The sequence below is a fragment of the Mustela putorius genome, unplaced genomic scaffold (genome assembly GCF_011764305.1).
Source record: "Mustela putorius furo isolate JIRA1106 unplaced genomic scaffold, ASM1176430v1.1 tig00003834_pilon_pilon_pilon, whole genome shotgun sequence".
Lineage (NCBI taxonomy): Eukaryota > Metazoa > Chordata > Mammalia > Carnivora > Mustelidae > Mustela > Mustela putorius.
Window position 1 is genome coordinate 68,255,647 of NW_025421987.1, and position 288,358 is coordinate 68,544,004.

The 288,358-nt window shown below is 34.8% G+C and overlaps 1 long non-coding RNA gene and 1 pseudogene across 2 annotated transcripts; both read left to right on the top strand.

Annotated features, from left to right (window-relative positions):
• Window positions 1-65,473: 65,473 nt before the first annotated feature.
• On the top strand, window positions 65,474-224,251 carry LOC101677567. Of its 2 annotated transcripts, none has more exons than XR_006609133.1 (3): window positions 65,474-65,542; window positions 89,469-89,623; window positions 223,767-224,251. It is a non-coding gene; the product is annotated as an uncharacterized LOC101677567 (long non-coding RNA). The 2 variants fall into 2 exon arrangements; XR_200950.3 differs by lacking the exon at window positions 65,474-65,542 and adding an exon at window positions 74,216-74,267.
• LOC101679254 lies at window positions 70,879-71,432 on the top strand (annotated as a pseudogene).
• Window positions 224,252-288,358: the final 64,107 nt, after the last annotated feature.

Here is a 288,358-nt window from a genome sequence, read left to right on the forward strand (position 1 = left end):
GATATTAAGATTCTGAGACCATTCCTTTGGATAGTGTTCGTATTGTGAGCTACAAGATCATTTTTAAAACTCTGCTATTTATAACTTCTTACTAGACTTTAGCTACTCTGGGTGTATAATTCAAAAGTGATTGATGTAGAAGTAATGGCTAGTTTACTGTAGTTATACATTTTATATGTATCCTAAATGAGCAAAAAATTATAATCTTTAAGCATTAAAGGGTTCTGTTTAATCCTTTTTCCCCTTTTTGTGGAGAACTATTAGGAGCCCATTTGGGGGCTGAAAAGGAGCAGGAGCGCTTTTCTAGGAAATTGCATGAAGATGAACGGTAGATCCTGAGATCATTTCTTTGTATCCTGCAGACGTTTAAAGCAGACACAGACAACAGTAAATGATAGTTAGATAAAGGCTAGGAAACAAAGAATAGAGCTAAACATGGACAGTGAAACTAACAAATTAAGCAGTTACTGAGAAAGTAAATGGGAAAAATGTCTGAGAAATGTCCAAAATAGACACTGAAAACTGTTTGAGGGGCATTCATGGGATAGTTGGTCTGTTTGTGCTAAATATGTATAAAAGGGCTGAGATAGGGTGAAAAGTTTCTTCTGAGACCTGTACTTCTGAGTACAGGATATATTTGAATAAAAACTTATGCAATATAAGTTTTAGAACTTTTACTTTGTGCACACTTTTGTAATATCTGTGAAAATGATTCTGATATGTAATATAGTTATATAATATAATAATCCCTGGTATTATTAATAAAAATATATTAATGATGTCTTCAAACAACTCTTTCCTGGGTATTATTACTATAAGGCAGTTTGTCACCTCAAAATTAAAAAGACAAATCCTAATTGTTGCAGTAAGGACCCATCTAATACTGGTTACATTAATTATAGGTACCATTTCTTTATAATCTAGCAAATGCAGTAATACATTTAAAAAGAGACTATTTTAATTACACAAATTACATTTTTAAAAAAAAAAATTTAATTTAATTTTTTTCAGTGTTCCAAAATTCATTGTTTATGCACCACACGCAGTGCTCCGTGCAATACGTGTCCTCCATAATACCCTCCACCAGGTTAAACCCACCTCTTACCCCCTCCCCTCCAAAACCTTCAGTTTGTTTCTCAGAGTCTCTCATGGTTTGTCTCCCCCTCCAATATAAATTACTTTTAATCAAAGGATTGCACCCCTTCATATAGAATAATGATTCTCTTCATTTTTTAAAACATGTATAAGTTTTTATCAGTTTTTCAACTTAAATTCCCAAACTTAAATTTTATACAGACTGTCAAAATAGTACTAAATTAGCTATTGCTGGGGCCGGTTCAGAATTTTCTTCTAATATCACCATTTCCTAGGAATTAGCAATTCATAGTTCTTTTGATTTAACTATTTTTAATTCTTTGTATAACTAGACTATAAACTCTATGAAGGCAGGGGCAATGTTTAAAAATTTACCACATCACTCAGTGTTTAGTATGTAATAGATAGTCATTATATCAGTGACTAAAAGAATGAATGAATTAGTGGATTTTCCCCTTCTTTCCCAGTTATTTTGGCTGAAACATATAATCTTCCTACTCATTGTCAATTCTACTCCTGACTGTTTCCTAAAAGTTAATATAAATTCAAAAATAATGTCTGTCCATCTTTCTGTCTGTACTCCAACTTGGGGTTTCTTGTCTTTATTTCCAGTCTGATGATGGCACTTTCTGCTGCCCTTATTCTCCCATGTTAAACCTTGGCACTTGGTCCACAACCCCATCCCCTCTCTCCCATTATTTCCTCACACAACAGAGTAGATTACTCCATTAAAAAAAAAAAAAAAAATTAGCCGGAGGTTAGAGACCTTTGTCACTGACTCTAAGTTGAGTAACTACTTGAAGTTGAGTAAATAGTATTGTGCAACGATGTGAGGACTGTCAGTGAGTAGCATCAGTTGAGTAGAAAACTTAATATTGTGGCTTAGACATCTCTCTCTTACTGTTCAAAGAACATTTCTCTGGTGAGCTTAGATACACCATAGCAGAATCTGAAATCTGAATCTGAAATGCAACCTCATTTTACCTCAGCCCAGATATCTAACTTACCCAGCAGCTTCTTGAAGAAATTGTACCAGGGACCAGAATTACTTTCCACAAAGCATTCCAGATACTGTCAAGGGAGTATTTGACATTCATCTAATAGTTGCTGAGGCTGCTTTTGAAGAAATTTTAGACTCCAGTACAAATTGATGCTAATATTTGAGTTTTGGTAATCCTTCTCCAGGTAGGGATGGCTTTATGGTTATCATAAAAATTGAGGTGTGTGGAGATTGAAGCATTTTTAAATAAAATGCAAGTTAGTTTTTAACCGGAGGTTAGAGACCTTTGTCACTGACTCTAAGTTGAGTAACTTGAGTAACTTTTTAACTGGAGGTTAGAGACCTTTGTCACTGACTCTAAGTTGAGTAACTTTTTCTTTCTTTTATTTACTTTCTTCAAAGGCATAACTAATAAACAAGATGAGCTACACAATTTTTTGAGTAAATCTTTATGTATATTGTTGTGTTCTTTGTGTCTCTGTTGTGTCTTAACTCTACAATTTAAAGTCTAGAATCAACTAAATTCTGGAATATATTCCTATGAAGTATCTACCTGTCACTCACTCTCAACTATGGCATAGTATTTTGTACAAGGGATTGCTAAAAAGAATAGGAATATAAGAATTTGGTGTTAATGTTGCTTACCTGATACTCATTCATTATCCTCTGGCATGCACCCAGCCCAATTTGAAGCCTATGATTACTATATGGACAGCCTCGGCCCCTGTTGTCACTGGCTTCCCTCTTAGCCTTCTCTTGCCTTTAGCTTTAAAACAACACATCCTAGTCACAACATGTATTCCCTCTCTTTTCCTGAGAACGAATTATTACCATACTATAAGAATAAACTACTATTTTTGAGTATTTACTGTGTAGGGCTTGCACCATACTGAGAACTTCAAAAGAATATTAGTTAACATTTATTTAATGTTCACTAATTTCTGATACTGTCCTAAGGCCTTTCTTTTACCTACATTATCACATTTAACCTTCCTAAAACTCTGTAATGCATATATTGTTAGCCCTGAATATTATGAAGGACCAGAGTATAAATAACTCGGCAAAAGTAGAGAAGCTTTAAAATAGTTGAATTTGATATTTACACTTAGGTTTCTCTGATAGCAAGAACCAGAACACTGTCTCTCAAAACTGATGGTTAGTACTACCTTCTTTATAGTGTGGCAGTTAGGCCCAGAAGCCATCCCAGGAGGCATTTTCTGATAGATAAAAGGATGTTAGCTTGGGGCCATCTGAGCACAACTTCTTTCTCCCTCAGTGAATTTCAGGTAGCCACACTTCTGTTCAGTCTTTGGCTTTCTCTAGCTCCTTATTTTTTATACTAAAGGATTTTCGACTTCAGGGTCATAACAAATTAATTACTCATCTCAAAATTACTTACAATCTCTTTCCTGATAACTAGAGTTACTTTACAATTTCCTTTATTCTTGGTTACAACATACATCTTTCATATATCAAAAATATCATACTTCTCAACTAAAAATAATAGTACAGTTCTTATTGTCTTGACAAGATTCTTTGCTGACTAAACTTTAGTCAGGCTCTTTCCTGAAGCTTCTTCTAGGTCCATCTGTGTACTTTCTTATAAAATCTAGTTTTTGCAAGACTCCTGGGAAGTCAGTTTAAGCGGAACAGCCCGCTGTCTCACCTTCAGTGTCTGATCAGGTTCCTCATTTTCTATCATCCCCTAGGTGCTATCCAATCATCATGGCCGGTCTTCAGCGAGAACCCTTTTTAGGTCAGTTTAGCCAGAATCTGCTTATCCTTGACTTTTCCTTTTAGTAATTTTCCATCAACTGACCCTCACCATATTTATAAATTCCCACTTGTCTGTGTTGTGTTCAGAATTGAGCCCAATCTCTCTCTTCCACTGTAAAATCCCATTACAGTGATGATCCCTATAACGTATTGCAAAGGTCTTGAATAAAGTCTGCCTTACTTACCATCTCTAATAAGTGTCATTGATTTTTATTTTCCTTAACAGTGTAATTAAATTCAGTTATAGAGTATTGAGGAACATTTTGATAATGTTTTCTCACCTTCCTCCTTCTTCTTCCTCTTCATTGCCATTAATACATTAAGATACTGTCTAATTTGAACACTTCCCATTTTTTCTTTTCCCAATTTCTTAACTAACTATTCATAGAAATCTCTAGTTTAATTCTTCTTTCTCTCTGCTTTTTGAGTATATGTTAAGAATATATGTTCTATACCTTTCTTAAAGTTAGTTATTTTTATTTTTTCATGAACTATCCTTTTGAAATCTTTATGAAACAATTATGTCCTGTTACATTCAATTAAAGTACTGGTTTTCTGATTTTCACTTTGGTAGTAGTTTGTACAGAGTCATTCACTTACACTTTGAAGGACTTCAGAGTAGGTGGGAAATTATGTAAATTGGAAAATGAAGTGTTTGACCAAAATTTTCACACTCTATTGCTCTTAATCTTAGCAGGAGAAAACAGAACATTGATTTATTTCAGGAAAACATATACTTGTTAAAATAGATACTAGGATAAATTTGAATAACTAATACTTATAGAAAAGAGGATGATGTTGACTCACTGCTGTTTCAGTAGATGAACAAATTTCTGTATTTCAAAAGGTAGCAATATAAATTGGCTTTTCTGTAATTTGTATTTTCTTTATTCCTGTAGACTATTCGTTTTCTTTGATTCATGACATTAATACTGAGAGAGAACAAAATTGCCACCTTAAAATATGCCATCTTGGCGTATTGATTTTTTTGAATTAAAAATGCTTAAGAAACAGCCAGTGCAAGAAAGACACTGTGACCTCCTTTGTTCCTCTGAAAGCAGAAAATAAATCTCCCATGTGAAGGTATCCTCTCTCTACCAGGAGAGTAAAAGGCTTTATCCCTCGAGATGGGAAATTCAAAGCTGAGAAGGCTGTATGAACGAGCATTGTTAGTACTTCTTTACTACTTTACTTTGAAATTTGATTTTGTTTTTAATGTTGATAAAACTGCAGTTTCCTCAAATGAAATATTTTCTGGATCTGTTAAACAATGGCCACTTACTGTTCTCTTATAACACCAAATCCTTTACTTCTTTGTAAGCAGGTATAAACAATGTGTTATTCTGGATCTTATCTTGTTTAATCCACTCTCAAATCATACTTTTACTGGTCACTCTGCAATTAGGTGAGTGAGTTTTTTCTTTCTTTTTCTTTTTTAGGTGTCATAAGTTTTTTGTTATTGCTGCATTTATTTATTTACTTACTTACTTACTTCTTTTTGCCCCAGGGGTACAGATCTGTGAATCTTCAGTCTTACACAATTTTCACAGCACTCACCATAACACATACCCTACCCAGTGTCCATAGTTATTGCTGTTTTTAATGTGTGATTGCATTTGTACAATGGAATGGGTCCTTTGGACTTAGAAATGTACCAAGGAATGAGGAGGAATGAGCCCTAAGTAGGAGAACTACTTAGTATGTGAGAGTCATTCGTGTCAGCTTTCTTAATTATCAGAACTCAGTGATTAATAAGAATTTAATAAATATTTGTAGAATGAGTAAAGACGATTATCTTTCCCCTGAATGAGTTGAGTGTCATGGGAGAGATGAATTGCAAGATAGGCAGAAAGCAGAGCCCCATGAGCCTTTGTTATGAACCCCTCCATCCTTCTACCTTACCTCTGTGCTGAAATTTAATCAAATAGATCTCTCTCTTTCCATTCACAGCCTTTTCGTAAGAGATGTAACAGTTTTATTTGTTGCTTTGCTTATTTTGTGTTGCCATCCCTAGTAGGGTATAATCTCTAGGTGAGCCAAGAGCCAAGATTTGAACAAATCTACCTCATTCAAATTTTCAGCTTAATGGATGTGAAAAAGAACCACTTAGTTAAAATGTATTGATGAATGACTTAGCTCCTGCATGGGTCCATTTTGATTCTGCTGGAAAAAAGGAAAGGGAACACTGGAAAATACTTTTCTTATCTGGTACATCTCTCTGATCTATGCATCAAACTTGTCATAAAACCACATTGGTCATCATTTTGTATTGTGTTTTCAATGACAGTTGCTCTCAATAAATTAGATAATTGTTTTACAAGATAGTATTTAACTAAATATGTAGTGCTACTAGCATTTATAATGGCCACTCTGGAGCTGCTGAAAATTAGTTGCCTAAAAACCATTTGGACCTCAGAAATTTTATTTGGGAAATTTTGCATGCAAGTCTAGATTCTTATTATACTTCCCAGCAATTTAAGTATTCCTAAACTGAAGGACCCTAACTTTTTCATCCTCGTTGAAAGTTTGAGAGGAGACTGTATGATAAAGGGACTTAGTCTGATTCTCACTGGCAAAAAAGAAGAGTATCACAGTTGAGAGAAATGATTAACTGGGGTCCATGATTAATTAGGGTTTCTATAAAGATTGGAGATTGCCTCTATTACTTGCAACATCTGCTAGTGGTATAGGGTGCCCAGCAGAAATGCAAAAATGAGAATAATAGGTGGAGAACAGCAAAGGCAAATGGAAATTTCATATTGTCCAAATGGCACTGCTTTATAAGCATCAGGTGGCTTTTGAAAGATTTCAGCCATAGAAACACACAAAAAAGCTGACACTTGTGTTTACCCCATCCTTGACTGGGCTGTAATTCAGGAGTCTTTCAGGCCAGACTTCTTCCCAGGTTTAGGGTTACTGACAGGGTTAAATTCTCATAATCCTTCCCTGGGGCTTTGTAACTGCTTACCCTTTGATCTCGAGGTAAAGTGCTGTGAAGTGCATGTAAAGTCCTGTCTCTGTTCACTCCCCTTGTTAATCTTCTCCAAAATTACTTCCCCATTAACAAAGAAAAATCAGAATTCCTTGCACTGGCAAAATGCCTCTTCCCAGTCTGGTGATCTTTACCTTTCCCCAGTTCCTTGCCCTTTTGTCTTATCCTTTGTCTTCTCCCCTGTAAACATTATGCTCTTTACACATTTTTCACTGATTTACAAACCCATAAATCTCTTTTCTTAGGCTGTGCCGTTTGCCATGCCATTTTTCTTTTTGGAGTCACTTCCCCTCTCTTCACTTGGCAAACTGTGCTTTTGAGTGCCATCTTAAATGCTACAGCTACTGTAGGCTGCTCCTGAATCTTGTACAGAGGTAGATACCCCGAAGCATTAAATGTATACTTCTGTCATAGTAAGCATCACTTATACTGCAACTCATCTGTTTATATGCGTCTTCACCACTAGCCAGAGAGCTCTCATAAATTTTCACTGGCAACTACTTTATCTTTATAAAGCTGGCTTATTTGGTGATCCTCATTCAAACTTTTGTCAAATGAAGAAATTAACTTGAGAGGCCAGCCCCTCCTAAAATAAAGAGCCTAGCCATATTGGAAGGCTTCTTTGAGAAACAGTGGTCTAGAATATTCAAACCAAATTAAATCATAAAGTATTAAAGATAAAAAAAAGTCTTTCAGCAATCATGGGGAATACACAATTCTAGAAATAGGAGTACAAAACAGGTTTAAAACAATTACCTACTGGTTTTAAAGTTTTTTCAGAGAATTTTAGGTAGAAACACTGAATGACACTTTTAAGACTTTACTGAATATCCTAGTAAGGAGGTGGTAACTCACCAAGGCTTCAGATTCCACGGAAGTAATGGCTACTAATAGATTTTCCAGAATTAGTATCAAGATTTTCCAGTATTAGCAGGATACAAAGTAAATGTGGATTAATTGGTTATCTAGGGAGATAATATAGATCACTAAATGCAGAGGGATGACATCAGAAATCTGAGTACCAGCAATATTTTTGGAATAGTCAAAAGAAAGCTATTTCCTACACAGACCTATTTCTGTAGAGTGGATTGATAGGTTGATGACCTTATTTATTTATTTACTTATTTATTTTCATTTATTTCATACTATTTATCTGGTTGTGCCTGGGATGGCATTGTAGAGTATGCCTGTGTGTCACACTAGCAAATTAAGGCATTGTCATCATCATTTGAAATTTGCCTCGATCTGCCTAGACCCAACAGATCCTATTTTTCCCCCTTGAGTTATACTGGTAACGTAAACCATTTCCTGGCTGAGTCTAAAGCAAAATAACTAAAAGAATTGAAAAATTCCCAGGTTCTAAATCACATACAAGAGTTATTGGCAGATCGTGTCCAGGAGTAATTCTGAAAAGCCCATAGTTGCCAATTTTAAACTCTAATACTAAACTTTTAATACTTCAGGGTATTGATTAAGCTGTGCTTTCAACGCAGTACGTCCTAGGATAAATATGTGCATTTACACATGATTTGTTATTCTAGAACATTTTGAGTTTGGTTAGCAAGAATATTAACATATCATTAATTCACTTCTTAATTGAGAACTAAAAAAAAATCTTAAAATAAGTTTTTCTGTTTGTGGTGATTCTACTCAGTTAATGAAATTCTAGAATATGAACTTTGAGAGGTTATTGATTAAATTGTGCATATATTTATGTGGATATGTCAGAATCCACTATTCAAAATAATTTTATTATAATAGTAATGGTTAATAGGACATATTTTCATAGTTGGACTTTTTCTTTCTTTTTTTTTTAGAATTCCAAAAGATTTAAAATATTCAAAATTAGTGATAAGTTTGTATTTTATTAGACATAGCCTCCATAGAGTCAGGAAGATAAATCTATAATGAAGACTTTGATGAAAACCTATATAAAATCTGAACACTATTATTTGTACGTAATATAACATGAAAGAAAACAATACAACATGAATTACTGCAGCACTACAGAGAGAAAACAAAAAGTTATATACTGAGAGTCAATATATTTTTCTTATGCAAACAGGAAATGTAACCTTGTAACTCTGCTAAAAGCAAATGTTTCCATGTGTATGCAACAATTCTGCTTCATTCTGTTGCAGTTACTTATGAGGTAACTTGTTCTCTTACATGCTTCATGGTATAATATGTATAGCAGCTAAAGCACTATAATATGATGTGAAAGAAAATACACAGTTATGTGTCTCTGATGCTTACTTTCAGTTGAAATCAGAACTTTGAGTTAGAAATAGAGTTGACAGTTGGAGACAATGGTAATGTTGCAGTCTCCAGGTTTCTGTACCTTTGGAACAATTTTTTTTCCCTAATAAAATGTCTTTATACTTTTTTCTCTTTAATATTAATGCACTTTGAGGAACTTGCTTTCACGTATATATTTCCTGGTAAATGACATTTCCTTTTACACAAGGTGCAATTTTTGACATAGTTGAAATGTTATGCTGTTGACTTATGAAAGTTCAATTTACCAGCTTTATAATTCTGTAATGTTAAATATGTTACTGATTAGGTCACAGAATCTGACACTGAGGCTCATAGGGTAGCCTGTGGTGCTGTGTCATTCAAGGATGTCTAAATGTAGTTTTTTTTTTTTTTTTTTTTTTTTTAATTTTTTATTTTTTATAAACATATATTTTTATCCCCAGGGGTAATGTAGTTTTAAAGAAATGTAGTTTATTTCAGTGAATTTAATCTTAGTGCTTTTTACTTAAGAGAAATGTTTTAAGGGGATTAAAACAGAAATATTTTGTATTTTTATATGAGAATTATGTTTAATGAAAGAGAAAGAATATTCGTGGCATCTTTATTTTAACATACTAATCTTAGTAACTGAAGTGATAAAGATAAGTTTTTACATTGCTATTAATCCTGGGGCACTTTCTTATCCAGCAGTGTCAACAAAAACAACAAGTAAATCCAGTGTTAATGAAGTGAAAATGATGATAACCCTATCTCAAAATAGGAACAATGTGGTAATATAGTGAGGTGTGGTGGTGGTTTCTTTAGCATATGCCTCAGGGACACATTTCTACTAAATTGTATCCCTGCTAGCCATAAGCTTGGGACTGATAAGAGCCACATATGGCATTAGGAGAACCTTTGTTCCATTAACTCAAGTAAAGGAAAGCTCACTACTTCACGAATTCTCAATTTTCTTGACAACTACATTAGCAGAATATAGTACTGAAATGTGTCAGATGTACCTGAATCAGAGATCTCCAAAATTAACTTTAAACACCAGCAAAATCATCATCATCATTGTCATCATGATTTCAATTGAGTTCATTCAAATTTTGTGAGAAACACAAAAATATTATAAATCGTATTTTGGGGGGATGGACAAATCTGTAATCAATACTTTTAATACTTTATTGGAAGTCATTGTGTCACTTACACCCTGTTGTACTAATAGAAGTTAACTTTTTTTTTTATGAAGGTAAAAGATCTAACAATATAAATAAGAAATGACACCTTTCGGGGTGCCTGGGTGGCTCAGTGTGTTAAAGCCTCTGCCTTCAGCTCCAGTCATGATCCCAGGGTCCTGGAATCAAGGCTCGCATCCGGCTCTCTGCTCAGCGGGGAGCCTGCTTCCTCCTCTCTCTCTCTCTGCCTGCATCTCTGCCTACTTGTGATCTCTGTCTGTCAAATAAATAAATAAATAAATAAATAAAATCTTAAAAAAAAAAAAGAAATGACACCTTTCATTTTGAGAGAGAGGATGAATAATGCTTCTCACTCCACTACTCCACCCTAACTTATAGCTGTTAAAATTTATTTAGTAGCATCACTAGTACATGTTCCATCTGTTATGAGACAAGCATGCTTTGAAGTCCTAGGCTTTGCATCACCTACTCTCTCATGCCTGTACCTTCATAAAACCAGATGGAGAGTAGTATTTGCTAATTTATCATTTCAATAAAAAAGTTTAAAAAGTAGTATTTGCTAATTTATCATTTCAATAAGAAAGTTATTTGTATATTTCTATAGATAAAAAGGACAAGTTTGTGATAGACTATGGAACTGTAAAAACAAATGAGATACAATATTGTGTTGAAAATATTTACTCATAATTTCATAAATTCTATATGTTGTATCCTGCTTTAGGTCATTAGGCTCTGAGGTAGATAGATGAATGACAGTCATATTAGATAAAAGCTGATCAGATTGGCCTCAGTTTTCTAGTGAAGTAAAGACAATAAGAGAAAGACAAAAATATCACAAATCATATTTTAGGGGATGGAAAAATCTTTGATCAGTAGTTTTAAGCCTACTGAAGATGAGTTACAAGTAAAAAAGAAAATTATTTCATGTCTGGGGCCTGACAGTTCTTAGGGAGACCGATAATTCTCTAAGGGAAAGAACTTAACCAGCTTTTTCAACACTGTTTTTTTTATTTACCATTTATCCCAATTATAACAAACATTGGCTATTTAATGCATTTATTTATACATTATTTTAGTATTTACTGCAGGCTAATTAAGTGGCTGACACTTACTTAGGTGCTTTCCGAGGTACCCAGTTTTTTCCCTCAAGAATCTTAGAATGTAGAGGGGGAAAAAAGGGCAAGAGCACAAAGAGTTATAGTAATAGCAATATGTGATAATAGCCGTATATATTGCACACAAGCATATACATGCAGTAGGCATTTTAAATCTTTTAAACACATGAATATATTGTAATAATAGTTTAATATTCACAATATTTAAATGTCCTATACATTTTAACTTTGAAGTCGTGTAGCAACTCATTTTTCTCTTCTGCAAAAAGGAGTCATAAAAATAAGACCTAACTCATAGAATTATCTTGAGATTAAATAGAAGTTCATGTTACAGTACCTGTTCAATAAACATCAATTATCATTGAAGATTTCTAATAGATCAGTTTCTAATTTTCTAAATGTAGTTCTCATTCTTATGTCTTCTACAGATTTTAGTTAAAATTGTATGTAAAATTTTTGTCTCTTAATCCCACATTTCAATTCTCTTTCACCATCCCTTCAGCCATACTTTGCATATACACACCAAAAATATCCTTGTTTTCTTTATCGGCATAATAGGCAGTGAAGAGTATAAGGAAAAGAGGAAGTAATATTAGAAATGATGAAAAATAGTCCCTGTCCTCAGGAAGGCAGAATTCTGCAGTAAAAACACAATATATCCTAGAGATTAAAAAACAGGTTTCTACCAACTAGGAGAGCAGTTTTGGGTAAGTCACATCATTATGAACCTTACTTTCTTCTACTGCAAAAATAAGATGTGTGTAAAAATAAGAGGCATGTTATGATTCTAGAATCCTACAATGGATACCTGGAATGAACAAATATATTATAAAGATTTAAGGAAAATTTGCCAAACAACTGAAAGGAAGCATATTTAAATTGTAGAAGCAAATGAGTTTATGCTTAATCTTTCATAAAATTTCACATTTTAAAAGAGAAAAAATACAAGAGACTAAAATGGTCTTCTTTCCAAATATGAATGTATTCATTCTGCAGATGAATTATAATTTTGTAACAGCTCTGCTATCTCATCTACTCTGGGTTCAAAGCCATATTCTGGTTCTCTTTAGAGAACATGCTATTTTGGGATTTATCCCAGCTAATAATCAATGCAGGGCCCTGTGGCAAAAACTCAACACAGATGCATAGATGAATGCTGATCTCATGATATCCGCAGAACCACTACTTCTGGTTTAGCTACTAATAAATGAATATTTGCGTAGTTTAACACACAGGGGCTGGAAACAAGTAGGGGCGATGGCCCCAAGAGGTGTCAGGAACGATAAATGCTAAAAACCTGGAAGTGTGGTTGTTGATGGTCTGTGAGAGTGTTACAGCACGGTAAGTCCCAGAAACTGACAGCTAGATATCAAAGTAAGAAAGATCACTTCTAGATTTTTATGTAACAGGAGGGGGAAAAAAGCTTTCGCACAGGAACTATAAATGTATATAAACAGTCTGTTATGAGAAAGTCATTTTCAAAGGCTATAGGGATTTGTGGGTTTGTGAGTGAGAACTGTTAATGCACTTTCATGATAGATTTTATATACCAGAGAAGATGACCCTAGCTGAACATTGCTCTGAAATCAAGAATTTATAAATGTATTATCTTCTTTTGTATTACCTAATTTTTCTCACTAAATAAATCTTCTTTTTAGATATTTGCTCGTAAGAGCCTGGAAGACAGAGACCCATGCTCTTTTCTTTTCTATCATTTTGCAAGCTAGGAAATGCCCAGCAGAGTAATTAGTACATGATAGGCCCACAATAATAAAGGTTTATGTTAAAAATCCCCTCAAACACATTTATACACCGTTTTTCTTTTTTCTTTTTTTTTTAAGTTTTTATTTATTTATTTGACAGACAGAGATCACAAGTAGGCGGAGAGGCAGGCAGAGAGAGAGGAGGAAGCAGGCTCCCCACTGAGCAGAGAGCCCGATGCGGGACTCAATTCCAGGACCCTGAGATCATGACCTGAGCCGAAGGCAGCGGCTTAACCCACTGAGCCACCCAGGCGCCCTATACACCGTTTTTCTTACAACAATCTTGCAATGAAAATAAAACAGATATTATCCATGTTTTACATAAGAAAAAAAATGAAGAAATTCTACAGATTTTTAAATGACTTATTCCTCCTAAATTATAGTACTTAGATCCTGTTCTTCTCTTTTTAAACTTAAAGCTTTGGCTCTCCTATCACCTTGATTTTTCCCCATTTCAGCATGCATGGTAACTTATACTCAGAAACCCTACATAGTTTCTTCTGTTTGACATTACTAACAAGGAGGTTAGCCAGAATGCAAGCCCGCAGCTAAGTGAAAATTATATTATCATGAGGTTGGGAGTGAGACTCTATTGAAAATAAAAGTATATCCTACAGAACACATTAAATGGGAATATAGATTGTCTCTGAGAGCCTGCCCAAAGAGATGCCTGGCTTAATTTATGCCAGTTTCTTTTGGCATTAAAAAAAAAGAAAAAAAAAGTAATTGTAGAAGGGGAATATTAGAGAATTGGGGGAAATTAGTGTGAGGAAGACTTGACAGCATGAGAATAAATGTTCTTTCAGTAACAATAGCAAAGACATAGTTAAAAATCAGATTACATGTACTAGACTGAGAAATAAACTAGCTTCTGAGAGACGGGAACAGGTTACTTTTTTCCTCAATAGGTATCATGTCCTCATTTGTAGAATGTATACAGCAGTGTGAAATTTGTTTTGTACTAAGTGGAAAGGTTAGAACAGTTTTAGGTATATTTAACCTTTAGTGTATTGACTCCATAGAGTTTAAATAAGTCATTTGGAAATCTTTTTTTGCTATACCTAAAATAATCTTCCAATAGTTGAGATAACCTTAATGATAGTAGACTTAACTTTATGTAACTATTTCCTCCTGGATAGTGGCTATTTCAAGCTATGTTCTCTAGGAGTGTCACTTTTCAGGCAAAGCTCCAAATACATGAATATTGCTTTGGGCCCAGAGAGTAAGCTAAAATTTCCTGGATACTCTTGAATTTCGTTATATATTTGTTTCTCTCATAAGAGAGTGAATCTCTGTAATAACTCTAAATAAGAAGTTTATTACTGAAGCATAAAGTGTGAGAAAAAAATAAACAAAACTGGATGTTATGGGATTTCATTTCTAGCTCTAATGATATGCAATATTATAAGAGATATCACAGCTTGCCTAAATCTTTACTCTTGATAAATCTTCCCTTTACTTACTGTACCCCCACTTAGGCATTCTGGCCACCTGTCTAGAATTCTGGAGCCTTTCTGTATTTCAGTGTCCTTGGTTCCTTTTGTTCTGTGTTTATCAGATTTATTACGATGTTAGGGACATAAACGACAATTTAATTATGAAATTCTTATGAAAATGTTAAATCTATCTTCCCTATACAAACCTAATTGATATGTTTCCCTTCCAATGAAAGCTAGCACTTAGTAAGAGTATTGGTGGAATAATTCATACTAAGATCTTTATCATTTTTCCTAAGTGAATATATAATGTGTAGGTCAGTACTTGCACTTAAGCAGGGTATTTTTGCCTAAACCCCAACTAATAGTGAAATTTATATATTAGCACGTATTGTGCTTTGATAGGGGGAGCTTTCACATATTAGCATACATTCTAAGCATTTTTCAGGCACAGTGTCTTGGGTAATCACCTACTCCACTCTCCCTATAAAGCCAACCCTTCCTCTAGCTCCAAGATGTCCATTAGAGAGCCCAGCTGCTGTCGGCTTACCAGGCATGCAGCCAGGTGGCTATGAGCCTGAAGGTTCCAGTGCCAGAATGTCACAGGATCCTCTCAAAGTTATTTGGTTAAGTGCAGGCTAAGATTGCCCATAATATCTGCTTTCTTCTCTCTATAGAATATGTCATAAGAATAAATGAGATAATTTAGGCATTTTGAGATACTAGGAAGACAATGCATTCTAGTTATTCGGGTTACTATTGTTTTTAGTATCATTGGTAAATGCTACATTGAAATTGGCATGAAGGTAAGGTCTGACACTTTCCTATTACTGTATTTGAATATAAAGCTTCTGTAAAATTGGTTGCAGTTTTGCTTCAGGTTACCAAGATATGGTGGGATCTCTCATTTTATTGAATTCCAAGTTGTGAAATACCTTCCCTGTCTAAGTCTGCTTGTAATGTACACAATTCACTTTGTAAATAAACAGCATTTTTCATCGTTGACATGTTGTAATTTCCCATAGAAATGTAGGCTAAATTGATGAATTTATTAGAAGGTAGATAATAAGGTGATGCTCATTTATTTCCAGGGATGAATATTGCACGAATGCCTAGTTCTTTCTTTCTTTATTGTTTTCATGCTGTGTCAAACAATGAAGAAACCCCAAATACCAAAAGGGGGGAAAATAGGCAAATAGCTTGTGAATTAGAGGGAAAAAGAAAGAAAGAAAAACTTGCTACAGAAAAGACTATTACTTTAAATTCAATCTTCTCTTTTTTTATGCATGAACAGAGGGCAGATTCTTCTCTGCTTTGAGACATTCCCACATCCCTGTTTTCTCAGATTAACACTTCTACTTTCCCAATTGCCTAAATCCTACAGAGAGACACTAGTTAATGCTGCTCAACTTCAGAGCATATATGCAGGCTCTAAACAGCAGGAGGTCTGAGACATTACTTTAGCCACATGACAGGCCAACATTTTTTCCCTTTAATCATCTCCCTCTTCATTTTCATTGGATCATTTGTATCTGACAGGGAACAGCCTGCCTCGTAGAACAGGAATGTCCTTATTTATCCCTGAACTAGACTCTACCAGAAGCAGAACTTCCTCTTCAAGCACAAGGTAGGGATTTTGTGTCACATTGGACGTTTCTGGATTGACAAAAGGTAGAAGTTTTACTCCCAGGGTGCTTGGGTGGCTCAGTTGGTTAAGCGTCAGCCTTTGGCTCAGGTCATGATCTCAGGTCCTGGGATCGAGCCCCGCACAAGGCTCCCTCCTCAGGGAGAGCCTGCTTCTCCCTCTCTCTCTGCAGCTCACTCTGTTTATGCTCTCTCCCTCACTTGCTCTCTCAAATAAGTAAATAAGTGAATTTTGGGGAACAAAAAAAGTTTTCCTTTCTTCCTAATTTTTTTCCCCTGTGAAGAAATGGGTTGAGTTCCTTATTTGAAATGTCAGTATGTTATAAAAGTATTGTAACCCACCAAAATGTTTTAGACAAAATTCATATAATAGAACAAAAACATAATAAAGGTCCTGATGTAATCCTTCTATAGGATAAATTTCTTTTAATTCAAATGTATATATCAAATGATACTCCCTTAAATATTAGAAACTGATATGCATTATCTTTATGAATAGTTATCATGAGAATACCATTTTCATGCCTGTATTGTAATAGCACTATCAATATAATGTATTCATATCATTACTACTGGAAATGTTAATTCAAATCTGTAATACTTTACCAGAAAATATAAAAAGGATGCCAAAATCTGTTTTAAGAAAGTGAACCTAAGACCAGAGATATTTGTAGTTTATATTTCCAAATAGTTAGCAAAAAAAAAAAAAAAAAAAAAAAAAGAGAGAGAGAGAGAACATTATATATTTTGTTAAAGAGATGACTACTTTAACATTGTGTGGGTAATTTATTATTATAAGAAATGGAATTTATTTCCCTCTATGCTTGAGATATTTCTTGGCAGGAGATTACTCACCTAGGAAACTATCAATTCTCTCAGACTACTACACTCTCTTGTAGTACAAGGCTCCCCAGACTTTAGGACTTTTTCTTTTTCTTATAAATTACTGATTATGAATAGATGCTCATGGTAATATTTCTGAACCCAGGAAAGGGTGGTAAGGGAAGAGGAAGTAAAGGATATCTTGTATGTTCCTTTGTATTAGAAATGACTGCATTCTGAAGAGAAGGAATTTGAGAGTAATTTTTCTCCAAGACTCCTTTATAGTATTGAGGGTTGCAGTAGTTGCTGATCTGTGGTCAAAATTTATAAACTCTTATTAAAGCTTATTATCAAGGGATCTCTAATTCAGCAAATTTATTTTCTGAACAGTGGATCCATTGATATTAGAACAGAAACACATAAATAAATCCTTTTATTTGAATATTTATATTTATATAGCAATATTTTCATCTGTAACTGGACACTGACCCAAATATAGTGAAATATATATATTTTTAAGTAAGAACAGTGTTTTTAAAGAAATCTTCAATGATTATAAGGCCACTTCTATGACAATGTATACTTTTTTCCTCAAAAATCTAGGGAGAGACTTTCACAATTTTTTCTGTATGAATGATGTCCCTAGTGTATGCATTCAGTGGAACTAAACAAAGTTGTCTCTCCCAACACATGGAGCCCAGGGTTCTTGTAGATAAAAGAAAGAATGGAAAGTATGGGTAAAATACATGATTTTCACCATTGGGTGTGTGTGTGTGTGTGTGTGTGTGTATGTATGTAAAAAAATATATAATTAATTTATATACTTAGTAAGGAATTCATTGCTATAAATTAAAAAAAAAACAAGTAGAAAACAACTAAATGCTAAATACATTCAAGAGAACAAGATGTGAAGACTTGAGTAAACAATGGTGTCCTTGAAGGAGATGATGCATAGTCTGGCCAAGAAAGATATGTAGTATGAATTGGTAAGGAATATTCCAGAAAGAAAGAACATTAAGAAGGCAGCTGTATAAGAAAGAAAGACTATGTGCAGAGGGAATGATGAAAATACTGGCTTGATTGTAGCTGTGTGTACATTAGAGAATAAGTGCTTATCCAACCTTGGACTGTATTGTCCAAGGACTTGGACTGTAAATCAGATCATGGCAAGTCCTGAAAGCAAGACAGAAAAGTTTGCACTTGATGTAGTGAGCAATGGAATGCTATTGCAGATTACTGACTCAGAACAGTAACAAGGCTTCTGGAAACCAGTGGTAAAAATAAAAACTTTTAAGAAAAAAGATTCCGGAAAGGCAACCAGATTTCATACGTTGATAGCATGGAGATATAATGTATATATATCAAGTCTTAAAGGGTTTTGCCATGCTAGAAAACCAAAGAGCACCAACAGAGAAAGAAAATTAAAAGTTTTCCGCCCTCTTTGATTTGTTGACAATTGAAGGACTCCTTAATGTGCTCATAGTAAGAATGAAAGGGGATGTTGAAAGCCTGGTGCAAATGTTAAAGAGGGAATGGGAAGAACTGGGGACTAGGTTTCCAGAGACAGTGGAAACTGATGAGTTTAAACTGAAAGATCCACAGCAAATATCATCCTCAATGGGAAAAAGCTTGCAGCCTTCCCGTTGAGATCAGGAACACGACAAGGATGCCCACTCTCACCACTCTTGTTCAACATAGTATTAGAAGTTCTAGCAACAGCAATCAGACAACAAAGATAAATAAAAGGTATCCAAATTGGCAATGAAGAAGTCAAACTCTCTCTCTTTGCAGATGACATGATTCTTTATATGGAAAACCCAAAAGACTCCACCCCCAAACTACTAGAACTCATACAGCAATTCAGCAATGTGGCAGGATACAAAGTCAATGTACAGAAATCAGTGGCTTTCTTATACACTAACAATGAAAACACAGAAAGGGAAATTAGAGAATGGATTCCATTTACTATAGCACCAAGAACATAAGATACCTAGGAATAAACCTAACCAAAGAGGTAAAGGACCTGTATTCGAGGAACTATAGAACACTCATGAAAGAAAATGAAGAAGACACAAAAAGATGGAAAACCATTCCATGCTCTTGGATAGGAAGAATAAACATTGTTAAAATGTCTAAACTATTCATGGGAAGAAACCGAGTAAAAATGAGAAAATAGACTTAGGAACAATGCTCTCTGGGAGTCTGTTAAAAATAAATTTCTATTTATAATGATTACTGACTTTTCTTTTTATATTCCAATGATTTATTTACATGAAGATTACTGACTTTTTAATGATAACCCAGAACACTAGAACATCTTGAATTGCTTTCTAAATCTTCAGTGATTAAGTTATGCTCAGATTGGTCTTCTTGGATATCAGTGTATACTAATCCTATAAGAATAGGTAAGCCACATATACATATATGAAAACTATGTAGCAACCAGAATATATGATTATTGAAACCCCTTTTCCTAATGAGAATGAATAATAGTTTGCTTATTATTGTTGATGCCAAATTAGCATTATAAATTTTATAATTCACCATAATTCTGAAGTTTATTTTTTAATTTTTTAAAATCATTTTGCTATAGAAGCAATATTTGAAATTTAAACTAACTTTTAAAATTATTTTGTGATACAACACACTTGCAGGAACATCTTATTCTTTTATAATACATTTTGAAATTTAAAAAATAAAATCAGTATTTGATGGACCTTAGAAAGAAATTCAAATGTCACTGGCTTATATTTTTTCTATGTTTGAGTTCTAACTTTTATGCCATTAAGACTATGTTATTCCTAATGTGAATAATGAAATCTAATTTTTCTTTCTTTAGGAACAAGGCTAATGTAAGGCCAGGGTTAAGCTATTATCATATTTATTTCTTATGTTAAATTCCTTTAAGAGGAATTTATTATTTATTAATAGAGGATGAATGCTTCTCTAAAATCTGATTTCTATAGGAAAAACATGATGTGTGCAAATATTTATAATATGCAAGAGTAATTTATCTTAATAATTAAGAGGCCTTTATTTAATTAGATGAACTTTGTTGTTAACCAATATAAACAGGATCCTAGTTAATGAATTGCTGATGTTCCAATTTTGCAATGATTTTTCATAATTTTTCATGATATGTTTTTGATTCTTATATAAACGAAAATTAGAAAGAAAGCAAGTTCAGAAGTAGTGAAAATGACTCTTTCAGAATGAGGACTAAACTAGCATCTATCCGTTAGTGAGGGTTTTCTTTATGCCAAGCATCATGATAAGTTCTTTACAAATAGGATTTGATTTTCTAACACCTATGATATGCATATTTATATTTTATACATATGTAATATTTTAAGTTTATGTAATATTTTACCCATTTAATTTGACAAAAAAATAACTTAGGAAAGGCACAATAAATGCTCCTAGTTCCCACAGTTACTAAATATCAGAGCCAGTCTCAAATCCAGGTATGAGTGATTTTCATAACCATGACTTTAACCACTTTTCTGTATTGCTTTTTGATATATGGTTCAGAATGAGGAAATCAGTTGCCTAAGAGGGTACTTTCAATGGTCACCTAGTATTTTCAACCAGAGAGACAACAAACCAAGCAAGAACATAAAAACTGTATTGAATCATGGAAATTTAAAGCTGGGGACACAATTTTGAGTTCATGTAATTCAGACCCTCTAATTAAGAAAACTCAGACTCAAAATGTCCAAATGGCATTACAGACAAATCACATCGAACATTTATCAGCTGTTTTTATAATCTAACTCTGTGGTAAAAGCCTAAAATGTCATGAGACCAGCCCCTTACTGCACTAAAGACATAATGGAGGAGGGGAGATTATGTCAGGAACACAAAGCTGAAGATTCCAGGATCTAGTTGCCAAGTTAGTCTCTACAGCTTTTCAAGGAAGAAAAAGAAACCTGTTTGTAAAAATAATTAGGCAAAATTTAATTTCAAATTTAGAAAATCCTTATCGAACATCTTCAACGTGCCAGACCTTATGTTAGGTACTTTCACATTTATTATCTTGGTTAACCCTTGCCATCGCATGTGGAGCTATTAACATATACAGTTACATAGGATTGATATTGATAAACCTTGTTGACAAGCATATTCATTTTATACTCAGCCACCAAGTCCACATACTCACAGTTAGAAATTATTTATTAAATCTTAACGGAAGTCTGCTGTGAATAGTAAGGCTTTGCCAAACAAAATTGCTTTAGTTAAATATGGCTTGTGTATATCTAAGTAATTCTTAAGCCGTCGGGTTGTTTATATTACTATGCAAGTTTTTATATCCCACAATGTCATGCTATAACTTCTGAGTGATGTATGGGAAGTTCAAGAATGATTTTGATTTCACATAATTTTTTCATGGTGATGTCATAACTTAATTGCCAAAGAAGAGGAGACAACTATATATGCAGATCTTTTTCAACTTAAAATGGGGTTATATCAGGATAAACCCCACGGTTAGTTGAAAATATCATAAGTCAAAAATATTTTTAATACACCTAAATCGCAGAACATCATACCTTACCTAGCCAACCTCAAACACGCTCAGACAGTTACGTTAGCCTACAGTTGGGAAAAGTTACCTTTCACAAAGCCTATTTTATTATGTAGTATTAAATATATCACATGATTTATTGAACACTGTGCTAATTTATTGAATACAGAATGGTTGTAAGTATCTTGGTTGTTTACCCTCGTGATTGTATGGCTGAATTGGGAGCTGGGGTCACTCCTGCTGTCTGTCCATCATCAGCAAAGAGTCTTTCTAAAATATCACTAGCCTGGGGAAAGATCACAATTCAAAATCCGAAGTATGGTTTCTATTGGAATGTGCATCTGTTTTGCGCCATAACAAAAAAGGAAAAATTATAAATCCAAACACAATTTATCAGGGACTATCTGTAGTTATTAGAAACAAAAATGTTAAATAAATGTATACATGAGTCAGAATCAAAGTTTCTAGACCATTGTTTCTTTCCCACATAGTAGTCCTCAGGCAACCTGCATCATAATTACCTGAGCTGCTACTGAATATGCAGATTCCTAGGTCCATCTCAGACCAACTGATGCAGAATATCTGAGGGTTTGACACATGAATCTGCATTTTTAACAAACCTTCTGGGTAATGTCCATGCACACTAGAGTTTAGAAGCCTTGTTCTGTATTTTAGTCTAACATGTTCCCATACTGCCACAAAGGGGGGTTAAAATTAGCAGCTCCTTAAGATTTTCCCTTGTTTATTTCTGCTATAGTATCATGTGGGAGATTACATCTCATATAGACTAGGAAGGAATTTGTCTTGATAGGAAAACTTCTTATTGTTGGAAGTGATTATGTTCTTTTTTTGAAAACTGTATGAATGCCTACATGTTTGTGCATGGGTATGTGTATGTCAAATAAGGAGGAAAAACAGAATACTTCCCTCACCCTCACATGAAGAAAACCTTTGTACAACACAATTATGTAAATAACTTCAAGAAGAGATGTCACATTTGTCTGCATTTGTACTCATTTTTGATTCCCCTATCTACACAATCCATCTTAGTGAATAAAGGATGTCTTGTTCTCTTATGTAATGCGGTTTTTGAATTGCAGTCATGGAAATCATCTTAAAAGGCCATCTTGTCCTTCCCTTGACCTCCAAGCCTCATATATTTGAAATTCTATTTTTAAAAGATTTCCACAATTGCAATGTTCTGAAATCCCTTGGGGACCCATTTAGTGTTGAGCAGCTTTTTCATTATCAAAAGCTCCTTTCTTTCTTCCCTTGTTTTGCTATTAAAATTCATTTTCCTCTTATGTTTTCAACAAAAATTAAAAGAGCCAGGCACCATAATCTATGGAATAACCCTTCATTGAAGACTATTAATAATGGTCTTTCAACCAGCTCTTCTTTAGCCTAAATAATGTAAAGCTTTTTAACCCTTTTTGGAATTCTCATTTTCTAGCCCTTCAATTATTTCTCTTCCTCTACCCTGAATTCTTCATCCTTCTTAAGTTCTGAAGTGTGAAACTAGACACAGTAGGATCTCACCAGTGCTGAATATAATAGGATTACCTTCCTGTTCTTATTTACTCTACTCCTATTTATGCACCCTGTAGAACTCTGAGAGGTTCCGATAAGATATAAATGGGTGTCCTGATGCTCATGGTCTTGAATAATTTCATAGCACTTTTCATAAAGATATGGATGTTATTTCCAGGAACCTGGGTAGTTTGTATCATAGGTAATTACTTTCTGCCTATCTGTAGCATTCTAAGTTTCAATTAGATGAATTATTCTTCACTTCTACCGGTAAAGCCATTATTGCAAAAACTTGTTTGAGCAGAGCAGAACAGCTCTGCATTTTAACAGAGGGAGAAAGGACCACTTTATATCCAATCTGTAAAGAAGCTAGCATTTCCTTAAAAGTATGAAGTACAGTGATATAGAGTCCTGCTTTCCCATCCTAATGTGCACTGTCCAACATGCTCTCTATATTTTTCTTTTAAATCCTTATCATGCTTCGCTGTCCTAAGTCCTGACAGGAAAATCTACCTTGAGAATAGCTTTTATTCACCAATTTCAGGGAAATCTTAAGTCAAAGATATTTAAAATAGAACATGAAATCAACATAGCTGTAAATCAGATTTACACTTCTTTCATCAGTTTATCTAAAAATGTAGAGGACTCAGACTTTTGTTTTTGCCTTTTTGTTGGTGTTGTCTAGTTCCATATTGGAAATGGTCAATTAAATTACATATTCATTGTTCCATAAAAATATATTGACTTCTTACCATGGAAGTGCATGCAGTTAGTTTATCTGTTGTCGGAAGGTCTAAAGCAATAAGCACAGTCTGGTTTTTTATGTACCCTTTCCCTTATTTTCTATTGAAATAGGATTTCTTTTTGCCTTTTTCTTTTTTAAAAAGTTGGTTTTGGTGTCATCCCATTTTGATTTCACTCCAAGACTTTTCTTCACACAGTTCACAGTCTCTTATATATAGATGAAGACCAGAGGACCTAGCCACCCAGGTGGTGGTGTTGTTTAGAAGGATGACTTCAGGAGCACATTTTTATCATCTCATTCCTCAATTCTTCCCCTACTTGTACTTGGTTAAATTCTTTTCATTCTCAGATGGGCTTATGGGAATTTAGGGAAGTTTTACAAAGGCAGGGAATGTTTTTGAACTCTATCTTAAAACACAGATGTTATCTTGTTATTCCCATGCATTTAACAGAACCTACTGCCTATATGATAAAATCTACACTCTTGGGCACCTGGGTGGCTCAGTGGGTTAAGCCACTGCCTTCGGCTCAGGTCATGATCTCAGGGTCCTGGGATCGAGTCCCGCATCGGGCTCTCTGCTTGGCAGGGAGTCTGCTTCCTCCTCTCTCTCTCTCTCTGCCTGTCTTTCTGCCTTCTTGTGATCTCTGTCTGTTAAATAAATAAATAAAATCTTTAAAAAAAAAAATCTACACTCTTTTGTATGCTATGTCAAAATATGCCCATTTCAATTTCTCTGTCCTCTTCCAAACTGCTATTTTCTAGGTTATGCCTGCTATTTCCATTTTGCTCTTAAATGTATCCTGATGTGAATGAATATTATATAATTATTCTTCTATTAAGATGCAGCACAGGGTGCCTGGGTGGCTCAGTGGGTTAAGCCTCTGCCTTCAGTTCAGGTCATGATGTCAGGGTCCTGGGATCTAGGCCCGCATCCAGCTCTGTTCAGCAAGCGGGAAGCCTGCTTCCTCATCTCTCTCTGCCTGTTTGCCCACTTGTGACCTCTCTTTCTCTGTCAGATAAATAAATAAAATCTTAAAAAAAAAAAAAGAAAGATGCAGCTCATACATTTAATACATTTAAAAAGCTTCTCTAACTTCCATTAGTCGAACTTTGTTTCCTTCTTTATGTTCCTATGGCAGTTTAAAAAAAAATTGAGAGGAGTAAGAGTACACTTATCATGATGACCACTGAAAAATACTGTATAGAATTGTTGAATCACTATATTGTACATCTGAAACTAATACAGCACTGTATGTTAACTACACTGTAATTAAAAACTTTTAAAAAATCTTTGCTATAATATTTAATATTTTTATTAACAATTTTTGTTTAATTATCTGCTCTTTGCTCTAGAAAATGTGCCTTTAGATGCCAGGGCTATTTATAATCATTCATTCATTCAATTGTTCAATAAATATTTTACTTAGGTGTACTAGAAGTCAGGCACTGTCATGTGATATAATGCTGATGAAGAAATAAGGGCTACGTTTTCATGTTCCCTTAATTCTTTTTTTTTTTTTTTATTTTTTTGAGAGGAAGAGACAGCAATAGGACAAATAAATAAGTTTATTTCAGGCTGTGAAAGAAAGTAATAATATAATTAAAAAGCATTCAAATTTGGCCCTAAATTAAGGAAACTATTCAGTAAAAGCGTATCTGAGGATATGATCATTAAGTTAGAACCAAAATAATGAGAATGTGTTAGCTATGGGATTCTCTGGGAGAAGAGAGTTTCAGACAGATGTAGAATATGTGCTGAGGCCCGAAGAGCAGGAATGAGCTTGGTGGTTTGAAGAACTGAAAGAGGGCTATTGTGAACAAAACACAGTAAAGGTGGAAGGAAATTATCAGAAGTAACATAGGAGATGTAGTCAAAAACCATACAAACTGTTCTTTATAGAAGTTCTTCAGCAAATTTCTTAAGGGAATTGTAATTAGAATTGATATAAATTTAATATTTTTGTGTGAAATGAAGGCCATAGGATGAAAATAAAATAGAGTAATAGATTTAGATCTATAACCCTTACATATTTGAATCCAATAACAAAGTACTATTATATGTACTAATATAAGAATAATATATTTCTAACATCAGAGAAAATGTACAAAATACATCTGATGGTATTATACATAATATTATTTATACAGACTAACTATTCATGCTTCTTTTGTGACCTAAAATAATTTGTAAAGAAGAAAATAAAAAGACTTTTTATGTTAAAGGAAGAGATGCTTTAAAGATAAGGAAACAAATTGGGTAATTTGTGAATATAATTCTTTCTATAGATATATTCAAATGAATTTAACTATAATCTTTTAAAAAATAGGAACTTTATCTGTTTTTCAATCTAATATTTACTCGGTGTCTTCCACACTGATACTTAATTAAACAAAAATAGATATCCTAATTTGTATTTTAAAAGTTCACCTTTGCTTAGACAATTCAAAATGATTTTTAAAAACCTAAAAGATTGAAGTATAAGTTTTTGTTTATTAGCTTCTTTATACCAGTGTTAAATAATTTCTACAATTTTTCTATAAAATGGGTTTGGATCAACTCCAAAATAATTTTTTGTGTGTGTTTTTTCTTTTATAATAAATAATCATTGCAGGTGGCCTATCATAATTAAGAAGAAGAAAAAATCACGAAATAATTTTCTAAAGACAGAAAAATTCAAAATTACAAGTTTTTCTTCATGAGGCATGAGGCAGATGGTGGAGATAATGGTGGTTCTTGACGAGTAGGAGTAGGAACATCTCTACATTGTACTGTGGACAAGTGTCAGCCAAGTACATGTTTAGTGTAAAATTTGATGAACCTAACATTCTACTTTTATAGTGAAGTATTTGTGCACAAATAATCCCCATTTCAAGATTCTCTAATGATGTCTGATCCATATTAAATGCTGGGAATTCCCTGCAATATTTCATTCAACTTGTCAACCAGATTTATTCATAAATGAGAATAAATGAGCATGTCAGCGTAAGTTATTGTGGTAATTTGTGAAACTGTTAATGAGATATTTTCAGAACTCATAAAAGGGAAGAACTATGTCATTAAATTACTGCACAATAATTTTATTTTGATATAGTAAGTGAGCCGATATTTTATCAAAAATGACACCCTGATGCATCATTGGACTGAAGATGGACAATTAAATGTTTCTGTGAAAGAGGTCTGATGTTATTTAGACTTAGCTAAGACTTACAAAGGAATGTGGAATTTAAAAAAACAAAGGTGATTATTTTGAATTAATTAGTATTTTTTGAACTTTTTAGAAAGTAATTCATGAATATTAGGAAATAAATAAAAAAGAATTACCTACATTTATAAAAAACATACACAGACATTTTACAGTGTAACAAGTTATGTGGTATTCTTAAAAATAGACCCAAACATTAGCTGTTTACAGGATCAAAGGATAAACAAGTCTTACTAGTGAGTCCACAGGGACAGTTAGTTAATTGTGGGTATTAAATGTGAGCTCTGCTGTGCTGTGAGGAAAGGAGGAAAAGGACATGGACCCCAAAGAATGAAGACTAAGTGAGTTTATCTTAATTTGGACAATGTTTAAAATAAATTGTGTAAGCAGAAAAGGAAGAGTGATGATGTTGGCAGATACCACAGGGCATTCTACCAGGAGGGGGAAATGTGCTATTGGAATGGAAAACATTGCCTCTTTGAGTGAAGAAGAGGGAGCACTTATGGCTTACTAGAAGAGGGAGCACCTATGGCTTACTAGACACTGGTATAGGCAGTGTAGGCTTTGTACAAACAACAACAACAACAACAAACAAACAAACTGTTCATTGAGTGTGCACTGTTCAGTTCTGTAGTATCATTTCTATGGGATCCAGAGAGCCAGTATAATTTTTGTAGTGCCTTTAGGAACATTAATTAAAGACCAGATCATCAAGGATCTGCACACCTCAAAGGCACATACACAAAATATATACAGCCTCTAAATACAAGAACCTAATATCAAAACAGGAAAACATACATATAGATAGGTCTTCATGATACCTCATTATAAGTATAACTCGTAAATACTCTTCCCTTCTAACTGTGGTTTCATTTTGTTTCCCTTAATGTATCTGGTGGATGACCATCTTTCTAAAATCTCTCCTACCTGAGGCTTTTATTTAACTCAGTAAGAAATCATTACTGGCTCTCTTCCCTAAATAAAAGCAAGGTGAAACCCATAAGGCTTGAGGCAGACTAATCTTAAACCTGACGGGTATAATCATCATTGATCTCATAAGAAAATATCTGCTGGGTGCTTATTGAGCATAGGGCCTTAGGTAAGAAACTGGGAATGCACTTAGGGGTTCCCTGCCCCGTAGAACCTATAATTTCTGTATTGAAATAGGAGAAACACATAAAAAGAAAAAAAATGTATTGAACTGAGTGCATTAAAAAGTGCCATAATTCTTTAGGAAGGCCACAGACATAGTGGTATTTGATAGTTAAGGCATTGTGAAGAGGGATATTCAGTCGGGACATAAAGCAAAGGCAATAATAACTTTAGAATGCTTTACAGTTGTACAAAAATGTGTATGTGTCATTTAATTTGCTTGTTATAATTACCATGACCATTATTATGTGTTCATTTTTTAAGCTACTGTACCTTAAGGAATTTTATAGTAGAGTTGGGAGTCAAATTTATGCATTGTTTTATTGCTCATTCTATTTGTGATACAGTATTATTTAATAGAGGACTTAGATCATTGGGTAGACTTTTTCTGGGAAAGTTCATTATTAAAATCATGGAGGTAGTATAATGGTAAACAGCCTGGGACCTGGTGTTCAGATCCTGACTTTATTCCTTATATCTGTGTAACTGCTGAAAAATTCTTTCATCTATAAAAAATTCCATTTCATCTATTAGTCATGAAAATAATATTAGGTTCTCATAGTGTTTGGAGTTTTAGGACCTTCTACACACTTAAAAATTATTGTGCACCCTAAGAAAATTTTCATGTGCATTTATAGCTGTTAATATTTACCATATAAGGATTTTAAAACACTTCTGTACAAATTAAAATTGTAGTAATAAACCCATTGCAAATTAAAATAAAGAACATTTTATAGGAAAAATACTATTTTTCATCCAAAAAAATAAATAACATTTTGTAGGAAAAATACTATTTTTTTTATTTTTTTTTTAGATGCTAAACAGTGTGTGCTTAAATATATATATTTTTTATAATTTTTTATTTTTTATAAGCATATATTTTTATCCCCAGGGGTACAGGTCTGTGAATCACCAGGTTTACACACTTCACAGCACTCACCAAAGCACATACCCTCCCCAATGTCCATAATCCCTCCCCCTTCTCCCAAACCCCCTCCCCCCAGCAACCCTCAGTTTGTTTTGTGAGATTAAGAGTCACTTATGGTTTGTCTCCCTCCCAATCCCATCTTGTTTCATTGATTCTTCTCCTACCCACTTAAGCCCCCATGTTGCATCACCACTTCCTCATATCAGGGAGATCATATGATAGTTGTCTTTCTCTGCTTGACTTATTTCACTAAGCATGATACGCTCTAGTTCCATCCATGTTGTTGCAAATGGCAAGATTTCATTTCTTTTGATGGCTGCATAGTATTCCATTGTGTATATATACCACATCTTCTTGATCCATTCATCTGTTGATGGACATCTAGGTTCAATACTATTTTTCATCCAAAAATTTTTAGTGAAAAGAGTGACATTATTACACTGTCACATTTTTTTCAAATTTTTATCATTTGCTTCTATGAAATAAAGCTAGATTATCATATCTTCTGCATGCAATTTGTTGTGTTATATTGTTTTTGTAGAAGTAATATGAAGAAAAATTGGTCTTATACAAATATGTAGTTGGAAAATGGGGGAGTATTTTCAAAGCTTTTTATATAATTGTGGATATTCTTGTTTAATACTATACTAAAACTGGGTAAATGATCATTTCTTAAATATCCATTGGAATGTGGAATCTGAAGCTGTATCAATGAATATTTTAAACTCTGATACATTAATGTCCTTTGATCTATGATGTAATTAAAAAAAAAGATTTATATTTATTTGAGAGGTGGGGTGGGGGCAGAGGCAGAGGGAGAAACAGACTCCTTGCTGAGCAGGGAGCCCAAAGGAGGGTTCAGTCCCAGGACCCTGAGAACATGACTGAGCCCAAGGAGGATGCTTAACTGACTGAGCCACCCGGGTGCCCCAATCTCTGAAGTACTGTGAACTGATCTTGTATTGATGCATAATTTTATAGCATCATGCATTGCTTACTTAAAAACTGTTGGTTAACTTAATTATGCTGATCTTCCATATGTTGGCACATTTCATTATACAATATCAGAAAAACTACATTCATTAATGTCACCACCAGTCACATTAGAAAAGTCTTTAATTATTGGGAATATCTTAAGCTTATGACAGTGGATGCAAGTTTTTTATATTTCTTATTTTGTTTGAAATCTTGAATTTTGTTATTAAAAATGCTAATTGCTTTCCTTGACATATAAACTCACATTGTTCATTTTTGAGAAAATTTCCTCCAAGAAAATCTGAATAATGTAATTTTTCAGTTGCTCTTACAAGCAAAAATGGTTTTCCATGTAAAAAGCATCTAGTACTACTCTCAAATTGTAACTCAATTGAACGACTGATTTTTCTAGAGATGACCACTGTACTTTCAATCTGCAGAGGAAATGCTTATATTTTCCATTTTATCACATGGAAGAGTTAAAAAAAAAGTATTCAAGGGTTGTGATTCAATAATATTAATAATTTTAATGTTTCATAGATATTTGTAGGTGAATTTTTTTTAAAGACTTTATTTATTTATTTGACAGAGATCACAAGTAGGCAGAGAGGCAGGCAGAGGAGGTGGGAAGCAGACTCCCTGCTGAGCAGAGAGCCAGATGTGGAGCTGGATCCCAGGACCCCAAGATCACGACCTGAGCTGAAGGCAGAGGCTTTAACCCACTGAGCCACCCAGGTGCCCCTATTTGTAGGTGAATTTTTTTTTTTTTTAACTCTATGGTGGTAAAAGGTACAGTGATAATAATACAGTTTGGTACTCCTATCTTAATTTGTGTTGAGACACTAGCAGTTTTCACCATTGGTTTTGCACCTTCAGTGAACATCTTAACATTACAAAAGCAAACATCTAAGCAAACATCTTAACATTACAAAAAAAATTTTGACATACAAATTAACATTACATAACATTAACATTACAAATTAGTTATTGACCACAGGAACCCCTGTCTTAGGTGTCTTAGGGACTTCAGGATCCTTGATCACACTTTGATAACCACTGTATGAGGCATTCATTATTATTACTTTTAAAAAGAAAGATTTTGTACAAGGTCTGTGCAAACAATTAGTAAAATGGGCAGATTCATGTAGGAAATACAGCTGAAGAAGTAAGAAATTGTAGAGTTCTGTTGTCAAAGAGATCTGTGTTAAAAAAATAGGACAAGACCTAACATTTTACTTGTTTTTTAGGCTATAATAGGATGTACCCTTGCAGCATAGAGGAATGATTCTATCCAAAAAAAAATGTACAACTGTTCAATGAATATAAGCCATATAATTAAGTAGTTTGTAGATATGAGTTTTTCACTGTTGTTCAAGTGTGTTACATTTATGTGTCTAGTTTTGTCAGACTAGATGTGAATTCCATTACATGATATCTTCCATGGCACCCAGTCCAAGAGATAAGGTAATTATTTATACTTACTGAACAATTATTGATTACCATGCAAGCCATATTTATAGCCAAACTCTGTGTGTGCTTCAGTATCATAGACCCAGGAAGGGTGACTTTGTGCTTAATAGATATAATTTTGAAAGTTATATCTAGGTGTCATTTCTTTACATGCTTCTAAGAGAAGTATTGTTCTATCACTTCTAGGTGATCTCTCACAGTTATATTTATCTGGAAAGGAAAATTGATTAAAGTAATCATATCCATTAAGTTCATTGTACTGGAACCACCATTAAAATTTAGAATTAACTTATTTATGTAGAACTTTGTATTTTACAGGAAACTTTTTAATGTATTATCCTCTCATTCAATATTCTTAAGAGTCCTTTGAAATTTAAAAAAAAAAAAAAAAAAAAAAAAAGGAATCCTGTGAAATCTGAGGTCATTTCCTCAACTGACTGTCCTTTTTAAATGACCCCAGGCCACAGAGCTGAGGGTTGAGAAATAAGCCTCTAAACTAGATCTGATTTTTGTTTAGTCTTAAAACAAATATACCATAGTTACCTACATTTTAGATGAAAAATATATAATTTATCACACTACTCTATACAATAATAATGTTAAAACCTTCCCTAAAATATACTTTGTAATTGGACACAGTCAAACGACATTGTACTAGTACAGAAAAATGCTTGCAGCTCAGCCTCTGTTTGCCAGCAGAGGTTGCTCTTAGGTTAGTGATTACCTTGAGATTACAGTGGATATCAAGAATATTAAGCAGCTGAATGGAAGCTACATTATGATGTAATTAGGCAGAAGTTAGATTTAAATTGAATAATAACCACTTGAGTGACTCACACATGTGTTAATCCCTGCATCATCAGAAATTATGCTCTTTACAAAGATATCTCTGCAGCAGAGCAGAAAGTGAAATTCTTGAAATGAAAACAGTTTATGGCTTGCCAGGAGCTAAGAACTGCTAATTTGGAAAAGCAGAAAAAATCTGAGGCTTATCAGAATGGATTTATAAAATCATACACTTATTCTTACCATAGCATTTCTTTGGTTTGCTTAAAAAAAAGTGCAAATCAGTCTACATCTGTTTCAACCAATGTAAAAATAAAAGTAATTGCACATGTAGGAAAAACATATTTGTTATAAATATTTTTAATTAAAAAATATTTACTTGCTTGCTAATAAGCAGAATGGATAAAATGAAGCAATGTTATAAGATAGACCATTTTATTTTTTAATATTTTAATATTTTCATGGGTATGCAATGTTCATTTCCCAAAGAATGATTAAGTTTGAATTCTCTTGTAGTAATTCAGTTATATAAAATTAATTAAACCAAATACTTTTTTTTTAAAGATTTTATTTATTCATTTGACAGACAGGGATCACAAGTAGGCAGAGACACAGGCAGAGAGGAGGAAGCAGGCCCCCTGCCGAGCAGAGAGCAGATGTGGGGCTTGGTCCCAGGACCCTGAGATCATGACCTGCGCCTAAGGCAGAGGATTAACCCACTGAGCCACCCAGGCGCCCCAAACCAAATACTTTTAAAATGGTATTTTAAAAGCATTTTATTTTAGAAGGTTTAGAATATCAGATAACATTATGAAATAGAGCTTTTATCTTCATTGTTAGAGATTTGAAGCTTTGGAAAAAAACTTCCTATAGTAATTTTCTTTTTTTGTAAATATGCATTTGAAACCAATAAGTATTTTAATGATTTTATTTATTTAAGAGGGAGAGAACTAGCAAAGAGGGACAGAAGGAGAGAGAACGAGAAAAGCAGACTCCCTGCTGAGCAGGAAACCTGACCAGGGACTCTGTCCCAGGACCCTGGGATCATGAACTGAGCTGAATGCAGATGCTTAACTGACTGAGCCACCCAGGTACTCCCAAAATAATTTTATATTAGACAGGTAATAGTAGAATTTTGCTACTAAGATATTCTATGAAAATGTGGATAAGTAAGTTATTTTCAATTTCTTCACAAAAGAGTTTTAATTCTATATTTGTTATTTTAGAATTTTATTGTTGTATCTATGTGGCTGTGATAGGGAGAAATTTTGATTATGCCATTCTCAGCACTGTTGGACCAAATGGCAGACCTGCCAATAATGGACAATATCAGACATTAACTAGAAGCCATAGTCCCAGTATTGCCTTACTAGTAGAAATAGGAATAATAATACAAAATAAAAACTGGAATCAACTATATTAAACTTTATGATTATCTGCTTGTGTACCTTGCAAAAGAGGAAATATACCCTTAGAAAAGTTTGCTTATTTATTTAGTCAAGCTACCAAAACTATTGAGCTTTTTAGGTATATTGGCAAGAACAAGTTATTTTTGCCCAAAAACTGATGGCATAGTTGGGATTCACAACACTCTGTTCAACTCTAAACACTCTGTGGCCAACTCACTCTGTTGGGAAATCATGGGTCTCCAACAGGAATTTGCTTTGGTTCAAAAACATCTGACTTCTGAATCTGTACACAAATCCTATTATTGCTATTATGATCACAGCACTACTGCTTTAAACATATGTCTACTACTTTGCTATATATGTTGTTATTAAAGATATAAATAAAATGGAAATCTACTTATTTTTATGGTTCTAATAAAGAGTAATTAGTTTAGAATCTAAAATGTTTGAAAAAAGTACATCTATTTTTCTACAAGTATTAGTTCAAAACAAAAATTTTAATCCTGAAGTTTTAAATTAATTTCATGTAAATTCAGTTAACTGTAGATCTGAACACTATAAATGTGATTTTTCTTTAATTCAAATTCAACTTTTTGAAAACTGTCCTTTGGTAAACTGAATGAAAGTTTTCTTCAATTTTTTTAAGTGATTTTCATAGAAATCTTATAACATTTCATATCCTTAATATATAAAAATATTTTTCGATAAGGCATTAATATTTTAATCTTGACATCAAAATGAATGTTTTTCCATTAGGAAAAATAATGATATAATTTATTCTCAGAGTGTCTCTGCACTCTCATTTTTCTTTAGTGAAGAAAACAATATCACAAATAATTTGAAAGAGATTTTAGATCAAAATTGGCTTTTTTGCCAAGAAAAAATATACTATTTAAATTTTATTTTCCTGATGTGCCTTCAGAATACACATAAAGATATTCACATATTCAAAAATATATAATTTTAATCTAAGAACCCAAGAAACTTTCATGTTAATAAGAGACACTTTGAATAATATACCTTGATTTCAGACTCTGTGTACTTAAGTACATGTGACTTGTGTCTATTGAAATGAAGCATTAGTTTTGGTCACATTCAAATGCTATTAGAAATATACATGGTGTTTGGATCCATCAGAGCTGACAGTGGTTGTGTTATCCCGGTTCATTGTGAGGTTGAGTAATATAGCGTAAACTTGAGCCTATAGCTAAACTTCTTCCATTGAATGAACAGACTTAGCTGTATGCTCTAGGATTACGTCCAGGTCTTCAGACAGCACTTAGTCCTTAAAAGCCATCTCAAAATAAAAGTGGGCTTCCGGATCAGGCTCCTCAATCTAGTCTCACAAAAATTAAGCACCACAATCTCTTCAGTTATTCTATAAAGTATGTACATCTAAACAATATGACTAGATCAGCTTTCTACTGTCTTTTGTGCAGTATTTTATTGAACCATTCACTAGTGAGAATTTTTTTTTTAATAAAGGAAAGAAAGAGAAAAAAAAGAGGGAGACAGAGACAGAGGGAAAATAAGTTATTAGATTTAAAACTTAAATAGCTTGGGGAGCTTAGCACTTTCCAGATGGAGATCTGTAATACTCACAGTTCCGTTAATGTATTCTGGTACAGAAGTTGGCAAATAGATATGCAATTGATATTTGTTGAATAAACCAATAATTGAATAGCATAGAATATTGATCCTCCAAACTCTTATGGAGTGCTTCTCATATTTTTTTTAAATACACAATGAATAGTGCATTTATGTGCTAATCAATTTTCTAAGCATTTTATAAAAATTAACTTATTTTATCCTCTCCAAAATTTTGTTACATAGGTAACAGTATTATTTCTCTTTTACTTGACTGGCCTTTAAAGATAATGGAAGAATTTAAATAAAAATGTATACATGAATGTAGTTTAAAAAAAACTACAACGCAAACTATTACGCAACGGAGGCAAGAATTTCCCAGCCATCTTCCGAAGAATACAGGATCCCACCCTCCAGCCAGTGACCCCCAGTCCCACCCCTCTTGGCCACTGACAGCCTACCTTGCCTTAGCTTGATCACAGGACCTTCCTAGCCGAGACTGCCAGGGCCAAGAGGGAACAGTTTTTCAAAGAAGTTGGGAGAACTTCCCAAGCCAGAAGCCTGAGATTCACAACTGACCTCTCATCTTCTTGCCTGTCTACCACCAACAGAAAGCAAAAGAAGCTAACTGGGAAGGTCAAAAGACCTTGGACCAGAAGGGATGTTTGGAAAGGTGTGGGGTCTGGCCCTTCCTTAGCACTCCCTTCTTCTTATCATAAAGGAACTCTGTTCCTTTATGATAAGGAAACTGGGTTGCAGTGAGATCGGTTAACCTGCCCAAGATCAAATCTAGACAGATGATGTGCTCTTAATCATACAATTAATTCTGCTTTACATAAATGATCTTGAACTATCTGCCGTCACATTTTTATCAGAAGTCCAGCTGAGATGTGAGATTTTGTGCCTGTGTGTGTGAGTGTGGCACACACCCGGGCTGTGGTGGGAAATGGGGTGGTATTTGATGCATATGCCCCCTATCCATATTTCAATACCAGTGTGCCTCACCTTTTCTCCCTCTAGCTTAACTGAAGTATACGCTGTATTTCATGGATTAGATAGTGCATAGCAGAGATAATACTTTTTTTTAAAGATTTTATTTATTTATTTAACAGAGATCACAAGTAGGCAGAAAGGCAGGCAGAGAGAGAGGAGGAAGCAGGCTCCCTGCTGAGCAGAGAGCCTGATGCGGGGGCTCAATCCAGGACCCTGAGATCAGCGATAATACTTTCTCAATAAGCATTTTACTCTCCTGGGTGAGAGTAGATGTAGTTAGTAGTTGATCCCCCCATATCAGGTTCTTTCCAGATAAAGCATACCTCCTTTTTTTTTTCTCCATTCCAATGCAAATCCATTTTCTATATTCTAAAACATATTCTTGAATCAAATCACATATTTGGATAGCATTCCGAATTATAATAACTCTGCACTACCTCCTCATATTGAAATATTGACAGATATTTTAAAAAAACAATTATGTAAAAGTCAGTATTACATTTATTACAAGGAGGTTGTTGGGGATGCATTCCTACATGATTTAGCATCACCTAAAGAGAGATGTTTCAGTCGTAAGTGCCAACAAATCTATTGCTTTTCTCAAATAATTGATGTTTATATTTTGTAAATAATGCAAACTGTGAAGCAGATCATATTCTGTGTTTTGCTTTGACTACTATGGTGTGATATTTAAAATTTTCAACCTTTTTTTAAATAGCTTCATAAGGCTGATGGCCTGCACATGTCCGGTCTTGCTTTTACTTGATCTATATCTACATTTTCCCTCAGTCCTTAATTTTCAGTGATTCAATTTCAGGCATTTGAAAGGTAACCTTAATTTTTTAATGATGTAAAATAAACATATACAAAGGGTATATAAATAAATATATACAAAGTGTAAAATAAATATATACAAAGGGTAAGGAAAATAATAAATATAGTAACCAAAGCAGTCAGTCAATGTCAGCAAACTGGAACTAGAATAATGCTTTAATAGGCACATGAGGGAGTCCAAAAACAGACAATAAGCGACTGAATTTCTAAGTTAGCAGTGAGAGAGTCAGCTTCAGAATGTCTGTCAGTCTGCTCCTGAAAAACCAGAATATGGGGCAATTACTAAGACAAACATTTAGGTGTGTAATGGCACCCAGATTTAAGAGCTAGCACATAAACTAACAGAAGATCTAGATCGGAAACTGAGGAATTGTTGTTGATCTCTCTCTCACCTTTAACCTTTACTTTTAAGTCCATCAAGTCTAGTTGACTACGTCTGGAAAATCTTTTCATGTGATTTTTGTTATGTCCATTTCCTATGGCCCCAAACTCATCTGGAATTCTGCTATGACCTTATGTTTAGTCTTTCTCTTTTGTCTTGCCTAATAGCATTTTCATATTTCAGTGAGAGTCATCTTAAAAAAAAAAAAAAAGAAAAGAAAAGGGCAAATATATGTCTCTGCCATGCTGCATCCCTTTGTGTTTCCCAATTTCCATCAGGATAAAATCTGAGGGCCGATTTGACCACTTGTTTTCTACTCCCTGCCAAATCTCACAGACTCTTCCTTATTTCATACCACTTTCTCTTGTTCCATATGAGTCAGCTACATTTACCTGCCTCAGATTTCTAGAATGAGTTATTTCTTTCTTGCTTTAGGGTTATAGCATGTAGTGCTTTTTGTCCTTTTCCTCCTTTTTTCTGGTCCCTCTCTCTGCACTCTCCTTCTTTTCTTTCCTTTCTGCCTCCCTGCCTGCCTTTCTTCCTTCCTTCCTTCCTTCTTTCCTTCCCGCCCCCGCTTTTTGTACTAAATCATGAAATAAGATCAGGACTCCATTCCTTGATTGGTTCAATGAATGATGCAACCTGTTGATTTTATTTTGCCATGTGCCTTTTATTTGAACTTGAAAATACAACCTCAGAAACACCAAAAGATACACAATATAAAATAAGAGATCGGGCTGTTTACAAAAAGAACCTGAGGCTGTGAACTCATTGCAGCTTGATGCAAACTCTAAATCTATAATACAGCTTGTAGGAGAGAAGATTTGGCAGAATAGAAATGAAAATCTTGGTTTAGCTTTTCATAAAATTTATTTTCAATTAAAAATTGATCTACTTAGTCTGTGTGATGACTACTAAAACTGCCACTTCTAAATAGTCAAAGCAATCTTAAAAAAGAAAAACAAAGCTGGAGCCATCACAATTCCAGACTCCAAGCTGTAGTCATCAAGACAGCATGGTACTGGCATAAAAACAGATACATTGATCAATGGAATAGAATAGAAAACCCAGAAATGGACCATAATTATATGGTTAATCTTCGACAAAATAGGAAAGAATATCCAGTAGGAAAAAGACAGTCTCTTCAAAAAATGGTGTTTGGAAAACTAGACAGCAACATACAAAAGAATGAAACTGGACCACTTTCTTACAAAAAAACAAAAATAAATTCAAAATGGGTGACAGACCTAAATGTAAGACAAGAAACCATCAAAATCCTGGAAGAAAACACACATAGTAACCTCTTTGATTTTGGCCATAGCAAATTCTAACCAGATACATCTCTGGAAACAAGGAAAACAAAAGTAAAAACTATTGGAAATTCATTAAGATAAAAATCTTCTGTACAGCAAAGGGAGCAATCAATAACACTAAAAGGCAGCCTATGGGATGGAAGAAGATATTTGCAAATGGCATATCTGATAATGGATCTAAAATCTATAAAGAACTTATAGTACCCAACACCAAAAAAATGAATATCCAATTAAAAATGGACAGAATACATGCATAGATATTTTTCCAATGGAGACATCCAAGATATCCAAGATAGCCAACAGACATATGAAAAGCTGCTCAACATCGCTTATCACCAGGGAAATAAATATCAAAACCACAGTGAGAGAATTCCTGACACCTGTCAGAATGGCTAAAACCAACAGCAACAGAAACAACAGATATTGGTGAGGATGCGGAGAAAGGGGAACCCTCTTATACTGTTGGTGAGAATGGGAACTGGTATAGCCACTCTGGAAAAGAGTATGGAAGTTCCTCAAAAATTTATAAAGGTTTTTTTTTTTTTTTGTAGATTTTATTTATTTATTTGAAAGACAGAGATCACAAGTAGTCAGAGAGGAAGGGAAGCAGGCTCCGTGCTGAGCAGAGAGCCCGATGTGGGGCTCGATCCCAAGACCCTGGGATCATGACCTGAGCCAAAGGCAGAGGCTTTAACCCACTGAGCCACTCAGGTGCCCCAAGTTCCTCAAAAATTTAAAAACAGAAATACCCTGTGACCCAGCAGTTGCCCAACTATTTACCCAAAAGATAAAAAAAACTACTGATTCTAAGGAGCACATGTACCCCAAAATTTATAACAACATTATCATCAATATCAAATTATGGAAAGAACTCAGATATTCATCAACTGATAAATGGATAAAGAAGAAGTGATATAAATATATCATATATATATAAACATATCTATATAGATATATAGATATATATCTGTATATAATGGAATATTACTCAGCCATAAGAAAGAATGAAATCTTGCCATTTGCAATGACATGGTTGGAGCTGGAGGGTATTATGTCAAATGAGACACGAGTAGGTCAAAAAAGGACAAATACTATATGATTTCACTCATATATGGTATTTAAGAAACAAAACAAATAAACATAGGTGAAAGGGAATAAAAAGAGGGAAGCAAACTGTAAGAGACTCTGGACTACAGAGAACAAACTGAGGGCTAATGGAGGGAAGGTTGGGAGGGGGATGGGCTAAATGGGTGATGGTTACTAAGTAAGGAAATTGTATGAGCACTCAGTGTTTTGTGTAAGTGATGAATCACTAAATTTTACTCCTAAAACCAATATTACACTGTATGTTAACTATAATTTAAATAAAAAATTGAAAAAAATTAAAGATAAAATTGATACAATAAAAAATACTAAGGAAAAAATAAAAGTACCACTCTATTTATATATATATATATAAATACTTTAATTTATAATTCATAAAATAATATAGTTTATATAACATATATAAAATATAAATATATATGTATATGTATATACACACTAGATGTTTGCCATCATGGAAACAAAGTCACCATAGATAGCATTGAAACTTGGTTTTGGTTGTTTTTTTGTTTGTTTGTTTGTTTTTTGTTTTGTTTTTTCAAAAAAAAATTATTTTTTTAGTTTTATTTTTTTTTGCAGTGTTCCAAGATTTATTGTTTATGTACAACACCCAGTGCTCCATGCAATATGTACCCTCCTTAATACCGACCACCAGGTTCACCCATCCCCCTACCCTCCTCTTCTCTAAAACCCTCAGATTGTTTCACAGAGCCCATGGTCTTTCATGGTTTATCTCCACCTCTGATTTGCCCAATTCACTTTTCTGATCCTTCTCCTAATGCCTCCCTGTTATTTCTCATATTCTGCAAGTAAGTAAAACCATATGATAGTTGACTTTCTCTGCTTGATTCATCTCACTCAGCATAATCTCCTCTAGTTCCATCCATGTTGATGTAGAAGTTGGGTATTTATCCTTCTTGATGGCTTAATAATAGACCATTGCATATATGGAGCACATCTTCTTTATCCACTTGTCTATTGAAGGTCATCTCAGCTCTTTCCACAGTTTGGCAATTGTGGCCATTGCTGCTATGAACATTGGGGTACAGATGGCCCTTCTTTTCACTACATCTGTATATTTGGGGTAAATACCCCGTAGTGCAATTGCAGGGCCACAGGGTAGCTCTATTTTTAATTTCTTAAGGAATCTCCACACTGTTTTCCAAAGTGGCTGTACCAATTTGCATTCCCACCAACAGTGTAAGAGGATTCCCCTTTCTCTACATCCTCTTCAGCATTTGTTGTTTCCTGCCTTGTTAATCTTTGCCATTCTAACTGGTGTAAGGTGGTTTTGATCTGAAGTTCCCTGATGGCCAATGATGAACGTTTTTTCATGTATTTGTTAGCCATTTGTATGTCTTCTTTGGAGAAGTGTCTGTCCATGTCTTCTGCCCATTTTTTGACGTGATTATCTGTTTGATGTGTGTTGAGTTTGAGGAGTTCTTTACAGATCTTGGATATCGGCCCTAGGTCTCTTGTGTCATTTGCCAATATCTTCTCACATTCCATGGGTTGCCTCTTTGTTTTGTTGACCATTTCCTTTGCTGTGCAGAAGGTTTTTATCTTGATGAAGTCCCAAAAGTTCATTTCCGCTTTTGTTTCCTTTGCCTTTGGAGACGTGTCTTGAAAGAAGTTGCTGTGGCCGATGTTGAAGAGGTTGCTGCCTATGTTCTCCTCTAGGATTTTAATGGATTCAGTGTCACGTTGAGGACTTTGATCCATTTTGAGCTTATCTTTGTGTATGGGGTAAGGAAATGGTCAAGTTTCATTCTTCTATATATAGCTGTCCAATTTTCCCAACATCATTTATTGAAGAGACTGTCTTTTCTCTCACTGTATATTTTTTCCTGCTTTGTTGAAGATTATTTGGCCATAGAGTTTCAGGTTCATATCTGGGTTCTCTACTCTGTTCCATTGGTATATGTGTCTGTTTTTGTTCCAGTACCAAGCTGTCTTGGTGATCATAGCTTTGTAGTAAAGCTTGAAACGTGATGCCCCCAGCTGTTTTTTCTTCTTTAACATTTACTTAGTGATTCGGGGTCTTTTCTGGTTCCATACAAAGTTTAGGATTGTTTGTTCCAGCACTGAAAAATACCTCTAGTTATTTTGATCAGGATGACATTGAAAGTATAGATTGCTCTAGGCAGTGCAGACATTTTAACAATGTTTATTCCTATACATGAGCATAGAATTCTCTTCCATCTTTTTGTGTCTTCTTCAATTTCTTTCTGGATTATTCTGTAGTTTCTCAAGTATAGATCCTTTACCTCTTTGGTTAGGTCTATTCCAAGATAAAAATATCTTGATAAAAAGATAAACAAACAAACAAACATAAGATATTATGGCTTTTGGTGCTATTGCAAATGGAATCAATTCTTTAATTTCCCTTTCTACAGTTTCATTGTTAGTGTATAAGAAAGCAACTGATTTATGTGCTTTGACTTTGTATCCTGCCTTTCAATAGCATTGAAATTTGAAATACTAATTATTATTATAATATACAGTTTAAAGTTTTTACATTATTTACTATGTGCAATATTAAATCTTGAGATTTATACCAACATTTTTGAGACTGTGCTTTGGCCCACTTCAAAGAATAAGAGGAAGGGACTGATGTCACCATTTAACTTCATAATAAAATTATTTATGCCTTTAGTGTTGATTGGATATTTACATAATGAGATTACAAGAAAATATAAAGTAATATTTATTTAATTTTAATTATACTTACATAGTTATTTATTATTATTTATAGTTTGTTTTATATAATTGCTATAATAACATTATTATTATTTATAATTATTACTTATAGTTTGTTATTTGTTCTTGCTTTGCTACCCTGAACAGTCTAAGTAATAGGAGAGGCAAATTTTATATTGCCAATTTTATATGTGTGTGTGTGTGTGTGTATTCCAGTAATATAAATTTATAAATTTAATATTAATACATATATATGTATATACATACATATTATTGGATGTAGCATATATATATATATATATATATTAGTTATTTGGAATACCTAGAATTTGTATTATTGGAATCAGAAATGTAACCCAGTTACATGCTATTATCTTTTGTAACAATTGTTTTGGCATATATCTTTTTGCAATGAGTAACCCTCTACATAAGTTACCAGATGATTCTGAATGTAACTTATACTTCCCTTTATGATTCTGAATCCTATATCTCTCCTCTTTTCTAAGGGAAGTATCTTCATATATATATATTTCAAAATGTATTCTTTGCCACATTCTTTGAGGTTCATTGCTATAATTATTTCTTTCACTGGTAGCAGTAGTTATTTATTCTTACTCTTTGATTCCTAAATATGCTTGTATCTCTTTCTAAATTAACACTTTTCTTAGGTTCTATACTATCTTGTAACTATTATTCAATATCTACCTTCCTCATTAAATGCTAAATATCCCCCTAGATATCATCCAATAGGTCTCATGTCTCTTCCAAACAATTCAGAAGGTCTTTTCTATTCTCCTTCCTTTCTATCTCCTCTGCTTGCCTTTATGTTGAATTTTGAATGTTAGTAACAGAACCTGGAAGTAGCTATTTTTACAAATGCAGTTTATTCTTTACAACAGTACAACCTCCAAAATCAAAGAATTTCATTAAAAAGTATAAGCAGAATGTGGATAAAAGCTATCACTAAATTCTCCTATATCCTCTAACTGATTTGAAAATAGCACAAATTGCTGGTGTCTGGATGGCTCAGTTGGTTAAATGAGCCTTTGGCTCAGGTCATCAGGCTCCCAGCTCCATTGTGAGTCTGCTTTTCACTCTGATTTTCTCCCCTCTCATGTTCTCTCTCTCTCAAATAAATAAGTAAAATATTAAAAAATAAAAAGAAAAAAGAAAATAGTATAAATTATACATTGTGAGGATTGGGGAAGTCAGGGTACAAAGACTATAAGCTTTCAATGTGTAGAAGAAAAGTTGACATTTCTTATTGTTTGAAGCCTTGTTTTAATAACATTAAAAGATGTCTGAAATAAATATAGAGATTACATTGAATTTACATGGAAACTTTTTCCTCTTTCGCATTTAATATTATTATTATACCCCCTCTTTTTGATGTTAAGGTGTTTTTACCACTCTGTCCTCAGTTTCCTGCAGTTTTGATTGAGAATAGATTTTTTGGCAGCCTATTAACTTGTTCTTTCATTCCTTGGAGAAGGATTATATGCCTATTCCATGGAATTCATATCCCAATTTAGTTATGACCCTGACATGTGCAGAGAATCCTAGAGAATAGGTATTCCAAGGTGGTACTATAGGAAAAACAAAAAAATAACAGTTGGAAAGCTAGGATGGAAGGCTTTTTAAATTAAGTTCTAGATACAAGAAATGAGATATTCAATACCAATATTTTGAAAGATGTTGGAGATATATTACAAAAACTCGGATGAGAAGTCAAAGATAAGTATATTTTAGCATTATAAATATATAGCCATTAATTAGGATTGAATCAACAAGAGAAGAAATGTAGAGAAAAAACAACACTTTTTCTTTGAGTTTCACATTTGGGAGGTTAGTGAGGAGAGAATGTATAATTAAGGGTCAGAAAGATAATGACTCTCTAGGTAAAAGGAATTCTAAAAACACATAGTTAAGCAAAAAGATCTTTTTCAAAAATGAAGAGTTGGTCAGTGATAACAAATACTATAATTGGATTTATGAGAATTAAAACCTACTAAACATCTGCCTTCGGCTCCAGTCATGATCTAAGGGTCCAGGGATAGAGCCCCAATTTGGGCTTTCCTCTCAGCAGCAAGTCTGCTTTCCCCCCTCCCTCTTCCTCTGTGATCTCTTTTGCATTCTCAAATAAGAAAATAAAATCTATATTTAAAAAATTAAAACCTAAAAGGGCACACTTGACTGGTTAATAGAAAAGTAACTTGAGATTTAAAGTACATGTACATATACTTGTAGGTGAATAAGCCAAATGGAGATTAAAAGGAAGAGATTATAATAAAATGAAAGTAGCTGGCACAAAACACTAAATTGAGAATTTTACACAGAAAATTTCCTATTTTTGCCTTCCAGTGCTGAGTATCTCATCAGCCCCCTCACCTGAATTTGGTCCACCCAGTACTTTTCTTTTCTTGTCTTTTTCTTGTTACATTTCAAGAGTGTATCTGAGTAGTGAAGTCGGTTTGTGTAGAGTATAAAACTCATTTTGAGGAATAATGTAAAATTATAAAAATACAGGTGATCAGTTCAGGAGAGTTTTAAGTGATAGACTCATGAATTGAGACTATTTGGCAAATGATGTGCTGTCAACAACGCAAACAATGTAGTAGTGCTTTTTTTTTTTTTCAAAAAACTAACATGGAAATAATATATGAAAGACAAATAAGAGCAGAATCAAACTAATTAAGAGGTTTCTGCACCAGTGAAGTCAACATATCACACCAGTCCCTCATTTTTTAATGCTGGTGGCAGCAGTACTAAAAAGAGGTGAGAGAGGATGAAAATATATATCCTGTGCAAGATTTTAAAGAACTTGACAACTGATGTGAGGGCAAATGAAACAATGATCTAAACATTAAGACTGGTTGACTATATTAACTAAATAAAAGACAGGTGACCAAGGTGATGAATTAGATTTTTTGTCTTGATAGGGTTTGTAGTGGAATATTCTGGTAGACCTCAGCTTGAGGGAATATACATTGGCCAGGAGGGGGCTAAGTGTATGGTAAGACAAGCATTTTATTTTTTTTAAGATTTATTTTTATTTGGGGGGTTGGGGAGGGGCAGAAGGAGAGGGAGAGAAGCAGATACTTTACCGAGCACAGAGCCCCATGTGGTACTCACTGGGGAGGGGCTAGATTTCATGACCCTGAGATCATGAACCCAAAATCAAGAGTCAAATGCTCAACCAGCTGGGCCACTGAGGTGCCCCAAGTCAAGCATTTTATTTTTTAACTTTTTAAAAAGATTTTATTTATTTGAGAGAGAAAGAAAGTGCAAAAGCAGGGACAGGAGCAAAGGGAGAAGGAGAAGCAGACTCCCTACCGAGCAGGAGTCTGATGTGGGGCTTGATCCCAGGACCCTGAGATCATGACCTGAGCCGAAGGCAGATGCTTAACTGACTAAACCACCCAGGCACACCAAGGCAAGCATTTTAAAATATAGATGTGGGGACTGAAATTCAGAAAAGAGATTTCTCTGAGACCTCTTTCTCTGAGACCAAATGATAGAGTAAGAGATAAATATGATAAAAGTAATTTGTTGAGTTTGGGAGGATATTATCTGAGGAAGTTCATGCTGGGAGTTGCTATTAAAGTATGTGTGATTTGGGGATTTAAAAAGATATGGGGATGTGCAAATTTTGGTATTGCTTTCTTGGGAATATGTTAGGGGATGAAAAGAAATGTGTGAATTAAATAATGTTTTGCAATGGTGAGTTCCCAGTAAAAGATGAATACCATGCTTTTTTTAAGGAGAATTTGGCTTCATGCATTTAAATCTTTAACCAACAATAATTCATGACCTGGAAGCAGAGAAAAGGCAATAAACTCTAGGGATGGATGTAGTAACGGAGACAAAAGTCATGATGAGTTCTAGTGAATTATAATTAGAGATCAAAGAACTGAATAAATTGGCAGGGTTGGGTGAGAGGAATTCATACTGGGAATAAAAATAAAGTTTAGTGAACCTGAAAGAAAGAAAACGTAAATGGTTTATAATAATGGAAAGTAACCACCTAATTTGAGATTTTGAAGATAGAGAGGTGTTGTGTGATATTCTTGCCAGTGAGAGTATGATGTGGGGCTTGAAGAACATAATAGATGTCAAGGAAAGAAGTTACTAAGTAGAAGATAGATTGACAACAGGAAAAATAAGATTGAAAAGATGATAGTAGACGGAAACATGAGAAAAATGATGCAGATGCTCATTTTGTTTTAGCTGTAGGAGTCACATTTCTGTGGGATTCTAGTGTTTAGTGGATGGGAAGGTTACAAAATCTCTAGAAGGATCACAACAGCTTGACCTGAATTTGAGGCCTCAGAGAGAGGCTGAGCTTTCAAAATTGCAAGCACACAAATTTGCAAGGAGTATTACAGGCTTAAATAGGATGAAGCAGACAGGATGAATGTGAAGGATTATTCTTTTTGTATTTTGGGAATTCACCTTTTCCATCTCCATCCGCTTTAGTAATATGTCTCCTAAATGATATTGGAAGATGAGTCTAAAATAATCATTTTACATTCCTTGTTTTCTTGTTTTAAGTATGTCTGTGTGTACAGTCAAGCCAACTTGCACATATTTATTGAAAAAGGATAAATTTTTAAATTTAGAAATATAAGACATTTATATGCATGTATGTATTTATTCAATAATAATTTACCACCTAATTATTTCTTCTGCATTCATCTCCATCTACTTCTTTAAATATACTCTGAATTTTTAATTTCACTATTTTCTGTTCCCAGACATTTCTTTTGTGTAACCCTGAGCAGGATCAACCTGGTTGATCTAAATCTAAAAGGTTGAAATCATAAATGCCATTTATGAAAGGTATTTTTCTATTCTTTTCTGAATTTTTCATCCAAACACGTGTGATGTTTCCCTCTCTTGATCCCCATCAGCACATTTCAGTATTTTTTATGCTTAACATATCCTTCATTTTTTATACTTACAATTTCCTGATTTTTGTGTACATTTCTTCATTGCATACTAAATTGCAAACTTACTTATCTTGTATTCTCTGAAGTGCTTGGCATGGTATTTTATAAATAATAAGTTCTTGTATTTGTTTATTTGTTTGAAGATTTGTCATTATACTGACTATAGTTTTTCATTTGAGCTTATGTCTCCTTTTCATTTATTCAATATGTCAATCTTTCAGATTATACTATATATTCTGAATCTATTAATATAATTCACATTCTTTATATGTCTCCTAGCTCGGGGAATGAGGTTTTTAAATGCACTAAAGGTAGTCTTTTTTTCTTGATGATAGTTACATTAATTCACTGATGAATTTACCTTTAAATTTGTCTACTTATGGTGATACTTGATAAAAAGAATTGCAGTAACACTGGTAGTAATTACAGTTTGCTTCCCAGAATCTGGAATACCACTCTTTTAAATTATCTAAAAGACCTTTGTGTCTCTTTCAACAAATAGAAATATTTTGTAAATCACAAACATCTAAAATTAGTTCATAGAATGTTTAAAAAGAAAAATGTGTTCTTATTAAACATTTGCAATATATTATGTACTGAAATTTTAAAAAGATAGTAAAGAGGGGTCCTGTAATAAAGTAGTTACTGGAAAATACTGCAATAAAGAGACTCTTTTCACCTAAAAAATGTAATTCTGGAAGAAAAATTTAGCAATAATTTATATCATTGTAATATAATCCTGAAAAAAATTCCTGGCCCTAAATGCCAAGAAAAAATAAAAGGAAATATTAATATTTGAGATTATTAAAACAAAATAAATGCATGCATTTGATATATCACTATGTCATCTATGTCAAGTTAAACATAGAGCAATTTACTTATGTGATATTAGACTAACTTTATTTTATGTAATTTACTTTTGCATACTTTCTCAAACCTAACTAGTTTGGAGGTCTCTTTCATGGAGCCTTATATTTGTAATTAAGAAAATATAAGGCCCCCAAAAAAGGAGATTGGTTTTGTTAGCAATCTTCATTTTTCAAATGAGGAGAACTAAGCATCCTTGGGTAAGATATATTACAGGTTAAGATTTCCAGGAAGCAGACTCTGAGACAAAATTTAGGGTGCAAGTTGTATATTAGAAATGGTTCCCAAAATTGACATTTGTGAAAGAGAGAAAAAAGAAGAAAAATCAGGCAAAAAAAGAGGTTCAGCTTTGATGCAGGCTGGACAGTCTCAGCAGACCTCACAGGGATCTCTAGAGTAAAACTGACCTTGTTCAGAATTGTCCATGTTGGGCTGAAGGTAAAATGGCTCCATGTTTATAGCCCTGCCTCCAACAGTTAATTCATGTGGCCTCCAGGAAAGGTGTGACCTTGTGAGAAGTGGGTCTGCAGCTCAAACATCCTTTAAGTGCTAACAGCTACAGACTTTCTACCAACAGTACTTCCTATATCGGGGCAGCAAATCCCTCCTTGACAGTGTATTTGGGCAGAGCCTCTCTATGTCCATGACAAGATTACTTGACCAAGATCCCAAATTACTGGAAGAACCTAGATTAAAACTAATCATATTTATATCCAAAGCCTCTGTTCTTAACCACTATGCTATAAATACCTTGTCTTCTTCTCTTCTCCAGGTCCTAAAACCCACCCCATAGACTGAAAGCTTTTACCCTCAGTCTAACTGTTGCTCCTATTGACAGTACCCTAGCACATCTTTCACTGTCCTTGCCTGAGCATGTCTCAGGACTGTAGAAAGTTAATCATTCATAGATTCAAGAGACCACCCAATGGGCTTCTTTGAACTTTGGGTTTAAGAGAACTGGGGTGTGTGTGTGTGTGTGTGTGTGTGTGTGTGTGTGTGTGTGTTTACACATATTAAATATTTATTAAGTACCTACTATTTTCTAGCAACTTGAAAACCCTGGTTTGCAAATAGAATGAAGAAGAACAGAATGGTATTGATTCACAGAGCATTTTCATTTCATTGGTTCTTTAAACTGATCACAATTCTCTAGTTTCTAGGAAACTGAATATGTCAGACCACAGATTTTATGCTTACCCACTTCTATTCTCAGAATCATTTGTTCTCCCTGGCACCCACCCACATTGTCAGACCATACATCTGGGCTCTCTATCTCAAGTTGGGTTTTTTTCCCAGTCTTTTTCTGCCACAGTAATTGAGAGTCATTGTTTTTTTCCTGCAGTTCTGTTGGTGTGATTCATCAACTGTAGGACCTACTGCCTTTCCCACAGGACTCACAAATGTTTGTGTAAATAAAATCCTCATTGGTCATGGTGCCTTATGAGTACTGGACTTGACAAGAGTTTTGGTGTGTTCTATTCTTAGGAAACCACTCTGAGATCACAGATACATGGATATGGAGAAATGAATGTGGTAGAACATTATAATGTTATTTATAAGTCAGATGGAAATATAGAAATATAAGACAGAAATATAAGACTGGTCTTTATTGTGTTGCCAATTGGTTACTTGGAAATTTTCAATTATAATTTTAGAAATTTCAAAATGAATGATATATATTTTAGAAGTGATGCCAGAAGAAAGTGGCCTTGCTGTCTTTCACTGATACTTTCCTTCACCTTGGTGCATCTATCATCCATGGAGCCTAGCTATTCAGCTTACAGACTTAGAACCCAAATGTGTCAATAACCCCAGAGGCAGTCTCCTTTTATGAGAGTTACTCTGCTGGGTAACACACCATTTTCAAACGACCTTCTGTTTTCTCTTCACTGCTATATATCCTATATAAGGTGAAAAATAGAAACTTCATTTTTCCAATCTTTTTATTGGTAGGGGTGGACATGTTAAAGAGCTCTGGCCAATGTCTGCTAAGGAATGTCTAGGAAAGCTTCTCTTCCCTTTTAAAATATCAAAATATTAGGGACATCTATCCTTCATCTTAATTCTTGCTTTGAATACTGACATGATTCCTTGAGCTGAGGTTAACAATCTTGTGATCATGAGGAGTCTGGGAGTCTGGTCCTAGCATTTGCAAGCCTAAAACTAACAGCAGAAGCTGGCTATCTACACTTTTCTGGTTATGAGAAAAAAATTAACTCCTATGTTGTAAGCCACTATTGATCTGGTATTCTGTTACCTTTCGATGAAAATTTTCTTATTATAAGCAATTGTGTATGAATTCAAAATGGTACTTTATAAATTTATAACAAGAAATACTTATCAAACCTATCAAAATACTTATTTCAACATACTGAGCTATATCCTTATAAGTAGGAAAACTGAATTAATAACTGCCTGGAAAGTATGGATTCTGAACAAATGGATTGCACTAGAAGAAAAGAATGTCTAATGACAACAGATTCAGATAACCTGGCCCACCACTGACATAGTAAGTATAGCATTGTCGTGTGAGGATTAAATGAAAGCTAATCTAAAGAATTTAGAATACTTCGTAGAATGTAGTAAGGCTCAATGATTTTAGATTTATTTCATGTATAGCTAATTTTCTTTCTTAAAACCAAATGCTTTCTCTATGTATTTTAATGTATTTGGTCAAGATAGAATCAGGTCTTGCTTTTTTAGATGGTTTGTACACCTTTCTGCTTTTTAAAGATGGTTTGTACACCTTTGCTCTGACTAATTATGCATTCATATGATTGAAAATCTAATGTCTAGAGAGGAATGTTTTCTTTTTCGTCACAACTATTTTTACATTTAAAATATGGACAAATATACTCACTTTTGAGAAAAAATGGAAAATTAACCACTCATACTCATAAACAGATACATTCTCTAAAAACATTTGGTTTGATCCAGTATAAACTGTGTTTCATGAAGTCAGGAGGCCGGGGCTTATATTCAGGTCATTCAGAAGTTCTTCTGAGTAGAAAAGGAACTGTGGAAACTCACTATTCAGTCTGTTGCAAAGTGCTCCCTGCCCAGCATTCTTTCCCTGCTGTCTATTACTGCTTAGGTATTGTGAGATTATCCTCTGTCAACTCATGAGGTTTCTGAGAACTTTTAAAAATATCCCACAAAACTTTTAAATGAAATAATGAGGCCAGTTAAGAATTTTGAGAGGCCTCCAAAGGAAAAATCTCTGTGAAAGGTGTCACAAATTGAGCCAAAAGGGTTTTCAGCTGCATTGTGAAAAAAACTAACAGATTACCAACCTCATGCTTCAAATTAATGAAAGCTCATTCAGGAAAATAGGTGACAATCTGCCAAGACTGCATACAGAATGGAACCGCAACCTTATTGAATGTCACAAAGATTTCACATTTAAAAATGTAAAATTTTAATTGGAGAAGACAGAATAGTGCAGGTAATGGCTGATAGATAATGCTATCTGAGATTCCATTGGATATTAAAGGTGAGGTTCTTTTGTTTAATTGTGAAAATTACATTCACCTTTTTAGATAAACAGTCTATTTACTCTTCATATTAATGTTGAATGAAAATAATGACACAACTGATTTTTTTTTGCAATACACCAGGTCTTTAAATCATTTTTAAAACCCTTTTAAAATCCTTTAGGGGTGCCTGCGTGGCTCAGGTTAAGCATCGGGCTTTGGCTCAGGTCATGATCTCCTGGTACTGGGACTGAGCCCCATTTTGGGCTTCCTGCTCAGCAGAGAGTCTGCTTCTCTTTCCCTCTGCCTTTCCCTCTTCCCCCTGCTTCTGCTGGCTCTCTCATGTGCTCTCTCAAATTAATAAATACAATCTTTAAAAGAAGAAATACAATCATTTAAATTTTTGAAATCCTTTTCAGACAAGTGAATTATCCCACTGAAAAATGGAATGATTTTATAATTGTGAGGGAAATATCTCAGTATTACACATGTCTTTGTGGTAACTCCATTGTTTTAAATTTAAGGCAAGGATCCTGTTGAGTCCATATCTGAGGGCTGTTATCTTTGGTGAGAAATACTGAGCATGTATAAAGATGGTGATGATAATCATTATAGAAGTTTTTGTTGCAATAATGCAATAGCTATTGATACTTTATCACTTCTTTGATCCAGAAAATAAACAAAGTAATTAATATGTTTTTAAAAATATTAAGTAATAATTGGAGTGATTTTTTAATATGCATTGTCTAGATGAAATATTGAAGGTTAATATGGTTAAATTACTGAGTATAATTTAGGCAGTAAACTAATTTGAATTTAGATCTTGTGTTTTCCAAAATACGTTTTTTGAACATACAGAACAATATACTTTATTATGTATATGTTACGAATGAGCAATTAAGTTCATAATAGGTTTTTAAAACTTTACTTTTTCATCTTAATTAAAGAAATTGCAGTTAAAATTATAATGAAAAATACTGATTCCATTAGCTGATTTCATATTACTGAAACTTGAATATATGTTAGAAGTATCTTATATTTTCCAGAGTAAAGTATATTTCATCTCATAATTTCCTTCTCAGATTTTCTCTCTACTTTTTATTCATGCTCTTCAGGACCATCTAAATATTAACTAGTGTGAAGTGCTTTGAAACACTCTCTGTCATTTATCCTTCTCAACCTTGAGAAATAACTTTTTTAATCTCCATTTTATAGGGATTTATAAATACTTTTCAGAATTTAATTATCTATCTAAGTGAATACTCCACCATAACTTCCTGTAGCAGAAATGATAGAAATGTTAGAATTTAGAAGTCTGACCTTAGAGAGCATTGGGGAAGATATGGACAGATTTTCAAGTCACCATCTCTCTCTCTCTCCTTGTGATTCATTTGCTAAACTAATTACCACAAATTGTAGAATTTTCACCATTGTCATGTTCCATTTCCAAAACCAATATATGTATTTCTTAGGATAGGTTAGAATATGCTGAATAATCAAATAAAACTCAATATACCAATGGCTTAATACTTTAAATATTTATTCTCACTGAGGCTATTTCTGTCATGGCAAGTATCTCTGGTGGTGTCTCTCCTCTAAGCATTGACTCATGGATTTAACCTGTTTCCATCTTTTAGCCATGCTCTTGAAGGAACATGGCTGCTTCCAAGGCCACCATGGTGGAAGAGTGGACCATAAGGATTGGTGGGGTATTCTAAATGGTGAGAACAGTGTGTTTTTTATAGCTCTTCTGTGTGTATTATATCAGCAGTCACATGAGCAACATAATTGCAGGGGTGACCAGGAAATCTAGAGGAGCACTATTCTATAAGAATAGTTACTTCTTGACTACCTGATTGAACTTCAAAATCTGACGAATTCCATGAAGAACTGAACTATTAAGATAACTAGAACAATTTTGGACCAGAAATGTCTGAGACCCATCCCATGACACTTCACTGTCAAAATACAAAATATTTGACACAATATGTCCAAGTACACAATAATTATTAATAATAATTTGTGCAGGAACACGTGGGTGGCTCAGTAGGTTAAGCATCTCCTTTAGCTCAGGTCATGTTCCTAGGGTCATTGGATTGAGTTCTGTATTGGGCTCTCTGCTCAGTGGGAAGCCTGCTTCTCCCTCTGCCTGCTGCTCCACCATGCTCTTTTTCTCTTGACAGATAAATAAATAAAATCTTTAAAAATAATAATAATCTGTGCCACTTAGCCACAATTATGATTAACCCATACTAAACTGGTTCTATAAAGTTATCATTTTATCCTCAGAAGAGAGGGTTCAAGGAAATATATAGTAAAACAGGTATTTAGAAAGTTGGGGGAGCTGGGCTATCAGTCCAGATCTAACTGTGATCTAATCTGACACATCATGTAACTTCTCCATGTATCAATATCCTTGCGTACCAAATATTTGTACAAGGATATTGTACACAATATCCTTGTGTATAAAATTATAAAGGTTACTGATAATGATCTCTAGATGCTCTTCTAGAGCCTAGAATTCTATGGCTTTAGCTATTCCAGAGGATACTACAGCAATGATCACAGGCATAAACTCCGATGTCAGAATTCCTGGATTTTCATTCTGGCCTAGTATTTATTGGCACTGTGAATTAAACAAAGCTTCTATGTATTTCAGTTTTCACATCCAGAAAATGCTGCCTCACATATCTCTTCAGAGCATTAAGTGATTTAATACATGTAAATTAAAATGCTTAGAACATTATATTTAGTACATTTTAGCTATTATTTTCATCTGAGAAAACCTGTGAAAGAAAACTTAGTAATTTGTCAGAAGTCACACAACTATTTGGGAGCAAAGTTAGAATATAATCATTGATTTTAGTTCTTTCCATTTCTACTAGTCAACACTATAACTAAAAGTTCTAAATATTCCTATAAAATCATTGCTTCATAAATGGTTTCTTCTATACAAGATACTGAAAATGAAAATATAATCATTTCCATCTATAGGAAAATGCTTACAAGTTTTCCTGCAAAATGTACTTGTAATGGGAAAAAATGTTGAAAGCTTTAGCAACTTATTGAATACTTAGCAACTGCAGCAACTTATTTCAAATTATTTTAAAAATGAGATTTAAAATGTGAAATACCCATTTCTATACATGATTGCCTATTGCACAATTACAGAGACCAGATAACAAGATATTTTTCTGATTGTGAGCATTTCTTTGATTATTAAAAAAAAAAAACTCAGTGTTTTAGAAATATTTATTCCACTTGGTTAACTAATTTAAGATGTTATTAGTAACATCTTGTCATATTTTAAAATAAGAATGAATACAGCATTTATTTTACAGAACTTAAAGAGGAAAACGTTTATTTAGTGACAGTTCCTTATCACATGTTCAAGTTTAATTTTCACAGCCATACTCAAGGAAGGGTATTATTATCCTCTGGTTCAGATGAGGCAACGAGGCTCACACAGCTTGTGTGTGGCAGGTCCAGGATTTATTCAATCCCAGATGTCAAATACTGAGTTTATTCTGCTGAACATCAGCATCTCACTTGCTGTCCAAAATAACTGGGGGTTCAGTTGAATTAAAAGAGACACTCTTTTTTCAGATGAATTTGAAAGAGTGTCAGGTCTGGAGTTAGAGAACCTGGCTTTAAGGCTTAGATTTTTCTGTAACTGCCTTCCAATCTGCCTGAAAATTTCCCAGGAATATAATGATTATTCTTCAAACAAGAGTATATCAGTAGAGGGGCTCCTGGGTGGCTCAATTGGTTAAGCAGTTGCCTTCTGCTCAGGTCATGATTCCAGGGTCCTGGGATTGAGGCCTGCATCAGGCTCCCTGCTCAGCAGAGAGTTTGCTTCTCTCTCTCCCTCTGCCTGTCTCTCTACTTACTTGTGCTCTCTATCTCTCTGTCAAATAAATAAATAAAATCTTTTTTAAAAAAGTGTACCAATAGCTATATTTGCAAATTGTAAAATGGCATGTAAGGAATATTATTACTATTATTATTATTTTAGGTAGAAATAACTTAAATATGAATTTTATCCATGCAAACATTTGACATAATAAATTTTCCTCAAGATGATCGAAGTTATGATTTAATTGTTAAATTCCATAGCTTCTTTATTATAATTAGTCTGCAATTTCTCTGTGGCATTTGACCTTTACTAACTTATTTATTTATTATTTTTTGGAGGGTGGGACAGGATAGAGGAAGGAGGTGGAGAGATGGGGTAACTGTGGGATAGACATTAAGGAGGGCACAGGATGTAGTGAACACTGGGTGTGAACTAGTGAAAACTAACCTCTACCTCTGAAATAATAATGCATTATATGTTATTTAATTGGCTTTGTTTAAAAAAAAAATTCTCTTCTAGGTAGTCTCTGAGTATTATTCATTCCAACTCTACGGAGATTCGAAACACCCCCAGCCCCGCCGCCCTTTCCGTTCTTTCATTCATTGTCTTGGTTGGGATCCTCATGGATTCTGGTCAGATTTCCCACAGTTGGGAAATCATTTCCCCTTCTAAATGGCTCTGAACTACCCAAGTGTTCAGGCCACAAACAGCATCATTAACTTGGTTTGTCATCTTAAAATATTAATCTTAATTTAAATGTAACTTGTCCCCCCAATACATCCTAATATCTAAAAGGCCCTCTCATAAACTAGAGTCATATTTAAAAAGTAGAATCCTGTGTAGACAGACTCAGTTAGCACCTCACGCACAATTAACTAGTTGTGTGTAAACTTAAGGTATTTATTTCTTTGAAGTACAGAATCTCCATCTTTAAATGTAATTATAAAACATGTGAGAATTAGAGAAAATATATGCAAAACACGATCCCAGTGTTGGGAACACAGGGGGTGTTCAAAAAATGGTAACCAAGATCTGTCTAACACATCCCTTCCCCTCTAACCCAGTAAATAAATAGGCAAAGAATAAGAAGAGCCAATTTGAAGAAAATGCATTAATAAATATAAATATATAATCATTTTCTGTAAAAACTAAAAATACAAATTAAAGTAACCTTGAGAATGCATTTTATATTCATTAAAGTAGCAATTTTTAAGCATATAACAACTAATTCTAGAATGGTTTCAGTAAACCTCGTGTACTAATTTAGTACCATTAACACTACAAATGTATATAACCCTCTCATAAAGTTCATTATACTTACATGTAATAAGACCTATAACAATGGCATTTAGCTGGGTATATTTCTATATATATCATATATATGTATATATTCTATTCTCATTAAATAATTTAAAAGAAATTGAAGGCTATAAACACTTAAGTTGTTTATTGTGGCATTACCAATACTGGAAAAACTTGCTGGAAGCAGCCAGAATGTTAGAATGACTAAATGCATAATTCTGCCATGACTTAATATATAGGAATATTACTTGAGCATTAAAAGCAAAACACAAATATTGCATAGTCCAGTGCTGTTCAAATAAATATTGTGTGAACTACAAATGTACTTTTAAATTTTTCTAGTAGTCACCTTATAAAAGTTTAAAAAAAAAGGTAAAATTAATTTTGGTAATATATTTTATTTAACTAAAATATCCAGAATATTATTTCAATCTATAGTTAATATAAAAGCCTTATCAATTAGAGTTTTCCCATTCTTTGTTTGCCACAATTGAAGGTATGTTTGTTTGCCACTAAGTCTTTGAAATCTGTTGCAAATTTTATTTTTACAACGTATTTCAATTTGGACTAACCACTTTTCCAACCTCAATAGCCGCATGTGGCAGACTGCTACCATTTTGACAGATTGTGAGCAGATATTAAAGACAAATAGAAATATTGTTAATAGCATATACACTGTTATTTCAATTCCTAAGATGAAGCTTATTTATGGTTTTGTATGCAAAAGTATAAAAAAAGTTAGGAGAGTGAGATTAGGGCTCTTTTTATATAAATTTAAATATTCTCATACTTTTACAGTTTTTCTTTTAATGAGAAAATCTTGAGCCTTCAGACCAGTGCTTAATTTGCAAACTACAGATACTCTGACTATATACCTTCATAGAAAATGATGGTGAGCTTCAATTTGTAATATGTTCACATTTTAACCCCTGTTTCTGTGGAATTAATAAATCTTTCCAATTCACAGCTGTTTGGTATGCAAAATAGTCTGAACATTTTCATAGAGAGTAACAAATAAATGACCTTTCTGGATTAAGTCAGTCTGGCAGCCTACTATTTTTCACAGTTCCAACAGTCTATATTTGGTTGATCCTATGAGTTAGTGAAATAAGAAAATGTATTTAAAATCTTATTAATAAGAAAAAATAGCTAGCATTGTGCCTTACACATATTGAACACAAAATGCATACAGATTGAATTTAACTGATCTGATGTTTCTATCAATAGAATTATAGATGAATTTGTTGAAAGCTTTTTCTTGGTGGGATTTCCTTTTTCTTCATCTATTCTACTGGATGCATCCTACGGGGAAAAAACCAGAAACATGGACAACAAAAGTCTTAGAATTTGTGTTAGACCTGGAAGTGAGCAGAGTTTTTTTATGTAGCCATTTTCTACCCAGGCATTTCTAAATGAGTGAAATACATCAAGATTTTTGCTTTCATTTTTTTACAACCTTATTAAGGTATACTTGACATGTAGGAAGATGTTCATATTTAATGTATACAACTCGATGTGTTTAGGCATAAATGTACATCTAAGAAACTATCACCACCATAAGGCCATGGACATATCCACCCTCCCAAACTTTCCTCCTTTCCCCTTTCTTACTTTTATTGTTTGTGTGTGTGTATGTGTGTGTGTGTGTGTGTGTGTGTGTGTATAGAATACAATGTAGCTTCTACTCTCTCTTCAACAAAAAAATAAAGTATTGTCAGTTTTAGGCAAACCATATAATAGATCTCCAAAATTTATTTATCTTGAATAAATGAAACACTGTGCCTTTTGACAGTCATCTCATTTTCTCCTCCCATTTCCCCTAAGAACCAAAATCTACTCTCAGTTTCTGAGTTTGACTACTTTAGACTCTACATATAAGTGATATCATATAGCACTTGTCTTTTGGGGTGTGGTTTATTTCAATTTCATGATGTCCTACAGGTCCATTCACATTGTTGCAAATGACAGATTCCTTCTCTTTTTTTTTTCAGATTTCCTTTTATAATACTAAGTGATATCCCATATAAATATATAAATTTAAATCCATGTAAATATAAACATATCTATATCTCTCTATATATCAATTAAAATATGGATTAAAGATTACATTTTTTTCTCTTCATTCATAAGTTGTTTCCATGCCTTGGCTTAAGTTAAGTTGTTTTGATGTCTTGGCTGTTATGAATAATGCTGCAATGAACATGGGAGTGTGCTTCAAGATTCTCTTGAAGATCAAGAATCTATTCAAGATTCTGATTTTAGTTCTTTTGCATAAATACTCAAAAGTGAAATTGTTATATCATATTTATGTTTATAAACTTCTGTATTGTTTTTCCATAATGGTTGCAATGATTTACATTTCCTCCAACAGTATATCAAGGTTCCCTTTTCTTCACATCCTCACCAATACTTACCAATTTTTTTTTTTTTTAATAGTGGCTATTCCAAAAGATGTGAGGTAATATCTCATTGTAGTTTCAAATTGTATTTCTCTGGTGGTTACTAACATTGAAAATCTTTTCCTACATTTGTTGGCTATTTTCATGGTTGGTTTTTTGGTTTTATTTTGTTTTTGTTTGTGTTTTTACATGTTTATTCAGATTCTTTACCCATTTTTCAGTCAGGTTTTTGTTTTTTTTTTCCCCCAAAGATGTGTGATTTTCATATATATTAGATATTAACCTATTATAAGGTAATATGGTTTGCAAATATGTTTTCCCATTATATAGTTTGCCTTTTATTTTATTGATAGTTTGTTTCCTTTGCTGTGCAGAAATTTTTTGGTTTGGTGTAATCCCATTTTATTTTTGCTTTTGTTGGTGGGATTTAGTGTTATAGCCAAAAAATTGCCAAGACTAATGTCAAGGAGCTATTTCTCTATTTTCTTCTAAAAGTTTCACAGTTTCAGGTCTTACATTTAAGTCTTTAATCCACTGGATTTGTTTTTTGTGTATGGTAGATATGGGTCCACTTTCATTCTTTTGCATGTTAATGTCCAGTTTTCTCACAAAAGTTATTGAAGAGACTATACTTTCCCCTTTTGTATTTATGGATCTCCTGTGAAAATTCAATTGGCTATTTATTTGTGATTTTTTTGAGGTCTCCATTTTGTTCCATAAGTCTATGTCTATTTTTATGCCAGTACAATCCTGTTTGGATTATAATCTATTTTGTAATATAATTTGAAATCAAGAAATGTATTGTGTCTAGCTCTGTTCTTTCTCAAGATTGCTATGGCTATTCAGGGTCTTTTGAATTTTAAAACTGTTTTTCTATTTCTTTGAAAAATGCCTTTGGAATTTTGATAGGAACTGAATAATCTATAGATCCCTTTCAATAGTATGGATATTGTAGCAATATTAATATTTTCAGTCCATAAACACGAGATGTCTTTCCATTTATCTGTGTCTTCTTCAAAGTCCTTCATCAATGGTTTGTAATTTCCAATGTACAGATATCTCACTTCCTCAGTTAAATTTATTATTAAATATTTTATGCTTTTGATGCTACTGTAAATGGGATTGTCTTCTTAATTTATTTTTTTGAAATTTGTTGTCAGTGCAAAGCAATGTGACTGATTTTTGTATGTTGATTCTGTATCCTACAAATTTGTGGAACTTGTTTATTAGTTATAACAGTTTCCTAGAGTAGTCTTTAAGATTTTCTATCTATATAAAACTATGGCATCTGTAAACTGATAATTTTGCATCTTAATTTCCAATGTAGATAACTATTTATTTTTCTTGTCTAATTACTTTGCCTAGGACTTTGAGTACTTTGAGTACTTTGAGTATGCTGAAGAGGAGTGGCAAGTGTGCGTATCCTTATTCTGTTTATGATCTTAGAGGAAAATCATCTGCTTTTCCCTGTTGATTATGATGTTAGCTGTGGACTTTTAGTATATGGTTGTTACTATGTCGAGTTATATCCCTTCTATAGCAAACTTGCTGAGAGTTTTTACAAAGAACAAGTGTTGAATTTTGTCATATGTCCTGCATCTACGGAGATAATCATAAGATTTTTAACCTTCATTTTGTTAATGCAATGTACCACATTTATTGATTTACAAATGATGAATCATCCTTGGATCTCAGGGATAAATCCCTTTTTTTTTTTTTTTTTTTGGTGGGGGTTATAAACATATATTTTTATCCCCAGGGGTACAGGTCTGTGAATCACCAGGTTTACACACTTCACAGCACTCACCAAAGCACATACCCTCCCCAATGTCCATAATCCCACCCCCTTCTCCCAAACCCCCTCCCCCCAGCAACCCTCAGTTTGTTTTTGAGATTAAGAGTCACTTATGGTTTGTCTCCCTCCCAATCCCATCTTGTTTCATTGATTCTTCTCCTACCCACTTAAGCCCCCATGTTGCATCACCACTTCCTCATATCAGGGAGATCATATGATAGTTGTCTTTCTCTGCTTGACTTATTTCACTAAGCATGATACACTCTAGTTCCATCCATGTTGTTGCAAATGGCAAGATTTCATTTCTTTTGATGGCTGCATAGTATTCCATTGTGTATATATACCACATCTTCTTGATCCATTCATCTGTTGATGGACATCTAGGTTCTTTCCATAGTTTGGCTATTGTGGACATTGCTGCTATAAACATTTGGGTGCATGTGTCCCTTTGGATCACTACATTTGTATCTTTAGGGTAAATACCCAATAGTGCAATTGCTGGGTCATAGGGCAGTTCTATTTTCAACATTTTGAGGAACCTCCATGCTGTTTTCCAGAATGGCTGCACCAGCTTGCATTCCCACCAACAGTGTAGGAGGGTTCCCCTTTCTCCGCATCCTCGCCAGCATCTGTCATTTCCTGACTTGTTGATTTTAGCCATTCTGACTGGTGTGAGGTGATATCTCATTGTGGTTTTGATTTGTATTTCCCTGATGCTGAGTGATATGGAGCACTTTTTCATGTGTCTGTTCGCCATCTGGATGTCTTCTTTGCAGAAATGTCTGTTCATGTCTTCTGCCCATTTCTTGATTGGATTATTTGTTCTTTGGGTGTTGAGTTTGCTAAGTTCTTTATAGATTCTGGACACTAGTCCTTTATCTGATATGTCGTTTGCAAATATCTTCTCCCATTCTGTCAGTTGTCTTTTGATTTTGTTAACTGTTTCCTTTGCTGTGCAAAAGCTTTTGATCTTGATGAAATCCCAGTAGTTCATTTTTTCCCTTGCTTCCCTTGCCTTTTGCGTTGTTCCTAGGAAGATGTTGCTGCGGCAGAGGTCGAAGAGGTTGCTGCCCGTGTTCTCCTCAAGGATTTTGATGGATTCCTTTCGTACATTGAGGTCCTTCATCCATTTTGAGTCTATTTTTGTGTGTGGTGTAAGGAAATGGTCCAATTTCATTTTTCTGCATGTGGCTGTCCAATTTTCCCAGCACCATTTATTGAAAAGGCTGTCTTTTTTCCATTGGACATTCTTTCCTGCTTTGTCGAAGATTAGTTGACCATAGATTTGAGGGTCTATTTCTGGGCTCTCTATTCTGTTCCATTGATCTATGTGTCTGTTTTTGTGCCAGTACCATGCTGTCTTGATGATGACAGCTTTGCCATCCATCTTTTTCAAAGAAATGGAACAAATAATTCTAAAATTTATATGGAACCAGAAAAGACCTCGAATAGCCAAAGGGATATTGAAAAAGAAAGCCAACGTTGGTGGCATCACAATTCCGGACTTCAAGCTCTACGATAAATCCCTTTTGATCAAGGTTTATGATCTTGTTACTGTGCTGACAATTTCAACTTGCCAGCATTGTTGAGGATTTTTGGATATCTATCAATAATATTATCTTGTAATATTATTTTATTTCCTTTTCTTCTTTTCTTTTCTTCTCTTGACTGGCTTTGGTATCGGATAATGCTGGTCTTGTAAAATGAGTTTAGGAATGTTCTCTCCTTTCCTCCCTATTGCAAACTACCCCAGATAATGGAGGCATTCTATTTCCCTCCATGTACTGGGTGAGAAAAGACAAGATTGGTGTGTTCATGTGTGATGACACAATATAGCTTCTACCCTCTTTTAAATATTAACTACAGTATTATTAGTTATGGGCACTATGCTATATAGTAGAATTGTACCTTCTGCTCAGGGTCCTATGAGGCTGCAGAAGCCAGGCACTCACTTAGCATTCACTTTCCCCTGTGGTAGAAATAATTGGTCAAAGAGGTCTCTCTTGCCATTGATCTGTCCCACATTCAGTGAGGGGTGACAGAAATAAATTGAAACTTTTTTTCTTATCTTCTTCTTGCATCTATTCTTGGATGTTTGCTCTAATGAAGTGTTTGAATCTCTCAAATGGACCCCTGGAGTCCCATAAACTTATTCTTTTCTATGGGTATCAGTGTTTCTGTTGAAGGTTAAATTGTCCTATTCCATTATCTTGCTGACATCACTCTGACCTTTTCTATACCTTTCATGTTATATTAATGATTATTTATATTTAAAATATTTATTTAAGCTCTAATATGATTCTTACTCTGACTACATTTTCACATAATATTATTATTTTTATTTTTTCTAAACCAGTTTCAAGCTGCTTGAGGACAGGACCATTGTTTATTATTTCTCACAATGTTAAATAACCTTCGATGTTGCTAAGCCTAATAAAATCTTCAAAATGTGCAAATCTGATTCAGTTTATAAACACTAAATTAAATGTAGATAGGATTTAAAAAGATAAGCACAAAGATTAAATTTATGTTTTCTTTCTAGATAATAATGGTGTAATATAGTGAATAATTATGCATTTCATTAAAGAGGGGAAAATTGGTAAGAGTGAAATGATGAAAATAAAAAATTATAAAAAAAAAAAAAAAAAAAAAATAAAATAGCATATTCTGTGAATATGCTATAAATGGAAAAAAAAAAAAAAAAAAAAAAAAAAAAAAAAAAAGAGTGAAATGATGGAGGTGATGCAATGGTGTGTCCTTTGAAAATGTTGATAAAATTTAACAAAAGGGTTTTTTTGTTGTTGTTTTGTTTTGTTTTAGTTTTGTTTTTTTCTCTTTATACCACTCTGTGCAGAAAAATCTTTTCATCACAGCACCTAATTATCAAATGAGCTATGCCTTCAGACCAAGTCTGATCAGTTATTGATGATACTGGATCCCCTTTCCATCAACCTACTACAATGATTCAGATCTTTTCACTCTCCATTTTATTACTTTCCTCTACTATGCTACTTTTCACCACCACTGTGTTAGGTCATTGTTCAAAAGAATGATTACCACTGAAGTTTTCTAATCTAAAGCTGATTTAAGCTGTAAATAAGAGTCTGCTACAATTTGTAAACACTCCTTGGTTCCAGAAATCCATTCTTCATTTGCAAATCCCCAAAGCTATGGCTGCACCGTCTATCATCATCTATAGTGTGCAAAGCCAGAATGTGATTACACATATTTTATAAAATGGGAACTGCTGACTACCCAACCCACTAGTTATTTCCTAGTAAAAGCATATTAGTATGATACACATATAGCACCATAATGTATACCATTATGTATCTAGTAATTAATTTCTTAATGACTTACTAAATATTTATGATCTTTTTTCTTATGACAAAATCTTCAGTTTCCCTAAGAGCTATCCTAATTTAGGCAGTATTCAAATAGAATCACTTCATTATGCTTGTTTTTTCTGTTGTCTTGGGAACAATGTAATAACACTAGTAGAGTGTTTTCTTCAGAAATGAAAAAGAAAACATTCTGAAGATGTGTGAGCTGTTTAAAGTTCAAATCTGGAGGAGAATATAATCAATTGGGAGTATTATATCAGTGTACTAAGTGATAGAAAGATAGACAAATACATAGATAGACAGATATGTAGATGGATATTTTTATGCTGGTGAATTTCATTATTGTGGATTTACTGGATTTCTCTTAAATTATTTTAACTGCTGAAATAAATTTTCAGATTGGAATGTATTGATTATTGTATGCTTTGCAATAGTAGCAGCATTTCAAAAGAAGTCCCTAAATGCCTGCGGCAATGAAGCTTCTATTCTAATAGATCTCTTAACATAAAGTTTTGCTTAGTGCACAACCTGGATAACTGCTGCATTTCCTTGCCTACATCAGTATTCATGATGTTTCAGTTTTGTTCTTAGAATATCAAGTGTTATGCCTTAATATAAATGGTAATTCTTTATAGAATAAGGGGGCAGAGAATATTGCAGCTGTACTTCTTCAGTGTCATATGACATCAGATCTTTGCCCCCTTTGATTGAGAACCTGATTGCAAGATCTGATTTTGGCCTGATCTGACAGTTGGGTTCTTTGGTTTTCCCCAGAATTGTGACCTATAAATTCTCAGAGGATACTGAAGCTTCCTGAAAATGCCCGCTTCTCAAGACACAGGTAATTTAAAAACTTATAATTTATAAACTAAAAATACCAAAATATAGGTCTCTCCCAGGGTTTGGTCCTAAGTAATCCCTTCTTTCCTGTCAACTTTACCCCTCTAGGTGATCTATCCAGTCCCATAACTTCTAATGTCATCTATAGCAAACACTCTCCAATCTTTAAATATATCTATATCTATGTGTGTGTGTATATATATATATATATATATAATCTCCCCTCTTATCATCAAATCTATATATATTAGTGTTTATTTGATTCCTTCACTGGGGTCTCAAAACATAATTTCCTCTCATCTTCCTGTTGTCCTCATCTTCCTCCTCCAGTCTTTCTCATATCAATAAATAGCATCACATCCACTCTGTTGATTATACTAACCTAGGAATTATCATTAATTGTCTTTCTCTCAGCTCCCATAGCATACTCATCAGCAAATCCTGTTGTTTCTTTCCAAAATACATCTCATTTGCATTGCTACTGCCCTACTCCAAGATATCTTTGCTCATCTGAGCTAATGCAATAGTCTATTTAATGGTTTGTCTGGTTCTACTTTTGCTCCCTAATTAGCCATTCTCCACACAGCAGACAGTGTGATCTTTTAAAATCCATGGTACCCTTCTGCTTAAAATCCTCCAATGGCTTTTCATTGCACTTAGAATAAAATCCAAGCTCCATACAAGACACTATATGATATGGTCACTGCCTCTCTCTCACCAGTCTTATTGCTTATCTCTCGCTCCTCCTCATTGACTTTGCTCTAACCTCACTAGGATACTCTAAGTTCCAGGAAAACGCCAACTTATTTCCACTCTTGAAGCTTTGCATATGTTTTTCCCTTTGGAGCTCTCAGCCCTCTGAGTTTCACACTGGGCTTTCTGTTTTCATTCAGGTCTCAACCCAAATATCATCTTCTCAGAGGGATCTGAAAATCAATCTAAATAACTACCTCAGTTCCTCAGTTTCATCCACTGTTTTATTCTGTGCATAGCAGTCATCATTGACTGAATTATCTAACTTGTATATTAAATTTTTCTCCCCTATTTGGAACTGTAAACTTTCTATACTTTTATCACTCTATCTCCCATGCTTAGAAGAATAATTGCAGTATATTAGGTATGTATCCTGGGAGGGTAGGGACACATGAGAGAGAAAAGGCAAAGAAACAGAGATAGTTTATGTACAATATGATATTGAAGTGCTTGACATTTAACCCACATTCTCCCTAAATTGGTTTGGGTAAATACTGATTTATAGGATTCTTGGATGCAAGAGATTCTTTGGACAAATTAGTTTGGAAGAATTCATTAGAGACTTATAAATTTTATTTGTCTATTATTCTATAAAATTTTACAGTTAAAATCTTATTTAATCATGTCTGATCAAATGAATTCTAAAGTTAATTGGCCCTAGAAAATATTTTTCTCCCCTTTTGACATATTGACCTTTGGAATTGCTGATCTAAATCAACACTGTCCCACTTAGAAGAGAATTAAGGTAACAGTAGGGTAATATCTTCTTTTTTAAGTTGTTTGAAATAAAACCTCAATGAGAAGGAAAGATATATTTGTTTTTGAAAATTTTGTAGGAATTAAAAATGGTTACACTGAGAGAAGAGACAAAAATATACTGAAGAGAAAATTTGGTAAATAGCAGTTAAGTGAGATTAGAAATCCATAAAATAACAATAGCAAAAATTAAAAAGGAAAAATGGATACTTTAAAATACTTTCAGATTTAGAAGAATAATATTGGAAAAAATTGAACAGAATGTAGTCAGATTTCTAAAAAGTATAAATATCAGACTTGTTCTTTATAAAGTCTATAAAAGATAGGATGACATAAACATGAATATCCTGGTTATAGTTAGGGAAAGTGATGTAAAACCAGACGTTTGAAGTTAAATCGAGAGAGATTAGGGAGATTAAATTGAGAGGAATAAGTCTGTGAAATTTATAATTAACCACAATGTGGAGGGATAGTTCTTAACAGCTGCTCTTTAAGAAATCCTGTTTTTAGCTACATAAAATTTTACCATGGCTGTAGTGCTTTGAACTTTCATCATATACTTATACTTTGCTTTAAAGCTTCTCAAGAGCAAATATGAAAGTTTGTCATAGATAGGAGATGTATTATAACTCCCAAATGAAAAAAAAAATAAAACAAAAAACAAACAAACAAAAAAAAAAAACAACTGTGTATTTGAATTCCCAAGCCTCTGTATACCTTGCCACAGAATCACTGTTGTATTTTTAAACCTCATTCCTGGAAACACTGCAGATGTCAGATCAATTTAGAAGCCAAAGAATACCTTTGGGAATGACATGGCAGCAACTGAAATAGTGTTTGGCCAAATTAAGAGTGTATGCCAAAGATGCCAAAAATCACAGTAATCTGGCAGGTAGGGAGCTATTATTTAACTGTATGATCATTACTGGTTTCTCTATTGAAAAACTGTTGACTTTTTATGCAGTGAAATGGAGCCCATGATTTAGAGAGGGTATCTCTCTGTTTTGATGTTAGTAGTAGCTGGTTGGGGATTATACCCAATCAAAAAATGAAATTTCTCAAGGAAAGTACTTGGGGGGAGAAACTTTTAACAAATTATATTATATTTAATTATAAATGAAAAAAATATCAATTTAGAGATTTTTTGTTATAGGCTCTTAATATTCAGAATGCTATTCATATTCTACACTACTTATATATTTCTTTCTTTCTAGTACAAACAAACTGGCCTGATCTTAGTTTGTTGCAAAACATTTCAGTTTTAAATTTTTATTCAGTAAGACCACTAATAAGATTGTTATGTTTTCTTAAAGATTTTATTTATTTATTTGACAGAGAGATCACAAGTAGGCAGAGAGGTAGGCAGAGAGAGAGGAGGAAGCAGGCTCCCTGCTGAGCAGAAAGCAGGATGCCCGGGATTGTTCCCAGGATCCTAAGATCATGACCTGAGCCAAAAGCAGAAGCTTAACCCCCTGAGCCACCCAGATGCCCCAAGGTTGTTATTTTTAAATAACTTGTTCTGTATATTCATTGTTCGTGGATCTCTGCTCTCTCATCTGCATCTTATGGTCATGATCTCCTGCTGTTTGGAAAGAAATTAACTTTCATAATTCCTTCCATAATTCCAATCCCAAATTGGCGAAAATTGCCCATTTGCCTTGAAATGCAGTATGTGTTCTTAAATTTAGGAGAGTCGATGATACGTACAAATAGCTTCTTTCTCTGGACCCACATTATTGTCCTCCTAATGGATAATGCTCAATGATAAAATTATTTTAAGGAGGGAATATCTGCTATCTTCAAAATGGTGGGCTTTTTCTCTTTCCTCCTCCAAGGAAGAAAGTGATACTAAAGACTACCTCAAAATTATAAATGTATATCCTCAAAAATTCTTATTAGGAAATTAATTTCATTTCTGTAACATTCAAATGTAATCAAATAGTCTCATTAATCATATCCATATGTAGTGGAAAGAATATTAAATTTGACTTGTGTATGTGACCTGCCTCTTCCAGGGAGAGTATATTTGGTCAAGTCACTTCTCCTAAACATACTTCTTTGGTTAATGACATGAGTGTAATAGTATCTAATAGTCCCTAACCTAACTATGCAATAGTGTTATTTGTAAAGAATTACAAAGAATTATTACTATTATAATCTTTGTCATCCTAATCATCACCTATTTAGGTCATTATGATTAGTATCAAATTTAATGGAGTCCATGAAAGATTTCAGAACTTCCACATACACAGATATAAATCTGAACCCACCATTTATGGAACAAAAGGCAAAATTTAGAATTAATATACAACCAAATAACAAATATAAGTTTGACTATTTTTTATGTTTTCTATCCTTGATCCTGTCAAAATTTCTAAATTGTTGTCTGAACAAATAAGAGACAGAAAATATAAATTGGAAAATATAAGTGTTTAATTCAAGTAAAAGAAATTACTAAGTGCTTCTTAGCTGTTTCATGTCCAAATTGAAATCACAGAAGACACTTTGGGCAACCACAAATAAATTGATGATACTACATTTATGCACAAATTTAACCCCTCACATTATGTTCTAAGTGATGTGGTTATATCAGTTATAGAAAATGACACAGAAATTACATTTGCTAGAGTTCTTATAAAAGAATGACACAAAATAAATTATAATATAACTTGAGTTAGTTTTGATATGCAAAACTTTATGCCCTTTATGTCATGTATGCTGGACAATGATAATCTAATGGAAAATTAGATTAATTAAATAATCCAGAAATTCTTTAATTAAATACACAAATTCAAGCGTTCTTGACAGACTCAATAATCAGCACTGTTGAGGGCAAACTTCCATATCTAAGAAGAAAAACAAAGAATCCTGGCAAATAAATCTGTCTGAATCCTTTATCATTCTTTATCGGTTTAGTTTTTGCATTGTGTCTTTTCTGAGTTTTGCATTGGTTTTATGTGTTTTTGTATAACCATAAGAAATACATAACATGCTAAAATATAAATAACTGAGCTTGAATAGTCTGTAAGTAGGGTAATCATTCATTTATCCAGCCAGCCAGCCAGCCAGCCATCCACTGAGGAAACAAAGATATCTGAGTATCTATTTTTAACTGGCATTGTAAATACAAAACTAAATGTCACCATTTGGCTAGCTTAAAAATAATGATTAAAATCTGGCATGGTAAGTGCTGATACACACATGCACGTGCACACACACACACACACACACACGCTCAGCATACATAGTGTTGGACAAAGAAAAGTATAATTTCAAATCTGCAACATATACAAGGAAGGCTTTACAGAGGAAAAGTCACTTGAACTAGGTTTCAAAGCCTGCCAAGGATTTTTAAGTGCTTAAGACTGAATCATTCACTTCAGGAGAGAGAAAAAAACGTGTGCAATGGCAGAGGAGTAGCGTGCAGTTTGAGTTGAATGAGGTGGGGCCAGTTATATGATAATGACAAAGGCAGAAACTAAACCACTGAATACTTTGTAATTTCATCAAAGGAATTTGGAGTTTAGGCTGTGGCTAATATTGTACCCCTGCTGCTAAGAGAGCATTTGAATAATGAAATATGATTTTCTGTTTTGAAAATTCCTGTAAGCACAGTAAGTCTAATGAATTGAAAGTGTGTAGAGGCAAAGACATAAATTAGGAGGTCACCACATAGTTTCGTAAGACATAATGAGGGCCTAAATTAAGCCAATAAAATGAAAATAAGAAAATGTGGTGAAACAGTTTGCAGACTGGTTGGAGTCGGTGCTGTAGGCTGGTGCCTTACCTCCCGGGACTCTTCCCAGCCATCTGTCCAGCTTGCCCACGATGTCAGTAGACCTCAGCAAATGGTTCTAGCCCTTGAGCCTGCAGGAAGTGGATGAGCAGCGGCAGCATCTGTTGCAGCTCAGATACACCAGGGCGGAGGTGGACGAGCTGGGCACATTGCTGACCCAGCCTAGGTTAAGAACTGTCCCACCAGTGTTGCATGGCATATCCTTGAACTGGGTGGACTCCACACTTGGTCATGACATATCCAGAAGCACCCAGCAGAAAGGACCCCAAATGCAGGGAATGGCACCCTTTTGGGGGGTCAACATGCAAGACAATGACAGCAGCAGTGCACAGTCTTCTACCATTTTGGTGGCTCTGGGCCTCCCATGGGGATAGGCCTTCACTGCTACATCTGGCTGGTTTAAGAGCAGAATCGATCACTGAAGTGACCTATTCCCAGCAACCAATCTGGAGACCACTGTGGCAAATTCAAAGAGGCACCTTTCCACATAAATCACGACCTCGGGCCACCGGTGGCCAGCACATGTTGACAGGCTGAATGAGATGACTGTGTCCCCAAACACTGTGAGCAGCTGTCTAGGAAGTAGGGGAATGCTAGGAGACAGAAACCATCCTGGAGGTCTCCAGCTGTGATTTCAAGTTCAATGATGCATGTTCCTAGTTCCCATTTTCACAGGTGAGGCCTGAATAATAAGGTAGTGGTTTAGGGTGACTTTTCCTTCTGCCTATCCTATATAATTCTAGAGGGTCACACCCTGGTTTACATTTTGATTAAATCTGAACTCCATTTTGGGAGATATTTTGGTACTAGGATGGGGTCATCAAAATGTAAAAAGAATAACAACCCAAAATTTAAAGAAGAAAAAATGGAGATAATAAACCAGGTCTATAGTAATAGAGCAGAGCATCAACTAATCTTTAAGAGAGGTTTAAAAAAAGAGAGAGAGAGATTCATTGCCTCTGCTTTTTGAGCCTGTGTCCAAAATTGTGCAAGATGGCATTTCAAGGGCATGTTTTCATGGCCGTGTCTCTCACCAAGACAGAAACTGGCCTGTCCACTAGACACCAGTGTAGTACATCTCAGACTTGTTAGTGGGGACAGTGTCCCACTCTGGCTCCTTTAAAGAATAGTACTGGAGAAAGCAATAAGGAGAGTCACTTTGTGGTTAAGACCAGGCTGTCTCCCTGAGGTGCAGTACTGGGTGAGAGGCTCTCAGAAATCCCAGCTGCACCTTTTAGTTAAACTGGTTACTCTTTGTCTTTGTAAGTAAATGGATCTAGAGTTGTGGAATGTTGTGTTACTTCTGCTGTTTTCTTATAGCTGAATAGAAATTAAAAAAAAAATTGTGTTCATGAAAAAAGGAAGGAATGAAAGAAGGAAAGAAAGAAGGAAGGAAAAAGAAAGGAAGGAAGGTAGAAAATGCAGAAAAATTTGGTAGGGATATAGTGATCTCTTGCATGTGAGGTCAGGCTCCTGAGAGAGAAGGAAGATCTGCCAGATGGCTCTATTATTTCAATTCTGAATAAGAAGACTGTGTAATTTTTTTAGTCCAAATCAGAAAAATTATGAAAATGAAAGAGGGTTCTAAAATAAGCAAACCTTTGGGGCGCCTGGGTGGCTCAGTCGGTTAAGCGACTGCCTTTGGCTCAGGTCATGATCTTGGGATTGAGTACTTTATTGGGCCCCCTGCTCAGCAGGGAGCCTGCTTCTCCCTGTCCCTTTGTCCCCAGTCATGGTTTCTCTCTTGCTCACTCTGTCAAATAAATAAATAAAAATCTTTTAAAATAAATAAATCAATTAATTAAATAAACTTATAATGTATATATTAAAGCAAAGCAAGACATTAAAAAATTACATAAGTACAATTATTATCTTTGGTTTACATTAATATACTTTAATCAGATTCTAAGCAGTATCTGTCTCTCAAACTATATCACAATTGAATGTATTTTTTAATGTGTCCAGATGATCTTTTAAGTAAAATTGCTTGCAGTGTTTTTCAGAGTTGTATTTTATGGTTAATAAATTTGAAGTAGTTGACTGCTTCTATTGTTAAAGTCCTATAGGCCAGAAATATTTTTAATTGAGAAAAGTCTTCTGTATTTTTCCTAAAGTACATTTAAACTCAGACTTAATTCTGCTAAATAAAAGATCTTCATTCTGTTTTTTATTGAAATACATAAAAATTTTAGCTCAAGTATTTTTACCAGCACTGTTTTTTTTTCTTTATTCAAAGTTTTTTTCTTTATTCAAATGTTTCTTTATTCAAACGTTTTTCAACAAGTATTTTCATGTAACAAAATTCACCAAATAAGATGACTCTATAAGGGGAAGAGGAGCAGGAGGGCAGAGAAGTAGGAGACTGTTTCAACCGGTTCCCTGAAGTGAGCTAAATATCTACCAGAACAATCCCCCTCGGCCTGCAGCTTTCCACTGCTTGTACCACCACTTGGGCTGGGCGCACCCCTGCCTGCCCCTGAGAGAGCCTGGTGTGGGCACCAGCCAGTTGTCTCTGAACCTGCAGCCTTCCATGACCTGCACCACTGCCGGCTCATGGACATGGACCCCAAACAGCAGTCCCAACAGCTGCTAGTATTGGGCTCCCCCAGACCAATATCGCCTTCAGTTTTAGTAGCACAGGAATGCGGAGACAAGCAGAGGGCCTCCAGTGACCACTGAGATGGTGGCTGGGAGTGCACACCACCTGTGGGAGTTTGTGGTGTTCAGCGGAATTTGCAGAGGGTAAGACTGTATGTTCTGGATCATCCAGCGGGGAGCAGACTGAGGCTTCTCTCTGAGGCCAAGGACTGGGTGTGGACAATTTAATTTTTACTTTACTTTTTGCACTAACCCTCTGAAAAGCTGCAAAAAGCCACCCCAAAACAAAAACCTGCAGAGAATAAAAACCTGAAAAATCTGTTTCCACAGAGCCCACCCCCTTGCTAGTACGGAGGACAACTCAGCCCAAGCAAGACTGACAGAAAAACAATGCAGGAGGCCCCTCCCCCAGAAGACAAGAACAAACAAAGAACAACAGGACAATAACAACAGGGTTCCCATAAAACTGTAAAACCCCAACATCAGGGGAAAACAATATATTAAAACCCTGGTATTGCCCCCAAAACCTGCATATTTCATAGATACAACTTTTTTTAATTAGTTCTCATGATTCTTCTTTTATTTTTTTAACCTACTCACCATTACAACTAGATATTTAATACAACATATTACATAATAACTTTTTACAATTGACCTTTATTTATTTATTTATTTATTATTTGACAGAGAAAGTGAGGAGGAGCAGAGAAGGAGAGAGAACGAGACTCCCGCTGAGCAGGGAGCCTGATGCGACACTTAATCCAAGGACCCTGGAATCATGACCTGAGCCAAAGGCATATGCTTAACCATCTGAGACACTCAGGTGCCCACATAACTTTTTAACTTGAGCTTTTTTTATACATATACCTGGGTTTGTTTTTCTTTCTTTCTTTCTTTCTTTCTTTCTTTTTTTTTTAAATATATATATAGATAGATAGATAGATACAAGCTTCAAGGTAATCCTTTTTCCCTATTCAATACTATGCCTATATATAAGCCAGTTTTAATTTCCCTATATCTCTGGAAAGTTGAATCCTTTAACAAAGATAATAAGATATACCCAAGTACTGAAATAACCTTCCTCACCCACATCAAGAGTTTATAACCACCTTCCCATTGTACTCTTCTGTCAGTGTTTCCGTGTATTTGTTTCTGGTTTTGTACTATATAAATCTTATTCCTGGGATTCATTTTAACTGGGTTTTTCTTTCTTTCCTTCTTTTTTTTCCTTTCTTGTCTTTTACTTTTGTCCATCTTTTTGTTTGTTCATTTTTCGTTTGTGTACCTTATCTTAGTTTTGGGACTCATTATGGCTATTTTTTTTTCTTTTTTTCCCCTCTCTTTTTCTTTCTTTTTGGTGGTGACTCCTGATTGCTCCAGAACTTTCCATGGGGCACTTTGACTGGATGGTGGTTAATATATTCAGCTATATATCCCTTCAACCACCTCTCACCAAAATGACTAGGAGGAGGAACACCCAACAGAGAAAAAAATTCAGATACAGCAACCTCTGGCACAGAACTATTGGATATGGTCATAAACAATATGTTGGAAATGGAATTCAGGGTAAAACTTGTCCAGGTAATGGCTAGGTTGGAGAAGACCATTGGTGGCAAAAAAGAATCTCTAAGGGCTAAGGGCAAAAGTGAGAGCTGGCCTGGCAGAAGTAAAAAAAAAAAAAAAAAAAAAAAAAAAAAAAAACTATTAATGAGATCCAATCTAATCAAAATACTCTATCAGCTAGGGTAACTGAGGCAGAAGATCAAATTAGTGATTGAGAAGGCAAACAGATAGAAAATCAGGATCAGGAAAAGGCCTGGAACAAACAATTAGAAGCCATGGAAACAGAATTAGGGAGATAAATGACACCATGAAACATTCCGAAGTCAGAATTATTGGGATCCCTGAGGGAGAGAGAAGACTAGAAGATATAGTTGAACAAATACTGGATGAAAATTTCCCTAATCTGGGGAATGGAACAGTGTTCATGCCCTAGAGGCAGAAAGGACACCCCCAAGATCGACTGTTTAGAAAGACATCTAGACCCTTATTGTGAAATTCAGGAATCATAATTTCAGGCAAGATGTCTTAAGGGGCAGCTAAGGAGAAGAGATTCCTTATGTACAGAGTAAGGACCATCAGAAAAATGTCAGACCTGTCCACAGAAACCTGACAAGTCAGAAAGGGTGGACAAGACATATTCAGAGCACTAAGTGAGAAGAACATGCAGCCAAGAATACTTTATCCAAACATTCAGCTCACATTTAGAATGGATGGAGAAATCAAGAGTTTCCAAGTCCAGCAAGGTTTAAAAGATGATGTGACCACCAAGCTAGCACTACAAGAAATACTAAGTGAGGTTCTATAAAAGAAGAAAGAACCCAAGAGTGACATAGAACAGGAAGTTACAGAGATAATGTATAGAATCAAGAACTTCACAGGCAACATGATTTCAATAAAAACTTATCTCTCAATAATCACTCTCAATGTGAATGACATAAATGCAACCATAAAAAGGCACAGAGTTACAGACTGGATAAAACAACAGAACCTCTTCATATGCTGTCTACAAGAGATACATTTTGAACCTAAAGATATATCCAGAGTGAAAGTGAAGGGATGAAGAAACATCTTCCATGCAAATGGACCTCAAAACAAAGCTGGGGTAGTGATTCTCATATCAGATAAATTAGATTTTAAGCTAAAGACTTTAAGCAGAGATACAGGAGAACACTACATCATCCTTAAAGGGTCTATCCACCAAGAAGATATAACAATTGTAAATATTTATGCCTCCAATGTGGAAGCAGCAACTACATAAACCAAATGTTTTTAAAAAAATTAAAAAGTTATATTGATATGAATACATTCATTGTTGGGGATCTGAACACATCACTCTCAACAATAGATCACTTAAGCAGAAAATCAACAAAGAAATAAGAGCTTTGAATGACACATTGAACCAGAAGGACCTCATAGATATACACAGAACATTCCGCCCTAAAACAACAGAATACTCATTCTTCTCAAGTGCACATGGAACTTTCTCCAGAATAGACCACATACTGGATCACAAATCATGGCTCAACTGATACCAAAAGATTGATATTATTCCCTGCACATTCTCAGACCACAATGGTTTGAAAGTGGAACTTAATCACAAGAAAAACTTTGGAAGGAATTCAAACACATGGAAGCTAAAGACCATCCTGTTCAAGAATGTTTGGATCAACCAGGAAATCAAAGAAGAACTTAATCCATGGAAACTAATGAGAATGAAGACACATTGGTCCAAAACCTATGGAATACAGCAAAGGCAGTCCTAAGGAGGAAATACATAGCCATCCAAGCCTCACTCAAAAAAACTGAAAAATCCTGAATACACCAGCTCTCTTTTCACCTTATAGAACTGGAAAATCAACAACAAATTAAACCAACTCCACACACAAGAAGGGAAATAATTAAGCTTAGAACAGAGATCAATGAGTTAGAAACTAGAGATACAGTAGAACACATCAACGAAACCAGAAGCTGATTCTTTGAAACAATCGATAAGATCGATAAACCACTGGACAAACTAATCCAAAAGAAAAGAGAGAGGATTCAGATTAATAAAATTATGAATTAAAGGGGAGAGATCACAACCTATACAAAAAAAATAGAAACAATCATCAGAAATTATTATCAACAGTTATATGCTAATCGTTAAGCAACCTAGAAGGAATGGATACATTCCTGGAAACCTATTAACTTCCAAGACGGAAACAGGAAGAAACTAACAACCTGAATAGACAAATATCTAGTAACAAGATTGCAGAAGTGATCAAAACCTCCAAAAAAACAAGAGCCCAGGATCTGATGAATTCCCTGGGGAATTCTACCAAACATTCAAAGAAGAAATAATACCTATTCTCCTGAAGCTGTTTCCAAAAAATAGAAACAGAGGGAAGACTTCCACACTCTTTCTATGAAGTCAGCATTACCTTGATCCCCAAACCAGGCAAAGAACCCACCAAAAAGGAGATTTTCAGACCAATGTCCCTGATGAATATGGGTGCCAAGATTCTCAACAAGATCCTAGCTAATAGGATCCAACAGTGCATTAAAAAGATTATCCACGGGCGCCTGGGTGGCTCAGTGGGTTAAGCCGCTGCCTTCAGCTCAGGTCATGATCTCGGGGTCCTGGGATCGAGTCCCGCATCAGGCTCTCTGCTCAGCAGGAGCCTGCTTCTTCCTCTCTCTCTCTGCCTGCCTCTCTGCCTACTCGTGATCTCTCTCTGTCAAATAAATAAATAAAAATCTTTAAATTAAAAAAAATAATAATCTCAGGCCCTGAGTTTCCTTTGCCTTGGGATTTAAAAAAAAAAGATTATCCGCCATGACCAAGTGGGATTTATCCCTGGGATGCAAATGTGGTTCAACTTTTGCAAATCAACCAATGTGATAGAACAAATAAAAAAGAGAGAGAAGAACCACATGGTCTTCTCAATTGATGCAGAAAAGGCATTTGACAAGATACAGCATTCTTTCCTAATTAAAATGCTTCAAAATATAAAGAAAGATGGAACATTCTTCAGCTTCATAAAATCGTCTATGAAAAGCCCACAGTGAATATCATTCTCAATGAGGAAAAACTGACAGCCTTCCTACTGAGATCAGGAACATGACAAGGATGTCTACTCTTGCTATTGTTGTTCAACATAGTACTAGAAGTCCTAGCAACAGCAATCAGACAACAAAAAGAAATAAAAGTTATTCAAATTGGCAAAGAAGAAGTCAAACTCTCTCTCTCTTCCCAGATGACATGACACTTTACATGGAAAACCCAAAAGACTCCACCCCCAAACTAATATAACTCATACAGCAATTCAGTAATGTGGCAGGATACAAAATCAATGCACAGAATCAGTTGCTTTCTTATACACTAGCAATGAAAATATAGAAAGGGAAATTAGAGAATCAATTGCATTTACTATAGTACCAAAAACCATAAGATACCTTGGAATAAACCTAACCAAAGAGGTAAAGGATCTGTACTTGAAGAATAACAGGACACTCAAGAAAGAAATTGAAGACAAAAAACGATGGAAGAGATTTCCATGCTCATGGATCAGAAGAATAAACATTGTTAAAATGTCTATAACTGCCTTGAGCAATCTATACTTTTAATGACATCCTGATCAAAATTCCACTGGCATTCTTCAGAGTACTGGAACAAAGAACCCTAAAATTTGTATGGAGCCAGCAAAGACCCCAGATCACTGAGGAAATGTTCAAAAAGAAAAACAGAGCTGGGGGCATCATGTTGCTTGATTTCAAGCTTTACTACAAAGCTGTGATCACCAAGACAGCCTGGTACTGGCACAAAAACAGACACATAGACCAGTGGAACAGAGTAGATAGTCCAGATATGGACCCTCAACTCTATGGTCAAATAATCTTTGACAAAGCAGGAAAAAATATCTAGTGGAAAAAGTATCTTCAGTAAATGGTGCTGGGAAAATTGGACAGCTACATATAGAGGAATGAAACTCAACCATTCTCTTACACCATACACAAAGATAAACTCAAATGGATAAAAGACCTCAAAATGAGGCAGGAATCTATCAAAATCCTGGAGGAGAGCATAGGCAGTAACCTCTTCAACATCAGCCATAGCAACTTCTTTCAAGACACATCTCCAAAAGCAAATAAATCAAAAGCAAAATGAACTTTTGGGACTTCATCAACATCAAAAGTTTCTGCACAGTAAAGAAACAGTCAACAAAACAAAGAGGCAACCCATGGAATAGAAGATATTCTCAAAATGAAACTACAGACAAAGGGCTGATATCCAAGATCTATAAAGAACTCCTCAAACTCAACACACACAAAACAGATAATCATATCAAAAAATGGGCAGAAGATATGAACAGACACTTCTCCAATGAAGACATGCAAATGGCTAACAGACACATGAAAAAATGTTCATCATCACTAGCCATCAGGGAGATTCAAATCAAAACCACATTGAAATAACTCCTTACACCAGTTAGAATGGCCAAAATCAACAGGGCAGGAAACAAATGTTGGAGAGGATGTGGAGAAACGGGAACCCTCTTATACTGTTGGTGGGAATGCAAGTTGGTGCAGCTACTTTGGAAAACAGTGTGGAGATTCCTCAAAAAATTAAAAATAGAGCTACCCTATGACCTTGCAATTGCACTACTGGGTATTTACCGCAAAGATACAGATTTAGTGAAAAGAAGGGCCAATGTACCCCAGTGATCATGGCAGCAATGTCCACAATAGCCAAACTGTGAAAAGAGCCTAGATATCCTTCGACAGATGAATAGATATAGATGATATGGTCCATATGTACAATGGAATATTACTAAGCCTTCAGAAAGAATGAATACACAACTTTTACATCAACATGAATGGGACTAGAGGAGATTATGCTGAGTGAAATAAGTCAAGCAGAGAAAGTCAATTATCATATGGTTTCACTTACTTGTGGAGTATAAGGAATAACATGGAGGACATTAGGAGAAAGAAAGGAAAAGCAAATTGGGGGAAATCAGGGGGAAGGCAAAGCATGAGAGACTATGGACTCTGAGAAACAAACTGAGGGTTTTGGAAGGGAGAGGGGTGAGGAGGATGGGTGAGCCTGGTGGTGGGTATTAGGGAGACACATATTGCCTGGGAACTGGGTGTGGTGCATAATCAATGACTCTTGGAACACTGAAAAAAAAAATAAAGATGTTAAAATTTTAAAAATTTTTAAAAAGATGTCTCTATAATTCTTTTCAATATCTCATCAAACTTAGTCGCTGCTATAAACAAAGGCTGTCTCAATTTCATTCCATCCTATTACAGAATATTAATTTATTCAGTTAAAAAAGAACCTTTAAAAGTTTTTCTCAGATACAAGTTATTGTGTAGCTCAAGTGTAGATTTTCAGAAATAAATTATGTACCGTTTGAGCTCTCACCACCTGATTTTTTTAGATTTTTTAAATTTCTGTATGAAAAATTTTATTCCTTCTATTTCCAAGTATTGTTTCAATTTTCTGAGAGTGTTGAAGTTGACATTTTTAAAAAAAGAGTTCCAAGAAAAGAGTGAAAGTTAACCAAAATTTAGAAAACTCTTTCACAATGCAGTTCAGTACAATTGTACTTAGATTGATTTACAAGGTTGCTTTAAAAACTGAAACATCTATATAAATTTCTTGATGGTGGGAAACAAAGAGAAAGTATCAAAACCTCCGTGTAAGTGGCTTTTGTATATTTACAGAAGTTCTGGTTTATGACTTGCATATTAGACTGGCAATATACTAAAATTGTTAGGAGATAATTATTAAGTTTGTGTGTACAAAACAAATTCCAAATATATTCTCTCTCTGTTCATTTTTAATTCAGAAATAATATTGCTTTTATTATAACTTCATGATCTACAAATATTTATATTTTATCTCTGTAAAAACTTATCATTTTAGTCTTTAAGGTTGAAGTTGTAACTATTTTAGAATTATAATCACAATATATCTCAGATGTTTCACCATAAAATAATTAATTTCCAAAGCTTTAGAGGGACACCTGGGTGGCTCAGTTGGTTGAGCATCAGCCTTCGGCTTGGGTCATGATCCCAGGGTCCTGGGTTTGGGTCCCAGGTCAGGCTCCCTGCTTGGCAGGAAGCCTGCTGCTGCCTCTCTCACTTCCCATGCTTTTGTTCCCTCTCTCACTCTCTATGTCAAATAAAAAAATAAAATCTTTAAAAAAAAAAAAACTTTAGAGTCCATTGATTAGATGAAAATATAACTATTATTGGAATTAAACTATTTCTATTAAACTATTAAACTATTTCTATTTAAAATAACTTGAGAAAATTTAAACCATGTATCATTTAACCCTTTGCAAAGTTCTTCTTTGGAAAATAGAGCTAACCCATGAACAGTTGTTGCTATACTTTTTGTATATGCATAAGAAAAATTGAGTTCGAAAAAGTGAAATTAACTTAGAATAGTCATTTAATCTAAATGGAAACATATTTCACAGCATGATATATATAAACCCACTTTCTGTATTAAATCAAGATCTACTGGCATGATTTTCTTTTTAAAATTTTAAACTAAATGCTATTGTTTCCCCCTGAAGATTTGGTTTTCCTGTGACATGTGATATCATAGCTCCACATAAAGTAGATAAAGTTACAAATATTCTGTGCAATTCACAGCAACATTTACTAATAGATTTCATACTAAATATCTATTTCTTAGATTTTAAATTTTTTGCCTCTGCTGCTAAAAGTTTATTGTAAAATGAACATTCCAGTAATCAGTGAAAAATTATTTATAAATATTCAGCATAAAATATGTTATCCTAGATATGGGTCACTGGTTCATTTACTCATCAAGGGAAGAAAGAGATAGTTTGAAGTAGGATGAGGAGTTCAACTTGGGCATGGCTAGTTGCTGATGAATGTGGTACATACAATTGGCAATAACCAGGAAATATTAGTGAATATTGCTTTGAAGTACAAGAGCGTTGTGAAAGAAATACAAATTTGGAAGTTTTCAGCATATGGGTGAAACCACATGAGATGAAAGATTAAGTAAGACATTTTCAGCATTGATACTTGTTGAGCAGTTTCTGGGAGGTCTTTGGACATTGACAACAAAGGAGAGAATGTGGGGGGAGGAGTAAAGATGGCGGAGAAGTAGCAAGCTGAGACTGCTTCAGCTAGCCGGAGATCAGCTAGATAGCTTATCTAAAGATTGCAAACACCTGAAAATCCATCGGCAGATCGAAGAGAAGAAGAACAGCAATTCTGGAAACAGAAAAACAACCACTTTCTGAAAGGTAGGACCGGCGGAGAAGTGAATCCAAAGCGACGGGAAGATAGACCCCGGGGGGAGGGGCCGGCTCCCGGCCAGCGGCAAGCAACCGCGCACAAAATCAGGACTTTTAAAAGTCTGTTCCGCTGAGGGACATCGCTCCAGAGGCTAAACCGGGGCGAAGCCCACGCGGGGTCAGCGTGGCCTCAGGTCCCGCAGGGTCACAGAAGGATCGGGGGTGTCTGAGTGTCGCAGAGCTTGCGGGTATTGGAACGGGAAAGCCGGGTACAGAGACAGAGCCAACAGTAAGCTCACAGCTCGGTGTTACCTTGAACCGGTCGCAGGCTCGGTGAGCTCGGAGCGCGGCCGGAGGTCAGGCAGACGGGAGTAACTGGGCGCTGTTCTCTGAGGGTGCACTGAGGAGTGGGGCCCTGGGCTCTCGGCTCCTCCGGGCCGGAGACCAGGAGGCCGCCATTTGTATTCCCGTCCTCTGGAACTCTACGGAAAGCGCTCAGGGAACAAAAGCTCCTGGAAGCAAACCCAAGCAGATTACTCACCCCGGCCCCGGGTAAGGGCGGTGTAATTCCGCCTGGGGCAAAGACACTTGAGAATCACTACAACAGGCCCCTCCCCCAGAAGATCAACAAGAAATCCAGCCGAGACCAAGTTCACCTACCAAGGAGTGCGGTTTCAATACCAAGGAGAGCAGCAGAATTCCAGAGGAGGAGAAAGCCAAGCACGGAACTCATGGCTTTTTTCCTGTGATTTTTTTTAGTCTTGCAGTTAATTTAATTTTTTCTTTTTCATTTTTTTTTTTTCTCGCCTTCGGGTAAAATTTTTTTTTAACTGTTACCTTTTTCTTTTTTAACGATTTTTTACTAGTTTATCTAATATATATATATATTTTATATTTTTCTTAGGTGTTTTCTTTTTTAATAAATATTCTTTTCTTTTCTTTTCTTTTTTTTTTTTCTTTTTTCTTTCTTCCTTTTTGAACCTCTTTTTATCCCCTTTCTCCCCACTCACGATTTTGGATCTCTTCTAATTTGGTTAAAGCATATTTTCCTGGGGTTGTTGCCACCCTTTTAGTATTTTACTTGTCCCTTCATTTACTCTTATCTGGACAAAATGACAAGACATAAAAATTCAACACAAAAAAAAGAACAAGAGGCAGTACCGAAGGCTAGGGACCTAATCAATACAGACATCGGTAATATGTCAGATCTAGAGTTCAGAATGACAATTCTCAAGGTTCTAGCCGGGCTCGAAAAAGGCATGGAAGATATTAGAGAAACCCTCTCGAGAGATATAAAAGCCCTTTCTGGAGAAATAAAAGAACTAAAATCTAACCAAGGTGAAATCAAAAAAGCTATTAATGAGGTGCAATCAAAAATGGAGGCTCTAACTGCTAGGATAAATGAGGCAGAAGAAAGAATTAGTGATATAGAAGACCAAATGACAGAGAATAAAGAAGCTGAGCAAAAGAGGGAAAAACAGCTACTGGACCACGAGGGGAGAATTCGAGAGATAAGTGACACCATAAGACGAAACAACATTAGAATAATTGGGATTCCAGAAGAAGAAGAAAGTGAGAGGGGAGCAGAAGGTATACTGGAGAGAATTATTGGGGAGAATTTCCCCAATATGGCAAAGGGAACGAGCATCAAAATTCAGGAGGTTCAGAGAATACCCCTCAAAATCAATAAGAATAGGCCCACACCCCGTCACCTAATAGTAAAATTTACAAGTCTCAATGACAAAGAGAAAATCCTGAAAGCAGCCCGGGAAAAGAAGTCTGTAACATACAATGGTAAAAATATTAGATTGGCAGCTGACTTATCCACAGAGACCTGGCAGGCCAGAAAGAGCTGGCATGATATTTTCAGAGCACTAAACGAGAAAAACATGCAGCCAAGAATACTATATCCAGCTAGGCTATCATTGAAAATAGAAGGAGAGATTAAAAGCTTCCAGGACAAACAACAACTGAAAGAATTTGCAAATACCAAACCAGATCTACAGGAAATATTGAAAGGGGTCCTCTAAGCAAAGAGAGAGCCTACAAGTGGTAGATCAGAAAGGAACAGAGACCATATACAGTAACAGTCACCTTACAGGCAATACAATGGCACTAAATTCATATCTCTCAATAGTTACCCTGAATGTGAATGGACTAAATGCCCCTGTCAAAAGACACAGGGTATCAGAATGGATAAAAAAACAAAACCCATCTATATGTTGCCTCCAAGAAACACATTTTAAGCCTGAAGACACCTCCAGATTTAAAGTGAGGGGGTGGAAAAGAATTTACCATGCTAATGGACATCAGAAGAAAGCAGGAGTGGCAATCCTTATATCAGATCAATTAGATTTTAAGCCAAAGACTATAATAAGAGATGAGGAAGGACACTATATCATACTCAAAGGGTCTGTCCAACAAGAAGATTTAACAATTTTAAATATCTATGCCCCCAATGTGGGAGCAGCCAACTATATAAACCAATTAATAACAAAATCAAAGAAACACATCAACAATAATACAATAATAGGGGACTTTAACACTCCCCTCACTGAAATGGACAGGTCATCCAAGCAAAAGATCAGCAAGGAAATAAAGGCCTTAAATGACACACTGGACCAGATGGACATCACAGATATATTCAGAATATTTCATCCCAAAGCAACAGAATACACATTCTTCTCTAATGCACATGGAACATTCTCCAGAATAGATCACATCCTCGGTCCTAAATCAGGACTCAACCGGTATCAAAAGATTGGGATCATTCCCTGCATATTTTCAGACCACAATGCTCTAAAGCTAGAACTCAACCACAAAAGGAAGTTTGGAAAGAACCCAAATACATGGAGACTAAACAGTATCCTTCTAAAGAATGAATGGGTCAACCGGGAAATTAAAGAAGAATTGAAAAAAATCATGGAAACAAATGATAATGAAAATACAACGGTTCAAAATCTGTGGGACACAACAAAGGCAGTCCTGAGAGGAAAATATATAGCGGTACAAGCCTTTCTCAAGAAACAAGAAAGGTCTCAGGTACACAACCTAACCCTACACCTAAAGGAGCTGGAGAAAGAACAAGAAAGAAACCCTAAGCCCAGCAGGAGAAGAGAAATCATAAAGATCAGAGCAGAAATCAATGAAATAGAAACCAAAAAAACAATAGAACAAATCAACGAAACTAGGAGCTGGTTCTTTGATAGAATTAATAAAATTGATAAACCCCTGGCCCGACTTATCAAAAAGAAAAGAGAATGGACCCAAATAAATAAAATCATGAATGAAAGAGGAGAGATCACAACTAACAACAAAGAAATACAAACTATTATAAGAACATACTATGAGCAACTCTACGGCAATAAATTTGACAATCTGGAAGAAATGGATGCATTCCTAGAAACATATAAACTACCACAACTGAACCAGGAAGAAATAGAAAGCCTGAACAGACCCATAACCAGTAAGGAGATTGAAACAGTCATTAAAAATCTCCAAACAAACAAAAGCCCAGGGCCAGACGGCTTCCCGGGGGAATTCTACCAAACATTTAAAGAAGAACTAATTCCTATTCTCCTGAAACTGTTCCAAAAAATAGAAATGGAAGGAAAACTTCCAAACTCATTTTATGAGGCCAGCATCACCTTGATCCCAAAACCAGACAAGGATCCCACCAAAAAAGAGAGCTGTAGACCGATATCCTTGATGAACACAGATGCGAAAATACTCAACAAAATACTAGCCAATAGGATTCAACAGTACATTAAAAAGATTATTCACCACGACCAAGTGGGATTTATTCCAGGGCTGCAAGGTTGGTTCAACATCTGCAAATCAGTCAATGTGATACAACACATCAATAAAAGAAAGAACAAGAACCATATGATATTCTCAATAGATGCTGAAAAAGCATTTGACAAAGTACAGCATCCCTTCCTGATCAAAACTCTTCAAGTGTAGGGATAGAGGGCACATACCTCAATATCATCAAAGCCATCTATGAAAAACCCACCGCAAATATCATTCTCAATGGAGAAAAACTGAAAGCTTTTCCACTAAGGTCAGGAACACGGCAGGGATGTCCATTATCACCACTGCTATTCAACATCGTACTAGAGGTCCTAGCCTCAGCAATCAGACAACAAAAGGAAATTAAAGGCATCCAAATCGGCAAAGAAGAAGTCAAATTATCACTCTTCGCAGATGATATGATACTATATGTGGAAAACCCAAAAGACTCCACTCCAAAACTGCTAGAACTTATACAGGAATTCAGTAAAGTGTCAGGATATAAAATCAATGCACAGAAATCAGTTGCATTTCTCCACACCAACAGCAAGACAGAAGAAAGAGATATTAAGGAGTCAATCCCATTTACAATTGCATCCAAAACCATAAGATACCTAGGAATAAACCTAACCAAAGAGACACAGAATCTATACTCAGAAAACTATAAAGTACTCATGAAAGAAATTGAGGAAGACACAAAGAAATGGAAAAATGTTCCATGCTCCTGGATTGGAAGAATAAATATTGTGAAAATGTCTATGCTACCTAAAGCAATCTAAACATTTAATGCAATTCCTATCAAAGTACCATCCATCTTTTTCAAAGAAATGGAACAAATAATTCTAAAATTTATATGGAACCAGAAAAGACCTCGAATAGCCAAAGGGATATTGAAAAAGAAAGCCAACGTTGGTGGCATCACAATTCCGGACCTCAAGCTCTATTACAAAGCTGTCATCATCAAGACAGCATGGTACTGGCACAAAAACAGACACATAGATCAATGGAACAAAATAGAGAGCCCAGAAATAGACCCTCAAATCTATGGTCAACTAATCTTCGACAAAGCAGGAAAGAATGTCCAATGGAAAAAAGACAGCCTTTTCAATAAATGGTGCTGGGAAAATTGGACAGCCACATGCAGAAAAATGAAATTGGACCATTTCCTTACACCACACACAAAAATAGACTCAAAATGGATGAAGGACCTCAATGTACGAAAGGAATCCATCAAAATCCTTGAGGAGAACACGGGCAGCAACCTCTTCGACCTCTGCCGCAGCAACATCTTCCTAGGAACAACGCCAAAGGCAAGGGAATCAAGGGAAAAAATGAACTACTGGGATTTCATCAAGATCAAAAGCTTTTGCACAGCAAAGGAAACAGTTAACAAAATCAAAAGACAACTGACAGAATGGGAGAAGATATTTGCAAACGACATATCAGATAAAGGACTAGTGTCCAGAATCTATAAAGAACTTAGCAAACTCAACACCCAAAGAACAAATAATCCAATCAAGAAATGGGCAGAAGACATGAACAGACATTTCTGCAAAGAAGACATCCAGATGGCGAACAGACACATGAAAAAGTGCTCCATATCACTCGGCATCAGGGAAATACAAATCAAAACCACAATGAGATATCACCTCACACCAGTCAGAATGGCTAAAATCAACAAGTCAGGAAATGACAGATGCTGGCGAGGATGCGGAGAAAGGGGAACCCTCCTACACTGTTGGTGGGAATGCAAGCTGGTGCAGCCACTCTGGAAAACAGCATGGAGGTTCCTCAAAATGTTGAAAATAGAACTGCCCTATGACCCAGCAATTGCACTATTGGGTATTTACCCTAAGGATACAAATGTAGTGATCCAAAGGGACACATGCACCCGAATGTTTATAGCAGCAATGTCCACAATAGCCAAACTATGGAAAGAACCTAGATGTCCATCAACAGATGAATGGATCAAGAAGACGTGGTATATATACACAATGGAATACTATGCAGCCATCAAAAGAAATGAAATCTTGCCATTTGCAACAACATGGATGGAACTAGAGCGTATCATGCTTAGCGAAATAAGTCAAGCAGAGAAAGACAACTATCATATGATCTCCCTGATATGAGGAAGTGGTGATGCAACATGGAGGCTTAAGTGGGTAGAAGAAGAATAAATGAAACAAGATGGGATTGGGAGGGAGACAAACCATAAGTGACTCTTAATCTCACAAAACAAACTGAGGGTTGCCGGGGGGAGGGGGTTTGGGAGAAGGGGGTGGGATTATGGACATTGGGGAGGGTATGTGCTTTGGTGAGTGCTGTGAAGTGTGTAAACCTGGTGATTCACAGACCTGTACCCCTGGGGATAAAAATATATGTTTATAAAAAATAAAAAATTAAAAAAAAAAAAAGGAGAGAATGTAATGTTATTAATTTATTCGAAATGACTTGTGTATGGGTTTCTTGTAGCTGATGTAACAAATTACCACAAATTTGGTGGTTTAAAACACATGAAGTCTATTTTCTCACAGTTCTGGATGCCAGAAGTCCACAAAAAGTATTACCCGGCCTGAAGCAACGTGTGTGCATGGACACATTCCCTCTGGAGGCTCTGGAGGAGAATTTGTTCTTTGCGTTTTTCAGCTTCTGGAGGCTGCCAACATTCCTTGGCATATGGCCACATTACTCCCATCACTGCTTTTTTTTATAATATTGTCTATCTTTCTTCCTCTATGGTAAAATATCCCTCTGTTTCCCTTATAAGTTTACATGTCTTTACATTTAAAGCCCATTCAGATAATCCGGGATAATCTCCCCATCTCAAGATTTTTAATTTAATCACATCTATGAAGCCCTTTTTACCATGAGAGGTAACTGCTGTTCTATGGATTAGGATGTGGATATTTTGGGGAGCAGGAGGCTAATATTAGCTTACCATAACTTGTATCTATCTGATCACCATCAGTGTTGAGTTTTTCATCCTCTCTCTATTACCACTCCTGAATTTGGAAGACTTAATACAAAAAAAAAAAAAGTATTAATGTCTCATAATTTTTTATTACTTTAAATGACATTTTGGATATTTTGTATTAAATAAAATATGTTATTGAAAGAATTTTATTTAAAACATTTTTTTCAATATGATTACCAAAAAATTTAAAAGTGCATTGCAATTCTATTAACATTGCATTTCTATTAGCACTGGTATAGAATGTGTATGAGTTTCAGTCTCTTCATCTTACAGAGAAATTGCTGTTTCCTACAAATAAGTAGTTAAAATTCTTGAAAGCTGTGCACTATGTTAATTAAATGCTCAATTTTATTCTATGGATGTACTTTGCTCTATTGTAATCCATATTCATTCAAACTATTTATTGCCGCTTTTCTCCATTTCACAGCAACAAATCAAAAGGACTTCATGTGAAATTATTGACTACTCTATGCCTCTCAGCCTCAAATAACCCCTAATTCTATGCACCTGGGAGCCAAAGCAAATCATAAGGAGCCATGCACACTGCTCTGATGAAGCATCTCTGGAATGAAGTCTCACATGGTGAGTGCCAGACTGACTGGCAGTCTCTTAGAACTGAGAGGAAATAAGGTAATTTTTAAGAGTTTGATAATTTCCTTCAAAAGAGGTTGTAATCTAAAGGGTGAAGGGGGGTGAGGAAATAAGTGGAAAATGTTTTTAATGGGGATGGATCCAAGGGGAACTTGTAGGAACAAAAGAGTCTTCCAGGAAAGAAGGTTGTGATTTGATAGGACACTGTATATGGGCCTGAGGGAAGAGGTGAAGAAGAGTGACCAGAGGAGAAAATCTAGAAGATTCTAAGCAGTGAAGTCTGGTGACAGGGAGAAGAAAGGACACTACTATTTACCAAGCTTCTACTGTTAACCAGGTACTTTCATATATGTTATACAAATACACTTATAATATTTGGTTTTGCAGGCAAAAATTTGAGGTGCGGAGACAAGAAATGATTTTCCGAAGGTCACACAACTAATAAGTATCAAGGGCAAGTTTAGGATCTGTTAATTAGTGGGTTGATATTATTTAGAGTATTAAAGCTACACTAAAAGGTGAATCTGTGAGTGTGGAAAACATGGCAAATGACTTGAGATAATTTGGGAAATTTCAATGATAGTAATCTATGTGTGATTGAAGTGGGGAAGGAGAAGTGGTAGGCTAGGGAAGTATTTGTACCTGGAACTGTTTGTAGCAGCTGTGGAAACACATCACATCCTAAGGGCTCAGAAGAAATGGAATATTAGGTGGCCTTTTAACTAGTTTAGTTTTTAACTTGACCAGCTCGCCCGCATTATGCTATATTTGTAATAAGCATAGACCTTTGGATTTTTATATAAGTACCTATAAGAAATATAAGCATATTTAAACTTCAGCCTCCCAGAGACCTGAAAAAAACATAGTCAAAAGGCCAGTTCAAGTTTTATTTTACCTGTAAAAATGAAAGCATTGAAAGAACTACTCCAGCTCATAATGATGTGATTTAAAGGTACCATGACACCACCTCAGCTTGCAGAATTAATTCCCAATTGTATACTTCCCAACTTATACTCATCTCCTTTGAAATCCTTTCATTTTCATTTCACCCAGTACCATTATAAACTGGACACCTTTTCTTCAAATATTAGCATTTCCCTCATTTCAGTGGACTCTTCCATCCTGTAGTTCTGAGATATATTATTTTATTGATGACCTTCCCTGACATACTACTGACCTCTCATCACTTAAACACCAATCTATATGTAGATATGACAGAGTATCTGCTGAAGGTGAGGGGGAGAAGATCCTACACACTACAAACATGGCTCACTATAAATTTATAAAAACCAAATAGAACTTTACTTCTTGCTACTCTTTGGCAGCCTCCTTTTATTAATGACAGTGTTTTCCCTATTCTGATTCCCCATTATCTTTCTTTACTTCTAGCTGTTGGTCTTGCATATCATTTAGCCAAAACAAGACACTTATCTTCAGCTCCCTCATTTGTATGGATCATTGCCTTGACATATAGAGCTTTTCATTCTTCCATGAGATCTGAGGAAAAGAAATCACTTTAAAGCAAATATCTTTAACTAAGCTCTATTTCAAATTCCTCTTTGTTTTCCTAAAAAAGGTGTCATCATTTACTTTTCTCCTGTTATCTTTAATTTTTCCTTTTCTTTTTTTTAAAGATATTCTTTTTTTTAATTTTTAATTTTTTATAAACATATATTTTTATCCTCAGGGATACAGGTCTGTGAATCACCAGGTTTACACACTTCACAGCACTCACCAAAGCACATACCCTCCCCAATATCCATAATCCCACCCCCTTCTCCCAACCCCTCTCCTCCCAGCAACCCTCAGTTTGTTTTGTGACATTAAGAGTCACTTGTGGTTTGTCTCACTCCCAATTCCATCTTGTTTCATTGATTCTTCTTCTACCCACTTAAGCCCCCATGTTGCATCACCACTTCCTCATATCAGGGAGATCATATGATAGTTGTCTTTCTCTGCTTGACTTATTTCGCTAAGCATGATACGCTCTAGTTCCATCCACGTTGTCGCAAATGGCAAGATTTCATTTCTTTTGATGGCTGCATAGTATTCCATTGTGTATATATACCTCCTCTTCTTGATCCATTCATCCGTTGATGGACATCTAGGTTCTTTCCATAGTTTGGCTATTGTGGACATTGCTGCTATAAACATTCGGGTGTACGTGCCCCTTTGGATCACTACGTTTGTATCTTTAGGGTAAATGCACAGTAGTGCAATTGCTGGGTCATAGGGCAGTTCTATTTTCAACATTTTGAGGAACCTCCATGCTGTTTTCCAGAGTGGCTGCACCAGCTTGCATTCCCACCAACAGTGTAGGAGGGTTCCCCTTTCTCCGCATCCTCGCCAGCATCTGTCATTTCCTGACTTGTTGATTTTAGCCATTCTGACTGGTGTGAGGTGATATCTCATTGTGGTTTTGATTTGTATTTCCCTGATGCCGAGTGATATGGAGCACTTTTTCATGTGTCTGTTCGCCATCTGGATGTCTTCTTTGCAGAAATGTCTGTTCATGTCTTCTGCCCATTTCTTGATTGGATTATTTGTTCTTTGGGTGTTGAGTTTGCTAAGTTCTTTATAGATTCTGGACACTAGTCCTTTATCTGATATGTCGTTTGCAAATATCTTCTCCCATTCTGTCAGTTGTCTTTTGATTTTGTTAACTGTTTCCTTTGCTGTGCAAAAGCTTTTGATCTTGATGAAATCCCAGTAGTTCATTTTTTCCCTTGCTTCCCTTGCCTTTTGCGTTGTTCCTAGGAAGATGTTGCTGCGGCAGAGGTCGAAGAGGTTGCTGCCCGTGTTCTCCTCAAGGATTTTGATGGATTCCTTTCGTACATTGAGGTCCTTCATCCATTTTGAGTCTATTTTTGTGTGTGGTGTAAGGAAATGGTCCAATTTCATTTTTCTGCATGTGGCTGTCCAATTTTCCCAGCACCATTTATTGAAGAGGCTGTCATTTTTCCATTGGACATTCTTTCCTGCTTTGTCGAAGATTAGTTGACTGTAGAGTTGAGGGTCTATTTCTGGGCTCTCTATTCTGTTCCATTGATCTATGTGTCTGTTTTGGTGCCAGGACCATACTGTCTTGATAATGACAGCTTTGTAATAGAGCTTCAAGTCCGGAATTGCGATGCCACCAACTTTGGCTTTCTTTTTCAATATCCCTTTGGCTATTCGAGGTCTTTTCTGGTTCCATATAAATTTTAGGATTATTTGTTCCATTTCTTTGAAAAAGATGGATGGTACTTTGATAGAAATTGCATTAAATGTGTAGATTGCTTTAGGTAGCATAGACATTTTCACAATATTTATTCTTCCAATCCAGGAGCAAGGAACGTTCATAGATTTCTAATAGGAAATTATTAAACACACTGCATTTGCTGAGAAATGGAGCTCCATAGTTGTTGATACGTAGACTGTATGGAAAAAAAGAAAAAGAGTAAAAAGAAAGGAAGGAAGGAAGGAAGGAAGGAAGGAAGAAAGAAAAAGGAGGAGAGAAAGGGAGAGAGAAAAGAGAAAGAGAGGGAGAGAAAAGAGCGAAAGAAGGAAGGACAGAAGGGAGAAAGGAAGGAAAAAGAGAGAGAAAGGGAAAGAAAGAGAGAGAGAGAAAGAAAGAAAGAAAAAGAAAAAGAAAAGGAAAAAATAGCAATGAAAGAAAAGCAGACCTAGGGCCTTAATGTTGGAAAACAGCTTTCTATGCAGTCAGATCATTGAATTTCTGTGAGGATGTAAACTGAGTTCACAGTTTAAAATTTCCTGAGGCAGATTTAGAGAATGGAGAGGAGGAGGGAACTAAATCAAATAAATAAATAAATAAATAAATAAATAAATAAAGATCTTAAGAGAACAAAATTAAGTACCTAGTATTGCCTTCTATGATTTTGGGTTTTTTTTTTAAGGAAATAGACTTGAATAAGGAAAAACAGGTATACATGTTGTTTTAAGACTAGTGAGAAGAAAAATAATAAGTCAGAGACTAATACTGTATATGTAAGCCATAAACCAAGTTTTATAGATAGAACTGGAAGTATGAGACCTCACAGTTTTGCTTAAAGCCACCTCTATTCATTTGCATCCATGTACCAGGCAAATAAGAATAATGTAGTCTTTCCTGTCTTTTATAACTCCATTGTTGCACATTTTTGTAGGAACTATATCATAATTTTTATAGGAAATATAACATATTTTTGTGTTCAATAAGAAAATTAGACTTACAACATCTCTTTTGTTCATTAAAAATAATAGTATCCAACACTTATTGAGCTTTCACTATGCGTCAGACACTATGTTAAGTCCTAAATCATGTTTCATTTTATTTTCACAGAAATTTTATGAGATAATACAAATGTAATACACATTTTCCAGATTAGGACACAAAGGCTTAATTGATGAGGGTCATACAAGTATGAGTGGCAGAGCTAGAAAGTGAACCTAGGAATCTAATCACAGAGCTATTATAAAATAAAACCCTAAATAATATTAAGTCATATAAAATCCAACTCCCAATATTAGTAATATAAAATTACTAGTTACATTAAGAATATTTGTACATACGATCACTCCAGCTTTACAATCTTTTATCCATGGATCTAATAATTGCATTTACAAAATATATCTTTGTTTACATTAGTAAGTGATATATTAGTAGTAATTTGCATTTTTATTGATGACTCAGGGCTCTGACAATCATCTAAATTTTGATCATTTAAAATAATGGAAGAGATATAGTTCATTGGATTAAATCCAAATATGAAAGGTCATATCTTCTATGTAGATCTCATGAATAAATCCAGAACCCCATGACCTTTCAACAGCCTTCTTGATTGTAAATGCAGGTACTAATAAGCAATGTGAAATGAGTATCTCTGTGAAGTACATTAAGACTGAGCTGCCTTCTCAGGCTTGCCTAAGTCACAATACTTGGTAATTCCAAAATATAGAGTGATTGATTATTAAAATATAATTCTACATTTAAAAAATTGTTTGGAGATTTTGGAAGAAAAAAGGACTATTGGAGAATAAGGAATATATTAAAGGTGAGGCAGTTTACCAGGATGATAAATTTTTAACAGAGGAGAGGGGCAGGAGATTGTACCAGGAAGTAAATTTGCATATTGCTCCAGAGGAAATGCTTGAAAAGAAAGTAGATAGTGAAAAGATAGTTTTGGGGGTGCCTGGGTGGCTCCGTGGGTTAAGCCACTTCCTTCGGCTCGGGTCATGATCTCAGGGTCCTGGGATCGAGTCCCTCATCGGGCTCTCTGCTCAGCGGGGAGCCTGCTTCCTCCTCTCTCTCAAAAAAAAGAAAAGATAGTTTTCTTGGTTCATTTATGTTTTACTAATTTTGATATGCCAGCTGGAGGAATATGTGTTCCCATTAACCTCTGGTCCCTTGCTGCTGTTTGTAAACCCTGCAGATGGCCTTATGGCTAAGATTGCTTCTGATCATCTGAGATTGGGGGAAAAGGGCCTTGGTGATATTATTCAATTTCAAAAAGAAACCTTAAGAAAACCTTACTTGATTCTTTATTTCCATTTCTTTTTACTTTGGTAAAATATATAAACATAAACTTTATCATCTTAATTATTTCTAACTGTATAGTTCATTGGTATTAAATATTTTTACAATGTTGCGTAACCATCACCACCATCCAGTCTATCCGCAGAACTATTTTAACTTGAAAACTGAAACTATAACTGAAACTATACTCACAAAATAACTCCTCATTCCTCCTCCTTGCCCCTGGCAACCACCATGTTACTTTCTGTTTCTATGGTTCTGCCTACTTCAGAGACTTTATATAAGTTGAAATGTGTTTTCAGTGTTTACCTGTAGGTGACTGGCTTATTTCAAAACCATAATGTCCTCAGGTTTCATCTATGCTGTAGCTTATTTCAGAATATCCTTTTTTTCTAATGTTAAATTCTATTTTATCGTATGTATATACTACATTTTGCTTATCTGTTCATTTGTCAATGGACACTGGGGTTGCTTCCACATTTTCCCTATTATGAATAATGTTGCTATAAACATGACTACCAATATCTCTTTAAGACCCTGCTTTCAATTCTTCTGGGTAGATAACCAAAAATAGAATTGCTAGGTCATGTTCATTTTTAATTTTTTGAAGAACCACCATACTGTTTTCCACAGTGGCTTTACAAATTTTACATTCTTATCAACAGTGCACAGAGGTTCCAACTTCACATCATTGTCAATACATCTTTTCTTCTCCTTCTTCTTTTCTTTTTTTTTTCTTTTTCTTTTTTTTTCCTGATAGTAGCTATCTTAATGGGTCTGAGGTGGTATCTCATTATAATTTTGATTTGCATTTCCCTAATTATTAGTGATTTAAATATCTTTTCATATGCTTATTGGACATTTGTTGTATTTCTTCTTTGGAGAATTATCTATGTCCTTTGTCAGTTTTTTTTTAATTGGCTTGTTGGTTTTCTGTTGTTGACTTTTAGCAATTTTCTACATGTTCTGTATATTAATTTCTTATCAGATATGTAGTTTGCAAATATTTTCTCTAATTTTGTGGTTTTCATTTTTATTGTTGGTAGTGTCTTCTGTTGTGTATTTTTAATTACAGTTTTAAATAAAGTACACTTTATTTTTTTCATGTTTTGCCTATACCTTTGGTGTAAGAAACTATTACCAAATCCAATGTCATGCAGCTTTTCTCCTGTGTTTTTTTTTCTCTAGGAGTTTTATAGTTTTTCACTTTATATTCATGTATTTGATCCATTTTGAGTTACTTTTTGCATATGGTATTAAATAAGGGTTGTACTTCATTCTCTTGTATGTGGCTATTTAGTTCCCCCAACACTATTTGTTGGAATCATCTGTATTTTCCCCATTGAATGGTTTTGGCACCTTGTTAAAAATCTTTGGGCCATATATGTGAAGGTTTACTTCTGGCATTCTTTATTCTATTCCATTGCCTTTATGCTAATATCACACTGTTTTGACCACTGCAGCTTTGTTTTAAGTTTTCCTATCAGGAAGTGAGTTCTTCAAGTTTGGTTTTCATTTTCAGAATTGTTTTGGTTATTGAGTCCCTGTAGATTCCATATGAATTTTAGAATGGGTTTTTCTATTTCTTCACAAAATGTCATTGGGATTTTGATAGAAATTACATGGATCTGTAGTTTGCTTTATATGATATTGGCATTGTTAAGAACATGGAGTCTTCCAATTCATAAACCTAAGTTGTGATTCCATTTATTTATGTCTTCTTTAATTTTTTTTTCAGTATTTTTGTACTTTTCATTTTAGAGATCTCTTATCTTCTTGCTTAAGTTAGTTTCTAAATATTTTATTCTTTTCAATGTTATTAGGAATGGAATTGTTTTTGTAATTTCCTTTTCAGATTGTTTTTTAACATATAGAAATGAAACTGATTTTTGTGTGTTGACTTTATACTCTGCTATAATATCTATATACTGCTGAACTCATTCATTAGTTCTAATAGCTTGTGTGTGTGTGTGTAACCTTTTGGATTTTCTACATATAAGATCATATCATCTGAGAACAAAGAACATTTTACTTCTTTCTTTTCATGTTGGATGCCTTTTGTTTTTTTTCTTATAAAATTGTTCTCTCTAGAAAGTCCAGTATTATGTGGAATAGAAGTATCAAAATGGGCATCCTTGCCTTGTTGCTGATCTTTGATGAAAATCTTTCAGTGTTTCAAAATCAGGTAGGAGGTTCACTGGGTTTTTTTGTATATGGCCTCCATTATACTGAAGAAGTTTACTTCTGTTCCTAAAGTGTGGAGTGTTTTTATCATGTATTTGAATTCTGTCAAATGTTTTTTCTGCATCAAAAATTGAGATGATCATGTCATTTTTTTCTCTCCTTCTGTTAATAATATATTATATTGCTTGATTTTCATATGTTAAAACAAATTTGCATTTCAGCAATAAACCCCATTTGGCCATATTATACAATCCATGTAATATGCTGCTGAGTTTGGTTTGCTAGTACTTAGTTGAAGATTTTTTTTTTAAGATTTTATTTATTTATTTATTTATTTTTAGACAGAGAGAGAGCCACACAAGTGGGGTAAGGTACAGAAGGGAAGGATGAGGAAGGAGGAAAGAATCTCAAGCAGACTCTATGCTGAGCCTTCGTGGGACTCAGTGGCATGACCCTGAGACCCTGAGACAAAACCGAAAGTCAGACACTTAACCAGCTGAGCCACCCAGGCGCCTCTATTGAAAACTTTTAATCTGTGCTTGTAAGGGTTGTTGGTCTGTAGTTTTCCTTTCTTGTGGTGTCTTTGTCTGGCTTTAGTGTCAGGCTAATGCTTACCTTATGGAATAAGTTAGGAAGTGTTCCCTCCTCTTTAATTTTCAGGAAATGTTAAAAATTGGTATTAATTTTCTAAATGTTGGTAAAGTTCATCAGTGAACTTATCACATCCTGGAGGTTTTTTTTTGTTTTGATTTTTTTTTTTTGTCAGGAGATTTAAATGGTCAATTCAGATTTCCTATTTATTTGTGATTTATTCTTGGTAGATTTTGTGTTTCTAGAAACTTGTCCATTTTATCTAAGTTATCCAATTTGTTGGTATACAATTGTTCATGGTACTCATATTTTTTTATTTCTGTAGAATTGGTAATAATGTCCCACATTCATTTCTGATATTATAATTTGAATGATTTCTTTCTTTCTCTCTCTCTCTCTTTCTCTCTCTCTTTCTCTCTTTCTCTCTCTAATCCACCTAAGAAAAATTTGGGCAATTTTTTTTGGTCTTTTCAAAAACAAACTTTTGGTTCCATTGATTCTTCACTATTGTTTTTCTATACTTTATTTTGTTTATCCTTGTTCTGATCTTTATAATTATCTTCTTGCTATTAGCTTTGTGTTTAGTTTGTCATTTCTTTTGTAGTCCTTAAGCTATAAAGGTTTGAGATCTTTCTTTTCTTATACAGTATATTTTTTTATTTCTTAATATCAGCTTTATTGGGGCGTAATTCACATAAAAATTGTAAGATACTTAAAGTGTACATTGTGGTGATTTGATGTATATAGTTATCAAATATTGTGTGTCCATATATTATGTATGGTGTATATATATGGCATATATATAATCTACTAGTGTATATATATATATTATATATATATATATAGGAAGGATTTTCCCATTTAGTTAATGAATTTAGTTACAACCATCACTATTTATTTACTTACTTATCTATTTATTTTTGGTGAGAATATTTAAGTTCACTTTCTTACCAAATATCAATTATATAATATTGTTTAATCAATCGTAGTCACCACATTTTACATTAGAGCTTCAGACATTATTCACATTATAGATGAAAATTTTTATGCTTGTAGCAACGTCTCCCTTTCATGCAACCAGACAGAAGATAAGTAGGAAATAGAAGACTTACAACAATACATTAAACCAACTAGATCTAATAGACAAATGCAGAATACTCTACTCAACAATAATAGAATACACATTCTTCTCAATGGTGCATTTTCTAGAAGAGACCATATGTTAGGCTGTAGATTAAGTGTAAATAGTTTTTAAAAGGCAAATATCATAAAAAGTAACTGTGATCACACAGGATGATGTTAAAAATCAACAATAGAAGTAAAACTAGAAGTTTCACAAATTTGTGGAAATTAAAAACCTCCCACTCTTATACTATTAGTGGAGCAACAAAGAAATCAAAAGAAAAGTTAGAAAATACTTGGAGTAAGTAAAAAGGAAACAAAACATACCAAAACTTATGAAACACAGTAAAATCAATGCTAAGGGAAAAATTTACAGCTATAAACACTTACAGTTTTTGTCCTTATTTCTTGCATTACAGTCTTATCTCGTTTTCAGTTTTTTTGTTTGTTTTAGTGGTCTTATTTAGCAAAATATTAATTTTTTTTCTTATTTTGTTTTGAGTATATTTTATAGCTAATCCCTGTATGGCTACCATGGAGGAATACCCTTAACATCTTAAAGTTATAATACACTAAGTTGAATTTATTTATACCAGCTTATCTTCAATAACATTCAAAACACAGATCTTACAGCTTTTCCCACAACCCTTTTATTTATTTAATTTTTTAAGGATTTTTTTTTTTTATTTATGCGACAGACAGAAATCACAAGTAGGCACAAAGACAGGCAGAGAGAGGAGGAAGCAGGCTCCCCACTGAGTAGAGAGCCCGATGCGGGGCTCAATCCCAGGACCCTGAAATCATGACCTGAGCTGAAGGCAGAGGCTTAACCCACTGAGCCACCCAGGCATCCCATCCCACAACTCTTTTACTTGCTGATGTCACAAAATTACATTATGTCCCTTAAATAAACTAATAATTTTTAAATACATTAGTCTTTTAAGTTAATGTAGAAAATAAAACGTGTCACAAACTGAAGTTTTAGCAATAATAGTTTTTTTTTTTTTTTAAGATTTTATTTATTTATTTGTCATTTGTCAGAGAGAGAGAGAAAGCTAGAGGGAGCACAAGCAGGGGAAGTGACAGGCAGAAGGAGAAGCAGCCTCCCCACTGAGTAAGGAGCCCAATGCAAGATTCAATCCCAGGGCCCTGGGATCATGACCTGAGCCAAAGGCAGATGCTTAGCCTACCCAGCCACCCTTGTGTCCCAATAACACAAGCTTTTAGTGTAATAATTGTTACTTTTCATTTTGTTTTGTTTGCATTAGTCTCTCACAATATGTATCCAAAAATGAAGTTAGAAAGCATTGTTAACAATTTTATTAGCTTTTATGATTCTAATGTATTTGGGCTTATTAATATCTTCATTTCTCCATACTACTTAAAGTTGCTGCCTAGTGTCCTTTCATTTTACCCTTCAGGGCAAGTCTGGTGATAATGAACTCCCTCAGCTTTTGTGTGTCTAGGAATATCTTAATTTCTTCTTCACTCTTGTAGGACAGTTTGCCAGGTATAGGATATTTTTGGTTTACAGTTTTTCCTATTAGCACTCAAATATAATAGCGCACTGGCTTCTTTCCTCTAAAGTTTCTTATGAGAAATCTGCTCATATTTGGGCTAACCCATATAGGATGAGTCACTTCATTCTTGTTGCCTTCAGGATTTTCTCTCCATCTTTGGAAAATTGGTCATAATGCATCTTGATATGGGCTTGCTTTTAGTTTGTCTTAGAGCTTCTTAGCTTCTTAAATATTTTGATTCATATGTTCTATCAACTCTAAGAAGTTTTCAGCCATTATTTCTTCCAATATTTTGTGTGACCCTTTCTCTTTTCTTTTTAAGGACTCTACAACTCTGATCACATGATCATGTCCCATAGGTCACTTAAGCTCTGTGTACTTTTTATCAATTATTTTTTCTTCTCTTCCTCAGACTGAATAATTTCTATACGCTTTTCTTTAAGTTCACTAATTCTTTTTTCTGCTTGCCCAAATCTATCTATGAATCCATTTAAGGAATTTTTAATTTCAGTCATTTTATTGTTCAGCTCTATAATTTCTTTTTGACTCCTTTTTTTTTTTTTAGCTTTTCTATGTGTTGATATTTCTACTTGTTCATATATCATTTTCTTGACTTTCTGTACATCTTACCTTATTCTTTCAACATCTTTAATATAATTGTTTCAAAGTTTTTGACTAGTAGATCTGCCATCAAGTCTTTCTCAGGGGTAGTTTCTGTTATTTATGCTTTTCCTTTGAATGAACAAGACTTTTCCATTTCTATGCATGCCATATTATTTCTTGTTGTAGAAAACAGGAATTTTAATCTAATAATGCAGTAACTCTAGAAATCTGATTCTCTTCTTTCCCCAGAATTTGCTAGGTTTGTTTGTTTGTTTGTTGTTTGTTTGTTTGTTTTATTACCATAGGCTGTGTCTGTAGTAAGAATCACCTTGAGGTGGAAACATAAAGTCTTCTAAGGTCTTTACTGACCCTGTGTCTTTCCCAGATCATGCATAATCACTTTCTAATTTTCCCCATGTATGCAGTTGCTTTTGCATATCCTAATCCTTATGTCTGACCTCCAAAAGGAGAAAACTAAAGGGAAAAAAAAAATCCACTAGCCCTTTAGGTCCCTTGGAAGTCACTTTAGCCTGAGGTGAAGGGTCTTGCAAGATGTGGGGAAGTACAACAATGACTACATGCCTCTTTGTCTGTATCTCTGAGACTAAAAGCAAACATAACCAATATTTGTAAGACAGGTTTGTTTTATTCCCACACTAGCTTCTGCAAGCTGTGTATAGGTTGCTCCAGCAACATCCGAACAAATTCCTGCCGTGGGGCTTGGGATGAGCATCCATAGCTGCTACTGTGCAAAAAGCTGAAATTTACTGAAATTAACCAATTTGACATCTAAGCCTTTCCCTGAATGTTGCAAGCCCTCAATAGACTCTAGAGTTCCAAAATTAATTATATTAGACAGATTCTTCTAGTGTCATTTTTGTCTAGATATGAAGAAAGATTCTTGGTGCTTGCTACTCTCTCAACTCAGAATCCTCTTTGTTTGAAATTTTAGAGTAGCTGCAGACTTAGTTCAGCTACCATAGCAAAGAGAATATTTTATATATTTAATAATAATTCAAGTATGATAATTATATGTATATTATATGTTGAGGAATATGCATCATATTAATAAATTTTTCAATCTAATTTACTTAAAAGCCATACTTCTTTTCTTAATAGTACAGGAAATTGTGCATTTTTCTAATTAATAAAAAAAAAAGAAAAAAGAGGGGCACCTGGGTGGCTCAGTGGGTTAAGCTTCTGCCTTCAGCTCAGGTCATGATCTCAGGGTCCTGGGATTGAGCCCCACATCGGGCTCTCTGCTCAGCAGTGAGCCTGCTTCCTCCTCTCTCTGCCTGCCTCTCTACCTACTTGTGATCTCTCTGTCTCTGTCACATAAATAAATAAAATCTTTAAAAAAAAAAAGAAAAAGGAAAAAAAAAGAAAACATATGTAATGGAGGAAATGTTGGGTATGAATTTCTAGCCTAAAATTTGATATTTTTCCTATAAAATATCATCAACTAATCACTAAAGTTGGATTAACATAGAGGAAGAAGCATTTAGACATTTGACAATTGTCTCTTTTAATCCAGATATTTAGTTAGATCAAGCATAATCACTTCCCTCAACGTTGTTCCTTCTGTCATTTTTCTGCTGAAACAGAATGCTGTCATTTATCCTAATGTGCTTACAAGGTTTTATCCTAAGTCAGAAGCAATGACAGTCAGCCTGTTATTATATTGACAAGTTCACAACTTGCAAAATGCAGAAGACATTTTAAAGAAACATTTATTTTTCTATGTTTTAAATATTTACTTCTTTATTTTAGAGAGAGAGAGCACAGAGGGAAGGGGCAGAGGGAGAGGGAGACAGAGAGAATCTTAAGCAGACACTGTTCTAAACATGGGGCCGGATGTGGGGTTGAATCTCAGGACCCTGTGATCACAACCTGAGCCAAAATGAAGAGTTGGACGCTCAGGCAACTGTGTCACCCAGGTGCCCTGGACCATTTGTTTTTCATTCATTCGTCATCCATTGAAATCCTAACACTTATGAAGTGACTGTTACATATAAGGTAGTGCTCAAAGTATCATAGATGTAGAAGAGATCAAGACATAGCATCTGCCTTCAAGAAACGTCTAGACCAGTAATAGTAAGAATTAGATTTGACTACCAAAAAAAAAAGTTTATCAAAATATCATTGATTTTCCGTTAAGCATCATTATAAGGCACAAAAAGGATAAAAATAAAAGATTGTTAGCTTTATCTATAGAGTCAGGAAAGACTTCACAGAGGAAATGACACAATGTCTTATAAGATAGCCTCACTGGTAAATTAACAAGCAGCTGAAAAGCTACCCTTCTAAATAGAGAGACTAGAGTGCAAAGGCAAAAAATCAAATCACCTAGCATGGAGAACTGAAAACCACTTGGTGTGACTGGAGTATAGGTTATGTGGGAAATCAAGGCAAATACAATGAAGGCATAGCCCAAGCAATGGCAAAGTTTATATAACAAGTAATGTGTCTGGGTTTTTTAAATGAAAGATTTTGTACATGGAAACACAATAAACATATTTGAAGAAAACAGAAAACACCAGATTATTATAGCCCTTCAAGAACTGTGAAATGCATATATGTGAGGGTTAGAGAAATGTGTCATAGAGTCAGATTATAATATTATTTACAACCTGAGGACTTGGGATGGCCATTTTTTTTCTTCCAGGTCATCTTTCAGCACTTGTCTTGTAGGTAACAGATGTCTGACCCTCCTTTGGTTATGGTTTTTTTGGATGGCTTTTTCTACTAGAGATGCTTGTTTCTAGTAAAAGAAAAAGCTCTTATTTTGGCTTTTACGAGTAGCCATACATTTAGCAATTGTTAAGACTTAGTTGTTCTTCTTTGTAAAATGAGAACATCTCAGTGTATTGAATTGGCTATTTTAAACTAGAAGTTGCTTCTCTATCTTTTTTAAACATATATTTATGGTTCATTTCTAAAAACAAAAAACAAAGTGGAATATAGCTGTCATAATATTAAAAAATCTGAATTGGAAAAAAATGTAGTCTTAAGCCTTACTTTTCCCCTTAGCAAGTCCTTTCTCCATAGGTGCTGACTTTCTTTTCCTATTCCCCAATATTTAAATGCATATGATAATGTATGGTGAGTTTTATCGGCATTCTCATTTTTATTTCTGAACTAATGTTATTTATTAATTCACTACCTTTATGGGTGCTATTATGATGTCTTTTCTACCATATTTTCCCAAAGCACATTATTAAAGCAAAATGACTGCCAATATAGACTATTTCAAATCTGAGTAGTTTAGTATAAAAACATTTCTTTTTCTCTTTCTGTATTAATTTTCATGTGCACAGTAGTCTCTTTACATATATAATTGACTTTTTAAAATATTTAATAAGATAATCTACTTATTAGCATCCCTATTTTTCATAAACTCATTCCTTCTTGCCTTTGGTTTCCAACTGTGGTCTGAGCTCATGGGTCTTCTATAATCTTGGTTCATTGTTTGGCTTTTTTCTCTGATGGGATCCATTATTTCCTAAATCCTATACCTTGATTTGATTCATTAATTGGTTAGTTGATCAAAAACTCTCTTGTTGGGGCACCTGGATGGCTTAGTGGGTTAAAGCCTCTGCCTTTGGCTCGGGTCATGCTCTCAAGGTCCTGGGATGGAGCCCCGCATTGGGCTCTCTGCTCAGCAGGAGCCTGCTTCCCTTCCTTTCTCTCTGCCTGCCTCTCTGCCGACTTGTGATCTCTGTCAAATAAATAAATAAATAAGATCTTAAAACAACAACAACAACAACAACAACAAAAAAAACCCTCTCTTGTTTCTTCAGAGCATTTCTTTAAGTACACACGTTAGAAAAGGTACATAAGAGGATATTATCATGGGTCCTTATGTGGCTGATTATGTTTTATGTTTTTATTATATGTTATATCTGTTGATTTAAATTTCATTTGGCTATTGAAAATTATTTTTTCCCTCATAGCTTTGGTAGCTTTTAATTATGTGGCTAGTGAAAATAGGATGCCATTCTGGTGCTCACTTCTTTGTTTTGACATATTTTTCTCTGAAAGACTTTAGGCTCCTCTCATTATTTCTGGTATTTTGAATCATAATGACATGACTTGATGTATTATGTAAACTTTCAAACCAGATACTTATGAAGTTCTTAGACAGTTAATTCTGTTATTTCTTTGACAATGTTCTTCACTTTCCATCTTCTGTTCCTTTTCAGAACTTCATTTAGTCAGGCATTGGGCCTCCTGGATCTGTCTTCTAGGTCTCTTTTCTCTTATTTATTTTTTTACTATGAAATATGTAATACATAAATTGAAAAATATATCTATACAGTTTAAATCATAATAACAAATGAATATTTTTGTACCAATCTCCCAGGTTAAGAAGAAAGAAAACATTGCAGGTAATTTGGGTGTTTATGATGTTTTACTTAAGAATTATGTGCACTCTAGGTTACAGCAGTTTGCTTCTATTTATAGTTAAAGGTTTCTTTTTTTTTTCTTTCTTCTTTGTTTTGTTTTGTTAAGTGGATATTCTCTTGGAAAGATACTGTTTTATCCTTTGCCATGTTAACATGGTTAAATACTTTTCTAATATTAAAACAAGACAATATTCATAGGAGAAATATAACATGGTCTTTTTTTATATATTGTCCTTTGTTTTAGTAAATATTTCATATAAGATTCTTGTCTCAGTATTTATCAGTGAGATAAAGTTCCTTTCTCCTACTATGTTTATGTTTGGAAATAAATTAAGGAGTAATCTGTCTTAGCCAATTCTCTGAGAATGTTAATGTAATACTCTGAGGTAGTTTTATATTTTGTCAATTTAGTTAAGCTGGAACTGTGCTTCTCAGAACTCTCTTCCCTTTCTAGTTCCATGAAAGACCAAGCCTGAGAGACATTTGTGTGGACTGTAACAAAAGATGAAGTAGCAGTTATCATTCTCTGAAAGTTGGTACAGAGTACTAGGTACCATTGTAGCTCACACATATTTTGCTGGTTCACTTGTTCATCTTGTTGGTCTCTTAGCTCTTCCAGCTTCTGTCCTTGGTCCTCCTTCAGCTTCTTTGACTTCTAAACCAGATGTGTATGAACTAAGGGCACTAGCTCCTTCTGTAGGAAATTGAGGGTGGTGAAAGCTAGACATGGATTCTACCTTGTCCTTGTGTATTCTAGCTTGTCCTCATGGACTCCAGTTGATCCTTGTTCTTCTCTGCTTCGTTTCCAGCTGTTATCTTCCAAATTGCCATGCATGTTGATTTTTAATGATGTTAGGCCCACCAGAAGATGCAGAGGTAACACATTTCTATAAACCTATATATAAATTTTTTAATTGGCTTTATTTTTAGAGAAGTTTTAGGTTCACAGAAAAATATCTGTAGACATTTTGATGCTCTCCCATTTCCACAGACATTTTTAGGTTCTCCTGCAATTGTTTTAGAGCTGATTCCATAGTCTGCTCCATGAGCTTGCACCCTATGCAGTCATTTAATGCCCCACGCTTAGAAGAGTGTTCTGCCTAATTGCTGGCATTCTGAAATTCTTAATAATTTGATCTTTCTTTTTTTTTTTTTTTTAATTTTTTATTTTTTATAAACATATATTTTTATCCCCAGGGGTACAGGTCTGTGAATCACCAGGTTTACACACTTCACAGCACTCACCAATGCACATACCCTCCCCAATGTCCATAATCCCACCCCCTTCTCCCAAACCCCCTCCCCCCAGCAACCCTCAGTTTGTTTTGTGAGAGTAAGAGTCACTTATGGTTTGTCTCCCTCCCAATCCCATCTTGTTTCATTTATTCTTCTTCTACCCACTTAAGCCTCCATGTTGCATCACCACTTCCTCATATCAGGGAGATCATATGATAGTTGTCTTTCTCTGCTTGACTTATTTCGCTAAGCATGATACGCTCTAGTTCCATCCATGTTGTTGCAAATGGCAAGCTTTCGTTTCTTTTGATGGCTGCATAGTATTCCATTGTGTATATATACCACATCTTCTTGATCCATTCATCTGTTGATGGACATCTAGGTTCTTTCCATAGTTTGGCTATTGTGGACATTGCTGCTATAAACATTCGGGTGCATGTGTCCCTTTGGATCACTACATTTGTATCTTTAGGGTAAATACCCAATAGTGCAATTGCTGGGTCATAGGGCAGTTCTATTTTCAACATTTTGAGGAACCTCCATGCTGTTTTCCAGAGTGGCTGCACCAGCTTGCATTCCCACCAACAGTGTAGGAGGGTTCCCCTTTCTCCGCATCCTCGCCAGCATCTGTCATTTCCTGACTTGTTGATTTTAGCCATTCTGACTGGTGTGAGGTGATATCTCATTGTGGTTTTGATTTGTATTTCCCTGATGCCGAGTGATATGGAGCACTTTTTCATGTGTCTGTTCGCCATCTGGATGTCTTCTTTGCAGAAATGTCTGTTCATGTCTTCTGCCCATTTCTTGATTGGATTATTTGTTCTTTGGGTGTTGAGTTTGCTAAGTTCTTTATAGATTCTGGACACTAGTCCTTTATCTGATATGTCGTTTGCAAATATCTTCTCCCATTCTGTCAGTTGTCTTTTGACTTTGTTAACTGTTTTCCTTTGCTGTGCAAAAGCTTTTGATCTTGATGAAATCCCAGTAGTTCATTTTTTCCCTTGCTTCCCTTGCCTTTTGCGTTGTTCCTAGGAAGATGTTGCTGCGGCAGAGGTCGAAGAGGTTGCTGCCCGTGTTCTCCTCAAGGATTTTGATGGATTCCTTTCGTACATTGAGGTCCTTCATCCATTTTGAGTCTATTTTTGTGTGTGGTGTAAGGAAATGGTCCAATTTCATTTTTCTGCATGTGGCTGTCCAATTTTCCCAGCACCATTTATTGAAAAGGCTGTCTTTTTTCCATTGGACATTCTTTCCTGCTTTGTCGAAGATTAGTTGACCATAGATTTGAGGGTCTATTTCTGGGCTCTCTATTCTGTTCCATTGATCTATGTGTCTGTTTTTGTGCCAGTACCATGCTGTCTTGATGATGACAGCTTTGTAATAGAGCTTGAAGTCCGGAATTGTGATGCCACCAACGTTGGCTTTCTTTTTCAATATCCCTTTGGCTATTCGAGGTCTTTTCTGGTTCCATATAAATTTTAGAATTATTTGTTCCATTTCTTTGAAAAAGATGGATGGTACTTTGATAGGAATTGCATTAAATGTTTAGATTGCTTTAGGTAGCATAGACATTTTCACAATATTTATTCTTCCAATCCAGGAGCATGGAACATTTTTCCATTTCTTTGTGTCTTCCTCAATTTCTTTCATGAGTACTTTATAGTTTTCTGAGTATAGATTCTGTGCCTCTTTGGTTAGGTTTATTCCTAGGTATCTTATGGTTTTGGATGCAATTGTAAATGGGATTGACTCCTTAATATCTCTTTCTTCTGTCTTGCTGTTGGTGTAGAGAAATGCAACTGATTTCTGTGCATTGATTTTATATCCTGACACTTTACTGAATTCCTGTATAAGTTCTAGCAGTTTTGGAGTGGAGTCTTTTGGGTTTTCCACATATAGTATCATATCATCTGCGAAGAGTGATAATTTGACTTCTTCTTTGCCGATTTGGATGCCTTTAATTTCCTTTTGTTGTCTGATTGCTGAGGCTAGGACCTCTAGTACGATGTTGAATAGCAGTGGTGATAATGGACATCCCTGCGGTTGGTTCAACATCCGCAAATCAGTCAATGTGATACAACACATCAATAAAAGAAAGAACAAGAACCATATGATACTCTCAATAGATGCTGAAAAAGCATTTGACAAAGTACAACATCCCTTCCTGATCAAAACTCTTCAAAGTGTAGGGATAGAGGGCACATACCTCAATATCATCAAAGCCATCTATGAGAAACCCACCGCAAATATCATTCTCAATGGAGAAAAACTGAAAGCTTTTCCGCTAATTTGATCTTTCAATGACTGTTGTGTAAGTAAAGGCTGATGGGACAATAGAGCATGAGCTGGGTGCTTGGGTCCTTGGTTAACATGTGAACCTGGCATTCTGAGAGGAATTCTTGGCAGTTCATTCCCTGGCCCCTGGGTTATGACTGCTGATGTCTTCTGGACCCAATAGTCTACTGGGCACAATTGCAAGAAGGATTGAGGTTGGCATTGAGAAGGCAACAAGTCACAGGGCTGGATCCAGGTGACTGTTGGGGTTCTGCACTCACCCACAGGTGTTTCTTTTGCCCAAAGCAGAATAACTTTAAGTAGGAAATAAAAACATCACAACAGATATAAAAAGAGATTAAGGAAAACAAAACTTTTCCCCTTGCTTCTTGAATGGAGGTTCTATATTTTCATTTTGTACTGGATCTTCTAAATTATGTGGTTGGTCTTATCTAATTCCTCTAATTAATCCTTTATTCTCTCTCACCCTTGTTTGTTCTGATTAAACCCTAACTTACCTGATTAAATCTTAACTGGCATAAAGTAGAATGAGCAATTTTTTGAATGCTGGTAGAACCTGTTTGTAATATATTTGGGTTTGTGTCTTCATGATAGTAAGACATTTAGCTAATTACATTTTTAATAGTTATGATTATTCAAGATTTTTATTTCTTCTCTTCAGTATTGATATAGTAGTTTTTAAGGACTTTTTAGTTTCATCAAACTTTTTATATGTATTGGTATAAATAAACTTGTTCTTGTTCTGGAAATTTTCCTAGCTGATTAATCTTTGTAGCATCTGTGGTTTTTGTCCCCTGTGTCTTCTCTGTTTTGTTTAACTTAATCTTGCTAGTGATTTGTCTGCTTAGCAGTCTTTTCAAAGAACCTTCCTATTATATGTTTACTTTCTATTTTGTTAATTTCTGTTCTTATATTATCTTTTTGTTTTTACATTCTTTGAATTTATTCTGCTCTTTCTCTAACTTCTTAAGTTGGAAAACTGTAACTTTGAGACATTTTTATAACTACTGTAAGAATATAAGAAGTAGACAACTTTAGGGGCACCTGGGTGGCTCAGTGTGTTAAGCCTCTGCCCTTGGCTCAGGTCATGATTTCAAGGTCCTGGGATGGAGCCCCGCATTGGGCTCTCTGCTCAGCAGGGAGCCTGCTTCCCCCTCTCTCTCTGCCTGCCTCTCTGCCAACTTGTGACCTCTCTCCCTCTCTGTCAAATAAATAAATAAAATCTTAAAAAAAAAAAGAATTAGATTACTTTAAATACAACATTTTAAAATCCAATATATTTGAGTATATTTACATAAAATAAGATTCACCCACCTGATTTATAAAGTTTGGTATTTTTTCACAAATGTGTGCACCCATATAATCATTACTTCAGTCTAGATGGACAGTATTTTCATCACCCCAGACAGTTATTACATGCTTCTTGTACTCAGCACTTTCCCCAGCCCTAGGTAACCACTAATCTACTTTCCATTATTAGTTAATTAGTTCATTTTACTATTCCAAGTCAAAAATTTTACAAGTGTAAACATACAGAATGTATTCTGAGGGGGATAGTTGTGAAAACTTGCTGAATCATTCTAACACATGCACAAACTTGGAAATACAAAGGAATTAACATTCCACAGGATAAAAAACTAGTCTTGAACAATAGTGATAGCAGGGATAAGTAAATACTTCCCTTTGCCATTTCTGGGATAGATAAATCTTAAACACATTCTATTTGGTCCCTCAGAGAATCCTCAATGGAATTGAGCCTAGGTCTCTACCTCAAGGCTCATCCTGGTATTGAGTTTCCCTCTTTGTCTATTTCATTCTTCCTACTTCCCTACTTTTAATTTCTTGGAAATCCTTTTCCAAAGTAAACTATTTCATGCCAACCCTTATCTCAGGCTTTCCTTTTGGGGACAAATCATTCTAAGAAAATGTGCATCAATGGAATATCACACAAGTAAATGAGAAAAAAAAATGTCCAAAACACCTAGAGAGTCTATTCACCACATAGATGTTCTGCAAATGCACTGCCAAGTATTTGCAAAGAAAATATTGTGTATGATGTATGAAGTATGTCCTTTAAGTCAACTTTGTTAATTTTGCCATTCAAACTCAAATTGTCCATATCAGTGTGTCACAGAAGTATGTTAATACACTATTTTATAAATATGTAGGAGAAATATGTATGTTAGTGGGCACAGTTATGGCAGAGCGCTGTTGTCATTTTGTCAATGAAGGATTCTAGGGATTCTAAATGTTCTTGCAATGCCCAAGAGAGTGCCCAACAATAAACAAGTGTGCCATACATTAGAGTAAGCAATTAGTTAGACTTTAACAGGATCCTTGGAAGCCAGCAAATGGAAAATCATGGTCAGTGATGGGGAAGTCAGAGGCCCATCCTGACAGCACTCCAAAACAAAGCCACAAGAAGCCAGATCCAACCTACCAGACAGGCGCAAGACAAAGAAGGTCAGAGATTTTGACCAAGGGAGAAAAGGCACAAAACCCTCCTCCCAAAGAAATCACCTTTCTGAGTAATAAATATTCTACCCCCTAGTTAACAACTATCAGTTAAAGATAGAGACCCATACCCCATGAGACACAGCTCTCTCTGAGCTCACTCATTCTCATGTCTTAAGAGTGTGCTCTCACTATAATAAACTCTTCACTTGCACTACTCAAACACTGGTCTCGTCCATTATTGAATTCTTTCTTAGGAGGAGACCAGGAGCCTCTGGTGACATCCAGGAATAGGCTGAGCAGAGTCCTCAGGGCTAGGAATCTCCACAGTTCACCCAGTAATACATATGCAGCATGAGTGAACCTAGATCATAATTTTCTTATGCATATACTAAGTATTTTATCAGTGTTATATTATACTGAGTTTTCCAAGTATACAAATGAAGATAAAGCCAACACTAAGGAGAGAGATTAGGTAGTCAGAAACAACTTGGTTAACTCACTCAGGACTGAAACAACTGATTCACAAATTGCTCTCATTTGTACACCTGGTTACATACACTGATACTGGTTAAGCCCAATTGAATTTTTTTTTCAATATTCAGTCAGAAGCAACCTAAAAATTTGGCACAAAGATTTTTATAAGAGTACCTACATTATGTTGTAATTGTTAACATGAATGATATCCCATTAAATAACTTGATAGTAAAATGTTTAAAAAATATTCTTGCATTTATTTTAAACCTAGGCTCCTTAATAAAATTTCCAAAGTATAACCAATTTTATTTTCTAATTGTAAATTATATACTCACTGATAATTATTCACCATTTTGAAAAACTGTAAACTTAGAGTGAGTATTGCACTTATCAAATGCTTATTCAGCATTAAGATTATGGCATTATTATTTTTAATTTTTTTTCTAATTTAAAACTTATCAATGTGTTTCGAGACTAGGTCTTATATGATCAGGTTGATGAATCTTCTTTTTAAAAGATTTTATTTATTAATTTGACAGAGAGAGATCACAAGTAGGCAGAGACGCAGGCATGGGTGGGGGGGGGAGCAGGCTCCCTGCTGAGCAGAAAGCCCAATGCGGGGCTTGATCCCAGGACCCTGGGATCATGACCTGAGCCAAAGGCAGAGGCTTAACCCACTGAGCCACCCAGGTGCCCCTGATTAATCTTTTAATGTATTATATAATTCACCTGATAGCTTTATATTGCTATTTTTAAAATCTATTTTAATCAAAAGTTATGATTTTTCTTCTTTTATTATATTTGTAATATCTGGTAATGGATTAAATTGATTTCTATCCTTTTCTATACCACAGAAACTTTAAGTAACGTGAATTTTCAAAATTACAGCAGAATTGTATACTTTATATAATTCAAAAAGTATCCATTCTCATAATTTTATTCTATATCTGTTTCTTAAATTTATTTCATTTTCTCATTTTCTTCTAACTATAATTGCTGAAGTATTATGTTATTATGTCTTACTTTAAAGACCCTATTCTTGAATATATTTACTAGTCTGTTTTTAATATGTTTTTGTCCCTTCTCCAATTATTTCATTATGTATACACAGAATGTAGTTCATATTATATGTACTTTTAGCATCATTCTTAATTAGTATATATTTCTATAAATAGAACATATGTTCTTTGCTTATCTTGAATTATTTATACTATTTCTTTTTTTATTAAGATTTTATTTCTTTATTTGAGAGAGAGAGAGAATGGGGGGAGGAGCAAATCGAGAGGAACAAGCAGACTTCCTGCTGATCAGGGAGCCCAAGAAAGAACCCAGGCTGGATCCCAAGACCCTTGGGGTCATGACCTGAGCCAAAGGCAGACTCAACCAATTGAGCCACTCAAATCCCACTTATTTATACTATTTTTATTTTTCCTCTTTTTTTGCTCTTATATGACACTGTGATAAATAGCATTATAAATATTTTCTTGTGAATTTCTCTGATTACTTAGTGGGACTAAACTCCTATAAGAAAATTTGCTAGGGTAAATTCTGTCTCTGTCTTTCTGTCTCGTTAGCTCTAGTTCATCTATCTCTTTCCAGCTTTGTCATACATTTCTAAATTAATTCCTTCTTAGAAAGTTGGCACAATATCCTTTATTTTATATTCATAAATTTGCTTTTGAAATCTATGGATTTTGATAATATTTGATCTTTTCCAACTATCACTCTATTAAAAATACACATGGGATCAGGTAACTCTATTTTTTTTTTGTAGTTTAGAAAATTATTGGAAAAAAAAAGATACTTAGTTTTAGAATACTCTTAATGAGAAAACATAATAGATATGAAAATAGTACATTTCCATGAAGATTTTAGTGCTATCCACAAAAGAAATTAATTTAATTGATTTAACACTTAGTTGTTAACTTGGAACTCTTAAGTTTTCTCTATCATAGGACTTTTACTCTATTATATAAATAGGGGAAGGGAAGCTTATCTAGAGTTGTTAATGCTGTTGCTGAGATAAGTAAAGGACTGTCAGTGGGGAAAAGCAGAATGAGGCTATTCTCGGCGCATTAATAACCTCTCCCCTTCCCACGTTCAGCTTCTTTTCTTGTCAAATTCTCTGTACACTCCAAGGACACTCTAACAGTAGAAAAGCACATTTCAACATAATTTAGAATAACAAAACAACTCTCTTGGCCTGTCCTGACATAGGCCTTCAGTTTTGTGTATTGAAATGATTGCTTAGAATGAGAAAATATAATTCTGTATTATAAAACCCTCAATTGTTTATATTACTTGTAGTCTGAAGGGATGGGAAGATATGAGCTATTGGCTTTGGGGTTAGAAATGCCTGTGTTCAAATTTCTGTCTGCCACTTCATTAGTTTAGTGACATTGGGAAAGCTAGTCAATATTCCTAAGCCTCAGGATGGTTTAATGGTTAATGAAATTTTATATAAAGTTGTTTTAAACTATCATTATTTATTATTCATGTAAGTATATTCTCACTGTTCAGTTGATGTGTGTGTGGTGTGTTTGTGTTTGCACACATAATTTAATAGGTTCAAAAAGCATAAACATATGAATTAGACATTTTTCTGAAAGATGGGACTTTTGTAAGGGAAACTTAAAATCAAATTTCAGATCTACCATCCATTAGCTACATAACCTTGGATAAGTTACTTAATTGTTCTTTCGTTTTATGTACCTCCCTTCTTCTTTACCTCTACTGGCCAGTTGAAGTTCCTTGGGCAAAGTGAGTTTTATTCCTGGCACAGATTCTTTATCTCTTCCAGACCCTTTATTATACCCTAGCTAACCATCTCATTATGCACACTGCTAAGGTCAGAGAAAGGATATCAAACAGCAAAAACTTCCTTTTGTCTTTCAATGTCATTACTACACATGCAGTATATCTTTAACATTTATACTAAAACGCCACTTACTTAAATTTCTTTCTTTGGTCTGTCAATACTAGCATAATGACTATGAAATTTTTAAAAAATTGTGTACCAGTATGCCTAGAACATATGTCAAACTATTCCAGCAAAGCACTGGATGAACCAATCCCCAAGACACATCTGTACTGAATCAAGAACTCCCTGGGGCTATGAATATTTTGTTTTGTTTCAATAGTTTGTATCTTTTTTTTCCCCTCTCATAATCTTTACTTGGGAAAAATGTGCATTGAATTCACAGTCTTCCCAACATGATAGCAGAAATAAAATGTATAACCAGCATATCATTAATGCACATTTACAGTAATGTTTATGAATATGGCATGCACATGCCTGACAGATGTTTGCCTATGTGATTATTTAGAATTATATTTTCCATGGCTTCTCTTTAATGTCTATTAACAGAAAGCCAAGAGCTAAAATTTTAACTGTGAATAAGTATTTCACTAAAAAATGTATTAGAAATGAATAATGTCATTTTTGTTTTGATTGCCATCAATTACATCTGATTCTGACATTAAATAGAATCATAAATGCCTACCAGAAGGTGGATCATCTGACTATCCATCACCTTCTAAAAATCAATCCTTCATACCCCTCTTCCACCAGCCACTACCCACTAAGCAATCTTTTCCACACTAAATTTCATTTTATGTACAAACTGTATTTACATCCAAACTGTTGGTTATTATTTATGTAATTATATTTTCACTATTCAATTGATACATTTTTCTAACTGTGAAAAATTATTTGGGTATGTTGGGTTAGAATGGAAAGCATAATATTTTTCCCATTTAAATTAGTAGAGTATGTGCATATGCATGTTATGTGTGTGTATAGACAAATTTTTCAGAAACAACTAGAACTTTTAACTAAAAAAAGAATATAAATTAATCCCTGAGAGATTCAGAAGCCAGTATGACTTTTGTTGTCTATAAATGTAGCTTCTTTATTGAATATCTTAAAAGAACTTTTATATAAAATGTCATTAGTTATCTTTTCCATACATAGCGTGCTATATGCATAATGTTTCACAGAGTATACATATAAAAGGCATTTGTATAATTGTTATAACTTACAATATTATTTATCCTGTAAATGGTATATGAATCTTAATATACTGATTTAAAAAACATAATTTAACAGTTCCAAAATTTGATAATATGTCTAAGTTAAATTTAAATGTGTGAAACAGGAAACTATGGGCACAGAGTTTAGCTTCTTAGAAATTTGGGACTTTTGGGATGCCTGGGTGTCTAAGATGGTTAAGCTACTGCCTTCAGCTCGGGTCATGATCCTGGAATGCCCAGAGCATGTCCCGCATGGGGTTCCTGCTCAGCAGGGAGTCTGCTTCTCCTTCTGACCCTCCCCCTTCTTATGTCCCTCTCTCTTACTCACTCTCTCTCAAATAAAATCTTTAAAAAAAAATTTTGGATGTTTTATAAAAAATTGCCTAAATAGTTTAATTTTTTATGCTCATGAAGAAGTAAAAACTCAAAAACATCTGTGATATTATCTACTTGTAACTGAATTTTTCCTACATCCCACTGTTTACAACAGTGGTTTCTTCTATAAAATCTCCCTAGAAATATATTCTCTTAGGGGCAGTAGTGAAGGCATGAAGGCTTCAACAGTACTTGGTCATTGTAAACATGTATAAGCCATAATTTGGATAGTGACTTTTTATATCTGTCAGTTCACCAGTCCATCCATCCATCCATCCATCCATCCCATCCTTACCTACTTATCTACCTATCCTCTATTTGTATTAGGTTTATTCATTTCTTTAAGGAAAATATATGTACTTGACATTTACTTAAATGTGAAAAAGTATATTTGACCTTGCTTGAAGAGGGCTCCTTTAGATCCTCCTGTAATCTTCAGGATGGTTCCATGCATTATTATTGCATTTTTTATTTTTTTACTGTAACAACTTAATCTGTCAAATAAAAATAAACATAGCTTTCGGGATTTTTGTTTTGTTTTGGTGTTTGGGTTTTTTTGTTTTGTTTGTTCACTTTTTTACCAAGTGCTGGCTGCATCAACATTGCAGAAATAGGCCACAATTGTTAAAATATAAACCTTCAAACTAAGTTACCAGCATCAGAGAAGAATAAAAAGAAATATTTAGTGATTTTGTTAACTTACAGAGACCACAGTATTTTTTTAATGTTTCAAGTTTTTATTTAAATTCTAGTCAGTTAACATATAGTGTAATATTAGTTTCAAGAGTGGAATTTAGTGATGTACCACTGACATATAACACCCAATTCTCATCACAATAAGTGCCCTCCTTAATACCCATCACCCATTTAGCCCATCCTCCTGCCCACCTTCCCTTCAGCAACCCTTAGTTTGTTCTCTATAATTAAGAGTTTCTTTTATGGTTTGCCTCCCTCTCTCTTTTTGTCTTTTTCTTTCTCCTATATTCATCTGTTTTGTTTCATAAATTCCACATATGAGTGAAATCATATGGTATTTGTCTCTCTAACTGACTTATTTCATTTTGTGTAATATATTCTACCTCTTTCCACCTTGTTGCAAATGGCAAGATTTCATTCTTTTTTATGGCTGAGTAATATTCCATTATATGTCTATACCACATTTATCCATTCATCAGTCGATGGACATGTGGGCTCTTTCTAAATTTTGCTGTTGTTGATAATGCTACAATAAGCATCAAGGTGCATGTGCACTTTCAAATCAGTATTTTTGTATCCTTTGGGTAAATACCCAGTAGTGCAATTAATGAGATATAGGGTATTTCTATTTTTCACTTTTTGAGGAACCTCCCAACTGTTTTCAAGAGTGGCTGCACCAGTTTGCATTCTTACCAACACAACAACATTCTCACCACCAACAAAGAGGGTTCCCTGTTCTCCACATCCTCACCAACATCTGTTGTTTCCTATGTTGTTAATTTAAGCTATTCTGGCAGGTGTCAGGTGGTGGTATCTCATTGTGGTTTTGATTTGTAATGAATGATATTAAGCATCTTTTCATGTGTGAGTTAGCCATGTGTCTTCTTTGGAAAAATGTCTATTCATGTCTTCTGCCCATCTCTTCACTGGATTGTTTATTTTGGGGATGTTGTTTGAAAAATTCTTTATAGATTTTGAATACTAACCCTTTTCCAGATATGCCATTTGCAGATATCTTCTCCCATTCTGTCAGTTGCCTTTTAGTTTTGTTGGTTGTTTCCTTCTCTGTGCAGAAGCTTTTTATCTTGATGAAGTCCCAGTTGTTCATTTTTCCTTTTGTTTTCCCTGTTTCCAGAGATATATCTAGTAAGAAGTTGTTGTGGCCAAAGTCAAAGAGGTTGCTGCCTGTGTTCTCCCCTAGGATTTTGTTGATTTCCCATCTCAACATTTAGATCTTTAATCTATTTTGATTTTATCTTTGTGTATGGTGTAAGAAAGTGATCTGGTTTCATTCTTCTCCATGTTGCTATCCAGTGTTCCCAATAACATTTGTTGAAGAGACTGTTTTCCATTAGATATTCTTTCCTGCTTTGTCAAAGATTAGTTGATCATATAGCTGTGGGTCTATTTCTGAGCTTTCCATTCGGTTTCATTGATCTATGTGTCTGTTTTGGTGCCAGTACCATATTGTCTTGATGACTACAGCTTTATGATATAGTCTGAAGTCCTGCATTGTAATGCCTCCAACTTCGCTTTTCTTTTTCAAGATTGCTTTGGCTATGTAGGGTAAAGGGTCCATAGACTTTTCTTCTATTTTATTATTAAAGATTTTATTTATTTGAGAGAGAAAAAGAGAGCACAAGTGGGAGGTGTGGAGAGGCAGAAAGAGAAGGAGAACAGACTTCCCACTGAGCAAGGAGCCCAACACGGGGCTTGATCCCAGGCATGACCTGAACCAAAGACAGGTGCTTAACTGACAGCCATGCAGACACCTTGGGATCATAGATCTTTAAATGTGGAAATATTTCAGTGGAAATATGCACAAGCTAATTTCAGAGTTAAGACTAAAGTATAAGGGGATGCCTTGGTGGCTCAGTTGGTTAAGCTGCTGCCTTCGGCTCAGGTCATGATCCCAGTGTCCTGGGATTGAGTCCCACATTGGGCTCCTTGCTCCACGGGGAGCCTGCTTCTCCCTCTGCCTCTGCTGCCACTCTGCCTGCCTGTGCGTGCTCGATCTCTCTCTTTCTCCCTCTCTCTGGCAAATAAATAAATAAAATATTAAAAAAAAAAAAGACTAAAGTATCAGTTTAATGGCTTTGGCATTAAGAGAACCTGATCCCTATTCTAACAGTAATAATAACAGTGATAAATCACAATAATTTTAATATTAATTAGTATTTACTGTTACCATAGTTAGCATTTGCTAAACATTTAAAACTATCCAGCCAATATGCTAAGTGCTTTGCCTTAAGAATTTTATTTGATTTCACATACATCCCCAATGTGAAAAACGCTACTGTTACCCTCCTTTGCCAGTGAGGAAATAAGTTCAAAGAAATTAAAGGAAATATACCAATACTTTCTTGGCTCATAAACTTCAGATCTGGGACTCAAAATCAAGTTGTTTGACTCTACAATGTACCTTCTTAACTACAGTGCCCTATTATTCTGAAAATAGTCAACTTCTTAGGACCTTCATTTATTTACCTGTAAAATGAGAATAATCAATAACAATCTCTAGCCCCTTTGTAAAATCTATAATAAGTATCATAATGCAAATGAACATTTAAAGAGAAAAACTTTGATTCTTTTTGTTCTCTGTGACAGCACAGTGTTTGTAGCCTCAGTATACCACTATACCCTATGTCTTTCTTCAATTAATGTTTATGAAGTTAAGAAATCACTTTATACATATAAAGAACACTAAGTGTACAAAATAGTCTTCTCTTTTAATTCCATTTCTCTCATTTACTGTTTCATAATAATATTTTTTCATTTCATTCCAGCTATTTATTTTGACATTTTTCTTATTTTTATTTTTCTTTTTTGGTAATAGGTTTTATAGCTTATTATTTATTCTGTTGTTAACTGCCATAAAATTATATTAGGCATTCCATTATTGATCATTATTCATTAATTTCCTACTCATTTTTAACATTATAGCCAATTATCTTCCTTTTCTCAAATTGCTTAATTTTGTATAATAAAATCCCCTTTTCCTGTGGTTCAGACAATCCATGACCAGGTTTTTGGCATCAAAAATCACTCAAATAGTAACTGAAATTTCAAGGTGTTTTAACAAAATTTGATTCAATTTAGCTGAATTAATGAAAAAAAGGAGCATAAATCTTCATACTTCTTTATGTACTCAGGTTAGTCTTAGCATAGTAACTCTGAGATTGTCCGAAAAATGTAGATCTTACTAGTGGCATTGAAAGTGATTATTTTAATTTCTTAACTGAAGAATTATTAACACACAAATTGTACTAGCTTCAGGTAAACACACAGTGTTTCAGTATTCATATATATTATGAATGGTAACAATAATAAGTTTTGTTACCATCTGTCACCATATAGAATTGTTTGAATATTACTGACGATATTCCCAATGCTGTATTACAGACACAGATATTACATCTCTGTGTCTTACTTATTTTATAACTGGGAAGATTGTACCTCTTAATTCCCTCTGTCTAATTCATGTATTCTTTCTACTCACTTCCTCTCACAGCCACCAATTTGTTCTCTGTGTCTATGATTCTTGTTTCTGTTTTGTTTGTTAGTTTGCTTTTTAGATGTCATATCTAAAATGAAATCACGTGATATTTGTCTTTCTCTGTCTTATGTTACTTGGCATAATACCCTCAAGTTCCATCTATGTTGTTGCAAATGTTAAGATTTCATTTTTTTTAATGGTTGAATAATAGTCCATTGTGTATGCATGCGTGTGTAAATATAGATATGAAATACATTACTTTAATTTTGAAAAAAAATCAAGGGAGTCCCTATATAAGGTTTTTAAAGTAGTTGTTTTTGCTTTTGTTTTTTTTTAACTTTTCCTTTGTCCTTGGTTGATATAATAGCCCCATCCCTATGGGACTTAGAAATATGAATTAGTAGGTAAGGGATTAAAATCTAGGAGATACATTTTACAAAACACTTTGAAATAATCCAGACAAAGATTAATGAAAACAATATGTAACTATACTACACATATGGACCAGGTCTTATGCCTTGTGTACTACATGGTAAATCTCTTTTTTGTTGTTTCTAGGGTAGCAAGCAGTAAACTTTATTTCTTAAAAATATAAAAAATAAATTGGAGTTTTTATTTCCCAACAGTTAAATAGTCAAACTAGGCTAAACTAAAATGGGAAGAGCTTTAGTAAAGAGAACTTATTTCAAGTCTGGGATTTACTTTCCCCGATCACAGTTAAATAATGTTAGTTTTATGGGAAATAAAAACAATGCTAGTATACTCCTGTGTCTTTAGGGTTCCTTTTTCATTATTATTTTCAACAACTGTGGTAGAAAACACCTTTCAGAAATAAAATGTATCCTCAGTTTATTATTCCCTCTTTATTATTGAACATAAATACATTATTTAAAATATTACACATAAACACTCAATAGCTAGAGTGTTAATGTACTTTATTTTTGTTATAATGTATTTTTATTAAAAAAGATCACCAAAGATAAATATAAATCCATAGGTAAATTAATGTCATCCTAATATACCATTACCATTTTCTGAACTCACCTAACATAACTTGTCATTACATTTAAATATGCTTAAAGCATCAGTTATAATTTGTGAATAATATTTTATTAGTAGTGTATGTTAAAATATGATTGAATGCAAATTGCACATAATCAAGTCGATTATAATGAAAGTAATGACTTCACTTGGGGTGAATTTTCACTGGAATGGGTTAATTCATTACGAACATTATTATCTCATTTATAAAATAAAGTCTATTGGCCAAAATAGTTAAAATTATCAAATAATAAAATTACCAAAGAAAAACTGAAAATGTTTTTTAGTTTATAATACATCAAATATTTTATATTAGTTCCATCTCCACTGTCAAAAAGCTTTTGAGGTGACGTAATTTTAAAATATATACAAGATAATTTTAAGAATCAATTTTTTAAGTGGAGAAATAATTTATAAAAGATAGTTGAAATATATCATTTAAAACCTCAATATACTAGAGGCAATTTGAGAACAAATGAGATAATATATTCAAATCTCTCCCTTTATGTTATGTCATAATAAATATAGATAATTTCATAGAGAATTCATAAGCCTCTTTTTTAAGAAATATAATTTTTTGATATAAATTCTGCACTGCCCACTTTTCCAACTTATTTTCTATCACTGGGAGTTTTACGATTATGAGAATGGAATTGAATAAGTTTAGGAACTACACTTAAAGAGAATACTCGAGGGGCACCTGGGTGGCTGTTAGTTAAATGTCTGACTCTTGATTTCAGCTCTGGCCATGATCTCAGGATTGTGAGATCAAGCTCTGAGTCAGGCTCCATGCCTAGTATGGAGCCTGCTTAAGATTCTCTCTTTCTCTCCCTCTTCCTGCCCTGCTCTCTCTCTCCCCCTCTCCCTATCTCCAAAAAAGAAAGAAAGAAACAAAGAAACAAAGAAAGAAACAAAGAGCGAGCTTGAGTTTAGAGTACCTGAGGTATACGTGTTGAATACATAACTATATATCAAAAGAAAAGGGGAAAATATTCAGGTATGTATTCAGCAGGAAGGGGCTGTGTTCCACAGTGCCTATCCCTGTGAGAGACTGGCAAGAGTGGAACACAGATGGTAAGAGGATAGTTGAAAGAAATAGAGACATTTGGACATCAATGACATCAATGCTGGACAACTTATAGTGACAAATTTAAAACAAGGAAAAAGGAAAAGAAAAAGTCCTTTGGGCTTCTGCAGCTACCTAAAAGGTACTGGAATCTTGGCATGTGGAGAAATTGATTTTTACTGGGAACAAAAAGAGATGTCTTTCAAAAGTAAGAGAAAACAAACCACAAATTGTGAGAAAACATTTGCAAAACACATATCTGATATAGGGCTGTTGTCTAAAGGATACAAAGAAGCCTTAAAACTGAACAATAAGAAAAGGAACAACCCAATTTAAAAATTAGGCAGAAGATTTAAATAGAAACCTCACCAAAGAAGACAAACATATGGCACCTAAGTGTATATTATTAAAATAATGAAATGAAAACAATGAAATATCACCACACAATTGTTGGAATGGCTAAAACCATGAACACTCACAACACTAAATGCTGATGAGGATGTGGAGCAACAGGAGCTCTTATTCATTGCTGGTGGGTTGCAAAATGGTACATCCATTTTGGAAGAAAGTTTGGCAGTCACTTACAAAACTAAACATACACTTACTGTATGATTTGGCAGTCGTGCTCTTTGGTATTTACCCAGATGAATTGAAGAGTTATGTCTACACAAAAACCTGCACACAGATATTTGTAGCAGTTTTATTCATAATTTCCAAAACTTGGAAGCAAACAAGATGTCCCTTAGTTGGTGAATGGATTAAATATTTCATTATCTACTTGTACCACAGTTTATGATACACTGTTATCAAGCCATGTATAAACACTGAAGAAACTTAAATGTATATTACTGAGTAAAAAAAAGTCAATCTTAAAAGAAGCAAACATGATTCTAACTATATGGTATTCTGGAAAAGGTGAAACTAATAAAGACAGTAAAAAGATCAGTGGTTGCCAGATTTGGAGAGAGGAGAGGATGATTAAGCAAGGCACTGAGGCTTTTTAATGCAGTGGAACTTATCTTTATGGTAATTATAATAGTGGGTGGTATGAGGGAGCTCTGTACTTTCCACACAGTTTTGCTGGGGAGAGAGGAAAAGAGGGGAGGATGAGAGAAGAAAGGAGGAGAGGGGCGAGGGGCAAGATGGAAGTAGTGAGAAAAGGCGGTTTGGGGTCAGAGAGCAAGTTCTCTGGCAGCTTTTAGAAAGAAAAACCAACCAGTGAAGGCAAAAGAAAAAGAAATCAGAATAGACCAAACGACCCAGAAGTGATAAAAAAATTTGCCTTTTTTTTTTTCCCCCTTCTTGAGTCAGGTTGGATATAGACACTCCTATTAAACTAGGAAATATGAATTAACATCCAAGTGCTTGTTTTCCTGAGAATTAATTAGAATAGCCAGCAGAGTTCCTGATGGACAGACACATGCAACCAAGGGAAGCCATACATCATCATCTGAGTTATGAGAAAGGAATCCTACCCTACACACAGAAGAAGAGATGGAAAGGAGTCAGTGTTGGGCTATAGATGTAAATGAGCACGGGCTATCACTGATTGACATTTTATCCCCCTTTATGGAATACTGCGGTGATCTGACTCAGTGAAAGATGACAGGAGAAAAGGTTCTCACATGCATACTCAATGTTTTGTTCCTTCCCATTGTCACCAAGGAAACTTACTTTCATCTACTCCAGCTTTTCTATATTTCATTTCTTTTCTCTACCACCAGGAACTCTTGTCAGTTTGCCCCACCATAGAGAGGACTAGAGAGGGCTGGAGAGCTTATCTTTACTTGATTAGCTCTGAGCCATGTCTACATCAGAGTAAAAGCTGGACTTGCAGTAGAGGTGAAAGTGGGAGAAAATCACTGCTGCCATCATCATAATTAGATAAAGGGGAAAAACGCTAGACAGACTAGCTAGAGTCTGCGCAAGGCAGACTGGGAAAATATTCCTTTGAGGTTACTTTGAAGGAAGAGAAAAATTTGTGGAGGCTCTCTTCTGTTGATGAGCACAAGAAAAAAAAAAATAAGACAAGGGAATTTATATGACATGTTGCCCTACATTTAAAAACATTACTCAGGGCTCCTTGGTGGCTCAGTCATTAAGCGTCTGCCTTCAACTCAGGTATGATCCCAGTGTCCTGGAATCGAGCCCTGCGTCTGGCTCCCTGCTCTGCAGGAAGCCTGCTTCTCCCTCTTCCACTTCTCCTGCTTGTGTTGTCTCTTGCTATGTCTCTCTTTGTCAAATAAATAAATAAAATATTTTTTAAAAATAAAAATAAACAAAAATAAAAGCAACTCTATTGATGTTTTCTTTAGAAATTGCATTAAAGAGGGGTGCCTGGGTGGTTCAGTTGGTTAAGTGTCCAACTCATGATTTCTACTCTTGGTCATGATCTCAAGGTTCTGGGATTGAGCCGTGCATCAGTCTCTGTGCTCAGCAGGGAGTTTACTTGAGGATTCTGTCTCTCACTCTCTCTCTGACCCTCCCCCTGCTTATGCACTCATGAGTGCTTTCTCTCTCTCTTTCTCTCTAAAATAAAATAAACAAATCTTTTTAAAAAAATGCATTAAAGAGAGGCACCTGGGTGGCTCACTTGGTTAGGCTTCTGACTCTTGATCTCAGTTCAGGTCTTCATCTCAGGGTCATGAATTCAAGCCCCATGATGGGCTCCACACTTGGTATGGATCCTACTTTAAAAAAAAAAAAAAAAGAATGCATTAAAAATCTAAATTGCTTTCAATCATATTTTGATTACCAAATTTTTGTGTTCTTGTTTCATATTTTTGTTGTAATTGTAGTAATAATCATCATAATGTATTATACTGTATTATATAAACTATTATTATTTTGAAAATCCTGTATGCCAGGAGTTACCTACAAACTAATAGGAGTTAAATACAAATTGAAAATTAAAATTGTTAAAATCTCATAGAGTTAATTTTTCCAATATTATGTGATACCTGAGTTTGCTCTTAAATCTAACCTTGGGTCTCAACTCACATTTTTAAGTTACTGACAAAAAGGAACTTAGAGTATTTATAAACTTAAATATGGCATAGGTATAAATTCATGGAAGCTAAATTCACTTATTGAGAACACATTTTATAATGTGAGTCAACTCTTCTTTTTAATGATGTAATTCAAATTTCTAAAAGCAGTATACAGTAGCATTCAACAATCTGTGGAAAAGATTAAGGCTCAAATATTAAAGCAACAAAATAGACAGTCATGAGGGTTGATATATTTCAACTTTACCAAGTTTTCCTTTTAATCTCTTAGTAATTGATAGTGCTATTTGACATATCTTACTATCTACCAGCTCCATCAAAAAATAGACAAGACTGATAATATGAATGGAAATCACTATTTCTTGTGGATTGTATTTGACATGATATACTATAGTTTTTTGAATATCCAGTTTTATATATCTCTGCTGAGAAATGGAAATCTTTATTTTGTCTTTTTTATCTGATTTATAACATTATTGAATTTAGAAATTGCACTCAATCCAATATGATTCCTCATCTGTCTTTCAATTTAAAAAAAACAACCCAAACAATCTCAAAGACTGTTTAAAAAAAAAAAAGAAGAAAGTAAGATTTAACCCTCCCCATCATATTGGAAAAAATGGAAAACCTTTTATTTATGAAAATATCAGCCGGCCAGGGAAAATCATGATCCAAGGTACTGGTTTGATAGACAATAATGTCTAGTTTAGTATTAATATTTTGTTTTTAGTTATGACACCTTAATATTATAAAAAATTTCACATGACACAATCATAAACCTTCCTCTGTTACCATTTATTGAAGTGAAAGTATGTCAGTTGTGTTGTTGGGCTGCTTCCATCTTTAAGGTATTCTGTGACAGAATACCTTGCTCAAAGCCTGTTCCAAGGACCAACTATATAAATCATTTGTTAAAGAAAAATCCTCAATCCTATCTCTAGTCCTACTGAAATAGAATCTTCAGGGCTTCGGATTCAGAATCTACATTTTTAAAAAGTACCTTCTGAATGAGATATCAAGTCTTCGTTTCAGAATAGATCTATATCCCATAGAAATTTTTACCTTAACGTTCTAAGTAACTTGAATTAAGAGTTAAGAATATTGTATTTAACAATAGCAGGTAACTCACAATTAATAGGTAGAAGTAAATTATAAGTTAAATTCATTTTGAAATAACACTGTCGTAATATTTTAAGCAATGTAACAAAATATTAATCAATTCAAAAATATTTTGTTTATGGTAATTGGAAAGCTAGTTAAAAATTAATAAATATTAAATATAACCTATGATATTAAATTTTGATATTTAATAAAATTTAATGTTAGAGTGACATTATATACTCCAGAAGAAGTTTGTGCTTAGTGTTCTCTCCATAAGATTTATGTCAAATAATTATTTTTCAAAAATAGAGTTTATAAGAAATTATGGATTGGAGGGATCCACTGGTCCAAAACCTCCACTTTAATGATGAGGAAAGAGGTAGCAGAGCTAGGACCAGCGCTTGGCCCTTCAGGGCATTTTTTTGTTACCTGACCCGTCATTCTGACTTTTTATATGTGTACCTTTCAAACCAGGAAGAGGATGGTAGTTAAGAACATAGACTTTGAAGTCAGAGAGATCTAGACCTGAACATTAATCTGTTTTTTTAACTTTAGAGAAATCACTTAACTCCCTGTGTGTCAGTTCCTTACCAGTTTAGGGGAGAATATTTACATGTATTTATATTTGTAAATGTTTATATTTTGAATTTAATATTTTAAGGGTAATGTATTCAGTGTGTTAAAAATCAAAGGACTGTAAAAAGCTATACTGTCAAAAGTACCCCTATGAATCTCCCTTCCCTTATCTGTAGATAACTGCACTTATTTGTTTGTGTGTGTGTGTGTGTATATATATCTAGCTTTTCATTATTCATCTATTATCAAGTATAAATTAATATATATTATTTTCCCAAATATATTAATGGTGACTACTCACAACTTTATACATTCTTTGTTTTAATTTAATGTAATATCTTGGAGGTCACTCCATGTCAAAATAGAGGTTGTCTTCATTTCTTTTTTACACCACAATCATAATAGTCAACATTTTTATGGTAATTAGCATGCAGGAGTTACTATTTTAAATGTCTTACATATAGTAAGACATATGTAATAGCATATTCTTCAGAAACACCCTAGGAAATGTGCATTTATTTAATACCCATTTATAGATATAGAAGACATATTTATGAAATTTGAGGCAAATCTTAAAAACATCAGGGGTAAAATAGGGATTCGAAACTCTAAGTCTTACAATTTGGTCTCTGAAATGCAGTATAATACATCTCAGCTTCATTATATCCCATTCTGTAGATGAATCATAATTTATTTATCCAGTACTCCGCTATTGTAAAATTGTGTTGTTTCCAAACTTTCTTTTTATTACAACTAATGCTGCAGTAAAAATCTTGAACAGAAAAGTATATGCAACTATATCTATAAGAAAAATTCATAGAAATCAGATTACTGAGTGAAGATGTAAATGCCTTTGTAATTTTGATAGATGCTGCCAAATTACTCTCTTTAGTGATTTTTAATGTGTAGTTCCACCAGCGATGTATTAGAGTTTTATTTCCTGATAGCACTGCTAACAGAGTATGTTGCCAAATATTTAGATTTTATTCCCAAATAGGACAAAAAATGCTGTCACAATAGAGTTCATGTTAATTTTTCTTATTAGAAATTAGATTGAGCATCTTTCCATTTTCTCAAGACTAATATGTATTTTCCTTTCTGTTCATAATCTTTATTCATTTTCAAAAATTGTACTGTTAGTTTTTTTTTTTTCTTATAAATAGCTAAGAATTCTTTTCATAAATTCAGGAGATTGATTCTTTGAATGCAATGTGATCTGAACATTTGTTTCAACTTTTCATTTTGAAAAATAGACTTTATTTTTTTAAACAGTTTTAGATTACAGAAAAACTGAGAAGCTATTACAGAGTTCTTGGATGTCTTGCATTCAATTTCCCTTACTAATATCATACATCAATTTGGCACATTTATTATATTTAATGAACTAATATTAATACATTATTAACTAAAGGCCATATATTCCTCAGATTTCCTTAGTTATTACCTAAGGAGTTTTCTGTTTGTTTTGTCTTTGTTTCTCTTTTTCAGGATCCTATACAAGCTACCATATTACATTTAGTCATGAGGTCTCCTTAGGCTCTGTCTTCATTCAGGCTGCTATAAATTCATACCATAGAGTGGTGCTTAGCCAATATACATTTATTTCTCATAGTTCTGGAGATTAGAAGCCCAAGATGAGGGTGCCAGTATAGTGGGGTTCTTGGTGAGAGCCCTATTCCTGGTCATATTCCTACACAGGCTTGGTATGTGCAGTCAGAGACAGAGAGCTCCTCTCTCTTCCTGTTTTTTAAGGGTGTTTATCCCATCATGGGCTCCACCCTCATGACGACATCTAAAATTACTTACTTCCCAAAGGTCCCATCACTAAATATCATCACATCATGGATTAATTCTCCAACATGTGAATTTTGGGGGACATAGACTATAGCAGGTTTTCTTGAGAATGAAAGTTTGTCAGATTTTTCTTGATTTTGTTGAACTTGTCAATTTTCAGGAGTAGTATTCACATACTTTGTAGGATGCCATTTCATTGGCATTTTTCTGATTTTTTTTTAAAATTATTAGATTGAAGTTACGAGTTTTTAGAGGAAAACCATGGATGTAAAGTATCATTTTCATCATAACAAATCAACATATCATTACCGTCACATGATTTATTATTGTTGATGTTGACTTTGGTTACCTGGCCCAAGGTAGTGTATATAGGTTTTTGTTTTGTTTTGTTTTGTTTATATTTTATTTATTTATTTGACAGAGATCACAAGAAGGCAAAGAGGCAGGCAGAGAGAGAGAGGAGTAAGCAGGCTCCCTGCTAAGCAGAGAGCCCGATTCGGTGCTCGATCCCAGGACCCTGGGATCATGACCAGAGCTGAAGGCAGAGGCTTTAACCCACTGAGCCACCCAAGTGTCCCGTGTCTATAGGTTTTTCCAATATAAAGTAACTCTCTAACTCCACTGCCTTTCCATACGATTTCACTTGACAAAAGCTACTATTCCTAACCCATACTTAAACATGGGGAGTTACAGTACACCCACTCAGGGGGAGGAGTATCTGTATAAATTACTTAGAATTGCTCTTCATGAGAGATGTATTTATTATCTTCCCTTTATTTATTCATTTATTTATATCATAGGGTTTTCATCGTTCTTTTTGTTTTGTTTTGTTTTGTTTGTACTTGGGTTAACCCAATACTATTTTATACATTTTGTTGTGCAGGAAAGTTTTGTCCATTAGGGATTCTTTTGGTTGACTCCTGCATTTTGTTTTTGTTTTTGTTTTTTTTTTAATTTTTTAAAAATTTTTTATAAAAATGTAATGTATTATTAGCTCCAGGGGTACAGTCTGTGAATCGCCAGGTTTACACACATCACAGCACTCACCATAGCATATACCCTCCCCAATATCCATAACCCCATCACCCTCTCCCTATCCCACTCCTCCCAGCAACTCTCAGTTTGTTTTGTGAGATTAAGAGTCTCTTATATTTGGCTCCCTCCTGATCCCATCTTGTTTCATTTATTCTTTTCCTACCCCCCAACTCCCCCACATTGCATCTCCACTTCCTCATATCAGGGAGATCATATGATAGTTGTCTTTCTCCCATTGACTTATTTCGCTAAGCATAATACCCTCTAGTTCCATCCACATCATTGCAAATGGCAAGATTTCATTTCTTTTGATGGCTGCATAGTATTCCACTGTATATATATACCACTTCTTTATCCACTCATCTGTTGATGGAAATCTGGGTTCTTTCCATAATTTGACTATTGTGGACATTGCTGCTATAAATATCCGGGTGCACGTGCCCCTTGAGATCACCACGTTTGTATCTTTAGGGTAAATACACAGTAGTGCAATTGCTGGGTTATAAGATAGCTCTATTTTCAACTTTTTGAGGAAACTCCATGTTGTTTCCCAGAGTGGCTGCACCAGCTTGCATTCCCACCAACAGTGTAGGAGGGTTCCCCTTTTCTGCATCCTCACCAGCATCTGTCATTTCCTGACTTGTTAATTTTAGCCATTCTGACTGGTGTGAGGTGATATCTCATTGTGGTTTTGATTTGTATTTCCCTGATGCCGAGTGATATGGAGCACTTTTTCATGTGTCTGTTGGCCATCTGGATGTCTTCTTTTCAGAAATGTCTGTTCATGTCCTCTGCCCATTTCTTGATTGGATTATTTGTTCTTTGGGTGTTGCATTTGCTAAGCTATAGATTTTGGATACTAGCCCTTTATCTGATATGTTATATGTCTCATTCTGCCAGTTGTCTTTTGGTTTTGTTAACTGTTTCCTTTGCTGCACAAAAGCTTTTGATCTTGATGAAATCCCATTTTTGCCCTTGCTTCCCTTGCCTTTGGCGATGTTCCTAGGAAGAAGTTGCTGCGGCTGAGGTCAAAGACATTGCTGCCTGTGTTCTCCTCAAGGATTTTGATGGAATCCTCTCTTACACTGAGGTCCTTCATCCATTTTGAGTCTATTTTCATGTGTGGTGTAAGGAAATGGTCCAATTTCATTTTTCTGCATGTGGCTATCCAATTTTCTCAACACCATTTGTTGAAGAAGCTTTTTTCCATTGGACATTCTTTCCTGCTTTACTGAGGATTAGTTGACCATAGAATTGAGGGAATATTTCTAGGCTCTCTATTCTGTCCCATTGATCTATGTGTCTGTTTTTATGCCAGTACCATACAGTCTTGATGATGACAACTTTGTAATAGAGCTTGAAGTCCAGAATTGTGATGCCACCAACTTTGGTTTTCTTTTTCAATATTCCTTTGGCTATTTGAGGCCTTTTCTGGTTCCATATAAATTTTAGGATTATTTGTTCCATTTCTTTGAAAAAAAAAGGATGGGATTTTGATAGGGATTACATTAAATATGTAGATTGCCTTAGGTTGCATAGACATTTTCACAATATTTGTTCTTCCAATCCATGAGCATGGAACATTTTTCCATTTCTTTGTGTCTTCCTCCATTTCTTTCATGAGTAATTTATAGTTTTCTGAGTATAGATTATTTGTCTCTTTGGTTGCATTTATTCCTAGGTATTTTATGGTTTTGGGGGCAATTGTAAATGGGATTGACTCAATTTCTCTTTCTTCTGTTTTGTTGTTGGTGTAAAGCAATGCAATTGATTTCCATGCATTGATTTTATACCCTGATACTTTACTGAATTCCTGTGCAAGTTCTAGCAGTTTTGGAGTGGAATCTTTTGGATTTTCCACATATAGTACCATATCATCTGCAAAGAGTGATAGTTTGACTTCTTTGCTGATTTGGGTGCCTTTAATTTCCTTTTGTTGTCTGAGTTCTGAGGCTAGGACCTCTAGTATTATGTTGAATAGCAGTGATGATAATGGACATCCCTGCCGTGTTCCTGACCTTAGCAGAAAAGCTTTCAGTTTTTCTCCATTGAGAATTATATTTGCAGTGGGTTTTTCAAAGATGGCTTTGATAATATTGATGTATGTGCCCTCTAGTCCTACACTTTGAAGAGTTTGTCAAATGCTCTCTCAGCATCTACTGAGAGTATCATATGGTTCTTGTTCTTTCTTTTATTAATGTATTATATCACATCGATTGATTTGTCGATGTTGAACCAACCTTGCAGCCCTGGAATAAATCCCACTTGGTCGTGATGAATAATCCTTTTAATAAACCGTTGGATCCTATTGGCTAGTATTTTGGTGAGAATTTTTGCATCTGTGTTCATAAAGAATATTGGTCTGTAATTCTCTTTTATGATTGGTGCCTTGTCTGGTTTTGGGATCAAGGTGATGCTGACCTCATAAAATGAACTTGGAAATTTTCCTTCAGTTTCTAATTTTGGAATAGTTTCAGGAGAATAGGAATTAATTCCTCTTTAAATGTTTGGTAGAATTCCCCTGGGAAGCTGTCTGGCCTTGGGCTTTTGTTTGTTTGGAGATTTTTGATGACTGTTTCAATCTCCTTACTGGTTATGGGTCTATTCAGGTTTTCTATTTCTTCCTGGTTCAGTTGTGGTAGTTTGTATGTCTCTAGGAATGCATCCATTTCTTCCAGATTTTCAAATTTGTTGGCATAGAGTTGCTCATACTATGTTCTTATAATTGTTTATATTTATTGGTGTTGGTTGTGATCTCTCCTCTTTCATTCATGATTTTATTTATTTGGGTCCTTTCTCTTTTCTTTTTGATAAATCTGGCCAGGGGCTTATCAATCTTATTAATTCTTTCAAAGAAGCAGCTCCTAGTTTTGTTGATTTGTTCTATTGGTTGTTTTTGGTTTCTATTTCATTGATTTCTGCTCTGATCTTTATATTTCTCTTCTCCTGCTGGGTTTAGGCTTTCTTTGTTGTTCTTTCTCCAACACCTTTAGGTGTAGGGTTAGGTTGTGTATTTGAGACCTTTCTTGTTTCTCATGAAAGGCTTGTATCACTATATATTTTTCTCTCAGGACTGCCTTTACTGTGTCCCACAGATCTTGAACCATTGTGTTTTCATTATCATTTGTTTCCCTGAATTTTTTCAATTCTTCATTAATTTTCTAGTTGACCCATTCATTCTTTAGAAGGACGCTGTTTAGTCTCCATGTATTTGGGTTCCTTCTAAATTTCCTTTTGTGGTTGAGTTCTAAATTCAGACCATTGTGGTCTGAAAATATGCAGAGAATGATCCCAATCTTTTGATACTGGTGGAGACCTGATTTATGACCCAGGATGAGATCTATTCTGGAAAATGTTCTATGCACACTAGAGAAGAATGTGTATCCTGTTGCTTTGGGATGGGATGTTCTGAATATATCTGTGATGTCCATCTGGTCCAGTGTGTCATTTAAGGCCTTTATTTCTTTGTTGATCTTTTGCTTGGATGATCTGTCCATTTCGGTGATGGGAGTGTTAAAGTCCCCTGCTATTATTGTATTATTGTCAATGTGTTTCTTTGATTTTGTTATTAATTGGTTTATATAGTTGGCTGCTCCCATGTTAGGAGCATAGATATTTAAAATTATTAGATCTTCTTGTTGGGCAGACCCTTTGAGTATTTTATAGTGTCCTTCCTCATCTCTTATTATAATCTTTGGCTTAAAATCTAATTGACCTGATATAAGGATTGCCACCCCAACTTTCTTCTGATGTCCATTAGCATGGTAAATTGTTTTCCACCCTCTCACTTTAAATCTGGAGGTGTCTTCTGGTCTAAAATGAGTTTCTTGTAGGCAGCATATTGATGGATTTTGTTTTTTTTTATCCATTCTGATACCTTGTGTCTTTTGATTAGGGCTTTTAGCCCATTAACATTCAGGGTAACTATTGAAAGATATGAATTTAGTGCCATTGTATTGCCTGTAAGGTGGATGTTACTGTATTTTGTTTCTGTTCCTTTCTGATCTACTGTGTTTAGGGTCTCTCTTTGCTTAGAGGACCCCTTTCAATATTTTCTGTAGAGCTGGTTTGGTATTTGCCAATTCTTTCAGTTTTTTATTATCCTGGAAGCTTTTTATCTCTCCTTCTATTTTCTTCTTCCTTTTTTTTTTAATGTTTTATTTATTTATTTGACAGAGATCACAAGTAGGCAGAAAGGCAGACAGAGAGAGAAGAGGAAGTAGACTCCCCGAGAGCAGAGAGTCTGATGTGGAGCTCGAACCCAGGATCCCGGGACCATGACATGAGCCAAAGGCAGAGGCTTTAACCCACTCAGCCACCCAGGTACCCCTCTCCTTCTATTTTCAATGGTAGCCTAGCTGGATATAGTATTCTTGGCTGCATGTTTTTCTTGTTTAGTGCTCTGAATATATCATGCCAGTTCTTTCTGGCTTGCCAGGGCTCTGTGGATAAGTCCTCTGCCAATCTAATATTTTTACCATTGTATGTTCAGACTTCTTTTCCTGGGCTGCTTTCAGGATTTTCTCTTTGTTCCTAAGAATTGCAAATTCTACTATTAGGTGACCTAATAGTCACCTAATAGTAGGGTGTGGACCTATTCTTATTGATTTTGAGGGTGATTCTCTATACCTCCTGGATTTTGATGCTTGTTCCCTTTGCCATATTTGGGAAATTCTCTACAATAATTCTCTCCAATTTAACTTCTTCTTCCCTCTCTTTCTTCTTCTTCTGGAATCCCAATTATTCTAATGTTGTTTCATCTTATGGTATCACTTATCTCTCAAATTCTTCCCTTGTTGTCCAGTAGTTGTTTGTCTCTCTTTTGCTCAGCTTCTTTGTTCTCTGTCATTTGGTCTTCTATATCACTAATTCTTTCTTCTGCCTCATTTTCCTAGCAGTAAGAGCTTCCATTTTTTATTGCACCTCATTAATAGCTTTTTTTATTTCAACTTGGTTAGATTTTAGTAATTTTATTTCTCCAGAAAGGGCTTTTATTTCTACTGACAGGGTTTCTCTAATATTTTCCATACTTTTTTCAAGCCCAGTGATAACCTTGAGAATCATCATTCTGAACTCTAGATTTGACATATTACCAATGTCCATATTGATTAGGTCCCTAGTCTTTGGTATTGCCTCTTGTTCTTTTTTTTTTTTTTTTTTGTGGTGAGTTTTTCTGCCTTGTCATTTTGTCCAGATACGAATATATGAAGGAGCAAATAAAATACTAAAAGGGTGGCAAAGACCCCAGGAAAATGTGTGTTAACCAAATCAGAAGAGATTCCAAATTGTGGGGGGGAGAAAGGGGATAAAAAGAAGTTCAGGAAAAAAAATTTAAAAAATAAAGAAAAAATATATATATATATTAGACTGGTGACTAGAACAAGGTCACCCACTTAATTTTGGGAGTATTTTGGTCTCTAAGAAGAAACTACTTCCCAAAATTTTAAGAGTTTCATACTCTACCGACTGAGCTAGCTGGGCCCTAACCTCCCAAAATTTTAAAGAATGAAAAGCATATATAAGGATAAACACAGTGAAGGGATGGAATATGCCTTTAAAGATGAAAAAAAAACATTTTTTTTTAATTCCTAAAAAAGGAGTTGATAAAGTTAAGTTGGTTGGGAGAATAAAGAAAAAGAAAGTGGAGAGAATTTACTCTGGCTGGAGACTAGAACAAACCTGAGATTTTGATCTATTACAAGTTGTACCCCAATTAAAAAAAAAAACCCTATGTGTATACAAAAAATAAAGTTAGATACAATGAAGGATAAAATATGACTATAATAATGAAGGTTCAAAAAAGATTATTATATTTTTTTTTTTTATGAAAGTTATTGTTAAGATAAACCAGTAAAGAACGTTAAAAGAGGAAAGGGTGAAAGTTAAAAAAATTTAGCAGAAGAAAAAAAATAAAATTAAAAACAAATTAATTAACTGCAAGACTAAAGAATCATGGGGATAAAGCCATGAATTCCATACTTTGCTTTCTCCCCCTCTGGAATTCTGCTGTTCTACTTGGTAAGTGAACTTGGTCTTGGCTGGATTTCCTGTTGATCTTCTGGGGGAGGGGCCTGCAGTAGTGATTCTCAAGTATCCTTGCCCCAGGTGGAATTGCACCTCCCTTACTAGGGGCCAGGCTAAGTAATCCCTCGGGTTCACTTTCGGGAGCTTTTGTTCCCTGAACACTTTCCTTAGAGTTCCAGAGGACGGGAATGAAAATGGCGGCCTTCCAAGCTCTGGCCCAGAGGAGCCAAGAGCTTGGGGCCCAATCCTCAGTGCACCGTCAGAGAAAAGTGCTCAATCACTCCCGTCTCTCTGGCCTCCCTCGGTGCTCCAAGCTCACCCAGCCTGTGACCAAGCGTCTCTGTCTCTGGCATACAGCTCAACCTGGAGTCTCCGAACCCCACAGATCCCTGAGCTCTTCCAGGAGGGGTCTCCCTGCATCTTGTGGGGACCCCACTCACAGAGCAGAGGCCCGTGCCATGGATTAGGGTTCAAGGTAACCCCGAGTTGAGAGCTCACTCCTCTGCTCTGTCTCTTTAGCTGGCTTCCCCACTCTAATACCTGCAAGCTCAGTGACACTCAGACACCCCTGATCCTTCTGTGACCCCACAGGACCTGGGGCCATGCTGACCCGATGTGCGCTTCACTGCGGTTTAGCCTCTGGAACGATGTTCCTTGGTGGAGCAGACTTTTAAAAATCCTGATTTTGTGCTCCATTGTTCTGCCGCTTACCGAGAGCCAGCCCCTCCCTCCGTGGTCTATCTTCCCATTGCTTTGGATTCACTTCTCCGCCAGTCCTACCTTTCAGAAAGTGGTCGATTTTCTAGAATTTCTAGAATTGTTGCTCTTCTTCTCTTTGATCTCCTGTTAGATTTGTAGGTGTTTGCAATGGTTTGATAAGCTATCTAGCTGATCTCCTGCTACCTGATGTTGTCTCAGCCTAACCTATTTCTCCGCTATCTTGACTCCTCCCCCTTAATATTGACTCCTGCGTTTTTTTGAAATAACTCCATCAATGTCTGTTTTTTCTTTTTTGAGTACTTCCTCACTTTCCATACAAGATGCTCTAAGGCTTATCTTGTATATTTATAGTCCCAGGCCTAGAATTAACCATTTCTTCAGAGTCTTGCTTCCTTCTCTTATAGAATAACTTTGGAAACCAAGGTCTGGTCACTATGTGTGCTTTTGCTAAGGTGATATTATTGTCTTCAGGCCTTCGCAGGAGATAGAATAAGAAAATATTTGCATCCATATTAATTAATCATGAGTTCATGCAGGTGTCTCCAACTCTAATCCATCACCACATGGATCATTCCTGCCCTATTCCCTTGATTAATGATAAATTCCCACTCCAATAGTGAAAAGTTTGGCTACCACAATCTGTCACCCATTTACTCTATTATTCAATTCCAATATATGTATAGAAGTATCAAAAATGGTCCATAAGAACTAAAGTACATTGCTTATGTATAATTCTTTTGCATTTAGTTGTGTAGACTCATTTCCAGAGTTACTTAAGTCAACACCTTTTTCCTCATCTCCTTTAGGGAAGTTGTTTTACACATTTGTAATACAATAGATCCTCTTGTCCTAGTCAGTCTTCTTTCCTGGGACTCCCCAACCTTCCAAATGATTTTGCTTTTAATTTGCATACAGTAAGATTCACCTTTGTGTTTTAAAGTTTGATGGGTTTTGACAAATATGCAATATTATACTCAACATTACAGTATTATACACAATATCATTGAAAAATTTTATCACCAAAAAACTTCATGAACTTCACCTGTTTATTCTTCTCCCTGGAATTCCTAGAAACCACTGGTCTTTTTACTGTCTATATAATTTTGCATTTTCCAGAAGGTTATATAATTGATATCATAGAGCATATAGCTCTTTTAGACTGGCTTCTTTACTTCACAATACTCATTTAAAGTCTATCCATGTTTTTCCATAGCCTGGTGGCTCACTTCTGTTTCATTGCTGAGTAATGTTCTATTGTATGGATCCATGAGTCTGTTTAACTGTTCACCTATTGAAGGACATCTTGGTTAGTTTGTTTATGGTGATTATGAATAAAGCTGTTATAAAAATTTGTGTAGAGGTTTTCATGTAGACGTAACTTTTCAGAAAATTTGTGTAAATACCTAGGAGAATGATTGCTCAGTCATACAGCAAGTGTTTTGTGAGAAAATGCCAAACCATCTTCCAAACCATCTTCCAAAACAACTGCATCATTTTGTGTCATCAGCAATGGAAGGAGTAGCTCCAAAAACTTGCTAGTATTTGGCATTGTCAATTTATTAGTAGTAGTAGTATTTTTTTTATTTTAGACATTCTAGTGAGTGTGTAGTTTAATATGGCTGTTGTTGTAATTTGAAATTCCTTAGTCATAAATGATATTGAACACCCTTTCATGTTTGTCATTGCTATATCTTTTTTGGGGAAGTGTCTGTTTAAATCTTTTGCCCATTTTAAAAATTAGGGTGTTTTCTTATTATTGAGCTTTAAGAGTTCTTCATATATTTGGATAACATTATCAGATATTGTTCTGCAGATATTTTCTCAGTTGATGGCTTTTCTTTTCATTTCTGTAAGACTCTCTTACAGAGCAGTTTTTAATTTAATTAAAGTCTAATTTATCAGTTTTGTGTTTGTGGACCATATTTGCTATGTTGTAACCAAACACAAGGTTACCTAGATTTTCTCGTGTTTTCTTCTAAAAGGTGTATCATTTTGCATTTTATATTTATGTCTGTAATCATTTTGAGTTGATTCAATTTTTAGTGTTTCCTTTTGATTCTTTCTTAGCATTTCCATTTCCTTATTTACATTACCCATTTGTTCCTCTATGTTGCCAACTCTCCATTAGAGCCCTTAACATATTAATCATAATTTTTTTAAGATTATATTTATTTATTTGACATAGAGAGAGAGATCACAAGTAGGCAGAGGAAGGCAGAGAGAGAGGAGGAAGCAGATTCCCTGCTGAGCGGAGAGCATGATGTGTGGCTCCATCCCAGGACCCTGAGATCATGACCTGAGCCAAAGGCAGAGGCTTTAACCCACTGAGCCACCCAGGCGCCCTAATCATAATCTTTTAAATTCTGAGTCTGGGGGCACGTGGGTGCCTTTGTCGGTTAAGCATCTGCCTTCAGCTCAGGTCATGATCCTCGGGTCCTGGGATATATCCTTATGATAGACATCCTGTTCAGTGGGAAGTCTGCTTCTCCCTCTCCCTCTGACCTTTACCCTTGCTCATGCTCTCGCATGCACTCTCTCTCTCTCAAATGAATTAAAAAAAAAAAAAAGTCTTTAAAAACATATCCTGTCTGACAATCCCTAAATCTATGTCCTATCTGATTTTTTTTTTTCCCCCTTCAGACTGCATTTTTTCTTGTCTTTTTGCATTTCTTGCAATATTTTGTTGAAAAAGAGACATGATGCAATGAGTAACAGGAACTAAGCTAATTGGGCCTTTCCTGTAAAGTAGCATGTTAATCTGGCTAGGGGTTGGGCTGTTTTTTAATGTTCACTGTGGTTATAGTTGCCAGAAGCTTCAAATTCCTTTAGTATCTTTGTTTTTGTCTCTCCCATTGTTTTGAGGTTTCCAAAAGAAATTCTTCTTAAATGTAATCTGGCTTTGTAGATCTTTCAGTTGTAATCCACTGTTGATACAAAAAAAGTTTGGCAGAGAGGAAGCATTTTATGGTATTAGAACTAATCCATCTTTTCCTGGGTCTGTATCAATGGACTGTGACCTTTGCAGCATTTCTTGATCTTTTCTCTCCCTTAGGTGAGACAAGAAGTCTAAAGGGGCTGGAGTGGAGTAAATGCCCTGCCCTCAGCTGAGCGAGATAAGGCTCTACTAAAGTCTTTTCCCTGAAGAAAAGGACTTAGTTATGGGTATATTTTAATGTTTTGCTTCCATTCCTGCAGGAAACCTGAGGGATTTTTTTTTTTTTTTTTTGCTTTTCTTTTATAATCTTATGGAGTTCTGGAGATAAAATACACAAAAGCATAAGGGTCTTCCTAAAACTGTTCCACCCCCACCAGGAAATTTCTTGCACTCATACTAGTCCACCCTCAGCCTTCAACAATTTGTTAAATTATTTGTTTTCCTGTTAGTTTATGACTCCAACCACTTCTCTTCCATGAAATCTATCATTAGCTGTTATTCTTTATATTTACTTGCCTCACCAGAGCTCTGGGTGGCAATTAGTAAGCAGCCTCTTTCTTTTATAGGTCCAAACATAGTCATCAATGTTGTTTGTTTCACTTTTTTCTTAATTATAAGGATGGCTGTCCAGTGGGCATGTCTGTATTAGCTAGGTGGTCACTGTGGCCCTTTCTATGTTCCATTGCTCAAGCCTGTTTGCCTAAAAGTGGCCTCTACAATAAGGTCATTGAGAGCCATATTGAAGGTGGCCTATGACATCCTTCTTCAATTGTCATCTTCAGAATATAATTGTTTTTGCTGGTTTAATTCTTTGTATGAAATTTGCATTCAGTTTATTCAGATTTGTGTATGTTTGGTGACTAATATTAAATTTTAAAATTAACTAAGAAAGAGTTGACATTCCACGAAGTTGAGTGGTATACAAAAATATGACTTCCAGTTTGTTCAAATGTACATTTATGCTTTCCATGTTTTAATATTTTCTTCATGGAAGTTATCTGTATATCTTGTTCAGTTTGTTATAGATATTTTATCTGTTTCTGTGGCTATTTTAATAGGTTTGTATCTCCCAGTTTACCTTTTGATAATGATTTTGGGTGATAAGATGGCTTCTGATTTCTACACATTTTGTTCTTTTGTAATTTATCACATTTTTTTGTTATTTATAGTAGTTGAGCTTATTCTCTGGTACATTCCAAGCATAGTTTAGCATATGCAAATAATGAGAGTATTTTGTCTCTATTTGGGTTTTTATAACTTTAATATCTTTCTCTCCTTTAATTTTTTGGCTAATATCCCCAGTTCAGTGCTCATCTGTAGCAATGCTTATGAGTGTCCCTTGCATTGTATGAAACCCTGCCTTTGAGGCTGACATGATGTTAAAGATGTACCTACTGATTCCTATTTTATTCACTATTTTTAGCAAGAATAGCTTTGAATTTTGTCCAGTTTCTTTGTACCATTTATGGAGATGATGATATGATTTTTCTCTTTATATCTGTCAATCTGATTAATTCCTTTAATAGACTTCATAATACTGAACTGATCTTGCTTTATAGAAATAAACTGCACTTAATTATGATAATAAACCTTAGAGTGTGCAACTGAATAATAGTTGAAAATTTTGCATTGATATTTATAAGTGAAATTGATCTGTCATTTTATTTTTGTGGACTCTGAAAATTTTCACTTAATATTTTATCTTTCCAAGCAAAATTTAAAAATTGTTATGGATCTTTAATTATCAGTTTGTTTTTTGGTTAGTGGTTTTTGTACCTTAATAACTTTTTTTTGCCAATTTTAAACTTGCAAAGATATTCCACTATTCCTATTTCTAAAAGCCTTAGAGCTTTAGTTTTAACATGTACTGTGTATTCCATCTCAAATTAAGTTTTGTATAAACTACAGTACATGTTGATATGAAATAATAAGATATATAATATTTATATTGTATATATAGTATATACAATACATTTACATATATACAATATATATAGTATATATATATACATATACAATATACATATATTGTATATATATACAATATATAATATATATAAATATTATATATCTTATTATACATTATATATTATATAGATAGTATGTATAAGTCTTCTAATTTTGTTCTGTTTTCCCAAGATTGTTTTAGCCGTCCTAGATCCTTTCCGTTTCTATGTAAATTTTAGAATCAGCTGGTCTTTTATTACCAAAAAAAAAAAAAAAAAAAAAAAACAGCCTATTATGATTTAGAGGAGTGAGACTGCATTGACTCTGTGGGTCAACCTGGGGAAAATTAACATTTGGATAATACTGAGTCTTTAAATCTATAAGGATGGTATATCTGTTCATGTATTTAGGTCTTCCTTAATTATGCTCAGCAATGCTCATAGTTTTCATTGTTGAATCTTTGTCCAACTTCCATTATATTCATTCCTAACTTTCTTTTGTTAATGGCTTTGATGCTAATAAATGGTATTTTTAAAATGCTTATATTCCAATTTTGTGTTAACATACAAAAAATGCAATTTGGTTTTTAATATTGACCTTGTATCCTTAGACTTTGCTAAAAATTCACTAAATTATTTAAATACCTTAAGATTTTCTGTGTATAAGTCAAATCACTTCTGAATAAAAAGATTTGCTTGTTCCCAATTTTTTTACTTTTTTTTTTTTTAACTTGTTGCTTTGGTTGGGAACTCAAGTACAATGTGGAATAGAAACAAAGAGAGTGAATATTTGGTCTTCTTTCCAATATTTTAGAGAAGTATAAAATATTTTATCAGTAACTATTACGTTAGCTATAGATTTGTCAGCGCTATCTTCATAGATTAATTTTAAAAAATTCTTTTATTTATTTATTTATTTTTTAAAAAGATTTTATTTATTTATTTGACAGAGAGAGATCACAAGTAAGCAGAGAGGCAGGCAGAGAGAGAGAGGAGGAAGCAGGCTCCCTGCTGAGCAGAGAGCCTGATGTGGGACTCGATCCCAGGACCCTGAGATCATGACCTGAGCCGAAGGCAGCGGCTCAACCCACCGAGCCACCCAGGCACCCTAATTTTAAAAAATTCTTAATTTTTAAAGAATTAATGTAAAATTTTGTCAGATGACTTTTCTGCTATTTAGATCATTATATAATTTTTTAACTTTTATTCTGATAATGTGATGAATTGTGCTAGTTGTTTTCCAAGTTCTAAACCAATGTTTGATCCCTCCACTAATCTCTGTATTCCCATGATGATGTATTTATTTAGTTTATTCCCATGATGATGTATTATTATTTATTGCTGGATATGATTTACTAACATTTTGTTGAAGATTTTTACATAAATGTTTATGAGACATATTGATACATAGTGTTTCCTTGTGGAAATATCCTTGCTAGATTTTGATATCTGAGTTAGCCTGGTCTCAAAAAAACAACTGGAAAATAGTCCTTTCTCTATTTCTGAAGGAATTTGTGTAAATGGATTTTAATTTCTCCTTATATGTTTGATAAAATCTATCAATCAAGTCACCTTGGCCTAGAGTTTACTTTTGGAAAGTTTTTTTTTTTTTTTTTTTTTAAGATTTATTTATTTGTTTGACAAAGAGAGAGATCACAAGTAGGCAGAGAGGCAGGCAGAGAGAGTGGGAAGCAGGCTTCCTGCTGAGCAGAGACCCTGATGTGGGCCTCAAACCTAGAACCCTGAGACCATGATCTGAGCCAAAGGCAGAGGCTTAACCCACTGAGCCACCGAGGCATCCCTTGGAAAGATTTTTTAATTATTTTTTCAATATCTTCAGCATGTATAAAGATTTCAAATTTTCTCTTTTTCTCTACCTTGTGTTGGTTTTCAATTGTATTTTCCAACATATCTGTCCATTTTCTTTACATTCTTGAATTTATTGGAAAAAGTTTATATAATGTCTCCTTATTCTTCCTTCAGTATGTGTAGAATGTTACCCCTGTCCATTCTGATATTGGCAAATCTCTCCTTTTCCTCCCTCTCACTATTTCCTCCCCCTCTCTCTTCTCCCACTTCCCTCCTATTCTTCCTCCCCTTTCTTTTTCAGTTTTTTTTACTTACTTTCCAGTTTTATTAATCTTTTAATGGATACAATTATACAATGTTTATTTTCTCTATGATTTGTTTTCTATTGCACTGATTTTTACTTTATTCCTGATTTTGTATGTCCTGTCATGTGTCTTCATTACTATTCTGTAGAGCATAAATTCAAATTTACTTCTTGTCTTTTTAAATTTATTCTTATTTAAAAGTACATTGCAGAAATCATTCCCATTTGGGGATTTCTTTCTTGTTTTTCTTGATTTCTAATTTAATTCTGTTGTGATCAGAGAACATACTTTGTATATTTCAGAACTATGAAATTTATTGAGATAAATTTTATGGCTCACTATATGGTTGCTCTTTGTGGATTTTTTTTTTTTTAAGAAGAAAGATTTTATTTATTTATTTATTTATTTAGAGAGAGAGAGAGAGAGAATGCAAGTATGGTGAGGAGAAGATGGGGAGGGAGGAAGAGAGAAGAAGAGAAAGAGGGACAGAATCTCTACACAACTCCTTGTTGAGGACAGAGCCCCATGCAGGGCTTGATCTCAGAACCCTGAGATCATGATCTGAGCAGAAACCAAGAGACAAATGCTTAACTGACTGAGCCATCCAGGCACCCCTCTTTGTGAGTGTTCTATCTTGCACTTGAAAATAGTATGTATTCTCCTGCTGTTGGGTAGGACATTTTATATAAACTGTCCTTATAACACTTAAGTAAAGTGGTTTGATGATTTTTAATCACATTTTCAATATCTTTATTGATTTTTTTGGTCTTTGTTATCTACTGAAAGAGGGATGGATGTTAAAAATATCCAAGATTATTGGGGCACCTCTTGGTTTCAACTCAGGTCATGATCAAGTTTTGATCTCATGAGTCCCAGCATTGGGCTCTGTGCTTAGTGGGAGGCTGCCTGAAAGATTCTCTGCCTCTGCCCTCCCAAATAAATAAATAAACCTTTAAAATATATCTTAAATTATAGATTTGTTTCTGCCTTTAGTTCGGTCTTAGTTCAATTTTTGCTGAGTATATATTAAAGTTCTGTAATTAAGAGTTAAATATTCAGGATTGTTATTTATTCTTGGTGAATTGAACTTTTATTATTATGCAAAGGACTCTTCTCCGTTAATAATCTTTTCCTTTGAGTCTACTTTGTTTTATTATAACCAAACTAGGATATTTATGCTTATTGCATATCCTTTTATTCTCTATTATCTAAGTTTTAATATTATTAGTCATATCTTATAAACCATATATAGTTGTGTCTTACTTTTTAATCTAGCTGTCAGTCTCTGTCTTTTCGAGGTTTAGGCCTCTAAATTTAATGTAATTATCGATATGGATGAGGTTGAATTTACCCTCTAGTTGTTTTATACTCGTCTCATTTTTTTTTCCTTTTCTTATTTATGGACTTAATTGAGCTAAGTGCGGGTCTTTTAGTATTTCATTCTATCTACTCTACTGACTTGAGTTATTGGTATTTTTCTATCAATTAAAAACATGCATCTTTAACTGATCACAATCTACTTTGAATTGCTTATTATATACTTAAATGTATAATGCAAGAATAATACAAAATGAGTAATTTTGTTTTCCTTCCCTGCACACCAGCCCTTCCAATCTAAAATGCGTGTGCGTGCACACACACACACACACACCCTTTGTTTTGGCCAAAAGGACAAAATATTGAGAAGTCAGTGTGGAACCCAAAGCATTGAATGGGAGCTGTGTGGCTTGGAATAAAGAAGTAAAAGCCTTGGTTTCCTCAGGAGGCTACTGCACAGGCAACAACTGCAAGCAACTTATGGAAATAACTTTTCCTGAGCAAGCAAACAAAATGGACTTTGTCAAAGAAAAGCAATATATTTTATAATTAAAACTTTCTTATTACTGTCAGAAATACTGTCAGAAGATAATATATTTGCCTCAGGAGATTTTTTTAAATTATTATTTTTAAAATTGTGAATATCTTAAATATATAGTAAAGCCAAAATAATTAAAAGCATGAGGTTATAGTTATTACTGTACCCATCACTTGGATTTAACACATAGTAAGATTTTTATTATATTTATTTCTTATTGCTTTTATTTTTTAAAAAATAAAACATTAGATGTTTATTAAAGTCTGAACTTCTCCACCGTATTCTTTTCTCTCTCTTCTCACTCATATATTCTTTCTAATAATTAGAGTACATCTTTCTGGACCATGGTCAAGAAAGAAAAAAAAGGAAAGTATGTCTTGTACTTATCTATAGTATCTAATTTGGTAATAGCGTGGTTCAAATAGTTTACATCTAAATTTTTCAGAATATTTAGTCAATTCCTAAGACACACATTAAAATTTTCACTATGTTTTTGAATTGCAAATTTCTTCTAATTTTGTTCAGTGTTTCAAATATTTAAGTTTGTTCTATAAGACCATAGGAGATTATGCTAGATGCATCTTAATTTTCCTTTTTCTGTTACATGGTAACCTATCTTCAGATTTGAAATAGGGGAAAGTTTTTTGTTTAACCTTATTGTAAGGGCTTATTTAGCCAGAACAGCTCCATCTTGGTTGAATAGCCATTTTGTTGTTTATTCAACAAAAAAATTCACCCTGCCCCCTACCCCCTCCGCCCAGGAGAACTTACTTAAAAGCAAGTCTGGGAAACCAGACTGGTCTGGTCGACCAGTCCCTGATAACAGAGCCCAAATACAAGGCCGGGTCAGGTCAGGTGGAGATAACAGCCCGAATGCAGGGATGAGTTGGGCCAGGTGGAGACATCCAATCAGTGCAGCGTGCATACTGTCTCCCTAGGTACCAAGCAGTGTGGGCCCCGCCTTTTGGGTGCCAATTCTGACCAAGGTGATAGGCTAGGGGTGAATTGTAATTCAATAGGCCACCCATGTATGACCTAGCATGACTGTGCAGCTTTCTCTGTGTGTTACAATCTCATTGGTCACCTGTGTGTGGCTGGGCTCAACCACATGGCCTTTGCTCTATAAAAGTTAGTCTGTGAGGCTGGGAGGGGTTGCCCTCTCTGTAAGAGGCAGGGCCAAACGGTCGGTTTGATTCTCGATTCTTGGCATGAAATAAAGCTTTGTTTGACCTTCGCTTTCTATCAGTCTTGCTCTTTTGACCACTGACCTCTCAGTTATCTCTAACTTAAACATGTTTTTTGTTTGTTTGCTTGTTTGTTTTTAAGAATTTGTTTATTTATTTGAGAGAAAGAACAAGTGGGGAAGGAAGGGGTTAGATGGAGAGAGAGAGACAGACTCTTAGCTGAGCAGGGAGCCTGACACAGGACTCAAGCCCAGGATACTGGAATCATGACCTGAGCCCAAGGCAGACACTTAACCAACTGAGCCATCCAGCCCCAAGTTAGAGATGTTATTTAATATCTCTGCATTGCAGTTTGATTATATATAAATGGGGGTAATTTTATGATCTTTTAGTAAAATTGAAGATTAAATGAGTCCAGTTTAGTTGTAGTTTAAGAATTTAAGAATTAAATGAGTTGATACACATAACGTATTCAGAAAAGTGCTTGGCTTGTGATAAGTACTAATATCTCTTAGGATGATGCGATGCTGTCCCTTTTTTATGGTGTTAGAGTTCAGGCCACAGTCCCTAGGACCAAGAATATTATAACAGATGTCAGCAGTCCCTCATTACAAAGTAAGGTGCCAACTCCTCTATATAGGGCATAGTAAGAGTTTGACCTTTTAGCTAACTTTTGATCTTTCCTCACCTTGCACTTATATAAAAGAAAGGAAGTTGTAAAGGCCTACTGGGAATGTCTTTATAAATTTATCAGGGTAGCTTAACTTCTAATCCTGGAGGACCTAAAACAACAGTTAGTAAAACAAGAATAAATCAAAACAAGACAATAAAGAAAAAAAAATCACCCAAGTTTCCACATCACAGATTATTTGATCGAAGATAGGTTAAAGTTGGCAGAAGTAGGAAGCTTTAATTATGTGAAAATTTGGAGGTCTAAATTGGACAGAAATTTTCACTAAGTGACTGAAAAACCAATGGAAAAATCCTCATTCTGGAGGCAGAAGGAAAAGTCCACAAATAAATATTCAAGAAAAGTAGTGCAAAAGAATGAAGTTGCTTTTCTTCACCTTTGACTGAATCCACTTATCAATAAACCACTGATTACTCTACATATGGCCTTAGGTACACAGTCAATTTGTTTAAATATGTCCTGGAAAAATAGGACCGATTCTTATTGAACTTACACAAATAAATATATTACCTTGCAAAGTAATGAGACTCATTTAAACTATGTATTTCTGAAATCTGAGGAGACAGAGTTCAGATACCATTTAGAAATGGTTCATTTCCATTTACAAGAGTATGGTCTATTAAATTGAAGGTTAGACATAAATAAATAAAGTGACTGGGCTTTTTTGTATATACATAAGAGAATATAAATTAATATAATTCTAACAATATTTCAAACAAATAACCACAATAAAATTCTCTTTGTCCATTTATTTAGTCCTATATTAATTCTTGTTTTATTGAATCTTGGGTTAGAAGTGAACTTTCAGGGATGATGTCCACTTCCAGAGTGACAAAGGTCCAGCTGATTCAGTCCATCAGTATAGTTTGAAAGTTTTTTAAGCATTGTGAGCTTAAAACAGTTTACCAACAGTATATTCTTTGAACTGTTGAAGTAACGATAGTTCAGAAAATCTGGTATAATCTTTTTTATGAGGTGCTGAAACTGTCTTTATTGACGACACTAATGCTAATTTGCAACTTAGGAATAGCAGAGACTTCTGGCAAATATCAGGAAGGAGAAACCTATTTGTTAATGAGACTCTTAATTTATTATTATAACCAATACTATCAGAATGGAGAAAAGTAAAATTCTCTATTAGGATAGAGTAAATAACTATTTTATAAGAATTTGATCAATATTTTAAATGAATGACAAGAATATTTTATGGATAGTGAGGACATTAGCAAAACTTCAGGGCCTTCTCAAAAAGAATACAATTTCTGAAATATTAACATTAAAAAAAGTTTTCCTATAAACTTAGGGAAAAGTTTATTTAGGACACATGGGAGTATATCTTCTGCTTTGATAATCTTCCCATGCAGTTCTTACAATGGTACTGAGCTAATAAAGATTTAATGGAGCCTGCTAAAAAAACAATCATTATAGAACTCACCCCTTTTTTATAAGGGAAATAACAATTTTTTGTGATTTTCCTGGGGTCCTCTGGGAAAATTGACTTGTTTTAGCTGTAAAAGAAAACAGGAGGGTGTGTGGCTCAGTGGGTTAAAACTCTGCCTTAGGTTCAGGTCATGATCTCAGGGTCCTGGGATTGAAGCAGGCATCAGGCTCTCTGCTCAGCAGGGAGCCTGTTTCCCCCTCTTTCTCTGCCTGCCTCTCTGTCTACTTGTGATCTCTCTCTGTGTCAAATAAATAGATAAGATCTTAAAAAAAAAAAAAAAAGAAAACAGGAAATTTTATTTATAGCTTCTAACTTAGGATCTCATCTTGGGAAAGCAAAATTAAAAGAATTGTCAAATGATATGAGGTCATTTAATAACGTTAAGATCTTAAATGCCTGAGAATATACTTGTTTATGTATTTAATTGAAGTGATGAAATTTTTAAAATAAACACAGATGAATGTTACAATATTATAAAGAACTCTAGTCTGTCACAAAGGAGAAATCTTTATTAGTTGTGTGTGTGTGTCTGTGTTTATTATCTTTATTTTAAGTAATTAAATATATGGTAAAATTAACATGAAATAGAGAAAGAAAATTATTCTAGAGAGGCCTAAAACCTCATGTCTACATGGGTAAATTACACAGAACATAAAGAGTAATTTTTACCATTCTATGTTAATAACTCTGAGACTAATTTGTCATTTTAACAGAGATAAAGTCAGATATGTTATTTGGGAGTAAAGACTATAAGCTTTTTCCCCACTTATGAATAAACGCATCAAAGCAGGGCAATCTTTGGCAAAATTTTAACGCATTTCAGTGCTTCTTTTCAGACCTTAACACGTGCAGATATTTTAAACCAAGGCACATAGAAATTCTTCTTCTGCAAACTCTGACCTTTTACAGCCATTCCAGTTTTGTGTTTTACTGTCGCCTTTCACATTCTAAATTGCAGACAATTTAAGATGGAAGTACTCTCTTTTTATCTTGATGAACTAAAACACCATTCCATTATCTTGTCTACACATTCATGTCACTGTCATCATTGTCCCTAGTGTGGTTTCAACCATCCGCAGTAATTACAACTTTTAACCAAAGTAACTAATTTCTATTTCACACAGCAAAGTGAGAATCTGATAATTGAGATTGTTCATATATAAGCATTTTGCTAGACCACTAATGCTGACTCGATGAAGTAATACAGGTCAATTGACACCATTTTAAAGTTGCAAACATGAACTCATTCATTATCATAACCCAAAGATAGAGAATATAAAATTTTATATATATTTTATAGTATATAAAAATAAGAAAAAAGTGTGTAATTTAAAAATGATTCCTAATCAGTAGTTCAGTATTTAAACATACTCTGAAATTAAGATCCCAATAATTATCCATGGTTTTAAGTTGCCTAAGAATCTTGAAATTTATGGTTAGTCTGAGGTAGTACAAATATAATTAATTACAAAAATGTTTATCATAATTATGATTCAATTTAGGTGAATACAGATATACTTTTTATTATTTTTAACTTTAGGGAAAAGTATCAATTTATTTAATCAATAACCTAACATAAGTTTAGAAAGTTCTGATAAACTAGTTTGTTCATGAAAAAACAAATCCACATCTTTCAAAAATAAAACAAATATTTACATTATATCCCTAGTAATAACTCAAGCCAAGACATAGAGACATTTATGTTTTTAAAGTATTAAATGAGCCTGATTTGTCCAAAGACTCACTTTAACTGCATGAATTTGGATTTTAAAATGTTTCTGAGATAGCAGTTTCCCTAAAAGGATTTTTTTCTTAAGATGTCCTTTCTGACATCCTTAAGATATTAAAAGCTCACTTTCCTTATTTTCTGTGAATTCTAGCAATATTAGACTTATGTAGAAGTGTATCTATGTATAAAACATTTAAAACAGGGGCACCTAGGTGGCTCAGTGGGTTAAAGCCCCTACCTTCGGCTCAGGTCAGGTCATGATCCCAGGGTCCTGGGATGGAGCCCCGCATCGGGGCTCTCTGCTCAGCAGGGAGCCTGCTTCCTCTTCTCTGCCTGCCTCTCTGCCTACTTGTGATATCTGTCTGTCAAATAAATAAATAAAATCTTTAAAAAATAAACATATAAAACAGAGTAGAACTACTTTAAGAAACATAATCATCCAATTTATTAATTCCTTTTGGTGGTAGGAAAAGATGTCATTCTCATACCAGGAAAGGTAAAAGCTTTTCTGAATTACAGAGAGCTTATGGGTTTAGTTCTGCAACATCAGTCACAGGTAAAAGGTAAACCATAAACAAAACCTACCAGTTAAGATATCAAAAAGCTATTTCCCTTTCCAGTGGATACAGAGATTTGAGTTCATAAGCAGAAAACAACAACAACAAAATAAGACTAGCAAAACATTGTCATTTCTCATCGAACAGAAAATAGATCACATAATCCATCTGACAAGAGGCGTTCAGGTGGTCAAACCATATAATCAAATTCCCGATTACATCAATGAGAACAACTTTATCAGCTCTGAAAGTTGGACACAAAAGCACTATGGGGGGAAGAATTGAAAAGCACCCATAGAGCATCAGGAAATATAAAGTTCTGGGTTTCACTCTGAGAGTCAAAAAAGACTTCCCTAGTCTTTAACAGCTCATGAGGTATACTTTCTGGGAGCAGTTTTTCTTGACACCATCAAGAGATATTTATGGGCATCAAGAGATCCTTGGGCATCTCAGTAAATGACTTCCATAATTGTTCAATTTGAAGCTAAAATTTTTAGGCAATGAGCATATGACTGCTGGGTTTGACTGAAACTGGTTAATGCCCATAACCTTAAGCTTTGGGGAGATATTTAACAGAAAAAAATCATTTGCATTTCTACCAGTACCCCTTAGAATTGTAAAAAAGCCCCGTCAATAGAAAGTCTGGAAAGTCAAGCCTAGCACTGCACGCAGAACACAGTAATCTCCATGGTCTATTGTCTTGTCTATCTCCATATTTATGTGATTTTCTTCACCAGGATCTTTCTATTTCAGATTGTTCCTTTTCCATTATTCATTTTCTTGTTTATCTTAATCTCACTGTGGGTAGCAATTAGACTTTTTATCTTTGTACTCTTGGTGTCACCTATTTTCATTTTTAACCCTCACATTACTTTTATTGATTTTTTTTTCTCCAGTATCCAATTATCTTTGATTCTTCATTCACACTGATGGGTAAAATGTATTGATTTGTATAGGGGACAAGCAATTTTTATTGTGATGTTAGGAGTTATTTTCTTAATAGTTATTTTTGCTTGGAATGGTGATTTTATGTCTATGTAGGTGAATTGCACACTTTTGTAATCAGGGTTTCCTATAGAATAAATGGACTGCAAAAGGGTAATTAAGGTACTGACACTCACCATTTCCAAATTAAAAGCAATTTGTAAGATGGTATTCTTTAATGCCATTCTCACTTGGATGTATCACTTCCTTGTTTTAGGATTTTCTTCTTCTTCTTCTTCTTCTACTGATCAAGTAACTCAGTTCTTTTTTTTTTTTTTTTCCAAGATTTTATTTATTTGCTTGAGAGGGAAGAGAGAGAACGAGCAGGAGGAGGAAGAGGAAGAAGCAGACCCCCACTGAGCAAAGCCCCAGGTAGGGCTCAATCCAGGACCCTGAGATTATGACCTGAGCTGAAGGCAGATGCTTAACCAACTGGGCCACCCAGGAGCTCCTAAGCAGTTTAGTTCTGTTCTGTTTTTCACTCTTGTCTGTGAGCTCTAACCAGGAGTCCTCCAAAGATGGAGTCCTCCTTCTACAAGTTTGGTTTTAAGGCAAAAAGTCCACTTCTTCCTTTTGGTGGTTGAGGAAGGGAACAGGGCCAAAACCCACCTTCATAAGCTATTCTGAGTGCTATTATTCCTCAGCCGCCCGCTATGTGTATTTGTTGATTCTGAGGTTGTAGCATCCCCAGAATTCTCTTAGAACTAATAGTACATTACTTGTTTTTCTTAGGCTAAGATTTTACTATCATGATTTCTCTACCATCCAAATATATATGTCTTTTATCTGTCAGGTCCTTTAATGGTAATTCTTCTTTTCCCAGTGCTATTGTGGTTTCATTAATTTTTAACTTATTATTTTTATATCTTTTTTTTCATTTAAATTAAATGTAGGAGAGTAGGAAACATTTGTGCTTAGTCTGTACTTTCAACCAGAATTTAATCTGTTATAACCTAACACTTATTTTATTTTGACTAAGCTATAAGAATTATATAGAAATAAACTTATTAAATGTATAGTTGAATAATAGAATCACATATTTTATAATAACATATCATTTTCATTGCATGCAAATCTTTAAAATATGATGTGTTAACAGTGTCGGGAGGAAAATGCTTCTCTCTCTCTATTTAGGTCCAGTGCTTGGGGTCTGCAAATTAACGGTCAATAAGGAGATAAACAGGAGAAAAGACAAAGTTTATTCAAACTTGTATGTGGTAGTTGCTCAGTGTTAAGTAATTTACTGAATATCTAGAAAGAAAGATTTATATATCAAAACTAACAAAAATGGAGAGGAGGAATTAGGGCTTCAATGGGAAGACATAGAAGGTTAGATAATCTGTCTGTGGGCTAAAATCACAGGACACTCCCTCTGAGGGAAGGTAATGACAAGTGTGTTTTCAAGAGGCTCTGCTTTAGTGAGGTAAAGAAGTTCAGATTAAGATTTCTTTCTGCATCTTTTGTAGCTTGAATGTTTTCCCTTTACAATGATTTTATGCCAACTTCTAGAGTTCAAGTGAGTCTATACATTTTTGCCATTTGAAACTTCTCTAGAAGTTACACATGAGTGCACATATGTATGCACGCACACACGCACACACTCACACACGCTGATTGGTGTAGAGAGCTAAGCTATACTGACTGGTGTAGAGAGAAAGATTTAGGTTGAAAATCGTGAGGTAAGGAATCTGCAAAGAGGAAAACAAGCATTAAAATGAGGATGAATAAGCAGAATAGGAGAAATCCAAGGAACCTGTCTCACATCACACTGAACAAGTCTCTCAGTCCTGGGAAAAGGTAGATCAATCTAGTTTAATGTTTGTGTCTCATTTAAGCAGGTGGTGATGCAGGTGGGAGCATGGCACACATAAATATTGGGCTTCTATATGCTGGGAACAATCAAGCATCGCCTCATGAAGTCCATCTTAGTTCCTTAAAACTGTCTAGTTACATCTGATTCTGTGCACATCATTCTCAAATATGACATTCCAGTTAAAGCCTTGATAATCTGATCAGTTTTCCCAAGTGTGCCCTGTTACAAGGAGAACAGATTCTCACTGAATTTATGCAAATAACTATATTGCCATGTAAGAATACTTAATGAGAGTTTCTAAATTCTAGAGGGATTGGGCAGGGAGAAAAGATAAATGTTTTGTTTCTGTTTACAAAAGTATGATCTACTAAATTTCTGTAAGTTATGGATAGCTTAAGATGAAAGAAAAAAGGAGTTCCTTAAATCTGAAAAATGGAACATGTTTCCCAAAAAAAGTTCATGAAAAATTACAATGGTCATTTATTACTTCATTTAATTCTGTGTAATTCTTTTTTTTTTTTTTAAAGATTTTATTTATTTATTTGACAGAGAGAGATCACAAGTAGGCAGAGAGGCAGGCAGAGAGAGAGGAGGGGAAGCAGGCCCCCTGCAGAGCAGAGAGCCCAATGCGGGACTGCATCCCAGAACCCTGAGGTCATGACCTGAGCCGAAGGCAGTGGCTTACCCACTGAGCCACCCAGGCGCCCGTGTGTAATTAATTCTTGTACCACTTGATCTTGAATTAGTAATTTCATAAACCCATCAGCTTTCCCCAGCAAAGTTTTAGAAATCTTTATTCAGTCCAGGGTAGGATTTAAGAGTTATTAATGCTATCAGAATCCTCTACTGCAGAGTACATGTCTTAGTCCTTTCCATGGGTCTCTGAGATAGTCAGTCCCTTTTGTTGAAGATGAAGCCTTCTGACTTACAGTTGATTGCAAAGCTTTTAGGAAGGTATCAGAGTAAAACAATAACTACCTGTGGATAAGAAGAGAATTAAAATAGATGTGGCTGAAGGTCAGAATAAAGTTTATTAGAAAAAATGTAGCTGACAAGGAAATTTAGTTGTTTCTATGACATATAATGTTTTCAATAAGTGGAATTATGAATGATAACCTTAGACCATTGTTTTCTACTATCACACAAAGCAGCATTAACAGCATATTGTAGACAGTAAAGATATTGAAGAATTTCTAGAAATTTTATGTAATTCCTGAAAAATTATATTGATAATGTCTACACATACGAATAAAATACAACCTAGGGAAGGTTAAGCATCTCTTCTATTTTGACAATGCTTTTCATGCCAGTCAACATATAAGTAAACCTTATTATATATTAATATGATTTAGAAAAACAAATACCATTGCCTTTCCTGGGGCTGTAGACACAGATGGCAAATCATGAGACTTCTTGGCCTCCATAACTCCATTAGCCAATTCCTTACAATAAATCTGATAGATACATACAGAGTTACATACAGAGGTACAGATAGATATTTTCTATTCATTCTGTTTCCTCTGGAGAACACTGACTAATACACTTTTCATAGAATTTTTTTTCCTTCACCCTTACTATTTATAGTGTGTGTATATATATATATATATATATATATATATATATATTTATTTTTTTATTTTTTATAAACATATAATATATTTTTATCCCCAGGGGTACAGGTCTGTGAATTGCCAGGTTTACACACTTCACAGCACTCACCATAGCACATACCCTCCCCAATGTCCATAACCCCACCCCTGTCTCCCAACCCCCCTCCCCCCAGCAACCCTCAGTTTGTTTTGTGAAATTAAGAGTCACTTATGGGGGCGCCTGGGTGCCTCAGTGGGTTAAGCCGCTGCCTTTGGCTCAGGTCATGATCTCGGGGTCCTGGGATCGAGTTCTGCATCGGGCTCTCTGCTCAGCAGGGAGCCTGCTTCCCTCTCTCTCTCTCTGCCTGCCTCTCCATCTACTTGTGATTTCTCTCTGTCAAATAAATAAATAAAATCTTTAAAAAAAAAAAAAAGAGTCACTTATGGTTTGTCTCCCTCTCAATCCCAGACAACTATCATATGATCTCCTTGATATGAGGAATTGGAGATGCAACATGGGGGGTTAAGGGGGTAGGAGAAGAATATATATAATTTTTTAACCATTAGTAACCCTTATTTTACAGAGAAAACTAGAAAGTAAACAATTATGAATCACTTGTCATATACCAACATTCTTATATTAGCAAATTTTATGAAAATATCATTTTACAATTTCTAGAAGCATATGCTTCTTCATGGTATATTTTTTCAATGTGAGGGAGTATGTTTAGTAACTGAGTCAAAAAGCCTTAATCTCTCTGTCAGAAGAAGTCATATATATATATATATATATATATATATATATAAACTTATGTTTAGTAACTAATATTTCAGTATTTTATCTCATTTAGAAATATCCAGGTATTTATTATTACTTAATTTAGAATAACTGTGAGGTTTAAGTTAGCAAAAAATTTTGGAAACTACTTTAAGGCAGACATATAAAACAAAATGATTGTTGAAATAGTTTGTGAGAACAATGACTCAATTTGATTACATTAAGAAATGCGAGTTTTATACATTTTTTAAGATTTTATTTATTTATTTGACAAAGAGAGTGAGAGAGCACACACACAGGGAGGAGCAGTTAAAGGAGAGGGAGAAGCAGGGTCCCTGTGTGGAGCTCATCTCAGGACCCCAGTTTCATGACCTGAGCCAAAGGCAGATGCTTAACCTTCTGAGCCATCCAGCACCCCTGTGAGTTATATATTCTTAACCATTTAGTAGATATAATATAAGCTTCTTTGACTTATAAGCCCATAGTATTACAGTATTATCTTTGATGCTGACAATTCTGAAGACATGCCTATTGTATAAAACCAACAATATTGGGAGTGCCTGTGTGGCTCAGTCAGTTAAGTGTCCGACTCTTGCTTTCCACTTGGGTCATGGTCTTGGGGTCCTGGAATGGAGCCTCACCTTGAGTTCTGTGCTTAGTTTGGGATTCTCTCCCTCCCTCTCCCTCTGTTCCTCCCCCCTTGTGATGAGGGAGCAGGAGGCTGGCTGAAGACAAAGCAAAAGCTGGCGCCTTGCACCCCCCTCTCCACCCGTTCCCCTCTGTAATATGTGTAGCATTCCTCAGGGACCCCTGACTGCTATAGATGATAAACAAATAGTTAACTTGCAGAGATCACAATCCTGCAGGACAGGAATCTCCCTTGCTCTACAAATGGAGATCTACAAACAGGGAGGTTGCCTTATCAATAGCACAAATTTCCAGAGGCAAATAACTCTCTGTTCCTCAAGCCCTAATGTCTCTCTCCCCATCATAAACGAAACTGGAGGCGGCTGAGGTAGAAGGAAATGTAAATGATAGCAGGATCATAACACCCCACCAAGAATCTCCCAACTATCTTGATGTTAATGGCTGGCCTAAAGACAACATTGATGTGAAATAAGTCAAGCAGAGAGAGTCAATTATCATATGATTTCACTTATTTGTGGAGCATAACAAATAGCATGGAGGACATGGGGAGATGGAGAGGAGAAGGGAGTTGGGGGAAATTGGAAGGGGAGGTAAACCGTGAGAGACTATGGACTCTGAAAAACAATCTGAGGGTTTTGAAGGGGAGGGGGGTGAGAGGTCGGGGTACCAGGTGGTGGGTGTTATAGAGGGCACAGATTGCATGGAGCACTAGGTGTGGTGTAAAAATAATGAATACTGTTACGCTGAAAAAAAAAAAAAAAAAAAAGACATTGATCAAGCCACAAGGGCAAGGCCTCCTCCTGGCACCTTGTAGGCCCTCTTTAACATATAAAAACTCTGTTGAAACCTCCCTTCCCCTCACCTTCCCCCAACTGCAAGGTATATAACCTGCCTTCCCTCACAACCCAGGGCAGCAGCTTTTCCTGCCCACGGGTCCTGTCCCCGTGCTTTAATAAACCACCATTTTGCACCAAAGATGTCTCAAGAATTCCTTCTTGGTCATTGGTTCCCGACCTCAGCCCACTGAACCTCACCTAGGTTCTAGAACTTCATCACTTGTAAAATAAATGAATGAATCTTTAAAAAACAACAATACTGAACTACTCTTATTCACCAAAGTCTTATTGAAGTCACATGAATTTTAAAAACATTTAGGTCAGTTCCTATATTTCTGAGAGTTTCAGAAATATTTAGTTTATATAAGAATTGAGCTCTTTTATTAATTTAGCAATACCATCTGAAGATAGGAGAATATCACATACACATAACATATATACATACAATAGACAAATGCAAGTGAAGATCTTTATGGTTTTCATTATAAAATTTTAGCAATGTGTCAGGCATAAATACAGTAGTACACAATTCACTAGTTTATATGTGAATTAGTTTTCATCTTTGCCCACTACATTTTTATCCGAATTGTTTCTGGCAGATGGAACACATTGTTACTGGCTCAATATGAGGGTTAGAGCTTTCCATCAATATTTGTGGAGAGTTTTAAAATTTTCTTTTGCCATATTATGTAATCTTACCAAGGCTGTGGACTAAATTTTGTTCCCAGTTATCTCTTTTATTCTCTCTTTTCTTTTCTTTCCTTTTTCTTTTTCTGAGTCCCCTTAGCCCCTCAGGAGTATCAGGGGGTACTAAAGATCCAGGACCTAGAGAAAGTTGAGGATTGGAATAGGAAGGTGTGCTTGGGACTATAACCTAGCTTCAGAGGATATACTCCTTTTAAATGTGAGATGAACCAATATATTGTATTTTTATGGCTTAAGCATAGATACAAAAGATAGCCCCAAGCAAGGCATAGACGCTTCTGCCTCCATACCCAAAAATTACCAAGGAGAAAGAAAGCAAGGACTGTTACTGTTACAGGAGGTAAGTGAAGTCAACAGGAATGATCTTAAGTACCAGAGTACTTAAGGGTTGAGACCCTTTTTTAGACTCAAGCGAAATTCCTGAGAATTGTCAGCAAGATGCTACCAGGAAATGGGGTGTCCGGGTTGCCACATTTTTGCCTGGCTATCAATTCTTGGGCCCCCACTCTGACCTGCAATCCCAGATCTTATGTCTCTCCCAACCCCACCTCAGGCAGGCAGAAAACCAAAGAACACTCTCTCTGGATCCAAACCAAATACTTAGGACACAAAATGAAGATTTAAAGAAAACTTCATCCAGTTTTACTGGGGATCCATAAACGCACCAGCCTGCAAGGCAGGCTTCAACAACAGGTTTATAAGTAATACCTAAACTTCTGTTCCACCCCACAATTCTCCTCCTTAAGACAAACAACACAAAAGGTAGAAACAAGAAACAACGGTATGTATGAAAAGTCACAATAGCCAAAGAACTAGTTCTAGCCCAAGGTTTTGTGCTGTAAATCTGAATTTTGAGAAATACGTTTCAGAACAGAAGAGTCTCTTACTGCAAGCAGAGGTCCAGGAGTCTGGTTAGTAAAAACAGTTTATCTTTGCTGACTTGGTCAGAGACCCAGAGAGCTCAGTTGCAATCTCTGGAGTGAGCAGGTAGTCCCAACCATCCTATCTTAGTCAACAGAACTGTTGGGAGGACAAATTTTTCTCTCTAAATTGGGTCCGTTAATGGAGCCTGTAAATTAACTGACAGTAAATAGATTAACAGGAGAAAAGAAAAGTTTATTTACACTTGCACTTGGTGCTTTGCTCAATTCTGAGTAACTCACTGAATAGCCAGAGCTAAAGCTTTTTATGTCAAACTTAACAAAAGAGAGGAGGGTTTAGGGTATCAATGGGAAGATGTGAAAGGTTCTATTGGGCTTTTTTAATGCTAATGTCTCTGTGCCAGCTGAATTCACAGGAAACTGGCTCAGAGGAGGGTTAATGGCAGCTGTATTTTCAGGAGACTCTGCTTTAGTCAGATAAAAGGAGTTCAGATAAGATTTCTTTTTGTACCCTCTGTAGTCAAATGTTTTCACTTTATAATAATCTTTGTACTAACTCTGGAGTCCAAGTGAGTCCCCACAGATGATTTATATAACATTTCAGAAAATTTTAATTAGGTTGGATTGCATTTAAACAACAGAAACAAAAGCCTATAAATTCTGGGGATAGAGATGAAAATTGAAAACTAATTGTTCAGGACATACACAGATAGAATTAGTAAATTATTAGAAATATACAAATACATTCTAGGAATATTTCCTCCAGTACTCTTTTTCTCAGTTTATCTGAAAATATGGAATAGTGATAATTATAAATGTACTGAATGCCAGCTAGTTCTAATTAGCAACAATGGGAATAGTGATATTTAATTTCTTTTTTCTAGATTTTATTTATTTGACAGAGAGAGAGAGAGAGAGAGATCACAAGTAGGCAGAGAGGCAGGCAGAGAGAGAGGGGGAAGCAGGCTCACTGAGCAGAGACTGATGTGGGGCTGAATCTCAGGACCCTGAGGTCATGACCTGAGCTAAAGGCAGACTCTTAACCCACTGAGCACCCCGGCACCCCGATATTTTAATTTTTTAAGGCATGATTTAAAAGCATGTTTTACACCAAAATTCACAAAATTTAAATAAAGGTTAATTCTTACGAAGAGAGTGATGACCATAATTAGAACTTGAGTTTAACTTTTGCTGCTTGTATTCTGTTATGAATAAAACACTTGGCAGAATATCTGGACGTTTCTTGTTTTTTAAATTTTATTATTGCTACTACTGTTATAATAATGTACCATAATTATACTTCTCTAAAATTACCATTATTTTCCAAGAGTCTAAATCTAAGAGCCAAGAAAATGTTAAAGTATATCCTCTTAAACATTATATAAGACAGGTTACCATGGGTAATGAAAGTAACAATAATCAAATCCATATGTATCAGCTGAGTTTTATTTCAAGTACTGAGAAAACAGTCATAAATGATGTAGCAAACAAAGGCAGAAGAAAAATTATTAAATTTCCTTAATACCTAGGGCAGAATGACTTTCCTTTAGGGACTCAACTCCCTTGATGTTGACACTTTGCTAATGGCAAAAGGCAATCTTAGACCCCCAGGATCCTTTAAGTTTACGTTAACATATAAAAATTCCTTTAGAAATTTCCTTTATCTCTAAACCCCCAAGATAAGTGTTGGCAATCATCCCCCAAGCATACGGCCCACAAATATACATCTGAAGGGTCTCATGTCTTAAGATTTTATTGGACAGTAATAAATGACCTTTTCCCAAAATAGCTAGCCCTCTCAAGGTCCTAAAAACCTTGCTTCCAAATTCCTTAGATTTACACTATCCCTACCCCCTTCTGAATTTGAAAGTATATAATGAGCCACTCCTCATGACCTTGGTGCAGCTCCTTCTGCCCAGGGGTCCCATCCCTGTGTTTTCATAAAACCACCTTTTTGCACCAAAGATGTCTCAAGAAATCTTTTTTGGCAGTCAGCTTGAACCCTAACATCTACATCAATAATCTGTCTTTTGAAATGGTATATTTCTGCTTGTTTCATGATTGTGTTAAAATAGGGAAAACAGCCTCCCTATTAATGTATTACACTTCAATCTACACTTTCTTTTACTTTTTTTTTTCAGACTTGTACTTCTAAAATTGAAGGTTTGCTGCATGAAAACGCAAAGCTGACTGGCACCAATTCTCTTTAAGAGGGAGAACAGTTGAAAAAAATAAAAATAAAAAGGAGAAAGCGGCGGGAAGGATGAGGAAAGTGGAGTGATGTCAGGAAAAATAAAATGCTCATTTTACTCAAGAGCATATGAAAGCAAAAGTGGTGGATAAAGGATGAAGAGGAATTGGGAACATTTGATAGTTTGATGGAAACTGAAAGAATTTTAATGATAAAGGAAATGTGACTTTTTTCTGTTTCTATTCATCTTCACCTGGTGTTTTCTCTGTGGTTACCTTGTCTTGCATCTTTAAAGGGAAATTGAGCCTTATCACTGTCCTTCACTCTCCTCTGTGTCTTTAGAACTTTCAGAGGCATTTGTTGTCACTGACAGACATATTATTGTCTTTCTTATCAGACACTTTGGTAACGTTCTTTTAAATTCAGTCTCCACATCTATATCTTCCTTTTGTCTTCTCTTAGTAATAACTTACTGAATAACATCTCCTTTCCCTTCCTTTCATTCCTTTCCTTTCCTTCCTTGTTTCACTGACTCCTAGTCATTCTGACATTTTTGCAGTTTTGTGCCACAAATACCACTGACTTACATATGTCTCTCTTCCTTGTCACACTTCTTAGAAATTTTGTTGCTGGAAAAAAGATCACCTCTCCTGATTGCTTATCATTGGCTATCAAACCACCTTAGTAACTATTTAAAAGTGATTTTTGCCACATTTTTAAAGATAATATTAAGAGAATTTTCAGATAAAAGGTAAAATTGACTGTGGGGTCTGCTCTTACCAGCTGGATTTCCTCATGTGCTATTTAACATTTAGCTGGGCATTGGAAGTTGTTATTGTGGGAAGCCCACGTGCTAGTGGTTTGTGTACATTTGCGGGAACCCTTGTTTTCAAGTTTAAGTGCAAGAATTCCTGAATAAAAGGCCAAACTCCTATTGCTGTTTTAGATTAGCTTTTAAACTATTTCTTATACACTACTTATTTCTCAGCAAATCACTTACTTTGGTTATTGTGTTTGAATTTATCTTTAGTATGTTTTTAGATGTTAAAAAACAAAATTTGACTATGTAAATTTGAAGCGCTGATTGGCTTTATTCAGTGATTCATGAATTGGGGCATGATGCCATCTAATTGGTAGAAAGGAGCCCCAAGACACACATGAAATGGGCGACTTTTATAGGCAGAAATGGGGCAGGAAAAAGAACTTACTAGTAAGAGAAAAGAAAGGGTTGTTTGAGGCGAGGTCCTTTTCCTTCTGGGGTGAGAGTGGGACTGTGTCAAACAGATTACCTCAGTGGTGCAGACCAGGAAATTCCAAATTGACTGTGAAGAGGAAAATTACCCAGAGCAGGCCCAGGCCAGCAGTAGATAATACCTAGAAAGAACAAGAGATAACCAGATGACGGCCTCCACCCCCTACCCCCCCACCCGTGCCCCGCAGAGATAAACAGCACTTTCTGCTTCTGTAAACAGATTTCCAACCACAAGCTCCCCTTCCACTGACCACTGTTCCTTGCCTAAAGCAACACCTACCCAGTTTAAACCCACCTACCTGCAGTCAGCATAGCCCTTGGACCCTGACCCCCAGCATTCCCCTATAAAAGCTCTGTAACCCCGCTCCCCAGGCCCAGATTTTCAAGTGTGAGCTGGTCTGTGTCCACAAAGGTAATATAAACCCGAGTTCTTTCACTTCCCCAAGTCTCCCTTGATTTCTCACAGGTCTGTAACTGTCCCTCAGAACAATGTATTACTTAAAATATAACTTACAAGAAATTGTACCAGTCATCTAAGCATGCTTAAATAAAACCTTAAACAAACAAACAAACAAACAAAAAACCCTAAAACATTTACTAGCAACAAGCCTCTGGGGGAAAGCAAGATATACGTCCTTGAAGCCAAGCAGCTGTGAATGCCTGCCCCACTCAAGGTGGAACACTGCCTGCTTTTATCTGTTGTCTCCCCTTCTCCAGAGACCACCTGTGGCTAATTAGATGATCTCTTTGTTTTTTTTTTTGTTGTTGTTTTTTAAGATTTTTTCTTTATTTATCTGACAGAGATCACAAGTAGGCAGAGAGGCAGGCAGAGAGAGAGGAGGAAGCAGGCTACCCGCAAAGCAGAAAGCCCGATGCGGGACTTAATCCCAGGACCCTGGGATCATGACCTGAGCCGAAGGCAGAGGCCTAACCCACCGAGCCACCCAGGTGCCCCTAGATGATCTCTTTGAATGTACTTGCTCAACTATAAATTCTGTGCCGATAGACCAGGCATATCCTGCCTTTCTTCTTGCTTCTCTATAAAACATAAAATCATTGTATAACTCATATTCCTTCTTGTTTATCTACAAGGCATATGGTTAATATACAGTCTTCTTCAGCTCCTTTGTTAACTACTGTCTAATATCTAATAAACACAGGACCGAGGATTTGTTGGGGCGACAGTTTTCTCTGCTGTCACCCCCTGCTCCCTTTCTCTTGCAGCTGACTTATTTGTGCCTCATTTCCCATGTGCTGTCAGGAGGCGGAAAGGTCTGATTATTTTCCACAAAAAGTGGCTAAAAGATTACATTCCTGCAATCAAGACTTTGTTTGATGTTGTGGAGTCAAGTGACTCCATTTGAGACTTGTTTCTTCCCCCCACCCTTCTTTCCTTCCTTCCCTCTTACTTTCTTTTTCTCTCTCTTTCTTTAACATGGGTGACTTTTAAATTCTCCGCTGCCCAAGGAAAACTGACTTAGTATTAAAATATTTCATTTATCAAAACATTTACATTAAACTCTCTATATATTCCAAATTCTGGTATCTTTTTAAAATCCCATAGCCTTTTTTAATCTCACAACGATTTTCTTCAAGAATTGATCTACCTATTTTTTAAAAAGAGCAATTTTTTTTTTCAAATATTTAATACCTCAAATAATATTGTTAGATCGGTGGCCCTGGGAATGCAGGAGGAACAATAAAATGGCCGCGGGACTGCCATCTTCCCCCTACCCAGGACTTTCCCACTAGAAGGACATCTGTCAAGGACACCTCACCTTGAGTAAACTGAAACTTATTCGAGAAAGGGAAACCTTGCCACTTGGGACTTTCCAACCCACAGTCTCTAACCTTACCAAATATAGTTATGAGCCCCTGCCCTGCCTTGGCCCAGCAAAAGCTCACTCAACCCTTTCCAGGCAGGACTTCCCCTACTCTCCTCTCCTGAGTCATGGAATAAGGAAGTTTCAAAAGAACTTTCAAATGCTAAAGAGGACCCACCTACAAGGTATAGGAGGCCTGGCCATTGTCAACTTAAGGTGGCTTTCCCCTCTAACAACATATTAACATTAAGACATTTGGAGATTCCTTGAAGAAGGTCACACCTGTCCAACCCAGAAGTGGGGGTTGGGTGGAGGTTGCAGGGTGTCTGCTTATGCTTTGTCTTCAGCCAGCCTTCTGCTCCCTCACCAGGATGATAGCACCATCCATTTTATGTGGATCAGTTCCGCTTTATACTTGTTTTTCTACTGTAACTATTAATATCCCCTTTCATTCCCAAATGTGCCCTGGGGCAATTAAATTACATGCTTCTACTTACATTTAAGTGTATTTATGAGAGAGAATAAAGATAATGTCCAGCTTACTTCACTTTTTAACTTTCCTGAACACTGAACTAACTGGTTTCCTATATGGATATGACCAGTTTCTACCTCAAAATACTACTTTGGTTTATAAAAGCTAATGCTAAAATTTTTGTGTCATTGACTTGCTTAGGGTATTGCTTCCTCTGTATTACATGATTAGATAAACTACTCTTCAAGGAGAATACTACTGAAATAGAAAGGGAAAAAGGTGTTAAAATTATATACGGGATGTTTGCTTATCTCTGAGCCATTACCAGTGTAGCTTCTTATTGTCATCATTAATGAAACTGATGCAGGAGAGCAAGGTTCTCATCTCTTGGATTTGAAGAACAAATTTCGGCCATAATGAAGAGTGAGTAAAGTGATAGAAGTTAATTAAGTGAAGATACAGAAAAAGTTCTCAAGAGTGAGAGGGGTCCCAACAAGGTTGCCAAGGAGGACCTTTAGGGTTGGTCTTTTATAGAAAGCTAACCAGGGAACTTAAATCCTTTTAACATCTCTTTTGATATCATCATTAAGCAAAGACTAGTGGTTAACACCTTCAATGGCTTACTTCCTTTTTAGAGTCTGGTTGTTCTTTGTTGGTCACAGGTGCTTATAATAGAAAAAGACACCCACCCCCACACCTAGGGCGGGATGGTCTGTTTTATTCTCTTATCACTGGTTTTCCAACACCTCCACATTTTTAGGATTTCTGTAAGTCTGATCACATAGCCCCCCTATCTATCTCTCTTTACCTAGCTCCACCTGTCCCTTACTCAAAATCATGTGTAAGAAAGTCAATTGTAACTTATAAAATATCATAAAACAGAAAGCAACAATACTATTACAGTTGTATACTGAGTATGTCCAACTCTCTGTCTTCTGGATATATAATAGAATTGCCCTTCATTGCTCCTTGGAAGACAAACAAATGGCCAAAATAGAAAATTTATAATCCAGTCCATGATTTTCCACTTTCCCTTTCCATGAAAGCTGGACTTTCGATTGAGCTTTAGTTACTTGATTTTGAGAGAAAAGAACCTAGGTCTCCCTCTTCAGGCTATGAGATATCTGAGGGGAAACCCTTCTGTTCCATACGGAGCATGAGCAAGAAATCAATTTTTGTTATATTACGCCACTAAGATTTGAATGTACTTTGTTACCATAACATAACCTAGCCTAACCTAGCCTTTATCAACTGTGACATAACCCTCTTAAGTAGCCCTTATCTGCTCTCTTTAAAAAAACAATTACACTGTTTGCTTTCAGAGCCTTATACCATTTCCCAACCCTTCCCTGAGCTTTGGCTGTCTACTCAAGTGTGTTTTGACCACATGGTCTGCAAACCCTTTGTGAGGAAAAAAAAAAGTCATAATTTGAGAGAGCTGGAAGATATTTTAGGGATTATGTAGTTCAACTCCACCATTTAGATAGATCATTTGGAAAAGCATAATTTGAGTAGTCACTGGCAGTCACTTTTGTGAACTCAGCAAAGCTACCTGATCTTTCTCACTTTACTTCCTTTAACTATACAAAGGCAGATAATCAATTGTCCCAGTTGGGTTTGTTTAAAAAATTGAGTGAGTACATTTAAATAAACCAATCAGATATCCGTGGTCACAGGATATCCACATATCTCTTTGTTCTTTACAAATCTTACCAGGTTAGACAGGTAAAAGAGTTAAAATATTTATAGTTTGACAATTTTATTTTTATATACATTACCTCTTTCCTATAAACTTCACAACCAACTTGTTATTCAGACAGAGCAATCATTATTACTTCTATTTCACAGTAGTCCATTGAAACCCAGAAACACTATGGTCATCCTGTTAGTAAATAGCAAACCTAGAGCTCAAACCAATAGCCTCTAATTGAACATCACATTGCTTTTCTGCCGCCTTGAGCATAAACTTGGTGCAATGGACTATCTAGTCAGAGCTTTTCCACTGCAAATAACCTTTGTAGAAGTGGGTATTTCTGATTTTCTCAATGCTCAATCCACAATAATAGTTGACATAGTATTGAAATTCATGTTTTAGGGTATATTCTTTGAAGAAAAAAAAGATCAAAATAAACTCCTAAGTAATAAAGAATTTGTCTGGCCTTTCCTTCCCAATTCCTAGGAGAGTTCTTTAAATCCTAGCAATTTCCTTAGTGATAAGACTATGTTTGTTTTTCATGGTAAGGAGGTGACTAATGGAGGACCCTTAGATAGTTTATGCTGAGATGACTCAGGATAGGGTGTGGCCATGGTAGCAAGACTAGTCACTTAAAAGGTTGAGTGTTTTAAGCCATATGATATCTACCAAATCTCTGAGTAAGCAGAGGGTGGCTGGAGATTTTGTTTATCATTATAGCCAATGATGCCTGTGTAATGAAACCACTGTAAAGACTGGGAACTAAAGCTCAGTCAGAGGAGCTTCCCTGTTTGGCTCACACATGGATATGCCAGGAGAGTGACATGTCCTGATTCCATGGGGGGAAGGACAATGGAAGCTTGTTAGTAGCCTATGCATTCTTTTCTTTTTTTTTTTTTTTTTTTTTTGCATTTCTTTTTGTATTCTTTTACTATAATAAACCTCTAATCTTAAGTATAGCCCTTTCCTGAGTTCTGTGAGTCATTCTAGTGAGTTATTGAATCTGGTGGTGGGGGCAGGTAGTGGAGCCCCCTGAACTTGTAGTCAGCTGGTCAGAAGAATGAGAGGTTGGGGACCCTTGAACCTGAAGCTGGCATCTGAATTAAGGGCACTCTTTTGTGAAGTTTAGCCCAACTCTGGGTAGTTGGTATCAGAAATTATTTCATAAACATACTTCGACACTTGAAAACAAGAAAAAATACATGTACATACATAGATATATATAAAATGCAGAACATATCTTTTTATTATTCTTTTCACTCATAGGTAAAGATAAATGTCATTTGGAATTACCTTATTTTTTAAGGTTTTGTTACATCATTTTTACATGAAAAAATCAAGGTTATTTCTAAATGTTAGATTTTTGTCTTGATTTTTAAAAAAAAAATGTTTGTAGGACTAATTGATATAGGACTCAATGTTCTTTAATGAATTATTTTATTTAGTTTATGAGAACATAGTTTCCAAAATGTAATACATACTTAACTGAAAAAAAAATGCGACCGAAAGTGAACATTTTTCTATCTGGGACATGAACACATGACTGTTTCATTATCTTTCTGCATGTGTGAAATATTTTCTTAAGTATATCTACATTTTGATAATAATTTTTTTTCCATTCACTGGCAATGCTAATTAAGTCAGTCATTAGAATAATTGAACAGTACAAAATCAGAAGACCACAGACATTTGCAAGGGTTGTAAATCAGGACTTTCTTTCCACCTGTGGAGAGGGGGTGGTAAGCAGCTTACCATTGCATAGAGGTCTTTTTCAGTCTCCTGGACAATACAAATACAAGTTCTATCAGAAACACATTTTCTTAATAATTTGCTCTGCAGAATTGGTATCTCACTGAATGCAGTGTTTTGTTGCCTGCATTATTGCTGATTGTCGATCTCACCATACATTCTGCACAGTCATTATTCACCAACTTCATAATGAGAGAAAGGCTGCCATTCACAAAATTCTCAGTTGGTAAAACACTTTATTTTTGTAATACTTCAAAATGTTAAAATTTGTTTTCTGATGAATTCACCTAATGTTTCCCACTTTACACCAATAATCTTAATAACATTTGAATATATACAATGTTAAAGGGGAGCCAGGGTGGCTCAGTTGGTTAAGTGACTATCTTTGGCTCAGGTCATGATCCCAGGGTCCTAGGATGGAGCTCATATCCAGCTCCTTGCTCAGTGGGAGCCTGCTTCTCCCTCTCCCTCTACCTGATACTCTGTCTGCTTGTGCTATTGGTCAAATATTTTTTTTTTTTTAAATGCAATGTTAAATTCATGACAACTGTTCATCTTGAGTGTACATCAGTATTAGCAGTAAATTTTCCTTTTGATGTCAAAATATGCCTAATTTATAAAAAAATTATTTTTAGTTACCATTTATTGAATATCAACTTTATGCCAGGCAATGTACTACATATTTTCTTTTTTTCGTATTTTTATTTACCTATTCCTTTCTCAAAATCTTTGTCAGGGAGGTAGGATCTGTATATTTCCTGCACTGGAATGTAAGACTTACCAGGGAAGGAGCATTGTCTACTTCTTCAAAAATATATCTAAGGAGCTTAAAACAATGCTGACAACATAGTCTACACTCAATAAGTACTAATTGAATAAATAAGTGGTTTTTACTGTTGTATAAACTAAAATTGAAATTTGATTTTTTCATCATCACAACTTCTAAGCCTAAGGCAATAATTAGAATGTGTGCTTTTCCTAGTGACGCAACAATCATGTATTCTCTGAGAACTCTGTTTGTCATCCTTTTCCTTATGTGGATTTGATAAGATTTATGACAGTCAGAAACAACAAAGGCATTATACTGTGGAATCCTACAAGGTAATATTCCACAGTAATATTTGTCTATTTTGTTCCATGATGTATCTAAAGGCCCTAGAACAGGAACTAATACATAGTTGGCACTCAGATCAATAAATAAATTTGTTGAATAAGCTAATTTTATTTTCTATGTATATGCTTAGGTTATTTAAAGTACCTCAAAGTGAAAACCACTATTTATTTTTTTTTAATTTTAGTACATTTTTATCTTTTTTTTTTTATTTTAAAGTACTATAGACTCATAAAGTGTTACAAAAATACTACAGAGAAGTTCTGTCATTGTGTAATGATAGCACATTCTCAAAACTAGGAAATTGACATTGTCACAATACAATTAACTAGACTACAGACCTTTCTGGGACTTCACCAGCTTCTGAATGCACTCATCTTTTTGTAGGTCTTTGTCTATAATTTGGTGACATTTTACCACACGTATAAATAAATATTGCAGTCAAGACACAGAATTGTCTCCTTACCAAAAAGAAATGCCTAAGGGCCACCCTTTATAGTCTCCTTTTTCCATTACCAATGATAACTACTATCTGTTGTCCACCTTTATAGTCATTTCAAGAATGTTATATAAGCAGAATTAGGTAATTTTCTGAGATTGGCTTTTCTTCATTCAGCATGACGCCCTTAAAATCCAACCACATTGTGTGCATCAGTAATTCCTCCTTTCTTAGTGCTGAATACTATTCCATTGTATAGATGTGCCAACAATGGAATATTTAACCATTTACCTGTTGAAGGACATATGGATTGTTTTGAATTTGGGGTTACTACAAACTATGAAAATTAAATAATTTAGCTAGTACTAAATATTTTAATGAGCTAAAACTATTATGAATGTTCATATTAGATTATTGTGTGGGGGTACCTGGGTGGCTCAGTTAGTTAAGCATTCAACTCTTGATCTCAGCTCAGGGCATGAGTTCAAGCCTCATATTGATCTCCAAGCAGGCACAGAGCCTACTAAGAAAAACAACAACAACAACAAAAATCGCTGTGTGAACATACATATTTGTTTCCCTAGGATAAAATGCCCGGGAATGTGATTGCTGAGTTATGTGATATAAGTGTATGTTTAAGATATATATGTGTATATATACATAAATATATGTTTAACATATACACATGTATGTATACACACATCATTTACATGTATACTATACACACATATATATACACATGCATATATATATATACACAAATTTATAGTATTATATATGTATCATCACATTCCTGGTCATTTTATACATATACATATACAATGTTATATATAACATACACAATATTATATATAAACACACAATATTATATTAATTTCAAGTATAAAACATATTCTATATATTCTATATCAGCATATATATTCTATATCAGCAATTCTATATCAGATATATATTCTATATCAGCAATTCTATATATTGCTCAATGCGCACCAAAATAAGTATAGCCATCTATCACCGTACAAAATAATTATAGTCTTATTGACTATAATCCCTATGTTGTACTTTTCATCTCCTTGACTTATTTATTCTATAACTGGAAATCTCTACCTCTTAAGCCTTTTTATCTATTTTGTCCATCCCCCCATCCACTTCTCTTCTGGCAACCACGGTTTATTCTCTGTATTTAGGAGTCTATTTGTTTTTTTTGTTTTATTTTTTAGATTCTTCATATAAATAAAATTATATGGTATCTTTCTCTGACTTGTTTTATGTAGCATAATATCCTCCAGATCTATTCATGTTTTTGCAAATGGCAGGATATCTCTCTTTTTTAAGGCTAATATTCCATTGTGTGTGTGTATACACTATATCTTCCTTATCTACTTGTCTATCATGACACTTGTGTAGCTTCCATACTTGGCTATTTTAAATAATGCTGCAACAAACATGAGCAAGTGCATAAATCTTTTCAAATTAGTATTTTCATTTTCCTTAGGTAAATGTCCACTGGTGTAATTACTAGACTATATGGCATTTTTATTTTTTATTTTTCAAGGAACTTCCATACTGCTTTCCACAGTGGTTGCACCAATTTAAATTCCCACCAAGGAGCATGTAGGTACTTTTTCTCCATATCTTTGCCAATATTTGTTTCTTGTATTTTTTATTTTAATCATTCTGAGAGATGCAAGGTGATACCTAGTTGTAGTTTTTATTTGCATTTCTCTGATGATTAGTGAAGTTGAGCAGCTTTTCATGTATTTGTTGGCCATCTGTATGTCTTTAGAAAAATCTCTAGTCAGGTCCTCTGCCCTTTTATTAATCAGATTGTTTGTTTTTTTGATGTGAAGTTGTCTAAGTTCTTTATATATTTTGGATGTTAACCCCTTATTAGACATATCAGTCTAATAAACTTTTCAGTTCACTAAACTGAAAGCCACAATTTAAATAAGGTATTTTTTTACATTATACCATATTTTATAATATTTTTCAGTACTATTTTCTGTATTTCATTTGATCCAACAATAATTCTAAAGATGCATAAAGCAAGTATTATCTTTTCAACATATACATGCTAAATGTCCAAGGTCAAGTGAATTTTCTGAAAATTATATAATTAACTGAGAAACTGTGATTACATATTTGTCTTCTGCCTATTTTTTAAAAATAAAATAGGGTTTTTAAGGCATCAGAATTTATTATCATTTAAGAAATTTTCATATTCAAATAATTATTTAAGAGTCATAAATACCATATACCACATTTCATGAAAGTAATGTCTAAATAATAGTATATTGTGTGGAATACCCAATTCTTTGAGGCAAATATGTACTGAAAGAATAAACTTTATGGCTTTTTGCCTTGCCTAGTGTTAAAACTACCTGAGAACAAATCCTGTCTACTGGTTTATTAAATTAGTTCTTTGAATCAAAGGGATTCTAGTATTAATTATAAAACTTTCTTATTAAAAAATGAGTAGCTATACTACTCATTAATTAATTAATCCTTAATTAATCATTTTAGTTTTTTAGTGTAAAACTAGAAATTATTACTCAATATATTTATTACCCAAAATATGATAACCAAAATTCTTGCTCTTGTAAATAGATATTAGTTGAAAATAATGTCCTGGGTGCATTGTTGGTAATGCTTGGTTAAATTTTTATTGTTTATTCTTCATTTAGTTTTAGTTTAGTTTTGTTTTTTAAGATTTTAATTATTTATTTGACAGACAGAGAGAGAGAGCACAACCAGGGGGAGCAGCAGGCAGAGGAATAGGGAGAAGCAGAATCCCCGTGGATCAGGGAGACCAGTGTGGGACTCAATCTCAGGACCCTGGGATCATGACCTGATCCAGAGGCAGATGCTTAACCGACTGAGCTACCCAGGTGCCCCAGTTTTTCATTTAGTTTTGATTTGCTTTGTTTTAAATGTAAAACAGTTTAGATTAATTAATATGTCAGTGTATAATGTGATTTTCTAGAAGTGGAAGTATATTAAGCAGTATTTTCCCAATCTATATGAACCTGAAAAAAATGTTTCTCTTTTATAGGACTTCTTGTGGGATTTATTGTACTGCGGATCACACTTTGAGATATACTAGACTAGAATGTACTGTTTAGCTAACTTATGAACTGACAGTCTCACTGGTTTCTATACACGGTTCCTTCACTGTCTTTAGTTTTATTTTATTGTGGTAAGAATACAACATGGTATCTACTCTCTTAGCAAATTTTTGTGTGTAATACAACATTGTTAACTATAGGAACAACATTATACAGTAGATCTCTAGAATGATTTCACCTTGCATAATTGAAATTTTATGTCCATTGATTTGCAACTCTCCATTTCCCCATCTACCAGGTCCTGGTGACCACCATTCCACTCTTCAATTCTAGGAATTTGACTATTTTAGATACTTCATATAAATGGAAACATTCAATATTTTTTCTGTTACTGGCTTACTTTACTGTGTATAATGTCCTCCAGGTTTATCCATGTTGTCATATACTGCAAGATTTCTGTCATTTTTAAAGTTGAACAATATTCCATTCTATGTATACACCACATTTTCTTTATCAGTTCATCTGTTGATGGGCATTTATGTTGTTTCCACATTTTGACTATTTCGAAGGAACATTGAAGTGCTAATATTTGTTCAAGATACTGATTTCATTCTGTTTGAATAAATACTGAGACATGAGGTTGCTAGATGTTATGATAGTTCTATTTTTAATTTTTGAGGAATCAGTATACTGTTTTTTGTAGTGACTGAAACATTGTTCATTTCTGACCAACAGTGTGGGAGGGTTCCAATTCTTCTAAATTCTATCCAGCACTTTTTTTTTCTCCCTCACTCCTTCCTTCCTTCCTTCCTTCTTTCCTCTTTCTTTCTTCTTTACAATAGCTATCTTAACATCAGGAAAATCATTGTGATTTTAATTTGGCTTTATATTTCTCTGATGGTTAATGATGTTATCTTTTTACATACCTGCTGGCCATTTGTATATCTTTGGAGAAATGTCTATTTCAAGTATTTAGCCCACTTTAAAGTCAAGCTATTTCATTTTTTTGCTGCTGAGTTATATGATTTCCTTATACATTTGAGATATTAACCCTTATCTGATATGTGATTTGCAAAAATTTTCTCCCACTCTGTGTGTTGCCTTTTCACTCTGTTGATTATTTCCTTTGCTGAACAGTAGATTTTTTAGTTTGATGTACTCTTTCTTCCAATTTTTTTTTTCTTTTGTTGCCCATGGTTTTGGTATCATATTGATGAAATAATTGCAAAGACCAATCTCATGAAGTTTTTCTTCGTGTTTCCTTCTAGGAGTTCTATAGTTTTAGGTCTTATGTTTAAGTCTTTAAACCATTTTGAGTTTATGTTTGTGTATGGTGTAAGGTAGGGGTCAATTTCATTCTTCTGTGTGTGGATATCTAGTTTCTATAACACTATTTGTTGATGAGACAATCATTTCCCGATGTATGTTCCTGATACCCTTGTTGAAGGTCAGTTGACCTTGGATGTGTGGATTTATTTTTGGGCTTTTTTGTTCTATTGCTTTATATATCTGTCTTTATGCCAGTGCCATGCTATTTTAATAGGAAGTATGATGCCTCCAGCTTTGTTCTTTTCAAGATTGTTTTGGCTACTAAGGGTCTATTCTGGTTCTATATGAATTTTTGTATTCTTTTAAATTTTTGTAAAAACTGTTACTGGGAATTTGATAGGAATTGTACTGAATCTGTAGGCTGCTTTGGGTAGTATGGACATTTTAATAACAAGTCTTCCAATCCACGAATACATGATGTCTTTCCATTCATTTTTATCTTCTTTAATTTCTTTCATCATTTTTTTTCAATCATTTAACCATTCACCTCCTTTGTTAAGTTTGTTCCTAAGTATTTTATTCTTTTTGGTCCTATTGTAAATGGGTTATTTTCCTTAATTTCCTTTTCAGATAGTTCAGAATTAGTCTATAGAAATGCAACTGGTTTTTGTATATTGACTTTGTATTCAGCAACTTTACAAAATTTGTTTATTGTGTTTGACAGTGTGTGTGTGTGTGTAATCTTTAGTGTTTTCTTTATGTAAGACCATGTGATATGAAAACAGGGAAATTTTACTTCTTCCTTTCTGATTTGTATGCTTCTTATCTCTATTTCTTGCCTAATTGTTCTGGCTAGACTTCCAGGACTATGTTGAAAAGAAATAATGAAAGCAAGCATCTTTACCTTGATCCCAGTCAAGGGACTCTTGTGGATGATATTTGCTGTGTGGCTTTTATCTATGCCATTATTATGTTGAGATAATTTCCTTTTATTTGTAGTTTGTTGGGAGTTTTTATTATGAAAGGGTACTGTGTTTTCTGCATCTTTTGAGAAGATCGTGTGATTTTTATCCATTCCATTTATGTGGCATATCATACGAATTGACTTTCATATGTTGAGCCATCCTTGTGTCCCAGGGATAAATCTTACTTAGTTATATTGCATGATCCTTTTAATGTGCTGTTGAATGTAGTTTGTTAGTATTGTGTTGACTTTGGTACCAGGGAAATGCTGGCCTCATAAAATGAGTTTGAAAGCGTTGCTCTTTCCACTCTGAAGGGACATGGTTGTGGAATGTTAAATAACTAAGGAGATTACTAGGAAAAAAAGGTACTTCAGCAAAATGAAAAAAATGAAACAAAGCAAATGATATTGGATATGAGAGGCAGCATGAACTAACCATGGCATAGGAGAAGATTGGAGATGATAAAGATCTGTTGACTTTAGACTTGGAAGATTCTTCTTTAAATGGCAATGTTTAGTCAGATTATATTATATTATATTATATCATATTATATTAAACTTTCCCTAGTCATCCAACCCCTAGTCTTAGATTTTAAGGACTGTTTAATGGTCTTCTACTTTTAGAAAATCTATAAATAAAGCATAGAAGGGAAGTATAGCTACAAAATAGTGCATCAATACTAGATATTAGGGTTGCCCTAGGTAGCTCGATTAGTTAAGCATCCTGTGCTTGGTTTCAGCTCAGGTCATGATTTTATGGGCTATGGGATCAAGCCCCATGTTATTAATCTCCCCATTCAGTGTGGAGTCTGCTTGAAAAATTCTCTCCCTCTACCCTTCATTCCCTTCACACATGCTTGCCCTCTCTAAAATAAATAAATAAATCTTGAAAACATACTAGATATTAATTTGTATAAGTAATTGACATACTTTAGTGAACATTAATTTGTTTTCTTATATTTCATAATTAAGGTTTATAAATACAAAAATTGAGAGATGAAGATTGGGTGAGAAGTTGGAAAAAGTGTCAATATTCCATCTACATTCTCAGTTTTCCCTCAAGGTTCCCCTGAAGACTGCAAAGTTATTGTTAATGTCTGCTTCTCTAAAAGCTGACCTGCTATGGGAAATTTTATGTTTGTGATTTATTGAGGAGGTGTTCTTAGGAGAAATCAGTAGGGGAATGAGAGAGGCAGTTTAGGAAAAGAGAAGGAACTATATAAGATGTGGCTTCATATAAAGTCTAGGTTCTCTAATCCCCTAGGAGCTTTGGGGAATAAATGTCAAAATAGTCTGTCATCACTTGGGTTTAGGAAGCAAGACTTTTGTACACCTTGAACCCCCCAACTTATCATCAACTGTGACTTGCAAGGCAGAGGGAGGAGTGGGGTGCCCTGGTTCAGTCCTAGTTATTTTTAGGAAGGTGAATGTGATGGCTTATGTGTATGTCAACTTGACTGAGCCACAGGGTCCCAGACATTTGGTTAAACATTATTCTGGATCTTTGTGGGTGAGATTAACATTTGAACCAATAGACTAAAGCAGATTGCCCTCCTCATCACAGGCGAGCTTCACCCAATCAGCGGAATGTCTGAATAGAACAATAAGACTCACCTTTCCATGAGTAATGAGGAGCTATTTTATTATGGCTTCCTTCCAGCAGGGATATTCAGTTTTTTCCTACCTTCAGACTTCAACTGAAACATTGATTCTTCCTGGATCTCCAGCCTGCTAGTCCTCAAACTAAACTACATTATTGGCGTTCCTGGTTCTCTGGTCTTCAGACTTGGACTGGAACTATACCATCAGCATTCTTGGATCTTCAACTTGCCAACCTCAAGTCTTGGGAGTTGTTAGCCTCTATAACTGCTTGAGCTGATTCCTTATAAAATCTTAGTATGTATGTGTCTCCCTCTTTCATTTTCTCTCTCTCTCTCTCTCTTTCTTATTTATTCTGTTTCTCTATAGAACCCTAGCTAATACAGTGAGAGATGGATACTACAACCCAAGTGAAATCCTCCAGAAAATGTCAGTCAATGTGAGGCCTCAGCAGTAACATCCTTGGGAAGTAGTAAAAGCAATTTCAAGGGATTTGGGTAGGACAACATTTGCTACATTTTTATATTTAGGTTCTCATTTATATATTCTAAGAAACTGCCTACATACAAATAGCATCTCCATCTAGTCTTTCTTTCCCAATAATATTTCAGTCATTTGTTGTGAAGGTTGCTGTATATGCACTAAAAAAATCGTGACACTTTTAACTCATCTTATGGTAAACACGGTTTCCAGTGAGTTTTAGATCCATATTTAGTCCATAATGTATTCTAAAACAAGTTTCAGGATTCTAAATTGATGTAATTTTTATGCAGGTTCCTATGTTTTACTTTCAACAGAGCTATTCCTTATGGCAAATTACTTCAGTGTTCTTTTTGGAGATTCAGGTCTCCAAAACTTTCAGAAAAATATAAGAATATCACAGATAACCTAAAAGATGATCAGTCTATTATTTGAAGCTAAATACTTAGCAAAAATTGGGGTACTTGGTTATTTAGTACTGAGATTACAAGACCTCCCTTTGAAAATGATAAAATAAAAAACTACGACCATAAACGTTTAGGACTAAAAGTTTCTTAGAGGTCATCTTGTTCAATACACTGTTTCTCCATAAAGTAAACTGAGGAAGAGAATATGAAATCAACAGAGGAATAGAGGATATATATGAGATACTTTTTTTTAAAAAAAGATTTTATTTATTTATTTGACAGATCGAGATTACAAGTAGGCAGAGAAGCAGGCAGAGAGAGAGGAAGGGAAGCAGGCCTCCCGCTGAGCAGAGAGCCCAATGTGGGACTCGATCTCAGGACCCTGAGATCATGACCCGGCTGAAGGCAGCGGCTTAACCCACTGAGCCACCCAGGAGCCCCAAGATACTTTTTTTTTTTTTTTAAGATTTTATTTATTTATTTGACAGAGAGAGAGATCACAAGTAGGCAGTAGGCAGAGAGGCAGGCAGAGAGAGAGAGGAGGAAGCAGGCTTCCCGCTGAGCAGAAAGCCCGATGCAGGGCTCCATCCCAGGACCCTGGGATCATGACCTGAGCCGAAGGCAGAGGCTTAACCCACTGAGCCACCCAGGCACCCCTATATGAGATACTTTTTAACTTTACATTTTTAACACATTAATCTGCAATTAGTTTTGATTGGAACTCAGTATAAAGTTATTTATATACAATACATTTTTAATGTTGAAATCTTATTGCTCATGGATCTAAATTCAATTCAGGAAATGCCCTAGAAGAAATTTTCTAGTAAATGTTTTATTAAAAGGAATGTATCCTTTATAGAGAACAAACTATTATGAATAAGATATAGCCATGATTTTTATTTATTACAAATCTTTGAAGAAAATAATAATAATGAAGGCAACGACAGCAATTTCAATACTATGCCTATAGTAACATATGTTTTATTAACACAAGCATATTAAACATATTGAGATAGGGAGGGAGACAAACCATAAGAGACTCAATCTCACAAAACAGACTGAGGGCTGCTGGAGGGTGGAGGGATAGGGATAGGGTGGCTGGGTTATGGACATTGGGGAGGGTATGTGCTATGGTGAGTGCTGTGAAGTGGGTAAGCCTGATGATTCACAGACCTGTACCCCTGGGGCTAATAATACATTATATGTTAATAGAACAAACAAATAAATAAATAATAAACAAATAAGTACATATGTTTAATCCCCAAACAATCCAACAAGGTCAGTATTTTTATTACCCCATTTCGCATACGAGGAAACTGTGAAACTTGATGTCCCAGTCACTCTGGATTCCATAATTGACTTCTCAACTGTTATATTCTTCTGTAGAGCAAATATACTTTGAACACCTAACTACTTACTATTTAAAACAGCTCAACACACATTTAAACTATTTTCATGCACATTTGCCAGAGAATTATGAAAGTATGAATACCATTTCGCTACTTTTCTTGTTTTGTTGTGAACATAAAACAGTGGATGGTTATTAGATGTAATTTGTAATCAAGTAGAAAATCATGTATTTCAAAGCAACTCTGGATAAAGTTTGTTAGGAATGCAGTTTGGTATTTAAATATGAAGATGATGATATTGATCTACTGTCAAAGAACATATTGGTGGGGTTGATTTTGCAGTATGAGGGATTCCAGAGGCTATAATAATCATTCTTGGAAGAATGCACACTGTCACAGAAGTCAGGGGGCCTAGGGTTTAATTTCTGCTTTGTAAGTAGCTATTTGGCTTTAGCCAAATCACTTTATGAGAATCATTTTCCTGTCCTTTTAAAGTGGGGAAGTTGGGGTTTTGACCTAGATCAATTTGAAGGTTCCCTCTAGGTCTCTTTAAACATCCTATGATTCTATGACCTAAGCCTCATTAGTGGTGTGCTAATAGTCAAAATTAGGCCCAAATGAAATACATTAGGTTGCTTTTTATATGGGACAGATACTGTTGGATTTGAAATACCGATTTTTAATTTCTATTTTGAGATTCTCTTCTCCCTGCTCTGTGTTCTTCCAGAAACCTTTGTTCTTAGAAAAGAACTGAAGTGCAAAGAGTGAATAGAGATAGGTCTTTGAGTATTTTAATATTATTTAACAAGCTAAATTACAAAGATTTAATAAAAAATTAAATGCCTGAATTTCAAAAACAAACCTTAACTCAACCAGTCTATCAATTGTTCCTTCTCTAAACTGAAATAACAAATACAATACATTATCATACCTTATCCATGTAGACAAGTTATGTAATGTGTAAGAGAGAAGAATGACTTTGGACCTGCCCTCAGGAAAAGATGCCCTTACTGGGCATTCTTCACTGATCCTTGAACAGTGTGCCTGAGCAGTTGGAAGCAGACTGGAGCAATTGGAAAACACTGCATTAGTAGGAGGTAAGGGATGTATCTGCAACAGCTGAAGCAAAATGAACTTTTCTGCCGAGAAAAGCAGCTTAGTTACAACCCTCTGAGCTTAGACGTCAATCCATCCACAAGCAGGACAAGTGTGGGTGATATATGGAAAGGATATTTTAAAATCTGCTTGAGTTTGCCAATCTGGAGAGTCGCCCAGGAAAGAGAAGCTCAGAAAAATCACGATGGAAACAAGCAAATTTTATTATATTTATGCAGAACTTGAGAGACACAGAAACTAATTGGATAGACTCCCATTGCTAAGCAGATGAAGATTTCATCATTAATGATTACTATGACAGAAAACTCTTTTAACTGTTTTTCTTTAATATCTGCAACAATTAAATAAGCATATGTATTAGCTTTGTATATATCATGATGGAAAAGATACTTTGCTCACATGTCCCTATAAAGCTAACCCTCTTCTCTTGTAGCTTGCTGAGTCTTAAATCAGTTTTCAAATATGGCTATGCTGTCAAATAGAAGTGTGTTATGAACATTTTTTTCTGAAGTCAGAAGCATTTCATTTTGAATGCATAAGAAAATCGCAAATGCCAAGTGCTTTGTTCTTTTAAAATAAAGGTGTGTTTAACATCTTGAATTATGCAAAATATTTGTGGCACTAAATAATAATGCACCTTTTCTTTAATATAAATGGGATGTTTTGTCAGCAAAGTATAACATCCTGCATTTAAAAATAATATTAATGCTCATTGGCTGTGTGCATTATTGTCTTTTGCAGACATCAGCTGAATCACTATGATTTATTCCAAATGAGATATTTTTAATGAAAATGTATCACATAGAGAAGCTAAATCATTTCCAGTAATATTGTAACAGCTTCAAAAGGAGACACTGTGGTGTTAAAGAGAAGCATATGATTCTTGGTGTCAGTGCCAGAGAACTATAGTTTTAATGTGTTGAATCAGTACAAGTGATGACATGAATGATTAGATTTTTACAATAGCAATTTAATTTGAAAGAAGCAGACATTCTTACTCAGGGACTTAGCTAAATTTTCATAATAAAGTTAAAAGAATTAAAATTTGCTAGGTTTTCAGATAACTGCTTTTTTTTAATAAATACAAACTTTGGGATATACTGATTAATGCTATAGGCTATAAAATAGTTTTGAGTTAGTGGAAGTACTTTATATGGAGAGGTAATCATATTTACTTTTGCAAAAGTATGTAATATTTAGCTATTGAGATGTCATCTTAAACCTTATTTACTAAGGTTGTTAAATTCTAGCATCTTGAGTTGCAGTGTTGTTTTAAGACAAGTTGATAAAAATGGTAGGTTATATATATATACATATGTATATATGTATATATACATATGACACATATGTATATATATATATATATAATTGAGAAATTTTAAAAAATGGAATCCAAGCAAGCAGAACCAATGTTGAAGATCTTATGGGAATATGTGTGGCCACCTCACACAGACACTTCTGTGGTGCCAGCAAATGAACTCCTGGATCCATGTCCTACTCTTCATGCAGGGCTCTTTCATGGGCTAGTGTATGCTCTCAGCATGTGGGGGTCAAGCCATCACAGGTCTTATCAGCCAGCTGAGAGCAAGGTCTCAGGGTAAGCATGGAGGTACAGGTGGATGGGAAGAGAAGGATTGAGGAAAAGGGCAGCCCTGAATAGGAAGTGAGAAAGAGGCAAAGACAAGAGATTTGTTGTGGTTTTGCTCTAGGCTGACCCTGATTTAAGGCATTGGAAAAAAAAAATGGAATCCATAATACACAAAATAGGATAAAATTCACCAAAGATTTAATTGGCTTGTGCTCTTTGCATACATCAGTATTGATGCACTCACTTTAAAAGACCAGCAGTAACACCATGAATCCAACTATCATAGATCACTGCTGATCAGATAGCAGTTGTTATTGAACATTCACAATGAAGCTATTGTTTTAGGTCAGATAGTGATATAGTATGGTATAAATTCTGATCCAGCTAGGAGAAATTGAAAAAAAGCTACATTCAAAATAAAAGTGATATTTAAGAAAAGGACTCGCTAGTAAAATGTTAGATAGTAACTTCTTTTACTATCTCTTGGCATCCTTAAACCACCTCTGAATTTAATATACTAAGTGTACTTTGAAAATATAGTTTCTACTTTATCCTTTTTACAATGAGTTGCATAGGACATGATTTCCTTTGGTAGAAATGTATTTTCCGGATTTTGCCATTAGGAATAGGTCTGTTGTAGAGAATATATTATTTAATTTTGGTAGTTCTAATTCAAACTATAATTGAATAATTGTGTAAGTAGTTGTTGAATGGCTGCATCCCTGAGATGATATACTCTGTGAAGACTGTGGTGTTGTCTGCCTTGTGAATGACAGCTCCAGCCCCTAGTTAGGGCCTTAACACAGTAGGCAATCACTCAATAAGAAATTGCTCATTAATTGAAGGATGACATGGATTCACAACTAGTAACTAGGAAAGAGGAGAATTCAAGCCTAAACTGCTAACTCCATGCTTAGTGCTTTAGGGACTATTTTGAATTTGTAAATGACAGGTTGCAAGCATTAAATTCACAGATATATTTCTTAGTGAATAAGCTATGTGTATAGTGAGTAGCTTGACCAAATTACTTGATCTGTTCTTGTGTGATGATTTCATGGTTTGCTTTTTATGGAAATGCCTTTAAGTTACAGTTTATATTGCATATCATGATTCCAGACAGTTCATGGCTAGGGCCACTGATTCAGTTCTCAGAAGGAAAATTAGATTTTCCAGGGAAACTTTCTTTCCCCACAGAGTTTGTAATTCCAACTCTAGTGAAAAATGCCTATCTTGTCTGAAGGAAAAATTCTGCACTGAATGTGAGCTAACATCAGCCCTTTCCCATCTCCAGCCCTGAATCATCAGTTAATTAGTTGATCCACCATGAATGAGTTAGTTATCTTAAGTATTTTCTAAACTCCTTCCTGGCTCAGAAATTATATTAAATTAATAGTATTCAAAAAAATTAATAGTATTCAAATTATGTACAGATTATCTTTTTAAATACTGAAAACAATTTTATGAAATAGATACTAACTTCCCAATTTGAGATGAGGAAAATGAGTCACAAAGGGAATTCAAACCTAGGTTCTGCAGTAAAATAAAGATGATAATAAGTATATGCTCATAGTGGTTTATGAATATCAAATATGGTAGAAAATATTGCTGTGATTAATATGATTTATAAGCTAAAAAGTAGTGTTTATATAACAAGGCTGTGTTAGAATAATCGTTTCCCAAAGATGTTCATGTCCTAATTCTTGCAACCTAAGAACTTATGAAGTTGTGCAGTAAAAAGGGGGTTTTGCCCATATGATTAAGGTTACAGACCATGGAATAGGGAGACTATCCTGGATTGCCCAGGTGGGCCCAATCTAATCACTTAAGTCCTGAAAAGCAAGAACTTTTTCCTGACAAAGTCCAGGTATATAGATAGACCAAGAGATAGGACAAAAGAAGAGGCATGAGAATGATTCTCTCTGCTGTTACTGATGTTAAAGAGGGAAGAAGGAGGCTATGAGTCAAGAAAGGCAAGTGACCTCCAGAAGCTTGGAATGGCCCGCAGGCGACAAACAGCGAAGAAACTGATACCTTAATTCTATAACCGAATGGAACTGAATTCTGCTAACAACCTGAATGAGCAAGTGAAAGGAATCTACTCTAGAGCCCAAGAGAGCTCTCACCTATAAAACTGTGAAGTAATAAATTTGTATAGTGTTTAAAGCCACTGAATATGTGATTGTAGATAGCTAATACAAAGCTAGAACAAACTCGGTAGTTCATGGAGCAGTGTCTGATTGGAACACTGACGAGCATTTGTATAAAGCCAGAGAGTCAAGCCAGGCCCTGGAAATACTAATAGGATGGTGATCCAGTTTCATAGTCACAAAGTACAAAGTTTATAATTATCTATTCTTGCACAGTCTGTTATCAATCATCAGCTGTGCTGTGGGGTTACAGAGCCAGCACCCAGTTCATACAGGCCACCAATACTCTATTATTTATGTCTTGATTCTTATTATAACCAGCTTCATGTACTTGACCTTTCTGTGCTCTGGATCTTGCTGTATTCTGTTCCTGTCATTCATTCTTTTATTTTTATTTTTATTTTTGCCTCCTTGAACCTTGACAAGGTATTCTTAGCTGTCACTTTAGATAGGACATAATCTGCGCCTGACCATGACTTCGATTTTGCTGCTGCAGAATACTGCTTCTGTCCTATGCTAGAGCCCTTAATATAAGACTCTTACCTTGACCTCTGAGACTGGATACTAGTTTAGAAAGATCTCTATGCTTAATATCAGGAGACAAAGTACAGAGCAGGAATAAACAGTGAGAATAGTATATAGCAAAATTCAGAGAGAAAGGACATGAAATGCAAAATAAGGACTGAATCAGAAAACACTGAAATTAGTCGGGCTAGCAACACTGGGCAGTTAAACTGTTAGTGCTTCTATTCTTCTGTATTTAAAATTTGGATAATAACAGCAGTTCATAGATAACTTACAGTACTGAATAAAGCTCTTATAATGGTCTGTGTCACATAGTAAATGTTTTATAAATGACCGTTTTTATTGACATAGGATATAAATGCCAGCATACTTATTTATAAAGAAAGCATACTGAGGGAGGGGGGGAAAAGGAGGTATTTCTTCTTCAATTTTTCTGTCTACATTGAACTGTTGTCTTTGTGAAAACAGTATTTTGACTTAGGAACACACCTGGTCATCAACATTTATTTAATAAACTAAATATTAATACTCACTTAATTTTCAACTATCATAAAGTCGGCCCGTTATGAATGAGACTGTTTGATAGAAAAATCAGTAATCTAAAAAGCTTTGTTTTTCAAAGTTTGGTCTGGGGGAGTGTGTTTGAATACAGCATCTCAGATCCCACCTGATAATTAGAACTTGAATTTTAATAAGATCCCCAGATGACTCATGGGTATCCTAAGGTTTTGGAAGCACTGTTCTAAAGCACAAACAATAAAAATTCAAAAGGTAGCCAAATTAAAATTGTAAACTACTTAAAGTTATCACAACAAGAAAACTCTTCTTATGCCTTTACCATTTTGTTTCATCATTTGTAAAATGAGGTTGCTATACTACCTATTTCTTGAAATTAATGGAAAGATTTAAGGGCCTGTTCATTACTAATTAGATAATACATGTAAAGCTCTCTGTAAAGTGCCTGGCCAATATTCAAATGTATCAAATGTAAATATGATCAATATTCTTATTTATCAACTCATTTCTCTACATAAGACTTCCTCTTTAATTGTCCAACAATCCTATTTAAATAACATCCATATAATAACTTGGGTATGCTATGCAAGTAATCAATTGAAATGATGGCCACGGTGGATCAAGAGGAGAATCAACCTATTTTTGTTCTTCTTATAGCTACAGCAAGGGAATATGATAAGAAAAAAGGGTACTAACTTACCCAATTCAAATGACTAATATTTACTGATTTTTTTAAAAGTTTTTATTTATTTATTTATTTGACAGAGAGAGAGATCACAAGTAGGCAGAGAGTCAGGCAGAGAGAGGGGGAAGCACCTTCTCTGCAGAGCAGAGAGCCCAACTCGGGGCTTGATCCCAGGACCCTGAGATTATGACCTGAGCAGAAGGCAGAGGCTTAACCCACTGAATCCCCCAGGTGCCCTATTTACTGAATTTTTTTGTTTTTTAAAGATTTTATTTATTTATTTGACAGAGATCACAGTAGGCAGAGAGGCAGGCAGAGAGAGAGGGGGAAGCAGGCTCCCTGCTGAGCAGAGAGCCCGATGCGGGGCTCAATCCCAGGACGCTGGGATCATGACCTGAGCTGAAGGCAGAGTCTTTAGCCCACTGAGCCCCCCAGGTGCCCCATATTTACTGAATTTTTTAATAGATTAATTAATTGACTGTGAAAAAAATTTATCTCCAGTTATTTGGGCCTATAGAAAATTACTGTAGTCTGTGAGAAGGAAGCCACATATAACATCTAAAATGAGAAAAGACAGAGATTAAGATGTGTGGATTTTTATATCTCCTACAGAAGCATAAGTATGAAATAGAAGAAAGAGACCTTGCTTAGAAGCCAGTAAAACCTGGGCTTAAAATCTGACTGTTCGTCTTACTTACTTCATGACATTTGGCAAATCAATGAATTGCTCTGAAGTTTATTTCCTCACTATAAATATCTGCCTTAAAGGACTGTGGTTCTTGTTAAATGTGAATACCTTTTCTATGTTGTCTGGAACATAATAGGCATAAAATAAAGGCTATATTTTGTCTTTTTGATTTTTAGATATATAAATATGATAAGGTAAATGACAGGATTATATCTCTAAATATTAAAATGCGTTTTCTATATATTTTCCTCACCCCCTTCATAATATTTTCCAAGGCGATTTTATTCCCTCCCAACATGTTTGTAGATAAGTAGAAACAAAGACTTACATTTAAGTATGTGACAGAAAGATTCAACCATATGCTTACAAACAGCCTAGGACAAGATAAGAATGGACCTATGTATAGGAGAAAATAAGGAGTGGCTGGGAAAAGAGGAAAAAGGGACTCTAGACATTGAAAGAAAAAGAGGAAATAGTATCTTTCTTTTCAAGAGCTAGAGCCACAAGCAAAAGAGGCTGAGCATCATCTATCCAGTATGGACTATTTATCAATCCATCACCTAGGGACTAAACTCTAACAGCCCTGGTCTACTGAGTAGATTTTAAACATGGCTTGAAAGACTAAGTATATTGGTGACCAAGATGGAATTGAACACAGCCAGAAGTGATTTTTCTATGAGCCATAATAAGGCTATATACATTGCTAAGGATAATCCCTGTCTAGTTATTGACTCAACAACTGCAGAGATACATACTAGGTATCTTGAAAAGGATAATGATTAAGGTTATACCATCACATGATTCTGATACTTGAATATGAAAGATCTCAGATTTTTTAGTTCATGAATTTTAGTGACTACTTGAACTTTAGGTAGTCACAGAAAAACTAGGAAATTATTAATAAATATTACGTAGTATTTCAAATGTGTGTATCAATACAGATTATTACAAAAAATGTTTACTGATACATTTAGACATATGAATACAATAGTTTTAGTGTATGCAATATATGTTAAAATTTCCTTAGGGCACCTGGGTGGCTGTTAAGCATCCAACTCTTGATCTTAGCAAAGGTCTTGATCTCAGGGTCATGAGTTCAAGCCCCATGCTGGGCTCTACACTTAGCATGCAGCCTACTTAAAAAAGATTTGGGGCACCTGGGTGGATTAAAGCCTTTGCTTTTGGCTCAGGTCATGATCTCAGGGTCTTGGGATCGAGCCCCGCATCGGGCTCTCTACTCAGCAGGGAGCCTGCTTTTTCTTCTCTCTGTGTCTCTGCCTGCCTCTCTGCCTACTGGTGATCTCTGTCTGTCAAATAAATAAATAAATAATCTTAAAAAAAAAAAAAGTTCTTTACTGTGCAGTTGTTACATTGACAGTTTAGGTCTGAAGGCCTAATAAAGTAAAGAGATACAACTTTACATTGAAATTTAGTTGAATTTTTATATGTATCTTTGTCAATAGGGTAAAAGCAGTCACCTTAAAGTAGCTCCTGAGTTATCTGATGAAAATTCTTTTAATTTTATCAAATACATTCAGTTTTGCAAGACTTATTGAACACTTATCACATACTATTCAATGTGCCAAGACGATAACAATGATACACTTTTATAAGTGTTGTGTTTAATATTATACGAAGATACATAAAAAAATTACAAGAGCAAATTCTATAAAAATGAATGATTCTGTGCTCATGTATTATAATGTTTTTCAAAAAATTAACTCAGGCTTTTTCTACTCTGAAGAAATTTTTTTTTCATATATTAGAAATGCATAACCTGAAAATTATAAAGATTTTTAAAGAGCCTTTGTCTTGATGTTATTCTTCAGAGAGTTTTAAACTGATTACTCACATTTACAGTTTTGGTTATAACAGCTTGGGTAATTTGAACCTATTTTCACACTTGAAGACAACTTTAAAAAGTTGGATGAAGTTAAAAACAAATTGCTTAAAAGCACATAGCACTAACAAGGCTCTGAAGAGTTACAAGGTCAAGATTTGAAAAGTAGAAATCTAAAGAAGGCTGGTGTTTGTCGACACTCTCCCTGGAGGAGTATTGGCTTATTCTGAAAGACGCAGCTCAATGTTTTAGAATCTAAGCAGTCATGTTGAAATTCTCTCAAGGCTAGAGGGAAAACTTTGGTGAGCAACATGTAGTTTGCTCTTCCCATAAATTGATGCTTAATTTCTCTCAAACTTGAAACTTAATTAAAGTAACACCAGGTTCCTGGTACCTCTAGCTGTATTTGAGTTTAAGCAACCCATTTTGTTATATTCAGGGAGATAATTGATAAGATTAAACTTTTTAGAAGACTGCAAGAAAAAAATTTTAATAATTAAATGATTATTCCAGAACTTAAAAAAAAAAGTTAGAAATTTAATAGATTGGTTCACTAATATAATAGACACACTAAGGAAATTAGTGAACTTGAAATAGCTTAGAAGGAAATTTCCATAATAAACTTAAGAGAAACAAAATGTGTAAGACACAGAAGTGTATTTAAGAGACAAACAGGACAAAGTGAGATGATCAAATACGTACATAACTGAAATGTCAGGGATAGAGAAAATGAGGCAGAAGCACTATCTGAAAGATACAATTCTCAATAATTTTCCAAAAACTGATCACAACATATAATAAACCACAGAGACCTTATGGATGCCAGAGAAAACAAGTGAAAAGATAATCAGTCCTAGATAACATTCAATAAAATTTCTGGAAAATGAGATAGGGAGAGAGTGAGAGCACTTGAAAGAATGTATATCAGAAACTGTAAACACTAACAAACCAAGAGGATATCATGAAAAATTTTACTCTAAATTTAAACAAGATGGGGGTACCTGGGTGCCTCAGTTGGTTAAGCATCCAACTCTTGATTTTGGTTCAGGTCATGATCTCGAATCAAGAGACTGAGCCTTGTGTCTGTGCACTGAGTAGAGAGTCTGCTTGAGATTCTCTCACTCTCTCTTCCTCTGACTCTCCCTCTAGTCATGTGCTCCCCCCCAAAAAAATAAATAAATCTAAAATTCAAACAAAATGGACAGATCTAGAAAAATATAACAATGGAATATTATTCAGCCTTAAAAGGGAAAACTTGCCATTTGCAAAATTTGATAAACTTGGAGAATGTTATTCTAAATGGAATGAACTAGACAATGTAAAAAAAAAATACTGCATGATCTCACTATTATGGAGAAGGTAAAAATATTGAATACATGGAAGCAGAGGGTAGAGCAGTAGTTACAGAGGAGGGAAGGTGGGGAAAATGGGGAGATTTATCTCAAAGAGTACAAAGTAGCAGTTACATAAGATGAGTAAGTCTAGAGACCTAAAGTGCAGCCTGATGATTATAGTTCATAATACTGTATTGAATACTGGAAATTTGCTAAAAAAAGGAAATTTCAGGGACTCTCATCACATATATGTAAAAATGGTAATATGTGAGATGTCTGTATATTAGTTAGCTTGAAAATAGTAATCATTTTCTGTGTATATGTATATCAAATTATGTTGTACATCTTAAATATATATATTTTTTATTAAATTAAATTTTTTTAAAAATTACTTTATTCTATTTGGGACATAGTAAGTATAAAGGTTTTATTAACTATGCTGGGTCAAATATTACTTTCTCTAGAAACTTGTAAATATATGAAATTGTAATCTGTCCAAAATATCACTAAAACTGCTATGGAATTTCCCAACAATGGAATTTTTATGTTTAAAACCAAAACTTTACTAATGCAAATAGATAAATGCTTAACATGTGAAATTCATACTTTAGTTTGAAACAAAGAATTTTAAAATTATAATTTTTGATCACATTACTAAAATAGATTTCACTGGAAAAAAATATCTCCAGAAAAGTGAAAATAGTGATATAAGAAAAGTCATCATTTGAATAATACAGAATAGCCAGACTACAATGGAAATATTTTCTGTTAGCTAAAGACTCGGCAAAATTACAATTAATAAAAATAATTGGAATGGAAAAAAAAGTGTATCTACATGCAAAATACAAATGGTCAAATAAGATATCTTTCAAAAGAAAGTATTTTTAATATATAAAATATAACAAATACTTAGGAAGTAAATTAGTCAAACCCAGTTGTGATAGTTAATTTTGAGAACCCTGACTAACATGTCACTTGGGAACTCAGATAGCTTGAAGTATTACTGAAAGATAAATGAATATATACTCTTTTAATAGTTTGGAAGACTGCACATGGTAAAGGTGTCAAATTCCCCATGTAATTTCATCTAGATAAATTACAGTCTGGGGCACCTGGGTGGCTCAGTGGGTTAAGCCTCTGTCTTCTGCTCAGGTTATGATCTCAGGGTCCTGGGATTGAGCCCCTCATTGGGCTCTGCTCAGTGTGGATCCTGCTTCTCCCTCTATCTCTGCCTGCTGCTGCTCTGCCTGCTTGTGACCTCTCTCTGTGTGTCAAAAAAGAAAAGAAAACAAAACAAAACAAAAAAACTTGAAAAGAAAAACTCTACAATCTGAATGAAAATTCCAATGGACATTGTTGTGAAAATTGACAAGCTGATCCTAAAATCATAGAGAAATGCCACGGACCGAGATTAGAAAAGACATCTTTAAAACATTATTGGAGGACTTTTAGCAACTCTTCTTATAGAAGTACAGTAAGGATATATGGTATTAAGGCAAAGTTAGAGATAAGAATCAGTGAAATAAGATAGAAAGACCGTACTCATGGACACTTGATTTATGATATTACTAAAGAGTAGTAGAGGAAGGGCAATCTCTTTTATAAGTCAAATGGTTATCAAGTTGATAAAAATAATTAATTAAACCTGATCCCTATATCATAGTATCATAGTATAATATTTGTATATTTATATATAATAATTCATTTATTGTTTCTATCACCATACCCCCAAATCATTACATACAAGAGAGATGGCCAGAAAGTAATGGAATAAAATTTCTTCTTGATATTTGGAGAAAGAAATATTTATTAAATAGTCTTTCATAAATTATCAAATTTTAATCCATCAGAATGGGTAAAATTTATAAACTATGATGCAAAGTATTAGTGGAGATATGGATCATCAGGAACTATCAAATGCTCCTGGGGGAAGAGTTGCAAACATTTTGGAAAACAACTCAGCATCATCTACTAGTGTTGCAGATCTGCATATCAACAATTTCACTCCTGGGTATAAAGTAAGAGAAAGGCATGCACAGAAAGGCTATGAAAATATTCGTAGCTGCTCTCATATAACACAACCAATGTAGCGATGAAAATCAATGAAATATGCCTACAAAAAAAGTATGAATCTTAAGTAAACAAATTAAATACCAAAGAATATATACTATATTACTCCATTTATTTAAAAAAATCTGAAACTGGCAAATTTAAACTAAAATATCAAACCTCAGGGTAGTGGTTACTTTTGTGGAAAAGGGAAGTGCTAAAGGTAGAGAAGATACATAAATGGACTCACCTAGTTGTGGTCTATTTCTTGATCAGGATGATTGTTACATAGATTTCCTTTGATGATTTGTTACACTATTGGCATTTTTCTGTGCGTGATACTTTATAATGCAGGCCATTTAAAATCCTTATTGTTTATACTAGAACTATTTTAAAATAAATATTCTGGTTACAAAGATTGAGAAGCCTACACATTAAGGTTTTATGCTTGTTTGTATCTGTAGAAGTCTATAGTAAGGATCTCATGTATGTCCTTGTGCCAGTGAGAGAAGACTAAACCACCCAGCTGGCAGAACCTTAACTCTTTCAGGCCAACAGAGGGTGTTTAGAAAATTACCTTTTTGAAATGAATTAAATCAGCCAAATAGATATATGTGGAGCCTTATATGCCAAATGTTGGTGATAAAGCTGCCCCAACATTTAGGATTAGATAATGGACACTGACTTGTTTGAAAAATTGAGTTTCATTTGCAAAAAAAAAAAAAAAAAAAAAAAAAAACACACACAAGGAAAACAGGGACATTATAAAAACATAATTATGATCACTCTATTAAAAAAAATGTGTATGAGGTTTGGAGTGAATCCTCTATCCTTTTTATGAACTCTTCTTGGCAGAGGACATCTACTATTACATAACTATGTGAATGTTATATTGAAAACAAGTCCCTCAGAAAAATGTAAAATCTGTTGCTTTGATCAGGAACTGGGTTCTATAGTAGAATATATAAAGTCTGGGTGCTATAGTTGGATATATGAAGCCTCTGTAGATTTATTGTTTTCTTGCCAATTAAATTAGCAGCCTGTGTCTAACCCTGTGAACATTCTACTGATTTCTTCTGTTTTATCTTTAACACTGACTGGAGTTTGAGCAAGGTTTGAGCAATGATCTGGTTAGAGTAACTGACCACAAGGATCTACAATGAAGGTAACTATGCACTGGTCTCCTAACTGAAGTAAACACAAAGTTTATGCATTTAGAATGTAAAAATTAACCAAACAATCAAACAAATATTTGTTTAGAATTTTTATTTCTTTGCCTATTATTTAATTTAAAAAATCTTTAACTTGTTCTAGGGAGAATTTATTTTTTCTATCATAAAATATATATAAACCAACACTAGTATGATTTATTATTTAATATTACATATTAGGATATAATTTTACCTCAGATATTATGGAAAATGAAATAATGAAGACATAGAGTTACAGGCCAGGATTCCAGATGTTTAGGTGTGTAATCAAGTATTCAAGAATTCAGTAAATGCTAACAAGACTTTCTTGAAGCCACATATAAAGAATATTTTTCAAGGAATTCTAACAGTTTTTTAGAATCTTTATCACAACGATTGATCAAGGCAGGGAGGGTTGTCAATCTCACCCAGAGAAGTCCAAAATATCAGGGAAAAAAACTTGTAGCAATGCTGGTATTACCAAGAGTTTAAACCACTGCAGTTATCCCCAGATGATGTACCTAAGTAAGGAAAACAAAGCCAAAAATAAAAATGGATGAAAATTTTCCTGTAGTGATTATTTGAGAAAGTGATCATAAAACTTCTAGACTGTAAAGAAGCAAAGCAATTTTAGACTTTTAAAAATTACAAAGACAAACAAACACTTTCCTTCCAGAGACATATTGCCTTACCTTACACCAAAATCTTCGGAATAAGGATATATTTAATTGTGTGAATGAGAACTACAGAACCAGAAGGGAAAATAACTAGTATCACAATTTGCAGACATCTTTGTTGTTCATGGAGTGTTGAAAATTGATTTTTTTTTTCCCAAATACTTTGTTCTTCTAGTCCTTTGGTGTACTGACATGCACTTAGGCTTCAATAGTAATTAATTATATGAACCTAATTTTGGTTAATACCTTTTCCTGAAACTGAAGGAGGCTATATGTCCTTGAGCAATGGATAAATTTCCATCACTTTCTGAATTTGCTCCCACCACCATCACTTTTGGTTGCTATGTGGCTTGCCTTAATTAACTCATTTGTTCCAAAAAAGAAACAAGAGTTGACTATGGAGATGGAGTGATATTTTGAGGAACACTCCAAGAAGTTGACTGACAAAAAACATATACAAATAGGGGAATTCCAGAAGTTGTATAATCTAGGAAATTAGGATACTTGGGACAACTGATCGAGTGTGGATCACCCTGGCTTTTAAATAGGTAGATCTCAACCTCTATGTATCTGTGGTATTATTTTTTGGAGTAAGAGTTGTAGTAGGTGGTAAAGGTGGTTTATCACTTCTAAGAAAGATAGAAGCAAAAGGAAACTGGAACTAATGGTTCATTTGTTCTTATACTAAAAGCTTTATATTTACCTACCTGCAATCACATACTAATCGGTTTCTATAAATGCATGTTTTTTCAGTTTTCAGTTGGGTCAGATATTCTGTTAGCAAACAGTACAGAAATTAGTTTCTTTAGTTTTGTTATATTTTGTTTTATTGTGGTAAAAAAACACATTACAAAATGTCTCATCTTAACCATTTTTAAGCGTATGGTGTTAACTGTATGCACATTGTTATGCAACAGATCTCTAGAACTTTTTCATCTTGCAGAATTGAAGCTCTCTATTCATGGTGCAACTTGCTCTTCCCACCTCCCATCTGGCCCTGGCAACTTTAGTTCTATATTCCGTTTCTAAGAGTCTGACTATGTTAGATACCTCATATATGTGGAATTATGCAGTATTTTTTTTTTATGACTGGCTTATTTCATTGAGCATAATGTCCTCAAATTTCATCCATCTTTTAAAATATGACAGAATTTTCCTCCTTTTTAATGCTGAATAATATTCTTTTGTATGCATATGTCATACTTTTTATCCATTAATTCATTGATAAATATTTATTTGCTTCTGCCTCTTGGCTAGTGTGAATAATGCTGCAGTGAACACAGTGTGCAATGTTTTTTGAAATGAGTTTTCTCTTGCTAATTATGTACTTTTTAAAGTAAGTCCATCATGTTAGGACATTGTTTTTGATTCAGTAAAATACTTCAGTGAAATAATGTAGGGGATAGACAAGTAAGAAGATCCAGTTATTTAAATTTTAGTAGAAAAACAGATTATCAGGTAATGCTATAGTCAAGGAAGCAAAATTATATAAAAGATGAAAGCATAGATAATGTAAGACAAGGTTTGGGATTTAGGCTTGGATTGAAAGAGAAAAATAATCTTCCTCTGAAACTTGGGGCAAAGAAGTGCAGTTGAGTATAAAAGTAAATATTTTTAAGTAAAGGACTTTATGTCTAAAGTTCTCTATTTTCTTTGTGAAATAGAAGGCTTAATTATCTGTTTAAAATAAGGGTCACAGACTGTTGAGGAACATAAGAGAAAAAAAGCAAATTTTCACTGAGCAGAATTGGAGAGGGAGGAGTCAAGAGACACTTAAATATTTTTCAAGCAATTTTATCACCCCTTTGAAGTTAGAGACTGTGTGTGTGTGTGTGTGTGTGTGTGTGGTGTGTTTGCAGTGATAGTGACCTATATGATTTTTCTCCAAAGTTTCTCAGTCAACTTGCTATTGGAAGTCTTGACTATTCCAAAATTGATTTTTTTTCCATTTTTATTCATTTAAAAGTGTACCAAGTGAATACTATTAGTCAAGAATTACATTTTGCACAGGGCATGAATAGCAAAAAAAGGTAGTACCTATGTTTATCAGTTAGGGTTCAACCAGAGAAGCAGAACCAGTAGGAAAGATTACAACTACAATTCAACTCCTTGGGCATAGGTTGAAGCTTTTGTCATATGGGAATTTCTTCTCTTTCAGGGAAACCTCAGACTTTCTTTAAAGGCCTTCCACCTGATTCAGCCAAACTCACCTAATTTATCTAGGATAATCTCCCTTATTTAAATTCAAGGGATTAGGAATTGCTTCAGAGCAACACCTAGATTCCTGTTTAATTGAATCACTAGGGACTGTAGCCTGGCCAAGCTGACATACAAAAAAGCCATTATATCACTCGTTTATTTCCTAGTTCAGAGTAAGATTGTTAGATAGACGTTAGTATTAAAGTATTGCATGTGGCCATTGAACACAAACCATGGACATCAGGAAAGGAGGGGTCTGTCCTGCTTAGGAGCTAGCTAGGAGAGTTTGGAAAGGAAGTGCAGACAGAGGAAGCTGCCTATACAATGATCCACACAGCATCTCATTCAGAGAGCAACAAGTAATTCAACACATTTTAATTGTGACATGTGAGATGGGAAGAGATGAGGGAGTCAGTAAGAGCTGAAGTCATATCATAAAGAACAATATATACTACAATAAGACCTTTGGTTATTATCTTGAAAGTTATGCAAAGCATTCTGGGTTGTTAACTGGTATAATGCACTTGAATTATCTATCACAATGCTCATTATAGATTATATCCTCCCTGGAACAGGTATTTTCTTTATAAATGATTTTAGAAACAAATTTTACATAATCAAATTAGCAGCACCTTGGAGAAAAGAAAAGAAATGTGGACACAAATGAAGCCATGGAATTTATTATAATATCTCCAGTTTGAAATGATGGAGGAGTTTAAACATTATGAGCATATAGAACACAAAAGGAATTGTGAATGATTGCTTGTGGAGGTGAAAGAAAAAAGATGATGATTATATCCTGATTTCTCACTAAGTTCAGTAGGTAGATAACTGTACCACTCATCAAGATAAGGGTATATTGGGCCGCCTGGGTGGCTCAGTGGGTTAAAGCCTCTGCCTTCGGCTCAGGTCATGATCTCAGGGTCCTGGGATCGAGTCCCGCATCAGGCTCTCTGCTTCGCAGGGAGCCTGCTTCCTCCTCTCTCTGTCTTCCTCTCTGCCTACTTCTGATCTGTCTCTGTCAAAGGAATAAATAAAATCTTTAAAAAAAAAAAGATAAGGGTATAGCAGGAGGAAAATTGAAGGGTTGGGGAGAGGTAGATGAGATGATGAGTTTAGCATTGGACATGTGGAATTCCAAATGTCAGGAATAGTCAGTTGAATATTTGAGTTTGAAGCTCAGAAAGGAGATCAGATGTAAAAACATAGATCAGTAGTTCTTAAATGCTAATGTGCATAAAAGTGCTAGATCTTGTTAAAATGGATTTTCAGAGTCATATTCCCTAAATCCCTGAATCTAGAGACCCATGTCCAAGAATTGAAAAGCATTTCATGGACTAGTTTGAGTCATGCTTATGCAAATTTTACAGAAGATATCAACATATAGAATTATAACATTGTTGAAACCGTGGGAATTGGGTGAATTCAGCTAGACAGAGTAGGAAATGATGAATTAAGAATAGAACCTTGAAGAAGAGGATTGAACAGACTGGCTGAAAGCTAATCCCTGAATGGCAACTGAGAATGGTGGGTAAGAGAAAGTTGTGAGGAACATCAGGAGCATGGGAAGGAGAGACTTCCAAGAATGAAAAATTCAAAATCAGTGCCAAATGAGGCAAAACAGTCAAGAATATTCACCTATTGAGTGTCATTTGATTTACCAACAAGTTTCTCAGAGAGCCAGTTTTCAATTAAGGCAAAGTAATGGAGATAGTATTTGAAGAGGGCAATTTATTCATTCATTCAACAATTATTTACTGAATTCCTCTGAGTTGGCCTCTAAGTACTGGAATTGTAACAGAGAACAAGACAGAAAAGAATCTACATCTTAACTTGGGAGATTTGAAAAAAAAAATCAATAAATATTTAGTAGCCTAAATTGTGAGAGGTGTTATAGAAAATAATAAAGCAGCAAAAATATAGTGCCAAGAGAAGGAGGGGTACTATTTCATGTAGGATAATTAGGGGAACATCTCTGGTAAGGTGACATTTGAACAACGAGCCAAAGGAAGTATAAAAACAAGTCAGATATCTGCATAAAGAATATTACAGGAAAAAGAAACAGCAAAGACCTTATGTTGTGTGCATGTGTGGAATGTGTCAGTATCAGCAAGGAGACAAGTATGGGGAAGAAGGAGAGCAGTAGAAGGAAAGAATAGAGTAGACAGTAGATTTCTCAAACATGTAAGGTCTTGTAGGCCTTTGCAAGTTACTTAACTTTTATTCTGAATGAGATAGGTTGACATTGGGGAGTTTTGGAAATAGGAATAAAATTATATGACTTTTGTCTTTTTTTTTTTTTTATTTTATTTACTTATCTGACAGAGAGAGATCACAAGCAGATGGAGAGGCAGGCAGAGAGAGAGATAGAGGGTAGCCGGCTCCCCGCTGAGCAGAGAGCCTGATGTGGGACTCGATCCCAGGACCCTGAGACCATGACCTGAGCTGAAGGCAGAAGCTTAACCCACTGAGCCACCCAGGTGCCCCGATGACTTTTGTCTTAATGGTATTACTCTGGCTATGGGTTAAGAAAAGACTATAAGTAAGAAGAGTAAATAAAAGGAGCCCAGCCTGAAGCTACTATAATAATTCAATTTAGAAATGGTGGTTGGGCCCAGGATATAGCAGTGGAAGCAGCAAAAAGTGACTAGAATTGTTTTATATACTGGATACAGCACTAACTGTATTCACTGGTGAATTTGAATAAAGGTTATAAAAGAAAATCTTCAAGAATAATTCCAAATATATAGGCCTAAACAACTGAAATGATTGATTGATTATTTACTTAAATAATGGGGAAGAAGATGATGGAAGACATAGCTTGGTCAGCAGTTATCCAGGATGGGGGTTCTTCTGGTGTTCAGGAAGACATACCATATTTGAGGTGTTTGCTTATACATAGAAGTAGTAGTGTTGAAAACAAAATTATGTATATGAGTGTAGGGTTCAGGGAAGAGATTGAGCTGGAGATATCAGTTTGGGAGCCATCATCATATAAAGAATGTGAGTCTAGAACAGATCAGCTAGAAAGTTAGTGAAAGAGGTAAAGAAAAGAGCCTTGGGCCACTCCAGTATTTACAGATCATAGTGTTGAAAAGGGACGCAGAAAAGGAGCTAAAAAGATAAGGGTGGAGATATAAGGAGAAGACCTTGATCTACTGGGCCATTTCTATTAGCATACAAATGTTTGGTATTTCTTCCATTAAAAACCTATACTCATTCCTCATTTTCCTCCATCTTTCACCACAACTTTTTCCCCATCCCTGTAAGCGATATTTTTTGAAAGAATAGTTTTATCTCAATATTTCCATATTTCTCTTCCAATTCTCTATTGAAATCATTCCAGTCAGGCTTTTGTTCCTATAAACCAGCACAGATGTTCTCTTCAAGATCACCAATGGCATCCTTCATTGCTAAAAATCAATGGTCAGTTTTCAGTTCTCATTTAACTTAGTGCATCAGACACAATTGCTTTCTCTTTCTTTCTTTTTTTTTTTTTTTTTTTTTTGAAGTGCTGGCTTTCCTTGGCCCCCTGTCCACTCAACCTACACAACTGACTAAACCTTTACTTGGTTTCCAGAACATCACTCATTCCCCTCCTACTTCTCTGATAACTCCTTTTCAGTCTCATTTGCTGATTCTTCTTAATTTTCTTTTCTTTTTTTTTAATAAAGATTTTTAAAATTTATTTATTTGACAGAGATCACAAGTAGGCAGAGAGGCAGGCAGGGGGCGGGGAGCAGATACCCTGCTGAGCAGAACACTAGATGCGGGGCTCAATCCCAGGACCCTGAGATCATGAACCGAGCTGAAGGCTGAGGCCTAACCCGCTGAGCCACCTGGGTGCCCCCCTCTTCATTTTCTTGGTACATATGTTCAATAACACAGAATTTAGGCTTTGGAGTCCATTTTAATATATGCATGCTCCCTTATAGATCCAGTTTTGCAGATCTCTCTACTAATGGCTCAAAAATGTCCTTCCTGGACATTTTCTTTGGATTATAGAATTCTTTACGGAACTGCCTAAGTTCATGACTTTTGTTCCAAGTGGATCCTCCCTCAGTCTTCCATATCTCAGTAAGTGACAGCTCCATTCTTCTGGTACTCAATCAAAAACCCATACATCATACTAGACTCTTTTTCCTTCACAGCCTATACCTGATACATTAGCAACTCACAAAATATCTTAAAATCAGGCTGTTCTTCTGTTCAACATTCTCTAATGGTTTCCCTTCCATTCTGAATGAAAATTAAAATCTTTAAATCATCTTACCTAAACCTATAAGATCTAGCTTCCTACTATTTCTCTGATATTTTCTCCTTGCTCTCATTTACTCAACCAACTTTTTTCACCTTCTTGCTCTTTATTAAATATATAAAGCATGCTCTTGAATTAGGGCCTTTGTACCTGCTGCTCTAGAAAGTTCTTCCTTCAGATTTCGACATGAGATAGCTCCTTTTTTCAGAACTTTACTCAAATATCTTCTTAGTGAGATCCTACCTGGCCACCCTATCTAAAATTGCCTGCATTATTTTTCTCTTTAGTAAGCTGATACATCATGTGTTTTACTTAATACTTCTTACTACATTTTTTAAAATCCAAACTAGAAGAAAAGTTTCATATCTCCTGGAACTTTAGCAGTACATGATGTGTAGAGTCAATAAGTAGTAGCTGAAAGGGATGCCTTTGGTGAACATCCAACCTTGATTTTGGCTCAGGTCATAATCTCAGGGTGGTGAGGTGGAGCCCCAGTGTGGGCTCTGCACCCAGTGTGGAGTCTGCTGGAGATTCTTTCTCTCTTTCCTCTGTCCTTCCCCTAACCCCGTGCTCTCTCTCTCTCTCCCCTAAAATAAATAAATAAATATTTAAAAAAATAGTTGTTGAAAAATGAATAATGAACTTGACCTGCTTTGCATTATCAGCATCTTCCTCTTTTCTAGATCATTCCTATCAGCATATAAATGTGATTTTAATATTCTCATCTTAAAAAAATCTCTCATCTTAAATCTCTGACTTCCCCTAATTATCACCCAGTTTTCTGGTCCTTTAATAGTAAAGCTTAACCTAAAATAATTTCTTTATAGTTGCTATTTTCTCTTCCTAACATTTCTTCTATTCTATATCTTGCTCAAATAATTCTTCCAATTACACCTGTCCCCTTGCATCTGATGACTTTTTTGTTGCCAAAAGAACGTTCACATCTTTGTTCCCTTTATATTCACCTCTAAAGAGTTCCCTTCTTACCATGCAGTTCCATATCAAAAGTACTTCCCTAGATAAATTTTCCTGACTAATTAAAATATTAGCCCCTCATTCTATTACCCAGGTTTGTTTTTTTTTCCTATTACTATATTTTATTTTTTCTTTATGATACTTATATCGTTGACTTCTGATTTGTTGTTGTTGTTGTTCTTGCCTCTCTAAAATGAACATTATCCTTATCTGTACCATTTTACTAGAGCCTAAACATGGCACATGGTAGATACTCAATAAATTAGATAAATTTTCTACTTCAACTCTAATATCATATTTAATTGAGGAGTGGAATAAGAACTCACTTTTTGGAATATGGGTTTGATTGGCAACCTCCAAGATGACCCCCAATGATCCCCATCTCCTGGTGTTTGTGCTCTGTGTAGTTCCCTTTGCTTGAGGGTGGCTGATTTATTGATTTGCTTCTAATGAATAGGATAAGGTAAAAGTGAAGAGTTGACACTTCTGAGGTTAGGTTACGAACAGACTATGACTTCTGTTTTTCCATGTCTTCTATTGCACATTCACTCACTTGCTCTGAGGGAATCCAGCTGCCATGTGTGAGAAGCCAGTATGGCCTAGAATTGATATTTTCAGCCAACAAACATTGATGAGATTAGCCAATAAATTGCATCATACTTATTTTTAATATTTTTATTGAAGTATAATTGACATACAATATCCTGTTAGTTCCAGGTGTACATCATAATAATCTGATATTTTTTATACATTACAAACTGATCCCTGTGACAGCCCTAGTAACAGTCTGTCACATACAAGATTAATTAGCAAAGCACTTTAACAAAAACTAAGGAAAAATCATATCTTGTATAATGCAGTTTTTCTATAATGCAGAGTTCTGATTGTGATATGTAATTCTGATTCACAAAGATATGTTATCATGGGATCTGAGCTAATTGTAGTTTTTGATTTCTAGTCAGAAGAGTTGAGATGTTTCAATTGGTCTTCCAATGTTCATATAAACCTCATATTTATGTAGGAAAGTAAGCAGTTTGATTATATTTTGCCAAGATCACTGTTTGAAAAGTTAGCTTTCTGAAAGTATTAATAGTGTATATATTTCAAGAGTGCTAAATTACAAGAACAAAAATTATATGACTTGTCAGTTCATTATGCTAGGAAAATTTGAAGGGTGAATTAGATTTTACAAAACATAAAAACATATTGAATGCAATATATATATATATATATATATACACAACATAGTTTTAAGATACTTCAAATATATGAAGAGGAAAAAATCATTTTAATCTTCTGTCTCTGAAATGCAATTTTATTCTTAGGCTGGTTCAGCAGAGTAGAAATAATTTTGACATTTGTAGTTTCTAGATGTAGCTGAATATAAGAATAAAAGTCCTTGTGAAAAATTTGTGTCTATGAATTTAAAAGTTTATGTTGATCAGTTTGAAAGTATGAGCACTACTTTTACAACTGAAAAAAAAAAAGGCAGACATTTGGAACTGAACTGAAAGACTGAATCAAAAGTATAGGAAACCTCTGTTCATATGACTAATAAATATCAGTCTGTGATATTACTCTTAAAAAAGAAATCACATCACGCAATCTAAGAAACTTCCATGTCTAGGGTCAATGGCAATGAAGAGAGTGTTATTAGTGTGCTGGCAGTGGTCATTGTAAGGCTGACAAAATTTTGACATATGCCCCTTTTCAGCAACTTTTCAAGGGGCAACTCCTATAAATGTCAAATATAAATGGTTTATATTTAAAATAGAAGTTTTGATAGTGATAGTTATTCAGGTATCTTGATTTTAAAAAATTATATAAACTTTTATTGTGAAATGTGTAAGTTGGTTTCATGGTTATGTCAGATATTAACATTCATAGTAGAGTATATCTATTCAGTTGAGGATTGCATTGTAATTGATGCTATATAATAAACTTTTGACTCAATCATTCTTTAGGACTAATGGCCAGAAAGGTTATGCCTACGGGTATAAATTTAAGACACTCAATTACTAGTGTGAGAATCTTAGGATAAGCATAGTAGGACAAATGCGAATATCAATTTTGTTAATGTGAATTAGTTATTGTAAGTTAACTGATGTTAAGAACATACTAAAGTTTAAAAAATTAAAAATATAACCAAAGAAGAAATAATGTTCATTTATTTCTCTTATGGACTTTAATGTACTTAGAACTTATTCTGATGATAGTGATGAAAATTTTACATATTTTCAGTATTAGGATATATCTAGAAGTTAACAATACAATCCATTATGAAATGTAGTAAGTGCATGGAGTGGTTATAGGATGAAAATGTAACTTAATGTAGCATATATATTATGTTTCACAATTAATGCTTTGTTTATAATTGTTTTTGCTTTTAAAGTACTTCTGACTTTTCTTTCTTTGTAATTGTTGGTGTTGTTGATGCTGGGGTACAATTTTCTGCAGATCTGAGTTAAATTCACCATTTGGGAATAGAATGTTGCTTAGAAAGATTAAAGCAACCCTTTGAGCCAGTGAGAGATACTTTAATGTTATTAAGACAAAATATTTTAAGAGATGAAAGGTTTATATAAAGTAAAATTGTGTCTATAGTTAGGATAGAGAAGAACTGTGCTTCCAGCGATTGCTGCATAAACTTTAGTGGAAAAGGAATTTCCCTGTGGTTTAGCGTTATTAAATTGTATGAGTTATGGAGCTTCCACATTTTGTTTGGAGTCATCCATCACTGGTCTTGTCTCATATGGAGTTTGATGATACTGTGAACCAAGTGGCGTAGTGTGTTCCTTGGGCCTGCTTTTTACACTATGGAACTCATTGAGGATCAGATTATACTTACAGAGGATCCTAAATACAAAAATAACAATTTTAAAGCATTGCTTTTAAAGACAGGGTTTATGTATGAGTTTTTTTTTTCTTTTTTTTTTTTTGTATCCCTTAATTATGTGAAATATTGTCCTATTTGAACTGCCACTAATTTCAAGGGTGAGTCCATTTACTCTGAAGATTTACTTTAATAATTTCTTATAACCCTCACTGATTGAACCCAGAATATTCAATGCAAAACATTTAATCTAGGATTTTATGACATTGGACTGAACCACTAATTACTGAATATATTTAGTACAGTATGCACTAAATAATACAATTTAGGACAAGCAAGATAAATATAGATAATACATCAGAATTCTATCAGAATTTGCTACCTATCTATAATTGCCTCACAGAGTAGTAAAGACCTCCATCTGGCTTCTACAGTGCTTTTTCTTTCCTATTAAAACATCACAGGTGGGGCGCCTGGGTGGCTCAGTGGGTTAAGCCTCTGCCTTTGGCTCAGGTCATGATCTCAGGGTCCTGGGATCAAGCCCCGCATTGGGCTCTCTGCTCAGCAGGGCGCCTGCTTCCGCTTCTCTCTCTGCCTGCCTCTCTGCCTTCTTGTGATTTCTCTCTCTCTATCTCTCTTTCTCTTTCTGTCAAATAAATAAATAAATAAAATCTTAAAAAAAAAAAATCACGGGGCACCTGGTGGCTCAGTGGGTTAATGCCTCTGCCTTTGGCTCAGGTCATGATTTCAGGGTCCTGGATCAAGCCCTGCATCCGGCTCTCTGCTCAGCAGGGAGCCTGGTTCCCCCTCTCTCTGTCTGCCTCTCTGCCTACTTGTGATCTCTGTCTGTCAAATAAATAAAATCTTGAAAAAAAAATCACAAATAACATTTCATTATATAATTATTTCTGTGTTTATATTTATTAAACAAGTATTTATTTTTCAAAATCCCAGAGACAATCAACAATGGATATAGAGTTTCAGTTTTTAGGGGCCCCTTATATAAATCTCATCCTTAACTGCATCCTCATAAACATACATTCAGTACAGAGTTCCCCCAGTTTGTTGAGTTTACCAGAAGGTTCAACTATTAGAGATAACTTTAGTTGTGTTTTGATAGAATGTTTCTAGAAAATTGCCATATTTATAGATCATTTTGCCAGGTGTAGGGATACCTGTATAAGGTAATCATTTCTATTTTGGTCTGAAAATTGTGCTTATGTGGTTGGCATTTTCTGATGTTGCTGTATCAATCCTTGATGCACAGTCTTATAATAGTTTCGTGTTTTTTTTTTTTTTTGACTAGTGTCCAAAATATATAAAGAACTTAGCAAACTCAACACTCATAATAGTTTTTATCCCTCAGGTTTGAGATGTCTTGCTGTTGTCCTCTCATCTGGTGACAGCAACTATATAGTATTCCTTTGCATAAGAATACAATTGTATAATAGGTTTTGTTGAAATTTTTTGCATATATGTGTCTTACAAACTTTATTATTTACATTTTCTTTCTTCATAATCTGTTTCCATAAAGCAATTTTGTTACAATTGAAATCACTATTGCAATTATCACTATTTTGAATCATAATTTATCCTGCAGCTACAAAATATGTAAAATATGTAACACATGATTATTCAATCACAAATTAATATAAGCATTATACCATTTTATCTACTACCAGATTAGTAATTAACTACCAGAGTGACTACAAGCAAGGCACTTCATTCTGCTTTGTGTTTTCTGGACCCCTCTTCCAGTCAGCTTTTCAAGAGTGTGCATTTCTCTGCAATGCTGCCCTATCAAATATGTGAAATATTTTTCTTGGAGAGCATTTATAAATGGAAATATCTAAATTAGTTTTTCTCATCATTATATTTTAATTACTATTAAAAACTATAATATACCAAAAAATCCATTAAATGCTTTCCAATTCTATATTTTAGCAACCAAGTAAGAATGTGTATCATAATATTGTTTCTTCTATTACATTTTCTATCTCCTATTGTTATTATATTAAAACTTTTAGTTGTTTGCTATATTTGTATTAATTCTACTCTTAATAGACAATTCAGAGGAACAGCCACACACAAATACAGAAACAAAACTTCTGAAATCTAAATAAAATATGTAGTTTATCTTTTTTTTAAATTTTTTATTTTTTATAAACATATATTTTTATCCCCAGGGGTACAGGTCTGTGAATCACCAGGTTTACACACTTCACAGCACTCACCAAAGCACATACCCTCCCCAATGTCCATAATCCCACCCTCTTCTCCCAAACCCCCTCCCCCCAGCAACCCTCAGTTTGTTTTGTGAGATTAAGAGTCACTTATGGTTTGTCTCCCTCCCAATCCCATCTTGTTTCATTGATTCTTCTCATACCCACTTAAGCCCCCTTGTTGCATCACCACTTTCTCATATCAGGGAGATCATATGATAGTTGTCTTTCGCTGCTTGACTTATTTCGCTAAGCATGATACGCTCTAGTTCCATCCATGTTGTCGCAAATGGCAAGATTTCATTTCTTTTGATGGCTGCATAGTATTCCATTGTGTATATATACCACATCTTCTTGATCCATTCATCTGTTGATGGACATCTAGGTTCTTTCCATAGTTTGGCTATTGTGGACATTGCTGCTATAAACATTCAGGTGCTTGTGCCCCTTTGGATCACTACGTTTGTATCTTTAGGGTAAATACCCAATAGTGCAATTGCTGGGTCATAGGGCAGTTCTATTTTCAACATTTTGAGGAACCTCCATGCTGGGGCACCTGGGTGGCTCAGTGGGTTAAAGCCTCTGCCTTCGGCTCAGGTCATGATCCCAGGGTCCTGGGATCGAGCCCCGCATCGGGCTCTCTGCTCAGCGGGGAGCCTGCTTCCTCCTCTCTCTCTGCCTGCCTCTCTGCCTACTTGTGATCTCTCTCTGTCAAATAAATAAATAAAATCTTAAAAAAAAAAAAAAAAAAAAAGGAACCTCCATGCTGTTTTCCAGAGTGGCTGCACCAGCTTGCATTCCCACCAACAGTGTAGGAGGGTTCCCCTTTCTCCGCATCCTTGCCAGCATCTGTCATTTCCTGACTTGTTGATTTTAGCCATTCTGACTGGTGTGAGGTGATATCTCATTGTGGTTTTGATTTGTATTTCCCTGATGCCGAGCGATATGGAGCACTTTTTCATGTGTCTGTTGGCCATCTGGATGTCTTCTTTGCAGAAATGTCTGTTCATGTCTTCTGCCCATTTCTTGATTGGATTATTTTTTCTTTGGGTGTTGAGTTTGCTAAGCTCTTTATAGATTTTGGACACTAGCTCTTTTTCTGATATGTCGTTTGCAAATATCTTCTCCCATTCTGTCAGTTGTCTTTTGGTTTTGTTAACTGTTTCATTTGCTGTGCAAAAGTTTTTGATATGGTCAACTAATCTTCGACTAATGTCCAATGGAAAAAAGACACTCTCTTCAATAAATGGTGTTGGGAAAATTGGACAGCTGCATGCAGAAAAATGAAATTGGACCATTTCCTTACACGACACATGAAAATAGACTCAAAATGGATGAAGGACCTCAATGTGAGAAAGGAGTCCATCAAAATCCTTGAGGAGAACACAGGCAGCAACCTCTTCGACCTCAGCCGCAGCAACATCTTCCTAGGAACATCACCAAAGGCAAGGGAAGCAAGGGCAAAAATGAACTATTGGGATTTTATCAAGATGAATTTTATAATCTTAAATATAATCTTAAATATAACCATTATAATCTTAAATATAAATTTTATAATCTTAAATACAAATCTTAAAGATTTTATAAATTTTAAATGTATTTAAAATCTAAATATAATCTTTAAATAAATTTTAAATCTATAATCTTAAAAGTTTATAAATTTTATAGTCTTACAATTGTAATGAGATGTATCAAGACCTTAATAGTCATCTGAATGCATAGATGTGTGCTGACAATTTTAGATATTTATATGTTTGCTGTTATAAAGTATCACTTTATTTTTTCTAATTTAAAGATCAGCTACTAATTTATAAATAAAATTGTTTAAGATCTATTGATCTTTATATCACAGAAAGTAGCTTCTGTTGTATAATAAATAGAATATACTTCCCCCAAAATAATCACAATTTGCCCTTTCAATGTAAAAGTGAAATTTTAATGAGTGCAAATGTAAGTGGTTTCTGTCTTATATGCATTTTTGGAATTTAACGTTTGGACAGTTTTCTGGTCACCATGGAATTTACTGGAAAAAATGTAAGCTTGTTACCTATACAAAACAAAACAGAACAAAACAAAACTGACATATATTTCAATTTAAAGCAAACAAACCTTGCCATCCAGGATTTTCAACTTGTTTAAAAATCATTCAAAAGAAAACGTAAAGTAGGTTTTGGGAAAGTATTTCTTAAAAATACTTAAAAAGAACAGCTGATTAAAATCATGGTGGATGAAAAGCCAAATTTCCAAAGATATTTGTATGGCAGTTGTTTGAAATTTAAAAATTGGTAGCATGTTTCTTTAAAGTTTTCCCTTCTAAGAAGCTCTAAAACAGATTTTGTTCATTTTCTGGGTTTAAAAAATAATCACTTAGAAATTCCTAAAGGAATGTCAGGAAGAAATTAAGAAAAATTAATACCTCCATATATCTTAGATATATAGTTTCTGCTTACATTCTAATTCATTATAATCATAATATATTTTAAGAATCTTTTTAAATTTATATTTTCCTTTTTAAAATTTAATTTAATTTTATTTATTTTCAGTGTTCCAGAATTCATAGTTTATGCATCACACCCAGTGCTCCATGCAATACGTGCTCTCCATAATACCCACCAACAGGCTCACCCAACCCCTCAACCTCTCCCCTCCAAAACCCTCAGTTTGTTTTTCAGAGTTCTCATGGTTTCTCATGGTTTGTGTCTCCCTCCAATTTCCCCCAACTCACTTCTCCTCTCCATCTCCCAATGTCCTCCATGTTATTCCTTATGCTCTACAAGTAAGTGAAACCATATGATAATGGACTCTCTGCTTGACTTATTTCACTCAGCATAATCTCTTCCAGTCCCATCCATGTTGATACAAAAGTTGGGTATTCATCCTTTCTGATGGAGGCATAATACTCCATTGTATATGGATGATATCTTCTTTACCCATTTGTCTGTTGAAGGGCACCTTGGTTCTTTGGTTGCGAAACTGTGGCCATTGCTGCTATGAACATTGGGGTACAGAGGGCCTTCTTTTCACTACATCAGACAACAAAAAGAAATAAAAGGTATTCAAATTGATAATGAAGAAGTCAAATTCTCTCTTTGTAGATGACATTATACTTTATATGGAAAACCCAAAAGACTCCATCCCAAACTATTAGAACTTATACAACAACTCAGTAATGTGACAGGATACAAAATCAATGTACAGAAATCAGTTGCTTTCTTATACATTAACAATGTATATACAGAAAGAGAAATTACAGAAAGAGAAATTAGAGGATTGATTCCATTTACTATAGCACTAAGAACCGTAAGATACCTAGGAATAAACCTCACCAAAGAAGTAAAGGATCTGTACTTGAGGAACTACAGAACACTTATGAAGGAAATTGAATAAGACACAAAAAGATGGAAGAGAATCCCATGCTCATGGATCACAATAAACATTGTTAAAATGTCTATACTGTCTAGAGCCATCTATAATTTCAATGCCATCCTGATAAAAATTACACTGGAATTCTTCAAAGTTCTGGAACAAAGAATTCTAAAATTTGTGTGAAACCAGCAAAGACCCCAAATCACCGAGGAAATAAATGTTCAAAAAGAAAAACAGAGCTGTGGGCATCATGTTGCCTGATTTCAAGCTTTACTACAAAGCTATGATCACCAAGACAGCATGGTACTGGCACAAAAAACAGACACATAGACCAGTGGAATAGAGTAGAGAGTCCAGATACAGACCCTCAACTCAATGGTCAAATAATCTTTGACAAAGCAGGAAAAAATATATAGTGGAAAAAAGACAGTCTCTTCAATAAATGGTGCTGGGAAAATTGGACAGCTACATATAGAAGAATGAAATCAACTATTCTTTTAAACCATACACAAAGATAAACTTGAAATGGATAAAAGACCTCAACATGATGCAAGAATCTATCAAAATCCTGGAGGAGAGCATAGGCAGTAACCTCTTCGACATTGGCCACAGCAACTTCTTTCAAGATATGTCTCCAAAGGCAAAGGAAACAAAAGCAAAAATGAACTTTGGGGACTTCATCAACATCAGAAGCTTCTGCAAAGCAAAGCAAACAATCAACAAAACAAAGAGGCAATCCATGGAATGGAAGAAGATATTCTCAAAATGACACTACAGACAAAGGGCTGATAGCCAAAATCTATAAAGAACTTCTGAAACTCAACACCCTAAAACCAGATAATCACATGAAAAAGTGGGGAGAAGACATGAAGACACTTCTCCAAAATAGACATTCAAATGGCTTACAGAGACATGAGAGCATGTGGAAAAAAGGAAACCCTCGTACACTGTTGGTGGGAATGCAGATTGGTATAGCCACTTTGGAAAACAGTGTGGAGATTCCTTAAGAAATTAAAAATAGAGCTTCCCTATATTTTGTTTGAAATATGTATATTAGACATCACTTTGGTGCTATTAGACTTATCATTTACGACTATTTATGTTACTTTTATATAGGCATACCTCAGAGATACTACAAGTTCAGTTCCAGACCACTGCAATAAAGCAAATATGGCAATAGAACAAGTCAAATGATTTTTTTGGATTCTCAGTGCATATAAAAGGTACAATTAAACTCTCCTGTAGTCTGTTGAGTGTGCAATAATAGCATTATGTCTAAAAGCTGTACATACTTTATTTGAAAAATATTTTATTGCTAAAAAATGCTAATCATCTGAGCTTTCAGTGAGTCATAATCACTGATCACAGATCACCATAAAAATATAATAACAATGAAAAAGTTTGAAATATTCCAAGAATTATCAAAATGTGGCACAGAGACACAAAGTGAGCAAATGTTATTGGAAAAATGGCACCAAGAAACTTGTTCTACCAATGGTTGCCACAAGCCTTCAATTTAAAAAGGAAGGAAGAAAAAAGGAAGGAAGGAAGGAGAAAAGAAAAGAAAGAAAGAAAGGAAAAGAGAAAGAAAATTTATGATGCACAATAAAGCAAAGTGCAATAAAAAGAGGTATGCCTATATTTATAAACTACACTGTTATAAAATTGTATATTATTTTACAAATCCTCCAATATGCATAGTGCCAGGCTAATATAAAAAATAAATTAACATTAAATTATCTAGCTTCTGGCTGAGATCCATGTGCAAAGTAATTAAATAGAACTGCATCCTCCTCCAACAGTCCTGAGATGTGGGCATAAATTAGACAAATATAAGATATTAGGAAAAGAATTAGAATAAAAACGAGAGCTATTTATATTGCTCCAATATTCTCAATTCTCAATTTTGCATGTACTTTTATCCCTTGTAAGCTCTTCTGGGGTTCTCTATACTGTTGAAATAAGCTGTAGCTGTGTTTGTTTTTTAGGGAGTTAAAAAAAAAGTAGATAATTCAAATAGGATTGTTTCACTGCACCTGACAGAATGTCTATGTTTAAGAAGAGGATTTTAGACAAGGACTTTCTTCTAGAATTGGGCAGGAATCTGTCTCATTCGTTGTGGATGCCTATTATAGTCTTTATCTCCCTGTTATAAAACACTGACACTCTTTTTAGCTTGGCGACTTTCTTCCCTATTTGTATTTAGTTTCAGTAATTGTGCTCATCTCTACTTGTAAAGCAAATCTCATTTGATTACTAGACCAAATCAGCCTATTTGTGTACAGAACCACAAGGGACTAGAGTTTAATCCCTTGAGTATTTAAGGTTCTTGTGCGTCAGGAGCACAGCTAAAGTGAATTGATGATCAGAGGCACCAATTCCTAAAATTATGGGTATTGCTGACAGACTCTTTGTTCTACCGAGAGCTTGTAGACACATTGTTTTTCTTCAGTAATCTCCAAGAGGGACTGAGAGTGAACACAATTCAAAATGCCAGTAAAAGCATTTTAACCATTAGCAAGAGTGCATTATTGGTCTCATATTAATTTTTTAAAAAATCTAAATTTAAACAAGCAGTGATCAGCTGCAGTTTCTACTCACTTTGCTTATTTTGAAATAAAAAGAGCATGAATTGTCTCTATGGCTGTCTTTACTGCATGGTCTCATTTGTGTGCTTTTGATTTTTATTTCTCAGATTCTCTAGCTATTATCAAAAGAGGGGAAAATGTCTTTCTAGCTAATTTTCAGTTTTAATTCCAGTTTTTGTAATGTACTTGGATTTTTTTGTAATTCTGTATTCATATTTACTTAACCTTCTTCTTCTTGACTTGGTAAGGAATCAGGACTGATGATGACCCAATAGAAAGAGCATGGTAGCAAGTTGACATTTACTATACATGTGAAAGGGGAAAGTAAACACTGGCTACAAAATCCAATAGAGTCAAGCAAGAATAGGGAATTAAGAGGCAAAAATCAGGCTTTTAGTAGACTTATGGGTGGTTAGGGTTAAAGTAGATGAAAAAAAGGGAACTTGGAGGCATTCCATCAGCTTTGAGGTAAGTGCATGTGAATTCTTTGTATGCCATGTCCACAGTCAATGGGGTTTGGCAAAATGAGACTAGTTCAGGGGCACTTGATGTTTATTTTCAACAGGCTTGTATAATACTCTAGAGAATTTTTTTAAAGATCTCAAGCTGGAGGTAAAAAATGGCTGCTTTTGTTTTTATTTTTTTAATGATATGCAATCATTAATATAGGCTAATAAATAACAGGCTGTTACTATTTCAACTATTTCCCAGAAGTATGTACAGGTGTTTACTGACAGTGCTACATCTTTTTCACAGATAAGTGAATCACAGTAGCTTAGTACAATTCCAGATCCTCTTCTGTTCTCTGCAGATAGATTTGCTGTGTCATTGCTAGGTAGATATGAAGACAGCCTCCTGCCCCTTGCATTTTAAGATTTGTGGGCTTTTTCTTTTACCTCCTGGTAACTAATGTCTGAGGGAAGTGATAACTGTGATCTCTTAAAGCTATAGGGGCTGCAACCTCCTCTTGCCATACTGCCTAGAATTCAGTATGTATATGGTCCCCACTTTGAATTCCTGAATCCAAGTCCCAGTTCTGAATCTCCTGACCTAGATTTTCCTAGGTCTTTGCATTTGGCTAGTAATTAGAATTTTTCAGATTTATGCCAGTTGAACTTTAGGACTGTCAGCTGCTTTTGCAGGAGTCTCAGCTTGTCTGATTTCATACCGTATTAATCAGGACTATGGCAATGATAAATGGCCAAATTCCAAAATAAATTAGCATAAACACAATTAAAGGGGAAATAGTGGTTTCTCATATTGTTGTTAGCTTGAAATAGCTTAATGTATTTTAAATAGTTAAGAGAGTACTGGGTATAAACAAAGTAATATCACCATTATAAAAAATGAAACTCTCTGTATTGACACCTTGCCTTTATTGCCCTCACTAAGCATATATTATGGGTCTGCTGTGGGCTCTCAGGACTTTATAGGAGAAAAAGAGAGAGAGAGGAAGCAAACTTTTCTGATTTTATGAGACTTGCAACCTAATGATGAAAATCAAACATTTGCATAGTCACACAGAAAGCACAAGATTAATTACAAAGTCATATTGTATAAAATATATATTGTATGAGGTCAAAATATAAAGTATTAAAAAATATGAATTTACTCTTTTCTTAAATGTAGAGCATAATAATTTAGAGCAAAAAATATTTCTTAAAATGTTGAAAGTTTTATTGTTTTATAAAATACAAGACATCTTTATCACTATTAAAATGTACCCCTGGGGATAAAAATATATGTTTATAAAAAAAAAAAAAAAAATGAAGGGGAAAAAAAAAAAAATAAAATGTAGCCTAAACGTCCCATTTCAAAAGAAGAAACTTAAGATCAAAACTGAGTTGTCAACACTAACTAAATCAGTAACAGGCTGAAGACCAAAATCTAATTTGTCTAACTCCCAAATAGTATTCCTTCAGCCAAAATCTTGCAGAAATTCAGAAACTAAAGAGTTAGTAGAGGGAAGATGAGTTAAATGGAAGAAAAAATGGAGTTTTATTTCAGGTCATTAAGAAGAGAGACATGATTAAGATGAAGGAACAATGTATGATTTCACCTATGATGGCTTTTACCTTAATTTTAAACTAAAAAGTACATGAATAAAAAATGGTGTTGCTAATTTCTTGGGCTGGATTTTCTTCCACTGCATTCACAAAACCATACGTTGTTATCACTGAACTCATAAATAGTGGGTCTTTACTTATATCCTCTATCTTCCCTCAGGAAGGTTATGCATAGAGTCTATTGTCCAATAAAATTCTAACAATGGGATTGGGAGGGAGACAAACCATAAGTGACTCTTAATCTCACAAAACAAACTGAGGGTTGCTGGGGGGAGGGAGTTTGGGAGAAGGGGGTGGGATTATGGACATTGGGGAGGGTATGTGCTTTGGTGAGTGCTGTGAAGTGTGTAAACCTGGTGATTCACAGACCTGTACCCCTGGGGATAAAAATATATGTTTATAAAAAATAAAAAATTAAACATGCAAAAAAAAATTCTAATTCCTTTAGCTATACTCTGAACTTCTGATTTGTACCTCTATGAGGTATCTCCAAACTTTTCTTCATTTCCACTTCTTCCTAGTGCAAGCTGCTCTCATAACTCTTCTAAACTATAGAAATAACTTCCTTAGTAGTCTCCCTTTGTCCAGTGTTAACACACAATAGCCTATCTTCATAGTAATAGCCAGAGTGATCTTTTTCAACCAAAATCAGATCACATTACATTTTGCTTTTCTTTTTATTATTATGATTTTTTTTTTTTTTTTTCCGAGAAGGAGAACATGACTTGGGTGGGGAGAGCAGAGGGAGAGAGAGAATCCCAGCAGGCTCTACACCCAGCATGGAGCCTCATGTGGGGCTCTATTTCATGATCCTGAGATCATGAGCTGAAATCAAGATCTGATGCTTAACCAACTTAGCCACCCAGGCACTACCCCCCCACATTTTGCTCTTCTAATGTGACTTGATATTTCTGCCACTTAAATGTGAGAGTCTATGTCCCCTCTCTTAAAATTGGATGGCCCTGTGATTCCACTGGAAGTGACACTATAGGTGAATAAGTCAAATGAAACTATGCCTGTTTCTCTTTGGACACTTGCTTTTGAAACCAGTCCTCATGCCTGAATAAGCCAAAGCAGCCTATTGAGAGGCCCGTATGGAGAGGAACAGAGGTACCTCCTAGGGTCAGCTAAGTTTCTAACCAACTGTCATTTACTAATTTGCCAACTATGTGAGTGAATCATCTTGATATCTAGAATGGAAATGGACTGTCCCACGGAGATTATAGAATTATGAACAAAGGAAATTAGTCTTGTTTTAAATCACAAAGTTTGGGGATATATTTTTATTTGTCTTTTAATACTATAATAGAAAATTAACACAGATTTTGGTACCTAAAAGAGGGATGCTGCTGTAAAAACCCTAAAGCATGTAGCACTGACTTTGGGACAGGCCATATGAGGAAGCAGGAATCCTTGGCAAAATGTTAGAAAAAGTCTAAAGAGTATTGAGGAATATGTTTCTGATAGCTCAAAGGAAAATGTCATTGGAAGATGTTTATAGTCATTGAAATTCTGGCTACAGTATTACCTGAAGTAAATGGAAGATAGGAAATGTTCCAATGAGTTCAATGATCAAGCTAAAGGAGTTTTCAGGCAGACTATTAAAAGTGTCATCTGGATTTTATTCATTGTCTATGATATAATGTGAGTAGAGAGGAATGAGCTAAAAATGAACTCTTCAATATAAAAGATCCAGAACTTTCTTACTTTCAAAATAAATCCTGTTTCTTTTCCCCAATCTCTCTTGGTGGCAAACAGTGCTCATATTAAGGACTAGTTTAAGGAGAAGATCAAACGTACTATTATTAAGATCTTAGATCTGAGGTAGTTCCTCATAGAAACTTTCAAATAGACAAAAGCCCTCCTAAGTATCACAGTACTGTAATTTATAGTCCTGTCCATTTTATAGTAAGGCTTATAAGGATCATAAGGATGTTATTCCACAGCAGTGCATGGTGAGTTCAAGGAAGAGAATGGCTTATCTGGAAAAGACTGATGGTTAATTTATGGTTATAGTGTTTTGTCTGATGGAGTAAATTATAAATCAATGCACAGAAAGCATAACAATATTGTTTAAGGAATTGTATTAGCTTGTGATAAAAGGTTTAAAAAAAGTACAACTGAAGAAGGGCCTTAAACCTTCAAGCATTTAAAAACGGGAAATATGCTTAAGAAGGCTTAGGGGAAAAGGAAGGTAGATTCAGAGTGAAGGACCAAGAACCACTGAATTGACCCAAGAGCCATGAAGTCTAATTTCCAGAAAGTAGGTATACTCTAATCAAGGAACTAGCAACATATGCCTGGCTGGATTTCAGAATTGATATAGATCAGTGACTACTGTGTTCCTTCCATTTCCCTGCTATTTTCTGCTATCATAGTTATCCAGTGACTGTCCTACCATATTATTTTGAGTATTTGGAGACATAGAAAAATGATCTCTCTAGGTCACATGTGTCACATGTCATCACATCATAAAAGGGAGTGCTCAAAGAGCTGTATTTGAGGAACTGCACAAAAAGAATATCACTTATACCTAGACTGATATGGATGTAAGATTCTTGACTTTGAACCGATATAATTATAGAATGAGACTTTTCAGTCATGGGAAAGGAAATGAACATATTTTGCATGTAGAAGGGATATACATTATTGTAGCCTGAAGACAAAATGTGGCAGATTTCATTTTTCAAAGATGATTGTAACAAGAGCCGCTTTCTCTCTATTCTCCAACCTCAAATCATACTATTCTTGTAATTCAGGTTGAAGTTTATGGATTACCAAGATCTCCAGCCCATTTACTTAGTCATTTTTCTCATGACATCTGTATCTATCAATTCCCTATCTGTCTATCTATCCATCTATCTATCTTCTATCGGTCATCTTACCCTACTCATTATTAGAACGATTTCTGTGAAAACAGAGACATTGTTCTTATTTTCTTCTCTCTCTGAATTACTTGAAACAGTGCTTGGTACATAGTGGGTACTCCACAAATACTTGTTGAGTGAACAAACTTATGGAAGTAAATATTAATTCATTTTATATCATAGAGCAAAATAGAAGTCCAAGATTTAATATAGCATATATTTCCTAGAAAAAAAAATGATGCTTTCTTTTTTAAAATTAAATCTGTCAAATTAACTTAGAAGAATGTTCACAATCTTGTGATATTGTGAAAAATAAGTTGATTTCTGTATTACCTGCATTGTCTCTGTAAGTTCCTCCACATTAATAAATATTAACAATAAAATTTTCAGATAAAAGCACATACTTAGGGGCACCTGGGTGGCTCAGTTGTTGGGCGGCTGCCTTCGGCTCGGGTCGTGGTCCCAGGGACCTGGGATCGAGCCCTGCATCAGGCTCCCTGCTCAGCAGGAAGCCTGCTTCTCCCTCTCCTGCTCCCCCTGCTTGTGTTCCCTCTCTTGCTTTCTCTGTCAAATAAATTTAAAAAAAAAAAAAAAAAAGCACATACTTAGTTACTTGATTTTTTTCCTTTTTTTTTTTTTTAAATATTTTATTTATTTTGACAGACAGAAATCACAGGGAGGCAGAGAGGCAGAGAGAGGAAAGGAAGCAGGCTCCTGCTGAGCAGAGAGCCCGATGCGGGGCTTGATCCCCGGACCCTGGGATCATGACCTGAGCCGAAGGTAAAGGCTTTAAACCACTGAGCCACCCAGGTGCCCCAGTTACTTGATTTTTTTCTTATTGATATTAATCTTTTACTTCTTGTAAAACAAACAGAAATATTCTGAAATTTTCGTTTTTAAATATTATGTTAGGAGTTTAGTGTTCAACTGTTTAAAAGTTGTTTTCCAGAGAGGAAAACATGTATAGATGATAGTGAATAAAACAGAAGGACTCTGATTTTCAGGAATTCAGAATGTGCATCCTTGGCATAATAGTGCTATAGCTTTCCATCTAATCAAAGTTTAAAACAGAAAAATGATTTTAATGCATTTACTTGAAATTTGCTTCTTCGCACTGTGAAGCCTGAATAACCGAGTGCACAAATATAGTTAGAGTAATCCTTCTTAACAAGCATTAGCCACCTCTGTGGACTCTCAAAATAATAAGAGGAATTACCCTAGTGATATTTTTCCCTGTGAGGGGCCAGTAGTATGACGTCTCATTGGTGCCTAATTTTAAAAGAATCAGAGGATCTGCTTATATCGTAATATGACGTTTTCAGTTTTCCTCAATTTTTCTTGGGATTTCCTTCAGATACAACCTACAGAGAACAGCATACCAGGCCCTTCAAGTTTAAGAAGTAGAAAGAACAAGTCACAGGCTTAGGCCAGAAGACAATCTTCCACTTTGATCATCCATGTCCTTGTTCTGTACCCCATACTGTTGCTCTTCCATAGAATCTCTTGGGATTAGTAAGTAGTTGGTAGACTCTAATCATCTCTTATTTCTTGCTCATTTTCTTACTCCTTTGATAAAAGGCTGAACTGTCAATAGATTTTATAGTCGTGTCTTACTCTACTAGCCTAATCATAATGTGATTCTACATAGCACAAACACAGCAACAGTTATCATTACTTAATTCTGATTCCTAACTCACTGCAAATAAGCCATCCCACACTTTTACTAATCAATTTCCAATGCACGTAAATAATAGCATATGTTTATCTTATCATAGTGCCCAACTCTCTTTGAGGAGCAAGAAGATTATATTCACTTGTGCTTATTTTACAGTTTTACACAATGTCTTGTTAATTTCCGTGTTGTTTCCTTAAGCTATTGTGTATAGTCCTTTTTCTCTATCACCTACTTCCCACTGTTGATTCCGTATCTTTTTCTTCAGACTCCTGCTTGGCCTTCTTCCTGTGTTAGTGAGAACTCCTCTGGTGATCTAGCTCCCGCCACTTTCCCTACTCTCAGATAGTCTCGGCATCTTCCATCATTCTCCACATATATTATTTGGTTTATGCCATACTATATTTGTAAAATACATAAAAGATTGGTAGTATTCTTATTTTATAGATGATGAAACTGAAGTACAGAAGATAAATGACTCCCCAGAGGCCATGATTTGTGGGCCTTGTAGTGGGTTTAATGGGAGGAAAGCAGAGGTGAAATGCCAGAAAAGAGAAGTTAGAGAGAGCAGAGATGAGTGATAGAAACCCAAGAAAGAGCAAGTTAAATAGTCCAGGGCATAAAATGACCTGAGGAACAGTACATATAAAGAGAAGGAAGACCTTAAAATTGATGACACTTCTGTCCTGATAACTTCAAGGTACATTTCAATTTGAAATCTCTATCACCTCATTGCATGGGGATGGATGAAAAAAACATATACAGAGCATTTATCTTTTCCTGAAGCTTCTCAAACTCATAAAATTTCTAAGATATTGAGAGAAAAAATACTACAAGCATGTTTAGTTTTTTTTTTATCAGTTATTGCCATTTCTCTTTTTCTCTTAAGTACATTTTATAAATTTGATTTCATGTATTATTTAATCTTATCTACCTAACATGATATTGTTCAACTGACACAATCTGTTTATTAAATATGCATCACACACAATTTAGTGGATTAAAATTATGCATTTGATACTTTACATATTTGTAGGAAAAAGTGACTTTGGTAGAATCACCTCCGTAAAAACCATATCCCTACTATTATTACCTGCATGATAATGCCATTAATAGTGGACTTAGGGATGATACTACTCCATTTGAGTAAAATTTATCAGTTCCTTTTGGCCCTCTTTGTTAGAAGTTTAGGTCTCTCTCCAGTCACTTCTTTTATATTTATGGAGCCAATGTGAAGAGCCACAGAATTTTTTCTTATTATCTTTCCTCTCCTTTCCTTTCTTCTCCTTCCCCCCCTTTTCCTTCCTTCCTTCCTTCCTTCTTTCCTTCCTTCCTTCCTTCCTTCCTTCTTTCCTTTCTTTCAAGATTTTATTTATTTTAGGGAGAGAGCGTGTGTGTGCAGGGGAAGGGAGAGGGACAAGCAGACTCAGTGCTAAGTGTAGATCCTGACTTGTGTCTCATACCCTTGGGGCTCATAATCTCATTACCCTAAGATTATTACCTAAGCCCAAATCAAGAGCTGGATGCTTAACTGACTGAGATACCCAGATGCCCTGAACTACAGTTTCTATGTGATGCAAATCAAGGGGTGCTCCTGACATTCCAAAGTGCACAAACTGCAAAAATATATCTAATGATTCTGCATTGGTTCCATACAGCAGAGTTCCTGTTGGATCTTTAGCAGGATAAATGCTAATTACTACAAAGAGAAAAATAAACCTATACCTGCTAAGACACAGAAGAGTTATTTGAGGAGTGTCTTCAGTGTTATAGACAAGATAATGAGGCAAACTGTGTTATAAATGTTAGGAACTTGAAAATGAATAGTACAGTTTGAAGCCCACTCTCAAAGAGCTAATATTCTTCTTCTTCTTTTTTTTTAAATTTCTTTTCAGCGTAACAGAATTCATTGTTTTTGCACCACACCTAGTGCTCTATGCAATACGTGCCCTCCTTAATACCCACCACCTGGCTCCCCCAACTTTCTACCCTCCTCCCCTTCAAAACCCTCAGATTGTTTTTCAGAGTCCATAGTCTCTCATGGTCCACCTCCCCTTCCAATTTCCTTCAACTCCCTCCTCCTCTCCATCTCCCCTTGTCCTCCATGCTATTTGTTATGCTCTACAAATAAGTGAAACCATATGATAATTGACTCTCTCTGCTTGACTTATTTCACTCACATAATCTCTTCCAGTCCAGTCCATGTTGCTATAAAAGTTGGGTATTCATCCTTTCTGATGGAGGCATACTACTCCATAGTGTATATGGACCACATCTTCCTTATCCATTGGTCCATTGAAGGGCATCCTGGTTCTTTCCACAGTTTGGCGATGGTGGCCATTGCTGCTATAAACATTGGGGTACAGATAGTCCTTCTTTTCACTACATCTGCATCTTTCAGGTAAATACCCAGTAGTGCAATTGCAGGGTCATAGGGATAGAGCTTACATTCTTTCATGGGGAGGAACATAAAATAATAAAAATAGGACAAAACACTGGGGAGTAATAAATCCTTTATGAAGGAAAATAGAGCAGGATAACAGGATAGACAGAAAAGGATGCTCTTTTAGAAAAAAATTCTCTTAGGAGTGGAAATATAAGAAGATATATTAGAAGTCTATTAGAAGATACACACACACACACACACACATACAGAAATCTGAATGAAGTGATTAAGTTTGTTTGCCATGCAAATATGCAGAAGGAGAGTATTTTGGGGTGGAGAAATAGCAAGTAGAAACGCCCTGAGATAAGAGCGCGTTCAGATTACTTAAGGAATATCAAGGGAATCAACGTGACTAGGATGAAATAGGCAACTAGTAGAATGGAAGGAAATGGAGACACAGAGAAACTAGAGATAAGGCCAAGCAGTGACTTAAAGCAATAATAGGAAGTGAGGAAGACATTGTAAGTGTGATGGAAAATCACTGAAAGCTTTTGAGTAGAAGAGTAACATTATCTGACTTACCACTTGGAAATATTCTTGCCGCTGTGTGAATAGAAGAGATGGAAGGCATTAAGCAATAGAGTGAGTAAGAAGGCTACAGAAGTTGGCCATGTTAGAAATGATGATGCCTTCAATAGGTTACTGGTAGTGGTGGTAGAGTTGGTGAGAGGAGTGAAAATAAGAACATATGCTAAGGTAGCTCTGATTACCTTTGGTTTGATTATACTCACTGAGGGCTTAGATACGAGGTTTCAGGAATCAAGAAGGATGAAGTGGGATTGCAGTGTTTTAATCCCAGACAACTAGGTAAGAGGTAGCACCATTTTCTTTCACAGGAAGTACTGGAAGACAACAATGCTGAAAGCAAAAAAATAATAGGAATCCAGACATTGTGTTTGGAGATATTGAATTGAGATGCCCAAATTAGAGGTTATTGTGGTTTGTATTTGGCTAGTTGAACTGTTCTGGAATTGTGTTTCCCCAGATTCCATTCTCAGAATTGCTCTAGAAGGGTCATAAAAAACATTTTGCATTAGATTTGGAAAGCATAAGTTAAGCGGCAGCCATATTATTTTTATTCTTAGAAGGATAATGCAGGGAATGAGGTACTTTTGCAGGGCACACATTTGGTCACTGATCTGCTGACTCACCTTGCTGGTTTGAGGCAGCAGCCAGCTTTCAGAAAGTTAAGAAGTATAGGAAAGAAAATGAATATCTAGTACTGATGATATATTGTTTGTTGTTTGTTTTATAATGGACAGATGGATAGTGGAAATGAAGCATATTATTAAAAAATGTGATGAGGAATTTAAGTCATAATTAAAGAACGGTCTGGCTAGAAAGGATAACAAATACCTTTATGCAAAGCTGTCATTGGTCTTAACAGCCTGGCAGCCTTAGAGCTGGAAGCACCTTTAAGAGGCCACAGAGTAAAATCTGCCACAGTTTTGCTGGGTTTGTTAAAAATAGACCCAGGTCAGACACATGCCATCCATCAGAATTAAATGGATCACTCAGCACCTGCTTCCTGTACCTGTCTTCAGTTATTCCATGTGCTTTCCCAGATACTGACAGGTCCTTGGCCCTTGCTTTTAGGTATAACAGTGATCTCTGCCCAAAGATTGGGTAATAATCCCTGGAACAAGATATGCAAACCAGGCATATATTTATCATCTCAGGATTGAGCTTCCGTTACTAATGATAGCTATTTTGTACTAAGTCCTCATTCTATGCCAAGCTCTTTCAAAACACATTCCATATTTTATCTCATTTGATCCTGGCAACAGTGGTATAAGACAAGTTCTGGTATTACCCCCATTCTGCATTTAAATAAATTTAGTTGTAAATAAATTAAGAAAAAAAGGTCCGACAGTGACTGGCTGAATAGTAAGGACTTGATCAAGTGCCACCTGACTGTAATGATTGAACTCACTATATTAAATTGCTCTCATGGGCTTCTCAAGGAGAAGTTTGGGGCCAGCTTCTTTCCTAGAGAGACCTCTGGGAATATATGACTGGTTGCTTTGAAATTGAACTCTGAGTGGCTCCTAGATTCTTTGAAACCTTAAAGGAGGGAGATCCTGTAATAACTCCTGTGTAGTTTCAAAGGAAATAGCTAGATTCTATTTTGAAATAAAGGTGACTTATACATCTATGTGACAGAACTTTTATTCTAGAAAAATCATTCAAATGAACCATATAACTAGATAAATGAAAAAGTAGACTCCCCTATTAGAAAAGGTATTCTGGATTCTCTATTATAGCAGTAAAAAATGTTCTGTGTAATAATGGAAAATACGGTCACTGTGATACTTCTCTGAAGACTGACATTTTCTGGAGTTTTTGTTGTTTCTGCTGTTGTTAATAGGGCAAGACTTGACTGTTCTGGCAAACAACAGCTTGTCCTGTGGAGAATTCTGAGGACTCACTGATGGGAAGCTGAATACCAAAAGGCAAAGAAGCTGTTTTCGAGAGAGTCCTTCTGGGACACTGGGTGTAAGCCATGGTGAGCTGGTGGCAAAGGTGGTATATGGAGCTGGAAGAGCCATAGCTGGAAGAAAAAGGCAAAAGGTATATTGACCAGGAGTATGTAGCCATGAAAAGCATGTATGTACTGAAAAACATAGCTATAAATCATATAAAGCAAAACTGTTAGAAATAGAACTTCATGAAATAATAGATTTCAGCATTTCTAGTAAACAAGTGATACAGATTTCCCCCCCATATAGTCATACAGTATGTTAGCTTGAAAATCAACAAAATGCAAGCAAAATTGATATAAGTTGTAGTACTAGAAGATAATAAAACAAAAATAGAAGTTAAAAGCAGAATGGTCAAAATTAATGTTTTGAAAATAAAAAAATATACTTTTCTCTATTATTTGTATTAAAAAGGAAATCACAACTGAAATTATAGATTTTTTTAGAAATGAACCTCACTACATATCAAATCATATGTTAAAATCATACTCAAATTTTATAGCATTAAATACTTTTTAAAAAGTCTGATAATAACTAAAATTTACATTCCCTTCCAGAATCCAGCAAAACAACAAAATAAACTAAGAAAAAAAAATGGGAACCCAAACAAGTGTAATGTGTTGTCATTATATTAAATAAAACTGAATCTAAGCCTACTTTTTTGTTTCCTCTGTTAAACAATATAGAGCACAAGCAAAAATAAGTCAGTCACTTGCTCTAGGAAATACTTGCTCTTAAAAGATAAGACTGAACTAACTAAAATAGCTTTTCAATGGAGACTAATACCTTGTCCAACAATACTCATTTTAAGATCCCCACTTCACGGTAGCCATCAATCCAAAATTATTATTTCTTAAACCCTGCCAAATTCCAGCCAGTTTCCCTCCGGGAAAAACTTGCTTTAAAATCCCAGTCCAGGAACTAAAATCTAATAAACATATCTCTTTCCTTCTTACTTTTCCTTTCTGAGACACTACACTAGTATTCTGTTAAGGTAGTATTCGTTACTGCAGTAGGTCTAATAAACTTAGCTTTCCTTGGCTGATGATATTTCTGGAGGCGTTTTAGAAAGTTAACATTCAATGGAGGAAGAAAAAGAAAATATATAATAAAAAAATAAACAAGGTGGAAGTGACAAACCTTTCTCATAGAATTTTTCAAATAATATATGGAGACACCCTTTAGGAAGTGGGGTTTAATTCTTGTCCCATCCTTATATCTCCTCCATTAAAGATGTGCTAGACTTGCTGATATCTTTCAAAGAAGTATATAAGAAAAGGGAAAAATGGTAAATTTACAGTGGAGGAATTTTAACCAAATGATGAAAGTTAATATCACCAATGATGCCAGGTAGACATCATTGCCCCCATGATATATGATAAAAAGAGTACTTTCTTCTGTGTTATTCTGTCCCCAAGCCCAGAACCCCAGTCCAATCATGAGAATAGAAGACATATCTATATTTGGTATGTTCAACAGGATACCTGCCCAGTATGCTTCAAGGCTTTCGACGTCATGAAAATTAGGAAAGACAGAGAAAGTCTCGCAGATCAGAGTATCCTGTAGAAATAGAACAGTTTCAAATCTGTGAATTTAAATGAGTGAATCCCTGTAAAAATACCAACAGCATTTTTCACAGATTTAGAACCAACAATCCTAAAATTTATGTGGAACTGCAAAGGACCCTGAATAGCCAAAGCAATTTTGAAGAAAAGCAAAGCTGGAGGTACCACAATTCCAGACTTCAAGTTACATTACATTGCTGTGTTATCAAAACAATATGGTACCAGCACAAAGATTGACCCACAGATCAATGGAACAGAATAGAAAACCTAGAAATTAATTCACAATTATATGGTCAGTTAATCCTCAACAAAACAGGAAAGAATATCCAAAAGGAAAAAGACATTCTCTTCAACAGATAGTATTGGGAAAACTGGTCAGCTACTTGCAAAAGAATGAAACTGGACCACTTTCTTTCACCAAACAAAAAAATAAATTCAAAATGATTAAAGACCTGAATGTGAGACCTGAAATCATAAAAGTCCTAGAAAAAAACACAAGCAGAAAATGTCTCTGACATCAGCCATAGCAACAGTTTTCTAGATAAGTATCCCAAAGCAAAGGAAATAAAAGCAAAAATAAACTATTGAGATAATGTCAAAATAAAAAGCTTCTGCAGAGCAAAAGTAATAATCAACAAAACTAAAAGGTAATCTACAGAATGGGAGAAGATATTTGCAAATGACTTATTTGATAAAGGGTTAATATCCAAAAAATATAAAGAGCTTATACAATTCAACACCCAAAAAACACCAATAATCTAATTAAAAAGGAGCAGAAGACATGAACAGACATTTCTCCAAAGAAGGGTCCAGATAGCGAACAGACACATGAAAGGATGCTCAACTTCACTTATCATCAGGGAAATGCATTCAAAACTACAGAATGACTAAAATCAAACACATAAGAAACAACATGTGTTGGCAAGGATGTGGAGAAAAAGGAACCCTCTTGCACTATTTTAGGAATGCAAACTGGTGTACTCACTGTGGAAAACAGTATGGAGGGGCCCTCAAAAAGTTAATAATAGAGCTACCTATGATCCAGTAATCATACTACTGGGTATTTACCTCAAAATTACAAAAACACTAATTCAAAGGGATATGTGCACCCCTTTGTTTATAGCAGCATTGTTTACAATAGGCAAGGTATGGAAGAAAGCTCAGATGACGTGGTATATATAATATAATATTATCTAGCCATAGAAAAGAATAAAATCTTGCCATTTGCAATGACATGGGTAGAGCTAGACAGTATATGCTAAGTGAAATAGGTCAGTCAGAGAAAGACAAATACCATATGTTTTCATTCATACGTGGAGTTTAAGAAACAAGCAAAGGGAAAAAAGAGAGAGAATTGCATAAACAAAACAAACAAACAAAAAACAAACCAAAAACAAAACAGACTCCTAATTATAGAGAATAGACTGATGGCTACCAGAGGGGAGGTAGGTGACTGGAAGGGTGAAATAGATGATAGGGATCAAGGAGGGCACATGTGATGAACACCTGGTGTTATATGGAATTATTGAATCACTATATTATATCCTGAAACTAATATGACACTGTATGTGATATACTAGAATTAAAATTTGAAAAAAGAAAAAAGAATAATAATAACACTGATATGTTATTTAAAAAGAAACGGAATAGTTTCATGCAATAGGGTAGTCTGGTTTGAATCCTGGAACAAGAATAAGACAATAAAAGAACTGATGAACTCCAAATAAGTCTGGAGTTTAGTTATAGCAATGTTCAAATAAAAGTATTAAAAAAAAAAAGTATTGAAATAAAAGACAAGTTCCTTGATTAAAAAAAAAAAAGCATCCAATAATTCTCATTAAAAACAGAGAAAAAGGGGTGCCTGGGTGGCTCAGTGGGTTAAGCCTCTGCCTTCAGCTCAGATCATGATCTCAGGGTTCTAGGATCAAGCCCCGCATTGGGCTCTCTGCTCAGCAGGGAGCCTGCTTCCCCCCTATCTTTCTGCTTGCCTCTTTGCCTACTTGTGATCTCTCTCTCTGTCAAATAAATAAATAAAATCTTAAAAAAAAAAAAAAAACAAAGAGAGAGAGAGAGAAATCAATTGCTGCTTGTAAAGGGACATCACCAAAGGTCAGAATTGATTTTGAAATGACAGAGTTTGGAACTTTATTCTATGTATTGGAAATTTAAATGAAAATTTTAAATTTCCTTAAAAATTATCTAAAATACCAGAACTCAATCAATTATGTTTTAAAGATAATGTAATCAGTAACGAGATATAGATGAAGGGGAATAAAAACCTACCATCAGTAAAGGATAGGTTATATGATTTCTACATAGGAAATAGAAGACATTCAAATAAACTATTAGAACTAGTTGGAGTACTAACACGTATCTATAGGTTTTTTTTGTGGGTTTTGTGTGTGTGACACTCAGTAAAACAGTATTAGGAGAAAAAAGTCCAATTAATGAAAAAACAACTACAAAAATATGTGGAAATATTCTAAATATTGAAATGCTTAAGATTTTTGTGAAAAATAAAAGCCTTTATTAAATAACTAAAGTAAAATATGCACAAATTCAAGGTTACCAGATATATGCCAAATGAATCTGTATATCCAATACAACTCTAATCACAGTCATAAACAATGAACACTGAAATTGATTAACTATTTCCAGAATTTATCTGGAAGAGTGAATGTGTAAGGAAAACCATGAGTATATTGAAATGATTTACTCAGAGTGGTGGGATGTCTCTGGTAGATAACAAACATGCTATACAGTTATATTAATTAAAACAGAGAAAGAGTCTTATTTATGTATAACTACAGCCATGCTTAGTCGCTAAGTGGCAAAATTCACAGTAAAAAGTATGGATTAATGGCCATTATTTATTAGCAAGTCATCAGATCCGTGAGAAAATATTTAAACTACATACCAGAACAATGAACAAAGAAAGTGAAAGTAATTCAGAGAAGAAAAAGTAAGTAAGAACAACAACTATATAAAAAAAAAAGTCAAATTGTTGATATGGAAATATATATGAAAACAATGAAATTCAAAATTTCTCTATTTGGTTAACTTTTTTTTTTCCTGAAAAAGCAATGATTAGTGAATGTGACAATGTGGGGAAACACACAGTTGATGAAAAGTAAGTTGAAGGGCAAAGTACCTTCTCCTACCAACATTTGAAATGTGTAGCTGTTTTATCTCAAAAATTCCACTTGCAGAATTTAATCCTTTAGAAATTCTCCCAGTTAGCTCTTCATTATTGCATCATTTTGGGAAAGAAAGAAAGTCTTCCTATATCTTATTAATATGAATATGGTTTAATAAAGGGAGGTACATTTACAAGCTGGGAGTAGCTGGCTGCTTTAAGAATGAGATGTTCTGGTGTGCAAGGACACCCATGACATTTTGTTTGTGGGGATAAGAAAAAAGCTGCTGAACAGTATATGGAGTCAAGTTTCATTTTGTAAAAATAAATATATTCTTGTGTCTTTTTCCTATACACACCAATATGTATACATATACATACATATATACACTTGCATGTACAAATTCTAAATTGTACACTGCTGTGCATTCACAGATTATAGCTAGTGTGGAAGCACTTTAAGGAATAGGTATGGGGACGCCTGGGTGGCTCAGTTGGTTGAGCAGCTGCCTTCGGCTCAGGTCATGATCCCGGCGTCCTGGGATCGAGTTCCGCATTGGGCTCCTTGCTCAGCGGGGAGCCTGCTTCTCCCTCTGCCTCTGCCTGCCATTCTGTCTGCCTGTGCTTGCTCTCTCTCTCTCTCTCTGATAAATAAAATCTTTTAAAAAAAAAAGGAATAGGTATGATAAATTTACTTTTAGTTTATACATGTTATATTTTCAATGAGCAGTCAGTCTCTTCTTAAGTTTATACATGTCATATTTTCAATGAGCAGTCAGTCTCTTTTTAAGGTTACATATTCTAAGCTATAGGCCAGTGTTACCAGAAGCTTGATACTATCCACACCCTGCCCCAGTAAGATTGGATGCTCCTGCTGTTGCTGCATCATTTATCACTCTATACCTGAATGCTTTCAATGTAAGCGGCCAGCTGCAACACAGGAGGGATATCATGACAACAAAACACTCTTAATGCTTAATTCAATGTAAAATGATTAGTAAATGTTACACAATGAAATGACTCAAAAAAGAATGAGTGAATGAATGATTCAACAGGAGAAAGAATGAATTAAAAAATAAAATAAGGTAACAGGAAATAAAGAAAAAGGAGTATGATATAATTAGAAAGTTACCATTTCCTGTAAAGGACAAAGAAATGGAATAAAATTTAAAAAGTAGGCTAAGCATCAAAATTTCAAAGGGCAGTAGTAATAGCTCTTTGATATTGGTGGAAATTACTTGCATTTTTGTCTATTTTGCAAACAAAGTGATTTCTTTTTTGCTGTAACAGTTAAGTTGAGTAGCTGCAACAAAGATTTTGTGGACTGCAAAGCCTAAAATATTGATTATCTGGACCTTTACAGAAAACATTTGCTCACTCCTGATCTTAATTAATTAATTAATTGTGTCTGCCCAGTCACTGTATAAATACCTAGAAACCATAGGCAGTACATGTAGATTACAGTGGCATTCCTTAAACTTGAATGTAAATGATCTTTTTCAGCCATGAAAAATATTTTCTTAGGCCATGAATAATGGTTTAAATTACTTTTTAAAAAATCTTTTTCATGTGTCTGTTGGCCATCTGGATGTCTTCTTTGCAGAAATGTCTGTTCATGTCACAGACTTGTACCCCTGGGGATAAAAATATATGTTTATAAAAAATAAAAAATTATATAAAAAAATAAATAAATAAAATCTTTAAAAAAAATCTTTTTAAATTTTTATTTTTTTAACAATTTTATTTATTTATCTGACTGACAGAGCACAAGCAGGAGGAGTGGCAGGCAGAGGGAGAAGCAGGCTCCCTGCTGGGCAAGGAGCTTGACGTGGGACTCGATTCTAGGATCCGGGTATCACGACCTGAGCCGAAGGCAAACGCTTAACCAACTGAGCCACCCAAATAAGATATGCTTATCTGAATAAGCATATAACTAAGTATATATATATATATCATTATATATTTTTGTTATACATATTACTGAATGAAGAGGAAAATTAAACTATTCTATTTGAGAACTTATAGATTAACAGAATATGTTTGCACACTTTCATTCTGATTAAGAAATACTGACTGACCCATACCATGGTGAAAATATTTCAAAAGAAAGGAAGTACAGGTTATTGGTAATTCAGAAAAAGCACAGATGGAAGATACTATAATGTTACTTAGTGGTGGAGCAGCTTTTATTTCAGATTTTCAGATGTCCAAAATTTGAGCAGAGAATCAAAAACAAGTCTATTTCAACAAAATCCACTCTTCTATAAGCAACCTAACAAATTTAATAAAAAAGAACATTAATAGTCAATTCTGCATCATACAGAATTATGAGGGAATTGAACAGAATATGGAAGATATGTTTCCTGTACTGTAAGCCAACCTAAAAATTATACAAAAATTACTACATTAAATGGCTATGTAGTACAGGATTTCACATCTATATATGAATAACTGCCAAAACACCTGGCAAAAATAATCAATACTTTAAAAGTTCTGAAGGAGTTTGATTAATTAGAAGAAATGAAATAATGTAAAGGAATTTGCTATAGCAAAAATTCTTATAATAATAAGCCACAGTAAAATTCCAATTTCTACAATGCCAAATCCATGTACAAAAAAAAATTAGTCAAATTATTATATTTCATCAAGAATGGGTCATTATAAAATTTTAACTTACACTAAGACATATTTTGATGCTCCTTAACATCTTTAGAGATGCTTAATATAGATAATTATTTATAAGATCATAGAAATTTATTTTGTTTAATTTTTATTTTATTTATTTATTTTTAAATTATATTTATTTATTTGACAAAGAGAGACACAACAAGAGAGGGAACACAAGCAGGGGGAGCAGGAGAGGGAAGAGCAAGCCTCCTGCCAAGGTGGGAGCCCATGGATCATAGGATTCCAGCTTGATCCCAGGATCCCAAGTTCATGACCTGAGCTGAAGGCAGATGCTTAATGACTGAGCCACCCAGGTGCCCCAAGATTATAGAATTTTAAAATAATTAGGAAATTATGATTCTTCTAAATGATGCATTTCTTATTTGAACATGTTCCAGGTACCAACAATCTCTACTTTTTAACTAACTGTTCTAGAATAAGCCATAGAATTTTTGTCTGACATGAGGATGACTAAAAATGATGATTTGGACTCAATTCTAGGTTACTTTTATTTTCTTTGAAAGTAGAAAATAAACAGAGTGGTGAATGTAAATAAGATAAGAAGGTAGATGGATATGATGACATACTTTGCCTCTCGCAACTCATAAAGGTGCTTCAGAGTCTGGTGGTCTTGGTTAACCACCAGATATGAGATTTTGCTGAGTCAGAGTAGAGATCTATGGTCTCACTGCCTTTTATGTCCCCAACAATCATGTTAGTACCCAGAAGCAAATTACATTATCCTAAAAGATAGTAATGCCATTATTCAAGAAGTTGCATTCTCCAACCCTTTAAGATTTATTTATTTATTTTGGGAGAGAGAAAGGGAGAACAAGGCACGGGGAGGGCAAGAGGGAGAAAGATAATAAGAATCTTCAAGCAGACTCCCCACTGAGTATGGAGATTGACACAGAGCTCTATCTCAATAGCCTTAGATCATGACTTGAGCCAAATTCGAGAGCTGGATGTTAAACGACTGAGCCTCCTGGGCACCCCTAGGATGTTCACTTTTATGCACAGTTAGGCATAGCCAGGCCTATTCTACCAAGAATACTAGGCTTCCCGGATTACCAGTACATGAAAAATTTACTTATGAAACAAAGGGAAAATGCAGGTGCAAAGAATAAGGATAATGAATAAGAATAGCAATGATACATTTTTAAATAAAGAGACTCCTAACATTTTGACAAAAATTGTGCTTTTGATTATCCTATCAAAGATTACTCTGCAAGTTTTAATGACTTTGAAGTTTTCTTAATAGTCCATATAATAGACTCTGGAAATTTAGTAAGCAAATAAATTTTGTTATCACAAATGCAGTAATGACCACATTCATATCAATAAATGATATATGAACTCCATCTGATAGGGGAGCCTCTTTTGGATTTCCCCTTCCTTTCAGAATAGACTGTGGCACATTATAAAATAGATTCCCTTTAGTTCATGACTTGTTCAGTTGCAAATTCATGTAAACTACAGGACCAGTTTGGCACCTGCTGTGATCATGAGTCTACTGCTGTTTCTCTAATCAGAAAACATTCCTATTAGATAAACCATCTGGCTTGAAAAGCATCCCCTTTGCATTCAAAATGGTGTTGTTAGAATTCAGCCAAAGTATATTTTAAAAGGAAAGATGTGTCAGCAAGACTAGTCTATTTACTAATGGAATAGCCCTCTATTAAAATACCATTTGTGGAATAAAAACCGTAGAAAGAAAATATCGCACAACATGAATATGTTCTAGTTACATGTGAAAATGCGGGTGGTGGCAACTTTTCCCTAAGGCCATCCACTGAAATCTGTCGAAATTTAGTCAGTCATCATCTGGTCAGAGCCAGCTAAATTGCATGTTATACTGATTGCAATTATTTTCATTGAAGTGTGACGTATGAACATTGCTTCTTTACCTTTGGGAACTACGTTACTATTTGGTTTTCAACTGAATTATATATTCCTGTGGATATGAATCATTTTTATTTATGTTCCCATTCTTTAGGTCATATGTATTTTATATAATTTAGTCAAATAATAACAATATAATTCTCCTTTGGAAACAATTCATAGGGACCTAAAATATCTAATCTTAATATTTTGAGTGAATTTGGGCCACTACTAACAGGAAAAATAAAATATTGCAAATGAGACTCTTAAAGTTAATTTAAAGCTTAATAATATGCCAAAAGAAGTGCTGTTCTTTGATTTTTTTCCAATTAATGTATTTATAAAAATTTTATTGTATGCCTTGGTAAGATGTTCTTAGTTTTATTTCAAAGAACAGAGACCTGGTTTCTGCCTTCAAGCAGCTTACATGTATTTGAAGAAGAAAAACTAATATATAAAGTAACTGCCTAGTCATGAGAGAGTGCCTGTGGATTTTTGAGATTCAGTTGAAAATATAAAGATCAGAAAAGGAAAAATCAGAATGGTGGGAGTAGAATTTAGAATTGTTTTGGTGCTCAAGTTGGTGATGGAAGGCTAGAAGGCAAAAAGGCAAGACAACTTGGAGGGAACCCAAATGGAAGAGAAAAAATGTAGACTACAGGTAGAGTGATCTTTTGTACAGCATGCAGTGGGATTTGCATTTGGACATGTCAAACTTAAGGTCTTCATAGCCATTTAGAGTCCTTGGATATGAGTCAAATAATTTAGTATTTGTCCACATGAGTCAGTAATTTCATTTTGTGCTTTTATTTTCTCAATTGGACTGTAAGCTCCTTGCCCACAGGGCATAGGTTATATTCGGAACACATAATAACTTATGATGCCTTGAACACTGTGGCATTCACATGGTATTTTTCCAAAGAATGAATGTTTGAATGGGAACATAATAAATACTAGTTGTGTGTGTGTGTGTGTGTGTGTATGTGTGTGTGTGAGAGAGAGATTAAAAGCCCCTCTGTCATTTTCTGCTAAAGATCTAACAACTTTTTATATTGTCAATGTCTGAAGGGAGTATGATGTAACTTTATTACATTAATGTAAAGATATGATTATTGCTAAAATGAAAGAAATTGTAAAGATGAAATTGAAAGATCCCTGAGAATTACCTTTTTCATCCTATCTTGTTATCATTTCCTCTTTCTGCTGGCTTTAAATTCACACCATTAAAATCACTCTTTTGGAAACTACAACAGATGTGAAATCATTGTCTCCGGAAGGCTACCAAGTACATGCTATGTATTTTTGGAACTGTTATGTATTATCTGGATCTAGAAATAGGTGCTGGAATATATTGCCATCACACTATTAATGGGGACATTTTCATCAGATTTAGTTAGGTACCAACTTTGAAAGCAGAGAGTAGTCTTTTGCTTTGAAAGAAAATGATGAAGTACAGTTAAATTTTAGTAGGCAGGAAAAAAGTTATTAATTCTAGGCCTTAGGAGGAAGCACCATAACTAACTAAGCATAAGGAGAGGCAAACTGTCAAAACAGGTCTACCTGTATATGCAGTGTGTGTGTGTATGTGTGGGTGGGTGTGTGTACATAGACACTGGTGTGTGTTATGTAAAAGTTCTGTCACTTATAAATTATCTAGAAAGTACAAAAATAATTAATGAAATAATAACTAATGCATTTATATTAATACATAATTATTTTAAATAATATATTTTGTCTCAATATAAGAATACCTTAAGAGCTGGTATTCAATAAAATTAGTCAGTGGGTGCCTGGGTGGATCAGTCTGCATCTGACTCTTGAACTTAGCTCAGGTTTATTTATTTTTTTTTAAGATTTTATTTATTTATTTGAGAGAGAGACCATGAGAGGGGGGAGGGTCAGAAAGAAAAGTAGACTTGCACACTGAGCAGGGAGCTCGACGCTGATCATGACCTGAGCTTCAAGCAGTCACTTAATCAACCAAGCCACCCAATGACCCCTCAGCTCGGGTTTTGATCACAGCATTTTGAGTTCAAGCTCCGTGTCATGGAGCCTACTTTAAAAAAAAAAGCCAAAATCCTAATGCCAATTAGATATATCTCTTAATAAAACTGGCATAAGCCACTTGTGGTTTATTTACATATGTCAGGTACTATGCCAAGTGTTTATATTAATATTTTACATTTTTTTATAAAACATTTTATTTATTTATTTGAGAGAGAGCATGAGTAGAGGGAGAGGCACAGAGGGAGAAACAGACTCTCCACTGAGCAAGGAGCCCAATCAAGTCTCAGTCCCAGGACTTGGAGATCATGACCCGAGCTGAAAGCAGACGCTTAACTAACTGAGCCACCCGGGACCCCTGATTTTATAATTTGTTTCTAATTTATAATCATATTTATAAATTATTTATAATTAATTTATTTTACTCAAGTATAAAATTTATTTTGTACTCCAGTGGTTTTTTATAGATGAGGAAACTGTCACAGAGAAGAGGGGGAGCCTCTGTGATGTCATACAATGGGGCATACAAATTTAATCACCCTGTATCCCAGATGTTATGAAGGCAAGTCTAGAAGGAAAGGAGGAAGAGAGTGACTTGTAGGGTTGTTTCTGTTGTTATGGTTGATGTTTTCCAGATCTAGTGGACTTCTTACTATTTAATAAAATACAATCAGTAAAGTTGCTGGAGTGAGCAGCAAGTGTTGCCAAGCGTTAAAGGCAAGATTTCTTAAAAGTGACCCGTAAACCCGGAAGTGTGGACCTCACTCACAGCATACACATCAGTGTCAGTAGAGTTTCAGGGCCTTATTAAATACTCACAAGAACGTAACATTGGATTCTTCTGATCTCACCAAAAAGAAATGGACAAAATGTAAAAGTGTTAATGAATGAGCAATCAAAATAAATCAAAATAAATACATAAATTGAAATTTAAGTATTTATTTGAGAGGGAGAGAGCCAGTGGGAGAGAAGCAGAGGAAGTAGGAGAAGGAGAGAGAATCTGAAGCAGATTCCTCGCTGAGCATGGAGCCCACTATGAGTCTCAATCTCATGACTGCAAGATCATGACCTGAGCTGAAACCAAGAGTCAGACGTTGTGTATTTGTGTGTGTGCGTGTGTGTATTTTTCTTTCTTTCTTTATTTATTTTTAAAGATTTTATTTATTCATTTGACAGGTAGAGATCACAAGTAGGCAGAGAGAGAGAAAGGAGGAAGCAGGCTCCTTGCCAAACAGAGAGCCTAATGTGGGGCTCGCTCCCAGGACCCCAGGATCATGACCCGAGCCAAAGGCAGAGGCTTTAACCCACTGAGCCACACAGGCACCCCTGTATTTGTATTTTTAAATCATTGTGGATTTCTGTGCAATCCCAAGCAGAATAGTATAGTGGTTAACATCATGGTCTCTAAGTACTTGATTTTGAATTCTACATCTGTCAATTTCTAGCTGTGACCTAGGATAAGCTACTCAACCTCTTTGTGCCTCAGTTTTCTCATCAAGGGTCAGTTTCACGGTTACATGAGTTAAGTACTTAAACATTTAGAGTTGTGCCTGACACACAGTGAGCATTAAATATTGTTAGTCACTATTATTTTGGTTTTTATGTAGGTACTCTTAGGTGAGATAGATGAATACATTGATTATTTTAAGTCACTGACTCTTACCTGTGAAAAAGTGACATCAAAGAGGTGACATATCAAAAGAAGAAGGAAGAAAAGAATTTTCTCTATCTAAACCTTCCTGAAAATTCTGGTAAGTCCTATCCTTCCCCACCCCTACCCTGCCCCATGCCTTGAGCCCTATCCTAAATCTAGCTGAGAATCATATGTTCTAATGAGAGATCTTACAGGACCTTCTGGAAAATGTGAATGGTATGGAGACAGAAGAAGATTAGAATCATTGATATAAGTAGGGTTGGATCATATAAACTTAGCTGCCCAAATAATAGCTTTTTTCATTCAGGTTTTTTACTTGTTTTATTAAACAAGCATTGAACCTTGCTGTGATATGTAATCCTCAATAGTGAGTGTAATATCCATTTTAAGTGTCTTCAGCATGAATCTCCAAGTGAGAAGCTGCTGTTACATAGCAGCTCTGGGATTGGAAAATGTGTCTTTTGAAGGAAGGAATATTATCTCTTTGTTGGCAAGAGTTTTATACAACTGATTGTCTCCTTGTCTTTCTAAAAATAATGAACATACATGTTTTAAAATATGATTGATGAGAGAAATAAATTACCAAAAGCTTGTAAGGAGCATAATCTCCTGTAAGAGAAGTAAGGTGCCATGAAATGACAATTATAGTATGACTTTGTGTTCACTCTTTTCACTTAGATAAAAATATTTTTTGCATTATCACAAAAGAAAACTGTGAATATGTTTACACATGCATGGTCGATATCATAGTTTAGTATTTAGTTTGTAAGAGATTTTTATTAGTATCTGTTGTTGGTTAAATTGTTTCCCAGAAAGGTAAGGTGAAGTTCTAACCCCTCGTACTTGTGAATGTGACCTTATTTAAAAATAGGGCTTTTGCAGATGTGGTCAATTCAAGATATGGTCATAGTGGGTTAAGCTGTCCACTAAATCCAATGAGTAGTGTTTCTTATATGCAGCAACATGTTTGGAGACAGATACACACACAAAAGGAAGATGGCCATGGGAAGTAGAGGCAGAAATGGAAATGATGTAGCTATAGCCAAAGATGCCAAGGATTGCCCACAACCATCACAAGCTATGTAGAGGCAAGAAAAGATTCTTTCCTGGAACCTTCAGAGACAACATGATCTGGCTGACATCTGGATTTCAGATTTTTTTAGTCTCCAAAACTGTTGGAGAATGAGTTTCTTTTGCCTTAAGCCATCGGTTGGTGATGATTAGTGGTTGCAACCCTAGGAAACTAACAGTGGTTTGTATCATCCTTGACACTTCAACGACAATGGCCTTCTTTCAAATCCTCAAACACACGAAGTATTGACCTGGCTTGAGGTGTACAGGCTGTTCACTTTACCTAGAATGCTTCCGAAGGTACCTCCATGTCTTGCTTTTGCTTTTCATTAAGGAATTGCACAGACCAGAGACCTTCCCTGAGGACCTTAATGAGAGCAGCCATTTACTCTCTACCACATCAGCTTAATTTAATTCCCACATAAGAATTATATTGGATATTTTTCTTTTCTTTTCTGTGTGGGTTTAGTTATTTTTTGTTCATATACCATTAAAATATAAATTATAGTGGTGCCTTCGTGGCTTAGTCATTAAGAGTCTGTCTTCGGCTAAGGTCATAATCCCAGAGTCCTGGGATCGAGCCCCAAATCTGTGCTGAGCAGGGAGCCTGCTTCTCTCTCTCCCTCTGCCTGCCCCTCCCGCTACTTGTGCTCAATCTCCCTCTGTTAAATAAATAAATAAAATCTTTAAAAATGAATATAAATTATATGAGAACAATTTTATGTATTTGTTTAGTAACCAGAATAGAATCTGTAGGACATAAGCATTCAATAAACCATGAATGAATGAAGTCATAAGTTTTTACCTCTTGAATAGAATATTTTGATGTCATAGGACAAGGCCTTGAAATATATTGTTTCAGTTTGTAAACAGCTATTTTACACATCTGCCATGACATTTGTGGTATTTTATTTCTTCAGTTAGTAAAAATGAGCTTGCAAAAAATTCTTTCATAGATATTCTTTTACATCTGAATGACTAGCAGATATTGCTACTAATCAAGGCTAAAAAGTACTTTTTCCACTGTGTGGTTACTCTTAATTTTTCCAAGTTAGCTACTGACAGGAAAATAAGCTTTAGTAAGTTTTTCTTCTTTTAGCCAACAAATTCCTAGAGGCAGAGGTCGATATATTCTGCAGTGTTTACTTGTCAAGAAAATAGAATATAATCTGATTTGCTCTTTTTCAATAATCTTAATGTAGTCAGGCATAATGCATGAATATGGAATAGTGTGCTTATGAAGGAAGATGATGGGTTGGATGGAACTGAGAACTTCTCTGATTTCTTCTCCAGGCGATGTTTTTCATAAATATTTCCAACACAAATGACCTCCTCTATTTGACAATTTTGGGTGAATTCTCGACTATAATTTTATACAGTATGATATTAACAACCTCCCTAAAATGTTGTGGGCTTTTTAGATGCTCTTTAGACTTTAAATGACCAATACAAGTTTTTGTTGTTATCTTTGATATTCATCTTAATTTCTTTTGGGATTGTTTTATTATTTATTTATTTACTTATTTAAATATTTTATTTATTCATTTGACAGAGAGAGAGAGAGAGAACACAAGTAGGCAGAGTGGCAAGCAGAGGGAGAGGAAGAAGCAGGCTCCCCACTGAGCAGGAAACCAAATGTGGGGCTTGATCCTAGGACCTTTAGATCATGACCTCAGCCAAAGGCAACTACTTAGCTAACTGAGCCACCCAGGCACCCCGGGATTGTTTTTAAAACAATTAGTTCAGATTTGCAATAACCTAGAGATTTGTATCTTGTTTTGTCATGTTGCAAGTTTGATTTATGTGCATTAATTATGTTTGTTATGTCTTTTAAATGATAGCTTGAGATCGTTCTCCAACATTTTTTTTTTTAAAAAAATGGTTATTTTTTTCTAATTAAAAAATGGGCAGAAGACATGAACAGATCTTTCTCCAAAGAAGGTATCCAGGGAGCCAAAAGACACATGAGAAGATGCTCAACATCAGTCATCATCAGGGAAATGCAAATCAAAAGTACAATGAGATATCCTCTCACACCTTATCAGAATGGCTAAAATAAAAAGCACAAGAGAAAAGGGAACCCTCTTGCACTATTGGCAGGAATGCAAATTGGCACAGTGACTATGAAAAACAGTATGGAGGTTCCTCTAAAAAATTAAAAATAGGGGCACCAGAATGGCTCAGTCACTAAGCATCTGCCTTTGGCTCAGGTCATGATCCTGGGGTCCTGGGATGGAGCCCTGCTTCAGGCTCCCTGTTCAGCAGGAGCCTTGCATCTCCCTCTACCGCTCCCCCTGCTTGCATTTCCTCTTTCATGGTCTCTCTCTCTGTCAAATAAGTAAGTAAGTAAGTAAGTAAATAAATAAATAAATAAAATCTTTTAAAAATTTAAAACCAGTCATTGTAGAGCCCTCAATTCTTCCTGCTCTGTTCAGATCTGGCTGATTGCCTTCTCATCATTAGCTTACAGCTCATATATCCCATCTACAGAAATACCAGTCTCCAACTTCTTGTCTAAACTATTTTCTTTCACTGCCATTTTCTGTAACAGACAACTCTTTAGCCTATTCATTTTAAGCAACACCCTGAGTTTTTAGACCCACCTTGGATAGCCACATGTTTCAGAGGATGTGGACTCCAGCCCCACTAATCTAAATCTGATGGATTAAAATCTTTACAAGTCAAACTCAATGGTTTTCAACCAGGACAGAGTCCTGCACACAAAAATGTTAATATTCTTGTTCTGAGGTTAAAAACCATTTTTGTAAATCAGTTATGGTATTTTGAGTATATTTTGAGTGATTTGGTGTAACAATGGGCATAGGTTGAATTCGCTAAATGAGAAATGAAAGAAAAATTATTTATGGGAATCTGAGAAATGTTCTTTGTCTTAAAAGAGGGATGAAAGAAGAAGATCTAACTTCTCAACAATCAGCTAGGCATTGTTGTATAAGATTGTGAACTATGGTACTGTTGCAACTATCTTATGTTTAGGGAGGTAAAAGCCTGAGGGGGGAAAAAAAAAAACAACTCAGGATGACAGAGAAAAAAGACAGACAGAATCAGAATCTAAATGGCATTAAGTTAGGTAACTCTTGCACCACATGAAATCTAATTTTTGTTTGTTCTGTTTTTTTGTTTTGTTTTGTTTTAATGTGAGGTAACAAATCTCACTTTTACTTAAGCCATTTAAAGATTTAAAGTTGGGTCTCATGTTAATTGCCTACCAAAGTATCTTAATTGATATGTTTTCTAGTTCATTACCCTGACCAGTTATCTTAATGCAGGCAATAAAATCTGAAATTACTTTGTTTATTTATGCATTTCCTTTTTTTTGTCTTTATTTTCCTGCATTAAAAAAAAAAGAACATTGTTTTATGTTCATTTCTGACCCAATGCCTGGAATTTGTTTGGCATATTGAATGAATATGTAAAAATATATGATGAATACATTCAATATATCAAATATATTTCCTAAATGTCTAAAGGTAAGCTTCTCTGTGCTCATTTACTATCATAGCTTTAGTTTCAGCTTTTTCCAGGAATGCTTTAATACTCTCTATTAAAATATATTTTTCCACAATTCATACTCTATCAATTCATCTTCCACATTGCTATTAAGGTAGAAAAGATCTTATCTGCTTAAAATCTGTCTATGGTGCTCTATTACCTACCAAGGCAAATTAATACTCTATTGTATGTAGACATCAGGCCTCTACTTATTTACCCAGCCTGTCTGCCTCTAGCTGTACTACTGTCACAGCTAAGATCTCAGATCTCTTCTGACAACAAACCAGTTGTAGTAGGCAGAATTCCAAGATGGTTCATAAGATTTCTACTTCCTGGTATGCACATTTTTTGTAATACTTCCCTCTAACTCAATCAGGTGAGCTCTTTGGGTCAGAGGTGGAAGAATCTAGAGACAGTCAGTCAAATCAGATGTCTTCCTGACCACAGGAGACTTCGGTTCTGTCACCACAAGTGTTTGAGTTCAGCCAACAACCTGAATAACTTGAAAGCAGACCTAAAACTCCAGAGAACCCCAGCCAGGCTGACATTTTGACTGGTGCTTTGTGAGACACTAAGCAGATAATTCACCCAAGACATACCCAGAACTCTGACCTATGCAACTATGACATATAATATGGGTGTTGTTGTTTTGAGCTGCTAAATTTGTGGTCATTTATTGTGCAGCAATAGAACATTAATACATCATGCTTGCTTAATTTTCTTTACCTTTCACTCATTGTTCTCTCTAATTTCAGTCCATGTCTGCCTGGTAGGTACCTAACTTATATCCTTCAAGATCCAATGTACCCATTGCTTCATTTAGAAATCCTCCAGCAAAATCCTTCTGCAAAACACCTTTCTCCTAACTCCAGCTTGTTTTGCCATGCCTCATTTTCCCCCTCACTGGTTTTCATTGTTCTAACATTTCCTCTCTCACAGGTCTATTATATTAGAACAGTAGTGTTCTCATTTTGAACTGAAGCTATGACCTCCTGTCTTGGCAAGACCAATGCCATACTGGAATGAGATTATCAGGAATCTTCTGATAAAATCATACCCTAGATATGCTGAAGATATTTGATTGATTCAACAGCAATACCTCAAGTTTTTGTGAGGGTGTGATATCAGTGTTACTGTCACTCAGATTTCTCCCAACACAAACCCTCAGCAGACTAATGACTGACTGAGCCCACAGATGACAGTGGACATACAAGGTAACATCAAAATTTTAGGAACTGACTTGTGATTGACAAAGCATAATAATAACATCTTTGTTGCTTTCAATTCTTCTCTTTGAAATTATTCTAAGACAATGAGAATTACAAGAAAGAGATGAGAAATACAGCTCCATCTTTGATGACAATAAAACTATCTGTAACCCTAAAAATATATGAAAAATGCTTGGCTATCAAATTCAATGGCAATAATAATAGAATGCAAGAAAATGCTGAAAAAAGAAATCTACAGCTGCGCCACCAGTTAATGCTGGCATAGAGAATGTTCCAATGCAGGTGGTCATCCCAAGGAGTAAAATATCACTAACAATTGTGTTTTTTCAATGGTTTGATGGGCTGTGGCAACTTCTCTAGATTTTGTTTATCATCACAGAGAAATAAAGAGAGGAGGTGGAAGAAGCACACAAATATGGCAAATGCACAGAAAGCCATCTGCCAGGGATACCAGATAAAGGAAAGCCTTTCAGCTGTAAGCAGTCCTGCAACTATTTCAGCTGGGAGAAGTAAAAGCTAAATAATCCCTCTCTGTCTCTGTATATTTCTCTCTATGTGTGTGTATATGTGCACATGTGTTTGTGTAAATCATAATCACACACACACATAAGCTCAAAACCTTGTGTCATAATAAATTTCTCTATGGACTGGGGAAAAATCCTGGTAATCTATCAGCTTTTTACTCTAATAACACATAAGCCATCTCCTACCAAGGGATGGTGTTATAGACAGAATTCACTTTATGCACAGTTAATTAATATTTTAAAAATATTCTACTAAGCATCTACAAATATTTCTACAAGTTAAAAATTAAGGAATATACAAAAATGCAAGCGGCAAATTAGGAAGACAGAAAAATGTCACCTTGGGGGAGATACAAAATTTTTAACACACTGTGTGAAAATACATAATTTAAAGTAGGAGCTCGAGGAAGAGAAATGAAAGAATGAGGAAGACATTGGATATAGGCATACATACATACATACATACATACACCAATCTCCAGAGCTCAAGAGACAAGAAAAAGAGAGAATGAAATCTTCAGAGAAAGGAAATCTTTGCAGAAAACATCTAAGAGAAATAAATAGAGTCTGCTGGAAACATAGTGGACAGTCAGATTGGGATTGTAGACCAAAATGGAATTTAAAAGAGAATGAAAAGAATTAAAGGAATTAGCACTGGTTGACAAATAAAAAACCCAAAGCATATCCAACATAGATATAATTGGTATACTTGAATAATAAAACTGAAAGGAAATAAGAATTTCAATATATAAATAAAAGATTTCTAGAATTATATATAAAAAAAAAAACCTTGTAGATTGACCAGAAAAGCTTTAATGCATACACTAAATAAGAAAACTATGTCAAGGTAAAACTGCAACAATGTGTATTATACTTCCTGGAATTCAAATTTAAAAGAATAATCTTTCAGGCTTTGAGGACAAAGATGTCTAAAGTGGGTAAAGAACAGAAGACTTCACATATCCCCAGCTCTTTTCAATTTCTCTGCCTTTCTCTCTTGCCTTTTTTTTTTTTAATTTTATTTATTTACTTGACAGAAAACACACAAGCAGGGAGAACAGTGGGCAGGGGGAGAGGAAGAAGCTGGCTCTTCACAGAGTAGGTAACTCAATACTGGGTTCAATGCCAGGGCTCCAGGATCATGACCTGAGCCAAAGGCAGGTAGGTACTTAACTGACTGAGCCATCCAGGCTCTTTTCAATTTCTCAAGCAAAGAAAACCTGAGTCTTCTTTACTCAGTCAAAATTTCATTCCTGATAGACAATTTCCAACACACAAGAGTTCTGAGAAAAAAATTCTAGATGGCAAATTGACCAATATAGTAGTAAACATAGACACTAAGGCAAAAGATTGGCAATGATCACTGGGCTCATTTAATTGCAGGACTAAAGCTAATCCAATTGTGGAAATTATATGTATAAATAGACTATCATAAACCATCACTTTTATCAAGAAGTAAATGGAAGAGAAGGGAGAAGTATTAAACTAATTTAAAAGCACCAAAGAGACCAAGAGCAACACAAAAAAAAAGAGCAAGAATATGGTATTAATATCATTTTAATTCAAGACAAAAGCACTATAATAGCAAGGATTTCAATTCATAAAAGTTTCACAGTCACATAGAACAATGTATGAATAAATACAAAACCCAAACTCATGAAATAAAAACTATAAGGAAATTTTCAGTAACATTTTGGGAGTTAGATTTTTAATTAATTTTTCTCTTTTGCTGGTGGCATTTCAAGTAGACCAAAAATAAATACAGCTATGGAAGTCCAAAATTATGTAATATATAAAGTGTATCTAGTTGATATAGATCTTCAGAAATAGACCTCAGATCTTTACAGAGAATCATTTTCCTAGGAAATTGAGGTTCCATAATCAAAGGTTCTCACTAAGTACCCAAAAATGCAGGTATGGTATATTATCAGTTACATGTGCATTATACAGGGATATTCAAATCACAGTTTCCAGAAGAGTTTGAAGGATACAGGAAATTATAAAGTCTTACTTGAGAATTTAGGGAGGAAATATTTCTGAAAGACCTGATAACATCCTCACTTTGAGAAGGCAGTATCTTTAACAACCTGCTCTTCTGACAAAATGTACTGCTCCGTGTAGACATGAGTAGATAAATTGCCTCCTTTGTTGGCGTTTCTTGGTCAATCCTGCTGCTTTGTCTTTACAAAAACTATGCAATTATGTGTTTTTGAGTTTAATTCCAAATAATTGAAAGGATAACACCAAACACCAACTAGAGTTCATATCAATAGCTCAAAGATGACTGATTCAATATTAAGACTCAATAAGCACAATTTACTATAGCTATAGAGAAAAGATTATAACTATTGATACTGAAAACTAATTTGATCAAAGTCTACATTCATACTAGATAAGATTGCTAATGGACTGAGGGTTGTTGGAGGGGAGGGGGATGAGGAGATGGAGTAACTGGGTGATGGACATTAAGGAGGGCACATGATGTGATGAGCACAGGGTATTATATAAGACTCATGAATCACTGACCTCTATCTATGAAACAAATAATACATTATATGTTAATTAACTGATTATAAATTCAAAATAAAAAAAGGAAAAAATAAAACAGAGAAGGCATTTTAAAATGACATAATTTAAATCTCCATCAATATCATTCATGGTAATATAATAGTACATATTTTTTAAAAATTGCTAAGGGATATAGTTTTTTTAAAGGATTTTATGTATTTATTTATTTATTTATTTATTTGCCAGAGACAGATAGCAAAGCAGAGGCGTGGCAGGCAGAGGGAGAAGGAAGCTTTCTGCTAAGCAAGGAACCTGATGTAGGACTTAATTCCAGGACCCTGGGATCATGACCTGAGCCAAAGGCACTTAACTGACTGAGTCACCCAGGCGTCCCATATACTTTCTTAATATGTTATATAGATAAAGGCAGTTCCTCCTAATATGTGTATATAAGTGTTGATATATATGTAATATATATAAACATATCTATATGTGCATACATATATCTAATGCAAAAAAGGATTTGTATTAAAGTTGAGAATAAGAAAATTGACTACTATCACTTATATTTAATATTTTTGTGAATGTACTAGTTATTGGAATTTATATGAGAAAGCAAGTATAAAAATTGGAAGGGAAGAGACAAAGTTGAAATTGTTTATAATAATATAGTAGAAAAGCTCAAAAGAACCACATAAAAAATTATCACAATCAATAAGAGATTTCAGTAAGGTGGCTGGTGCTAAATCAATATACCAAAATTATATATACATCATATACATTACATTTGTAAAATGCTTGTGAGGAAATATGTTGGAGAAATATTTTATTTACAATAGCCACACAATCATACCTGTGAATAATCTAAACAAGAAATACAGCAGCTTTTTATGAAGAGATAGTTATAAAGTTACCAAAGGATTCAAAATGAGACTTGAGTTTTTAGAAAGGAATGCCTTGTTGTTGGATAGACAGACTTAATATTAGAAGAATCTCAACAAATCTTAAAAACAATGCACAAGTGGTGAATCCTGCAGTGTACCGATAGGCTATTCTTCATTAGTGCTAGACAAACTGATTCTAAAATTCATGTGGATAAATTAATCTTTAAAATCAGCTAGGAAATTTTTGAGAAGAAACTAATCAGGTGGACTTGAATACCTAATGATACTCAAGCATATTATGAAACATTATAAATCTTAATAATTAAAGTAATAAAGTACTGATTCAAAAATAGAATTAACAACAAATAAAAAAGAGTCCAGAAACAAATGCAAATATGTATGGGTATTTAGTACATGATAGAAATGTCATTTTATATCAGTCAAGAAAAGGTAGATTAATAATGGGGCTGGGCAATTGGTTAGGCACATTAAAAAAATAAACTTCTATACCAACCTCATTTCTTATACCATAATTTCAATTGAATCAAATAAATTAAGACTATGAAAGAAGAGAAGAAAGAGGAGAGGAAGAGGAAGAAAAAAACGTATACAATTATTAGAAGAAATTTGTTTTTCCTTTTTATATTAAAATTATTTTTGAAATGGGAAAGACCTCTATAAATATTAAATAAAAATCACAAGAACTGATACCACCTGTATCAATATAATTAATTGTTAGGCTTGAAAACTAAGACCACATGTGTTAACATAACTTAACTGTTCCATGAAATTCTCACTTAAGAAGATAAGACTAAAAATCAATAAATAATCAATAAATCAAATAAACTAAAAATCAATAAATTCACTGTTTGCTTTTGGAAATTCTTGCGAATCAATTCATCTGGACAGTTTACTCACCTAGTTGAGCAGCTTACATAGTGGGACAATAATGTTCTCACCAAGACCTACTACAATAATACCCTTGCTTTGCTGTATATCATTATGAACTTTGCCCAATTCTGACCAGTGCTCCTCCTTGAAAAATACAACTTATTTGAATATAGACCAAAATACCCTCTGAATACCATTTCCTGACAGCTCCTTTTGAAAGGCCACCAAGTTTTCTCAGGGTCATGTTTTCCTTTGCTATGGTAAGTTTATTAAATTTAGGTTTACTTGATCAAGAAGTTTTTCTGGTAGTCCAATATGGACAATCGATGACCAAAAGCCATTTAAAAACCTGAAATGGAAAACAATGGGCAAAATTCAAAGGAAACTGGTAAAGTGGGGCAATGTTTTGGATACTCATCATAGACAAAATGCTATTTACCTAAATACTGAAGCCCTAACAAATTGATGAGTAAAAAAAAAAAAGAATTGGAAAGGGTTACATACGTAAAAGAAGTTCACATTCAATGAAAAAAGCTTTAAAATACATGAAAATAAGCTCAACATAAATTATATTACCATAAATGCATATTAAAACTATAAGGAAATTCTATTTTTCACTTTTCAGATTGGCGAAGATTACAAAGTCATGTAGCTGTGGGGAGACAATATTGTTGCAGCTTCTATGGAGTGCAACATGGCAATATTTATTATGATTTTAAATGCATATGGGCTTTGACCGAGGAATTCTACTTCTAGGAATCTGTCTTCCTGTTATATTCTTTTTTTTTTTTTTTTAAAGATTGTATTTATTTATTTGACACAGAAAGAGAGCACAAGCAGGGGGAGCGGCAGGCAGAGGGAGAAGCAGACTCCCCGCTGAGCAGGAAGCCCAATGCGGGAATGGATCCCAGGACCCTAGGACCATGACCTGAGCAGAAGGCAGTCCTTTAACCAACTGAGCCACCCAGGTGCCCCCAGATATATTCCTATAAGTGGAAAAATATATATGTATGAGATTACTCATTTTGGCTATTTCTGGAAATAACAAATGATTAAAACCTTTAAAATATCCATTATATGGTACATGCAATAAAAAGTGACATGGAGGCTTAAGTGGGTAGGAGAATAAATGAAACAAGATGGGATTGGGAGGGAGACAAACCATAAGTGACTCTTAATCTCACAAAACAAACTGAGGGTTGCTGGGGGGAGGGGGTTTGGGAGAAGGGGGTGGGATTATGGACATTGGGGAGGGTATGTGATTTGGTGAGTGCTGTGAAGTGTGTAAACCTGGTGATTCACAGACCTGTACCCCTGGGGATAAAAATATATGTTTATAAAAAATAAAAAAAAAAAAAAATGAAGGAAAAAAAAAAAAAAAATAAGGCTTGTATTCAAGATAAATAAAAGCATATGTCCTCAAAAAAAAAAAAAAAAAAAAAAAAAAAAAAGTGACATATTTGAAGATAGCTATTATAAATAGTAAGATATGTCCTAATGTCCAAAGTATGTTAAATTAAAAAATGATTACACAGGAGTATGACTTTTATGCAGTGATTTTAGCAAGAAAGCACATCGATAGTTATTCAAAAGATCTGTGTAAAAGCTGTTGCTACTGAAGTTAACTAAATGGTTTGGAGACAGAAGTAGCTTCCCCCACAAACTCTTTTGAACCCTTTGTCTGAAAATATGCATTTATCATTAACCATCCCTTCATCCTAATGAATTAGCAAAAGGGAACTTTTTCAGTAAAAACTCTGTAAGAGATTATAACATTGAATAATTTCACTTTGAAACTTTAATGGAGTATAATAAATTTAAAGGGAACAAAGAGATCTTTTTTCTACTTCTGCATGGTGGACAGAGGGCACAGGCACACTGAGAGTGCAGAGAAGGGAGGCTACTCCCATCGAGCACATTTGCAGCAGTGTCAGTGCCCAGGTGGAGACTGATGAATTCATGGGGCTGAGTGCACTGGTAGGCATCCGAAAAATTTATCCATGGATCCCAGAAAAGAGAGATCTCAGCAGGAGAATGGTAAGAAGGTGAATTCACCTTTATGCTATCAAGACTGTTTATGAATGGATGGAATTCCTCAACCCTACCTAGGGTAACCCCTGAAACTGGGGAGACATGGCAGGAGACTGGAGGTTTTGTAAAAGCAAGTTTAAGTATAGTGTTAATGCTTGTGTTACTTGAGCATCAATTTGGTTCGGGGATAGAGTGTCATGGTAGGGCACATAGAGTAACAAATTATAATTATTTTCAAGTAATTTTTAACAATAGAAAAATGTATGTCAGAATTATCTAGGAGCTCATGCTTGTGGCCAAGTCCTCAGATATCAGGACATTTTAAAACAATTAATAAAAAATGTCTCCTACATATACCACATCTTCTTTATCCAATAAAAAAAAAAATGTCTCCTACAGTCAAAAGAAGCACACGATAAACTTAAGGATATTATTGTTTCTAAACCAAATGTTCAAGATTGAGTTCCACACAAGTTGTTTCTGAATAACTCCCCTTCACTGAAGAAGGAATGGTTAGTAGTAGGAGTTATAGGAAACAAACAGATGGCATTTAAATATTTCATCAGTTTCCCACTCCCGCCTACTTATTCAACTTTATTTTACTTTTATGTTCACTATTCTACCAACACCAATGCTCCTTGCTTCAGTCATACTATTCTTCCAAGTCCTTGTTCAAAGTCATTTTGCCCTAGGAGTGTGGCTGCCAGTAGCCTCTGGAACCCTTCCTCCCAGTAAGCTCTGTTCGCTGGAGATCCAGAACAAGCAGCTGGAGGAGTGTCTACAAAGCTGCCCAATACCACAGGAGCAGCACATTCCTCCACTGTCCCTTTGCACCACAAGTCTGCATAATATTAGGGCTTAAAACAAACAGTACCCTAGGAAGATTATTAGTTTGGAAAATCAAACAATAAACAATGAGAAATTAATTAATTCCCTATCAGGTAAACACTATGTTAACATTGAAGCATAATGTGAAGAATTAGATGAAGTGATAATTTTAGCCTATAGTCAATTTTGTTTTTCTAAATTACTTCAGTATTTATTGCCTCTACCACTCTTCAAATTAAAGGCAAACAAGTGCTTTTAATTTTTTTGTTGTTTTGTATTTGCTCGATTTATATTTGTGGCTTATTTCACATGCCAGTTTTCTGTGGAAAACCTTTTGAACTAATAAGATTAAATTTTTCTTTTAAGCATATTGTATTGAAAAAAAATGCTTTTATGCAGAAAGTATACAGAGAATAATACTTCTTATTGGTAAATTCTGACCTAATTCTTTATTAAGTGGTCTCCATTCATCATAGATACTACATGAACTGGATCTGTGTCCTGATTTGAAACACATATCCTCTGAACTTGGGTGAAAGTGTTCTCCAAAATGCATCACCTGGAACCTCAGAATGTGTCCTTATTTAGAAATGAGAAGGCCATGGGAAGATATACTGACAAGAAAGTCATGTGAACACAGAGGCAGAGATTGGCGATAGGTGTATAAGACAAGGAACACAAGCAACCACCACATGCAAGGACAGAAGCATGAGACAGTTTTTGTCTTACAGTCTTCAATTCAGACTTCTGTTGTCCAGAACTGTGAAAGTATCAATTTCTGTTTTAAATGAACTGATTTGGGGTCCTTTGTTACAACAGCCCTAACAGAATAAGACAGATTTTGGTCCCAGAGAGTTGGGTACTGCTGTAACGAAATACCTAAAACTATGGAAGTGGCTTTGGATTTGGGTATGGGTAGGGGAACCTCTAGAAAAAGCCTATGTTATCTTGAAGAGAAGATTGGTAGAAATATGGATGTTAAATGTGGTTCTGGTAAAGGAGCAGGTGAAAGTGAAGACAATGGTAGAGAAAGTTTCTATCATCTTAGAGAATATATGAACAGAATGCTCATCAGAAAGAATGCCATTTGCGAGAACATGGATGGAACTAGAAGGTATTATGCTTAGCGAAATAAGTCAATCGGAGAAAGACAACTATCATATGATCTCCCCGATATGAGGAAGTGGAGATGCAATGTGGGGGGGGATTGGGGTGTAGGAAAAGAAAAGATGAAACAAGATGGGATTGGAAGGGAGACAAATTATAAGTGACTTTTAATCTCACAAAACAAATTGAGGGTTGCTGGGGGGAGGGGGGTCCAGAGACGGGGGTGGGGTTATGGACATTGGGGAGGGTATGTGCTATGGTGAGTGCTGTGAAGTGTGTAAACCTGGCCATTCACAGACCTGTATCCCTGGGGATAAAAATACATTATATGTTTATTAAAAAATTAAAAAAAAAAGAATGGCAGTTGATGTATGGTTATTAGAGATGCTTTAGTGAGTTTTCTGAAGGAAATAAGAGACATGTTAGTGGACCCTGGAGGAAAGGTGATTCTTGATTCTTGTTATTAAGTGGCAGAAAGCTTATTTGAATTGTGTTCTAGTGTTGGGTGGAAAGTAGAAATTGTGGGTGATGACCTTGGATATGTAGCTGAGGAGATTTCTAAGCAAAGTATGTAAAGTGTGGCTTGATTTCTCCTCACTGTATATTGTACAATGCAAGGGGAGAGAGATGAATTGAGAAACAAACTATAAAGCAAAAAGGAACCAGAGTTTGATTTGGAAAATCCTCAGCTATTCATATTATAAAAAGCATAAAGCTTTCACTGGAGAGAACTTGAAGACTGAACAACATTTTGGTGAAGAAATTAGGTGTGTGACTCATGGATCCAGTGGACACTCTCAGTAAAAGTTAGGAATAGAGATGGGATTACCCAGAAAGAATCTGTAGAAAATTACCCAAGAAAAGAACCTGTGGAATAACCCATGGAAAATCCTGCTAATTGTGTGCATCCTTTTGATGTACATGGAAGATGGACAGCATTTTTGGAATCTTATTAATGTTTTTTTATCAACAGAAATACTAATAACCTGGACTGAAAGGGGCAGAAGGAAGAATGACTCTGAGTGTGGCCCAGAGACCATGCCAGTGGGAGACTTTGACAGGCCTAGAGAGTAAAATGTCCAGTCACAGAGGATTATTCTCAGGCCTTAAAACTTAATGGAACTTCCCCTGCTGAGTTGTGAACTTGCTTTGCACCAGTGAACACTTTATTCATTCCATGTTCTTCCTTTCAGAATAAGAATATCTGTTGTAGACTTTCCCACCTTATTTTGGAAGCAGACAACTTGTCTTCCAGTTCTACATGTCCACAGCCAAGGAAGAATTTTACCCTAGGATAGATCATACTCAGAGTCTCAACCATACTTGACACCAAATGATGGGATGTAGTGTTAATACAGGAATGGATTAAGAATTTCGGGGATGTTGGGGTGGGATGAATGTCTTACATGTGGGATAGATGTGAATTTGGGAGAGACAGAGATCATACTACATGTGGTTGAGTAGTATCCGCCTCTAAAATTCACATCTGCCTGGAACCTAAGAATGTGACCATATTTGGAGATAGGATTTTTGCAGATGTAATTGGTTAACATAAAATGAGGCCATATAGGATAGGGTAGGCTCTAAATCCATTAACTGGAGTATTTACAAGAAGGTCGTGTGAAGGTAGAGGCAGAGATTGGAGTGGTACATCTAGAAACAAAGAACACCAAGGATTGCCAGTAACCACCAAAAACTAGAAGAGAAGCATGAGACAATTTCTCTGTCATCAGGACTTCCAGAAGGCATCAACCTTATCAACACCTTGAATTAACACTTCTAGCATCCGTAACTATGAAAGAATGAATTTCTGTTGTCTTAAGCCATTCAGCCTGTGATACTCTGTTATGGCATCCCCAGGAAACTATCATACGCTCTAAAAGAACATATGCCATATGTGCATTTTTTTATATTCAATTTAATTTTATTGTAATGCTAAATTTTTTGCCTCTGCTGACTACCATTATTGAGAGCAACTAACATTTATTGAACATTTCTGAATTTTCAGGCAGTATGCATTAATGATCTTCACAACTACTATGAAACAGGCATTATCCCTAGTTTACAGATTAGGACATTCTAATCTGTATGGAGGGCTTATAGGATTAAGTAGGAGAATCAATATTTAAACATTTTATTTATGTTTATTAATCATGTTTTACGATTAATATCTATTTAACTCCCATGTTTATAATCTACCTATTAATTTATAAGGAGAAAAAATGAATTATGCTAACATATAACAAGATTTTAACTCACACAGAACAAGGAAAAGAGCACTCATCCTTTATCAGTGTGCAGTCTATATGTATTTAATTTTCCTCTCCAACCCTGCAAGATGTTGCCCAATGTGTCATCCATTAGGATGAGCTTACAAATTCACTTAGAAGTGCGAGCACATTCAAGTGTGCCATATAGTCAATTCCTTTTTCAATGAACCTTCTCTCTGACACCACAAAGCTTTTATGTTTAAGCGAGTCTAATGACAATACCATTACATCAGGTATTGACCAAAACTTGCAAATAGAAGAGCGATAAGGAGGTTCTCCTAAACATGTTATTACAAAGTGGAAGCAGTTGAACACATGCGTTACTCTTTTTTAAGTAGAATTTGCCTTTTGCTCTATATTAGTTCATACTTATGAACTTTAATGACACTGATTTATAGCAGAGTAATTCTTATGTTTTAAAAAGTGTCTCTATGAATCAATGAAACAAGATGGGATTGGGAGGGAGACAAGCCATAAGTGACTCTTAATCTCACAAAACAAACTGAGTTGCTGGGGGGAGGGGGTTTGGCAGAAGGGAGGTGGGGTTATGGACATTGGGGGGTGCTGTGGAGTGTGTAAACCTGGCGATTCACAGACCTGTACCCCTGGGGATAAAAATATATGTTTATAAAAAATAAAAAATTAAGAAAAAAAAAAGTGTCTCTATTATAATGATGCTACCAACTATAGTGCTGTGACAAGTCATTAAAATTAAAATAGGAATGTTTGGGTTAAGAAGAAGGATCGTGTGGCTTATTTCAAGTTTCAGCAGCATCCAGCACCAGAATGCAGACCTGCTAAGTATGGTAGGGGAACAAAGGACTGGAAAGGCTTCTGAGGGAGAACTTATTTTAAAGAATAAGAATCCTCTATTAATAAAACTTCAGCTCTAAGATGGGAGATGTTTTAGTTTGTTAAGGCTTCCATAACAAAGTAACCCAAGTTGGGTGGCTTAGTGCAACAGAAATTTATTTTCTCAGACTTTTGGAGATTGAAAATTTGAGATCACTATGCCAGCAAGGTTGATTTCTTCTAAGACCTCCCTCCTTGGCTTGTGAACAGCCATCTTCTTCCTGTATCTTCACATGGCCTTCTATCTGTATGTGTCTGTGTCCGGATTTCCTACAAGGACATCCGTCATATTGGGATAAGGCCAACCCTAGTGACCTCATTTTACCTTAAGCCTTTAAATAGTCACATCTGAAGTACTTGGGGTTAGAACTTCAACATATAAATTTTGGGGAGATACAATGTGACTCGCAATAGGAGAGATGATTCTAAGTACTATACTGTACTTGTCAAAACATTAGTCCCTAAGCCAGATGCCCATAGATTTATGTGTAATTCCTCTGAAGGGTTTGAGAGATGAAGATTATAAAACACTGTAATAGCCCTGTGACAAAACATAACAGCAAAAGTGAGTGAAGCATTCCTTACTTCATCATTGACCATAGTGCCTGTGGAAAATGCACTGGGTTCAGAATGTTAGAAATGCTGAAGGAATAAAAATTTCCACTGACTTTAGCAAGACTTAGCTTTCAATTTTCCTCCCATAACTATTGCTAAATCCGGTTAGTTAATGAATGTCTGATAAACCATGGATTTAGTACTGTGGGCCCTGTGTCATGTTCTATGATTAGCACACCTTCAATTTTTCATACTTTTTAAGAATTCATTCAGTGAAAGTTCTCTGAAAAAACTGGATTTTACTTGCCCATCCTCAATTTTTTTTTTTTTTTGTAAAATATTTAAGCATCTTGCTATCCACAAAATCATCACGGCTGTTTCTATATTTCAATAAAAGGCTTGAGCTAATGGCTCTTTTTTTCTTCTTCCAAAAAGAACCACATTGGCTCCATTTCATGAGGTCTCCATTTCAGCAGGGCTGCAAGTTTCTGGCAAAGGAAGAAGCAGCAATAATGTCCACAAAAAAGTGCTAGCAGCAGCAAAGAGATTGGTAAATGTGATGCCAGTGCCTGATGGAGACAGTTCAGCCATAGGAACAGAGTGTGAGTCAAAGTGCCTTCCTACAGTTTTCAAACAGAGTGGTCCTGGCAATAGACATTCCTCTGTGAAACTGAATCTGGAGAAGAGAAAGAGGGTAGAATCCATGTGGTTGGTTATAGGCTTCATCGGTGAGTATATATAAAGTAAACTTTGGGAATAAAGGTATGTTTTAGGATACTTTAATAGGGACTGAAATTTCACTGACAGCAAGATGAGGAGACATTGATATAAAAAGGCTATTATTACTAATATGACCTAGGGCAGCAACTTTGTATGATTACTATGAATGATGCTTTCTAGAGCTGTGTTCTAGGGGTACCATTCTGCCAAAATTCTGCCATATTCTATATTCTATATTCTGCCATATTACATATTCATAGTATATTCCACAGGTATGGTTCTATCTGGAACTGTCAGTGCAACTGCTCATGTCTGTGAAATATGACCTAATTTTAAGTACTAATTTGGGTTGCCCTTAAGAAACACCTTATAGAGGTGCCTGGGTGGCTCAGTGGGTTAAAGTCTCTGCCTTTGGCTCAGTTTGTGATCTGGGGTCCTGCGATTGAGCCCCGCATTGGGCTCTCTGTTCAACAGGGAGCCTTCTCCCCCACCCCCTGCCTGCCTCTCTGCCTACTTATGATCTCTGTCAAATGAATAAATAATTTTTTTTTTAAAGAAACACCAGGCGCCTGGGTGGCTCAGTGGGTTAAGCCGCTGCCTTCTGCTAGGGTCATGATCTCAGGGTCCTGGGATTGAGTCCCGCATTGGGCTCTCTGCTCAGCAGGGAGCCTGCTTCCCTCTTTCTCTCTCTGCCTGCTTTTCCGTCTACTTGTGATCTCTCTCTGTCAAATAAATAAATAAAATCTTAAGAAAGAAAGAAAGAAAGAAACACCTTAGATGTACATGTCAATTTTTCTAGTTTACAATATATTTTCACATGTATAATTGCATTTTTATCTTTTTAACCTTCATAAACTCTATTAGGTAAACATATAATTTATATCTAATGGGAAAGAAATTCAGGAATTATTTTGCTATTTCTATGATAATATATTGCAATAGCATAATTTCTATGCCATTCTAAGTGCTCAATAAATATCTGATAACCACCCTAAAGATACAAACGTAGTGATCCAAAGGGGCACGTGCACCCCAAATGTTTATAGTAGCAATGTCCACAATAGCCAAACTATGGAAAGAACCTAGATGTCCATCAACAGATGAATGGATCAAGAAGATGTGGTATATATACACAATGGAATACTATGCAGCCATCAAAAGAAATGAAATCTTGCCATTTGCGACAACATGGATGGAACTAGAGCGTATCATGCTTAGCGAAATAAGTCAAGCAGCAAAAGACAACTATCATATGATCTCCCTGATATGAGGAAGTGGTGATGCAACATGGGGGCTTAAGTGGGTAGGAGAAGAATCAATGAAACAAGATGGGATTGGGAGGGAGACAAACCATAAGTGACTCTTAATCTCACAAAACAAACTGAGGGTTGCTGGGGGGAGGGGGTTTGGGAGAAGGGGGTGGGATTATGGACATTGGGGAGGGTATGTGCTTTGGTGAGTGCTGTGAAGTGTGTAAACCTGGTGATTCACAGACCTGTACCCCTGGGGATAAAAATATATGTTTATAAAAAATAAAAAAATAAAAGTAAAAAAAAAAAAGAAAGAAAATAGCTTTCCCATTTTAAAATTAAAATCCATTCATTCATTTAACAAATATGTATTGAACATATGAATATGTTTACTATGTTCAAAGGTTGTTCTTTATACCGATGAGTTGTCATTGAAAAAAAGATCCCTGCATCTAGAGGCTTTAGATTCTGTATTTAAATGCTTCCTCTTAGGGTTTGCATTATAGTGATTTAACTTTGGAAGTCATCATGTAGTTACCTATTTAATTTTATAGTTAAAGATAATATATGAGTCATTCTTGTCTTCTTACAAATAACAGAATTCCAACTTGAACTAACTCTAAAGGAAAAAAAAAAAAAAGAATTTATTGGATAAACATACCTGAATACATGAACTCATGTTGAATCGAGAGGTCTCTGTCTTTCCCAGTATTTTTTTCTATTTACTCTTGCATTGGCCTTGTTTGCTACAGGGCTGTCTACACAGGGACTTCTAGACCTCCAGGCTTACATTATACCAGTTTAGCAATCCCAGGGAAAGGACATCTCTCTTCAAAAGAAAGTCTCAGGAATTAACAGTTGCTGGTCATAATTGGTCTCTAAGTACTTTATGGATAAATCACTGACATCCAGGCAATGGTTTCAACTCTTATGCCAATGGAGGGACTTATCTCATTTGGATAACATAAACTCCTAAAAGATTGAAAAAATGGTGTTTTGTTACCAAAAAAGTGGAATTTAATGATGCATACTGAAATTAAGTGGCTTTATAGTGAAATTAAGTGACTTTGGAAACAGCCAAATTGGGTCTTAGATTTCTGAGTCCTAGGCCAGAATTTTTCAATTGTATTTCACTGTCAGTTTTTATTATGGAGAGTAAATAAGATCATGAGCTTAATTGTTCTTTGAAAAAGTAATAATGTGCTGAATAAATAGCTATTATACATAATCCTTAGGCAATAATCTTGAAAGTTCCAGATGTCCTGATTTAATTTGTACATTTAAAGTTTATTCAATCTGAGTGAATGTATTAATAAAGTTATTTGAAAAATATGCTATGATTAGTGGATTTTTTTATTCAATAGGTTTTGACAAAGACTACTTGAAGATGATAATAATCTTCTGGATTAAGAGAATAAAAAGTTTTCTCTAAAGTAAAGACTGAGAAGTGTTTGGGCACTGTTTCCTTTCCAGTGGGTCTGCAGGGCTCTCCCATAAAGCTCTTTAAAATGACTCTTTAGGGGCGCCTGGGTGGCTCAGTGGGTTAAAGCCTCTGCCTTCGGCTCAGGTCATGATCCCAGAGTCCTGGGATCGAGCCCCGCATCGGGCTCTCTGCTCGGCAGAGAGCCTGCTTCTTGCTCTCTCTCTCTGCCTGCCTCTCTGCCTACTTGTAATCTCTGCCTGTCAAATAAATAAATAAATAAATAAATAAATAAAATAAATAAAATAAAATGACTCTTTACATGGTCCCTTCATTCAATTCCTGCCAGACTGAGTACCATTGAACTTCACCATGATCAACTCCTTGGTTTGGAACCTCTCTTCTCAATTCTCTGACCTACTTTTCTCCTAGGGGAAAGCATTAATCTTTTATTGCTTCTCCAAGAAGAACCATATATCTTATCTTTTCTAACAAAAAATTTTCTTCTTATCTGGCAAGAGACATATATGGCCTAGTAAACTCAGATTTAGAAACATCACAAACCAAAAACCAGTTCTTCTTTCCTTGAGGAAAAGAAAAAGCTTAATTTTAAAAATTTGTAAAAGTGAAAAGAAATTCTGCGTTCCTTTCTTTTAACATAACAAAAGAAAGAGAAAATACAGTTGTGTTCTTGTATTAAGACAGTTTGAATCATTTATAATAATAAGCATATGTTGTAATTTCTTGAAAATGTAAGTAATTTTTCCACTATAAATTAAGAGATTTTGAAGAAATCTCTTGGAAGTTTAACTTTCTTAACATAAACATGTCCCTTACAAAATATTTACATAATCCAAATTCATTAATCTAAAGGGAGTATTTACTTGAAAAACTGGTCTTACTATAATTAAACTTCGGCAAGCCAGGACTTGGATGAAATATGTAATGGAGTTCTAAATATTTAGAATAGAAAGTGACATTAGAAATTGTGAGGTCTCTCCAAAACATTTTATAGGTCAAGAAACTATTCAGAATAATGGTTTCTTTAAGTATAAATATCAATCATCAATTTTCAAGTACAAATATCAATTTTCAAGTACACTATACTATATATACTCTTCAAGTTTGTTTCAAGAATATAACAATTACCTGTTGATTATTTTATTTGGTAGTATGTTGAACTTTTTCCTATAAATTATTCGAGATAAAATCACTTCCTAAAAAGTGCATATTGCATATGATGAAAAACTTCAGTGTTCCAGAAATTGTTTTCTTCATTATTTTCCAAGAAATCATCCCACAGCCACACCATTTATGAGAAACAACCACATAAACTCTATATTCCATGAAAGCTGGAGGAGTGAAAACTCAAAATCCAAAATGAGTGGAAAGAATGTCCATAGAAGTGGCTATTTGTCAGGGAAGTCATGCAAACAAAGGGAAGTAGTTAAAATATATCTAGCAGAGGGGCGCCTGGGTGGCTCAGTGGGTTAAGCCTCTGCCTTCTGCTCAGGTCATGATCTCAGAGTCCTGGGATGGAGCCCCGCATCGGGCTCTCTGCTCAGCGAGGAGCCTGCTTCCCTCTCTCTTTCTCTCTGCCTCTCTGCCTGCTTGTGATCTCTCTGTCAAATAAATTAAATCTTTTGAAAATATATATATATATATACCTAGCAAATAACGCCACACCTGAGGCCCAAGAGTCCAGCAAAAAGTTTCTCTTTGAAGAAAAAGCAAAATACTCAGCTAAGGTGCAAAAACTGAATACTTTACTGCTACAACAGGACCAAGAGGGAATTGGATGAAAGCAGATGACACAGGAATAAATGAGAAATTATATCTGCAACTATAATCACAGGAAACCCTTTGCTCTGTGAGAATAAGAAGAAAAATATTTATTGCTTGATGGGGTAGGGAAAGTACTAAACTGTTTCCTATTATCACTGGCAAAGAATAGGGTAAAAGAAAACTCAAAATTAAGAATCCTGGATTATAGGGGCACCTGGGTGGCTCAGTTGATTAAGTGGTTAACTCTTGGTTTCAGCTAAAGTCTTGATTTCAGGGTCATGAAGTTGACCCCCATGTTGGAGTCAGCTTCAGATTCTCTGTCCAACTCACATGTGTGCCAGATATCTATCTATCTATTATCTATCTATCTATCTATCTATCTGATCTATCTCAAACAAACAAACAAATCTTTTAAAAAAATCCTGGATCAGGGCGCCTGGGTGGCTCAGTAGGTTAAGCCGCTGCCTTTGGCTCAGGTCATGATCTCAGGGTCTTGGGATCGAGTCCTGCATCGGGCTCTCTGCTCGGCGGGGAGCCTGCTTCCTCCTCTCTCTCTCTGCCTGCCTCTCTGCCTACTTGTGATCTCTCTGTCAAATAAATAAATAAAATCTTAAAAAAAAAAATCCTGGATCATAGGAAAATCTCTAGTTAGCCTGAAGCACATCCTTACACCAACAGAAATATAAACTTTCTGCAAAGAAGGAATTCCACCAGACAAGAGGGGAGAGAGAATAAGATAGCAACTCCAATGGGTGGACAAAACATAGTAGCCTAAATATTTCTTCTTGGATTTTAATAACTAAATAATAATGATCACCTTCCAGTAATAGTGACCCCCACTTCTGAAGATCTTCCTCGCTGACAAGTTTTTAAGCAGAGTGTTGAAGGTGTGGCCTGGTTTCTCCCTACTCCTTATAGTCATGCAAACAAAGGGAAGTATGCTTGCTTATAGTAAAATGCAAGCTGAAAGAAATACGCTGAAGGAAATATAAATTGAAGATTTGGGAAATTCTACCCATATTGCAAAAAATAGAAAGCATATTCTGGAGACAATATCAAAGATGTGGCTGGAAAATCCTTTGTTAAGAAAAATCATGGGTGACTTTGAAAAACAGTGTGAAGATTTCTCAAAAAAATTAAAAATATAACTTTCCTATGACCCTGCAATTACACTACTGGGTATTTACCCCAAAGATATTGATGTAGTGAAAAGAAGGGTCATCAGTATCCCAATGTTTATAGCAGCAATGGCCACAGTCACCAAACTGTGGAAAGAGCCAAGATGCCCTTCAATGGACAAATGGATAAGGAAGATGTGGTTCATATATACAATGGAGTATTATGCCACCATCAGAAAGAATGAATACCCAACTTTTATATCAGCATGGATGGGACTGGAAGAGATTATGCTGAGTGAAATAAGTGAAGCAGAGAGAGTCAATTATTATATGATTTCACTCACTTGTGGAACATAAGGAATAACACAGAGGAAGGACATTGGGAGGTGGAGAGGAAAAGTGAGTTGGGGGAAATTGGAGGGGGAGAAAAAGCATGAGAGACTGTGGACTCTGAGAAACAAACTGAGGGTTTGGGAAGGGAGGGGGATGCAGGGTTGGGTAAGCCTGGTGGTTGGTATTATAGAAGGCACATATTGCATGGAGTACTGGGTGTGGTGCATAAACAATGAATTTTAGGAACACTGAAAAGAAATAAAATAGAATGAAAAAAATGGATAGAATAGAATGGGTGGTTAGAGAGATTCTAAGCAAAAGAAGGACTCAGTATACCATTGCTAAGTTGAAGATGCAAGGAGTTGGAAGAATAGCCTTTAGGACTTGAAAATGACCTGTCACCATCAGCCAGAAAGAACATGGAGACCACAGTCTTACACCCATGAGGAACTGAATTCTGCCAATAAGAATGTATTTGCAAGCAGATTTTTCCCCAGAGTCTTCAGATAAGAACCCAGTTAAGCTGACTTTTTAAAAAAAGATTATTTATTTATTTATTTGATATATATAGAGAGAGTGACAGAGGGAACACAAGAAGGGGGAGTTGGAGAGGGAGAAGCATGCCCCTCACCAGGCAGAGAGCCTGGGGGTGGGCCTTGATCCCAGGATGGTGGGATTATGACCGGAGCTGAAGTCAGATGCTTAACAAGGTGCCACCAAGGTGCCTTCAAGCTGAAATTTTTTAACAACATATTAATTATTCAATCAGCATATATGAGGAACATAAAGAAAATATTAAGAACATCAAAATTTAGTATGGGACAACAAAAAAATTTAAAAAACACAATAGAAGCACTCATGGATATGCAAACATAAATTAGGTTTTTAAAAATCCTTAATATTACTATGTTTGCCATGTTTAAGAAAATAGATAAACATACAATATAAATATAATAAAAAGACAAACTGGAGAATTTTATTAGAAAACCATAGACAAAATCAGTTAAAATTCTAGACTTGAGAACTAAAATATGTAAAATCAGAAACTGTTGTTATTTCGGTTTAACAGCAAACTACAAACAGAAAACAAATTTAAGAATTGACAAAAAATAATAGAAAATATACAAACTGAAGCACAGATAAGTGAACTAAAAGGAAAAATTTAAAGCATTAGATTAAGGTGGAATAAAGTGAAAAGTCTTAACAGAATTTTAGTTAGAAAATCAGAAAGACAAAAACAAGAGAATGGGACAGAAATAAATGTTAATGAGCTTATGTTTTTTAAAAATTTTAACAAATCCATATTCAAAAATCTATGAAACCCTTAGCAAGATAAATATAAAGAATAATAAATCTAGCCATATCTTAAGACTGCTAAAAATCAAACCAGAGGCAAAACTTTTTATCTCAATTTTATTGAGGTATAATTGACAAATAAAATTTGCATGTATCTTAGCTATACAAAGTAGTGATTTGATATTTGTATACATTGTGAAATGTTACCACAATCAAGCTAGTCATCAAACCTGTCACTTTATATTGTGTGTGTGTGTGTTTCAAGAATATTTAAGTCTACTCTCCTAGCAAATTTCAGGTATACCATACAATATTATTAGCTATAGTCACTCTGCTGTACACTAAATACTTAGAATTTGTTCATGTTATAACTGGAAGTTTGTACCATTTGGCCAACATTTTCCCATTTCTGCCACCCACCAGACCCTGGCAACCACCATTCTACTCTCTGTTTCTATGTGTTTGACTTTCTTGGAGTCTACACATAAATGAGATAATATAGTATTTGCCTTTCTATATCTGACTTATTTCACTTAGCATAATGTTCTCTGGGGTCATCTGTTTTGTCACAAGTGACAGGATTTCCATCTTTTTATGGCAGAAGAACATTCCATTAAAAAAATATATATATATATATACACACACACGTATATATATTTATATACATATACGTATATGTATATATATACCACATTTTCTTTGTTCGTTCATCCATCAACGAACACAGGTTGTTTTCCTCTCTTGGCTATTGTAAATAATGCTGCAATAAACATAGGAGTGCAGGTATGTCTTCAAGGTACAGCTTTCATTTCCTTCGCATATAAAATCTAGAAGTGGGATTGCTAGATCATATGGTAGTTCTATTTTTAATCTTTTGAGAAACTTTTATAATGTTTTCCATGATGGCTGTACCAATTTACATTTTCACCAACAGTGTACCAGGGCTCCTTTTTCTCCATATCCTTCCCACACTTGTTATCTTTTGTCTTTTTTATAATAGCCCTTTCTCACAGGTATGGTGCTGTCTCATTGTGATTTTGATCTGTATTTCCCTCATAATTAATGATGTTGATTAGTGATAGTACTGGTTCTAGTGGTGGGCTTCTGTTTCCAGTAAGCTGTCATTTTCTATATGCTTCTCTCACCAGTTTTAGGGGGCAATAGTTTGTCCTGTAACCTCAGTTCTCTGACAGATTTAAGAAACTTTGTCATTTTTCAATTTCTTTAGCTTTTTTCTTATCTTAAGGATAGAAATGATGGCTTCCAAGTTCTTTATTCATCATAGCTAACTTTGAAAGTCTTCGTCTCTATTTTTGAAGGATATCTTTGTTGACTATATAATTTTGCATTAGAATTTTGTATCATTTTCCTTCAATCCTTTAAAGAGATTTAGGTTATTGTGTAGTTTTTGAACATTTTTACTGAAAAATAGGTGTTAGTTTTTCTTTTGAGGGTGATGTATCTTCTATCTGTATTTGAGATTTAGTCTCTGGCAAATCCACCAACCTCGATCTAACTGCATCTCCTGTAGCAGTCCTGTGACCCAGCAGCAGCCCTGCTTAGCCATGGTCCAGGGAATGATCCTGCATGTTCAGAAACCCAGCAGTAGGCACACCCATTCAGACCCCTAGAATCAATAACATGGGAATGTTTTCCTGAAATTGAGGAATCACAGGAGGTTCAGTGTGGAGTAGCTAGAGAATTAAATACTCCAGAGGTCTCAGCCTTCTATATCTTTTGCCTCCAGAAACCCTACTAGATTCTCATTCTGAAGAATGCAGAAAACCTTCATGCCTCCAAGAAGGGGTGGAAAGAAACCATTTTGAAATAAGGATACTCTAGTATTCTTTCCTTCATTATATTCCTGTAACAAAGAGGAGACCTCAAAGAGAATACTTTCCTGAAGTATTATCTGGCATGAGGAAGGGCATCCTCTGTAGCCTTCTTGTCTTACCTAAGGGAGGATGAGAAAGCAAAGAAACATTTGGGAAAATCACACCTCAAGGACACTTAAAGGCCAATGTCTAATAATAGATTTAGAGATTCATTGCTTCCCCCAACATCTATATTCACATCAGTGGAGCATCTGTGCTATAATAGATGATTAAAACCAAAAATACCTGCAAACCTTAGACCTTATTTAAGAAGTCACTAGAGAAATCTAAAGATAGTAGAGGAGACAAACACAAACAAACCAGAGGAGATTTTAGTCTCTGACATAGCTACCTCAAACAATAAACACAGCCTAACTTCTAGACAGATAAATAAAACCTCAAATAAAAAGCCTATTTACCTCAGTTCCTTTTACCTGGAACATCATACCAGCTTTAAACAAAAAACAAAAAACAAAACAAAAAAAATTATAAGGCATACTAAAAGGCAAAAAGGCAAAACAAAAAACCAAACTAGACAAAACAAAACCCACCACTGTTTGAAGATACAGAACGGTATTAAAATCCCACATATGGCAAAGATTTTAAAGTTACTCCATCTGGAATTTAAAATAACTATGATTAACATCTAAGATCTCTAATGGAAAAAGCGGACTGTATGCAAGAATAAATGGCTAACATAAGCAGAGAGATGAAAACTCTATAAAAGAATCAAAAAAATTTTAGAAATCAAAAAACTAAAGCAAAAGTATAAAATGTAAAGTTGTAAAATTTCTGGAAGATAACATAGGAAAACTCTAGGTGACCTTGAGTTTGGCAGAACTTATTTTATTTTTTTTAAAGATTTTACTTATTTATTTCAGAGAGAGAGAGAACAAGAGGGGGTAGGAGAAGGGGGAGAGGGAGAAGCAGGGTCCCTTCACACTACCTCAGAAGTTAGTGAGTGAACACTAAAAGAGACACATTATATTAGTGTGGTTAATGTTGCTTTAAACAATGAATCAAACCCCAAAGCAGTAGTATCAACATTTATTTATTTCTTGAGGACTCAGTTTCATCATTAGTAGAGTAACTCCAAGGAAAACACTACCGTTTCTCTAAAAACAATTCTTATAAATAATATTTAATTCGGTCTTATGTTCCCATGACATATCCATTAGAACCAGGAGCCACTGAAAATTCAGAAATCGGGTAAAACTATATTAAAATAACCCCTGCAGCATTTGTATGTGCTTCAAAGACATTACCCTTAATTACTTTGCTAGCTAATACCCTTATATATAGGTTTGAAGATATGACTTCAGCACTATTAAAGCTATAGTTACTGTCTTAGAGAATTTGATATTTTCTGCCTGACACACTATCATCTTTGTCTAGCTGGCTTTTAAATTTTGATTAATTTATAAAAACCTATAATGAACACAACGTAAAATTCAGATTCTACACTGAGAAAACCCATACTGGTAGCTATATTGATCATTTATAGGATATTACCCTAAAGCTTTGCAGCCTAAACCAACAAATGTTCATTAAATTACAGTTCTCTGTGGGTCAAGTATCTGAATGTGTCTTATCCAAGCGCTACTGGCTCAGAATCTAACACAAGGTTGTTCTCAAGCTGTCAACTGTGTCTATGATATCTGAAAGATCCATCACAGGGAGGGAGTTCTGCCTCCAAGCTCACTCCTGTAGTTGTTGGGAGAACTCAATCCCTCACTCAATAGGTTTATCTACAGGGTTGTCATATAATATGGTGGCCGACTTTCTTTTTTTTTTTTTTAAGATTTTATTTATTTATTTGACAGACAGATCACAAGTAGGCAGAGAGGAAGACAGAGAGAGAGGAGGAAGCAGGCTCCTCGCTGAGCAGAGAGCCCCATGCGGGGCTCGATCCCAGGATCCTGAGTTCAAGACCTGAGCCGAAGGCAGAGGGTTTAATCCACTGAGCCACCCAGACACCCCGTTGGTGGTCGACTTTCTTAAGGGTAAACAATCCAAGAGAAAATGTGAAAGACTATGCCTAAGACAGAAATCACACCTTTTTATAAGCTACTCTCAGAAGTGACATTCCAGCACTTCTACTACATTTTATTTAATACAAGTAATACAGTTAAGCCTACACACAAGAAGAACTTACACAGGATATGGATACTAGGAAGCAAAGATTATTGGGGACCATCTTAGAAACTCTTTACCCTAGTGCTTGCCATATCCTCTTAGATGAGACTTAAAATAACAACATACTAGGTCACACTGGGAGATTGTGGATATCCTAATTGGACAAAATAAGAATATGAACATTATAAACTCTTTTAAATATTATACCAAAGTTTACTGAAGGGTTTATAGAGGCAAGTAAAAATTATTTCTGTTAATCTTTAAGAAATAGAAGTCAAAATGAGAGGCTCTGGAGTCAGGCTATAAGAAAATGTTCTATATTTTAAAAGTATGCAATGAATATAGAAGTTTCCTAGAAGCAAGACACTGAAAAGCATGATGCTTTTCACCCTTTTAGTGCTTCTCAAAATCTTAAAAGAATGCAGGAATAATAACAGGGATCACAAGGAAACCATCATGAGTTCTCTAAAAAGAAGCAGAGAAATCTGCCTCTTCTCTTCTCCCTCACCTCCTCACCCCAGCCCCTTCTTCTTTTTCTTCTTCCTAAGATGATTTAATATGCAATTAATAATAGTATTGTTATTAGTTCTACTACTGATTAAAAATATACCAATGACATTGATTAATTACTCATAATCTCTCGGACTCTAATGAAGTGAAAAAGTTTGCTCTCATCAGCTACTCAGTTAAATACTTTTTATTAATAAATATTAGGAGTCCAAAATTAAATTTTCAGGTGATGCAGAGTTATGTTACAATAGAAAAATCAGCTATAAAATGTTAAATGGGTTTGAACAATGAACCAAATCAAAAGTGGGTATTAATAGAAGTGAAAACAAGATTTTTTAAAACTAGCAATTTTATCCCAGGAATGTGGGTAAAAAGCTTTATGAAAAATATATTTTGGTAAGCCAGGCTCTCCATGAAAAAAAAAAAAGAAAGAAAATTATTAAGATAGTTTCGTTGAATTAAAAATTAGACACCAGGAAGCACTGCTGTTGCAGGTTGTAGAAGAACCTGCCTTCCCTAATATTGCTGCAGAGAATGAGTGAGATGTCCTGCCCCTGGAGAAGAAATCCAGATGTGAGGGCTGAGAAAGGCACTGATCCTTGATCCAGATCAATGTTTCTCAAAGTTTTCGATCTTGAGATTCCTTCACTCTTAGAAATCACTAAGGATGCCAAAAAGCTTTTGTTTTCAAAGGTTACATCTACTGATATTTTATTCTAAGAATTTTTTAAAAATTATAATTTCATTTAAAAAGAACAATAAAAATCTACCATATGTTAACATGGAGGAACATTTTAAATGAAAAATAACCATTTTTCCAAAAGAGGAGAAAAATTAAAGGAAATATTGATATTATTTCATAGTTTTGCAAATCAGCTTAATATCTGGGTTAATAGAAAACACCTGGATTCTCAATATTTTCTCAATCTGTTGCTGAACATGTTATTTTCGTTTAAATATATGAGGAAAATCCATGTATGTTGTAGAAAAATGAAGAGTATTTTAATAGCATTTTTATATAATTAAGAATTTTTTTTTCTTTGTTATTATGCCAAAACTAGACAAGTGGTACTTTCTTAAAGGTTAATTGTAACATGGATACTAAAACCACATCTTTGAGCTCTATTACACTAAAACCCATTGGTCCACCTGTATTTTGAATGTATCCTTTTATGCAAGGATTAATCATTTTGAAGATGTTGTTTCATTGAGTTATGCAGATCTGCCAATAATGACATATTTCTTTTCAAAAATACTAAAAGTTAAATCATTCATTTTTGTCACTCCTAATCTCATCAGAAAAGTCTCTGTGTTGGGAAGCCATCAAGCTCATGATGATAGTTGTCTGTTTCCCAAATTTCTAATATTTTACTTAAAAGCTCAAATTTTATCATTAGCCATTAGTTCAGTTGTTGTCTTTGAAAGGGTAGATTTGCTTAATTCATATTAAAGAAAACGTTTGTTGGGTATTGGAGACTAAACAAATATACTTCGGTCTTTCTATAGTTCTTTCAAGTAAAATGGCTTCACACACACACACACACACACAGACACACACACACACAGGCTAGATCAGCTCACAACTCAAACAACTGTACAATTGCTTCTCTTCCAGATGACCATAATGATTCAAATTTCCTGAAAAGACTCTATGCATACTTTCTATTTCATCATATAGAATATTGAAAAAATATTGCTAGGTGGTTGATATTTAATATGCTTTTTACTGCTTAAAGTTATTCTTAAATTGTATTTTCTTTCTCTCTCTCTCTCCTTTTTTTTTTTTTTCTTTTTACTTCAGGTTTGTTGCTGTGAAGATTTTAATGATTTCTAGCACTGTTAGGTGCCATGACTTTGACTAATGCTTAAGAACCTGGAGCTTTATGTGTCATTGCTTTTAAACTGTTTGCCATCACATCAAAAAAGGCCAATAGCATCTTAGTATCATTAGGAAAATTGTCTTATCATCCTGGATGCCCCTGGAACAGTAATGAGGTCACCTAGATGTCTATAGACTATACTTTGAGAAGTGTTAATTATTATTTTAAAATTACAAAGACTTGAAGACTAATGATGCTATTGTCCTACTAGATAGAGTACTTTTTATTACAGTAGTCAGTGACGAAGTGCAGAACATCAGCCTGCAAATTCGGATTTTCACAAAACAAATGTAACACATCATATTGGTTCAACTTAATTTTTTATGTTTTGGGAGTGATCATGGAATTAGTGCCAATTCAGGACTGTTGTAAGCCTGGAATTCTTGCTTGAAGAATTGAGGAATGTTGTGCAAGTATCTTAACTCTATAAAGATTTGAATGTGTACTTTATCTTCGTTACATCATTCAAGGGGGAACAAGCAAGTATGATTTAGACCAAGCTACTTATCTTAAACATGTTTTTCAACTTTTATTAAGGTTTTCTGAAATTTGTGGTAGAGAATAAATTTGTAGATGTAATCTCTAGAGCCATAATTATATTTTCATTAGTTTTGGTCTTTATTCTGATTTAGAGGGCTCTGAGGAGACCACCAAAATTGTTCAGTATGCTTAACTCCCATGAGAGGAGATTCTATCCTGTTGACTGAAATGTAAATTAATTCACTGGAGCAATGGGGTGTTCACCTGTAGTACAATGCATCTACATCTGCATTATAATATAGACCCTTTTTATTAATGGATAATAAGAAATGAGAATTTACTTTTTCTCATCTTTTGTCTTGATTCTTTTTGATTTGACACATTTGAAAATTAATAGCTATATACTTAAAGCTATTATTTTATGAGTTTTTTTTTCGTTAGTTCACCTACTTATAACCAACCAGCATTTTTATGTTTACATGTCCTTTTTAAAATTTAGGAGGGAACACTATTAACCATCTATTAAATATGGAGTAGATAAGCTTACGAGTATCCGAAATCATCTCATAAGAGAATACATGAAATAAATGACTAGAATTTTCCACAGAGAAAACTAAAGGGAAACATCAGAATTTTATTTAAAAATATTGAAATATTTGAGATTTTGTGCTATTACAGAGATCATATATGAAGCCAATAGTAGGAATTAAAAGATATAGTTTGGGCTTTTCTAGAAATCATTATAGAAAATATTTTCTAGAAAACATTATAGTAATGAATGTATGTGGAAAAAAAAAATTGTAACCAAACTACTTTCTATGTGCTTTATGTATTAACTGATTTAATTCTCACAAGTCTAGAAGTTAAGTATTTTTTTTTTAATCTTTGATTTTTAAATGAGGACATTGAGATACAGGATTTACTAATTTCCCAAGATCAAATAGCCATAGACATAGTGGAGCCCGAATTCAGGTCAGGCAGTCTGATCTCAGAAGTCTTTAAGCTTAACCTTCATGTTCTTTTTTTAAGGAAAAATTGCCTGGAAGTGACAATGAAACAGTAAGAGAATACTAACAAGGTTATCTCCTTGTCCAGGGATACATAAAGTATGGGAGAACGAACATCCTATTTCCCTTAAGAAAGCTTCAGGGAGAAAAGAAAAACAGTCAGGTCTTAGCCTCAGGAAAGATCCAGAAAGGAGAATTCTGTGAAGACTGTCAGGTTAAAGCAGGATCTCTTTATAATGAACGGGAGGTTTAGAGATCACTGTTGAGGTGGTTGAGAGGAGGCCCAGGCCAGCATGTAAAATACCATTGTGTAAAATTGACAAGGCTGTGAAGCATGGTACTATTAACTGGCCTTGTAGTATCAGGTAGAGTGGAGATCTGCTGACACCTAGCAGTGTACAGCACTTGCTTAGGATTCTAAGAATTTTTGAAGAGCTGGGTTGTTGACCCTGAAAGTTTCCTCCTCTGATGACTGGAGAACACCCCTCTTGGATAAATCAATGCCTAGTACATAGTTGTATGTTCTATTTCTAGTGGCTTGTTTGTTTGCTTATTTAGTTTTATTACGTTTCTCTTTTAAAGTCCTGCATTGCTGTATTTCTTTTTTAATTATATGGAAAATTAAATAAAGATAATATATAAAGATAATATAATGACAAGGATATAATTACTACACATATGTCTACTATTCAAGTTAAAAAAAGTTTTATATTTACTTCAGATTATTCTCTTGTTTCAAAGAAATAAATTACAGATGAAGTTGTAATCCTCTATGTTTTCTTTACTTATCTCATTTTCTTTTCTTCACATCTCTAGAGGAAACCACTGTTGGGTGTTTTTTTTTTTTTTTTTTTTTTGAGCACACACTCTGTTTTTACATTAACTCTATATAAAGGTACTACACACTTCATTTAAAATTCACAGACCCTGTACCCTGGGGATAAAAATATATGTTTATAAAAAATAAAAAATTATATAAAAAAGCACTAAATTATTCATTAAAATTTCTGCATATTTTATGTGTACTTTTACTTTATATCAAATAAAAAATTAATTAGATAAGTACTATAATAAATTGTGGTTAAAATTGTTAAATTAAATGGAAAAGCTCTAGGAAGAAAATCCTTATTGAAAGTCCTCAAAGAAGTTTTGAATAAATGAAGGAATATTCATGTTTGTGAATAATCATTTGATAATAATTATCAAAATATTAATGCCCAATATTGAAAATATCAAACTTTCCCTAATTAAAATATAGTGATAATATAATTATAATCAAAATCCCAATAGCTTTTTTGAAGGCGGAATCTTGGTAAAGTGATTCTAAAATTCTTACAAAAATGTAAAATTTATATCATGATTGCACAATACAGTTCTAAAAATAGAAAACATATTGAAGGCAGTGAGATGTCCTTATAACAATCATTGATAATGATAATTTTTCACTGTGGTAAACTGTCAGTTGTATTTCAAAGCAATACATGGCAACTTGTTGAAAAAAATCAGTGAGGAAAGGTGTACTATTTAATAAACTGCATTGAAGTAAGTCTTCTGTAAGAAAAAAAGGAATAGATCCCTTTCTCATATTAGGCATAAAATAAATTTTAATTGGGATAAATTCCTAAAATGATATACAGATATTTACTAGTGTTGAAATAATATAGATATCTTAGAACATTTAGCATAAAAAACTGGTATCTAGACAAGATACAGAATAGAAAGCAGAAGGAAAAATAATTGATTATATAAAATATTAAACATTTTTATCACAGAATAACTTTTGCAAATATAAATAAAAGGAAAGATTAGAATAAGCTATTTTCCACAGATCTAATAGAGAAAATATTAGTGTCAATCACATTAACAATAATAAAAAAAATTAAGGAAATAGATAAGAATATGTATAGATATTTCAAAGAAAATAAAATACAAATGTCTAATCAACATATGAAGAGCTGTCTAACTCAGGAGTGATCAGACAGACGCAAATTATAGCAGCAAGATACAATTTTACACTCATAAGATGGGAAAAAATGTTAAAGATCTAACAATATGAACTATTTATGAATATATAAAGAAGTAGAAAACCTTAAGCACCGTTGATTATAATATAAGTCATAACAACAACTTTGGAAAGCAACTGACAACTTTTAACAAGTTGAGAATAAGCATACTCTCTATACTCAGGTGATTTTACTTGTATACAATCTAGAGAAATTCCTCACTTGTATACAGGAAGAATGCTCTAACAATATTATTTCTTGCTTTCTTGGTACTATTTTACTGGGGCACAAGTGCTTAGTACCATATAAGTTTTGATAGAATCAAGATTACTGGTATTGGTATCTGAAATTAAAACCCCGTGGGCCCAGATCCATTGCCCATCTCTGCTGTGTGTATCTTTAAAATGTACAATGTATGTATCTTTAAAATGTTTAAGCTATTGCTGGCTCTGAAAAAAGAATGAATTTATATACGGTGCTATTTCAGTTTTTTTTAAAGATTTTTATTTATTTTATTTGACAGAGATCACAAGTAGGCAGAGAGGCAGGCAGAGAGAAGGGAAAGCAAGCTCCCCGCCAAGCAGAGAGCCCGATGCAGAGCTCAATCCCAGGACCCTGAGACCATGACCTAAACTTAGGCAGAGGTTTAACAAACTGCATCATCCAGACATCCCTATACAGTGCTATTTTAAATGGATATTCAAGCAATCAAATTTCACTTTATTTTAATGAAATAAGCACTCTCTAAAATATTTGCTCTTTAGAACAGAAAGAGCCCTTGTCATAGTGAGACTTAACAAATAGCATTTATTCAGAGATTACAGGAAATATGTTGGACATTATTTCTTTGTATGAATTATGAGTGACTTTGATTCCACGTTACAGAAACCTTGATTAATATTAATTTAAGCAGGCAGACATTTTGTTATGTGATACCAAGGAGTCCAGAGATAGCTAGTTTGTAAGACTGATGTAATGGGTGAATAGTCACGGACAGCATATCTCCAAACTTCTTATATTTTTCTTCTGCTTTTCCCCTTGTCATAAAATGGTCCTTTCAATCAACATTTTGGGAAGGAAATAGGATAATGGGCAGAAGGCAAAAGGGAGCAATGCCAATTGGTTATTTCTCATTTTATCAGGAAACCAAAAGTTTTCCTGGAAACCCTACCCAGTTTATTTCTGCCTGGAACTCATTGGTCTAACTGGATTATATGGCTGGGCAAAGGGAAACATATCACCAGGACTAGGCTACACCAAGGATAACCATCTCTTGGATATATCCTCATGATTAAGAGATCTCCAATATAAACTGAACAAAGTAGAATTTTCATGTAAAAGACAAGAGGAGAGTGAACAGTGCCAAGTGCATACCTTTTCCTCTGTGCCCTGTAACTTTCACACCTTATACCACAGTGATTTATCTGCTTGACTCTTTGCTCTAGGTGTTTGCAAATTTGTTGAAACAAACTATATATTAATTTTTATGGACTTAGTATTTAGAACAGTTCCTCTCCCCCAAATAGTACTAATTCAAACATACCTGTTATTAATGAATGTATTAATGATAAAGAAATAATTCTTAGATCGAATACATGTTCAACCAGGTGGTATCTAAGTTTTCTTTCAACTCTAAATTCCCTTTACTCTTGCAAGATTATTTTATTTTCAAGATTATAAATAAAATTCTGATGAAAAAAAAACATTATTTCCATGCATTTTGATTTTCCTAACTTCAGATCCAGAGGAACCTAAAGCAAATATTTATAAACAATGAGTTCTGAAAGCATTGAGATTGCTAATCAGGCCATTTCTGAAATGACTATGTATTTGGTATCATGTCTTCTTTGCAAATAACAACAACAACAACAAAAAGATTGCCTGTCACTTTTATTCTTTGGAACCATACATACTGGTAACCTAGGTATAGAGCACTTGTCCTTTATTAAGAAAACAGTCTGTAAATATTGCTGCAAGTTATTAATTCATAAGGGATCTCTTTTTGTGCTTAACATTGTGTCCATCATACATAATAAATAAAGCAAGAGTAGACAATTTATAAATGGAGGGAGACATATAATTATCAAATGATTATTCAAAAAAAGACAAAATTAAAATGATAAAAAATATACAATCTATGGTGAAGAGTAAAGGAAAAATGAGACCACAGAAAGATCTCCAAGGTTATTAGCCTTCTTGAAAATCACTGTTAATTTATGATCCTACTTTTAAAGTGAGGGTATCTTTGAATAACTGTAGAAAAATAAACTTAATAATAAGCTTTTTTCATTAAGCTAGACTATTCTTTTAAATTGTTTTATTTATTCTGGGGTTTGTGCAACTTTTCTGCCTATTGCAGATTAAATGTAAAATTGTGATTTTGCAAAGAAAGCAGTTTTCTTGGGAGACATCTGGGTGGCTCAGTCAGTTAAGCATCTGCCTTAGGCTCAGGTCATGATCCCAGGGTACTGGGACGGAGCCCCACACTGTACTCCTTGCTCAGCAGGGAATCTGCTCCTCCCTCTGCTTACCACTCCTCCTCCTTGGGCTCTCTCTGGCAAATAAATAAAATCTATATATTAAAAACAAAACAAAACAAAAACCAACCAACCAACCACAATTTCCTTGGAGCACCTAAAAATCCACAGTGTAGATCCACAGTTACCCCCAAAGTGGGCTTCATTTCCTACATTATTTCTATATTTCTCCCAAAGTCACTTCAAATTAAAAAAAAAAAATTCTTAGCATGGGCATTTGACATTTTCTCAATGTAAAATATGAATTAAATAATCTTTATAAAAACTTTGCCCATCTAATCAATAACAGTGAAGTTACCATGCAAATGACACTTTGAGACAAGTTACCCAGTTTTCTAGTGCAGTAATTTTCAAAGAGTTACTTCTAGACCAGCAGCATAACATCACCTGGAAACCTGTCAGAAATGCAAATTATTTCCTTGCCTCTCCCGAACATACTGACTTAGAACCTCTGGGAGTGAGGCCCAGGATCCTGTGTTTTAATATGCCTTCTAGATGACTCTGATGCAAGTTAAATTTTGTTAAGTACTGCCATTTATGTTGTATGCGTAGAAATGTTGGAATCTTACTTGATATTGATAACATCCCAGGGAAATAACCTGGCTTATAATATGGCTTCGTCATATAGGATTATTTCTTTCTATCTTGTAGGATCAATTACAGTTCTTAACCAGAGTAGAATTTTGTGCTTATCTTGTAATTTTGGAGTGAACTAAAGTAGAAACGTCAACATTAGGTGACAAAGGAAATACGTTTTTAAAAAAGTGCTATGATTCTTCTCCTACCCACTTAAGCCCCCATGTTGCATCACCGTACCCCTGGGGATAAAAATATATGTTTATAAAAAATAAAAAATTTAAAAAAAAAGAAAGAAAAAGTGCTATGATAATAAATCCCAGAGAAAGAGACATTTTGATGACTTATAAAATGTACGAGCTTTTACTGTAAGGTATCAGGTTAAGGGTTTTGAATAATATGGGAATTTTCCATCATGTAATTTTAAGCTTATTATTTAGTGTGTACCCTTTCTGCCTAACTTGTTGCCTCTGAATATGGCGGTGGGGGCTGGGGGTGGGAAACAGTCCCTAGGAACCCATGTTAATAAAGGCTAGTGCTGTTAGGCAATTTATTGATGTCTTTAACTAAAATAATCTGTAATGTTTTTGGAATATTGCCTCAGAGAGTTGATATTCTGTTTTGGACTATGCTACTAGTCCAAAGAAAAGAAAAGTCTTTTCTTGCAGGAAAGGACTATGCTATTATTTTCTTTCAGGAAATTTACCAGTACTTGAAGAAGTCTAATCTGATTTGAAACTTGCCTTTTTTTTTTTTTTTTTTTTTTTTTTTTTTTTTTGAAAGAGAGAGATGGAAAGAGTGTGTGAGCAGGCAGGGGCAGAGAGGGGCAGAAGGAGAGGGAGATGGAAAATATTAAGCAGGCTCCATACCCAGCTCTCTGCCTGACCAGGACTCCATCTCATGACCTTGAGAACATGATCTGGTCAAAATCAAGGGTCCAACACTTAACTGACTGAGACACCGAGGAGCCCTGGGACTTGCTATTTTTTAAATTATGTTTTGGCAAAATGTTTTCATAATTAACTGAATCTTCTTATAAATTACTCAGAATTCTAGGATGTACTGCTTATAAATATTTGAATTCCTAACCTACTTTAAAAAGTTCTAAATGTTACTTTGTAATTTCCAACCAGAAGAATGATTGCAATTAGTTCTGCTGTTACCATAATAGTGGCAATTCCACCCAACTGGATTCCTTCTAGTAAAATAAATAACTTCAGGTAATAATTTTCCTCATAATTAAATAAACAAATACAATTAAGTAATAAACAAAAATTGATCACACAAAGAACATGGAATCCAATTAAATCTCTGAATGAAGTAATAATGAAAGTCTAGACTATGGCAATATAGTACAAGGCATATAAGATTTTGAAAACTCTTAAGACTATTGTAAAATAACCCACGGAAAAGGCACCATCTTTAAATGTTTAAACGGTAGATTAGAAGAGTGAGATAGAGAAGAGAGGGAAAGCGGTGAGGTGTAAAAAAGGAGGAGACTCTAAAGCAAAATTTAACATGTGAATGGACTTTTGAATATAATAGTATCAAATAGAGAATCTAAATTGTATAAATCAATCCATTTATCAAGAAAAATAACTTCAAGCTACAGTAAAAAGAGTGTCTTAGTATATATGCCAATGTCAGAATTGTCTATGTCCTGCAGGATTTAAGAGGGGAAGTTAAGGGCTCAAAATACAGGCATTGTCAGAAGCAGAATGTTCTTTGTAGTGAGTGATTATACATCAGATGTTCTAAATTTATCTAGAAGTAGCATTGGCATTGACTTAATTGTCACTGAAAAATATGCTTTTACTAAAGGAAAAACAAAAACTGAAAAGAAAAAAATGTTAAGCTTTTCTCAGAGAGGACAAATGAACTCATGTAAAATAAATGTGTTACTAAGGTGATGTAGTTATTCAAAAATTCTTTAAGAGATCATTTGTTTAGGTTCTTAATGTAAAAATAGACTTTTCATATATGTATGACTTAAAAGAAATCTATTCCAAACTCTAGAATAATTGTATGAGACCTTAAACAACAATGCTATAAAGTATATCATGTCCATACAATACTTTGTACAAAGAAATGCCCCCAATTATCATTTGTTGAACAGAAATAAAAAAAATAACAGTACGTTTATAAAATGCATTTATATAAATAAAATGTCACTAAGTATATCAATAGGTCTTTCCTTAGAATGAACACATCTAAAAGGTAAAGAAAAATCTCAGAAAAGAGATCACAAGCAGCTAGATCCCTGTGGTGTGTGTTTGTGTGTGAGAGCACACATGTAGGTATGTATGGCAAATCTTGTTAAAGTCATCTGCATGAGTTCAGGAACATTTATTTTCTGTCAAGAACCATATGTAACAGCCCAAGGGTGTTGTAAGGGTAAATAGAAATAAGAAAAAAGAAAAAAATTCCCTGGAACCAAAAGGGAAAGATTCTTTTTCCCACCCCCTTTCTTTCAGAGCATTTCATTAAAAAATTTATAATTGCAAATTCTTTCTCTGTCCCTCGGAGATGTATATAATCTTTCTGAAACCTAAATAAGCCTCTTGTCAGCTTTACAAACCAGAAATGTCTTTCACAAGGTCCTGGGAGCCATCTCTTTGAAATATAATCAGCCCCTATCTCTCAGTTTCTGTGGGAGGGTAGAAGCTCAACTCCTTGCTCCAAAATTACCTCCTGCCATAATGATATGAGTTTATTTTCCCTTGGATAAAGCCAGTTAGGTAACACAGATCATCATCCCATTTATAGCTGAATTTAGGATGAATTATGCATGACAAATGGTGCTGTTAATTCTTCTTACTTGAGGACTAGTGATTGTTTATCTTGAAAACATGTATGCAATGGGTTGTCTCTGCTTGGCTATATAAAGGGTGAGATTTCTTTTAACTTGACAGTATCTTAGTTGATTGCCTATGATGCAGATTGCATTCTTTAATGCTTATTAAAAAAATGCTTTCTTTCTCTTACCTTTGTGGAGCATTTTTCTGCAGTTAGGAAGAAATGTTCTATTTCCTCAACAGTGTGTAACAGAGCACTTGACATGCAAGTACTTAATAATTGGCTAAAGATATTTTATTAATGCAAACAAAGCAACTCGGCCAATATTTAAAGAACGCATTTCTTTCTTCTGCAAAACAAAACTGTATTTATGTTTTTCTGGTAAATATTAACTTTTTATCTCTTCACTTAATATCAGATTCAACTCAATCTCAAGGGGGAAAAACAAAGCAGCAGTATATGGGGGAACTTCTGTTCAGGATAAGGTGCTTACAGGAAAAAAAGTGATGGAAACAAATGTACCATTGAGACTGTGGACCACTGAGGAAATGCCTAAAGAGTAATGGAAAAGTTGGTAAATAAAGCAGCAATGGTTTAGAACCATTAGGTACAACAAACAGATTATTCATGATACTGGAATTTTTAAAACTTATTCTGCAAGAAAGAAACTCATAAATGTAAAATAAGGGCATAGGGGGCCAAAGGATAATGGAATAGTAAAATAAATAGTGCAAGTAAAAATAGGACAAAATGAATAAGTTGAGTAGGAACCTTTATAAGGACACTGAACTGGTGTTAAAAAAAAGGGGAACACGTGTAGATGGTTGCATAGCTAAACAGAATTATATATGTTATAGATTATATAATGGTTCAGATTATATCAATAAAAATCAGTATTCACAAATTATACATTCTATGAATTTTCATACACTTATTTAATACATTGATTCAAGGCACAGTAAAAGCTAATTGTGAAAAAATATGAAATATGAAAAGAATGAAATACATTTTAACAAATTTTTTTGAGTACCTGCAGAAGGTGAAGTATTACAGAAGATAAAAATATAATCTCTACTTTCAAGTGTATTAGGCTATATAAAATAGGCATTAGCTAGATATTCATTCAAAATTTATTTTTTGCTTATACTAGAAAAAGAAACCATTGTGAGCTGTAGCCATCATGTGTAATTTTGGAAAATTTTAACAGCAGCACAACTAAAGGCATAACTCAGCAATGCATTTACTAACAAAAGCATAGTCACTAACAAGAATAATAGTCAAGCAAAAAAACTGTAAGTGGACATCTAGCTTTGAGCAAATCTACTCCTTTATGAACTCTTAAAGATGAGTCACTAGAAATGTACAGTAAAGATTTATAAATTGTGGTAACTTAAATAGATTATTAATAAGCTAATATTAACAAATATTTTTTGCTTCAATTGTTAAAATATTTCATCTGTAGCTATTCCTTCTTCAATTATATTTAATAAATCAACCTCCAACTAGGAGACTAAACCATGGTATTAAAGAATCTTGACCCTGTTTTCTTTAAAAAGGCATAAGCTGGGACTCCTGGGTGGCTCAGAGGGTTACACATCGGCCTTTGGCTCAGGTCATGATCCCGGGTTCTGAGATGGAGTCCTGCATTGGGCTCCTTGCTCAGTGGGGAGTCTGCTTCTCCCTCTGCCTCTGTCTGCTGCTCCTCTTGTGCTCTCTATCTCTCTCTCTGACAAATGAATAAATAAAACATTTAAAAATAAATAAATAAGAATAAACGGCATATGTGGTATTGAAGGTACATACATTCAAGGAACGTGTAATGTTTTCCTGAATGGAAAGGGGGAGGGCATTACAGACAGTTGTGAAAAGAGGTTATTCGAGTTTTGTAAGTAAGATACAAAATATGTGGAGTTTTCTACTTTACAAAGTATGCGGTATCCATATCTCCTAGGGTAAAATGAATCTTGTGCTTCCATCATATTAGGTAATTACAGGAAATAATGTACAATATTCTAATGCATTAAATAAATAAATTTCCATCTCCCTTCCCTAGGCTGTATTATGCTTGAGGACAGAGACCGTGCTGATGCCATTTCTGAATAAATCCATTAAATAATGAAGGAATAATAATTAATACTATACCAAATATTTGAAAATCAAATCTGATGTTATAGCTATTGATTAACATGTTACAGAATACTTACTGGCTTTCAAACAATTAATTTATGCCTGCTATCCCTGAAGCACTTAATTAATTGTCCCCATCCTCCCCACTCATTTCTTCACTTGGTCATAACTATGTATTGAGCATGGCAAGTATGTACTTACAAAAACATGATCAAAAATATTTCCACAGAATATATTGATCATTGTAATCAGAGTTCTTTCCACTGAGCAGAATATTTACTCCAAGGGGACATGAATCTTCAACAAATGTGGAAGGAGTAGAAAGGTACACTAGCTAGTGCCAGATCCAAAAAAGAACAACAGAGGAAGTTGAAAAACTCAGCTTTATATATTTTTTTTTCTTAGCATTCAGGTTTTGAGAAACTATACTCTTTGCTTCAGAAAATTCTTGAATCTCATAAGTCATTATAGAATATAAAGTTTGAAAGTGATTAATCTGCTTTACTTTTTCTTTTAGTTCACCTCATCGTTTGCCTTTCCAAATTAACTACTTAGCAGAAAGCTATGACAGACATTGGAAATTTCCAGAGAGGAATAAACTAAAATCCAGGTCAAATGGAAAAAAAAAAAATTAACCAGGATCCCATAATAACATTTCTGAAGAAACAAATTAAGAAAGAAGCTGTTTTCTCAGCTGAAATAAATGATTTCTTTCAAGTTTATTTTACGTACGGATCAAATTCTATCATTTTTTTTTTGAATGATTTTATTTATTTATTTGACAGAGAGACACAGTGAAGAGAGGGAACACAAACGGGGAGTCGGAGAGGGAGAACCAGATGCAGGGCTTGATTCTGGGACCCTGGGATCATGACCTGAGCTGAAGGCTGATGCTTAATGAGTGAGCCATCCAGGCACCCCAAATTCTATCAGTTGTTTATGCTAGGAGAGAGATGTTACAGATTTATTCTGAAAACTACACATTCTAAGAGGTTTGTTTCCTTCTATGGAAAAAGGAGGAAGATTGTAGATACGGGAATTTCTACATGAAAATCAAGGTTTCATCACTTTCTGCTTGTTTCATCACTTGAACTAGATGATTAACTTTCCCAAAGGTCAGTTAGTCAATGTAAAATAAATGGGAATATAATGATATATTTTCTGAAATTGTAAGGGAAATTAAATCAGGTAGTATTTATAATATAGTAAGCATAGAACAAACACATGGTAGCTGCTCAATGAATACAAATTCTCTAATCTGGAGACAATTAATGACACAATGTGGAGATTGTGTCATTAATTCATATACTGTTTCATTTGTAAATCAAAAACCCAACTTGTTCATTTAACTGGCATCTATAGAATACATACCCAAGAAAGTAAATTTATAATAGTAGTATATGACGGTGATACAAAAGCATCTTTGGAATTGTTTGGAATCCATGCCTTAAGAATGTTATTGAAAACTGTTAAATAGTTATTATTTTTCAGGGATTACTAAAAGGAATAAAACAAATATATAAGTAGAAAACAAAATATTGTTCATTTAAAAAAATAATTTTCTGGGATTTTCCTAAAGGTAATTTTGGAGTTATAATTTTATTTATTTATTTTTTTAAATATTTTATTTATTTGGAGGAGAGAGAGAAAGCATGAGCTGAGAGGAGGGGTAGAGGGAAAGGGAGAAGCACACTCCCTGCTGAGTAGGACACCTGACACAGAGCTGTATTCCAGGACCCTAAGATCATGACCTGAGCCAAAGGAAGACTTTTAACCAACTGAGCCAACCAGGCACCTCTGGAGTTATAATTTTAACAAGAGTAACTATAAAAGAAACTCTGTTTTATTAAACCAATGTTGAGTGAAAAAGTTTATATTCATATCTAGTCCAATAGTATGCCTTATGCCTGATCATTTATCTCTGTGATGTCACTTAAATGAAACTATAAAATTATATTTCCTAAATCTATGAAGGTATCATCGAGGTAATATCAATCTACATATTTCATGCATGTGCTGCCAGAGCACTCGACCCACAAAAATTCTCCCATGACTTGTTGAGATAAAATTATTCTCATCATGGGATGCTTGGATGGCTCAGTTGGTTAAATGACCACCTTTGGCTCAGGTCACGATCCTGGAGTTCCAGGATCAAGTGCCACATCATGTCCCTGCTCAGCGGAGAGTGTGCTTCTTCCCCTGGCCCTCCCCATTTTCTTGCTTTCTCTCTCTATCTCTCTCAAATAAACAAAATCTTTAAAAAAATTATTTTCATCTCTAGTCTCCAAGAGATCTACAAAGTCTCTGGTTACTCTATAATTACTTTCTTGAGGAAATATAACAAAGGATTAAGGAGTGTACTTATTTGTCAGTTGCATACAACACTGTGAAATTAATCTTCCAATATGTGAAGAAAAGAATCCTTCAGTATTTGGACACCTGAGTGGCACAGTCAGTTAAGCACCCAACTCTTGGTTTCACCTCAGGTCATGATCTCAGGAAATTGGGATGGAGCCCCAAGTCAGGCTCTGATGTCAGTGTGGATTCAGCCTCTCCCTCTACCTCTGCCCCTCTGGGTTGTGATCTCTCTTTAAAATAAATAAATTTAAAAAAAAATATATATATATATCCTTTAGTATTTTTATATCTTTATTAAAGTATTTTAATTCAAAAATTCTTGAGCAATTATTTTGTGAATCACTCAATCACATTCTCCTATCCCCCATCAAATGAGTGAAACACCTACTTCCCCATAGTCTCATGGCAGTCTTTGCACTGTATATAAATTTTAACTATTGACTAGTGATTATGGAACCAGAACAGAAAGAATCCTCAGCACTTAATCAACTTGATTTCTATATTCTACAACATTTAGCCAAGATTTTTGTGGGTGTAAAGAAGATAATCTGCTGCAGCTGAGATCTGAGTTGTCTTTTATCTATATATCATGACAAATGCTTAAATTTTTATTTTTTCTCATGAATCCATTTCTGCATGCTGTCCCTGTACCTCTTATAACAGTCACCTATTTTAAAATGAGTACTCAGTGTACTTTTGACATAACTGAGCAGCAGTCTGATGGGAATGATTTTCTGTGCTGGTTAATGATATGATCACATGGGGTTATTTTAAATTGGGCGAAAACAAAGTCTGCAAATTCAGATTTTAGTCCTCTATGTTCCCCTCCATCTCTTTTTGCACTTTTTAATATATAAAACCAATCAATGGCCATTATTATAAATGTATTTTATTAAACTTTACTGAAGTAGTCAACTTTTTCTTTATTTTCCCTCTTCTTAAAACAAGATTTATTTATTTATTTTATGCTGAGTGTGAAGCCTAATGTGGGACTTGATCTCACAATCCTGAGATCACTACCTGAGCTGAAACCAAAAGCAGGGTGCTTAACCAATTGTGCCACCCAGGTGCCCCACTATTTTCCCCCCTTTAAACAAACAAACAAACAAACAAACAAAAAAACATAAAAGAAAAAAAATATGAATTTAGATGGTCTGGGAAAACAAACAAACAAAAAAGTGATTTAAACAGTATGGTCAATTTTTTCTTTCTTTTTTAAATCTTAAGTAAAAGTAACCCACAATGACTCAAAATTAATTATTAATCCTGGATGGTAAATTAATTTTATTATGTTCTGCACCTTTGTCTGTTTTTTAAACTCAAAAAAACTAGTAGTCACAGATCTTGTTTTATGAGTTAAATTCTAGAACAGTTGATGTTGCTCTTTAGGTTTTTAATTTTTAAGGTATTTCAAGATCAACACACATGGCATGTTTGTTCCTTTTGATTTTCCAGAGACGAGGATGTTTCTCTTAATAACATTTTGAAAAAATAATCTTTCAATATGTTTATATCGAACAACCTAAGACACTATGAGATGACTTGCTGTGACAAAAATCATGATTCACACTAAGCCTCGAATCTTTATACTCCTTTAATTAGGAAAAAAATCATATTTTAAAGAAACTCTGAACTATCTCATTCATATATTTGTATGTGATAAAATAGACACACTTAAAAAAAATTCACTTGCTGTCAGTAGACTGAAGACACAGGCACAGTGCTGCTATAATTTTGGCTGTATGAATTTAGCTAAGTCTTTTAACAGCTTAATTTTTTTGTTTTTGATTTTTGTTTTTTTGTTTTTGATTTTTGGGTTTTTTTTTTTTCCCAGATACAAAACAATGGGGATATAATTGTTTTTGAGGTCACTTCCAAAATGATTATTCTGTATTTCTATAACTTATACTTTTTTAAAAAAGATTTTATTTATTTATTTGACAGAGAGACAGAGATCACAATAGACAGAAAGGCAGGCAGAGAGAGAGAGAGAGAGGGTTAAACAGTCTCCCCGCTGAGCAGAGACACCAATGTGAAGCTCGATCCCAGGACCCTGGGATCACGACCTGAGCTGAAGGCAGAGGCTTTAGCCTACTTAGTCACCCAGGCGCCCCTATAACTTATACTTTTAAAAAAACTATTTTTATTTTTTATTTTTTTATTTATTTTTTTTTTTGTGGGAAATTTATTTTTTATTTATTTTTTTTTAATTTTTTATTTTTTATAAACATATATTTTTATCCCCAGGGGTAAAGGTCTGTGAATCACCAGGTTTACACACTTCACAGCACTCACCAAAGCACATACCCTCCCCAATGTCCATAATCCCACCCCCTTCTCCCAAACCCCCTCCCCCCGGCAACCCTCAGTTTGTTTTGTGAGATTAAGAGTCACTTATGGTTTGTCTCCCTCCCAATCCCATCTTGTTTCATTTATTCTTCTTCTACCCACTTAAGCCTCCATGTTGCATCACCACTTCCTCATATCAGGGAGATCATATGATAGTTGTCTTTCTCTGCTTGACTTATTTCGCTAAGCATGATACGCTCTAGTTCCATCCATGTTGTTGCAAATGGCAAGATTTCATTTCTTTTGATGGCTGCATAGTATTCCATTGTGTATATATACCACATCTTCTTGATCCATTCATCTGTTGATGGACATCTAGGTTCTTTCCATAGTTTGGCTATTGTGGACATTGCTGCTATAAACATTCGGGTGCATGTGTCCCTTTGGATCACTACATTTGTATCTTTAGGGTAAATACCCAATAGTGCAATTGCTGGGTCATAGGGCAGTTCTATTTTCAACATTTTGAGGAACCTCCATGCTGTTTTCCAGAGTGGCTGCACCAGCTTGCATTCCCACCAACAGTGGAGGAGGGTTCCCCTTTCTCCGCATCCTCGCCAGCATCTGTCATTTCCTGACTTGTTGATTTTAGCCATTCTGACTGGTGTGAGGTGATATCTCATTGTGGTTTTGATTTGTATTTCCCTGATGTCGAGTGATATGGAGCACTTTTTCATGTGTCTGTTCGCCATCTGGATGTCTTCTTTGCAGAAATGTCTGTTCATGTCTTCTGCCCATTTCTTGATTGGATTATTTGTTCTTTGGGTGTTGAGTTTGCTAAGTTCTTTATAGATTCTGGACACTAGTCCTTTATCTGATATGTCGTTTGCAAATATCTTCTCCCATTCTGTCAGTTGTCTTTTAATTTTGTTAACTGTTTCCTTTGCTGTGCAAAAGCTTTTGATCTTGATGAAATCCCAGTAGTTCATTTTTTCCCTTGCTTCCCTTGCCTTTTGCGTTGTTCCTAGGAAGATGTTGCTGCGGCAGAGGTCGAAGAGGTTGCTGCCCGTGTTCTCCTCAAGAATTTTGATGGATTCCTTTCGTACATTGAGGTCCTTCATCCATTTTGAGTCTATTTTTGTGTGTGGTGTAAGGAAATGGTCCAATTTCATTTTTCTGCATGTGGCTGTCCAATTTTCCCAGCACCATTTATTGAAAAGGCTGTCTTTTTTCCATTGGACATTCTTTCCTGCTTTGTCGAAGATTAGTTGACCATAGATTTGAGGGTCTATTTCTGGGCTCTCTATTCTGTTCCATTGATCTATGTGTCTGTTTTTGTGCCAGTGCCATGCTGTCTTGATGATGACAGCTTTGTAATAGAGCTTGAAGTCCGGAATTGTGATGCCACCAACGTTGGCTTTCTTTTTCAATATCCCTTTGGCTATTCGAGGTCTTTTCTGGTTCCATATAAATTTTAGAATTATTTGTTCCATTTCTTTGAAAAAGATGGATGGTACTTTGATAGGAATTGCATTAAATGTGTAGATTGCTTTAGGTAGCATAGACATTTTCACAATATTTATTCTTCCAATCCAGGAGCATGGAACATTTTTCCATTTCTTTGTGTCTTCCTCAATTTCTTTCATGAGTACTTTATAGTTTTCTGAGTATAGATACTGTGTCTCTTTGGTTAGGTTTATTCCTAGGTATCTTATGGTTTTGGATGCAATTGTAAATGGGATTGACTCCTTAATATCTCTTTCTTCTGTCTTGCTGTTGGTGTAGAGAAATGCAACTGATTTCTGTGCATTGATTTTATATCCTGACACTTTACTGAATTCCTGTATAAGTTCTAGCAGTTTTGGAGTGGAGTCTTTTGGGTTTTCCACATATAGTATCATATCATCTGCGAAGAGTGATAATTTGACTTCTTCTTTGCCGATTTGGATGCCTTTAATTTCCTTTTGTTGTCTGATTGCTGAGGCTAGGACCTCTAGTACGATGTTGAATAGCAGTGGTGATAATGGACATCCCTGCCGTGTTCCTGACCTTAGCGGAAAAGCTTTCAGTTTTTCTCCATTGAGAATGATATTTGCGGTGGGTTTTTCATAGATGGCTTTGATGATATTGAGGTATGTGCCCTCTATCCCTACACTTTGAAGAGTTTTGATCAGGAAGGGATGTTGTACTTTGTCAAATGCTTTTTCAGCATCTATTGAGAGTATCATATGGTTCTTGTTCTTTCTTTTATTGATGTGTTGTATCACATTGACTGATTTGCGGATGTTGAACCAACCTTGCAGCCCTGGAATAAATCCCACTTGGTCGTGGTGAATAATCTTTTTAATGTACTGTTGAATCCTATTGGCTAGTATTTTGTTGAGTATTTTCGCATCTGTGTTCATCAAGGATATCGGTCTATAGCTCTCTTTTTTGGTGGGATCCTTGTCTGGTTTTGGGATCAAGGTGATGCTGGCCTCATAAAATGAGTTTGGAAGTTTTCCTTCCATTTCTATTTTTTGGAACAGTTTCAGGAGAATAGGAATTAGTTCTTCTTTAAATGTTTGGTAGAATTCCCCCGGGAAGCCGTCTGGCCCTGGGCTTTTGTTTGTTTGGAGATTTTTAATGACTGTTTCAATCTCCTTACTGGTTATGGGTCTGTTCAGGCTTTCTATTTCTTCCTGGTTCAGTTGTGGTAGTTTATATGTTTCTAGGAATGCATCCATTTCTTCCAGATTGTCAAATTTATTGCCATAGAGTTGCTCATAGTATGTTCTTATAATAGTTTGTATTTCTTTGGTGTTAGTTGTGATCTCTC